The sequence below is a fragment of the Mesocricetus auratus genome, unplaced genomic scaffold (assembly GCF_017639785.1).
Source record: "Mesocricetus auratus isolate SY011 unplaced genomic scaffold, BCM_Maur_2.0 Super-Scaffold_100038, whole genome shotgun sequence".
Classification (NCBI taxonomy): Eukaryota; Metazoa; Chordata; class Mammalia; order Rodentia; family Cricetidae; genus Mesocricetus; species Mesocricetus auratus.
The window spans coordinates 10513356-10794514 of record NW_024429216.1 but is presented as its reverse complement, the minus strand read 5'-3'; the positions used below and the strand labels follow the sequence as shown (position 1 = coordinate 10794514).

Genomic DNA, 281159 nt, shown 5'->3' with positions numbered 1-281159 from the left:
AGGGCGCTCCCGAGGCTTGCAGTCCAGGGTGACCAGCTCTCCTTGCAACACCTCCACCAGAGGGGGCACAGACACGTGCACCTCAGCCTGGGCACCTGCGGGATGGCGTGGCCTCAGATGTCTACCCAGCGCTACCAACGGGGAGAGCCCTCCAGACCCCAGGGGAGACTTAGCGCCTCCCTTAGACACACAGTTCCAGACCCTTGCCTCAAACCCTCAGACAGGAGTCTGGGCTCCAACCTCCTCCCTCAGATGCAGCTCCTCTCTTCCTCCTTGGTCCTCCCAGAGTCTGGGGCCATCAGTGTCTCTCCATCACTTTCGAGTTACTTGAGCCAGGCTGGCTTCCAACTCTACTACAGCTGCCCCTGCTTCCTGAGTGCTGAGATTAAAGCCCTGTGCCACCGGCCCAGCCTCTGCCACTTCTAAGGGCTAAGGCCAAGCCTCCTCCAGAACTCTACGCTAAAGCCTTGCTTCTCTTACCCGCCCAACATAGCAAACCAAACGTCCCCTCGAGGAAGGGCCAGGCCCCACTCTCCCCTTGACCTCGAGCACCGGGGACAGGACCTGGCCCCGAGGGGCTGAAGAACAGGTCTTTCTCCATCTTTGCTCTCCACTTTTTGATCCCATCCAAATTTCCCGGTTGCTCCTGGGGGCCCTCTGCTGCTCTCTGCTGTGTGTGTGTGGGGGGGCTGGGGTGTGGGCTGCAGCCGGGCCCGGAGCTGGATTGGGTGTGTGGGAGAGGCAGGGGGGGACAGGGCTGGGCAGGTTTCAGGAATGTGGGAGGGCCAGGCTGGCTGAGACCTGCCCGGCTTGGCGCCAGAGCCCCCTACCTGCCCCCTGACAACACCCCCCTCCCATCTCTTCACAAGAGATGCTTGAAAAGGGTGAGGTGAGTCACCTGGGCAGGGAGTGAGCCTGAGGGGAGGAAGGGTTCCAGTAGCCTGAGGTGGCAGCGGAGCCTGAGGTTGGGACCTCTGGGAACGTGGGTCTCCGACTCCCGTCAGGGTCTGGTGGGTGGCACAGCTCTCGCTGGGAACCTACCCTCTGGGGTAGCATTTTGGCATCATTCCTTCCCCTCCCAGTCTGGCCTGCTCCTGGCTTCCCAACGACACACCACACTTGTGCCAGCGGCCTGGGCTCCCAGGCACCTACCTCTGGCCCCAGCCTGTCCCAGGGGAGCTGATGTGGAGCCAGGCTGGTACCCGGGACTGGGTGTGACTGCAGACTCCCAAGGCAGGCAGATAGATAGCCCCTGTCCTCCCTGATCCCTGTCCACCCTGTCCCCAGTGCCCCCCCTCCCGGGCCCCCTGTGCCCCCCCACAGCTTGCAGGTGTGTGGATTTCCCAGGGGCCCCTTTCCCTCGGAAACACTGTTCCACGTTCTGTGAGAGGCTTGGTACTCCGGGCCCTTTCTCAGAGGGGTGGGTCCTCTAGGGTCAGGTCAGCCTACACTCTGAACTGAGGGGAAACCTCTCATTGTAGGAAGTGTTTTAGCCGCAGGTTCCCCAGCTTCCCCGAGGAAGCTCAAACTTAATCACTTAGAGAACAGCTCTAGGATGTGGGTCTTCAGTAGAAGCTACTTTGACAAAGCAGGAGACGGTGGGGGGCAGGGGGGGCGGCGGCGGGGGCTGGGCTGGGCTCCGGTCTGAGGGACTAAGCACCCAGAGCCCAGATTCCAGGTACCCAAGGTTATTAGGGGTCGCAGGGCTTAGATTCCTGAGTTCCCAGAGAGCCAGGAAGGGACAGCTTGCTTAGGCCGTGTCTGCTCCAGCGTCGGGGTACCCTCATCTCTCGGATCGGGAACATCCCAAGGCCTCCCCGCCTTCCTCTCGGGTGGGGAGTCCCTAGACTGTGCTCCCTGGGGAGATGGAAGCTTGTTCCCCAGTCTCTCCGGGGACCCCAGGAGCCATCCCCACAAACCCCAACGCCAAGTCTCAGCTCTGCCCTCTCGGTTCCAAGCCATACCTGAGTGGCCCGCCAGGACGAGGGCGAGCCACAGCAGCCCTGCGCGGGCGTCCGGGGGCTCCATGTTCCTCCCTGCGGTGGCGGCGGTGACTGAGCCCGGGCGGGTGAGGCTCTCTCGGCCGCGGTGAGGCTGGCAGCGGAGGCCACGCCCCGGGCCACGCCCACCCCGCCCCTCCCCATCCCCAGGCTGGGCGCCAGGCCAAGACCTCCCACTGCCCGGAGAGGACCTCCCACCCGCGCGCGCGGGGACCCGCTGGCCCTGCCAGCCCCGCGGCGCGCGCCACTCCTATCCAGCCCACGCCCGCGGCTGCCCTCGGTGGCCAGGGCGCCTGACCCAGCAGTCTAGCCAGTGCCTAGAGCTTGGGATCTGAGGGACACCGCAGGGACCCTCATCCCCTTCCTTCCTGAGACTCATTTCCGTGGTGGCCAGTGCCACCCCGCCCACCCCCCACCCCTCACCCCCCACCCGCTGCAGGTAGATCGTTTCCCTAGTTTGTTTGTTTTCTTTCCGGAGACAGGTGTTGCTGGAGGCGCTGTAGCTCAGACTGGCCTGAAACTCGTTGGCAAGCCGCCTGCCTCGGTTTCCCAAGTGCTGGGATTGCCACCGCCTCTGGTTTGTGGACTGTCGGTGTTTACTGGGGCAATTAGTTGCCTGTGTGGCCTCGGTCTGCAGAGTCTCCTGCATGACTGGCTCTTCCCAGGGTGCTCGCCTCACAGCCACCTTGCTCGGAAGCGTCGCTCCTCTGACGAGCAGTGGCCTGGAACTGGTCGGGTCAATCTTCTCTTTAATGGGGTTTTCAATTCCCAAGTCATCCTCTTAGGCCTCTTTGGTGATGGGGTGGGGATGGGGAGCCCCTCCCTCTGCTGTGCTCTCCCTGACTCCCTCACATCCCCCCATCCAGAGAATCCAAGGAATGTCACCCCCCTTCCTCCTCCTTGCTCTCCCCGCCATTCCCTCCCCACCTTGGGGGGAGGGGAGGACACGGCTGGCTGGGGCAGGTGAATGGAGGAGGGTAAGAGGCGATCAGGCCACTGGACGGAAGAGAGGGGTCACAGGTCAAAGTAAGGGATCACAGATCACTACTCCAGGGTCCTCACAGGCCAAATCAGCCTGGAACGAAATCCCAAGAATGCTGGGTGGGGGTGGGGAAGGAGGGCTCTGCCACCGTTCAGCCGGCAGAAGCTAGTCTGGGATCCTGGTAGGGGTGTGTGTATGGGGGTGTCACTGGTCATGCTGAGAGACAGCCCTCCTCCCCCAGGCTCTGGTCAGTCTGAGGGAGGCCAGCATTGATCTCAGGGGGCCCCCGGGAGCCAAGGTTTTACCCATCAGCCGCAGAAGAAAGGCTTATGTTATGGGTGCTGACTCTCAAAGCTGTTTTAGCATTCCGGCCACACCGGACAGTAATTGTGAAACCAGGAAAATGACCTTTGCATAGGGAGGGCTGCGCCTTGTCTCCTCTTCAGGAAGTCCTCCTTCAACCCTGTCCTGTCACATACCTCCCTGCAAACCTCGGGGGCCCCCTGCTAGCCCCCCACCCCCTGGGGTGCATCTCTCCCTCATTTTCCTCCACCTGACTCCCAGTCACCAGCCCCCTCCCTACTGCAGGCAAAAGGATGCATACGCAGGGGTCCCGAGGCTTACAGGAAGATGCTCTCCACAGCTAACTGGGCCTAGTGGTCCACTCTAATGACCCTTACTCTGAAGCAGTGGTAGCAAGACCATCAGGGGTTCAAGACCAGCCGTGCCTCACAGGAACGAAAACAGGAAACGGTTGGTACAAGCCTTGTTTAGTTTTTGTGATGCCTGGGCCTCTGCCCCCCAACATCTCGTTAACCAGGCATATCCTGACACACACCGGCTATCCCTGCACTGAGAGGTCGGAGGGTCAGGAGTTCGGTCTTCCTTGGCTACACTGAGTTTTAGGACAGCTGGGCACAGTGGTGCACGCCTTTAATCCCAAGACTCTGGAGGCAGAGGCAGGGAAGGGTCTCTGGGTTCCAGGCCAGCCTGGTCCGTGTACATATCGAGTTCCAGGACCTGTCTCAAAATAGAAAGACCTGCCTCAAAAGCAAATAAATTAATAATAAAACAAAAAGGAGTTTGAGGAAAGCCTGTACCACAATAAGGGCTTGTCTCAAAAAACAAAAAAACAAAAGGAAAAGCAACGGTGCTGGAGAGACGGCTCAGCGGCGGTGAGCACTTGCAGAGGACTCAGGTTCGGATCCTGGCACCTACATCCGATCCGGTGGCTCATAACAGCCTGTAACTCCATTTCCGGGGAGATTTGAAGCCTTCTCTGGCTTCTATGAGCACCAGGCAAACACGTGGTGAATATAGGTCCATGTACGCAAAGACTTGTACCTCTAACAATAAATACGTACTAAAAGCCACTTTAAAAATATCTTTAAAGCACTCGGGAGGCAGAGGCAGGTGGATCTCTGTGAGTTCGAGGCCATCCTGGTCTACAAAGGGAGTTCCACGACAGGCTCCAAAGCCATAGAGAAACCCTGTCTTGAAAAACCAAAAAAAAAAAAAATCTTTAAAAGCCGGGTGTTGGTGGCGCACGCCTTTAATCCCAGCACTCAGGAGGCAAAGGCAGGTGGATCTCTGTGAGTTCGAGGCCATCCTGGTCTACAAAGCGAGTTCCAGGACAGGCTCCAAAGCCACAGAGAAACCCTGTCTCGAAAAACCAAAAAAAAAAAAAAAAAAAATCTTTAAAAACAACCCAAATCAGAGTGGCCACGACACTCCCAGATGGCATTCTCACAGTGCCCAAGTGCTCCCTGGGGCCGTCTTCCACACTGGGACCTCAGTCATCACTTCCCTGTTCTGCCCCTGGCCTGAGGATCTGATTACCGGGTCTGGACCCCGATCGGGAGCCTGGCATCAGCCGCCCTCTCTTGCACCTTTGAGAAGTCAGCCGGCTATGGCGCCGGGTGAAGTAAGCCACGAGGCTGAGCACAGGAGAGAGGCATTAGCCCTGGACTTGTGGAAACGAGTCTCATAATGTCACCTCCCATTGTCCGCTACAATTAGGTCCTACTCAAGAGTCAGAAGAATCCCGAGGAGCTGTGAGTCAGCCCGGGACACTGTTCTTCTAGAATCCGCCCACGGCTCCATCTTGATGAAAGTAAAAGCCAGCACTCTCCCTGTGGTTTGTGAGGTCCTAGATCTGACCTTTTCCCTGCCCTGACCCCCGTCTGGCATTCACTCTCCCTCCCAAGCAGCATTTCGGTCACCCTGATCTCTCGGCTGACGTGCTGGGCCATCAACCCCAGGACCTTCACACTTCCTGCCCCCACTGCCAGGGCATCCTTCCACGGAGTGGCTTCCTCCTCGCTCGCCTCTAATCTCTCCTGTGACTCGCCTCGTTAGAGCGTTCCAGCTGCCAGCTGCCCGTGTTTCCCTTCCTATCGCCTTTATCACGGGGGGCGGGCGGCTGGGCTGGGTAAACTTCACCTCACATTGTCTGGCACAGAAGCTATGCCCCAAGGGAACTCCTCGGGGGTCACACTGCATCTCTGGTGCCCAGGACAGGGCCTGACTTGGGGACACATAAGGGCCTGTGCGTGGAACGAAGTCATGTTCCGACTCTGCCCTGCTGTCTCCTGTGTATAGATCAACAGTCACGTGTCACTTAACAATGCGCATCCGTTCAGATAAAGGTGTTGCTAGGCAATTGCTTAGTCCTCCTGTGAGCATCACGAAGTAGCTCGCTCCGCAGGTGAAACCACACTTACGGCGTCATCAGGTGACACAATCTTACGGACCACGGTGGCACAAGGGGGTCTTGTTGCGTGCCACACAACTGTATTTCACTGTCCCTTAAGTAAAATGCAGAGACACTGCTAGTTAGCTATGCACATCTCACCATAGACTTCATAATGATCATTAATTATTTATGTGTATGTATGTATGCATTTATGTCTGCATGTGCATGCAGCTGCCTGCCCAGGCCAGAAGAGGGCGCTGGAGCTCCTGGAACTGGGGCTACACACAGCTGGGAGATGCTGGGAGCTGAACTCTGCTCCTCTGAAGAGCAACAAGTGTGCTCACCACTAAGCCATTGCTCAGTCGCTGTTCTGCTGCTGTGAAGAGACACGGTTACCAAGGCGACTCTTACACACACAGCAGCGTCTACTTGGGGGCTGCCTTACGGTTTCTAAGGTTCAACTCGTTAGCGTCATGGTGGGGAGGATGTTGGCAGGAATGGTGCTGGACCGGTAACTGAGAGCTTCACCCCGGCCCTCAGGCTGAGAGAGAGAGAGATGCTGGACCTGGCGTGTGCTTTTGACCCTCTGAGCCTGCCTCCAGTGACACACTTCCTCCAGCGAGGCCACACCTCCCAATCCTTCTCAAACAGTTCTGCTCCCTGGTGACTAAGCATACGCGATCCTCTGAGGACTATTCTCATTCAAGCCACCAAAGCCCTTTCTCCAGCCCGGGGTTTGTTTATGGCTCCCGAGAGCTGAGTCACAAGAAAGCAGAAACACTGCTTACCAGAGTGGATTTCTGTTTAGTTTGAGACATGGTCAGTGTACCTAGGTCTGGACATACTTTAATTCATCTTTCTTTTTCTTTTCTTTTCTGTTTTTTTGTTTTTCAAGACAGGGTTTCTCTGTATTGTTTTGGAGGCTGTCCTGGAACTCGCTCTGTAGACCAGGCTGGCCTCGAACTCACAGAGATCCGCCTGCCTCTGCCTCCCGAGTGCACCACCAACACCCGGCTCTATCATCACTGCTCCTACCCTCTGTGTGTGTGCGTGCACACATGGCATCGAGCATGGCGGTCGCTTTGGGGATGAGCGTGAGTGCTGGTCCTCTGCTTCCACCATGTTTAAGACGTATCTTGTCACTGTGTTCACTAGGTGACCTGGCCGCATGCTTCTGGGGACCCTGGCGTACCTTCTTCCCATGTTGTACTGGGTTTACAAACACACGCTTCCTGTCTGGCCGTAAGAGGATTCTGGGGACGTAAACTCATGACTTCAGACTTGCAGGTTTTATCCACAGAACTATGCCCCCCACCCTTGGTAACCCAGGTTGGCTTTGAACTCCTCTCTCTCTTAAAGATTTAAATTTATTTGTTTTTTTTTTTCAAAACAAGGTTTCTCTGTGTAGCCCTGGCTGTCCTGAGTTGGAGGCCAGCCTGGTCTACAGAGTAAGTTCCGGTACAGCCAGGGATACATAGAGAAAACCTGTCTCAAAAAAACAAACAAAAAAAAAAAACAAAAACTTATTTTTATTTTATGTGTGTCAAGTGTTTGTGTGCACGTATGTACATGTACCAGGTACATGTGTGCACACAGAGGCTGAGAGTGATGAGTGCCCCTGGAACTGGAGGAACTGGACACCGTAAATCGCCACAGCCTCCTGTGTCCTGGGACTACAGATGGAGCAGGAGCTCCTGGCCTTTCTCTCATCACTTTCTACACAGGGTACCACAGTCCACAGAACAGGATCACAGCATGTTCCGAATGATCGTTTTTCCACCTGATCCCAGGCTTGGGTCTGGAAGACGACTATTAATATTCTTTGCTGTGTGAGTTCACTTTGGGTTGAATGTGGAGACTTACATGTGTGAGGATATCTCAGAAAACAGCTCTGGTCGGGGAAAAGTATAAATATAAAAACCAAGGGCAGGTTGGATGGTAGTAGGGCACGCCTTTAATCCCAGCACTCGGGAGGTGGAGACAGGCGGATCTCTGTGAGTTCGAGACCAGCCTGGTCTACAGAGTGAGTTCCAGGACAGCCTCCAAAGTCACAGAGAAACCCTGTTTCAAAAACCAAAACCAAAACCAAAACAAAACAAAAAACATTCAGGAGGCAGAGACAGGTGGATCTCTGTGAGTTCGAGGCCAGCCTGATCTGCATAGCAAGTTCCAGGATAGGCTCCAAAACAATACTGAGAAACCCTGTCTCAAAAACCAAAAGAAACAAAACAAAAATCCCTAAAAACAAAGATGAAACATGACAGGTTCCATGATGGCCTGAGTCACAGAGTTAAACCCTGTCTCAAAAGCAAAACAAAGCTGGGTGGTGGTGGCCCATATCTTTAATCTCAGCACTCTGGAAGCAGAGGCAGGCAGAGTCTCTGTGAGTTCGAGGCCAGCCTGGTCTACAGAGCGAGTTCCAGGACAGCCTCCAAAGCCACAGAGAAACCCTGTCTCGAAAAACCAAAAAAAAAAAAAAAATCAAAATAAAACAAAAGCAAAACAAACAGAAATAGGGAGATATCTCACAAGCATAAGAACCTGAGTTTGAATCCCCAGTACCCACTCACATAAAAGCTGGGGCTGGTAGCATGCATCTGTAACCGTGGGGCAGTGTTGTGTGTTGCTATTCTTGGGAAAATATGTAAATATCTCTAACCATCCCGGACAGAGAACCAATGTCAGAAATGTGAACAAATGAGTGTATTGGAATTGCTTAACAGGAACAGGGATGACTCACAGATAGCTGCATCACTGAAAGCCTGCCTTGGCATGGGTGCTGGCTTCCAAAAGCTGGGACCCTGGAGCACACTGCATTTACCAACAGGAAGGTCAAAGGTCGGGGGTCCCCTCTCCTTAGCACTCCTTGCTGACTGTATAACCTTGGGGACTGAGGGAGTCTCGTGTAGTTAGTTTCAGGGACTTCCTGAGACTTGTGAATTGCTTCCTTCCTGAGTCTCAACAAACCTGGAGCTTTTCCCTGCAGGTTGAATGCTTTAACTTGGAGGAAACTTCTGCACCCATCTCAGTGGCTGGGCAGAGAGCCTGAAGCATGACGGTCTTAGTTAGGGCTTCTGCTGCTGTGAGAGACACCATGACTATGGCAACGCTTACACATTTAATTGAGGTGGTGGTTTACAGTTCAGAAGTTCGGTCCATCAAGGCAGGGAGCATGGCGGCAGGAGGGCAGACATGGTGCTGACCGCAGCTTGACCAGAAGGCAGCAGGAAGTCAACTGACTGTCACACTGAGTGACGCTTGAGAAAAGAGACCGCAAAGCCCGCCCCCACAGCGACACACTTCCTCCAACAAGGCCACACCTCCTGATGGTGCTGCTCCCACGGGCGGCCATCTTCTTTCAAACCACCAATAAGAAGGAAGATACCCAACCCCAGCCTCTGGCCTCCACATACGCGTGTCAGGGTCTGCGGGAAGTCCTGTAAGAGACCATCAGTCACGCATGCAGTAAACAAGAGTGCTTTGGGGATACCACATGTTGGGGTGGCTCAGGGCAGCAACCTGAGAGCCTCTTTTAAACTGGGATGGGGGGATTCTGGGAGGAGAGGGGAGTCTGGGGACTGATTGGTGGGTTTCAACAAAAAGTTACAGGCCACTACAGGCTGGTAGGTGGCGCAGTGGTTAGCGCTTTAGAGCTACAGGTGGGAGAAGCTCTCTTAAGTTCCCCTTGGCTTGCACAAGGTTGTGGGGTGCCCTCTGGTTGGCTGCCCCTGGGTTGTGGCTTTCCCAAGAACAGCTTGCTAAGCTCCAGCCGGTTCTAGTAAACCGAGTCTAAGGCCCAGTCCCTGGCAGGGGCCATTAGAAACCTGTCATGGCTGTGGTCTGGCTCCCTGGTCCTCTCATGCACACACACACACACACACACACACACACACACACACACACACACACAAGAGCCCCAGTGCTAGCACACACCTGTAACCTGAGAACTTGGGACGTGGAGGCAGAAGGATAGGGAGTTCGGCTAGCTCCGGCTACATGATAGATTCAAGGCTAGCCTGGGTTACATGAGATGTTTTTTAAGAAGCCCCAAAAAAGCGAACGCCAAGGGTGTATGTCTCTATGGAGTTCAAAGGGACGTATTTCTAAACACATCACTATTATTTATAATGTTAAGGTGGGTGCAGAGCACAGTGGTGGTCAGAGAGAACTTGTGGAGTCCATTCTGCTCTTCCCGTTCCAGGCGGTCAGACTTGGTGCCAAGCACTTTTACTCCCTGTCTGTTAGGCGTCAGTTACCTGCCATCTGTCCCATTCCTGCCTTCTCTGCAAAGTCCACACCCTCCGCGGAAACTGACAGAGACAGGTGTTGGCTTTGCTGCCTCCAGGAGCCAAGGTGATCTCAGCTTGGAAAACCATGCCAGGCTTTTGAATTAGGAGTGAACACTGCAGAGGAAGCCAGCTTTGGCTTTACAGCCATGGCAGCTGGAGGAGATCCTATTTTTTAAAGACGGAGGAAATAATTTCTCATCCTACAAGACCATTTATAATCAGATCTTGACATTACCTGCATGAGGAAGTAAGAATCGGTGCCCTGGTTCAGCAGTAGAGCCTCTGCCTAGAATCCTCTAGTGAGGGGCTGGGGGGTGTGGCTCAGTGGTGGAGCCCCTGCCTAGAATCACCCAGTGAGGGGCTGGGGGTGTGGCTCAGTGGTAGAGCCCCTGCCTAGAATCCCCCAGTGAGGGGCTGGGGCAGGTGACTCAATGACAGAGTACTTGCTTTGCAAGCCAGAGACCCTGGGTTCCATCCTAGCACACAAGGGAAAAAAAAGGAAGGAGAGGAGAATGTTAAGATGAAGGGAAAAGTAGGCGTCTTTGTTTCTTCCCCTCAGATCTGTGTGGTTTGGGGGCTGGTACATAACCCACAGAAAGTCTAGAAGCAGTGCCACCACCACGAGGGAAACCAGGCCACACAGCTTCTGCCAGGACCGTAGAAATACATACTCATTCTTCCATGTCTCAGAGTTTGGCTTATCATGTTTTATTGATAGTCTTGCACTTTAGCCTAGGCTGGCCTTGAACTTGGGAATTTCCCGTCTCCGACTCCTCAGTACTGGGATTACGGTTGTGAAGCACCATGTCTGTTTCCCCAGGAACTTTGTTTGGAGGAGTAGGCTTTGACTTCCGCTGTTCATCAGTGGAAGAAGTCAGGACGGGGACTCTCGTAGGGCTGGAACCCGGCCGGAGGCAGGAGCTGATGCAGAGGCCATGGAGGGTGCTGCTAACTGATTTTCTGTCATAGCCTGATCAACTTCTCTTTTTATAGAACCAAAGCCACCAGCCCAGGGATGACACCACCTACAATGGACTGGGCCCTCCAGCATGAGTCACTAATTAAGAAGATGCAGCCAGGCCGTGGTGGTGCCCGCCTGTAATCCCAGCATTCAGGAGGCAGAGGCAGGTTCATCTCTGAGTTCCAAACCAGCCTGGTCTACAGAGCAAGTTCCAGGACAGCAGGGTCTACAAAGAGAAACCCTGTCTCAAAAAAACAAAAGGAAAAGAAAAAAGTTCTTGTGGAGGTATTTTCTCAATTGAGGGTCCCTTCTCTTAAATAACTATGGCCTATTTTAAATTGTCATAAACCTAGCTGGCACACTGGGGGATTCTAGGCAGGGGCTCTACCACTGAACCACACCCTAGCCCCTCACTGGGGGATTCTAGGCAGGGGCTCTGCCACTGAACCACACCCTAGCCCCTCACTGGGGGATTCTAGGCAGGGGCTCTACCACTGAACCACACCCCCAGCCCCTCACTGGGGGATTTTAGGCAGGGGCTCTACCACTGAACCACACCCCAGCCCCTCACTGGGGGATTCTAGGCAGGGGCTCTACCACTGAACCACACCCTAGCCCCTCACTGGGGGATTCTAGGCAGGGACTGTGATACCTCCAGGTCCAGGGACCTTTGTTGCAGCTTCTGATGGAATCCTGAGTCAGAATCCCTCAGGGGAGACCCCCATCCTCCATTCCCCACCTGCAGCCATCCCAAGCAGTTATGTCATCATCAGCATCACCCGCTATTCTGAGGAGTGACTTGTGATGAGTGAGTTCTGAACAGAAGGGCAGCCACACCCTGTCTTAGTGACCGCAGGCAGCTGGCGACTGCAGCATGGTGCGGTCACTGGGGAACCTGTGGTGTCCTCATCAAACCGGTTCTGTGGATTGGTTTCAGTTGGTGAATGTCGCTGGCTAAGTAGCCACACTGCTTTGCGACCGTTCTCCAAGCTGCTCCTGGGATTTCGTGGCTGACCTAAAAAACTCCTCTCAACAAACACCCTTGTGTTCCTGGAGTGACTTTTGTTACTCAGTATCATTAGTTACTCATCTGTGAGTGCAGCTTTCTGGCACCCTGAGACCCTGATTTTCTATAATCTCAGTTTTCCACCTCCCCTCTTCTTGGAAGCCCCCCCTGATTGCCTGGGTCGGGCAAGCCTGCTCCCTCTGGCTTCCTAAATCCTCTGACATCCCCTTCTAAAGCATGTTTGCCCAGTGCGTACTGCGCTCTCGGTCCAAGTGGCCCGGTGGAGGGTGGGTAGGAGAGGGGCTGGACTCACGGCAGGCAGGGGCTCAGCCTTCGCTGGACGAGCCTAAAGCCAATGGACCCCGCGCCCCTCCACAGTCGGCGACAATGCGGGGGGGGGGGGGAAGAGCCTGCAGTTTGGTTGAGACCAGTGGGCTCCCCAGTTTGGGAGAAGGGGCGAGAGGAAAGCAGGGGGGAGGGGAGCTGCCCGCGGCACTGCTCATCCTCGATCCCTGCACCTGGGAGGGAGAGGCAGGGGGATTGCCGCATGGTGGAGTCCAGCCTGGGCTATAAGGGATGCAGCAGGCTGTAGCATCCCAGGTTCCAAACAATCACGTGATTCTTGGATTTGGGTATCTGGTCCCATGAGGTGGTCACGGGATGGGGGACAGGACCGGATGCACGATTAGCTGGGGACTGGAGGCAGGGCTTCGTTGGGTGGGACAGTCTAAGGGCGGAGAGGCCCGGGTTCCTGAATCAGTGGGGGAAGGGACAGGGGTGGGGACTGGAGACCACCCTACCCCAGGGACAAGCCCCCCTCCCCCATGGCACTGCTGGTCTCCCCCACACACCGAGGACTGAAGGGCCAGGGTTCCTTTATTTCAGCTCCGTCACCCCTCCCAGCCCCAGGGCTCCGTCCTCCAGTCCAGGTGCCCTGTCATGCAGAAGAAAAGGGTGTTAGAGTTTCCATTTACTTATTTATTTGCTTTTGTTTTGATTTTTGAAACTGGGTAACTGCCCTGGCTCTCCTGCAACTCACTCTGGCACTCACACAGATCCACCTGCCTCTGCCTCCTGAGTGCTGGGATTAAAGACCACCTCTGCCTGGTTTATTTGCTTTTTACTTTTTGTAAGATTTATTTATTATGCATACAGTGTTCTGGCATGTATGCCAGAAGAGGGCATCAAATCTCATTATCGATGGTTGTAAGCCACCACGTGGTTGCTGGGAATTGAACTCAGGACCTCTGGAAGAGCAGTCAGTGCTCTTAACCTCTGAGCCACCTCTCCAGCCCTTATTTGTTTTTTAAATGTAGTCTATTAGCTAGGTGGAGCATTCCATCCCAGCACTAGGGAGGCAGAGGCAGTCATTTCTCTGAATTTGTGGCCAGCCTGGTCTACAGAGTGAGCTCCAGGGCAGTTAAGGCTACATAGAGAAATCCTGTCTCGAAAGCAAAAAGTAGCTTATTTTTCATTAACATGTCTGTGTGTATGCATGTGCTCCTTATGCAATACCTGAGGAGGCCAGAGGGGAGCGACTGATTCTCCTGGAGATGGAGTTAAAAGTAATTGTGAATCACCCGCTCTTAGCTGTTGAACTCTCTCTCCCAAACCTAGTTTGTTGACAGACAGAGAGCCAGCAAGACACCCCAGCAGGAATTGCCTGCAGACCTGAAGACTTGAGCTCAGTTCCCACGACCCACGCACGCGGGAGAAGGGGAGAACGCACTCGCGGGGAAGTTGTCCTCTGGCCGCCTCCATACGCTGTGGCATGTGCTGAATCGCCCACCACAAAGTCAACACACATGTAATATAAAAAGAGTAAGCATTAGGGGGCTGGAGGGACGGCTCAGAGGCTCGGAGCACTGGCTGCTCTTCCAGAGGTCCTGAGTTCGACTCCCAGCACCCACATGGCAGCTCACAGCTGTGTGTAACTCCACTTCTAGGGTACCTGACACCCTCAAACAGACATACATGCAGTCAAAACACTAATGCACACAAACTAGAATAAATTATTTAAAAAGAATAAGCATTAGAAGACTAACAGTAATAATAGTAATAATAATAATAGCAATAATAATAATAATACTGTCAAGCCTTGTGTAGCTCAGGCTGACCTAGAACTCATTATACAGCTGAGGATGGCATTGAACTCCTGATCCTCCAGCCTCCACCCCTCGAGTGCTGTGATCACAGACATGTGTCACCACTCATTTCACAAACTGCTGAGGATTTGAACTCAGGACTTCCTGATAGACATCACTCAACCAAAGACCACACTGCCCCCACCCCCACTGGCCCATACCCCCCTTCTTTATTTTGAGACAGGATCTTGGATGCTCTGCTGATAGAGGCATCAGACCCAGTGACGTCTGGGACAGAGCAGGACTCGGGGAGGGAAGCTGGACTCACCTGGCCTCTGGGTCTCGGACACAACTGGGGGCGGCACGGGGCCGGCTGGAGGGGTGCATTTCCATTCAGGAGCTCCTGCCGTGGGCAGCCATCAGTTAGCCTGGTTTCGTGAGAGTCAATCTTTTTCCCCGTCCACCCTTCCAAGACCCTGAGGTCTCACGACAACCGTGACATCTCTACTTACTCTGTGGCCCCCTGCCTGGCCTGGGGCCTGTCAGTGACTTCCCATAGGACCGAGGCCATTTTTGGTAAAGGGAGTGGAGCTCGGAGTCTGGGCATGGTGATGGGTGCCTGGAAAGAAGGAATTAGGAAATGCTTCGAGGGCCCAGGGAGATGGCTCCGTGCATAACGGTGTTCCCTGTCAACCTGAAGACTCCAGTTCCATCCCTGGGGGGCCACGTGGTAGAAGGGGAGAAATGAGTCCTGTAAGCTGTTTCTGACCTCCTCCGTAAGTACACTGAGGCAAAAGCACACACACACAAGTAAGAATAAAAATAAAATCTAGGGCTGGGCGTTGGTGGCACACGCCTTTAATCCCAGCACTCGGGAGGCAGAGGCAGGTGGATCTCTGTAAGTTCGAGACCAGCCTGGACTACCAAGGGAGTTCCAGGACAGCCTCCAAAGCCACAGAGAAACCCTGTCTCGAAAAACCAAAAAAAAAAAAAAAAATCTAGGGTCTTGGAGAGATGGCTCAGCTGCTCTTCCAGAGGATTCGGGGGTTCAGTTCCCAGCTCCCACAAGGCAGCTCACAAATGTCCGTAACTCCAGTTCCAGGGGATCCAACACCCTCACACAGACACACAGGCAAACACCAATGCACATAAAATAAGGTGGAAGTGGTGGCGCACGCCTTGAATCCCAGCACTCAGGATGCAGGGGCAGGTAGATCTTTGTGAGTTCGATGCCAGCCTGGTCTCCATAGTGAGTTCCAGGACAGACAGGACTGTCAGGACTGTTTCACAGAGAAACCCAGTCTTAGAAAACAAAACAAAACAAAAAAACAAAAAGGAAAATAAAATCTAAAAATAACAAACAAAAACACCACTCTTTTCTTATGCATGGGAGAAACATCTCAGACTGGGAGGGCCAGACAGCTCAGCAGTAAAAACACACGTGACACCTGACGCTGCGGTCGGTCCTGGGAACCCACGGTGGAAAGAGGGAGCAGACTTCTGAAAGTTGTCCTCTGACCTCAGCCCCCGAGAGCTTTACACACACACACACACACACACACACACACACACACACACACACAGAGTAATAGTAAATTTTAAAAGAAAACAGAAATCTCTCAAGTGGGGCTGGGCGTGGTGAGGGAGGGCGTGGTGAGGGCATGGTGAGGGAGGCTGGGGCAGGAAGATCTCTGAATTCTAGGACAGTTTGGTTTCAGGACAGCCAGGGCCCAGACAAACCCTGTCTCAAAAAACGAAAACCAGCTGGGTGATGACAGTAACGACCTTAAACCTTGGGAGGCAGAGGCAAGCAGACCTCTGTGAGTTCGAGGCCAGCATGGTGTATAAAGGGGAGTTCCAGGACAGCCACGGCTACACTGAGAAACTCTGTTTTGAAAAAACAAAACAGTCACAACAAAAACAAAAAACAGACAAAAAAAAAAAACAACAAAACAAAACCCACCACCACCACCACCAATAACAACAAAAACCCCAAAACCAAAAAGAGGAAGCGAGAAGCCACTCTTGGCTACACAGCCAGTTTGAAGCGAGCCTGAACTACCAGAGGCTCTGTATCAAAAATACTCATACGCTCATGCCGCAAGCATTTCTGGAGCATTGTTCTAGGCTTTGGGGACACTGCCACGAATGGGAAACCATGTCTGTCCTTGCAGGGCTGACGTACACGGAGAAGGGAGGGTTCTTGCAGAGGTGGGGGCGGGGTGGAGGGAGGAGAGCCCGCCCGACAGGCAGCTCCCCAGCAGGGAAACAGCTCTCTCCTTTCAAGTAAAGAGTGACGTTGGCCAGAGACAGGAGGGCAGCTGCAAAGGCCTCTGGGGGACTGGAATGACAGGCCAGAAGCCAAGGGGAAAGCTCCTAAGGTAGGAGGTGCTGTGGTGGGCGGGGCTTGTTGGCCTATTGGAAGGACAAGACTCGGGGGGGAGGGGTGGGGCTTAGACCCACAGACAGGGCTGGGAAAGCCGAGGCAAGAAGATCTCAGTTCAGATATAGTGTGTTCTTTCCAGACTGTATACTAATCTCCACTGGGGGAACTATAACCACGAATGTGGATCCGTCTCATCCAGTGCCTAGGTGGCCCTTGGAGGTAGGGACAGGTACTTCTTACTCTGTACGGACCAAGGGACATGTGGCTCCTAGGCTCTGTATGCTGGAGGCAGGGATCTGGGTCCCAGGTCTACACCCATCCCGTGACCTGAGTCTCCATGACTCCTCTGCACACGTGGCCGTCACACTCGTGGAGTATGGGAAGAAACCATGCGCCCCCTTTAAAAGAGAGGGAGGGAGGGGCTGTGGGCGTGGCTCAGTGGAGTACTTGCCTAAAATATACGTAAGACTCTGGGTTCAATTCTTAGAACCTTAAAATAAAGATGGGAGCGTTGCTAGAGAGATGGTCCCGGCATTTAGAGCCAGATTGGGTTCCCAGCACCCACAAGGTGGCTCGCAACCATCTGTAACTCCAATTCCAGGGGAATCTGATGGTCTCTTCTGACTTTTGCAGACCCTGCACACACATGTATGCACACGCTGTGCAACATGCATTCAGGTAGATGAGAGATGCCTGGTGTGGTGGCGCTCACCTTTAATCCCAGCACTGGGGGGCAGAGGCAGGCGGATATCTGTGAGTTCTAGACCAGCCTGGTCTACAGAGTGAGACCCTGTCTTGAAAGAAAATAACGGGGCTGGAAAGATGGCTCGGTAGTTAAGCAGCCAGTGAGGACCAGGGTTCAGTTCCCAGTACCCACACGGTTGGCTGGCCTAAGGACTGTCTATAACTTCAGTTCTGGGAGTTCAATACCCTCTTCTGGTTACCAGGCATGCACACACACATACATACAGGCAAAAAAAAAAATCATACAATAAAATAAATAAATCTTTTTTTTTTAAAACAGGATCTCTCTATGTAGTCCTGGAACTCGATATATAGACCAGGCTGGCCTGAAACTCACAGAGATCCACCTGCCTCTGCCTCCCGAGTGCTGGGATTAAAGGCTTGTGCCTGGACCATGTCTGACCTAAAAATAAATACATCTTAAAAAAGATAATAATAGGGGGCTGGAGAAATGGCTCAGAGGTTAAGAGCACTGACTGCTCTTCCAGAGGTCCTGAGTTCAATTCCCAGCAACCACATAGTGGCTCACAACCATCTACAATTCAATCTGGTGTATATGTAATAAATAAATCAATCTTTAAAAAAAGATAATAATAGTGAGAGGGGGTGACGGGCATAACAAAGCCACACTTTGGATCTGCTGTCTGGAGTGCAGTCACATTTCATGTAACGGGCAAGCTCAGGGCTTGCTCTTCCCTGGTGTGTCGGGAGGACGATGGAGAAGGAGCTGACAGGAACTCGGACAGGAGCAGGGAAGACTCGTGCCGGGCAGAGGGTGTGGCCCAGGCCAAGGTGCACCCATCTGGCTGGAGGTGACCGGCAGGCTGCTGTCCTGGCTGTGGCCCCTCCTTGTCCCCAGGGAGCCAGCTGAGTGCCTCCTAATGTTTCCATTTGTCTTTGGCCATGGGTCCAGATCTGTTTTTAGCTTCCTTCCCCGGGCTCTCTGCCCCCCCCCCCGTTGGCTCTCTGGCTTGCCGTGGCAGAATAATGTTCCCGGATTTCCTGAGCTGTTTGTTTGAAGTTAGCTGGGTATTGATCGGAGCCAGGCCGCGGAGACAGCTGCCCTCCCTGTTGGGGAGGGTCTCGGAAGGTCCAGGGGTGTGGAGACAGTAAAACCGACCTCTCCCAGGAACGAGCCTGTGTGTGGAGGTGGGCTGAGGGGCGTGTCGTCGCTCATCCCAGCACTCGGAGGCTGAGGCAGGAGGATGGAGAGTTTAAGCCAGCACGGATGACGTCATGCTTAGAGCTGAGGAGGAGGAGGAGGGAGGAGGAGGAGGAGGAGGAAGAGGGGGAGGAGGGGGAGGAGGAGGAGGAGGAGGGAGGAGGAGGAGGAGGAGGAGGGGGAGGAGGGGGAGGAGGAGGAGGGAGGTGGTGAGGAGGAGGAGGAGGAGGAGGGAGAGGAGGAGGAGGTGAGGAGGAGGAGGAGGAGGAGGGAGAGGAGGGAGAGGAGGAGGAGGGAGGTGGTGAGGAGGAGGGAGGAGGAGGAGGAGGAGGAGGAGGAGGAGGAGAAAAGGAAAGGGAGGGGAGCTAGAGAGACGTCTCAGCTTTAAGAGCACGCGCTGCTCTTGCAGAGGACCCAGGTTCAATTCCCAGCTCCCACACGGCGGCGGCTCGCAGACATCTGGAACTAGAACTCCAGGTCCAGGGGGGAATCTGGCTTCCGTGAGCACCACACTTTCACGGTGCACCGAAAGACACGCAGCTAAAGCACGCACCCACATTAAGTATTTTTTTTTTTTTGAGACAGGGTTTCTCTGTATTGTTTTGGAGGCTATCCTGGAACTTGCTCTGTAGACCAGGCTGGCCTCAAACTCACAGAGATCCGCCTGCCTCTGCCTCCCAAGTGCTGGGATTAAAGGCGTGCGCCACCAACGCCGGGCTACATAAAGTATTTTGAAATAAGAAATAGAGTAAAATAGAGGAAACGGGGAGGGGCTGGTCCTCAGCCCCTCCCTATGACCCCAGACCGGGGACTTCAGGTGTCACTCACCACTGAGAGCCAGCCTTTGTCTTGGGGCCTCCTAGGGGATGGATCTTCAGGGGGCAGCGGGGGCCCAGAGGGAGTCACCTGAAGGAGACAGAGATGGTTATTTTCCTCGCACCTACCTGCGCTTTTCCTAGTGGCCAGCAGGAGGTGCTGTACAGGACCCCGAGCAGCAGGTGCAGGGTCTCACCCTGAGGGCTCGCTGCCAGGGAAAGCCAGGTCGGACATAGGCGGGCAGACACTCCCAAGTTCTGCATCTAAGAGCCCTGTTCTAGACCCTCCTCCCTCACACCCAGCGTCCAGCCCCCTCCCTCAGACCAAGATTCCAGGCGTTAGCCCCGTTTCCGTCAGACCCAGGGATCCAGACCCAAGCCTTCTTCCATCAGACGCCGGGATCAGTGATTCCAGGTCCTGCCCGGCCCTGCTCACCGGCTCCAGCTCCCGTCGTGCGGTCTTCTGGTGACAGTGCTCCCCGGAGTCCTCTGCAGTGGCCCTGACCTCCGCTGACCTCTCTTGGGCCTGACAGATACTCACAGCCTGGAAGCCTTCGATCTGACGACGGCAGAAGGGACAGGTCTGGCCGTCCGACTGCTGGGACAAAAAGGACGGTGGCCCTTCTGCCTTCAAACGACCTCCAACAAGGGGACGTAGGGAGGGAAGGCTGGAGAGAGCCCAGCTCTGGATGTGTGGCGGGGAGAGGGTTGGGTTGGGGCTGGGCTGCTCTGGATCCAGGCGGGGGCCTAGGCCAGCATCGCTGCTGCTGAGGTCTTCCAGGGAGCCCTCGTGGCAGCGCCGAGGATGCAATATTCAGTCCCAGCCTCAGAGGCTGAGGTCACGGTCCAATAAGGGAAAGCCATTGACTCCAGGAGCCCTTTCTAAAACCCATTATGTGGCTGCTCGGGAGAAACGGAGGCTGGGATGGGCCCCATCAGGCATCAACACAGAGAGCCGGGCCCTGAGTGCCTGCCCAGACCTCTGTTCTCGCTGGAACTTAGCTTCCTCATAGGCTCAGGAGGTCCCGGGGGGGAGGTCAGGGGGGCTCACGAGGTCCGGGGGAGGTCAGGGGGGCTCAAGAGGTCCGGGGGAGGTCAGGGGGGCTCACGAGGTCTGGGGGAGGTCAGGGGGCTCACGAGGTCCGGGGAGGTCAGGGGGCTCACGAGGTCCCGGGGGTCCGGATGGGGGCTCTTCGGGGGGCGGGATGGGGGCGGGAAGAGGGCGGGCGGCAGCCCCACCTGCCAGGTGGCCAGGCAGCGGCTGCAGAGAAGGTGTCCACACGGCTCGAGCCTCACGTCTTTGTCCCTCTCGGCGCAGATCTTGCACAGCTCGAACGTGGAGTTTATGGCTTCGTAGAGCTGCAGCTGCTCCTAGGGGACGGGGGGAGGGGGTAAAGACGGGGGAGGGGGCACGGGGGAGGGACCCCCACACATGTGCCGCCCGAACACTGTCCCAGGTCCAAGGCTGAGCTGAGGACGGAGCTCGGTGGGTAGTGGGTGCCTGACGTACAGGCAGCCCTGGGCTCCGTCCCCTGCTCCAGCACCGCGGGTGGGGTGCGGGCAGGAGGGTCAGAGGTTCGAGGTCACCCCCCATTACATAGGAACGCTGAGCCCAGCCTGGGCTTCATGAAACTTTGCCTCCCAAGCAAATCACGCCAAACCGAGCAACAAGGAAACGAAATCCTCACAGAAAACCATAAGGCTCTCACAGGCGACGGTGTCACCTTTTTCTTTTCCCGGCCAGGACAGCTTACTAAGTAGCCCAGAGGCAGGCCTGAGTCTACCAGGCAGTGAAATTACAGCCACAGGTCACCACCAAGCCAAGCGCGTCTTCAGCCCCGGGCAAGACACTCATTTTCTGGACTTGTTTCCTCTTGGGAATGCTAGCGTTTTAGCTATTGATCTTTTAAAGACTCTTTTGTTTAGTCGGGCGGTGGTGGCGCAGGCCTTTAATCCCAGCACTCGGGAGGCAGAGGCAGGCGGATCTCTGTGAGTTCGAGGCCAGCCTGGTCTACAGAGTGAGTTCCAAGACAGCCAGGGCTACATAAAAACAAAACAAAACAAAAACCTTGTTGCAAACAAACAAGTATAGTGGCGTGGCTCAGTGGTAGAGCCCTCTGCCTAGAATCCCCCAGTGAGGGGCTGGGGTGTGGCTCAGTGGTTAGAGCCCCTGCCTAGAATCCCCCAGTGAGGGGCTGGGGTGTGTCTCAGTGGTAGAGCCCCTGCCTAGAATCCCCCAGTGAGGGGCTGGGGTGTGTCTCAGTGGTAGAGCCCCTGCCTAGCATGCACAAGTTCCTGGGTTCCATCCTGAACACTAAAAGAGAAACATCCTGGCTCTTCTCCTGCTGCTGCTGGGAGTCTGTTCAGACTCAGAGCTGATAAACACTCAACTGCATCAGCTGTTTTGATGATCTCAGAAGCTCTTCTCTTTATTTCATGTCCAAGAAACACCCCTGGGAAGCAGGCTGCAGAGGCTGTGGCTCCCAGCAGAAGAACTTAGCCTCCGAGAAGCCATGGCTGGAGGTCACAGAGCCCCAAGCCGACACCGTCTCTCAAGGTCTCTGAGCTGAGGCTGCAGCGGGCAGTGGGCAGTGGGTGTAGCTACAGACTCACCTCTGACACTTCGATGCGCTGGTAGGGCTCTGCCTGGCACAGCTCAGTCAGGTCTGGGTTGTGGTTCTTCCCATCAGGGTAGAGGTAGCTGCGAAGGACAGAGTTGGAGTGTGAGTGGCTGGACTCCCAAGGACCTGCCTACCTCATTTACCGTGTGTGTGTGTGTGTTTGTGCGCGCGTGTGTGCATGTGTGTTTGTATGAGTGTGTGTACGCTTGCACACGCGTGTGTCTCTGTGTGTGGTGTGTGTGTGAGTGTGTGTGGTATGTGTGGTGTGCCTGTGTGTGTGGTTTGTGTGTGAGTGTGTGTGACGTGTGTGGTGTGTGCGTGTGCATGTGTGTGTATGTGATGTGTGCGCGCACGTGTGTGTGCTCACGTGTGTGTGCATGTGTGTATGTGTATGTGTGGTGTGTGTGTGGTGTGTGTGTGGTGTGTATGTGTGTGTGGTGTGTGTGGTGTGTATGTGTGTGTGGTGTGTATGTGTGTGTGTGGTGTGTGTGTGTGATGTGTGTGTGTGTGTGTGTGTGTGTTAGGACCTGCCACAAGCCCGCAGTGGGACTCCGCAGATCGAGTGTGCTCTTCCAGTCTCTGGAACTGTCCATGTGATCATCTCAGGGAAACTGCATTGAACCTTGGCCTCCAGCCTGAGAACCCAGAAAGGAATCCAAACCTCTGCCCGTCCAGGATCCCATGGCCCTTCAGAGCCAGTCCTGGAAGGTTGTAATTCTGATGATTAATATTGCTATTCTGCAGCGTTGAACCTACCCTGAAAGATGTTAGGCAAGAGCTCCTCCACCGAGCCCCTCACTGGGGTTTTCTAGACAGAGGCTCTACCACTGAGCTACATCTGCAGCATGATTTATACGTGTTTTTTTCTTTTTCTTGCTGAAACTAGGTCTCACTATGTAGCTTAGAATGCACAACTCAGGATCCTCTGGCACCTTGAATAATGCAACGAGAGCGACGTGACCACTCACGAGGGCGACACGAGCCTGCCCGTTCCCCGAGAGTCACAGCTCTGTGTATGACCATTCAAGCCTTTGCCATCTTATAGACAGAACCCCAGCGAATAAGGGAAGCAGCGTGTCTGCTGTCTGTCTGTCTGTCCCTCGCTGCTCATCCTCGCCTCTATCCCACGCTAGGCATTCAGCTCCTTGGCAGCATCTGCCTAGCTGGGTCCCGTCCTCAGCAGCGCAAGTCACATAAGATCCGGGTGACAGGGAGAACCGAGAGCCGCCGGCCCCTGCCCCGCCCTCCCCTCCCCATCGCGGGCAACTTCCCGCAGGAAACTAGCGGCAGCTGAGGTTACAGGTGGGAACCGTTAGTCTGGCTGTCTCCCCGCCCCCGCCCCGCCAGTCTCGACCCCGGAGCGGGATGCGGCCTCCAGGAGCGCAGGCTCCGGCGCCCGGTCCCCGAGAAGGAATCCTGAGCTCTGCGACCCCGCCCGCCGCACGGTACCGGCCGTTCCCGGCCTCGAGGTCGCGGCCACCCCCTGCTGGACGCCCGCGGCGTTGCAGCTTGCTGTCTCTGCCCCCTGCCCCCTCCAGCACACTCTGGATTTTGCTGACGGCCTTTTCCCTCCGTGCTGGGGACTCACATGCCGTCCCTCTGTCCTTTCAGGAGCACCTGGAACAGGGGTTTGTTGAGAGGAATGGTCTGGAGGATGCTTCCATCGGGACTCACGTACCCGATAGCCCACTGCCCCAGGCGGGTGCAGCTGGGTCGGAAGATGTAGCTGTGGGAAGACAGATGGAGTGAGAGAGGGGCCCCTGCCGCCCCTGCGGGAACCCCCGCTGTCTGCCCCAGCCAGGAACCTCCGCTGTCTGCCCCTGCCAGGAACCCCCGCTGTCTGCCCCTGCCAGGAACCCCCGCTGTCTGCCCAGTCTCAGTCCTCATCCTCACCTCCTCTCATTTCACGGGGAGGGGGCTTTGCTCCCCATCCGCAGCTGCGGACTGGAACGGTGCGAGGCTGTCCCTTTAGCTATTCCCCGCCATCCGGAAGGGTCGCGCCTGGCAATGCGGCTGACACAGGGAGAAACCAGGCCACGTACAGCCAGGCAGACCCCGAGAACGTGCATGAAAGCTTGTGTCCCTCCGTGCTGGTCCTTTCTTTCAGTTTCAAAATTTCCCATCCCTCCCTGCCCCAGACAGCAGCGTCAAGGCTAGCCTGGGCTAGCAGAGACTTTGTCTGGGGGCCCATCCAGACGAGGATGTCACCACTGAGCAACATGTCCGGCGTGACACAGAGACAGAGGCACTGACAGCGACAGGGACAGACAGACTGACAAGTCCCCTCCCCCTCCCCCAGCTCTCAGTGAGTGCGGAGCTCTGGGAAGTAACTGCTTATAGCACCCTCAGCTCGTCCCTAGCCCATCGGGGAGCTCCAGCGACCCCGAGCTCCTGCCTTGAAAGGATGTGAGGCCTCCGATGTCAAGTTGCGCATCTCCTCTAACCCACGGGGGCTCACATTTGCAATATGTAAGAGGTGGACTAGAGGAGCAGGCCGCCCACCTATAATCTCAGCATTCAGGAAGCCGAGGCAAGGGGTTCCCAGGTTCAAGGCTGGCCTGGGAGACCCTGTCCCCGAAGAAAACAAATAAACCCTAGCAAAAGGCTCAGTGTAGAGGCAACATCTGTAACGCCAGCATTCAGAAGGTAAAGGAAGGATGATTGGGATTTCAAGGGTCATCCTTAGCTAGTTTGAGGCCAGCCTGGGCTATGTGAAGCAAGCCTTGTCTCAAATCAAAACCATTTAATGGGTTTGCCGTATAGCCTCTCATTTGTCAGAAATGGGCCATATCTTGGGTAGAGCCTTCAGGACGCTTTGGTGGACCAGGTCCTGTTGCTTTAGTTGCTGGACCAAGGGATGACCCAGGAGAACCCAGGAAAAGAGGCTGGGCATCAAAACTCAGGGATTTTTGTTATGTTTTTTTTTGTTTTTGAGACAGAGTTTCTCTGTGTACACCTGACTGTCCTAGAATTCTCTCTGTAGACCAGGCTGGCCTCGAACTCACAGAGATCCGCCTGCCTCTGCCTCCCGAGTGCCGGGATTAAAGGTGTGTGCCGCCATGCTAGGCTAGGGTGTCTTTCCTCTCTCTCTCTCTCTCTCTCTCTCTCTCTCTCTCTCTCTCTCTCTCTCTCTCTCTCAGTCTGGCCTTGAGCTTCTCCTCTTCCTGCCTCCCCCTCCCAAGTGCTGGAACCACAAGAGCACACCGCAGGCCTCTAGCTGCAGAGGTCACCACCTCTGGGTTCCCAGGAACCTCAGTTCTCGGTCTCTCCCAACCTCAGGGACTCTCGCACGCACTGGCCAGGACCCCAGAGCTACCCAGCCCCTCCCACGGAACCTAGCCTCGCTCACCTGCCTGGTTTGTCCCTGCAGGCCTGCAGGCGTGTTTGAACCTCATCGTAGGTCAAGAAGGCCATGTAGCCAGGGTGGTTGACAGCCAGGAGTTGCCAGTTCCTGAGCAGGGTGGGCCACGGCTGGGAGGGACAGAGACGGTCACCAAGGGACCAAGGAGGTAGACTATGATCTAGGATCTTGCCCACACCCACGGTGGCCCTGGACACTGTCCACAGGAAACGGTACCACACCCTCTCTTCCTCAGGACTCAGGGGCCCAAACCCAGCCCTCCTCCCTTAGACAGGGTTCCTGGTCCCCACGGGCGCTAGGTCCAGCCTTAGCCCTTTCTGACCTGGAAGAGCCTTGTGAAGATGTCAAACTCAAAGACGGACACGTGGCCGTTACAGGTGAGGTCCATGGTGGAACGCAGGGCCTGCAGGGTGGGGCCAGGGTCCACGGGGTGACAGGCACACAGAAGGGACTGGAACTCTGCCCAGGGAAGCACGCACCTACGTGGGAAGGGTGAGGTTGCAGCTGCGGTGGCGGGAGGGTCTACAACAGGGCTCTCTCTAACACACACACACACACCACACACACACACACCACACACCACACACACACCACACACCATACACACACACCACACACACACCACACACATATCACACACACACACCACACACACCACACACCATACACACACACACCCACACACACACACACACCACACACACACACACCACACACACACACCACACACACACACTCACACATATCACACACACACACACACCACACCACACACACACACACCACACACACCACACATACACACACGCACACACACACCACACACGCACACACACGCACACACACACGCACGGCGGGCCCTTGGGTAGGGCGGTGAGGGGCACGTGCAACCCGTCTTCCCCGGGACGAGGGCTGACTCACCGGACTCCACAGCGCTCCCTCCAGAAGCTGTGGGCAGCGGCCTTACTGAGCTGGTACAGGTGCCCACAGTATTTCCCCCCCAGGGAAGAGCGCGTTCAGCTCCGCGTGCATGTGGCTGAAGATGAGGGCCAGCTTGGCCAGCTGTCGCCTGCAGGAAAACAGTCTGTGAGCATCGCTGGACCTAGGGAGAGTCGCGACAGGCCCCGGATTCCCTCTGAGGAATTGTGCACCACGGGCGCCCGGCTCCGTCCCGAGGCTGCTTTCTCTCCAAGCCTCAGTTCCCCTATCTAAGAAAGAAGGGTGGAAACCAGTGTCCAGACTAGCCTCGAAGCAACACAACCCAGGCGCAAAGCCTGCTGCGGCTGGAGAAGCCTCGCCTAGAGAAGGTGGGGACTGAGCATTAGCGGTCGGTGTTCAGCGCATGCCCAGTACTGTTTCCCACACCAGCGGGCGCATTGGCCGCCTTGGGTTTTAGATCAGGATATAGGACTCGGGTTTTCTGACACTCAATAGCTATGAAAGTATTGAAAATCATTAAACAAGGTTTTTCCAAGTCTCCTCGGTTTCTCACCTGCGAAGTGGAAACAAATGGGTGAGCATAGCTTCTGAATCACTGGGGAGCAAAGAGAGGCTTGGTCCTGTTTTATGAGCAGAGAGGGCACAACTCTGGGTGTGGCTCAGTGGTAGAGCCCCTGCCTAGAATCCCCCAGTGAGGGGCTGGGGGCGTGGCTCAGTGGTAGAGCCCCTGCCTAGAATCCCCCAGTGAGGGGCTGGGGGTGTGGCTCAGTGGTAGAGCCCCTGCCTAGAATCCCCCAGTGAGGGGCTGGGGGCGTGGCTCAGTAGTAGAGCCTCTGGTTATCATGTTCCATTCCCAGCATCTTAAAACAAAACAAAACCCTGCATATCATACAGTTTTAACACTCAGTACATGCCGATTTTATTATATTTTTCATTTATATTAATAGCTTCCTTGGCCAGGTCTGCAGGACTCCGGGCAGTTTCTTAGCAACTTCGTTTCCCAAAATGTAGGGTTGTGTAGCCCGGTGAAGTTGTCACCTGCAACTCTGGCTAGTTCAGACCGGAAAGTACAGTTTTCTTTCCTTTTGGTCTTCCTTTCTTTCTTTCTTTTTTTTTTTTTTTTCTTTTTGAGACAGAGTCTCATTATGTAGTCCCAGCTGGCCCAGAACTCACTCTGTAGACCAGGCTGGCCTCGAACTCACAGAGATCCACTTGTCTATGCCTCCTGAGTACTGGGGTCAAAGGCCTCTGCTACCCTGATCAGCCCAGAGTAACGGACTGGTTCTGTTTTTCCTTTTTAAGGTTCAGGTCTGTTTTTAATTGTGTGTGTGCAGGTATGTGCCCACGAGGTGGATTTCTGGGGAGGCAAAGACGGTGTCGGGTCCCTTGGAGCTGCAGTTACAGGAGACTGTGAGCCATCCATCCCCAGTGTTGCGACCCTGGGTCCTCTGAGAGGAGCAAGCTTCTTAGCCTGTAAGTCGGTGGTGCTCAACTGTCCTATGCCGCGACCCTTAAGTACAGTTCCCCATGCTGCGGTGACCCCCAACCATAAAATTAGTTTCGTCGCTACTTCAAAACTGTAATTTTGCTACTGTCATGGATCCTAACGTAAATATCTGCGTTTTCCGATACTCTTAGGCGATCCCGGTAAAAGGGCCAGTGAGCCCACGGCGGGGCGACCCGCATATTGAGGACAGCTGTTCTAAGCCGCCATCCTCCAGCAAGAGCTTGTAGTTTACACCCGGCTGCAACAGGGTAGACCAAAATAAGGCAACAATTGGAACAATTTTGTTAAGCACAGTGGCCCGACTGTCTTCCTGACCCTGGCCAGCGCGCGCCCGCGCGCGCGCGCACACACACACACACGCACATACACACGCACGCACACACACTCACACACATGCACACACACGCACACACGCACGCACACACACTCACACACATGCACACACGCACACACACATGCACACACACGCGCACACACACACGCACAGTGAGAAATAAACTGATGTAATAAAAGTTGAATTTGCATATTTCATGCGGCACATATACATATATTTTGAGAGGTATTCCTTTCATCGGTGGTAACTGGGGGATAATGGGAATTTAAACATTAACGGACAGGCAGGTGATTTATTTCCTCATGGCTGCTAAAAGCCAGGGAAGCCACTGCGAGCGTTAGAGGCGGCCCGAACACCGATTACACCTTGCTCTGGGGTCCGGGCTCCAATCCGCCCCTACACCTTTGCTCAGGAGAGAGAGCAGACAAGCCCAAGGTCCTAGCCTTGGCTTCAGGTACGGAAGTGCACGATGGCACCATACAGGTCCCGGGCTGTGCCGACGCTCAGGCACCAGAAGCGAGCACACGCAACAGGAAGTCCCTGGGATCCCTACGTTCACAAGGCGGGTGTGGGGTGTGTGTCTAAGGCCCCCGGGAGAGAGGCACGCCTGACCCCAGGTACGAGGTGACCAGCAAAGGAGGGAGGGAGGGGGGAGGGAGGGAGGGAGGGGGGGAGGGAGGGAGAGAGGGAGGGAGGGAGGGAGGGAGGGAGGGAGGGAGAGAGGGAGGGAGGGCTGGTCCAGTGGGTGCTGAAGGGAAGAAAACATGGGTGCTTCGTTTTCCTGGGTCCGAGGGAGGAGGCTGGGCCTGGACCCCGGGTCTGAGGGAGGAGGCTGGGCCTGGACCCCGGGTCTGGGGGAGGAGGCTGGGCCTGGACCCCTGGGTCCGAGGGAGGAGGCTGGGCCTGGACCCCGGGTCTGAGGGAGGAGGCTGGAGCCCGGGTCTTGGGGAGGAGGCTGGGGCTGGAGCCCGGGTCTGAGGGAGGAGGCTGGGCCTGGACCCCGGGTCTGGGGGAGGAGGCTGGGCCTGGACCCCGGGTCTGGGGGAGGAGGCTGGGCCTGGACCCCGGGTCTGGGGGAGGAGGCTGGACCCCGGGTCTGGGGGAGGAGGCTGGACCCCGGGTCTGGGGGAGGAGGCTGGACCCCGGGTCTGAGGGTGGGGCTGTCTGGTGGCTCTATCCGGAAGTCGCTGGTGTCTGACTTGTGTCCCAGGCAGGCCGGTGCTCACCTGAATCTGGAGCCCTCCCGGAAGACCTCCTCGTTGGCATCCTTCCTGCCTCTGGGGGGCAGCAGCTCGGCCACCTTCCTGCCTTTGGCCTCCAGGTTGGCCAGGTAGACGACCAGAAAATCCGCAGCGCCGCCGGGACCCTCGGGGCCTCCCGGGGCCTCGCGCCGGGCTTTCGCCACCTCTCGGATGAGCTGGGCGGTGCGGGGCAGCAGGTGCCGCAGCGACGGGGGCCCCATGGCCAGCCTGGGGTCCCGGCATTGCTCCTCCAGGCGCTGCAGCAACTTCACCGCGCGGCCGAGCGCCCGTGGCTCCCCCCACTGCCTCCCTCGCGGCGAGGCCGCCGCAGCCATGGTCTCTGGGTGCCCTGGGACGGAGGGGCGAGGCCGGGTGAGGCCCCAGGTGGGGGCGGACCCCGGAGGGAGCAAGGGGCGTGTTCCGGAGAAAGGGAGGGGCTGCAGGTCACTTGCCACCCTAAAGGAGCCTGATTGCAGAGTCTGAGGGAGGAGGCTGGGTGTGCACCCCTGGGTGTAAGGGAGGAGGCGGGGTGTGCACCCCTGGGTGTAAGGGAGGAGGCGGGGCCTGGACCCCTGGGTGTAAGGGAGGAGGCGGGGTCTGCACCTGGGTCTGAGGGAGGAGGCTGGGCCTGGACCCTGGGTCTGAGGGAGGAGGCTGGGCCTGGACCCTGGGTCTGAGGGAGGAGGCTGGGCCTGGACCCTGGGTCCGAGGGAGGAGGCTGGGCCTGGACCCTGGGTCCGAGGGAGGAGGCTGGGCCTGGACCCTGGGTCTAAGGGAGGAGGCTGGGCCTGCACCCTGGGTGTGTGGAAAGGGGACAAGCAGAGGAGGAAGGTGCTGGAAGCTTGGTTCTCCACGCCCTGCAGGAGGGGAGGGGCTCTGGGGCACAGCACCCCTTCCTGAAGGTTTCGGTGGTTGCTCACACCGCGGGATCAAAGTTCAGAGAGCAGAGTCGTCTAAGAACGGAGAGGGCGTAGTGACCCTGTGTCCCACAGGGAAGCTAGAACGACCGAGCGCAGCTCTGGGTCCCACGGCGGGTAAGCGGAATTAGGTTGCAGTTTAAGTCCCCGGAATTTCAAACCAGGTGAAAGGGGCGTGGCAGAAGGGGGGAAGTTCGGGAATGCACGGGGCTGGAGGGAGAGGCTGCAGGACAGGTTTGCACCCCAACCTGCCAGACCTGTAGGGTCCGCCCCGACTGTGCTCCAAGCAGCCGCCAGGGGGCACCTTAAGCTTGGTTCTCTCTGTCCCAGGGCACCTAGGGCACCCAGCTAGGCAGCCACCTCCAAGGCAGGCTGGGGCATTGACTTCTCTCCGGCCTGCGTATTCTCTCTCTCTCTCTCTCTCTCTCTCTCTCTCTCTCTCTCTCTCTCTCTCTCTCTCTCTCTCTCTCTCTCTCTCTCTGTCTGCCTGTCTCTCTGCCTCTCTGTTTCTCTGTCTCTGTCTCTCTGTCTCTCTGTCTCTCTGTCTCTCTGTCTCTCTCTCTCTCTCTCTCGCTTCTCCGTTTTCTATCTTCCTCCTCCTCCTCTCCCCCTCCTCTTTCTAACTTGGGTCTTCCCAAATAGCTCAAGCTGGCCTTGAACTCACTCGGTAGACCAGGCTGGTCTCAAAGTTGCCCTGATCCTCCGACCTCTGCCTCCAGAGTGCTGGGATTGGATACCAAGGCCCTGTTTCAACAGAAGACCTGGCCCGGGACTGGAGAGATGCCTGCTGTGTGTTTAGAGGACTAGGGTTTAGTTCCCAACACATTCAGTTCCCAACACGTTCACCACTGTTCGACAACTCCAGATCCAGGGGGTCTGATGCCTCTGGCCTCTGAGTGTACCCTACACACACACACACACACACACAGAGAGAGAGAGAGAGAGAGAGAGAGAGAGAGAGAGAGAGAGAGAGAGAGAGAGAGAGAGAGAGATACATTTTGTTGTTTTTGTTTTGTTTTTTTGAGACAGGGTGTCTTTATGTAGCCCTGGTTGTCCTGGAACTCCCTCTGTAGACCAGGCTGGCCCCAAACAATGGGGTTCTTCCTACCTTTGCCTCCCAAGTTCTGGAATTAAAGGCGTGTACCACCACAGCCCAGCCTTTTGTTTTGTTTTGTTTATTAGACAGGGTCTCATCATATAACGCTGGCTGTTCTGAAACTCCCCATGAGGTTTCAAACTCAGAGATCTGCCTGCCTCTGCCTCCCGAGAGCTGGGACTAAAGGAGTTCATCACCATGCCTGGCATAATTTAAAAATAATAAAAAAAATAAGAGCTGGGTTGATGAGATGCCAAAACTGACTGGATTTGACCTCCACGACCTCCATGGTAGAAGGGGAGAATTGACTCCTACAGGCTGTCCTCTGAGGTAAGCATTCTCTCTCTCTCTCTCTCTCTCTCTCTCTCTCTCTCTCTCTCTCTCTCTCTCTCTCTCACACACACACACACACACACACACACACAATAAATGTATTTATATAAAAATCTCGCAGCACAGCCCTCACCCCAACTCCGTGTCCTTGCCTTAATATGTTCTATTTAATTGCATTTCATTAATGGAAAAATCAGGTTTGCAATCCACCAAATTGATTTCACAACTGGTTAATGACTCCTGCTAGGCAATAGGGAAAGAGATGCTAATGGAGGTCTTGGAGGAACGAGAAATGGAAAGAAAGCAGGGGACCTGCTGCAGGAGAGGGACACAGGACCTGCGGCCTTCGCTCACCCTGAAGATCTGAGAGGCTGCCGTGAAGATGAGGGGCTACCCACAAGTGCCAGTAACGCAAGGTCTGAAAATGTAAACCCTGGGGCCAGCCTGGGCTACAGAATGAGTTCAAGGGCAGCCTGGACAACTTGGCAAGATCCTGTCTCAAGAGAGAAAGCACAAGGGGGGGCTGCAGAGATGGCACAGTGTGTAAGAGCGCTGACTGCTCTTCCAAAGGACCACGGTTTGATTCCCGGCACCCACATGTCAGCCCACAACTGTCTGCAACTCCAGTTCCAGGATACCCACGCCCCCTTCTGGCTGCTCTGGGTACTGCACACACATCACATGGTGCAGACACATACACTCATACACTTTAATTTTTTTTTTTTCAAAACCATCCTGGGTCTGTTGTTCAGTGGTAGAATTTGCCTAGCTTGCCTGGAGCCCTGGCCTCTGCCCCTAGTGCTGCCCCTTGGTGTATACGAATGTACTGGAGACAGAGTTTTCTCACCTCCAACCCCATGCATTGGAATATGTGGAAACAGTGTGGGAAAATAGGGGCTTGGAGAAGTATCCAGGTGAAGACAGAGTAGGGTGGTCTTAGAATCTACTGTTTATGATGTCTTTAGAATGAAATGTGTGTGTGTGAGCTGAACAGACAACCCGACAGTTAAGAGCGTCCTCCTGAGGAGCTGGAGAGACAGCTCAGTGGTTAAGAGCCCTGACTTCTCTTCCAGAGGACCTGGGTTCAATTCTCAATACCCACGGGGTGGCTCACACCATCTGTAGCTCCAGTTCCAGGGAACTCAGTGCCCTCTTCTGGCCTCCTTGGGCACTGCACACACATGCTACACCGCCATGCCTGCAGACAAAAACCCCATACACATAGAATGAAAATAAATACATCTTAGAAAAAAAAGAATGCACACTATTCTCCCATAGGACCTGTGTTTGGTTCCCAGCACCCACATCAGACATCAGTTCCAGGAGGATCTGATGCCTCTGGCCTCTGAGAGTGTGTGCGCAAGTGCGCGCACGCGCAAACACACACGCGCGCGCGCATACACACACAGCAGTACATAACCAAGGCAACTCTTATAAAAGAGAACCTGGCTGGGCGTTGGTGGCCCACGCCTTTAATCCCAGCACTCGGGAGGCAGAGGCAGGCGGATCACTGTGAGTTCGCCAGCGCCACAAGTAACTCCAAGGTATCAGGGAAAGAAAGACCAGACGTCCAGCTGTTTGTACTAAGAGAATGCATGTGCTGCCTTTATTGCCAGGAGAGTGTGTGTGTGTGTGTGTCTTCATTACAAGCACTAAGAGGTCTCTCCCTTGTAGGAGGGAGGAGCTTTTTATACAGGTTTACAGCACAGTGGAAAAAAACCAAGTAGAAGAGATCGTTGTTTTCCTTCTGCTGAATGTTGATGTCAGAGGGTCAAGGCCAGGGCAGTAAGTCAGGACTAGAAAACAGGAAGCACTTGGACTGGAAAACAAGTTGCCCTTGTAGGCTGACCAGCAACTCACAGAGACCCCATGGGGCTGGGGCCCAATATCTCCCCGCTTCTTTATATATAAATTAGCACCTATCTCAGGTGACTAGGACGTTAATGTTAATCTTATTATACAAAAACAAACATTTATAAACAATATTTGGGGATGTGGGCGTCGTTCTTTCCAAACTACTTCCTGCTGTTAAGGGGCACTGAAATACCATGGGGATAATGACAAAAAAACAAAACAAAACCCAGAAACCTGTTGACGTTCTTGTTTTTGTGGTCTGTAAGGCTGCATCATCCCAGCTGTTTTAGGTGTTGGATCACCTGGGCCACTGCTTCAGATGGTCTTGCTTCATCAAACCATACTAGTCTGGAAGGAACCCACAGCTTTTTATGTTTTGTGGAAACAAAAGCAGAAATTCTTTTCCCAAGTAACCTGTCCTTATATTTAAATTTAGAAGTCAAAGCATTTTCAAAACATGCAAGTTGGATTAATTTAGCAACATTAATAATCAATTGTCTTTTAGTAGTTTTTGTTTCTTTCTCAGCAATTAAACAATTTAAAGACACCACAACTGTACACAGTATCCAGACTCTCTATGTATTTTTCATTCTATATACTTTTATCTTTTTTTTCTTTTATTTAATACCAGTACCTCCTTTATTAACCGTTACCAATTTTCAATTCACCCACTTTTAATCCATCCTCCAACTGAGGGCCATCTCTCAGGGTCCCCTTACTTTCCTGACCTTTGTCAGGTGAAGGCCTGGAGATTTAATCCAAACCACCCCCCAACCTAGGGTGATCTCTCAGGGTCCCCTTTCTTTCCTGACCTTTGTCAGGTGAAGGCCTGGAGATTTAATCCAATCCACCCCCCAACCTAGGGTGATCTCTCAGGTTTCCTGACCTTGGTGTCAGGTGAAGGCCTGGAGATTTAATCCAATTAATTTTACTGTTAGAAGTTGAGGTACCTGTTTTTAATTCTTTTCTTTCTCCAGTGTCTCCTTTCTGAGTCTTCTATCTGGCCAATCTTTCCCAGTCTTTCCAAGTCTCTCTGGATCTCGGTGGGACGTCCAATTGTGGCGCCAGCACCACAAACTTGGTCCGAGGTATCAGGAAAAGAGAGACCAGACATCCAGCTGTTTGTTCTAAGAGAATGCATTTGCTGCCTTTATTGCCAGGAGAGAGAGTGTGTGTCTTCATTGCAAGTGCTAAGAGGTCTCTCCCTTGTAGGAGGGAGGAGCTTTTTATACAGGTTTACAGCACAGTGGAAAAAAACCCAGGTAGGAGAGATCCTTGTTTTCCTCCTGCTGAATGTTGATGTCAGAGGGTCAAGGCCAGGGCAGTAAGTCAGGACTAGAAAACAGAAAGCACTTGGATTGGAAAACAAGTTGCCCTTGTAGGCTGACCAGCAACTCACAGAGACCCCATGGGGCTGGGGCCCAACACATCTTAGAAAAAAAAGAATGCACACTATTCTCCCATAGGACCTGTGTTTGGTTCCCAGCACCCACATCAGACATCAGTTCCAGGAGGATCTGATGCCTCTGGCCTCTGAGAGTGTGTGCGCAAGTGCGCGCACGCGCAAACACACACGCTGCATGCATGCAGCGCGTGCAGCACACACACACAGCAGTACATAAAACCAAGGCAACTCTTATAAAAGAGAACCTGGCTGGGCGTTGGTGGTGCACACCTTTAATCCCAGCACTCGGGAGGCAGAGGCAGGCGGATCACTGTTTAAGACCAGCCTGGTCTACCGAGTGAGTTCCAGGACAGCCTCCAAAGCCACAGAGAAACCCTGTCTCGAAAAACCAAAAATAAAATAAAATAAAATAAAATAAAATAAAAGAGAACCTGTAATTGGGGCTCGCTTACAGTTTCAGAGGCGTGGTCTGTTATCGTCACGCCGACAGAAACTAGACAGCACGATTCTGGAGCAGGAGCTGAGAGCTTTGTATCTACAGGCAGCAGGAGAGACTCTGGGCCTGGGCTGGGCTTTTCAAACCTCAAAGCCCACCCCATGACACACCTCGCCTAACAAGGACACACCTCCTTTAACAAATTCCCAATCCTTCTCAAGCAGCTCATCAACTGGGAGCAAGCCTCCAAGTATATCCGCCTATGGGAGACATTCTCATCCAACCCCCACGATAATAGCAATAATAAACCAAGGGAGAGAAAACAGTTGGGGGCTCGGGATAGCTCCGTGGGTAAAGGCACCTGCTGCTGTGCCCGATGACATGAGTTGGATTTCCAGAACCTCATGGTAGAAGAGAATTGATTCCCACAAGTTGTCCTCTGACCTCCATGCAAGCTACCCCCACGTAAACAAATGAGTGTAGTAAGAACTGTCATTTTTCTTTAAAACTGAGCTGGGTAATGGCACACACTTTTAGTCCCAGCACTCCGGAAGGCAGTGGCTCTGAGTTGGAGGCCAGCCTGATCTACAGAGTGAGTTCCAGGAAAACCGGGGATACACAGAGAGACCCTGTCTGGAAAAACAAAAAACAAAACAAAAAACCAAATCAAACCAAAGAAACCTAACTGTTCTGAAGGAAGAGAAAAATGACACTGAGTTACGGTCCAGCCTGGGCTACAAAACAAGGTCTGTCTCTGGAAATTAACAAGCAGGATTGGCAGGTTGGCTCAATGGGTGGATGTCTTGCCACCAACCTGACAACTTGAATTTGGTCCTCAGAACCCACAGGATAGAAGGAGAAAACTGATCCCTGCAAGCTATGCTCTTACATGTGTCCACGCCCCGATGATTGTGTATAAATACATAAAACCAATACAATAGAAAAACCAAAACAAGGCCGGGTGGTGGTGACGCGTGCCTTTAGTCCCAGCACTCGGGAGGCAGAGGCAGGAGGATCTCTGTGAGTTCGAGACCAGCCTGGTCTACAGAGAGAGTTCCAGGATAGTCTCCAAAACAATACAGGGAAACCCTGTCTCGAAAAACCAAACCAAACCAACCAAGCAACCAAACAAACAAAAAACAAAACTTCTACCGCCCCGACCCCATGCACACAAATAAAACCTGGAGAAAGGTTACGGGTGGGGGATGTAGTTCATTTGGTGAATGCTGGTCTAGAACACGTGGCACCGTGGGGTTCATCCGAGCGTCACATAAACACGAACAAAATGTGGCGCCCATGCCTGCGGAGCTCAGTACTAGGGAAGTGGAGGCAGGAGGATTATCAGTCACCTTCAGCCACATATCAAGTGGGTTTGGGCTACCTCATCCCCCTCCCTGATGAAATGAATAAAGTAAAAACACTAAGTATATTATGATTCTATTGTATGAGACATCCGGAATTAGAGACTCCCAGCGATTGCAGATTCACAGTCGGAATGGCCCATCTCCTGTGGCCAGGCAAGATTTCCACTGGAGGGGTTGGGACATAACCTTCGACCTACAGTCTGTCCTGACTACGGCATGTGCTGGGGTAGGGGTGGCACAGACATTGTGGGGGTGGCCACCCAGTGACTGCTCTAGTCTAAAACCCATCCGGGTAGTGAGCCCACCCCTGACACTGCCTGGAGCTCCAGGACCCAGGGGTGGGATGACCCGGGGACCTGGGACAGAATCAGAGTGACTGGAGAGAAAAACTGTCAGTACTGTCGACGTCCGGCTACACACGGAGGCTGGCGCCCAACTCAGTTGTCATCAGAGAGGCTTCAGCCGGGAACTGATGGAACAGGTGTAGATTCACAGCCAAACATCAGGCGGAGCTCGGGGAACCCTGCCGAAGACGGGGAAAGATGGTAGGAGTCAGAGGGGTCCAGGAACCACAAGAACGGAACCCGCCCGGGCTCGTAGGGCTCACAGAGACGGAACGACGGCCAGGGAGCCGGCCGGACCCGGCTACCCCGCACATGCTGCGGATTGGGGCTCTGTGTGACTCCCGGTGGGGAGCAGGGGTGACTCTCGCTCTTTTACGGGGTTTTGGGACCTCACACTGTGTCACCTGTCCAATCTTAGGACGTGGGGTGGGTGCTGAATCTTCCTGACACTTCCTACTGTTCTGTTGATACTCCTGTGAGACCCGCCCTTTCCTGAGCAGAAGCAGAGGAGGAGGGGAGGGGGTGCGGGAAGCGGAGGGAGGGGAACTGTGGCCCGGATGCATAATTAACTGATTAATTAGTTAAATAACTGAAATGTAAAGCTGGGTGTGGTGCTGCGACCCATTAATGCCAGCACTCCTAGTTTGAAATCAACCTGGTGTACGTATTGAGTTCCGGGTCAGCCAGTGCTACACAGAGAAACCCAGTGTAACCAAAACAAAAACAACCAAAAATAAATAAATAAATAAAATAAAATTCGCCCGGACGTTAGTGGGACGGAAACATGAAAATGTCCTGCAAGGTCTAAATCAGGGGTGAATGGTTCTCTGCTCTCCTGGTCTTTCTGTTAGATTTCTCTTTTATTTTACACGGCTGGTGTGTCTGTCTGGGGTTATGCACACCTGTGCGCAGGCGTCCAGGGAGCCAGAAAAGAGCAGATTTCCCGGAGATACAGCTACAGTCGGAGCTGCCTGCAAGGGTGCGAGCAACTGAACCCCGGGAGCAGGGAAGCAAAGTTAACAACCGCGCCATCCGCCATTCTCCCTTCTCTGTTACCTATGCACAGGCGTGGTTTAGCCAGTCAGTGTGACTGTGATCGCCCGGGGGAACCCCTGGAACTGAAGACTGTTGTGAGCCAGCATGGAGTCGCTGGGATGGAAGAGAGGATCTATCCCAGAGCGGCCAAAGTAGAGATGACTGACAGGTGTGTACAGTGGAGATGACTGACAGGTGTGTACAGTGGAGATGACTGACAGGTGTGTGTACAGTGGAGATGACTGACAGGTGTGTAGAGTGGAGATGACTGACAGGTGTGTAGAGTGGAGATGACTGACAGGTGTGTACAGTGGAGATGACTGACAGGTGTGTGTACAGTGGAGATGACTGATAGGTGTGTGTACAGTGGAGATGACTGACAGGTGTGTACAGTGGAGATGACTGACAGGTGTGTACAGTGGAGATGACTGGCAGGTGTGTATAGTGGAGATGACTGACAGGTGTGTACAGTGGAGATGACTGACAGGTGTGTACAGTGGAGATGACTGGCAGGTGTGTACAGTGGAGATGACTGACAGGTGTGTACAGTGGAGATGACTGACAGGTGTGTGTGCATAGTGGAGATGACTGACAGGTGTGTGTGCATAGTGGAGATGACTGACAGGTGTGTGTGCATAGTGGAGATGACTGACAGGTGTGTACAGTGGAGATGACTGACAGGTGTGTGTGCATAGTGGAGATGACTGACAGGTGTGTAGAGTGGAGATGACTGACAGGTGTGTACAGTGGAGATGACTGACAGGTGTGTGTGCATAGTGGAGATGACTGACAGGTGTGTAGAGTGGAGATGACTGACAGGTGTGTAGAGTGGAGATGACTGACAGGTGTGTAGAGTGGAGATGACTGACAGGTGTGTAGAGTGGAGATGACTGACAGGAGTGTGTACAGTAGAGATGACTGACAGGTGTGTACAGTGGAGATGATGGACAGGTGTGTACAGTGGAGATGACTGACAGGTGTGTGTACAGTGGAGATGACTGACAGGTGTGTGTGCAGTGGAGATGACTGACAGGTGTGTGTACAGTGGAGATGACTGACAGGTGTGTGTATAGTGGAGATGACTGACAGGTGTGTACAGTGGAGATGACTGACAGGTGTGTACAGTGGAGATGACTGACAGGTGTGTACAGCGGAGATGACTGACAGGTGTGTACAGTGGAGATGACTGACAGGTGTGTGTACAGTGGAGATGACTGGCAGGTGTGTACAGTGGAGATGACTGACAGGTGTGTAGAGTGGAGATGACTGACAGGTGTGCATAGTGGAGATGACTGACAGGTGTGTGTACAGTGGAGATGACTGACAGGTGTGTACAGTGGAGATGACTGACAGGTGTGTGTATAGTGGAGATGACTGACAGGTGTGCATAGTGGAGATGACTGACAGGTGTGTATAGTGGAGATGACTGACAGGTGTGTGTACAGTGGAGATGACTGACAGGTGTGTGTACAGTGGAGATGACTGACTGGTGTATACAGTGGAGATGACTGACAGGTGTGTAGAGTGGAGATGACTGACAGGTGTGTAGAGTGGAGATGACTGACAGGTTTGTAGAGTGGAGATGACTGACAGGTGTGTGTGCATAGTGGAGATGACTGACAGGTGTGCATAGTGGAGATGACTGACTGGTGTATACAGTGGAGATGACTGACAGGTGTGTAGAGTGGAGATGACTGACAGGTGTGTACAGTGGAGATGACTGACAGGTGTGTACAGTGGAGATGACTGACAGGTGTGTGTGCATAGTGGAGATGACTGACAGGTGTGTAGAGTGGAGATGACTGACAGGTGTGTAGAGTAGAGATGACTGACAGGTGTGTAGAGTGGAGATGACTGACAGGAGTGTGTACAGTAGAGATGACTGACAGGTGTGTACAGTGCAGATGATGGACAGGTGTGTACAGTGGAGATGACTGACAGGTGTGTACAGTGGAGATGACTGACAGGTGTGTGTACAGTGGAGATGACTGACAGGTGTGTGTACAGTGGAGATGACTGACAGGTGTGTACAGTGGAGATGACTGACAGGTATGTACAGTGGAGATGACTGACAGGTGTGTAGAGTGGAGATGACTGACAGGTGTGTGTACAGTGGAGATGACTGACAGGTGTGTACAGTGGAGATGACTGACAGGTGTGTGTACAGTGGAGATGACTGACAGGTGTGTGTACAGTGGAGATGACTGACAGGTGTGTGTGCAGTGGAGATGACTGACAGGTGTGTGTGCATAGTGGAGATGACTGACAGGTGTGTGTGCATAGTGGAGATGACTGACAGGTGTGTACAGTGGAGATGACTGACAGGTGTGTACAGTGGAGATGACTGACAGGTGTGTGTACAGTGGAGATGACTGACAGGTGTGTACAGTGGAGATGACTGACAGGTGTGTGTGCATAGTGGAGATGACTGACAGGTGTGCATAGTGGAGATGACTGACAGGTGTGTGTACAGTGGAGATGACTGACAGGTGTGTAGAGTGGAGATGACTGACAGGTGTGTACAGTGGAGATGACTGACAGGTGTGCATAGTGGAGATGACTGACAGGTGTGTGTACAGTGGAGATGACTGACAGGTGTGCATAGTGGAGATGACTGACAGGTGTGCAGAGTGGAGATGACTGACAGGTGTGTGTACAGTGGAGATGACTGACAGGTGTGTGTACAGTGGAGATGACTGACAGGTGTGCATAGTGGAGATGACTGACAGGTGTGTGTGCAGTGGAGATGACTGACAGGTGTGTGTGCATAGTGGAGATGACTGACAGGTGTGTGTGCATAGTGGAGATGACTGACAGGTGTGCATATTGGAGATGACTGACAGGTGTGTGTACAGTGGAGATGACTGACAGGTGTGTACAGTGGAGATGACTGACAGGTGTGTGTGCAGTGGAGATGACTGACAGGTGTGTGTACAGTGGAGATGACTGACAGGTGAGTGTGCAGTGGAGATGACTGACAGGTGTGTGTACAGTGGAGATGACTGACAGGTGTGTGTGCAGTGGAGATGACTGACAGGTGTGTGTGCATAGTGGAGATGACTGACAGGTGTGTGTGCATAGTGGAGATGACTGACAGGTGTGTACAGTGGAGATGACTGACAGGTGTGTGTGCATAGTGGAGATGACTGACAGGTGTGCATATTGGAGATGACTGACAGGTGTGTGTACAGTGGAGATGACTGACAGGTGTGCATAGTGGAGATGACTGACAGGTGTGTGTGCAGTGGAGATGACTGACAGGTGTGTGTACAGTGGAGATGACTGACAGGTGTGTGTACAGTGGAGATGACTGACAGGTGTGCAGAGTGGAGATGACTGACAGGTGTGTAGAGTGGAGATGACTGACAGGTGTGCATAGTGGAGATGACTGACAGGTGTGTACAGTGGAGATGACTGACAGGTGTGTGTGCATAGTGGAGATGACTGACAGGTGTGTACAGTGGAGATGACTGACAGGTGTGCATAGTGGAGATGACTGACAGGTGTGTGTGCAGTGGAGATGACTGACAGGTGTGTGTGCATAGTGGAGATGACTGACAGGTGTGTGTGCATAGTGGAGATGACTGACATGTGTGTACAGTGGAGATGACTGACAGGTGTGTGTGCATAGTGGAGATGACTGACAGATGTGCATATTGGAGATGATTGACAGGTGTGTGTACAGTGGAGATGACTGACAGGTGTTTACAGTGGAGATGACTGACAGGTGTGTGTGCAGTGGAGATGACTGACAGGTGTGTGTACAGTGGAGATGACTGACAGGTGTGTGTGCAGTGGAGATGACTGACAGGTGTGTGTGCATAGTGGAGATGACTGACAGGTGTGTGTGCATAGTGGAGATGACTGACAGGTATGTGTGCATAGTGGAGATGACTGACAGGTGTGCATATTGGAGATGACTGACAGGTGTGTGTACAGTGGAGATGACTGACAGGTGTGCATAGTGGAGATGACTGACAGGTGTGTGTGCAGTGGAGATGACTGACAGGTGTGTGTACAGTGGAGATGACTGACAGGTGTGTGTACAGTGGAGATGACTGACAGGTGTGTGTACAGTGGAGATGACTGACAGGTGTGTACAGTGGAGATGACTGACAGGTATGTACAGTGGAGATGACTGACAGGTGTGTAGAGTGGAGATGACTGACAGGTGTGTGTACAGTGGAGATGACTGACAGGTGTGTACAGTGGAGATGACTGACAGGTGTGTGTACAGTGGAGATGACTGACAGGTGTGTACAGTGGAGATGACTGACAGGTGTGTACAGTGGAGATGACTGATAGGTGTGTACAGTGGAGATGACTGACAGGTGTGTGTGCATAGTGGAGATGACTGACAGGTGTGTGTACTGTGGAGATGACTGACAGGTGTGCATAGTGGAGATGACTGACAGGTGTGTGTACAGTGGAGATGACTGACGGGTGTGTGTACAGTGGAGATGACTGACAGGTGTGTGTACAGTGGAGATGACTGACAGGTGTGTGTGCATAGTGGAGATGACTGACAGGTGTGTGTATAGTGGAGATGACTGACAGGTGTGTGTGCATAGTGGAGATGACTGACAGGTGTGCATATTGGAGATGACTGACAGGTGTGTGTACAGTGGAGATGACTGACAGGTGTCTACAGTGGAGATGACTGACAGGTGTGTGTGCAGTGGAGATGACTGACAGGTGTGTGTACAGTGGAGATGACTGACAGGTGTGTGTGCAGTGGAGATGACTGACAGGTGTGTGTGCATAGTGGAGATGACTGACAGGTGTGCATATTGGAGATGACTGACAGGTGTGTGTACAGTGGAGATGACTGACAGGTGTGCATAGTGGAGATGACTGACAGGTGTGTGTGCAGTGGAGATGACTGACAGGTATGTACAGTGGAGATGACTGACAGGTGTGTAGAGTGGAGATGACTGACAGGTGTGTGTACAGTGGAGATGACTGACAGGTGTGTACAGTGGAGATGACTGACAGGTGTGTGTACAGTGGAGATGACTGACAGGTGTGTACAGTGGAGATGACTGACAGGTGTGTACAGTGGAGATGACTGACAGGTGTGTACAGTGGAGATGACTGACAGGTGTGTACAGTGGAGATGACTGACAGGTGTGTGTACAGTGGAGATGACTGACAGGTGTGCATAGTGGAGATGACTGACAGGTGTGTGTGCATAGTGGAGATGACTGACAGGTGTGTGTACAGTGGAGATGACTGACAGGTGTGCATAGTGGAGATGACTGACAGGTGTGCATAGTGGAGATGACTGACAGGTGTGTGTACAGTGGAGATGACTGACAGGTGTGTACAGTGGAGATGACTGACAGGTGTGTACAGTGGAGATGACTGACAGGTGTGTGTTCAGTGGAGATGACTGACAGGTGTGTGTGCATAGTGGAGATGACTGACAGGTGTGTGTACTGTGGAGATGACTGACAGGTGTGCATAGTGGAGATGACTGACAGGTGTGTGTGCAGTGGAGATGACTGACAGTTGTGTGTACAGTGGAGATGACTGACAGGTGTGTGTACAGTGGAGATGACTGACAGGTGTGTGTACAGTGGAGATGACTGACAGGTGTGTACAGTGGAGATGACTGGCAGGTGTGTACAGTGGAGATGACTGACAGGTGTGTAGAGTGGAGATGACTGACAGGTGTGTGTATAGTGGAGATGACTGACAGGTATGTACAGTGGAGATGACTGACAGGTGTGTAGAGTGGAGATGACTGACAGTTGTGTGTGCAGTGGAGATGACTGACAGGTGTGCATAGTGGAGATGACTGACAGGTGTGTGTGCAGTGGAGATGACTGACAGGTGTGTGTACAGTGGAGATGACTGACAGGTGTGTGTACAGTGGAGATGACTGACAGGTGTGTGTACTGTGGAGATGACTGACAGGTGTGTACAGTGGAGATGACTGACAGGTGTGCATAGTGGAGATGACTGACAGGTGTGTACAGTGGAGATGACTGACAGGTGTGTGTTCAGTGGAGATGACTGACAGGTGTGTGTTCAGTGGAGATGACTGACAGGTGTGTGTGCATAGTGGAGATGACTGACAGGTGTGTGTACTGTGGAGATGACTGACAGGTGTGCATAGTGGAGATGACTGACAGGTGTGTGTGCAGTGGAGATGACTGACAGTTGTGTGTACAGTGGAGATGACTGACAGGTGTGTGTACAGTGGAGATGACTGACAGGTGTGTGTACAGTGGAGATGACTGACAGGTGTGCATAGTGGAGATGACTGACAGGTGTGTGTACAGTGGAGATGACTGACTGGTGTGTACAGTGGAGATGACTGACTGGTGTGTACAGTGGAGATGACTGACAGGTGTGCATAGTGGAGATGACTGACAGGTGTGTGTACAGTGGAGATGACTGACAGGTGTGTGTGTACAGTGGAGATGACTGACTGGTGTGTACAGTGGAGATGACTGACAGGTGTGTGTACAGTGGAGATGACTGACAGGTGTGTGTACATTGTAGATGACTGACAGGTGTGTGTACAGTGGAGATGACTGACAGGTGTGTACAGTGGAGATGACTGACAGGTGTGTGTACAGTGGAGATGACTGACAGGTGTGTACAGTGGAGATGACTGACAGGTGTGTGCATAGTGGAGATGACTGACAGGTGTGTGCAGTGGAGATGACTGACAGGTGTGTGTGCATAGTGGAGATGACTGACAGGTGTGTGTACAGTGGAGATGACTGGCAGGTGTGTACAGTGGAGATGACTGACAGGTGTGTATAGTGGAGATGACTGACAGGTGTGTGTACAGTGGAGATGACTGACAGGTGTGTGCAGTGGAGATGACTGACAGGTGTGTGCAGTGGAGATGACTGACAGGTGTGTGTACACAGGTGTTAGAAATCCCGAGAGGACAATGTTTCACTCACTTTGAGCGGCTGCCCTGTGGCTTTCGGCCTCCATTAGATGTTAAATATGGGTCAGTGCTGATCCCGGCCACCAGAGGGCGCTCTGTGAACAGATTTCCCGTTTCCTGGTTCGGCATCTGAGGCTGCACCTGCAAGCTTTTCTTTGGCTGCCACCCACTCAGGCCAGGATACTAAACCTTAACCCTAACCAAATCCGTGCTCAAGCCACCAGCTTAGTTTTTATGTCCTATGCTTCCCTTTCTCTCCCTTTTTGTTTTTTTTCAAGACAGGATTTCTCAGTGTTTCTCTGGCTGTCTTGGACCTCGCTTGTAGACCAGGCTGGCTTTGAACTCATAGAGATCTGCCTGCCTCTGCCTCCCGAGTTCTGGGAGTAGAGTCCTGCGCCGCCCCCTCGCTCCTCTTTCTCTTCTGTGTAGCTCAGGCTACCTCACACTCTCTCCGTCAAGGGTAGCCTCGATGTCTGGATGCTCTGCCCCCATCTGCACATGTTGGCAGGCTACGTGTGAGCACCCGCCCTGCTCTCCCCGTCTCTCTCTGGAGCACCGAGTCTCACACACCCTAACTCTCCAGCCTCCCCTCAGGTGCGGGCAGTGAGAAACTCTATTTTATTTTTATTTCGCTGCTTCTGACCTGGGAAGAATTGTTTTTTAAATCCTTGTGGGAAACACAAAGTTATGCATGTGTTGTGGATGGTGTGATGCTGTTGTTGGCGGACGCTGTCACGGTTGACTTTCCCGTGGTTCTGGGGATCTTGACTCAGCCTTCATGACAAGACCCCCCAAACCCCATCGCCGGGAGCCATTTCCCGGGACCTAACTTAGAAATCCTTATAAACAAGGGGGTGCATGCCGTTAGCAGGCAGACCTGTGAGTTCGAGGCCAGCCTGGTCCACATACAGAGAGAGTTCCAGGACAGCCAGGCTACGCAGAGAAACCCTGCCTCAAACAAACAAGCAAACAAACACAGGAAGAAACAAACAAGGAAACGAGAAGCAAGAAAAACGCCAGACTTTCTGCTCAGCCCCACAAAAAAAAAAACAACTAAAACCAGACAACAACCCCGTCTACGACGCATTCAGCCACATCTGTCCATGCTGTGACTGACTTTCTTCCTACCAGTTTCTTTTCTGACCTTTTCCTTCCTTATTTATCCCCTGCTGTGCGTGCGTGTGTGCATGCGTGTGTGAGTGCATGCGTGTGAGTGCGTGCGTGTGAGTGCGTGCGTGTGTGCATGTGTGTCAGTGTGGGCACACTCCAGCCATGGTAAATGTGGAAGTCAGAGGACATAGTTTGAAGCCGGCTGTCTCCGGTTTCCCTGCTGTGTTGTGTACCGCCGCTAGGCGGGGCCCTTGAGCTTCTGGGAGAGTCTGTCTCTGCCTCACAGCCTGCTTTAGCAATGCTGGCATTATAGATGCACACCAGCATCCAGTTTGCTGTCTGCCCATCCGTCCGTCCGTCTGTCCATCCGTCTGTGTATGAATGCATGCGTGCATGCATGTATGTACACATCAATCTATCCACCTGTTTACATATCTATGTATTCATGTGTCTGTCTGTCTGTCTGTCTGTCCCCCATCCACCTATCTGTCTGTGTGTGTATGTGTCTATATATCTATTTATCCATCCACCTATGTATATGTATGTATCTATCCAACCACCTATCTGTCATGTATGTGTGTATGCATGCATGCATCTATCTATCTGTCTGTCTGTCTATCTTTCTCTTTGTCTATCTGTCTGTGTGTACATGTCACGCTGCATGAGTGGAAGTCAGAGGACAACTTACCAGAATTGGCTGCTGAACTCAGGTCCTCAGGCTTGGAAGCAAGCGTCTTTGGCGATGAGCCGTCCCACTGCCCCTGTATTTGGCTTTTCTATGTGGCTTCTAGGATTGGAGTTTAGTTGTCAAGCTCGCAAAGGGAGTTCTTTAACCTGCCACGCCATCCTGACCATGCCCTCTGCCTTTCTTCTTGGCCTTACTCTGTAGCCCAGGCTAACCTGGAACTCAAAACCCTCCTGCCTCTTCTGCCTCCTGAGTGCTGGGGTGAGAGGTGTGCACCCCCACATCTGGCCCAGCCTGCGGAGTGCAGTCTGGGTTAACGAGACTGTGTGCAAACACAGCCAACAAGACACCTAAAGCTCATGGCTCCTTGGGCACCTGCAGGCATGTGGTATACACTCAGACACATGCGCGCACGCGCACACCCACACCCACACACACACACATACACACACACACACACATGTAAATGAAAATAAAATAAATCTTGAAAATCCCACCGGATAATAGGACTTGGAGGTCATGCACACTCGCGTCTAGGTGTGCACAGGCTGGTGAGAACAAGAGACGTTTCCTAACAATGCCCGGTGGCCCCGGGGAATGTACCGAAGCCAGGACTCTGGATGTGGCCACAGCTGGCTGAGACCACTACCAATACTTGATGACTGGTGAGAATGGTGACATTGTGATCTGGAGACCCACCGTATGGGGACCTACACCCTCTGGCTTTGCCTATCTCCAGGGGACGTGGAAGGACACACACACACACCCAGTCCCAAGGTCAGGGGATTTCCATGCGCGGAGAAGCCGGATCCTTTGTTTTAGGGAACTAGCTTGCTAAGGTCGGTCATCGAACCCCAGTTTCTCATGTACAAAGAGGCACATCACCCACAGACTGTAGAAGCTTCCAGTGTGCACAGGCCAGGGCCACGAGAGGCAGATGCTACTCCCATGGCAGAGATGAAGAAAGCAAGCCTTGGGGTGTTGAGGTCACAGTGGCCGTGGTGGAGCAGTCTTTTGTGCAGTTCTGGTGGTGTGACACATTGGGTGTCTTCATTCTTTTGAGATGGGGGTCTCCTGTAGGCCAGGCTGCTCTCCAGCTCAAAGTGTAGGGGAGGGTCACTGATCCTCCTGCCTTTCCTCCAGCATGCTGGGGTTAAAGGTGTGTGACACCATTGTGGCCATTTGTAGTACTGGGGACCAGGCTCAGGCCATCAACCAGGTACTCTGTAGGCCGTCACCCCGTTCCGTGTTCTGTTTTTCCTTTAGAAACAGAACTTGTGGTGACGGGCGTTGGTGGTACAAGCCTTTAATCCCAGCATTCAGGAGGCAGAGGCAGGCGGATCTCTGTGCGTTCGAGGCCAGCCTGGTCTACAGAGGGAGTTCCAGGACAGCCTCCAAAACAATACAGAGAAGCTCTGTCTCAAACAACAACAACAACAACAAAAGAGAAAGAAACAGAACTTGTGGACTTCACCTGGGTGTGTGCTCCCAAGATAAAACTAAATTTCCCTTGTAAAGGAAAAGACACTTGCCCCTAAGCCTGACACCCCAAGTCCAATCTCTGGAACCCCCATAGTGGGTGAAGAACAACATCTTCTGTGTTTTAGGCACTGTGACCTTCACATATACACATGGCAAGTCTATGCCCCATCCCCATAAATAAAGAAGTGTAAACATTTATTTTTTAAAAACTACATTTCCCTGGTGTTATGTTCAGGAAGTGGTCTCCTGTACCAACTCGTTGAAGAGTATCTCCCACTTTCTCTTCTAAAAGTTTCAGTGTGGCTGGATTTATGTTGAGATCTTTGATCCATTTGGAATTAAGTTTTGTACAAGGCGATAAACATGCATCTATCTGCAGTCTTCTGCATGCCAGTACCCAGTTATGACAGCACCATTTGTTGAAGATGCTTTCTCTTTTCCATTGTATAGTTTTAGCTTCTTTGTCAAAAATCAAGTGTTCATAGGTGTGTGGGTTAAAATTAGGGCTTTCGATTCGGTTCCATTGGTCTACCTGCCTATTTTTGTGCCAATACCAAGCTGTTTTCAGGACTATAGCTCTATAATAGAGCTTGAAGTCAGGTATGGTGATGCCTCCTGAAGTTCCTTTATTGTATAGGGATGTTTTGGCTATCCTGGGCCTTTTGTTTTTCCATATAAAGTTGACCGACAGTGGGGAGGCCAGCATGGGACTGATCTGGACCCCCCCAAATGTGTCAGCGAGAAGGCCTGGGCAACCTATGGGGCCCTGAGCTGTGGATCAGTGTCTATCCCTGGAATACAAACTGTCTTCATGTGCCTATAGCACAAAGAGGGATGCTCTCTCAGCCTGGACTCTTAGGGGAGTGCCTGGACCCTACCCAGAGTAAAATGACAGACTCTAGATATCCCCTATGTGGAAGGATTTGGCAATAGGGTGGGAGGGTGGGGGGGGAAGGGGAGTGCGGGAGGAGGGGAAGGAGAGGGAACTGGGATTGACATGTAAAACAAGCTATTTAAAATTAAAATAAAAAATGATAATAAAAAACTATATTTCCCAGCATGCTTGGGTGTTAGGTGTGATCATGTGACTAAGTTGAGTCTAAGATGTGAGGTATATGATATGTGGGATGTATCTTCAAAGAACTAGGGCATATGGTTTTTTTCGGGGGGGCTTAGTTCTTTTTTGTTTTTCTGAGAGAGGGTTTCTCTGTGTGGTCTTGAATGTTCTGGAACTCTCTCTTTTGACCAGGCTGGCCTTGAACTTACAGAGATCCACCTGCCTCTGCCTCCTGAGTGCTGGGATTAAAGGCATGAGCCACCATCCCAGGCCTTCTACATTTTTAAAATTTACCTTTCATTTATTGATGTTTTGTCTGCATGAATTTCTATTCGACACACTGAAAGGGGTAAACTAAACTTAAAGGCTTCACTTCTGGTAATTTGGAAATGAAGGGACCAGACCCTCACTCAGCCCCTGTTTTAGCAGTCATGACAGGCTACAGAAAAGACACGTAGGCCTCTGACACAAGGAAACTCCAGATCCTCTGGTCTCCCAGAGCCTAGGGCCAAAACTGAACACAAAGAAACTCCAGACCTCCCCCCCCCTCCAGCTTCCTAGATGCTTAGTTCCTGGGAACTGTTGGCCACAAAAGAAACTCCAGGGGAGACCAAAACCTCCCCTGTAGTCTCCAGGATATAGTCCTGAAAACTATTGGTAATCTATGAACAACAGGCCATATGCAAGTAACAAGACAATGCCTTAGAAACCACAGAATGTTCCCTCTCAGCACTGACCAATGAAAATAATTGGTACACAGGTGTTTCATGCCAAAATATGACTTTGAGACATTCTCCTGATTGTACCCAAATGTCAACTAATCAGAAGCCAACCTGTACCTATTGATGTAATCCTGTGACTTTTGTCTTTATTATTATTTTTTTTTTTAGTTTTTACGAGACAGGGTTTCTCTGTATTGTTTCTGAGGCTGTCGGTCCAGCCCGGCCTGGAACTCACAGAGATCAGCCTGCCTCTGCCTCCCGAGTGCTGGGATTAAAGGCGTGCGCCACCACCGCCAGGCGACTTTTGTCTTTAAAACCTAGCAGTAGACAGGAAACTTCACTCCCTTTGGAAGCTGCTGCGTCAGCTTGCTAGACGGGGTCCCTGTCGTGGGTAGATGAATAATCAATAAAACCTCGATTTTGCAGTTTGGTGGGTCTGTCTCCCTGGTGGTCTCTGGGGACTTTGCAACTTGGGCACAACACACCCAAAGTGCTCAGAGGCCATAAGAGGGCATCAGATCCCCAGGACCTGGAGTTACAGACAGTTTTACACCACTGTGTGGTGCTGGGAATTGAACCTGGGTCCTCTGGAAGAGCGGCCAGTGCTCTTAGCCTCTTGAGTCACAGTCCAGCCCCTCCTGTCTCTCACAATAGGGTCTCTCCATGTGGCCCAGGTTAGCTCCCGCTCATGGGCCTCCTCCCTCAGCTTCCAGATGGCCGGGACTGCAGATGTGAGCTGCCAAGTCCAGCTAAACTGCTGCTCCTTTTCCACGACGTCCTTGGAAGTGAAGGTACAAGTGGGTGCGGTGTGGCAGTACACTCCTGACCTCAGGGGGAGCACACTCCTGACATCAGGGGGAACACACTCCTGACCTCAGGGGGAACACACTCCTGACCTCAGGGCTTGCCCGGGGGAGGGGGGACACACACTCCTGACCTCAGGGCTTGCAGGGGGGGAACACACTCCTGACCTCAGGGCTTACGGGGGGGGGGGCAGCACACACTCCTGACCTCAGGGCTTGCCCAGGAGGGGAAGGGGGGGAATCAATCATGAGCTACAGAGGCCCCACCTCAGCCCCTGCTGCCAGACTCACAAACTCAGCTATTGTCCTCCTCTTGAAGGGACCCGACCCTCACCCAGACCCTCACCCAGCCCCTGCTTTGGCAGCCGTGACAAGCTGCAGAAAAGACCCAGCAGGATGTAGGCCTCTGACTCAGCTGCATGTACTGAGCTTCCCGACCCTGCCCGACCTCCTAGTCACTAGGGGGTGAGATACCCTCCATGTGGCAGGGAACCAATCAGAAGTTAGCTGGCAGACTCTGGTGCTGGTGGTGTAAGAGTGGCGTGCAGAGCATAGCAACAGCCCTGGGAGGGCCTATAGGCCATAGCAACCAGTTGACCAATCAACACGGGACTGGCCTTCCAAGCCCGGAAGTGCACCAATCCTGAGACTGTCGTGGACCCCCCCTAGACACGCCCTTGCTCTGCCCAATAAATTCCCCGCCAGGGCCCTTCTCACTCCACCCACCGTGTGGAACTCACGAGGGCTCAAGTTAATACAGTTACCTTGTTAAACAATGAAAGACTCTTTGCTTTTGCATCTGAATGGGTCTCTTGGTGATTTGGGGACTTCAGAACTTGGGCACACACTCACACCTCATCATCTCACTGCCAATCAGCTGGAAGACTCCCTTAAACCCGGTTCTCTTAGCCAGGCGGTGGTGGCGCACGCCTTTAACCAGAGGCAGGCGGATCTCTGTGAGTTCCAGGCCAGCCTGGTCTACAGAGCGAGTTCCAGGACAGCCTCCAAAACAATACAGAGAAACCCTGTCTCGAAAACAAAACAAAACAAAAAACAAAAACAAACTGGTTCTCTTGTCTGGTAGAGTATGGTGGCCCAGCCAGTAATCCCAGACCTCAGGAGGGGAAGCAGGGTTGTGAGTTCAAGGCCGCTCTGGGATGCACTGCAGGAGTCTCAGGGAAGACAGAGAGTGGGGGGGCACACAGTGGTAGGCAGCTTCACAAAGATGCAGCTTGGAGAGATGTGGCCATAAGCCACGGACTGCCTGGGGCCCCCAAAGCTGGAAATGTACAGGAGAGATCTTCCCGGTGAACCCCAGCTTCAGCTGCACACTCCTCTCTTTAGGACGAATCCTCTCTAGAGACTTGGCGGGAGTACCACCTGGGACAGACTTCAGACATCTGCTCTAAATGGCCAAGGATACTTTTCTGTTTCTTGTCTTCTCATTTCTTTCTCTCTCTTCCTCTTTATTTTTTTTTTTTTTGACAAGGTGTTATGCAGGCAGTCCAGGGTGGTCTGGGATTCCCCATGTAGCTCAGGTTGACCTTCAATTTGTGATCCTCCTGCTTCTGTATGGTGGGGGGTACAGGGATGACAGGCTAGCCTTTTTCATATTTTTAGACAGCCTGGTTGGGCCTTATCTGTTGTAATGGCTTCAGGGAATAATCTGCCCTCTAGGTCAGGCAGCTACTGAGACATTGCAGGGCCAGAAACTCTGGCATAGGGGCCTAAGTACATGCAAAGACGCCTGTCACCCAGGCTTGGGGCTGGGTGTACACCGTCACCTAGAGTCATCTACCAGCCCATGTGTCTCTTTGATGATGGCAGGCTGGATGGAGACCCCTCAAATATCCAAATCCTAGGCCAAGTGCGGAGACTTGTGTCTGTAATACCAGCACCCAGGAGGCAAAGGCAAGAGGATGGGGATTTCAGGCCAGCCTGAGCTACGTTGTGAGACCCCCTCCACCCCGAACGAAGAACTGGGGGCATTGGTGGCGCATGCCTTTAATCCCAGCACTCGTGAGGCAGAGGCAGGAGGATCTGTGTGAGTTCAAGGCCAGCCTGGTCTACTTGTGAGTTCTATCCAGGACTGTGCAGTGAGACCTTGTCTCAGCACTGAAGGAGCTGGAGAGACTGGAGTGTTGAGAGCACTTACTGCTCTTGTACAGGATGGGGTTTGGTTCCCAGCACCCACACTCAGCGTTTCACGGCTACTGTAACTCCAGTGTTAGGGGCTACCACACCTCTGACCTCACGTGGTCTGCATAGACTCTTGCAGGCACACATGGACGCGTAAATAAAAATAAACTGAAAAACAGAGCCAGGATTGTGACATTTGTCTGCAAGTCTATGATCCCACGACTAGGAGGGATCTTTGGTCATATAGTGAGTCAGAGGCTAGCCTGTGTGACACGAGACTCTGTCTCAAAATAATTTTTTAAAGCAAAAATCAAAACAAGAATCTGGGCAGTGGAGAGGCACACCTTAACCCCAGTACATGAGAGATGGAGACAAGTGGATCTCAGAGTCTGAAGCCAGAGTTCCAGGGCAGTCAGGGTTACACAGAGAAACCCTGTCTCGAGAAACAAAAATAAAACAAAACAAAACTAGGGTTTTCTGCAGATGGTGGGATGGTTCAGTGGGTAAGGACATTTACTGCCAAGACTGAAGCCCTGAGTTTCAACCCTAGAATCCACATGATGGAAGGAAAGAACGGACTCCTACAGGCTGCTCTCTGACCTCCATGTCTCACACACACACACACACACACACACACACACACACACACACACACACGGTGCATATTAATATATCTATTATCATATACAGTGTATTGTGTGCAGCATATAGAGTATAATATATAATTGTATAGCTATGCTATATGTATTTGCCTATAATTATGTAATTATAAACATATATTTCTCATACATCATTGTTGTGGAAAATTGGGTGGTGGTGGCGGTGCACGCCTTTATTCCCAGAACTCTAGAGGCAGGGGCAGGTGGATCTCTAGGAGTTCAAGGCCAGCCTGGTCTACAGAGTAAGTTCCAGGACAGCCAGAGTAGTTGCACGGAGAAACCACATCTCAAAGGAAAAAAAAACACAAAGAATTGTTGTGGGGTGTTTGTACACTGCGTGAATCCATCTTGGATTGTGGGAAGATGATGTATTGGGTGAAGATGTATTGCTAGGCAGGAGGCACAGGTGGGATTTCTGGGGAAAGAAAGGAAGAGGAGGAGGAGGAGGAGTCCTCACACAGAAGAGAGATGCCAGGAGACAGAGAGGAAATAGGAGGTGGAGGATAGAAAAGAGGTAAGGCCACGTGATAAAACATTGATTAATTTAAGTTATAAAAGCTGGTTATGAGCAAGCCTAAGCTATAGAGGCCAAGCTTTCATTACTAATAAGAAGTCTCTGTTTGGAAGCTGGCTGGAGGGACAGAAAAAAGTTTACTACATATGTATGGCGCCCCATGTGGGGCATGAAACTCTACATAGGGCCTGAGAAAGTCTGAAAGTAAAGTTCCCAGTAGGCTTGGTTCTTGTGCTGTACAGAGGCACGGCTCTTTGTGTGTGTGTGTGTGTGTGTGTGTGTGTGTGTGTGTGTGTGTGTGTTATTCTTTGTGCATTGGTGTTTTGCCTACATGTATGTCTGTGTGAGGGTGTCAGGTCCCCTGGAACTGGAGTTGCAGACAGTTGTGAGCTGCAATTGAAGCCAGATCCTCTGGAAAAGTAGCCAGTGCTCTTTTTTTTTTCTGAGACAGGGTTTCTCTGTATTGTTTTGGAGGTTGTCCTGGAACTCACTCTGTAGACCAGGCTGGCCTCGAACTCACAGAGATCCGCCTGCCTCTGCCTCCCGAGTGCTGGGATTAAAGGTGTGCGCCACCAATGCCCGGCCCGCCAGTGCTCTTAATCACTGAGCCATCTCCCCAGCCCTGGTGTGGCTCCTTTAAGAGTCCCTGCTACCAAGAACTTGAATGGGGTTTATGGGTGCCAGGGTGGCGGGGAAACTAAGCAACCTGGGGCAGGTAGATGGTTCCAGGCCAGCCCACAGGCATGAGGCTTTGCTCCCACCAACCTTAAGGGGCGGAGCTGGCTGCCTGGCCACGTGCTAAGCAGAGCTTCGTGGTGGAGGGACTCGCTGCCGGTTGGCAGTTTAGGGTTTGGCTCAGGCAGCCAGAGAACACCCCAGGTGTTCATGCGCAGGTGCTAAAAAGGTCCAGACCGAGAAGAACCTCTGAACAGGTACGCTTCAAAATGTGTTTAGATGTTAAAGAAATGAAGGGAAATGGGTGTAGACAGTCATATAAATAAGTAGTTTAAAAAGAGTAAAATCTGTGAGTTCGAGGCCAGCCTGGTCTACAGAGTGAGTTCCAGGACAGCCTCCAAAACAATACAGAGAAACTCTGTCTCAACACCCCCCCCCCAAAAAAAGAGTAAAATCTAGGGCTGGAGAGATGGCTCGGCAGCTAAAAAAATAGTAAAATCTTTAAAGAGAGACTAAAGTAATATAAAAGGATGGGGATACACAGGAAATCTACATCCTGCATGGCTTTTTGTTGGCTTTGAATATTTTGAGTGCTGATGAGTGAATGGCAGATGCTGAGAGACACTGCGTTATGGAAGGGACTGCTGAATTAAACCAGCCTATACACTTTGGAGATGTCTTAGCTTCAGAATGGAAGTAGAGAAATATGTTGCAATGGGAGAGAGGTTACCACTTTGTTTCCACTAGAAACAAAGTTTCCTTCAAAGTTAGTAGATGTCAGACTTGACTTGGGGGAGACCTCCTGAGGATCTTGACTACAGACATGAGGGAGAAAGACAGGAAAGACTACACGACATGTGACACATACGCTGATCCCCCTGCAAGCAAGGGAACAGCTCTGAGACTGGAGTCCTCATGACTTATTGTTACATGCCATCCTTTCATATGGCATGGATGGAGGTTTGGTTATGCAGTACCAACAGACATAAAGTTGACAGGTGCCTTTTACCATCTCAAAGATAGAACAGAAAATTGTCTTTAGCTGGTTTGTGCATACCACACATTCCATACTTATGTCAACACAGATATGTATGTATGTATATGTGTGTATGTATGTATGTATGTATATATATATATGTGTATCATTTAAGTTTGTGTTTTTGCTGGGGGTGGTGTCACACACCTTTAATCCCAGCACTTGGGAGGCAAAGGCAGGTGGATTTTGGTGAGTTCAAGGCCAGCCTGATCTACAAAGTGAGTTCTAGGACAGTCAGTACTGTTACACAGAGAAACCCTGTCTTGAAAAACCTTTAAAAATGGTTTAATAAAAAGGCTTTTCATGACAGTGAGACATGAATGTTCCTGGCAGCACCAATTTATTTCAAAAGAAGATGACAGGAATTGAAGAACCTCCATGTGGTGTTTGCTTTCATTTGTGTCAAAGTTAGCCACTGGACAAAGAAACTATCCTTCCCTTGACTGCTGACAGTATGCTGTACAAACTGGAAAAGCAGGACACAAAAGAGGAAAACTTCTGAACTTTGCCAAGACAAGGTAGGACAGCCCTTCAAAATTCCTGCTTCACAGAAGTCTGTCAGATAGTCTAGGCCCATAGGCAAAGATGGATGCCCCAACATTGTAGAGGGACCCATGGCTGACTGTCTAGGGAGTCAGCTGTCTGTCATTTCTTTAGGCTTGGCTTGGAAATTGCTTGCTCTGCACTTCCTGTTTACTAAGGGTAATGTTTTATCCTTCTTGAGCCTTTGATGTGGATTGAAGACTAGATAATTAGAGTTTCCTTGTTACCAAATTCAGAAAAAAACACATAAGATACAAAGTTTATAAGTTTTATGAGAAACATAAAAGCTTAAGTTGTTTATCTAAAAAGATATTTTTAGGATGATAACATAAGTTATGACAGAAAATGATTTAGGTATAAAATGTTGGACTCACTAAGCTAGGACAGATAGTACAGTACTTTCCCTGAATTTGCCAAATACATATGGACCAAACATTGTGAATGTAATTCTTACTTGGTAACTGTTCTTACTGTATATAGTTTTGTTTGTTTTTTGAGGCAGGGTTTCTCTGTGGCTTTGGAGGCTGTCCTGGAACTTGTTCTGTAAACCAGACTAGCCTTCAACCCACAGAGATCCTCCTGCCTCTGCCTCCCGAGTGCTGGGATTAAAGGCGTGCGCCACCACCGCCTGGCTTTGTATATAGTTTTACGGTATTAGAACTAAAGCTTTTTCTTTTCATTTAGACAAAAAGGGGGGAATGTTGTGGGATATTTGCACAGTGTGTGAAGGTGTACTGCTGTGATTGGTGTAATAAAAATCTGGATGGCCCATAGCTAGGCAGGATGTAGAGGTGGGATTTCTAGGGAGGAAAAAGGAAGAGGAGGAGGAATCCAGACACGGAGAGGAAACAGAAGGTGCAAGATGGAAGCAATGTCACGTGACAGAACGTAGATTAATATAAATGGGTCAATTTAAGTCATAAAAGCTAGTTAGGAACAAGCCTAAGCTATATAGGTCGAGCTTTCATAACTAATAAGAAGTCTCCATGTCTTTATTTGGGTGCTGGCTGGTGGAACAAAAAAAGACTTACTACATATTACATAAGTTATATATTATAATATGATATTTAAAGTATATCACATTATAATATATAAGTATGCATTACATTACACATATTATATAACATGTAAATATATTATAAATGTATATTATAATCACATGACATATAATTACATATCATATACATTAATTATATACACATATATTTACATACATGTAAATGTTTGTTTAAAGCCCAAACACTAGGACTGGAGAGATGGCTCAGCCTTTAAAGGCTAGGCTCACAACCAAAAAAAAAAAAAAACCAACCAAAAAACAAAAACAAAACCCAAAACCAGTCAGCTAAGGTTCCCACAGTGACCCACTAATTGCAGAGTCCCTCAGAAACCCCCACAGCCAGGACATTCTGGAACCCTACAGCATCCCCCAGGGAAGATGTCACGATGTTTCAGTAACTCATTTTACCACCAAAGCCAACACCAGTGCCTCCCTCCCCCAACAGCATTGCCTCACAAAGTCACTCTGTGCACAGGTGAGCTCCCTCAAGGACACTTCTGCCTGCCGGGTTATGACAGATCCAAAGCAAGGGATATGGTACAAAAATAGTTTATTACAAAAGAAATCTGACCCAAACCTAATAATTTACATCGTGATCAGTGCTGCCCCGACCCCTCTTCTCCTCCTGGTTCCTGTGGTGGAGGATGGCAGGCGAGGGGCTGTCCTTCGGTTCCTCCACTTGTGGGATGGAACCAAGAATCGATCAGCTAGTGGATTCCAGACAGGGTACCTGGTCCTGAGAGTGTGGCCAAGAGTCCTGGGTAAGGGGTGAGATTAGGGACATCTGTGCTCAGTAGTAGGTGCATGTGCCTTGGTGCAAAACCTGGTCCTGGAGATTTGGGGGGGAAGCAGAACGAGTCCTCACAGGTTCCAGAGGAGAGGTCCCCACAGGGCAGGGAGGCCCCTCCCCACGAGTCCGGGTCTGCCCCCCCATCCGTCTCAGCTGCTTCCTGGAGCTGGGGAGGGGGGCACCGGCTGGCCAGGGCTTCGCAGGACCCCTGGGAAGGGCAGGAAGGCAGGTGGAGATGTAGTCGGGAGGAAGAAGTTTTGGGGGATCACTGGGAAGCCAGGAGGATCCTTCGGGGGAGACACCGAGGGTGAGGAGTTTGGAGAGGACTGCAGACCTGAGGAGGGAAGGGAGACCAGGGTGAGGGCAGGGGGAAGCCCGCTGGGCTGGCCCCAGGGTCCTGCGGGTCCCCAGTGCAGGCTCTCACCATTGGAGCTGAGGCGACTGCTGCTCTCGGGGGGACGTGGTGGCGCTTTGGTCTGGGGATGGGTCGGGCTGTGACCCTGAGTTGGTCCGAGAGGCCTTTCCCCTTAGGATGTCAATGACCTGTGGGAGAAGGAGGATCACCCAAGGCTGCTCCAACCTCTATTTATTCTCTCGTTCCCCAGCCCTCCCTCCCTCCGTCCCTCCCTCCATGCCTCCCTTCCTCCTTCCCTCCCTCCATCCCTCCCTCCCTCCATCCCTCCGTCCCCTCCCTCGCGAGGTGACCAGGTAAGGGTGCACAGGCCCTCCCTTTGTTTGCTCACGATCCCCACCCCAGGCTCACCCTGCGGCTGCGCGCCACCATGAGGGGCGTGTCATTGTGACAGTTCTTGAGGCCGCTGTCGGCCCCGCTGCGCACCAGCGTGCGCACCAGAGGCAAGAGGCCGCGGCCAGACGCCGAATGCAGAGCTGAGCTGCCCGAGTACATCTGGGCGTTCACGTTGGCGCCGCGCTGGGGGACAGGACATTCCGGTCAGGAGCCACGCGGGTCAGTGGCCTCACCTGGCCCGGGCCGGCTGGGGGGAAGGGACGGGTGACCACAACTGGGGCTCACACGGCTGCCTGGGACGGGTGTTGACAGGGTGTTGGGGGTCAAAGACGACTTAGGCCTGTAAGCCCGGCACTGGGAGAGTGGGCTCAGGAAAGTCAAGAGTTCAAGGATAGCCTGAGCGACAAAGCGAGTTCAAGTCCAGCCTCGGCTACATGAGACTCCAAGGAGAGAGGCTGGGAGAGCTGGATGCCTGGGGCCAGTCATTAGGGGAGGAATCGCATGAAAGGAGTGCAGGAGGGCGGAGGCAGGGCTTACAAGGGTGTCCCAGGTAAAGCCTAGGCTGGGAGGGCGACATTCACTGTCTTTGACCTCCACAATACGGCCGGCCGAGTCTAATTTTAAAAAGGGGCCGGACATGGTGGCGCACACCTTTAATCCCAGCACTCGGGAGGCAGAGGCAGGCGGATCTCTGTGAGTTCGAGGCCAGCCTGGTCTACAGAGCGAGTTCCAGGACAGCCTCCAAAGCAATACAGAGAAACCCTGTCTCGAAAAACAAAAAAACCAAAAAAACCAAAAAACCCCCAAAAACCCAAAAATTAAAAAATACATTTGAGGGGTGAAGAAATGCCTCATTGGTTAAGAGCACTGTCTGCCCTTGAAGACGACAGGGTTAGATTCCCAGCACCCACATAGCAGCTCACAAGCACCTGTAGCTACAGTTCTAGGGGACCTGACGCCCTCTTCTGGGCCCAGAGGGCACTGCACACTCCTGGTGCACAGACCTGTATGCAGGCAAACCACCCGTGTACAAAAAACACCAAAAACCAAAACCAAAACCCAAAAACCCAAACTCTTTACACTGCACACGCCTTTAATCTCAGTGCTCTCGAGGCAGAAGCAGGCGGATCTGAGTTTGAGGCCAGCCTGGTCTACATAACGAGTTGTAGGCTAGCCGACTCTACGTAGTGAGATCCTTTCTCGAAAAGAAAAGAAAAAGAAAAAAGAGAAAGAAAGAAAAGAAAGTGGAATTTGCAAGTGAGATTTTGAAGGGGAGCCTCAGAGCCAGAGATGCTGGTATGAACTGGAAAATGGGGACTTGGCCAGGAGCGGAGGTGACAGCTGGGCCGGCGGCATTGGGTGGAGATGGGGGAGGAGCCAGAGGCGAGTACGAACCAACAGTAACAGCTGCACCATGCTCAGACTGTTGTTTTCCACGGCGTGGATGAGTGGGGAGCGGCCGCTCTTGATGTCCTGCGGGAGGGCAGGTCCCTCGGTCATCCCTGTCATCCCGCTCTGCAGGCTCTGAGCAACCCTCCCTCCCTTTGGTCCAGACTCCAACGCTTAGATCTCCGAACCCTCAGCCCCCGCCCCCCCCCCCGCCCCGCGCCAGCTCCGCCTCCTGGGCCACACCTCCTCGCGCCAGGCCACGCCCCTCGTCGCCCGCCTCCCTGGCTCACCACAGCATCGATGTCCGCGCCTCGCTCCAGGAGCAGCTGGACAGCCTCCTGGCACCCGGTGTTCACGGCCACGTGCAGGGCGGTGAGCCCTGAGCGAAGGGGAAGCCGCAGTCAAGCCCCGGCCTGGGTGTGGACGGTGCCAGTCTCACCGTGTCCCCTCTGGGGACTCACCTTCGTAATTGCGAGCCTCCAGGTCCACCGAGCCCGGGGCTGCATGGTCCAGCAGGGCCTGCAGGCAGCTGGGGCTGCGGTGCTCGCACGCCAGGTGGGCTGCAGTCTGGCCGTGGCGGTCCAGGGCCATGGGGCTGGCACCAGCCGTCACCAGGAGCCGGACCATGTCTGGTAACGCGGTGATCACAGCCAGGTGGAGTGGGGTCTGGGGAACAGTGACCGTGAGGGACCAGTCGTCATGCGCACGCACCTGGGCTTGCCTGAGTCTACTAGTGGGAGCCTCTGACATCTCTCCCAGTTTTAAGAGTCCGGAGACCCCAGAACCCGGAAAGTCTACCTCGACGGGGCTTTTTTTTTCCCCGTGGGGGGAGATGTTGTGAGATAGGATGTCAGGGTGCCCGTGCTGACCCCAAGACTGGCTCTACAGATGAGGGTGACCTCGATTCCCGCTGTGCCTGCCTCCACCTCCCAACTGCTGAGGCCAAAGGAGTGAGCTGGCCGTGCTAGTTTGGGGCGGTTTGCTTTGAGTGCACGCGCGAGTATGTGTGCGCGCCGCGGTGAGGCAGCCGGGTTTTGAACTTGGGTCGTCAGGCTTGGCGGCAAGCTCCTTCACCTGCCATCCAACTGGCCCAACCTCTAATTAATTAATTTATTTATTTTGACAGGGCCTTGCTGTTTAGCCCGGGCTCTCCATTCCTCATGCTCAGTTCCTGTTCGGGCTCCCCAACGCTGGATGACGGATAATCCGCTACCATTGTCCCGATCCACCGCCTTCTGCCTCTTCCCAGGACGCTGGCCCCCTGCTGCACATCTCCCGGGTCCCCTCCTTCCCAAGAACCAGAACCCGGAAGCCCCAGTGCCAGGGCCCCAGCCCACCTCACCTGCCGTAGGTTGTTGTGGACGTCTAGTTCCCGGCCTCCCTGCTGGAAAAGGAGGACTAACCGGAGGGCCACTGCCTTGTTATTCTGGACCACAGCAATGTGGAGAGGCCTGGGGGACACAGGAGCAATCACTTAGCATTGGGGGCGGTCACCCGGCTGTTGATAGTGCTGTGTGTGCTTCCGTTGCAGCGCTTAGGAAGGATTTTCAGAGTAAAGGCTACTATTTATTCATTTGGGGGGGGGGGGCAGGGTTTCTCCGTGTAGCCCCGGCTGTCCTGGAACTCGCTCTGTAGACCAGGCTGACCTCCGACTAACAGAGATCCGCCTGCCTCTGCCTCCCGAGTGCTGGGATTGAAGGGGTGCGCCACCACCGCCCGGCTGAGTGCAGTCATTTATAACCATCCTGGGACAGCCTGCGCTGGCTTCCTCTGGCATCATTTCGGCTCCCGCCTCCACCCCAGCTCTCTGGGTTCCACCCGCCCCATCAGTCCCTCACCTCATAGCCAGAGGGACTTTTTTTGGGGGGGTCTCTATGTGATTTTAGAGCCCATCCTGGAACTCGCGCTGTAGACCAGGCTGGCCTCGAACTCACAGAGATCTGCCTGCCTCTGCCTCCCAAGTGCTGGGATTAAAGGCGTGCGCCACCAACGTCCAGCCAGAGGAACACTTTCAGATATGTCTTCCCTCCAAAATCCTCACTTGATCACAGGTCCCATGTGAGTTATTTAAAAACTGGATAGTTTTGGTTTTAGTGGAGCTAGGAACAAAACATTTCTACTAGCTAAGCAAGGTCTCTACCACAGAGCCACATCCCCTCACTGGGGGGTTCTAGGCGGGGGCTCTACCACTGAGCCACGCCCCCAGCCCCTCACTGGGGGATTCTATGCAGGGGTCTACCACTGAGCCACGCCCCCATCCCTTCACTGGGGGATTCTAGGCAGGGGCTCTACCACTGAACCACACCTCCAGCCCTCACATGATTTTTTTTTTTCTGACAGGGTTTTACTATATATAACTCAGGTTGTTCCTGAGCTCACTAAATGAAGTTATCCTCAACTTCATGGCTGTTAGTATTCAGGCTTCTGTACTGGCCTGTCCTTGGGTTCTGACAGGATACGTCCTCAGCTGCAGCCGCTAAGAGCACCACGTGTGCACATTCACTATGTTCCCTTTTAAAAGGGCCCTGCTTGTCTCCCATCCCTCTCTTTCTTTCCCTCTGTCTGTTCCTCTCTCTCTCCCCCTCTTTCCTCTCTCCACTGTTCCGATCTCTGTAGGCCGGTCTCCCCACTTCCCTTCCTTTTATGACCCCTTTCCCTAAAAAACTCCAGTTTGAACCCTGTCGCCTGGCGTCTTTCTCTGGCCCTCGCTGCTCTTCTTACAGCAGTGGTAATCGTCTCTCCTGAACGCTAGGATTACAGGCTTGAAGCACCACACACGGATGGGCCCTGTGCGAGTGGGTGTCAGTTTAGCTACGTAGCTCAGAGTGACTTCAGATGGGCAGTTCTCCTGCCTCAGCCCCCCAAGGCTACCATTTCCTCCGATGGCAACTCCGTGCTGTGGGCCTGAGACACACCAGCCTCGTTCACTTCACGGGGCGTTTGCCTCGGTTCTTCAATGTGCCTGAACAGTTTCCCTGGACATCTGTAGGGCTTGCCAACCTCACCCCTGCCTCTGCTGAGGTACTGTGGTGGACTCGCACGCCCTCTTCCCCCCCCCCTGCCAGATTTGCCTCTGTGTTGCTCCATGGCTCACTGTCCGGTTTGCAAGCCTGTCCTGATTCCAACAGAATGTGAGCAGGACGACATTCCCTGCCCAGAGCCTCAGTTGTACCTGACAGACAGCAGTCGCTCAGTGACTAAGCACACCCTCATGGTCACCCCGTGTGACCACTTCCCTAGCCTTCCGCATGCATGGCTTCCTCATCTGTGAAACGGGGGGGCACGTGAACTCACTGTCAGGTCTCTGCTGTACATACACCAGGCTCAGCTTCCAGCTGAGGATCCCAGGGCTTTCCGTGGAGCACAGGCTTTGACCAAAAGGGGGAAAGGCCGGGTGTGGTGACCCACACTTTTAATCCCAGCGCTCGGGAGGCAGAGATAGGGGAGTCTCTGCGTTCCAGGCCAGCCTGGTCTACAAGAGTGAGTTCCAGGACAGCCAGAGCCACATGGTAAAACCCTGATTAAAAAAAAAAAAAAGAAAACAAAGGCAAACAAGAATAAAATATGGGAGCTGGGTGTTGGTGGCGCACGCCTTTAAACCCAGCACTTGGGAGGCAGAGGCAGGCGGATCTTTGTGAGTTCGAGACCAGGCTGGTCTACAGAGCGAGTTCCAGGACAGCCTCCAAAACAATACAGAGAAACCCTGTCTCGAAAAAAACAAAAACAAAAACAAAAACAAAAAGAAAGAAAAAAAGGCAAACAAGAATAAAACATGGAGGAAGGAACCACGTGGGACATGGGCGTGGCTCTGAGGCTGGATTCCGAAGCACAGAATGACCTCAGGCTCATGAAGCTGTTCATTTCCCACAACCTGACAATTATCTCTGCTGGAGATGGCTGCTCACTCCACGCTATGCCCTCTGGTGATGGGAGCAGCTGCCACACAATGGGCGGGCAGAGACTGGTCGTTCCCACTCCCCCACCTAGGAAGGGCACATCAACGTCACTGCCACCGTTTCCTCTGGGATTCCTGAAGCCCTCTTCAGGCCCCCTAGTGCGCTCCCCACTGAAGCACTTGCCCTCTTCCCAGGGATCCCCAACCGCCATTCAGAGCTGAGGGCGAGCAGGAGCATGGGGACAGAGGGAGAGTGGCAGGCAGACTGCACGCCCCAAGGCCACATGGCTTTTATTTCATGTTTCTGTGAATGTGGTATATGCATGTGTGCGTGTTCCTGCATGTGCAGGTGCAGTGCACACATCAGGCGTCTCCCTCTGTGCTCTCTGTCTTTCTTCCAGCTTTTAATAATCTATTACTGCTACCAGATCTCAGTATGTCAGTTCCTGACTGACATGGAACTCACTGTGGAAACCAGGCTGATCTCGAACTCAGAGATCCCCCTGCCTCTGCCTCCCGAGTGCTGGGATGAAAGTTGTGCACAACTATGCCTGGCTTTTGTGTATTATTCATGCATTCATGCATGCATTTACTGTGTGCACATGTGTGTGCACATTGCCATAGCACATGTGTGGAGGTCATTTGTCTTCCTCTGTCATGTGGGTTTTGGGATCAATCTCAGGATGTTAGGCCTGCTTACGGCCCCCGAGCCATCTCACCAGACCCTCTACTGTATGGGTTTTTCTTTTTTCCTGTGAGTGTTAGTATTCAGGCATCTGTACTGGCCCGTCCTTGGGGTTCTGACAGGATACGCCCTCAGCTGCAGCCACTAAGAGCACCACCTGTGCCCATTCACTACCCTCCCTTTTAAAAGAGCCCGGCTCACCTCCCATCCTCTCTCCCTCCCTCTCTCTCTCTCTCTCTCTCCCTCCCTCCCTCCCTCCCTCCCTCCCTCCCTCCCTCCCTCCCTCTCTCTCTCTCTCTCTCTCTCTGCACCTCTTTCCTCTCTCCTGCTGCTCCTGTCCCTGGAGGTCGGCCCCCCCCATCCCCTTTTTATGAGCCAGTTCCCTAATTAAAAACAACAAAAACATGAAAATCTCCACTTGAATTCTGTCACATGGCATCTTTCTCACACCACTTTTTAAAAAAATTACGCCAGGTGGTGGTGGTGCTAGCCTTTAATCCCAGCACTCGGGAGGCAGAGGCAGGCGGATCTCTGTGAGTTCGAGGCCGGGCTGGACCGACAGCCTCCAAAACAATACAGAGAAACCCTGTCTCGTAAGAAAAAAAAATACAAGAGTGTGGTGTGCATGCGCGTGCATGAATCTTCTTGCACTTGCGTGGGTGCACATTTGTGCACACGTACGCGTGTTGTCAGAAACTATCCTCCATCACCCTCCCCGTTACTGTTTGAGACAGGTTCTCCTTGAGCTTGGAGCTCACTGGGTGACTACTGAGCCTCCGGGGTCTTCCCGCTTTAGCCATCTGACTGAGCTTTTCACGGCTGGGGGTCCAAGCTCGGTTCCTCTGGGCTAGAGCCCCTAACACCTTACCCTCTGAGCCATGGCTCCATCCTGGGCGACTTTCATTTAAAGTATTCACTAGCCAATCCCAGTGGCTGCACATCTGAAAGGGGGTGGGGAGTTTGGAGCTAGCTTGGGCTACATAGTCAGACTCTATCTTCAGATAATGCTTTTGGAGACTGTGGTGCTGGTGCAACCCTTTAATCCCAGGCTGAAGCAGGTGGGTCTCTGAGTTTGAGGCCAGTCTGGCCTACAGAGCAAGTTCGAGGACAGCCAGGGCTACTCTGTCTCAAATAACAAAACAAAGCAAAACAAAGAATGTTTTTGGATGCATTACAACAGAGCCCCTGCCTAGAATCCCCCAGTGAGAGGCTGGGGGTGTGGCTCAGTGGTAGAGCCTCTGCCTAGAATCCCCCAGTGAGGGGCTGGGGTGTGGCTTAGTGGTAGAGCCTCTGCCTAGAATCCCCCAGTGAGAGGCTGGGGGTGTGGCTCAGTGGTAGAGCACCTGCCTAGAATCCCCCAGTGAGGGGCTGGGGGCGTGGCTCAGTGGTAGAGCCCCTGCCTAGAATCCCCCAGTGAGGGGCTGGGGGCGTGGCTCAGTGGTAGAGCCCCTGCCTAGAATCCCCCAGTGAGGGGCTGGGGGCGTGGCTTAGTGGTAGAGCCCCTGCCTAGAATTCCCCAGTGAGGGGGGATTCTACACTAGGACAGGCAAGGCTCTGGCTTCCATTCTTACCACTCCAAAAACAAAACAAAACAAAACAAAAAATCCATTAATGAAGCATCTACTTTCTCACGTGCCAACTGCCTCTTATTAACCAGATCCTGGTCAAGGCAGAGAGGTACAGTTAGCACCCAGGATCCACACTTCAGATCACCTTCCCACGTTATTCCGAGGGAGCTCTGAGGGTCTCGGGTGGGGAGGGGCTCATCCCATCAGGAACCCACCCTAGACAGCAGCACTGGCTTCCTAGCGAAGGCCTGTGGCAAAGTACCTCCTGCGTGAGCCTGGCTTTCCTTCCCGAAATAGCGCCACGGGTCAGGACAGATTACAGTGGGCGAATCCCTGAATCTGCATCCAGACAGTGCGAAGCAGATTGAAATCGAACATTTTGGGTGAGAGGCGGGCCCCGAACCCCCTCACAGTTCGGCTTCGCGGCATCCCTGTGCAGCATCTCCGGAGATGCGCAGCCCGCCAGGGTCCCTCCCGGCGCGGGCGGGGTTAAGCGAGGGCAGAGGGAGCGAATGATTTCAGAGAAACCGTCCAGGCTTCAGTTCCCATAAATGCGCGGGCCGCAGGGGGTGGGGCGGGGCTGGAGGAAGTGGGGACGGGAGGGGCGGCCCAGCCCTCGGACTTCCAGTAACAGGTCTGCGGGGCGGGGCTGGGCTTCCTGCTCCCGGGGGAGGGAAGCCTGGCCAGCTGGGGATCTACCCGGCCGTACCCTCGCACCCCAACTTCCACTCTCCCAGTGGGGGAGGCGAGAGGCAGAACCCCAGTTTTCCAGGCTTGGGGCCCGGCTTGCACCTCACTGGACCCAGCCTCAGCGGGCTCCTGGTTCCCCTACCCTCGCATCTACAAAGGCGTTTTTTTTAGACTTCAGAAATACACGGCCGTAAATCTGAGCAAGTGAGCCGTCACCCCCACCCCCAAGTGGCCCATCTGTCTTCCACGTCCCTTGGAGGACACAGGAAGACAATACTGCAGTCTTTACCTCTTTGGGGACGGCAGGGAGCTTCCCTAGCATAGGGACCACATCATTACTGCAGGTCGGGGTTCGGTGTACACAGTCTGCTTGATTTCTGGGGCATGGGGGCTAACCCAGGGCCGCGACCCCCGAGCCCATCCCCCAGTGTAACCTGCTATTCCGTTTGGAAATTCTTCCATTTTTCTTGAAAACGCACGGAGCCACTAACTACCGTTTTGTTTGGAGCCAAGCTCTCCACCCTCCACGGGGCTGCGATTAGAGGTATGCACACCAGCGGCTGAAATCATAACCTTCTTGAACTAAGGACTGAAAACCCGCGTGGTTGGTCCTGTGTAAGTACGAGGTCCCCGAACTACTGCCCCTCCCCATCTCTCTCCTTATTCCCCTTGAAGATGGAGGAATTCCGTACCCCAATCCCTGCCCTGAGACTTAAGGCTCGTCTCTTGCAGAAAGGTTTGCAGTTTCCAATCCCTGACTCCGGATGGCCTTACTGTGTAGCCCTGGCTAACCTCAAGCTGGAGGTGACCCTCCCTGAACTTTGCTGGGGGAGGGGGTATTAGGAGCCACCGTGGCTTTCCCCGAGATTCTCGTTTCCTGAAAGAAGCCCAAGTCCAGACGACAAGGGCTCTGGTTCCCTAGGATTTAAGACTTAGGGTCCCCTGGCCGGGCGTCCCTGCCCTGCCCTCCCCCAGCCTGTGTGAAGCTCAGGCAAGCTGGGGTTTGGCCGGCTGCCCATTCCGGTAAGTCTCGGCCCCAGCGGAAGGGGTTAAGGTTGGAGGGAGCGCCGGAGTGAGTGAAGGGTGCTGACGTGGGGGAGGCCGAGCAGCTGGGCTGCGGTCAAGTTCTGCGGGAAGGGATTTCCCCGAGCCGGCAGCTGAGGCAGAAGTGTTTGCGTTGGGCGAGGGGAGGAGGGGGGTCTGGGGGAGGGGGAGGGGCGGTGACTGCAGACTGCACCCTGCTACCAGACCACAGACAGCTCGCCCCTGGGGACAGCTACAAATTAAACCTCTCTCCTCATTTGCCCCCCCCCCCGGGGTGGGAAGCAGCTAGAGTTTATTCTTTTATGGACCTCTGACACTTTCTCCTGCTCGCACTCACGTGGTAGGCCTACAGCCTCCCCAGGGCAGCTCTGTTCAAACATTACCTACTCAAGTATCGAGCGAGCGCTTGCTGTTTGCCCAGCCCGGCTCTGGGTGTTCTTGTGAAAGGTCTAAGTCAAGGCCTGGTTTCCAAACAGAAACTGAGGCTCGGAACATCCAGCCAGCTCCCGGGCTCTTTGTACAAACAGACCTATTGATCTCCGGCTGCGGATTCCAGACCCCAAACCGATTCCCACACCGGGGTTCCTTAGGAAAACCATTTCAGCCGAATGATAATCCCATCATGTGGGCTGAGGCAGCAGGCTTGCTGTGAGTTATAAACTGGCCTACGCTACATAGTGAGTTCCAGGCCACCCACTTGCAGAGTGAGACCCTGTCTCAGTTTAAACGAGGAATCTGGACTTGGTGGTGCAGGTCTGGATCCCAGCACTGGGAGATGGGAGCAGGATCCGAGCAGTCCTAGGCTGGGTGACGAGTTCCAGGCCAGCCTAGACAACGCGGTCCTTTACTCAACAAAACAGAACAGTTTTCCAAAGGGGTGCATACTTAGAATGGCGGTTTTTACAGAGAGGGACACTGAGGTACAGAGGGGGGAAGCTGGTCCAGGACTCAATTGCATGGGGCGTTCATTACATGCTCCGCCCAGACCTAAGCCCTCCCCTGACCTAGCAGATACCCAAGAGGTAAGTCAGAGGGTTGCAAAATCAGCTCAGTGGGCTATGGCCTTGACAATGACGTGAACTAGAATAGAAATGATCCAAGACTGGGAGGGGGCCAGGCGGCTGCTTCACTCTGAGTCTGCCTCAATGGGCTCAGATTCTGTGGTGCTGGGGACGGAACCTGGGCCCCATGCGTCATAGACAAGCAAGCACTCTCCCTACAAGCCCTTGGTTTGTTTTCTGTAGTCCAGGCTGGCTTTGAGTTCCTGAATTCTCCAGCCTCTACCCTTAGCCTCCCCGGGACAAGGCTCACAGGTAGGCATCACCACCCTGAGCTCGAGGCAGTGTTTTCTGAGCACATGACAGATGCCACCCCAGACTCGAACTTCTCATGAGTGTGTAATACCTTCAGAAAATCAGCAGATAAAATACAGTTCCCAGAGCTGGGTGTGGCGACGCACACCTTTGATCCCAGCACTCAGGGGGTGGATGAAGGCGTAGCTATGTGAGTTTGAGGCCAGCCTAGGTTACAGAGTGAGTTCCAGGCCAGTTAGGGCCACATAGTGAAACCCTGACTCAGAAACTGGGGTGGGGGCTGGAGAGATGGCTCAGTGACTAGGAGCGATGGCTACTCTTCCAGAGGAGCTAATAGATGCTCTCGACCACCTGTAACTCTTTCCAGGGCACCTGAGCCTCCTCAGGCTCCAGGCATGCGCATGGTGCACAGACACTCACACAGACAAAACATTCATATATGTAAATAAAACTAAAAAAAATGAAAACAAAGAAAGATGTATCGTTCTCGGGTTTTTTTTTTTTTGGATTATGACAAAATTGAGACGCTGGGGTTGTGGCTTCCTGTTAGAGCACGCACAGGCTTAGTCTCCCACCCCACAACAGTCCTAGCCAATGAGTGCTCTTAAGTGCCCATTTTCCATAGGGGGAAACTGAGGCTCAGAGAGGGGGGAGTCCTGTGCAGCATCAGTGAGGCGGATTCTAATGTGGGACCCCGTGTTGCGGAGGGCTGGGCTCCTCCACGCTTTGTCACTTACGTATCTCCATCCTCGTCTGCACGGGTGGCCAGGGCAATGTCAGCTGAAAGGGGGTGTTCCACGGGGCACATCCTGGAGTAGAGGTGTGCAGGCATGTTCAGCAGCGGAAAGGGGGGTCCCACCGTCGGGGTAGGGTAAATGGGCACCAGAGGTCCTGGATACGGCAGAAACGACAGGGTGACCCAGGTGAAGCCAACCCCATACACCCTTGACCAGGGGTCTCTCCCTTCAGGCCTTGGCATCCCCCCAAATCCCCTGCCCCCATTTTCATGTAGCCCAGGCTGACCTTGAATTTAATATGCAGCTGAGGATAGCCTCCAATCCTGACCCCCCTGCCTCCATCTCCTGAGCGACGGAATTATATACCTGAATCACTTCAGTTACTATTTCACTCTTTTTTATGTATATAAAGATTTGTCCATTTTTAATTTTTCTATGTATGTGTGTGTGTGCACATGCCCGAGTGTATTTATGTGCGCCACATTTGTGCATGTGCTCAGGGAAGCCAGCAGAGGGCGCCAGATCCCCTGAAACCAGAAGTGGGTGCCGAGACCTGAAGACAAGGTCACTCCAGGTACACAAAATACTCTCAACTGCTGAGCCTCATCTCTCCCGCCCCAAGGTCCCTTTTCTTTTAAAGATCCATTTATAGTTATTACTTTTAAAAGCTGTGTTAATTTTTAAAAGTGTGTATGAATGTTTTGCCTGCATGTACGTGTGTGCACCTGCCAGAAGCCCCCGGAGGCCGGAAGAGGGCATTGTACTTCTAGAACTGGAGTTACAGATGGCTTTGTGATTCGTCAGACCTGGCTGTTGGGAATAAGCTGAGGCCCTTTGCAAGAGCTGCAAGTGCTCTTAACCCCAGGCGTCTCTTTAGCCCCAGTGCCTCCTTTGAAACACTGTGTCACTGTGTTTTATAGCTCAGACTGGCCTCAAACTCATGGAGATCCTCTTGCTCCAGCTTCCCAAGTGCTGGGTTCACAGGCAAGCATCACCACGACTGGTTATCCCAGATTCTGTTAGCTCCTCGAACTTGGTCCTCAAGGCCCAAGACAATGTCCTCATTCCCGCCCCCCATTCTTGTACCCTGTGTTCCTCACCCCTCACCCCATCCCTCATCCCGATTCCCTCCTATGATACTGTTTCTTCTCTCACGAGGGCCTGACCTCCATCTGTCTACAGAAGAGACCCTTAAGGGCAGAGCGAGCCCTGTCACCACCCCCCGCAGGCGCACCCTAGTTACAAAGTTACACTGTAATTTCGTAGCCGAAGGGTGCAGTTGATGGGGTTGATGGGTCTTGGGTGCACAGGAAACAGGCAATGGATCTAGAGAGCCAGGACAGTTGGAAAACTTGTCCCCAGAACACGTTTAGATGGAACTGTTGGGAAGGGCTATCACAGAGACGGGAAGAGGGAAGCCGGGGATCCCACCAGGCCAAGGAAGGCCCCCTGTTACACAGCTTGATGCCCTCCTGACATGGATAGACAGGCCCAAAGAAACGGTTGTGAGCAGCTCTGGGGTATCCAGCAGATAGTCAGGTGGTTATGCAAGGGGGTGCCCCTTCCTTGATGTACAGGTTGGGAGAAGGGCACCTGGCTTCCTGCCGTCTGAGCAGCCTTGGGGTTCCCTTTCTGCAGGGCCACCTTTCCAGGTCCCCGAATCCTTTCCTTGGATAAGGATAAGTCCCTCAGTTTCTGAATTCCTTAGTTGTGTTCCCCTTCCTAGAACCCTCTGTCCCCAAGCCTGCCCCTAGGGCCACCTGACCTGGGGACACTTGGGAGCATACACCACTGACTGCAGAATGCTGCCTCTGTTTGCTGACTCCCCCAGACTTGCAGTATTGGGGTCCTTGGGGCTCTACATGTTATTATTTAGGCTTGTGATCCAAACACGGGGGTGCTCAGAACGCTAATGCCTTTCTCTTAGCCCCTGTGCCCCCTGAAATCTCGGTTCTCAAGACCTTAGACCTCTGTTCTGTTTCTACGCCCCCCACATACCTGCATACCAGAAGCCCAGTTTCCAAGGCCCGGGTGATAATTTTTCATAGTCCTTACATCTGGGCCTCCCAGTCTGTAATTCTGCGTCTGTGGGATGCCATGGGACCCCAGATCTGCGCCACTGGACACTGTCCCCTGACATCGCCCATGCCGTTTGCCCCTCGGGCACCCCTCTGACCTCCTGTCTCTTGGTATCCTCAGGGCTGAGCTCCAGGGCTTTGCAACCTGTTTCCTAACTATCTCTGGGACACTAGCCTCCATTCCAGAGTCCCAGCTACCAGGAACCCATCTATTTGTGTCTTAGGCTCTGCTGACCTCAGGTGGCCCCCACCAGGCCCTGGCCCTCGCATGGGAGGCTACTCACCCTGGTAATAAATCGCCTCGGGCCTGGCCACGCCGTGGGGGGGCCCAGGGACAGCCGGGGCGTCGCAGCTGCTGCGCAGGGGGTCCAGGGGTCCGGCAGGAGCCCGCGGGGCTGCGGGCTCCGGGGACGCGGGGCGCAGCGGGCGTTTGCGGAGCGGCAGCGCGGCGCCCGGGGTGCCCTTGGGCCGGGTGCGCAGGTCCACGGGCCCCTCGTCCATGGCCCCCGCGGGGCATCGGGGCATCGGGCCGCCCGGAGACGCCGGGGCGAGCGGCAAGTTCGGCACGGGAAGGCGGTCTCGCCAGGCTGCGGGACTTCCCCTGCTGCCGACTGAACTGAAGGGACTTTTGTCAGCCGGGGCGGTGCCCGCCTCCCGCCTCCCCGCCCCCGGGCCCCCAGGGCCACCCGTCCGCCCCAGGGGTTTCCTGGACCCGCGTCTCGGAGGCGGAGCCGGCGCTCCTGGTCCCCACCCGCCGCTCTGCTGAGCGTGCCTCTCTCTCTCTCTCTCTCTCTCTCTCTCTCTCTCTCTCTCTGTCTCTCTCTCTGTGTCTCTCTGTCTCTCTCTCTCTCTCCCTCCCTCCCTCCCTCCCTCCCTCTCTCTCTCTCTGTGTGTGTCTCTCTCCTTCTCTGTCTTCTCTGCCTACTCTGTCTCCGCTCTCATTTTCTTAGACTGAAGTTCATGTAGCCCAGGCTAGCCCGGAGCTGGCTATGTAGCAGAGGGTGGTCTTGACCTTCTGATCCTCCTGTTTCCACCTCAAATGCTGGGAAGACGCCTGCTCCACTGGGCCTTGTTTTTTTTTTTTTCCTTCCTTTCTTTTTCTTTGACCAGGGATCATGTAGCCCAGGCTAGCCTTGAATTTGCTATGGAGCAGAGGATGACCTTGAACTCCCAATCCTCCTGCCTCTACCTCCTGTCTTCCCTCCCAAAAGCTGAGGCTGTGGACTCGGGCCGCCATTAGCAGACACGTATTTTCTGCTGGTTGAGCAGGGGCCTCCTGCCCGCTGGGATCCAAATGTCTCAGCCCACTCTGTGGTCTCTGAATTTCACGGCTGTGTCTGGCTATGGGAGTCTCCGTTTGTGGGCAATCTCCTCTCTGTGACCCTACTGTCACCGGCCCCCATCTTTCCTTGAGTGTTACTGAGTTTTTCAACCACCTCCTCCTGTCCCAACCCTGCAATTCTTGGAGGCCACAGGGTTGCTAGGACACAGGTTCGAATCTTGATTCGTACTTCCTCTTGGGTGACCTTGGCCAGGCACTGCCCCCCCCCACCCGTTGTTTCCTTTTTTTTTTTCCCCCCTTTTTGCAGTACTGAGCCTAGGCACTTGTGCCCGGTAGCACAATCGCCCCAGCCCTGAGCTATTATGGCCCAATCTTCTGTTTGCTTTGGAGCTGACCTTGAGTTTGCTCAGTAGCCCAGGACGGCTTTGAACTTGGACTCTTCCTGCCTGCCTCTTGAGGAGGTGGGGGTGGCAGGCCTGCACCCGGGTTTGCAGGGCACAGGGTGGCCGGGGGTGTGCGCAGGAGAGCTTTGACTGTGTGTCCTGCTGGGGTCGCTGCCCCCAGCCAGAGGTCTCAGAGGAGAAGTTAGCGCCCCCGACGGATCCCAGCCGGGGAGGGAAGAACCCTCCAGAGACACAGGACGGCCAGAGTGAAGAAGAGGTTGGGCCAGCGGGCCACAGTTAGGGCTCGAGGCCAGGCACTGCGGGGCTTGGGGGTGCAGGCTGGCTCCCCCACTTCTCTTCCCACCCCGAGGAGGGGCTGGCGGGTGGGGAACAGGCCCGGCTGGTTGGGGCCCTGACTCAAAGGCGCAGGAGCTGGGGAGGCGGGGCCGAGGCTCAGCCTCCTCGGGGCCCGCCCCGGGGCGGGGCCGCAGCTCGGGGCTTTCCCGGACATCCCTGGAGGTGGAGCGGCCGCTGGGGTTGAATCCAGGTCACTGAGTCACGGGGAGGCGGATGGGGGAAGGCGGCTGGAGACTTGGGGACGCAGGAGAATGGGCTCTGAGCTGCAAACCCGCCCAGAGGATTCTCGGGGTGCCCTGGTTCTCTGTCCGGGTATCCACGCGTCTCCACAAACCCGTCCCGGGTCCCTTGTCCCCTGTCCTGCTCCCTGACTCTGTTTTCCCAGACGACCGGGTCTCAGTAGCTCAGGCTGGCCCGGGCCTCCGGAGTGCTGACATTACAGGTGTGAGCCTGACCCTTATTTGTCTCCGTGCCCTCCGTGGTCCTGGGACCAGGAACGTGGGTGCGGAGCCTGTGAAGAGACTTTGTCCGGCTAGGGCCCCACCCAAGTGGATGGTTAACCTAGTCTGTGGGATTGGAGGTGCCAGGTGACCTAACTCTCCCGCGGCTTTAGTCTCTCTCTGGCTGCCCCCCCCCAGTATGCCATTAAAGTGAATCGGGGGGAGAAGACCAGACATGAGTTCAAATCTCATCTCCAAGCCACCAGGGGAATTGTGCTTGCCCCTAATTCCAGGTATTCAAGGCGCCGAGGCAGCAGGAGAGAAAGGTTTGGGTTAGCCTGAGTGAGCTGAAGGCCAACCTGGGCAACCTGTGGAGACTATCTCCGCAAAAAGCCAATAAAACAAAAACAGAAGTGCATTCTGGGTATGGTGCACACACACTCAGTACCCCAGTGCCATGGAGGTGGCCAGGGGTTCGAAGGCCAGCCATAGCTACCTACAGAGGAGGCCAGCCTGGGCTACATGATCCCCCAAAGTGAACAAATGAGATGCCTTAGCAGATAAAGGTGATGGCCACCGAGCTGAAGGATTTGAGTTCAGTGTTCAGAGCCCCGTGGTTCAAGGACAGAGCTGACCTACAGGTTATCCTTCAACCTTCACACGAGCCCTGCCTTGCGTGCTCACACGAACACACATGAAACAAATAAACGTCACGTATGTGACTCCACAGGAGTGCTGGGGTACTGCTCAGTGGTAGAGTCCTTTCCCGGCACGCCCCGGCCCCTGGGTTCCTCCCCAATGACCTCCTCCCTGCCTGACCTGAGAGAAGTCAGTGTTCTCCTGAAACTCAGATTGCTGTGGATAACGAGGCCATGTCACCCCGCCCGCCAGCACTGGGATGGGGTGGGTGGGGGGCGCAGTAAGGTAAGAATAGGAATCTCCTTGGAAAGGTGGGGGGCTGACTTAGCATCTGCTAGCCCACTCCTCTGGGCCCCAAACCCAAGAGAAAGTTGGGGAGCTCTGACCACTGTTTGGGAGCTGGGGTGGGGCTTGGGGGTGTGACTTGGGACAGTTAGGGTGTGTGTGCCAGGGTAGGGGTGCAGCGGGGTCCTGGGGGGTGGCGTTGGTGCTGGTGTGTGTGGAGATGGAGGAGGGGCAGAAGGGCCTGGGGAGAAGGATCTGAGGGAGAAAGGCAGGGTCTGAGGGAGGAGGTGAGGGTCTGAGGAAGAAAGACAGGGTCTGAAGGAGGAGGTCAGGGTCTGAGGGAGGAGGTCAGGGTCTGAGGGAGGAGGTGAGGGTCTGAGGGAGAAAGACAGGGTCTGAAGGAGGAGGTCAGGGTCTGAGGGAGGAGGTCAGGGTCTGAGGGAGGAGGTGAGGGTCTGAGGGAGAAAGACAGGGTCTGAAGGAGGAGGTCAGGGTCTGAGGGAGGAGGTCAGGGTCTGAGGGAGGAGGTCAGGGTCTGAGGGAGGAGGGGAGGGTCTGAGGGAGAAAGACAGGGTCTGAGGGAGGAGGGGAGGGTCTGAGGGAGGGGATCAGGGTCTGAGGGAGGAGGTCAGGGTCTGAGGGAGGAGGTCAGGGTCTGAGGGAGGAGGTCAGGGTCTGAGGGAGGGGATCAGGGTCTGAGGGAGGAGGTGAGGGTCTGAGGGAGAAAGACAGGGTCTGAGGGAGGAGATCAGGGTCTGAGGGAGGAGGTCAGGGTCTGAGGGAGGAGGTCAGGGTCTGAGGGAGGAGGTCAGGGTCTGAGGGAGGAGGTCAGGGTCTGAGGGAGGAGGTGAGGGTCTGAGGGAGAAAGACAGGGTCTGAGGGAGGAGGTGAGGGTCTGAGGGAGGAGGTCAGGGTCTGAGGGAGGAGGTGAGGGTCTGAGGGAGAAAGACAGGGTCTGAGGGAGGAGGTCAGGGTCTGAGGGAGGAGGTCAGGGTCTGAAGGTAGAAGCATGGCGTAAGGAGGAGCCTTTTGTGTCCATGCATCTCGAGTGTGCTAAGCCACCGTGCGTGCTCTCGGGTGCAGAGGACCCTGCAGAGACCAGTCCTCCCCTCCCGCCATGGAGTCCCAGGGAGCCAACTCAGGTCCTCAGGCTTGGCAGCAAGCCCCTACGCCCCAGCCATCTCACTGGCCCAAAGGAGCAGTTTGAGGACCACCCTTGGGGGAAGAGGGCGTACAGTGCCTGGGGACCCCGTGGGGACAGAGGAGAGGGAAAGGGAGGGAGGGAGGCCTGGAATGAGCCCCGCCCCGCAGCTGTCTCTTGATTTCCCAGAATGTTCAGCTGTTTAGGAAAGTCCCAGCTCCCACAGCAGCCTCCCCTTCAGCCTTCAGTGTCGGGAATGGAGGATGCGGAACCAGGATGGCCACCCCCCTGTTTCCCCCCTGGCTTTTCGAATCCTAGGCGGGGAGGACTAGGGTCTCTCCTCTAAGACTGCAGCTTTGGAGGGCCCCACCCACTGGCAGGGGCGGCCCCTGGATGAGTCCCAAAAACTTCCCAGAGAGGCCTGGGAAGTCCTGCTTGCTGTCTAACCACTTTCCCTCATATGAACAGCTCGTTGTCTCGGTTTGAATCTTTTCTTCCTCTCTCCTGCTTCATCCCTAATTTCTCCCGGGGGAGGGGGAGGAGGGGTCCCCAGGGAGAACCAAAGGGGACCTGGGCCTTCATTCCTCTCCCAGAGTGGGAGGCAGAGTGGATTTCACCCTCATTCTCTCTCCACCTCAGTTTCTCAGATTTGCCCCGCTGTGTTTCTGAGGCCCGGGTGCAAATCCTACCAACGTTACTTTTTAGTCTGTGACTCCCAGAGTTGGCCTGACCTCAGCATCCATTCTCTCATTTGCTAAGTGGACCAGTTCAAGAAAACACCCCCCCCACCCACCCATAAAAACCGTGAGTGCACATTCCGGTGTTCTGGGCAGAGCACCTCAGGTGCAGTTCTGTGGCGTCTACCTTTTTTTTTTTTTTTGACACAATCTCATGCTGGCCTGTGACCCCCTGACTGGGCTGGGTTAGCGAACAGAGGCCACCGAGCACCAGGGATGGGCTTGTCCATACTTCCTAGTGTGGGAATTGCAGGCAGTGCCTCACCACGCCGAGTGTTTTTAATGTGGGTTTTTTTTTTTGTTTTTGTTTGTTTGTTTGTTTGTTTTTGGCTTTTCGAGACAGGGTTTCTCTGTATTGTTTTGGAGGCTGTCCTGGAACTCGCTCTGTAGACCAGGCTGGCCTCAAACTCATAGATATCCCCCTGCCTCTGCCTCCTGAGCTCTGGGATTAAAGGCGTGCGCCACAGGTAGACACTTTACTGGTAGTTCTTTCTCCCTGTCTGTCGGCTTCTGTCTCAGCTTCTGCTGCTGAACCCCCTGAGTGCTGGGATTATGGGCATGAGCCACCATTCTGGGCTTTTTTTTTTTCCTTTCAAGACAGCGTTTCTCTGTGTAGCTTTGGAGCTTGTCCTGGAACTCACTCTGTAGACTAGGCTAGCCTTGAACTCACAGAGATCTGCCTTCCTCTGCCTGCCCAGCACTGGGGTTAAAGGCGTGTACCACCACTGCCCAGCTGCTTTTTTTATTTTAGCTTAGTTTGTAGATGCATTTGTTTTGTGTCTACGTGTATGAGTGTTTTGCCTACATGTGTGTCTGTGCACCACGTACATATTTGCTGTGAGGTCAGAAGAGGGCATCAGATCCCCAGGAGCTGGAGTGACAGATGGTTGTGATCCGCCACGTGGGTGCTGGGAATTGGACCCAGGTTCATTGCGAGAGCAGCCAGTCCTGTTAACTGGAGCTGAAGGAAATTGCTATGTAGTTATAGCCGGGACTCACTATCTAGTCCATGCTGGACCCAAACTATCATCAGTTTCCTGAGTGCTGGATTCTGTGTGCTGTCCTGCCAGGCCACACTGCTTGTCTTCACTCTTACCCGAACTGCCAAGCCTTCCTGTGACCTTGTATGCACACGAACAAGGCAGAAAGGGCTTGTTCATTCTGGTTGAGCTCCCACTAGAGTCAGCACACTTGATCTCTGCCATGCCTGGCGAGGAAATTCACCTGCTATCTCTGCCTGACCTGGGGCTGGAGCTATGTTGGCACAGTGTTTCCCAGGACCATATCAACCTGTCAAGGTGACATAGGCCTGTAATCCCAACATTCCCGAGGCAGAGGCAGCGGGGTCAGAAATTCAAGGTCATCCTCAGCTACATTGTGATGTCCCAGGCCAGCCTGGGCTACAGGGGACCCTATGTCAAGATGAAACGAAAATCCAGTAGCTTTCCCAGTTGAAGTTGCATGCCCAGTTTTCACCACAAGGCACCGAAAGGAGTTGGACTTTAAGCAGGGGTTCCTGTGTCTCTGCTACCATCTCCAACCTGCTGATGTGATCAGGTAGCCCTTGGACCACCCAGAGGGTGCAAACCAGCCTTAATTCTCAGACCCCACTCTTTGGGAAGGAATGGTTTGGATGGAGAAACTTGAGGTATGGAAGGGAGAAGTTGTGGGTTTGGGGTCACCTACAGAGATCTGACAGCAGAGCCCACATCTTGCAGTTTGAAACAGGGAGGGGTGAGTAGGTGGACAGGGCTGTCCATGGCAACGAGAAGGAACGGAGTTAGACTTCAGACACACGGTAAGCAAGAGTCTGGATGAAGAGATTGCTGGCAGTCTTCTCTCTGGGCTCCTGGCTAGACATCCGACCTGGGTCCACTAGGGTGCCCTGCCCCCAGGGGTGAATGCAGGCCAGCTTCCTGGAGCAAGGTCTGGACCTCCGGGCTCCTCCCCTGGGGTTTTGGCAGCTGCCTGAGTCCCAGGCACTGGGCAGGAGCAGTCCCTTTGGGGCTCCGCCAAAGCTTTCTCTTCCTTCTCTCTCTCCTGGGTCTGCGCGAAGCAGCTGAGTCAAGGTGTTGCGACATCTGGTTTGTTCTCTCTGCTGCCTGGGAGAGTGACACCCCATGCACCCCTCCCCCAATCACTTTGATCAGCCCGGAGGAACAGGATCGGGGTGTGGGGACCTAGGCACCTGCCCCTCGGTGGGTGGCTGGGTGCCTCAGAAGGTTGGGGATAGATCAAACGGATACAAGGAGTGAGCAGGCAGGCCAGGCAATGTGGGCCATCAGATCTTCAGCTGGAAGTGAGACACTGTATCTGTCAGGTTGAGCTAGGCACAAGGCTTCATACCTGTCATCCCAGCTCTTGGAGGCTGAGGCAGGAGGGTCATGAGTTTGAGGCTAGCTTGGGGGCAAAACAAATCGACCACAAAAAATAACAGACCTACTAGCTTCACATCTGGGTAAATGACATGTTCTCTCGGAACCTCAGCTTTCTCCTTTACACCCTGGGGTAACGCGCATGCCTTATCAGATGGTTATGAGGGTCCAAAGAGTTCAGCCCCTCTCAGGACAGGCCTGGTACAGTATAAGTTCCTGTCAAAAGTGCCAGGCTGCAGTAGGAAACTCCCATTATCCCAGCACTTGGAAGGCAGAAGCAGGAGCTACAACAGAAAGGCCCATCTCAAAAAGGAAAACAGACAATCAAAACCCAGAAACCCCAAACGGCTCTTGGGGTGTGGCTAAGATGGACAGCACCTGCCTAGAATCCCCCAGTGAGGGGCTGGGGGTGTGGCTCAGTGGTAGAGCCCCTGCCTAGAATCCCCCAGTGAGGGGCTGGGGGTGTGGCTCAGTGGTAGAGCCCCTGCCTAGAATCCCCCAGTGAGGGGCTGGGGGTGTGGCTCAGTGGTAGAGCCCCTGCCTAGAATTCTCCAGTGAGAGGCTGGGGGTGTGGCTCAGTGGTAGAGCCCCTGCCTAGAATTCTCCAGTGAGGGGCTGGAGGTGTGGCTCAGTGGTAGAGCCCCTGCCTAGAATCCCCCAGTGAGGGGCTGGGGGTGTGGCTCAGTGGTAGAGTCCTTGCCTAGAATCCCCCAGTAAGGCGCTGGGGTGTGGCTAAGATGGACAGTAGCTGCCTAGAATTCCTCAGGGAGGGGCTGGGGGCGGGGCTTAGTGGTAGGCTGCTTGCCTAGCATATGGGTTGTTTTCAAAACCTTTATTTTGAGACAGTAGACCAGGCTGGCCTTGAACTCAGAGATCCGCCTGCCTCTGCCTCCTGGCTGCTGGGATTAAAGGTGTGTGCCACCACTGCCCAGTTAATTGCATTTATTTATTTTGCTGGGGTGTATGGGCATCCACATATCACAGTACACACTTTGGGAGTCAGTTCTTCCTTACCTATGGGTCCCGGGGATTGAACTCGGGTCTTCAGGCTTGACCCTTACCTGCTGAGCCTGCCCAGTGGCGCTATACCTCATCAGCCTTTTGTCTGTCCAGCTTCGTAAAAGTGCCGGACTCCAGGAGAACACAAGCTGCCGTGTGGCCCTTGGAAACAGGGCTCTGCCTTCTGGGTATCTGTTCACTCTGGGCCTCAGTTTCCCCCTGAGTCATTGCATACTAGCACGATGACAGCGAGGACTCCACATGACATCTGGGAGATTTAATGACTCACCAGTTGCGCCTCTGGCACAGCTGTCTGGCGGCACGGCGCCTCCGGAGAGCATCTTCACCCTTCTGTGAGAAGATCCACGGCTCTGCTGTCACGTGGGGTTGGGTCTGCCCCTTGCTCTGCTGCTGTCTGACAGAGCACGGCCTCCACGGAACCCTGCCCTGCCCCTCCCAGTTCGTCTGGACGTCGGGGTGACTCCTCCTTTCTGGGTAAGGCATGTGATTGGCGATGGAAAGCCCCCAGGAGCCTGGCAGTAGCCAGCTGGTGTCACGGCACCTCTGGGCCATAGGTGAGCAGGGCTGTGCCCCCAGGGAGACTGGGTGGGATTGGACACGGGAAGTCCCAGGCTGGGAATCACGGGATGCTCTCACAGAAGGTCCGTGCTTCTAGGATTCACCTCAAAGGGGGGAGGGGAGGGCCCCGGGCCCCACCCTGGCTCACCTGACAGGACAAGGAGGTTCTGGGACTCGGTTGGTGGAGCGCTGGCCTAGCGCGCAAGAATCCCTGGGTTCTGTCCTCAGAAGCGCACAAACCAGGCGTGGTGGAGCACGCCTTAATCCCAGCGTTCAGCTTTGTGGAGGCAGCAGCATCCGGGTCATTCTTGGCTGCAGAGCCAGAAGTCGTCTCAGTGGATAAAGGTGCTTGCTCTGAAGCCTAAGACCTCAGTGGGTTTGATCTCGAAAACCCACATAGTGGAGAGAAAAGACGCCCCCAGATTGTCCTCTGACTTCCATACTCGTGAGCCATGACTCTCTCTCTCTCTCTCTCTCTCTCTCTCTCTCTCTCTCTCTCTCTCTCTCTCTCTCTCTCTCTCTCTCTCTCTCTCATACACACACACACACACAATTAAAAATAAGAGAGGTGTTAGAGACAGAGATATCTCAGTGGTTAGAACACAGCTCTTCCAGGTGACCTGGGTTCCATTCCCAGCTCACGTATGAGCTGGCTCATAACTGCCTGTAACTCCAGCTCCAGGGAGTCTGATGCCCTCTTCTGGACCTTAAAGGAACTTGCACACACACAACATGCGTGCACACACACACGTACACGCACAACATGCACACACATACACACACGCACGCACACACAAGCAAATAAACATAAATCTTTATGGAAAAGGAAAGCTGGCTGTGGCCTTCTTGGGGCACATGTCATTCAGGCTCTCAGGAGGCTGAGGAGGTTCTGTAGCATACAGGGGTCTCAGTTCCCCATACTGACCCCGCCCTCCCCCAAGGAATTACAGCCAGGTGTGGTGAGGTAGGAACAGACCAGGGGAGGCTGAGGCTAGCCTGGGCTATAGTGAGATCCTATGGAAGGGAATGGAGGGAGGGAAAGACACACACACACACAGAGACAGAGAGAGACACAGAGAGAGAGAGACAGAGACAGAGAGACAGAGACAGAGAGACAGAGAGACAGAGACAGAGACAGAGAGAGATAGAAAGAGGAGAGCGCACTTTCCATGCTTGCCCAGGAAACAAGCCTGTGAGTGTAAGATCAGATGTGGAAGAGGGTGTGCACGCCTCCGTGTTCTTGCCTCCTTCCTCTGTCTAGAACTCACTGAGCAGTTCAACCTCGCTCCTCCATGAGAGCCTCTGGGAGCATGACTAAGGTTTATCCCCAGAACTGGGCAAAGATCTGAGCATGCCCTTGAACTTGGGATCTTCCTGCCTTCATGTCCCTAGTGCGGGGCTAACAGGCGTGGGCGAGCACAGCCAGCCCGTGCCGGCGCTGGGGAGGGAACCCTTGGCTCAGTGGTGCCGAGCAACCGCGGCTACTTCTGGAGCCTGGACTTGAGGAAATGAGTCCGCCATCAGTCTAGCCATTCTTGGAGTGGGGCAAGCCTCCGCCATTGGACTAGGAGCCCCCTTTCCGTCCTTCTAGATTTGTTTTTATTTATGTGTGTGTTTTGCCTGCAGGTCCAAATGTGACCCACATGTTTGCAGAGCCCTTGGAGGCTGGAAGCGGGTTCCAGATCCCCTGGAACAGGAGTCGTGGGTGGTTGTGAGCGACCATGTGGGTGCTGGGACTTGAACCTGGGTCCTCTCCAAGAGCAGCAAGCGCTCTCAACTGCCGAGCCATCCTTCCAGTCCCAAGGAGCCCCCCTCAAATTTGTGTTTTAAATAATATTTGTTATTTTTTTAGGGTCTGTATGTGTCTGTGTGTGCTTGGAGCAAATGTGGGGGTCAGAGGACGGCCCGTGGGGTCCACAGTTGTGATTTAGGTTCTTGGGTTCGAAGGCAAGCATCTCATTGACCACTCAGAGCCCCCTTGGGGGACTTTACCGGAGGCAGAAACAGTTATTTCCTAGTCGTCCGCCGCGTTTCCCTAGAAGTCCGAAGCCACTGTCTCCGCCTTCCCCACAGAGCCCCCAAAGCAAAGAAGCCGAAGTTCCCCCAGGCTTCTGGGAAACCGAGGTCACACGGAACTCTCCTCACTCGCACCTGATGGGAAAAACACGCTCAGGGGCTCTGCTTCCTGATGCTGGGCCGGCCGTGGGGTCTGTGCTGCCCTCCAACATAGCTCTGTGGTCCTGCGACGCGGGGGGCTGAATTACCTGGTTTCTGCGGAATCAGTCAGCTCTCTGGTGGGCATCAGCGGCCTCTCAGCCACACGGGCTGACTCATCCCCGAGGCACCAGACCGGGCAGCGTTGGCGACATCCACAATGACTCTGCAGTGCGTGGCTTTAGGCTGACCCGGGAAGAATGGAGAAGGTGGGACCTCATGGGCTCGGTTACTGTCCCGCCTTGCAGGGGGTAGCGGCTGATGGCTGGTAGCCTCCACTTTTGTACGTCACTCCATCTTTCCTCATCCCTTCCTCTCCTGTGTTCACAAGGGTAGCTTCCCGGAAAAATGAAATCTTTTTATGTCTCGGATCCCAAATTATCATTTTTGTGGGCTCCAGGTGCGTATATATTCTCAAAGACCTTGTCTCCTGAATATCCCAGAAGGCTGAGAATGGAGATTCAGAATGGTAGAAGATTCGAAGAAAAAAAATCCTGTCCAGAGATGTAGTTTAGTAATAGAGCGCCTGCCTAGAATCCCCCAGTGAGGGGCTGGGGTGTGACTCAGTGGTAGAGCCCCTGCCTAGAATCCCCCAGTGAGGGGTTGGGGTGTGGCTCAGTGATAGAGCCCCTGCCTAGAATCCCCCAGTGAGGGGTTGGGGGTGTGGCTCAGTGATAGAGCTCCTGCCTAGAATCCCCCAGTGAGGGGTTGGGGTGTGGCTCAGTGATAGAGCCCCTGCCTAGAATCCCCCAGTGAGGGGTTGGGGTGTGGCTCAGTGGTAGAGCCCCTGCCTAGAATCCCCCAGTGAGGGGTTGGGGGCGTGGCTCAGTGGTAGAGCCCCTGCCTAGAATCCCCCAGTGAGGGGTTGGGGGTGTGGCTCAGTGGTAGAATGCTTGCTTAGGATTCACCAGTGAGCCAGACGTTGGTGGCCCACTCCTTGAATCCCAGCACTCAGGAGGCAGAGGCAGGAGGATCTCTGTGAGTTTGAGGCCAGCCTGGTCTACAGAATAAGTTGCAGGACAGGCTCCAAAGCTACACAGAGAAACCTTGTCTCAAAAAACCAAATCAAACCAAACCAAAACAAACAAACAAAAAAACCCAAAAAACTTAAGAATTCACCAATGAGGTGCTTGCAAACAGCCCTGTGTAATAGCCTAAGCACTGAAAGAAAAAATGTGAACTACAGCTCAGAGATCGCATCTGATTAGAATGAGATATCACAACACACATTCGCCACCCTTGGCTGGGATCAGAACCACAGCCCTCACCAAGGAAGCTTCTACTTGCGTTAGATGTGAACACACAGAGAGCCACAGCCGTGTGAGATGAGGAGATTCCTCAGGGAACTGATGGGATGCCTTCACCTGACCCCTCCCCTCCGCTCAGGATCTGGGCGGAAGGAGAGGAGGAAGGAGAGGAGGAAGGAAGGAGAGGTGGAAGGAGAGGAGGAAGGAAGGAGAGGTGGAAGGAAGGAGAGGAGGAAGGAAGGAGAGGAGGAAGGAAGGAGAGGAGGAAGGAGAGGTGGAAGGAAGGAGAGGTGGAAGGAAGGAGAGGAGGAAGGAAGGAGAGGAGGAAGGAAGGGGAGGAGGAAGGAGAGGAGGAAGGAAGGAGAGGAGGAAGGAAGGAGAGGAGGAAGGAAGGAGAGGAGGAAGGAAGGAGAGGAGGAAGGAGAGGAGGAAGGAAGGAGAGGAGGAAGGAAGGAGAGGAGGAAGGAAGGAGAGGAGGAAGGAGAGGTGGAAGGAAGGAGAGGTGGAAGGAAGGAGAGGTGGAAGGAAGGAGAGGAGGAAGGGAGGAAGGAAGGAGAGGAGGAAGGAGAGGAGGAAGGAGAGGAGGAAGGGAGGAGAGGAGGAAGGAGAGGAGGAAGGAAGGAGAGGTGGAAGGAAGGAGAGGAGGAAGGGAGGAGAGGAGGAAAGGAGGAGAGGTGGAAGGAAGGAGAGGAGGGAGGAGACGAGGAAGGAGAGGAGGAAGGGAGGAGAGGAGGAAGGGAGGAGAGGAGGAAGGGAGGAGAGGCGGAAGGGCTCTAAGAACCAGAGGTGGAGGACTTCAAGGGTGTAGCCTCTTCCAGACACAGCCGGGCTGTGACAGCTCACACAAGGCCTGCACCCATTTAAACCAGACAAAATGCCAGCCCTGGGACGGTGGAGTGGACATAGAGTCCTACCCCTGACTAAGAAGGCGTCTGTATTTGATGCCTGCTGAGAGAGGAAAATCAGTTTTCTCCAGGGTGGCGCCCCTGGCTGTGTCCACCGTACGCCAGGAAGTGCCATGCCCGGGAGAAGTTGGAAACAAAAGTGCATTCCGTGGTTAGGTTTTTTGTTTGTTTGTTTTGTTTTTGTTTTTTGAGACAGGGTTTCTCTGTATTGTTTGGAGGTTGTCCTGGAACTCGCTCTGTAGACCAGGCTGGTCTCGAACTCACAGAGATCCGCCTGCCTCTGCCTCCCTAGTGCTGGGATCAAAGGCGTGCACCACCAACGCCCGGAAAGTTTTTTTTCCTGTCTGTGTGGTTTTTTAACTTTTTTTGTCTTGCTAGGCTTTATTACTGTCATTTCTTCTGAGAGGTAAAGGGATGATGAAGTTGGATGGGTAGGAGAGGGGAGGATCTGAGAGGGTCTGGGGGAGGGAAGACGATATGACCACAGCATTCTATGAAAACCATTTTTGAATTAGAAAATATTTTAGTAGCCAGGTGGTGGCACTCGAGAGGCAGAGGCAGGCAGATCTCTGTGAGTTCAAGACCATCCTGGGCTGCAGAGAGAAACGCAGCCTCCAACAACAACAACAAACAGGACCCCCCAATTATTAAATAAACAAATATTTTTAATGCAACATAATCACTTCACAGCCAGTTCAGAGTTGGGGTCGCCCACTTTGATGGGGTCCCACAGTCCCCATCCAAGCTCCAAGCTCCCTCCCCGCCAGGCAAGCTGCTTTTTGCTCTAACCACTGAACCATCTCTCCAGGCCTCAGGTTCCTCATCTTCTATCATCAGAGAATAACCAATCCTTTTTCACCGCCGTGTTGTAGTCCCTTATGCGGCCATGCCAATATTCATTAGTTTGCTGGTGGACTTATGGTTCATTTCTAGTCCCTGGCTTTTTTGTTTGTTTGTTTGGTTTATTTGATTTTTGAGACAGGGTTTCTCTGTGTATCCCTGGCTGTCCTGGAACTTGCTTTGTAGACCAGGCTGGCCTCAAGGTCACAGAGATCCGCCTCCAGCCTCTGCCTCCCGAGTGCTGGGATTAACAGCGTGCACCACCACTGCCTGGCCTAGTTCCTGGCTTTTGACCAGGGCTGAGTTTGTTTCCCGGAGTCTACACAGGTTTTTTTTGCTTGTTTCGGTTTTTTCTTTCATTTATTTTTTTATTTTTATTTTTATTTTTATTTTTGGTTTTTCGAGACAAGGTTTCTCTGTATTGTTTTGGAGGTTGTCCTGGAACTCACTTGGTAGTCCAGGCTGGCCTCGAACTCACAGAGATCCGCCTGCCTCTGCCTCCCGAGTGCTGGGATTAAAGGCGTGTGCCACCAACACCCGGCTTCATTTATTCCTAAAATTTCATAGTGCTCCCTCCCACCCCATGCAGGTTTTAAAGGATATTTTTTATTTGAGCGTATGGTGTGCCCGTGGCAATCTGTGGTCTACGGTCCTCACGTGGAGGTCAGAAGACAATGTTGGTCTCTTCCCCCATCACGTGGGCCTTGGAGACTGTGCTCAGATCACCACAGTCACTGGTGAGCTTGCTGGGAGCCACACTGTCAAGCGACTGATTATCTGCCAGTGTTCTCCTGGGGTGGAGTCAGTCTCTACTTTGATCTCCAGTGTCTGCTGGAACTTCTAATTGCTTCACGTCCTTGCTCGCTCTGGATCCTTCAGATCTGTGAGTCATCTTAGTATTAGTGTATGAGTATGCGTGTCAGAATTTTCCCACAGGTATAAGGAGCATTTCCTAGATCACTGAGGGCATTGAACACCTTTTCCAGTATGTCCTCTTAAACCAAAACCAACAGGAAGCTAGGCAATAGGGAGTGAATTTAAAACCTTGGGCATAATAGGCAGGAGCTCTACCACTGAGGCACAACCCAGCCTCACTGGGGGATTCTAGGCAAGGGCTCCACCACTGAGTCACACCCAGCCCCTCACTGGGGAATTCTAGGCAAGGGCTCTACCACTGAGCCACACCCCCAGCCCCTCACTGGGGGATTCTAGGCAGGGGCTCTACCACTGAGCCACACCCCCAGCCCCACTGGGGGATTCTAGGCAGGGACTCTACCACTGAGCCACACCCCCAGCCCCTCACTGGGGGATTCTAGGCAGGAGCTCTCTTCATTAATTCTAATTTAGAATAGGATAGTTCTCTGTAGCCCAGGCAAGCCTTGACCTTTTTTGTTACTCCTCTCTCAGCCTTTGGGTTCACTGGGATAACAGGCTTGCACCACTGCACCTGGCCAAGCCTAATACCTTTTGTTTAAAATAAGTTTTAGTGTCTTTGTTTTGTACTTGTATCTCTGGCTATGGATTTGTGCATGTGAGCAGGGTGTCACCAGAAGCCAGAGAGGGTATTGAACCCCCTGGAGCTGATGTTAAAGTTGTGAACTGCCTGAAGTGGGTGATGGAGATCCAACTCTGGTTGTATGCATAAGACATTCTGTTTTTTAATTTTTAAAGATTTATTTATCATGTATACAGTGTTCTGATTGCAGGCTAGAAGAGGGCACCAGATCTCATTACAGATGGTTGTGAGCCACCATGTGGATGCTGGGAATTGAACTCAGGACCTCTGGAAGAGCAGTGAGTGCTCTTAACCTCTGAGCCAACTCTCCAGCCCACATAAGACATTCTTAAGACAAAGAATTCTAGAATCCCAGACTTCTAGCTACATGGATGACAGCATCCTGGGTCTCTGCTTTCTTTCAGGTGTTAAGGGCTAGCCTCAGGTACTTAGAGAGAGACTCAGAGAAGGAATACTGGGGTGGAGAACCCTATGCGCCATAGTTCCCTTGAGTGCCAGGGTTTTACCCTCCACCACATTTATTATTTAGAAAAAAATAGGATGAAGACAAACGAATGAATTCCAGAATGCAGGGTTCATAGGAAGTTGTGATTGCACAGGGAGGCATAGTGCAGATGGGAAGCTTGGCTCAGCGGTAGAGCCCCTGCCTAGAATCCCCCAGTGAGGGGCTGGGGGTGTGGCTCAGTGGTAGAGCCCCTGCCTAGAATCCCCCAGTGAGGGGCTGGGTTGTGGCTTCATGCTTAGTGTAATGGAGGCCCTGTGTTCCTTTCCCAGCATTGAAAAATCTCAGAAAGGAAGGAAAGATCCAGGTTTCTTGTGTGTGAGCATCGGACTCATCATGATCTTGAACTTGAGAAGCAAGGACGCTGCGTAGGTCTCCCTCCTCAGTGGACGTGGGGATAGAGAATTGAGGGCCAGGCTGGACTTCCGGTCCACGTTCCTCTTGTGCTTGCGGCGGCCACGCTTGTCTCCTGCTCCCAGCGTCCTCGGCATCCCTGGCCTCACCCTCCTGGCCCCTGTCTGCCTTGGCTTCCCTGCCCTCATGGATGGATTCCAAGGTAGCTGCTCTGGCCTGGATAGACAGCGGGAGAAAGCCCAGGCGGCCATCAGCATTGTACGGCCAGGCACCACCTCCCTCTTGGCTGGGGTCTCTCCCCATTGCCGACCCAGCCACGCCCACTCCCCTCAGCCTCAAAGCCGTGGCCATGCGGCTCGGTCGGTCTGCAGAGTGTTTGCCCAGCATGCACACAGCCCTGGGTTCTGCCCCCAGCACCCCAGGAACTAAGTTTGTGATCCCACGTCTTGAGGTGGCTGGAGGATCAGGGGTTCAAGGTAACCCTTGGCTATGTAAGTAGTTTGAACCCAGCCCTTTCTCAAACAAAGCCAAGCAATGCTGGGTGGTGGTGGCGCACGCCTTTAGTTCTAGTACTCAGGAGTCAGAGGCAGAAGGATCTCTGAGCTCAAGGCCAGCCTGGTCTATACAGAGAGTTCCAAGACATCCAAGGCTACACAGAGAACCCTGTCTTGAAACACCTCCCTCCCCAAAACAAAACAAAACCCCAGAGATGTAGACGGTAGCCGTGGGACTATTGAACAAACCTTCCCAGTGCTTTTAACTAGGCTGGGAGATGGTTCCGTAGGTAAAGATGTCGGCCGCCAAAGCCAAGGATCTGAGTTCAATTCCTGGAACTGATATGATAAGAGAGAATGGACTCCCTCAAGCTCTCTTCCGACCTCTTCCACCCATTAAATAAACATTTAAAAAATTCCCCAAGCAACGACACACAACGTTCCTTTTTTGTTTGTTTTTAGAGACAGGGTTTCTCTGTGTAGCCTTTCTTGTCCTGGAACTTGCTCTGTAGAGCAGACTGACCAGGAACCCACATATACATCTGACTGCCTCTGCCTCCTGAGTTCTGGGAAAGTTTTGTTTTAAGATAGCGTCTTATCATGTATCTCTGGCTGGGCTCTGTCCTGGGACTCACTGCAGGCCAGGCTGACCTTGAACTCACAGAGGCCCACCTGTCTCCTGACAGGTGCTAGGATTAAAGGCGTGAACCACCATGCTTGGTTTACAGACTAACACTCTTCAGTGTGGCCTGATGACACACGCATACACACACACACACGCGCGCGCGCACGCACGCGCACACACACGCACGCACACGCATGCCCACACACATACACACACGCACATGCACACACACAGACACACTCGCGTGCAATCACACGCACGCACACACGCACCCCACGTACGACCCAGGCCTGGCTCTACTCACTTTCCCAGGTCACAAAGGAGTTATTCTGCCTCTGTGGCCAGTGCACCCTGAAAGCTCGCACAGCCCTCTGTTTGGTCTGGACTTACATCCTGGGCAGATTTACAGGGACATCTGGGGTGTCAGCATTGCCTCCCTCCTTGGCCAAGGCTCAGAGAGGCTAAGGATATACAGAAAGGTCACACGGTCCTGCCGGGAGAGGCTGATATCTGACGTCAGCTCTGGGGCCGGGGCTCAGTGCAGCGTGTTCGTGTGACGCTCCAGACCCCAGACCCTGTGAATGAAAAAAATAACAAAAACTGGCAAGTAAAAATAAATACAAGTACACTTGAGCTTGTCAGAGTGAGGCTATGCAGTGGCCCCAGAAACTGAGGGGTGAAGGCCCTAGATTAGGAATCCAAGGCTAGCCTTGGCTACACAGTGAGTTTGAGTTCAGAAGGTCAAACCAGGCTGGGATGCAGTTTGCTGGTGGAGTGCTCACCTAGACATATAACACATGGGGCTCAATCCCCAGCAACCCAGAAACAGTGTGGTGCACACTTCCAGTGCCAACACTGGATGGCCACAGGCCAACCTTATCCTTGACGATGAAGTCAGTTTGAGGCCAGCATAGACTACAGGAGACTGTCTCTAAAATAATGATGATGATGATGATGATAATAATAGTAAAATTAAACAAACTAAACTAAATCAACAATGAACTGGAATGCAGTGGCGCTCACCTTGAATCCCAGCACTCGGGAGGCAGAGGCAGGCGGATCTCTGTGAGTTCGAGGCCGGCCTGGTCTACAGAGTGAGTTCTAGAACACCCAGGTGTTAGTATTCAGGCATCTGTACTGGCCTTCCCCGGGGTTCTGACAGGAAACGCCCTCAGCTGCTGTCAGGAAGACACCACCTGTGCACATTCACTTTGTTCCCTTTTAGAAGGGCCCTGCCCACCTCCAAACTCTCTGTCTCGTCTCTGTCTCTCTTTTCTCTTCTGCTGCTCCCATCTCCAGAGGCAGAGGCTGGTCTCCCCCACCCTCTATCCCTTCTCCCATTCCCTTTCCCTAATAAAAAACCCTCTGTGTGAGCTCTGTCGCATGGCGTCTTTCTCACACCAATTTTAAATTACAACACCAGGGCTATGCAGAGAAACCCTGTCCCAAACACCCCTCAAAAAAGGGAGGGGAGGGTAAAGGGCCTTGAGAAGAGAAATAAAGAAGTCCCTCATGTCCCCCTGCCCTCCCATGTCCCCTCATGTCCCCTCATGTCCCCCATGTCCCCTCATGTCCCTTGAAACCCTTGCTAAACTTGGAGTGGTTTCTGCAGTCTGGGTGGCCAGTGAGCCCCGGGAACCCATCCCCCAGTGAGCCCCGGAACCCATCCCCCAGTGAGCCCCGGGTCCCATCCCCCAGCGAGCCCCGGGTCCCATCCCCCAGTGAGCCCCGGGTCCCATCCTCCAGTGAGCCCCGGGTCCCATCCCCCAGTGAGCCCCGGGTCCCATCCCCCAGTGAGCCCCGGGAACCCATCCCCCAGTGAGCCCCAGGACCCATCCCGCAGCGAGCCCCGGGTCCCATCCCCCAGTGAGCCCCGGGACCCATTGCCTGTGTCTACCCCAGCACTATAGTGCACACTGTGTGCCTTTCCTTTCTGTGGGCGCTGGGGATCTGATCTCGGGTCTGAATGTTTGCACGAAACGCCCTTTACCCACTGAGTCATCCCACAGTAGTCACTGTTTATTTTGTGACAGGCTGCCCCTGGCTGGCCTCGGTCTTTGCTCCTTCCTGCCTCAGTTTCCTACATATCTCGGATATTGGACTAGGGGGTGGGTGGGAGTGTAGTTTGGCGGCTTGGGGGCTTTTCTAGAATCCACCAATGAGGGGCTGGGTACTGGGGCCCTTGCGGAGTAGCCACGAGGCCCTGGACTCAAGACTCAAGCCCCTAACTAACTTAGGAGGCAGAGGCAGGGGGATCTCTGTGAGTTCCAGGCCAGGCCAGCCAGGACTGCATAGTGAGACACTCTCACAGGAGGAGGACACACACACACACACTCACACACACACTCACACACACCAAAACAAAGGAGCAAGGGGCTAGCAGGCTCTCACAGCGGCTCTCAGAACCCACATCCACACTGAAGTCTCCCCTCTGGCTCCCTGGCGCTCGCTCTCTGTGGTGGAGGCAGGAGGGAGGGAGGGATGGAGCTCCAGGTTTAGGCCACAGAACCAGTAACGGGAAAAGAATTCTCTGAGGGCCCGGTGCCGCCTCCAAGGATGGGTGTGAGCCCTCTGGGAGCAGGGGAGTCCCCGCAGGAAGTGGGGGCTCGTCTCCCTTCCTATCCGGTGGGAGGCCTAGGCTGGGCTCTGGACTTTAACCCCGGGCTGGGGCTGGCGCCGGGAAGGGCAGGCGAGTAACCCAGAGGCCGGCGGGGCAGAAATTCCCCTGGTCCTCGTGCCAGGGGAGTTACCCAGGGCGTGGGGTTGGGGGGCAGGTGCAGACGGGGGGGGGGGGGCAAATGGGCACAGAGGCGCCTGCGGCTTCATCTGCAGCTCCGTGGAGTGGCAGGGCTTCGCTGTCCAGTGCCTCAGTTTCCCTCTCTCTAATAAAACAGGCGCGCTTCCTACCCTGGATGTGAGAAGAGCAGGCGGACCCCCGTGCGACCCCCACCCTGCCCCACACCGACAACCCCACCCCAGCCCTGGGGTGCCTCACAGGGGTGTGGGGAGGTCTTGGTGACTCCGTGGACATCCTACACTCTGAGAGGCTCCCCAGGCAGAAGGGAGCCATCTGGAATCTACTCCGGGGTCCTCTAACTGGGGTCAGGGAGCATGGGCGGACCACAGGGGGGGCCTCACCCACCACTGCTGCGGGAGATGCTCGGCGGGCGGCTCACCGGCGCCACCTGGAGGTTGCTAGCGGCCAACCTGCCACCCGCGGCCAGGGAACCGAGAAAGGCTCTGAGATCTCTCTGCCGCAGAGAAAGGTCCCCGGGCCCCGGGTGCAGATTCTGACTAGCCCTGCTGCTGTGGCTCTGTGGCTGCGCTGCGTTCACCTCCCCGGGGCATTGAGGAGACTTGCTGCCGCAGCACGCGGCCACTCTTCTCTCCTGCGTTCGCCACTCTGGGACTCCCAGTGTCTCAGGAAGGAGCTCCCAGTGGGCCATCAGGACGGGCTCTGTGAGCATCCCCCGGCTCCAGAGGGACCACGTGTCGCTCTGAGAAACACCTCCTTAGCACAGGTTGTTCCCTCTGCCGGGACCATCCTTCCTGCTCGCCCCCGCCCCGCGCCCCATTCCTTTTGCTCGGCTCCTTGACTCCTAGGGCAAAGTCGCAATCCACTGGGGCCAGGAGAGTCGCCGCTGTGTCTCCACGCGTGTCCACACTCCGGGAAGTGTTTATTGAATGAATGAGCGGATATATGTCGTGCTGAACTGTTTACTGAGGCACACCGTTTAGCCCAGAGAGAGCAGTGGGCATGCTTATGAAAGGCCTCAGGCTTCCTGTAACCCTGTCTTTATTCGCTGTCCCATCTCTAGGCATATTTGGGCTGACCCACGCCATACACTCTGTAGTCCTCACGGGCTGCTCCCCTCCTCCAGGAAGTCCCCCCCTCTTTCCAGCTCCTCCAGTCTCCTGGACTCTGCTGGGCCATGACTGTCTGGGGACACGTCTTTCTCCCCAGCAGAAATGGGGAGAGAGCCGGGCTCTGTCCATCTGTCCCCTTCGCTTCTAAGCTTACAGGGAGCCATCCTTCGGAGACGTGGGTTCGAGTCCAGCCTCCGTTGCTTGCAGAACCTCCTCTCCAGACCTGTTCCTCACATGAAATACAGTCTCTTGGGGTGTTGGGGGGGGCAGTAGGGAGATGAAGTCCCGGTGTCCCAAGCTGACCACATGCTGGGTGACTGCGGGCGACCTCCTTCCTCTTTTGGAGACTCATCTGGCTGGATGAATGGGTAACAGAAGGTACCAGCAGTTTCATCCTTCTGGGACATTCTGGGAGGCCACACGGGGCTTCCCGAGGTGGGAGGGTCGGGTTAGGCAAAGGGAAGGGGTGTCTGCTGGGTTAGGGGAAATCCAGCCTTTCCCATCATAACGAATGATGGGGGAACAAACAAGACAGCTCTGTGGAGCGGGAGGGGAAGTTGGGGAGAGGCCGAGGCTTCTTCGCAGATGGGTGAAAAGCCACAGCCCGCATGTGTCAGCCACTTCCCTCCGGAGCCCCTGTGTCTCAGGGTCCGGGCAGGGCTGGTCCACCATGCTCTCTCACCGTATTCCCTCCCTTACCTGTCTTTCCTGCTTTGCCTGGCAGCTGCCGGGCCCCAAAGCCTGGCATGCCCCTGCCTCTTCCCTTACAGCGGGGTCTGCTTTCACAGGAGGGGCGCTGCTGGCATCCAGGTCCGGAGTCTGTGCCTGCGTCCTCTGCCCTGAGCTCTCCACAGCCCCCACCTTCGCTAAGTCCTGACTCTCACTCCTGTTTCTCCTCCTCGATATTCCCCTTACCTTCCCCACCAGCGCGCCTCCTCGCCTTCGCGCATGCCCCACGTCGGGAGTGCGCTTCCTTGCTATCTTCCTTCTGATCTTAGAGGCCCCATGTCCGAGGACCACCGGCAGCCTCCAGGGATGGGATGACAGGAGGAACCCACTCTTCTCTGGAGCCTCCACAGGGCAGCTCTGGGAAACACCTTCGTTTTAGCTTTAGGAGACGTATTGTAAGCCACCAAGTTTGTGGTTATATGTTATAGCAGAACTCTTTCACACCTCATTTTACCTGTGTGTGTGTGCATGAGTGTGTGTGTGTGTGTGTGTGTGTGTGTGTTGCTTTGCATGCCAAAACACCCATGTGGAGGTCAGAGGAAATCTTTCAGGATTCAGTTCTCTCTGTCTATCATGTAGGTTCCAATGATTGAACTCAGTTCCTTTGGCTTTTGCTGCAAGTAATTTTATCAGCTGAACCATCTTACTGGCCCAATTTTTAATTTATTCATTGTACTGAAGTGCTGGAGATTGAACCCAGGGCCTCATGAATTCGAGGTAGGAGCTCTACCACTGAGCCACACCCCCAGCCCCTCACTGGGGGATTCTAGGCAGGGGCTCTACCACTGAGCCACACCCCCAGCCCCTCACTGGGGGATTCTAGGCAGGGGCTCTACCATTGAGTCACACCCAGCCCCTCACTGGGGGATTCTAGGCAGGGGCTCTACCACTGAGCCACACCCCCACCCTCTAATGCACACATTGAATTTCCCTCTCTGGGAATCTGCTTCTCTTCTTCTGTTTTTCTGTTCCGAGCTTCCAGGACATTCCTACAGAGTTTCCTATTCTCTGCTTCCTATCTGGGCTGCGGAGGCTGCAGAGCCTGTTGCCCTCTTCAATGCACATTCCTAAACTTTACCTGGCCTCTCTGCAGACTGCATGGCCGACAGAGCAAGGGTCCAGGGTGTCACCCACTCATCCACTGGCCGGTTTATCAAGTGTCTGGTGAGGACCAGTTCTTTGTCCGGCACTGTCCTTGAATCTGGGAGATACGGGTGGGGACGACACCTGCTTCTCTCCGCCATGTGCCAAAAGACGCCGTACTTAGAGACAGAGCCTGAAAGGGCTCCACTGAGGTCAAGTGGCATCATAAAAGCGGGGTTCTGCCTGCATTGTGACACACGCCTTTAATCGCAACACTCGGGAGGCAGAGGCAGGGGGATCTCTGTGAGTTCGAGGCCAGCCTGGTCTACAGAGCAAGTTCCAGGACAGCCAGGGTTACATATTAATAAACAAATAATAATGAAAGTGGAGCCCTGACTTGATGGGATTAGGACATTTATCAGAGAGCTTGGGCTGTCACCCATCTTCCTTAGCCCCTCTGTCCATTTCAGAAAAGAGACCCCCGTAAGGCCCAAGCAAGATGGCCGCCTGCAAACCCAGACAGGAGGCTTCACGGCGAGGCCTCCCTCACCAGTGCCCTGGTCTTGGACTTCCGGCACCCTGGACCAAGCCGTGCAGTTCAGAGCCTCGAAGTGCTCCAAGTCGCCATCTTTGGCCGTGGACATTCAAGTGGACGAAGACTCAACCTCCAGCCCTGTTGGCCTCTCTGTTGATTCTTGCTTTTTTTTTGGAGAAAGGATCTTTGGTAGCCCAGGCTGCCTCCTTCAAACTTACTTTGTAGCTGAGGATGGACTTGCGTTTATCAGGGTCCCTGCTTGTTCTCTGGGCTGCTGGGATTGCAGGTGTGCACCAAGGTGCTGAGCCAAAGAGACTGTTTCTTGTTTTGTTTTGTTTTTGTTTTTTGCTTCAGGGTGTCACTCTATAGCTCAGGTTGGCCTGGAAGCTGGGCTCCTGTCTCTGCCTCCACTGGGACAACAGCTGTGCACCGCCTGCCTGGTTTTTGTGGAGCTGGCTTTGGGCATACGAGGCAGGCACTCCACAGGCTGAGCTGCATCCCCAGATCAATTCACGAATTTTATTTATTTATTTGTGTGTGTGTATGTATGTATGTATGTATGTGTGTGTGTATTGTGTATGTGTGTATGTATGTGTGTATGTATGTGTGTGTATATGTGTGTATGTGTGTATGTGTGTATGTGTGTGTTTGTGTGTGTATGTATGTGTGTGTATATGTATGTGTGTGTATGTGTGTGTATGTGTGTATGTGTGTATGTATGTGTGTGTATACATGTGTGTGTGTTTGTGTGTGTATATGTATGTGTGTGTATGCATGTGTGTGAGTATGTGTGTGTATGTGTGTGTATGCATGTGTGTGTATGTGTGTGTATGCATATGTGTATGTGTGTGTATGCATGTGTGTGTATGTGTATGTGTGTGTATATGTATGTGTGTGTATGTGTGTGTATGCATGTGTGTGAGTATGTGTGTATGTGTGTGTATGCATGTGTGTGTGCAATTTTACTCCTCTGGGGTTCTGGAACATGGAGGAGGGTGTGGATGAGAGGAAACAGAGTATGAAAGTGAGGAGGCATTTACGCCTTGGGACGAATTCTGCGGCTGGGTGCGGCTGGGTGTGGGCGGGTGCGGTTGGGTGCCCCTTTTCTGCCAGCATTCAAGAGACTGGCTTCCAGGTCAGCCTGGGGTATGTAGCAAAACCCTGTCTCCCAAGCACAAACCAAACCAACCAAAACCCAAAGAAAGCCTCAGGCTGTCAATGCAAAGGAGGAGAAACCATAGCTGTAGGGGCTTTGATCTCCCGTGAGGAAAGAGCAGGGTGGGGGCGGGGCACCGAACACTCTCACCAGTGATTGACAGCTGCTGCTGTGCCACCCTCCTGGGGCCAGGACTCCCTCTCTGAGCACTGTGTCAGAATGGGATGCATGGACCAGATGCCTTGTCCTGAAAGGGGGACAGTGGCAGCCTCCTACCCAAGAACCTTTCTCGTCCTGTTCCCTCCCCACAGTGGCATGGAGTCCACAGAGAAAAAACGGGCTCAAGCTTCCTTCCTTTTCTTGGCCAGGCTCCACAGGCATCTGGGCCATTGTGTGTAGCCATCTGGGGATGGGGCTGAAGGAGGTAGAGGTGTCTTGGAGGTGATTTCCATCTCTCCTCCTGGGCTGGTAGAATCTGAGGTCTCCAAGGGCCACCTGGGCTTGGTGGCTTCGGTGGCAGTGGGGAACCAGTGACCTCTCTGGGCAGAGGTCTCAGCCCGAGTCTGCTGTGGGATCCTATTCCTCTTTGGGCTGAAATCTGGACAATTGCGCCTCTCTCTCTCTCTCTCTCTCTCTCTCTCTCTCTCTTTGGTTTAGACAGATCTCACTGTGTAACCCTGGCTGTCCTGGAACCCATCTGAGTAGACCAGGCTGGCCTTGAACTCACAGAGATCCACCTGCCTGTGCCTCCCAGGTTCTTGGACTGAAGGTGTGGGCCAGTGTGTTCGGCCACACTCAGGGCCCTCTGTCCCCGGGCTGGCTTGGATCTTGATACCCAGCTGAGGGTGACCTTGAACTCTGCCTCCAGTGTCACCTCGCTTGGTTCATGCGGCTCTGGGGATCGAACCCAGGGCTGCTAGCCAAGCACTCCACCAACACAGTGTATCTCCAGCCCCTCTTTTTGTTTCTCTGACACAGGTTCTTGCTGTGTAGCTCTGGCTGACTCAAACTTGGAGCAAACCCCCTGCCTCGACATCTTGAGAGTTGGGGGATCGCCAAGCTATGATGTGTGTATTTTTTTAAATAATTTGTTTATTTTTATTTTATGTGCACTGGTGTCTTGCCTGCATGTGTGTCTGTGTGAGGGTGTCAGATCTTGGAGGTACAGCTGTGAGCTGCCACGTGGGTGCTGGGAATTGAACCCGGGTCTTCCAGATGAGCAGCCGGTGCTCTTAACCACCGAGCCATCTCTCCAGCCCCCATGTACGTGTGCATTTTAAATAAACATTTAGGAGCTTTGGGAAGCGGAGCCCCTTCCAAAGGGAAGCTTGGAGGGGTGGAGTCAGAATCTTCATTGAAATCACAGGTCCCAGAAGCTGTTGGGAATAATACGGTGGTTCTAAGAGCTTTCCCTAACTTAGGTCGTTACAGTCTTGGAAGGCAGAATGGGTAATTTTCATGACAGGTCTATTGAGCACTACACAAAATGAGGCAGACCTGTGCACGTGGGAAGATGTACGGAAGAAACACGTTATTTTTGTAGTTGTTCCCCGTCCCCTCTACTGAGGTTGGAATCCAGGGACTCATCCTGAGCAAGAGCCACACCCTCAACTCTTTACTGGGGGATTCTAGACAGGGGCTCTACCACTGAGCCACACCCCCAGCCCCTCACTGGGGGATTCTAGGCAGGGCTCTACCACTGAGCCACATCCCCAGCCCCTCACTGGGGGATTCTAGGCAGGAGCTCTACCACTGGGAGCTGCACCCTCAGCCTTAGACAAATGTGTTTGCTTTCCATCTGCCTGTGGCTTAATGTAAACACCTTATTCTGGGTCATGGACATTATTGACAATAGTTGGGGGGTTCTTTTAGTCCATTTGTAGATTCCTAAGCCTTAGGAGGTAAGTGTTATGATGGTGCCTGTTTTAAGGACAAAGAAATACAAAGAGCCCATTTCTCCAACAGAGCTGAGTTTAACGTTTGTTTTCCAATCTATGGCTCTGCGCTGCCTCAGGAGGACCTGGAAACACTGACCTGCGCCCCCTCCCGGCAGCTGTGGGAACTACAAACGCCGGAGCAAGGGTTACGGTACTTTCTTTTTTGACTGTTTTTGTTTTTGTTTTTGTTTTTCGAGACAGGGTTTCTCTGTGTTTTTTGGAGGCTGTCGTGGAACTAACTCTTGTAGACCAGGCTGGCCTCGAACTCACAGAGAACCATCTGCCTCTGCCTCCTGAGTGCTGGGATTAAGTGCACCACCACCGCCCGGCGGTTTACAGTGCTTTCAAACCTTGGTTTCCTCACTTGTGACAGACAGAATTGACAGCCGCTCTGCATAGAGAAGCTCTAGGCATTGGTGAGGTAAAAGGACAAAAGGAGCCTGGTCAGGTGTCATAAAAGACCCAAACTCCCAGAACTTGGGAGATTAAGGTGGCAGGGTCAAAAGTTCTATGCCATCTTCATCTACATGGTAAGAACCTGCTTCAAGGAAAACAAATGAAATGGTGGGCTGTGTTGGGGGCGTGGCTCAGTGGCAGAGCCCCTGCCTAGAATCCCCCAGTGAGGGGCTGGGGCGTGGCTCGTGGTAGAGAGCTTGTCTAGTCTTCACAAGGTCTTTGGCTCATTCCTCAGCAGTGAAAAAAAATTAAACTAACCACATTATTCTCATTATTATTCTTTTGCAGGTTTGAAACCCAGAGCTAAGTTCCCCTCGCCACAAAGCCTGCCTCGTGGTGTTTGTTGCTTCTTCCCTGGGCTGTAAATGAAGGATACTGTACTGGCTTGAGATGGCGCCTACAGATGTCCAAAGCGATGTGAGACTTGGTCATAGGGACACCCGAGCCTCCCTGTACAGGACACAGAATCTAGCTTGACCTAGAAACTTTAGAGCCCTCCGTCCCCCCTTCCCCTCCCGCTGGCCTAATTAAGCATCCACCTCTGACCCAGGGTCCACACAGCCGCGGCTGGCACCCCTGGCTCCCCGGGCTTTCTGGAACCTGGCGACTGGCCGTGCCTCTTACCCTCTGGCTGCAGGTGAAAGAGGTCTATTTGCGCGGCTGGGGAGGAATTTTTCAACCCAGTGTAGCAGAGGTTGCCTGCTTCCCACTGGGAACCATTCTTTCTGACCAGGGATGGCATCATTTGGAGGCATCAACGCACCCAAGGGGAAGACTACATTTCCCAGAGTCCCTTGCAACCAGGGAGCCTACAGCTATTTGAGCCCTTGAAGTGACCGAGAAACTGGAAAGCCCTATAGTAGGAAGACAGGATTTTAAAAAATATGTGAGACACGTAGTGCTATATCCATATAATCTACTCCTAGAATATTAACCCTCTTTATCTCTCTGGCCCTTTTTAAAACGCTTTGAGATGTGGTCTCGTGTAAGCCAGGCTGGTCTTGAGCCTCGCAGTGCGTGTGTGTGCATTTCGAGCATGCACCCTCATGATCGTCGCGTTCTGCATATAATGGCCGAGGTCTGGAAGGTGCAGCACGGCCCCTTGAGAAAAGCTGCCGTCCCCTTAGGGTAAGGGTGAGGGCAGGAGGTGACCCCGGGGAGAGTGTCTGCCCCTTCCCCACGCTTTCTGACTTTCTGTACCCCAGAGAGGTGCGGCCCTTACCCCCCTGGGGAGCAGGACACCCCTCCATGCGAGCTGCAGGCCTGTGCTCTGGAGCAGAGGGGGTGGTGGGCCGAGCTCCCTGGGTGCACGCGCGCCCGTCCTGGGCATGCTCCGGTGTGCGAACCGAAGCCGGGGGGGGGGGGCGCTAGCTGCCCTTGACCGGGCTGGGGCGGAGCAAGGAGAGACTGACACGCGCGTGCGTTCATCCCGGCGTTTATGGCGCGGGCGGCTCTCCCACAGCTACGTCTACACGGGGACAGGGTGGCGGGACCACGGCCCGCATCCGTGCTGCAGGCGGGCGGCCCTGGGCTCGGGGCGGGCGCGGGGAGAGGCTGCGTGCGCGCGCTTCTGCCCGGGTCCCGGCGGCGGCGGCTGGTGCTGATGCTGATGCTGATGCTGATGCTGATGCTGATGCTGATGCTGATGCTGATGCTGGTGCTGATGCTGATGCGGATGCTGATGCTGATGCGGATGCTGATGCTGATGCTGGTGCTGATGCGGATGCGGATGCTGATGCTGATGCTGCTGCGGCGGCGGCGGCGGCTACTCCAGGGCTGGGAAGGAGGACGGGGCGGGGACGGGAGGTTGTCAGTCAGCGGCAGGCCCCGCCCGCGCCCCGCCCACCGCGCCGCCCGCCCCGCTCAGCCTGGGGTCTGCGGGTGCAGACTGGTCCTCCAGCCGGACTGTGAGCGACAGAGGAAGCCGGAGTCCCGGGCTCGGCAGTGCGTCTGCGCGAACCCACACTGGTCCCGGCTCAGGAACTGGACGTCTGTGTGTCTAGTCTGACGGGCAGGCGGGGCTACAGACTTAAACTCTCCATCTCGGAGCCCCTGCCCAGCGCTCCTGCCCTGGTGACACGGCCTTGAAGATCTGTGGGGTTCCTAGTCTGATGGAGGACACATGGCCTTTGTTTGTGAGAGCGTGGTCCCTGGCTGGTGACTGCTAGTCTGATGGAGGACACAGGGTCCCCGTCTCTGACCGAGGAGACATGGTCCCTGACTCTGGGAGCTCCCAGCCTGATGGAGGAGACATGGTCCCTGACTCTGAGAACTCCCAGTCTGATGGAGGAGACATGTTCCCTGACTCTGAGAACTCCCAGTCTGATGGAGGAGGCATGGCTCTGACTCTAGAAGCTCCCAGTCTGATGGAGGACACAGGGTCCCCGTCTCTGACCGAGGAGACATGGCCCTGACTCTGGGAGCTCCCAGTCTGATGGAGGAGACATGGCCCTGACTCTGGGAACTCCCAGTCTGATGGAGGAGACATGGTTCCTGACTCTGAGAACTCCCAGTCTGATGAAGGAGACATGGTTCCTGACTCTGAGAACTCCCAGTCTGATGGAGGAGACATGGTTCCTGACTCTGAGAACTCCCAGTCTGATGGTCCCTGACTCTGGGAGCTCCCAGTCTGATGGAGGAGACAAGGTTCTCTGCTGCAGGAGCCCCCAGCCTGATGTGGGAGGGGTCTTTCCCATCAGAGAATCCTGTCTGACGGAGGAGACGCACCTCGCAGCCTGCAATCTAGTGCAAGTCGTGCATTTCAGGTTGGCGCGTCTCTCCCGTCCCCAGGTGGAAGCTCCCTGCCCTCATGCCTTGTCTCATGGGGGAGGAAAAACCTGCATCACCCCAACTCCCCAGCGCGGTGGAAGAGGCTGGGTCCCGAGCGTTAGTGTCCACTCACCCGAGGAGAGAAGGCGCCCACCCTCACAGGACGCCCGTTTACAGCGTATACCTTACACGAGCCAGGGGGCCTCTCCACCCTCGGTGGGTGTCACCGATTGAGAGGCGGGACACGCAGGTCAGATGGGAGAGGCGCATGCCCGTGTCCCTCGGGCTCCTGAGGCAGGCGACGCCCACCTCTGGGACCCCCCCCCAGGCTGCTCACTCACGGGACACCTGTAGCTCCACCTCCAACGTGTCAGTCTTGCCCTGCAGTGTGACCGTCTTGAGTGTGTAGCGTCCGGCGTCTGTGAGGTTCAGCTTCTGCACCAGCAGGGAGCAATTGGCGAAGCCCACCTCCCGGCCCGTGTGCGCTGGGCCGGCGATCCAGTTCCCGGACGGCAGCTGGCTGAGCAGTCGGTTGGGCTCTGAGGCCGGTCCTCGGTACCAGGCATAGACCAGCAGGTCCTTGGGGTAGCCCTGGACGGTCAGGGTCACGTCCTGGCCCTCCGTTGGTTTACTCGGTACAGGCACAATCACCATGGCCACAGCTGCGGCTGGAGAGAGAGCCACCGCCACCGTCAGCCAGGTCTGCCCTGGGGGTGGAGTCCTCCCTCTCCCCGGACCAGCTCCTCCAGGGACGGTGCTCCCCCTGAGGTGCTGGGGAGACCGAGGATGGAGGTGACTTTCTCTCTCAGCGGTGTTTGCCGGGGACACCTCTCTCCTCTCCAGATTCCCGCGTTGGGTGATGGAGCAGGTTGTCCCTTCTATGAAACTGGGAAACCCTGGAGAGTCTAGCCATGTCTTCTCTGTCAGGGTGGAAACTTCCAAACTCGAGGGGGCCATGCCTCCCCTATCAGGTTGGAAATCCCAGAAAATGTAGCTGTGTCTCCCCCATCTGATGTCTGGGGTTTCTGTTCCCACAGCATGTTTTTTTCTGTGAGAGCAGCAGACCCGAGAATATGGGTGACGACTCCTCCATCAGATCGGAAGACCCTAGAGGAAAGAAGCTGTGCTTATCCTGTATTGCATTAAAAAGTCTCACAAGGTTGTGAGTTGTGTCTCCTCCATCAGATTGGGAAATTCTAGATTTTTTTAAAAAATCAAGTTCAGGACCCTAGAAGCTGGGAAGCCTATTCCATTGGTTTAAGATTCCCTCCAAGGTGGGAGCCTCTGTCTCCTCCATCAGACTGAGAAATTGTGGATAGTCGGAGTAGACCATCTAGTCAAGTTAGAGACCCCAAGAGTTGGGAACGATCATCTCAATTGTATCAGAAAATGTCCATCGAAAATCGGGGGGGGGGTCGTACTCCCCCATCAGATTTGCATTATTCCCAAAGTGGGACCTGTGTCTCCCCCATCAGACTAGGAATTTTAAAGTAAAGTGGTGTCATGTCTCCTAATGACCTGGAAATTCCTCCAGGCTATGCCTCCTCCCTTTGACTAGAGGGTTTTATGTCTCCTCCATCAGTGCCTGGGAGCCCAGGTGAGGCATTGCCTCTCCTCTTTGATTGGCAGCTCCCCTGCTCTCCTGATCCCTCTGAGATCAGAGGAAGACCGTGCCTCCTCTGTCAGATCAGCTTGTTTCCCGGGCGGGGTGACAGTGCTGTCTCTCTGTCCTCTGTCTCTCTCCCGGCACCTGCCACAGGACCCCTGGCAGCTTGGAAGGAAGCCGTCTTGGGGTGTTACATCAGGTACACCTGGCACATACCTGCAGACCTTGGACACCCCGAGTTGGCCCCGAGGTCATCTGGTCCACCCTGTCTCCAGCCAAGGCCCCTCACCGGTAAATCAGGAGGCACACTTACCTTTGGGGCTGCCATCTTTGCTCTGCGTGAAAGAGGGGTCCATCCCCACCCTTTCCGTGAGACCTAGCCTGTTAGTGGAGGAAGAAGGGAGGGGGGGAGGACGAGTCCCACTGTCCCCGAGGGACAACGGTCACTTGAGAAAAAACCCAGATAGAATTATTAATGTCTTTATTATTTTTTTAAGACAAAGTCTCTTGTAGCCCAGGCTGACTTCGAACTGTCTGTGTAGATGGCCTCAAACTCCTGATCCTCCTGCCTTCACCTCGCAAATGCTATGACTATAGATGAGGCCTTGATGTCCAAAGACATCATCCTCAGGGTTTGGCAGTGCCTCTGGCTGGATTTCTCCATCAGGTGACGGCTGCCTGTGGTTTTCCAGCTGTGGTGTGGGAGAGGGCATGGCCGTCTGTGTCTTGGGCTGGGCAGGGCTCTTAGTGCTGGTACCATTTCTACCAACTGAGATAATTACATGGAAGGACATGGACCCTGGTGTCCCGCTCTGCCACCCCACAGGAAGGGGACACGGGACTCCCTTGTCACTCAGTCTAACCTCAAGGCAGAGGCTAGGAGCCACCAAATATTCTCTGTGTGACCGGCTTTGCCTGACTCTTTTTGCACCTAGACAAGGCGGAGACAATCCGATATGCCTGCCACCTTGTCACAGCTGGTCAGTGAGTGTGCCGGGAACCCAGTTATCTCCTGGGAAAATGGTGGCCAGTCGGCAAAGGCCTGCTGGGCCTCTGTAGAGAGCAGGTGGCCCTCAGGCTGGGGCCTACTCACCGGACAGCTTGACCACCACGGAGGCGGAGCCAGACAGCAGTGTCTTGGAGTTCTTAGCGATACACGTGTAGGTGCCCTCGTGGGCGGCTGTCATGCTAGTGATGTTCAGGTGATCCTGGCCATTCATCCTGGCCTTCCCGTTGAAGGCCCACACGTACTCTGGCTCAGGACAGGACCGGGCCACACACCGCAGCGTGAGGGACGTGTTGAAGTCTACTGTGACGGTGCAGCCCGTACGGGTGGTGGAATCTTGGAGGATAGCCACACGTTCGGGGCCGTCTGTAGAGCGGGAGGCAGAGACACAGGAGGGACAGGGGTGCTGGGACGGGAGGGGACAGAGGCTTGCACCCAAGGTCTTCTTGTCTACCAGGTTGGGTCCCTGTGGCTGGTGGGGTTGAATACTGGGGAGAAAGAACTTGGAGCCTTTCCTGTCAATCAAGTCTCCATAACTAACTCTCTGTAATCTTGACACTTCCCTCCCACAAGAACTCGGAACTCCGTGGCTTTTTTGTGTTTTCATCTGTAAAAAGAGAATGTGTGGAATTGCACAGAGGTGGCCCATGCCCTTGGTCCCAGTGGAGGGAGGCAGAGGCAGGCGGATCTCTGTGAGTTCAAGACCACCCTGGTCTACAGAGCGAGTTACAGGACAGCCAGGGCTACACAGAGAAACCCTGTCTTGAAAAACAAAGCAAAACAAAACAAACAAAATTTATGTTCTGTGTTTTAGGATTCTCAGACCCTGGAAATCCATGTGTCTAAGATTCTAGAGCAGTGGTTCTCAGCCTTCCTAACGCTGGGACCTTTAATACAGCTCCTGACCCTAAAATTATTTTCATCGCTACTTTACTTTGTAATTTTGCTACTGTTATGAATGATAATGTAAATAGCTGTGGTTTCTGATGGTCTTGGGTGGCCCCTGTAAAAGGGTTGTTTGACCCAATAGGGTCTCGACCCACAAGTTGAGAACCACTGGTCTAGACTCCCCAGAGTTATAACTTGGTTCTAGGATACTGTTTCAGAGGGTGGTGTTTCTAGGCTTTTCCGGCTAAACTCTGAAGCCTCGCCTTTGCATCTAGAGTTTCTGGCATCTAAATTTCTATGGTTGTAGCACTCCAGGACGTCAGTTTTTATCACCATCCTGGTTTTTGCTTGTTTTGTTTGTTTGTTTTGTTAAAGACAGAGCCCTGACTGGTCGGTCTTGAACTCACAGCCATCTCCTGCCTCTGCCTCCTGGACTGAAGTGCTGCTCCGCCGCCAGGCACCTCTGTGATTCGTTTTCTCAGGATTCCATGCCACACTGCTGCTGCCCCAGGGACCTACTGTGTGCTTCTGTGATGAGCTTTTGCTACGTCCCCTCCCAGCCCCTCCCCCCCAGTCCTGGGGATGCTGTCTCCAATCCAAACATCCCTGGGGCCGTGTTTTCGTGCTCTTTAGGGAGCGTTTTCTTTTTTCCTTTTCTGACAGAGCCTCAAGTAGCCCAGGCTATCCTTGCACTCAGTATGCAGCGGGTAAGGACCGGAGCTCAGGATCCTGCCTCCACTTCCCTAAGTGCTAGGACTATAGACCTACACTAACGTGAGCAGTTTACAGTTCTTCAGCTGGATCCCAGGGCCTGGTGCACGCTGGCATCCTGACAGCCCAGCTATCCCTGCTTCCCTGGCACACTTTTATTTTTGACACAAATCTCATTATCTAACCGAGACGGTGATTTTCCCTCCCCTCCCAGATACCTTGTCCACCTGACATTACCAGCCACAGCTTATACTTATGAAGTGACCCGTCAAGTGTATTTTAAGAGGGACCCTTGCTCCCTCCCCAGCCTGCTCGCCGTGTGACTGTGGACTCCTTCCCTCTGCCTCAGTTTCCCCATCTGTGATGTATGGATACGGCCGCCTCGGAAGACTCACAGTACACCGTCAGGTTCAGGGGCTCACTGCGGCTGACGCTGACCGGGTTCGACACCTCGCACTGGTAGGCGCCCGCCTCCTCCCGGCGGATGCCGTGCCGGGTCAGCACCCTGCCATCCGCGGACAGGCCCAGGCGGACCGGAACAGGTAGAGCGTCACCGTTGAAGAACCAGCGGACCTCAGCGGGGCTGGGGCTGCTGCACACGAGACGAAGGGTGTCCCTGCGCTCCACCAGCGCAGTGGCATTGGCCGCGACCGTGGGAGGGGTCAGGATCTCTATGGGGGGGGAGCGAGAGACAGAGAGGGGGAGGGGAGGGGCACCTCCTGTCCCCGGGGCAAGAAGCACCGCTGAGTGCTGTACCCCCAGCCATAGTGACAAAGAAGACAGATATCATCCTGGAAGCCAGAGTGGAGAAGGTGAGCGTTTTCCTGTTTTTTTTTTTTTTTTTTTTTTGGTTTTTCGAGACAGGGTTTCTCTGTGGCTTTGGAGGCTGTCCTGGAACTCGATTGGTAGTCCAGGCTGGTCTCGAACTCACAGAGATCCGCCTGCCTCTGCCTCCCGAGTGCTGGGATTAAAGGTGTGCGCCACCAACGCCCGGCTGTTTTCCTGTTATTTTAGGCTTCCCCCCCCCTCACACCCTGTTGGAAGGGGCTGGCAAGATGGCCCGGTGGGTAAAAGCGCTTGCCACCAAACCCGGCGACCAGAGTTCAATCCCTGGGTTCCACAAGGTGGAAGGAAAAACTGACCCTCCAAAGTTGTCCTCTGACCTCCACATGTGTTTGTGACACACCAATGAATGCACACACACACACACACACACACACACACACGCACGCATGCAATTTTAAAGAATATTTTTTTTACTTCTGTCTTCAAAGGAGGGGTGAGGAAGAGGGTGGAAAGTCCCGGATGTGTGGCAAGGGTTGGCTCACCATAGACCTGCATGTGTCCGTAGCCCACCTCCGTCTGAAACTGCCTGTTAAGGGTCTGGAGGATGTAGGTGCCTGTGTGCCCAGGCAGGACACCATGGATCTCGAGGCTGCCGTCCGGGCCCACAGCTTCCCGCCCTGTGTGGGCCGGCCCAGGGGTCTCATCGCCAGTGCTGACAATGTAACTGGCCACCAGGAAGGTCAGGCTGAGCGTAGGCCCTGCATACCAATTGTAGGCAAGCAGTTCCCCGGGGAGGCCCTGGACCACCAGTGTGATATTGTCCCCCTCTGCAGGTTGGGCAGGCTCAGGGGTGATGGAGATCTCAGCCCCGATGTTCAGCATCCAGACTGGGAAAGAAGAGAAGGGGCAGGCAGGTTGGATGGGGTAGGAGTGACTGACTTGTCACCTCATTTGACTGGAGTTGACAGGATCAGAGGTGACATCCCCAGTGTTTCCAAGATCAGACACAAGCAAGATTTGTGACTCTCATAGTCACACTTCCCCCTGGGATAAAACCCAGGACCTCACCTATGCCCCTCACTGGGGGATTCTAGGTAGGGGCTCTACCACTGAGTCACACCCCCAGCCCCTCACTGGGGGATTCTAGGCAGGGCCTCTACCACTGAGCCATGGCCCCAGCCCCTCACTAGGGGATTCTAGGTAGGGGCTCTACCACTGAGCCACACCCCCGGCCCCTCACTGGAGGATTCTAGGCAAGGGCTTTACCACTGAGTCACACCCCCAGCCCCTCACTGGGGGATTCTAGGCAAATAGCCTGCTACTGACTCCCAGCTCCAACCTGTAGCTCTCTGGCCCTCAACATCTCAATCTCCTAATTTTGAGCAGGGAGTGGAGTCTGAGCTTCCCTGTATGACGGAGAAGGCTTGTCTGGAAGTTCTGGTCTTCCTGCCTCGGTCTCCTCAGTGCTGGGGTTTGCAGGCATGCACCAGCAAGACAGGCTCTAACACCTGAGCGTTCATGGAGTCTGAAGAGCCAAAGGGATGCAGGAGGCCTCCCGTGAGAGGCGCCAGCCTGAGACTCAAACAGGACCCTGGCTTATGTAGCCAACTGAGTCTGACCCCTCAGGCTAACATCAGGACTTGCGAAAGTCTCTCATGCAATCCAGAGGCACTCCCTCTGTGTGCACCAGGGCCGCCACATCCAGAGCAGGGACATGTGGAGTCCCATTTCTCCTTCCTTTCTCCAGCCTCCTCTCCATCCGGCCTCAACTGACATACAGCAGAGGATGGCCTTGAACTCCTGATCTCCCTGCCTTCACCTCTTGAATGCTGGGACTCTGGAGAGATACCACACCCAGTCTGTGCTGCACTGGGGATCAAACCCAGCCGGTGTTAGGCAAGCCCTGCACCCCCTGGGCCACACCCCAGCCTCCGCCACCCGTTCTCCACAGACAGACAAGTCCCAGCCAGTAGGGCTGCTCCCTGCTCTCCTTCTCATCTGTGCTTGGCGGCTCTGGCGTTTGCCACACGGCACACTCTTGCAGGCCTGGCCTGGCCTGGTTTCCAGTCCCTCCCTGCTTGGAGGAAAGTGGGTGACAATGACGTGTTCTGGGCTTAGGGCAAAGCTCTGCACTTTGTGTTGTGCGACCCTGGCCAGCAAGTCACCTAGAGGCCTGGTTTTCCTCTCCAGGGCCACAAGTGAGCATCCCCCCCCCGCCCCGGGGCTGGCAAGTGAAAAGATCCCAAGTAGGTGAACGGTAGATGCCGCTCAGCCCTGCTTCCAAAGGATCTTAGAGCGATCCTGTCGGCCCATTCACGGCTGAGTGAACCCAGGCTGAGGGGAGAGCAGGAAGGCCAGGCCCGGTGGTCACACTCAGGAGGCTGAGGCTTGAGGGCCGTCTCAAGTTTGAGGCCAGCCCGGGCTAGAGAGTCACACCCTGTCTCAACAACAACAGCCTCACTAGTGCAGAGCCTGGCTGCGCACGCCTTTAATCCCAGCCCTCGGGAGGCAGAGGCAGGCGGATCTCTGTGAGTTCGAGGCCAGCCTGGTCTACAGAGCGAGTTCCAGGACAGCCAGGGCAACAGTGTGACCCTGTCTCAAAAATGAAAAGACAACATAAGGTTGCTGGGGCTCTAGCTCAGTTTGTAGGGGTTTCTTTAGCAAACATGAAACCCTGGGTCCAGTCCCCACCACGTGAACTTGGCCTGATGGCACACGCCTGTAATCCCAACACTAGGGAGGCGGAAGCAGGAGGATCAGAAGTTCAAAGTCATCCTCAACTACAAGGTAAGTCTGAGGCCACCCTGGGCTATAGGAGACCTTACCTCAAAAACACCTAAACCAAGCCCAGATGATGGGAATCTGGAAACCCTGCCACTAGTCAGCTTGGTTTGCTCTGGCTGTGGGACCCAGAGCCCCACGGCCGACATCGCTCCGTGGCAGTCTCCAGCCTGCCCTACAGGCCTCCCTCTCAGGAACAAACTGCCCCAGAGTGAAGCAGAGTTGCCCTGCTTACACAGTGTGTGCTGGCCTAAGGGCTCACACCTCCCCTCCCCTGGGCAGCAGTCCCTTGGAGGTGCAGGGAGTGGGCTGAGGGTCTGGGGGAGGGGGACCCTTCTTGCTCACCACTGAGGAAGAACCAGCTGCACCAGGCCAACGGCATCCTTCACCCCAGGTGGACTTCCGAGACGGTTGGTGGCAATGGCGTTCCAGTCACAGACCCTTCCTGGTTGAGGCTTGGCCCGGTCTGCCACTGGCCCTGGGATCGTTCGGCAATTTGGAACCGGGGCCCGATCACCGGAATTTGGAGGGATCGAGTCACAGAAGATCTGGGGCCCTGTTTGGGCACAGGGATGGGTGTGGCAAACACCGGCCAGAGGCCGTGACCTGGCCAGGCCTCCTGGGGCAGCTGCCTAATCCAGTTTGTGCCAAAGGCCCAGATTTGGTACCGAAGAGGAGAACCAGGTCGCCGGGGAGGAGGGAGGAGGGAGGAGGGAGGAGGGAGGAGGGAGGAGGGAGGAGGGGCACAAGAAGATTCTGGGGGCAGCTCTTGACCCCCATGGCTGAGGCCTCACTGCTGCACAGCTGGGGGTCACGGAGGGGATCGGGACAGAGCCTTCTGCTCCTCTGAGTGACCAGGGTCACCACAGTGGATGGCACCACAACTCTGTCCTTTGCCTGGGAGTTAGAGCCCGGATAAAACCCAAAGCAATCTCAGCAATGCAATGATTGGGAGGGCAGCCTGGGCTACAATGAGATCCTGTCTCAAAAAAATCAAGAGGGGGAAAACAAAAGACTTTTTTTTTTGAAAACAGGGTTCCATGTAGCCCAGGCTAGATTTGCATTTATTATGTAGCCAAGGATGGCCTTGAACTCCCGATCTTGACAGGTGTTTGCTCCACACCTGATTTATGGGGTGCTGGGGGCGGAACCCGGGGCCACCGTCTGAGCCGGCTCTGTCCCTCCCTCTGCATCTCTGCCTTTTCCTCTCTCTCTCCTTGTTTTGTGTCCCCTCCCTCCCCCTCCTGGTTCTCACTGTCGCTCTGCGAGGTGGGTGGCTTGTGCCATCACATTCATGCGGACCCCAGGGGACAACTTTGTGACGTCTCCTCTGTGTCTATCACATGTCTCCCGGGGATCAAACTCGAGGCTGTCAGGCTTGGCAGCAAGTGGGTTCACCCACTGAGCCACCTTGCTGGCACCCAACACCCCCCCACGCACTTTGGTTTTTCTAGACAGGGTTTCTCTGTGTAGCCCTAACTGTCCTGGAACTCGCACTGTAGACCAGGGTGACCTTGGAAGTCACAGAGATCCACCTGCCTCCGCCTCCCGTGTGTGCCAGGGTTAAAGGTGCCCAGCTTTATTTAATTACATATATGTGTTGTATATGTCTGTGTGAGTCTCTCTGCACATAAATTCAGGCGTCCGTGAAGACCAAGGGTGTTGGAGCCCCTGGAGTTATGAGTTGTGAACCTCCCAGGGTGGGTGCTGGGAACTGAACTCGGGTCCTCTGTAAGAACAGTCCACCCACGTGACAGCTGAGCCCCTTTCTCTTATGGCACAGGTCTCACAGGACAGTTCAGAATGGTCCATAGCTCATTCAGAAGCTCACACAAGCCTTGAACTCACAAGACTCCTGCTTTAGACTCCCGAGGGCTGGGGTTACAGATGTGAACCACCATATCGGGCTCAGGTTTTATTTTCTTAGTTTTTGGTCGTTGTTGTTGCTGCTGCTATTGGTATTTCAAGACAGGGTTTCTCTGCATAGCCTTGGATGTCCTGGAACCACTCTGTAGACCAGGCTGGCCTTGAACTCATGGAGATCCGCCTGCCTCTGCCTCCCGAGTGCTGGGACTGAAGTCCTGCCCATTTGTTTTCTTGTCTTTTCCACATTTTATTCATTTATTGTTGAGGGGAGGGCGTGAGATGCTCTTGTCACAGTCAGTTTGTGAGGCCAGAGGATCACTTATCGGGGGAGTCAGTTTTCTCCTTCCAGCCTGTGGGCTCCAGGAATGGAACTTCAAGCCATTCATCAGGCTAGGTGGCAAGTGTCCTTACCACTGAGCCATCTCCTCTCTTTTGAAAAATTTTACTACGTGAAAAAAAAAAAGACTAGCCTGGCATGGTGGCGCACGTCTTTAATCCTAGCACTCAGGAGGCAGAGGCAGGTGGATCTCTGTGAGTTCGAGGCCAGCCTGGTCTACAGAGTGAGTTCCAGGACAGCCTCCAAAGCCTCAGAGAAACCCTGTCTTGAAAAACCGAAAACCAAACCAAACCACAACTGTGTGCACAGCTCTGTTGTCTGCATGCATGTCTGTGCAATGCCCATGGAGCTAGAAGAGGGCAGTGGATCCCCTAGGAGTTACAGACATGTCAGTTGCCATGTGGGTGCTGGGAATCGAACCTGGGGCCTTTGGAAGAGCAGCCAGTGCTCCTAACCAGTGGCCCATACCTTCAGCCCATTCTTTGCATATCATTTGCATAACAATGACCTAGAGGTGTTGGGAGGCACAGGTAGGTGGAGGATGTTTTAAACCCTAGGCCATTCATAGGAATGCCTCCAGCAGCTGTGAATCTTAGTGTCTCCAGGGGCTCTCAGTGTCCTTAACGAGGGCAGTGGTCCTGACCCCCTGTGGGGTCTGTAACAGGAGCATGCGAATGTGTGGTGCCTACGACCACGCCTGACACACAGTAAGTGCCCTGTAAGACATAAGTTCCTGGGGGCTGGAGACTCAGAGGTTAAGAGCACTGCCTGCTCTTCCAGAGGTCCCGAGTTCAAGTCCCAGCAAACACATGGTGGCTCACAGCCATCTGTAATGAGATCTGGCGCCCTCTTCTGGCCTGCAGACAAACATGCAGACAGAACACAGTATACATAATAAATCTTAAAAGAAAAAAAAAGACATGAGTTCCTTTCTTCCACAAAAAACGCCTACTGTGTACCAAATGCTCAGATAAATCCCTGGGCTTGGTGAGGGCCAACTAGGCAAATGTAAACCCAGTTGGGGAATGTGGTTCAGTTGGTAGAGTGCCAACATGAGGCTCTGGGTTCAATCTCCGACACCGAATAAACCAGGTGTGGTGGTGGCACAAGCCTGTCATCCCGGCACTCAGGAGACAGGAGGGTTGCAAGTGTGAGGTCACCCTCAGCTGCCTAATGAGTTTGGGGCCAGCACAACAGAACAACAGAAACCCTTAGAGTCCCATGGTGGACTCCAGTCACCTCTGCTCTGGGTTGCCTGATGCAGGAGGATCACTGTGAGTGATCCAGGCCAGCCTAAGGTACATAGTGAGACCCTAGCTAGGAAAACAAAAACAAAACCCCTCATATCACTGGGAAAGCAAATCCACAAAGATGGTCCACCCCTTGCATGGAGGTGGAGGAGGATGTCCTGGCGGCAACCATGGAGGTTTGGGCAGCATGTTACAGACATGTTACAGCATGTCACCTTGGCGGCACCAGCTCCTCTGAGGCCCCGCAGCCCGCTCTGGGCAGGGGGCCGTACCTGCCTCTCTCCTGTCCTGGGTCTCTCCTGAGTACCCCGCTGTCCTGGGTTGCCCTCAACAAGGCGGGGCTGTGTAGAGAGGGAGCAGGCCTGGGAGGGCGGGGGCGGGGCTGCTGCTTCCGCTGTGACCTTATGTCACCCCGCCCTCCCTGTCTGGCCCTGCTTCCACCCTGAGTACTGAGACTGAACCCTAATGGCGCCTGTCACCCACCTTGTCCTCAACTGACCTTATTATCTTCCCAGAGCAACCCCTGTCCCTGCTCTTGTCCGGGAAGATGCTACTGCCCCCCGAGACTGGAAGGAGGGCGTGGGTCTTGGTCCTCACCCCCCACCCCCCACCCCCGCCCCATCGGCACAGAGGCTACCATGGCTCCCGGGTGTCCTCTGCGGAATGCAGAGCCCTCACGGTGGTGGCCCGCGAGGCACTGTGTGCCCACTGAACCAGGCTCACGGAATACTCCCCAGCCCTGGCTCGCCCCGCTCCCCGCGCCCCCACCCCTGGCTGCCACCATTCTGCCCCCGCCCCGCTCCCCTGCGCTTTCCCGGACTCCCAGCGGCCATCGTTCTGCCCCTGCCCAGCCCCTGCCCCCACTCCGGCCACAGTCTGCCCCGCACGCTTGCACACACGCCCCCCGGCCCCCGCGTTTTCCCGCACTCCTGTCTGTCACCGTCCTGTCCCTCCCCCTTTCCTTTCTTCCTTGAAGCCCGCGGCCCCGTGTTTGCCCCTTTCTTGCAATCTATAGATGGCATCCGAGAGAGCTTCCCACCTCATTCTGCAAGTCCCCATCTCCCACAGGCCCTCCCCGATGACCCCAGCTTGCCCTCCTCAGAGCTTGTCTCCCCCCCCCCCAGCACCCCTGCGCCCCACTTCTGGAAGCTGACACCAGGTGTGACACCAGCTGGGAGTCTCCAGGGAGGCCCAGGTTTCTGGGCAGAGCTACCTTTTGTTCTTAGCCTTTGCCATGGCTTCTAGTCCCTAAGGCATCACATGACCCCCCTCTCTGCCTGCTGTCCTTTCTGCTCCCTCTCTGCCTCCCTGGAGCGCCTCTAATATGAACCTCTTTCTGTTTTTGTTTTTGTTTTCTGAGATGTTGTCTATGTAGCCCAGGGTGGCCTTGAACTCACTATGTAGCTGAGGCACGACCTTGAGTTGGTCTTCCTGCGGTGGTCTCCTGAGTGCTGGGATTACAGGTGGTTTTTATGCTGGCCAAGCCTTTGACCAGCGGAGTGAGCCCAGCCCCCGAGGGAGCCCATGGAGTCCAAACAAAAGCTGCCTTTGCGTGTTAGCCTGCTGAGGGCTGTGCCCAGGCCTGAGGCTGCTCGGTGACTGGAGCTGGAGGCGGCCATGACCTCCACTCCTTCTGACTCTTCTGAGTCTTCTGAGGCTCGAGCGCCATGGCGCACCGGGACCGCTTCAGGCTGACCAGTAAGGTTGCGAGACATATCGCAGCACCGACTGTATGCGAGCATTGCCCAGGACACCGGGGTCCCGGCCTCCAACACAACAGATTCAAGGTTCAATTTCCGGCCGAGAAGTCGACACAAACAGATGTTATATTAGAAGGTCTTTTTTGTTTTTAACTTTGTTCTTGTTGTTGAAATAAAGCCTCCCGGAGCCCACTGCGCACTGCAGGCTGACCTTGATCGGCCTCTGCCTCTGGAATGCTGGGGCGACAGACGCTCACCGCCCTGCGCCTGGTTTCCCGGGTTCAGACACAGGACTTGGCGCTAGGCAACCGCTGTATCAGACGGATCCAAGTTCTTGGCCCTTTTCAGCTTCATTTTTCTCTTCTAAAATGGGGTCTCACTGGGTAGCCAGGCTGTGTAGACCAGGCAAGCTGGAAACACACAGAAATCCACCTGCCTCAGTCTCTGGAGGTCTGGGATTAAAGACAAAAGATTTGTGCCGTCACCCCGCCTGGCCCGTTTGCTTTTTTTTGACAGGAACTTGCTGCATAGCCCAGGCTGGCCTTGAATATAAGGCAACCTTCCTGCCTCGGTTTCCCAAGGAGATGGCACTGCAGGTGCCGGGGGCGGGGGGGCAGACGACAGTGGCAAGGATACTGTCCCTTTTACCCAGTCCTCTGACCCCAGCCCCAAATTCCGTGAGATAAACGATGTCCTGTAGGACACTGCCATACCATGCTGGAGCAGCCTGATGTATAAGCACACACCCGTATTCTCAACCCAAGGGAGGCTGAAGCAGGGGGATTGCTGCCAGTTCAAAGCCAGCCTGAGCAACAAACAACAAAACAAACCCCAGAAGCAGGGCCAGGGAGCTGGCTTCCTGGGCACAGGCCCTGGCCGCCAACCCCGATGCCCTCAGCTCTGGCACGGGCCCCAGCGAAAGGAGAGAACAGGCTCGCAGGAGCTGCCCTTTGACCTCCACACCCATGCCAAGACACGGGCAGAGGCACCCTCCCCTAAGAGATAAAATGTAACAAAAGTTTAGAAACAAAATCACCACCAGCAAAACAACAAAACATAATTCCTCAAACCCATCTAAAAATAACAAGTTCGTTCAAACGGAGCACTCTTTTTTTTTTTTTGCCTGGGGGGGGCATTTGAGGACACAGGTCTGTGACCTTGTTTTGTGTGGCTCCTCCCCAAGCGATCTCATCTGCCGCCTCACCAGTCCCCTGAGGAGTCCAAGACTGGAAGCGGCCCAGCCATCATCTCCCTCCTCCCCAAGACTCTGCCTGCTACCGACTTATCAATACTTGTGGAAACTTTCCGTGTTGGGAGGCTCTATTGGGGGAACCTTGTCCCCCTGAAGCAAGAGAAGAGTCCCTTTCTCTCTTGCCTTGTCGTCTATGGGAGCCAAGGACACAGGTTGGGGCGGAATTTGGTAAACCCGACCTGTGGGTGTGTCTCCCTAAGACAGTCTGGAAGGCAAGATCCCACAGGTCCTGACTGGGCCAGGGAGGCTGTTAGATTTCTCAAAAGACCCCAAGTCCCCTTCATTCTGCACCCTGCAAACAACACCCAACAGTCAGCCCAGTGGCACAGGCCTGTCATCCCAGTTATTTGGAGAATGGGACAGAAAGTTCCAGGCCAGCATGGATGATTAAGTGAAACCCTTTCTCAAAACAAAAAGTAAAAAGAGGCACGGGAAAATAACTCAGTGGTAGAGCCCCTGCCTAGAATCCCCCAGTGAGGGGCTGGGGTGTGGCTCAGTGGCAGAGCCCCTGCCTAGAATCCCCCAGTGAGGGGCTCAGGTGTGGCTCAGTGGCAGACCACTTGGTTAGCACATACTAATCTTAAATTCAATGCACATTAAAGCACATACACACAGGTACACACAGACACACACACACAGGCACACACACACACACACACACACACACACACACACACACACACACACACGCAGGCACGCACGCGCACCCCTGCTGTCATCTAGACAGGCAGGTGTTTGGAGAAATGGGCCTCTCATTCCCACCCCTTTGGCACCTCCCCACTCCTCCCCTTGCCTGGGGGTTTCCAGGTCATTAAATCACCTAACAAATATTTACCGAGCGCTGACTCGAGGCCAAACTGTTGGGGACGTGGCCGACAGACAGAGCTGTTCTCTTATGTGGCTAAATCTTATTGGAGGGACATGAACAATAATTCTTTAAATCCCCTACATTATCAGAGAAAGATTAGAGTAATAGTACCATAAGACAGAAGATAAAACGGGTCAGGAGGATAGGGAGAACACGGGTTGTTCTTCTGGCGGGGCACCTCAGCAGGTGCCTGAGGAAGTAAACAGACCTGACTGAGGTGACAGGGAGCCTGTGGGCACAAGGGAGAAGTGTGACTTCCAATGCGTGGCACATCTTATGCAAAGGTCCTGGGGCGGGCCAGCGTTTGTAGGGTTTTTGTTCTTGTTCTCAGAGTCTTTTTTTTTTTTTTTGGTTTTTTGAGACAGGGTTTCTCTGTGGCTTTGGAGGCTGTCCTGGAACTCACTCTGTAGACCAGGTTGGCCTCGAACTCACAGAGATCCGCCTGCCTCTGCCTCCCGAGTGCTGGGATTAAAGGCATGCACCACCAACGCCCGGCGTTCTCAGAGACTTGCTGCTCAGCCCAGGCTACTTTCAGATTCCAGCTCCTCCCTCAGACCCACTTCCTCTGCTGCTGGGGTTGCACCACCTCCGGAGCTTAAAAAGACTTTATTACGGGGCTGGAGAGCCATGGCTCAGCAGTCAAGAGCCCTCGCTGCTCTTCCAGAGGACCCGAGTTCAGTTCCCAGCACCCACATTGGGCAGCTCGTAGACATCCGAAACTCCGGCTCCAGGGCATCTGATGGCTACTTCTGGCCTCCAAGGGCATCCAAACACACGCGGCAGACACACACACAAAATAAAATACACCTTAAAAAGTACTTTATTATGGAAATTGAGCGCTTTTATCCAGAATAGAAGATGGTGTCGTAGTATTATCCCTCCTACCTCTGTGGCCGTCAGAGCTCACAGCCAATCATATTTCCCGTCGCCACCCACGACTGCCTCTGCCAGCTGAGGGTCCTGGGTATCCCTCTGGGGTTGGATCGACTCCACAGTTACCCAAACCCCGGGGGGGGGGGCTAATGACGTTATAAATGATAGTGCGGGGCACAGGACCAACCCTCTGCAGCCTCCCGGGGGCTCTCAACTATCTGTACAACTTGGCATACCAAAGGCTGTCACGTGGCTACCGCTGTCTTGTGACCCTGCTGCTTTCCGGGAGCCCCAGCAAGAAGAAGCCTGCACGTGTGTGTGTGTGTGTGTGTGTGTGTGTGTGTGTATACATGTGTATGTGTACGTGCATATGTGTGTGCACACACTGGTGTTGTGTGCGTGGTGTGTGTGTGCGCAGGCATGTGTGTTCACAGGTGCGTGTGTGCACGCGCGTGTGCATGTCTACACCGGAGTACATGCGCACCTGCGACCAGAGGTGGCTGACAGGTGTCCCCCACAAGTGATGCTCACAGGGTTTCTCTGTGGCTTTGGAGGCTGTCCTGGAACTCACTTTGTAGACCAGGCTGGCCTCGAACTCACAGAGATCCGCCTGCCTCTGCCTCCCGAGTGCTGGGATTAAAGGCATGCGCCACCAACGCCCGGCTTGTTAATATTATTGTTGTTACTATTATTAACCTTTTTGTTATTGTACAGTTATGGTGGCTAGCTTGCGTGTGTGTGTGTGTGTGTACCACTCGTGTGTGGTCTTAGATCCCCTGGGACTGGGGTTACAGATGGCTGTGAGCCACCATGTGGGTGCTGGGAATGAAACCTGGGCCGTCTCCCGAGTCCCACTCAGCTGTTGTTAACCTTGTGGCAGTAGGGTTTGAACCCATGGACTTCTGTACATCAGGTAAAGCTCTCTGACACCTAACTCCATCTCCACTTTTTCCTTTTCTCGTCCTCCTTTTTGTTTTGTTTTGTTTTTTTTTGAGACAGAGTCTCACTATGCAACCCTGGCTGTTCTGGAACTCTCTACGCGTAGATCAGGCTGGCCCCAAACTCACAGGAATCAGCTGCTTCTGTTTTCGGAGGGCTGGGGTCAAAGGTGCGCACCACGATGCCCCGCCCACTTTACCTCTTTAAGACAGAGCCCTTCCCTGAGTCCGGAAGCCACCATTTCCACGAGGCTGGCCTGTGAGCTCCGGGGTCCCCCGTCTTCCTCTGTGCTGGGGTCACAGACACCCCGGGGTCCCCCTCAGTGCTGGGCTCACAGACACTCTGGGGTCCCTGCCCTCCTCAGTGCTGGGGTCACAGACACCCCGGGGTCCCCCTCAGTGCTGGGGTCACAGACACCCCGGGGTCCCCGTCGGTGCTGGGGTCACAGACACTCTGGGGTCCCCCTCAGTGCTGGGGTCACAGACACCCCGGGGTCCCCCTCAGTGCTGGGGTCACAGGCACCCCGGGGTCCCCCTCAGTGCTGAGGTCACAGGCACACGCTCCCACACTTGAACTCGGGCCCTCATGCCTCAAAAAACAAACACTTTCTGCACTGAGCTATTGCCTACAACTTGTTAAAAATTCTGTGTGTGTTTTGCAGGCGCCCTTGTGCATTTCAACCCCTCCCCCAGAGGGAGGTATGGGGTGTCACATCTCTACCTAGTCCTCAAGACAGGGTCTCTCGCTGAATCTAGAGCCAGGATAGCAGGCGCCAGTCCCGGCAATCCTCCTGTCTCTCACTTCAGGCCGGCTCTTCCCAACACCCCCAGATGCCCCCACCCCATGAAGCCGCTCCAAAGCCGGCCCTCAACTCCAGCCTTTCTTGTCTGAAATGCGTCTCTGACGTGCAGAGGCACCAAAATGACACTGTGGCTGGGATTTGCCTTCAAACACCCCTCCCCCACTTTCCAAGTCCCAAATCATGGGTTCCGTCCATGTAGCCAATGGATGCAGGAGGGGCTGAGTTCGAGTCTCTACAACCAGTTAAAACCTGTCACCCCAGTGCAGCGGGAGGCAGAGGCAGGAGGATCTCTGAGTTCGAGGACAGCCTGGCTCACATAGAGTTTAGAGTTCCAGGACAGAGAGAGAGAGGGGGAGAGAGAGAGAGAGAGAGAGAGAGAGAGAGAGAGAGAGAGAGAGAGAGAGAGAGAGAGAGAGAGAGAGAGAGAGAGAGAGAGAAGCCCCTGAGCATCCAAGCGTTTATTTCTCCTTCCGGATGGGGTGTGATGCGATCAGCTGTTTTCAGTTCCTGCCTTTACTTCCCTGCCACGGCAGCCTGTACCCTGGACTTTCGAGCCGTGAGCCGACAAGCACTTTCTCCCCAGACTTGCTTTTTCTCGCGCGATTTCTCAAAGCACCGGGAAGGAAACCAGAGCATCCCAGTGAAAGGACTAGAGAGGACCAGCCGTAGAGGCTGCAGGTGGTGGTGGCGTCTATGCTTGCCCTCTGCGGTGGAGCTGCTCTCTCCCAGCCCAGGGCCGCCCGCCCCCACCCTCCCTCATCATCTCCCACGGGGGCAGGCTGAGGTCGCCCCGGGGTCCCCACTGAAGCCTGCACACACACCCTGGCGCCCTCGGGAGTTCATGGAGGTCTGCTTGTGCTCACCAGGCTACACCGTGCGATCCTGTGACCCTGGCCCTTCAGCACACAGCCGAGGTGGCTTTGGAACAGGTTTTCCCCATGAATCATACAGACTCTGGGTCGGAGCCCAGGCCACTTCCTTCCCCAGGGCCACTTCCTCATCTGTCCCACAAGGAGCCACTCACTGTCTCTCAGAAACTGGGGGTGTCCCGGGAGCCAGCGGCAGAGGCGGGAGACAGGGACCCCTGGTGGGGCGATCCAGATGCTGCCTAGTTCCAGCCAAAGCGACCCAGCTAACCTGCAACCTCACCCTCATTGACACTCGCTTTGGGCCAAGAGCAGTCGCATTTTATGTCCTTTTCAATTTTATTCGTTTACATTCTTCCAGGCAGAGAGAGAGAGAGCGCGCGCCCGAAGTTAAGCTTTTGGGGTGCAGGAGGAAGTTCAGTCCTGGGTATCACAGAGTGGGGGGAAGGGGTAAAGAAGTCTAAGGGGGAGACCAAAAGTCCCCCAAGGTTCAAACTTGCAGGCTGTGGGAAGTTTATATTCGTCTATTTTTATTTTGGATTTTCTTCTTTGTTTTTTGTTTGTTTTGTTTCTTGTTCTTTGCTTGTTTGTTTCAAGACAGGCTTTCTCTATGTAGCCCTGGCTGTCCTGGAACTCGCTCTGTAGACCAGGCTGGCCTGGAACTCACAGACATCCACCTGCCTCTGCCTCCCGAGTGCTGGGATTAAAGGCCCCAACATGTAGCCTGAGAGGTTTGTATTTAAAGGCGCTGGGGGCGTGGCTGGTCCTCGGCAGGGAGGGAAAGACACACCGTTGAGGGGCTGAGGTTAGGAAGCTGTCTGGACCAGGTTGGGCTGTAGGGACACGGGAGGCTTAAGTTTGGCAGGTGACAGGCACAGCTGCTGCAGGCAGAGGCCGATCGAGGTTGGGTGTTTTGGTCCGAGGCAGCAGAATGGGCTGTGAGTGCCCAGAAGCAGACATAAGCAGGGGTGGCGGTGGGGAATGGTGGTGGACGGGCTGATGCCCGGCGGCCCGTTTGTTGGCCTCTGCTGCCTCCTGCTGGCTCAGAGTGGAATTGTGTGGGCGCTGTGAGGCTCCCGGATCCAAGAATGACTTTTCACACTCTAACTGCCCTTTCTTTGTTGTGTTTTCTTTTTTTTTTTTAAATCACACGTATTTAATACTGTGTGTGTGTCGAAGCTCAGAAGGTGGCTTGTGGGAGTCAGTTCCCTCCTTCCGATGTGTGGGTACCAGTGATCAAAACTCAGGCCATGAGGCCTGGCAGCAAACTCCTTTACCCGCTGATCCATCTTGTGGTCTGTTTTTGGTTTGTGAATATTTAAGCACAAATATCTTAGTGGTGAGAACATTTCTTTTATTGCTTCCGCTACCAACATCGTCAGTGTTATTGTCTCCAGATCTTCGATTGTCCAGGAGTCTCGAGGTCAGCTCCTCAAGGGACAGGGCTCTGTTTTGAATAGAGACATCTCCTGGAACCTAAAACAGTGATGCATCCAGTAGGTGCTTAGTAAATACTTGTGGGATCCATGATTGGATTCATCACCCCTCCTGCTCTCTAACCCTTCCTGTTCAATCTGCAGCCAGCCCCTGCAAGGTCGCCCTCTATGTATCGATCGACTCTTGAGGCTCGCCCAGTATCTGCTCAATGAAGGGAGTCTGGGAAAAAAATAAATGAAGCAGGGCAGGCCTGCTGAGACATTTCCGGGTTTGAGTCCCAAGATGTTGCCTTTGTGCAGTGCTCCCGTGCTCCCCCTTCTGGCCGGAGTAGAATTGCACGCCCGTAGCCCCGGCAGGACTCTGTGCCAGGTGACTTCCTTCAGCCAATGAAGAGCGAGTGAAAGCCGTGCTTCCAGCTCCGGGGGTTTATAAATAAAACCAATGCATGTGCGCTCCCGCTCCTTGCTTTTTCCTGGTACAAGGACTAACCCCGTCAGCCTGGTTTCTGAAGATGTCCACATGACGCCAAGTTCTCCTGACCCTTGTCACACCTGTCTACCTGGGACAGATGTGTGGGAGGGGAAAATAATAAACCTTACAAGCGTTCAAGCCAGGGTCAGCACAGGGCCATTGCTGCCGCAGCATATTCTGTCCACAGCATCGCCCTCCCCCTCCCTATCGTCCACGTGCTGCTTCTCAAGGCTCGGTGTCTCCAGTCACAATGTGGCGATGTAATAGGCCCAGCCTCCTCCTAAGACTTCTGAGAATCGGGGGTCCGAGGTCACCCACCATCCCCAAAAATATATATGCAGGATTTTGTCACTGGTTCTATTGATTTTAAAGATTTATTTATTTATGTATTTTTATTTTAGTTTTTTGAGACAGGGTTTCTCTGTATTGTTTTGGAGGCTGTCCTGGAACTCCCTTTGTAGACCAGGCTGGCCTCGAACTCACAGAGATCCGCCTGCCTCTGCCTCCCGAGTGCTGGGATTTATTTTTATATGTAGGTCTGTTCCTCTGCAAGGGTTTGTGCACGTGGGTGTAGGACCTGAAGAGGCCAGAAGAGGGTGCTAGGTCCCCTGGAGCTAGAGTCACAGGCAGTTGCCAGCTGCCCAGTGTAAGCGCTGGGACTTGAACTCTGTCCCTCTTCAAGAGCAGCAAGCGTACTTAACTACTGAACCATCCCTCCACTCCCAGGGAGCTTTGAATTGTGTGCATTTGGAATATGAACGGGGAAGGGTCACCATTCTGTCGGAAATGAGGCCAGAGAGGTGTGGTGGCACAAGTCTGTTGTATTAGCATTGGGGAAGTGGGGACAGGAGGGTCCTGCCTTTAAGGTCATTCTCAGGTATATGTGAGGCCAGCCTGGGCTACCCTCAACCCTGCCTCAGGTTGGGGGCGGGGACTATGAGGTGACCGGTGTAGTGCACGTTGCATTGGTAAATCATCATGTACTCTTTGAGATCGCTGAGGAGCTAACTCTGGAGGCCCGGCCGCCTGCCTCACACTTCAGACCCCAGGATGTTTGTCTCAGAGTGTCCCCGGGGGACCTCTTGTCTAGGGGGAAGGGCCACCCACCCCTCCCAGCCTGTGACAGGGAGGAAGAAGAACAGCAAAAAAATAGCCTAAGAGTAGAAACATCGCATCCTTGAGAACAGCCAGAAGACAAGCCGTTTCCAAGGTGTTAATATTCTTCTTTGTTTATTTTGTGAATGTGTCTGTGACTTCAGGAGTTACAGGCAAGTGTGAGTTTCCTTTTTTAAAAAATATTTATTTATTATGAATACAACACCCTGCCTCCATGCATGCACGCCAGCAGAGGGCGCCAGATCTCATTACAGATGGTTGTGAGCCACCATGTGGTTGCTGGGAATTGAACTCAGGACGGTGCTCGTAACCTCTGAGCTATATCTCCAGCCCCCAAGTGTGAGTTTCCTAATGGAGGTGCTGGGAACTGAACTCAGGTCCTCTGGAAAAGAAGTGTGGGCTGCCCAGTGCTGAGCCATCTCTCCAGCCCCGGGGTACCGTCCTTCGTCTCCCGAGGTGGGGAAGAGGAGCCAGGAGCTCAGCTGACGCCTGCTGTCCCAGTGGGGCAGTGTGAGCATCTGATGTGCTGAGATGTTTTACCGCACAGCGTTCCCGTGCTACTTACTCGTTCTAAAGGGAAAATATGACCACGGTAGCTCATCTTCCGACCTTGCCCGTGGAAGTGGAACGGGTGGACTCAGAGACCTGATCTGGGAAAATGCTGCTTGGAGGTGGGGTCGATGTGTGTTAGAAAGAGCTGGGATGCTGGGCAGTGGCGGCGTCTGCCTTCAATCCCAGAAACCCCCAGAGAGGCAGAGGCAGGCGGATCTCTGTGAGTTCGAGGCCAGCTTGGTCTACAGAGCGAGTTCCAGGACAGTCAGGGCTACACAGAGAAATGCTGTCTTAGAAAGAAAGAAAGAAATAGAGAAAGAAAGAAAGAGATATAGAAAGAAGAGAGAGGCAGAGAAAAGAAAACAAATAATAGATTTCTCAAAAAAAAAAAAAAAAAAGGCTTCCGCAAAGGCGTCTTTCCCGGTTCAGGTTGCTATGTTCCTGGCATGCAGACGCTGTCTACGGCACCCCAGAAACCTGACTCCCTCACTTGCTCTGCTTCTTGTCAAGGAAGACAACCTCTCTGTGAACTGTTTATAAAACTTCCATCCATATTTGATTGACCTTGGTCTTTTTTTTTTTTTTTTTTTTTTTTGGTTTTCCGAGACAGGGTTTCTCTGTATTGTTTTGGAGTCTATCCTGGAACTCGCTCTGTAGACCAGGCTGGCCTTGAACTCACAGAGATCCGCCTGCCTCTGCCTCCCGAGTGCTGGGATTAAAGGCGTGTGCCACCAACGCCCGGCTGTCCTTGATCTTAATCATAAGACCCGACCTAGTTGCAAGGGTGTCTGGGAAATGTAGTTTTTATGTTGAGGAGGCCTCATCTGAGGTCAGGGTGACCTGGGCTACGCTGCGGTAATGAGCAGCCCCGCTTTACCCACAGCATGACTCAGGAAGGGTTCATTTCTCGCTCCGGCGACACTCCTGATTCAGGTAGGCAGGTGTGACAAGGGTGGGGAGAATTATGTGGGATCACTCAGTAACCACTGACGGGACCAGTCACTGTGACAGGAATGGGGAGGGACAGTGATGACACATTTCAACAATCAAGAAGTCACATTTGCAGCACCCTAATCAAGGGTTGAGGAAGTGCACTTCCACATGTGGCCAGAAGAGGGAGCTATAGCACGGTTCCAACATCATTCGGTCAAACTGGAATCCACGGCCCCTCCAATCTTTTTCTTTCTTTCTTTTAATAAATTTTGCAGGTGTGGTGCGCACGCCTTTAGCACAGCACTCAAGAGGCCGAGGTAGGTGGATGTCTGTGAGCTCAAGGCAAGCCAGGGCTACACAGAGACTTTGTCTAAAAAATAATTTATATTCATTCGCTGACCCCTCTAGCCCTGAGGTCGCACGGTTGATCGGGGTGGACATCTTAACCAGGCACCAGCTGCGTGAGATCTAGGCCTGGCGAAGTCCCTCGAGGGCTCGTTTGCATACTGCCAATCAGTTGGGACCTCAAGTTCCCTCCCCAGGGATCCTTCAGCACCCTCGTTTCCTGTTTGTTGGAACTAACTGCTACCAAAAGAGTGGCTTAAAACAACACGAGTTTATTATCTTACAAAATCGTGGATAGCCGGACGTTGGTGGCGCACGCCTTTAATCCCAGCACTCGGGAGGCAGAGGCAGGTGGATCTCTGTGAGTTCGAGACCAGCCTGGTCTACAGAGTGAACTCCAGGACAGCCTCCAAAACAACACAGAGAAACCCTGTCTCGAAAAAGCAAAAAAATAAAAATAAAAATAAAATCGTGGATACTGGGAGTCCAAAGTGGATGTCGCTGCTCTGTGGTCCCAAAGGCCACAGGACTGGGTGCTTCTGGAGGCTGGGGGAGACGGGGGGGGGCAGTTTCTTGAGCTTTCAAGCTTCTAGAGTCTTCTCCCATTTTCAAGTGCAGAGCTTGCCATCTCTTCTCAGTGGCTGATGACTTCCTTCTCCGATGGTTTGGATGATCGAACAGGGCTTCTCATGCATGCTTGGCAAGCGCTCTAGCTGCCGAGCCACGCCCCCAGCCCCTCACTGGGGGATTCTAGGCAGGGTTTCTACCACTGAGCCACGCCCCCAGCCCCTCACTGGGGGATTCTAGGCTGGAGCTCTACCACTGAGCCATGCCCCAGCCCCTCACCGGTGGGTTCTAGGCAGGCACTGTACAGTCCCCGTCCTCCTGGTGGCTGATTTGCACACCCCCACACAAACACGCACGCACACACGCACGCACGCACGCGCACACACACGCACATGCACACATACACACACACACACACACACACACACACACACACGCCCTCCCCGCCATGGGTTGCCACCCACAGGTTGAGCACCACTCTTCCGGAATGTTCTAGCAGTGTTTTGTCCCCGTGGAAAGGGCTTCGGGCACCTGGTCGAGCCACGATGGTTTCAAGGTGGGGTGCCTTCTAGGAAGACCTAAGGCCTTCTCCCCGGATGGAGACCCCGGCCCTGGGGAAGCAAGAATTCGCTTTCCTGGGCAGGAGGCCTGCGGGGTGCCGAGGCGCAGGCTGAAGGTTTTTGGGGTCAGTCTCCGTGCACCTGTGCCACGAGGCGCCGGGTCTGCGGCGAGCCCATCTGGCCAGCTCCCAAGCTCGGCGGGGCGGGTGTCACGGGTGTCTTCTCTGCAGGGCTGGGGTCAGGGGAAGGCGGAGGCTCTGTCTTCTGGGCAGGCTGGAGCTGGCACCAGCTGGCAGTACGGGGCCGGGTCGGGGTTTAGTAGGTCCTAAGAGGAGGGGGGGAGAGGGGCTGTGAGGGGCAGGAGCGGGGCAGGGGCGGGGCAGGGGCGGGGCAGGGGCGGGGCAGGGGCGGGGCAGGAGCGGGGCAGGGGCGGGGCAGGAGCGGGGCAGGGGCGGGGCTGTGAGGGGCAGGAGCGGGGCAGGGGCGGGGCAGGAGCGGGGGTGGGAGTGGGGACAGGAGCGGGGCTGTGAGGGGCAGGAGCGGGGCAGGGGCGGGTAGGGGCGGGGCAGGAGGGGGGCTGTGAGGGGCAGAGAGGGGCAGGGGCGGGGCAGAGAGGGGCAGGGGCGGGGCAGGGGTGGGAGTGGGGCAGGAGCAGGGGCAGGAGCGGGGGTGGGAGTGGGGGCAGGAGCGGGGCAGGAGGGGGCAGGGGCGGGGCAGGAGCGGGGGTGGGAGTGGGGGCAGGAGCCGAGCAGGGGCGGGGCAGGGGCGGGGCAGGAGCGGGGCAGAGAGGGGCAGGAGCGGGGCAGGAGCGGGGCAGGAGCGGGGCAGAGAGGGGGGCTGTGAGGGGCAGAGAGGGGCAGGAGCGGGGCAGGAGCGGGGCAGGAGCGGGGCAGGGGCCAGGCAGAATCCCGCAGACCGAGAATGGAGGCAGAGACTTAACGGAGTGAGTCCCAGAGTTGGGGGCGCCGCGGGGAGCAGGAGGGGTGGACAGAAAATACCAGGCAGGGTCGGGGTGGGTCGGGGAAAGAACTGTGAAGAAACCGAGTTCGGGACCGGGAGAAACACGGATGCGGAGATGGGGGGCGGAAGGTGAGGGAATGAAGGGGGGGTGGGGAGCCGAAGGGATGGGAGACGCAGGGGGAGGGAGGGAGAGCGCGGAAGCCCGGAAGAGCAGAGAAACTCACCCCAGGACACAGACAGAGCTTAAGGGCCCCCGGGGGAACTGGAGAGTCACCCGAGAGCCAATCCAGAAACGGGTCCCCTCGCGCCGTGGGGCTCCTATGTGACCCCGAGTCATCCCCTTCCCACTCTGGCTCTCCCCCTACAGATTGGAAGCCTGGGATCGTTTTTACAGAGGAGGCCCAGGCCCAGGAAGGTAGGGGGCTTGCTCCGGGGGCCAGTCTCAAGGAAGCCGAAATGGGTTTTCTGGGGAGCTTTCTTGGGGGGAGGGAGGAGCCCCTGCCCCTGGCCATCTGACCCTCTGGCACCATGGGGTTCCTGCTGCTCCCCGAGTCATACCTGGTAGTGCTGGTTCTGGGGCTGCGGTTGCTGGGATGGGAGTGGAGGTAGACTCTGGAAGAGAGGGGTACCGGTGGGGGGGTGCCCGTGTCCCCCCAAACTAAAGACCCTGATGTTATGACACCCATGCTGGCCTCAGAGTCCCCGCCCTGAGGGCAGGGAGCTCACCCCTTGTAGGCCAACAACCTTAGGCCTGACATCAGGGCTTTTGGGAAGCTTGGGTGCTGGCCAATATCACCGAGAATGCTTAGCTCCTCCCCCACACTGGGGGTTAAACAATTAGTCTTTGCTAGCCGGGTGGTGGTGGTGGTGGCGCTCACCTTTAATCCCAGCGCTCGGGAGGCAGAGGCAGGAGGATCTCTGTGAGTTGGAGGCCAGCCTGGGCTACAGAGGGAGTTCCAGGACAGCCAGGGTTATAGAGAGAAACCCTATCTTGAAAAAAAGGAAAAATAATATATATTGTTGTACGTAGGGGTGTATGCAGCACACATATAGAGGTTTGAAGTTGTGGAATCAGTTTTCTCTGGCGTTTATGTGGTTTCCAGGGATGGAACTCAGGCCATCAGTGGGGCAAGAGCCTCTGCCTGCACAGCCACTCCCCTGGCTCCTTGATTTGGTTTATTTATTTAGTTTTTGGTGTTTTTCGTTTTGTTGGTATTTTTGGTTTTTCTAGGCAAGGTTTCTCTCTGTAGCTTTGGAGCCTGTCCTGGAACTCGCTCTGTAAATCAGGCTGGTCCTGAACTCACAGAGATCCGCCTGCCTCTGCCTCCCAAGTGCTGGGATTAAAGGCGTGCGCCTGCATCACCCGGCTTTCCTGATGTGTTTTAAAGATTTCTTTTAATTTTTATTGGTGTGTGTGTCTGTCTGTCTGTCTGTCTGTGTGTGTGTGTGTCTACTTGTGTGTTTGTGTGTGGTGTCTGTGTGTGTCTCTGTGTCTGACTGTGTGTGTGCGTGTGTGTATCTGTGAATATGTATATTTGTGTCCTGTCTGTATGAGTCTCTGTGTGTCTGTGTGTCTGTGTCTTTGTGTGTGCCTGTGTGTTTCTGTGTGTGTGTGTGTGAGTATGTTTGTGTGCCTGACTGTGTGCCTGTATATATGTGTTTTGTGTGTGTGTGTGGTGTATATAAGTGTCTCTGTGTGTGAGATGTGTGTATGTGTCTGTGTGTCAGTGTCTCTATGTGTGTATGTGTCTGTGTATGCATGTGTCTCTGTGTGTGTGTGTGTGTGTGGTGTATATATGTGTCTGTGTGTGTGTGTGTAAGTGAGTCTGTATTGGTGTATATATGTGTCTCTGTGTGTGTGTGAGTGTGTGGTGTATATATGTGTCTGTGTGTGTGTGTGTGTGAGTGTGTGGTGTATATATGTGTCTCTGTGTGTGTGTGAGTGTGGTGGATATGTGTCTGTGTGTGTCTGTGTGTGTGTGTGTGAGTGTGATGTGCATGTGTTTGTCCACTGAGCGCCAGCACAGGCCATCAGGTCTGCTGCAGCAGGACTTACAGCTGGTTGTGAGCTGCCCAGTGTGGGTACTGAGAACCAAACTTGGGTCCTCAAAAGTAGAAGCAAGTTCGGGGCCATCTTTCCAGTCGGCTCTCCCCACTTTTGTTGTTTTCTGAGACAGTGTCTCAGTCTACCCCAGGCTGACCTCGAGTTTGGGGCTGACTTTGAACCCTTGGCTCTCCTGCCTGCAGTGTCCTAGTGCTGGGATGACAGCCGCTAGGGAAACGCAGTTCTTTGGTGGCTCTGCCTGCAAACTGTGCAGCTCCCTTGAGCTGTCACCTGTGCTAAGGTGTGGCTGCCAGACTCGCCCTCGCCCTGTGTGTAACCCCAGAAAGCTCACTGCTCCCCCAGCCGGACTCGGCTGGAACCCCGGTTGGCTCTCATTGGGCTCTTTCTGCGTTGAAGAGACACAAGAATTGGAGAGAGGGGCTGGCAGGATGGCTCGGTGGGGGACTGCCGCTAACCCTGATGGTCTGAGTTCGATGCCCAGCATGCACACGGTGCACAGAGATAACTGGCGCCCACAAGTTGTCCTGGGACCTCCACGTGTGTGCTGCGCCATGCCACACGCGCCCCCACGCCCGACACTCACGCAAACGGAGGAAAGGAGTGGACTGGAGAGGAAGGAGGAGCATTGTGGTTTCCAGAAGCCCAGGCGCCACAGCTAACTCAGGGCCTTGGAGGAACGCGCTCTCAGCGGACGGGACTCACCATGGCCAGGTTCGCCGGCTCTGTGTCACCCATGGGGGACACCAGGAAGACTGGAGACGGCATCACTTCATAGATGTTGCTGTCCCCTGAAGCAGAGGAGGAAGGGGGGCCCCAATAACAGACAGCTGCTGTAGGTTCACCCCACCCACTCAGCCAGCTCCGCACACCCCGCCTCCAGCCAGCTGTGTGCTGGGGACACGGTGGTGGCAGGGCCCTCCCGGTCCTTGAAGTCCCCCGAGAGTGACGAGCCAGAGGCTGGGGGGGGGGGGAGAGCTGTGGGAAGCAGGTGCCTGACCAGCCGGGACCTCAGGGAGGACTACGGGAGGAGGGGTCATCTGAGACAGTGACAAGAGAGAAGGCCACAGGGACGTTTGCGGGAGCCCGGCGAGAGAGCCCACTGTCCGCAGACAGCCAGGGACCTGCGAGCCAGGCCAGGGAGACACAGGTTTGTCCCGGGTACTGGGGGAGCTGTGGAAGGCTTATGAGCAGGGCACCTGTGGGAAGCAGGGACCCTGGAGGTTTAGGAGGGGCCGTTAACCCTCTATGGTCCCCTCGGTGCATCCAAGGGTCCCCGGGGGCTCTGACTGCGCGCAGGACTGAAGGGCGGGGCGAACAGACGCTCCTGGCTTACCAGATTCAGGACTGGTGTGCAGTTCTGACTGTTCTGTAGCCGGAACCCTGGGGGAGCATAGAACCCTGAGATGTTGGGGCGGGCGACCCCAAGAACCTGGAGCCCCTCACCCCCACTCCCACCTGATCTGACCCTCACCCCACCTGGGGGAGACAGGGCATCTAGAGGGGAAGCAGAAGGGATGGAGGACAGAGAGGGAGATCTGGGGCCTGTACCTGGGGCTCTGGCCCTTCCGCCTTCGAGTGACCAGGAGGCAGGCAATGCCACCAACAAGCAGTGACCCCACAGCAAGGCTCCCAATGATGGCAGCAGCCATGATCCCAGCATTAACCGGCAGGTGTGCCGAGACTGAGTAGTCACGTGTATCTGGGAGAGAAGGTTGTATCGGTGATGACTTTTGTCTGTCCTTACCTAATAATTTACTTTACAGTGTCATGCTATGCATGCTAGGCCACCCATTCTACCACTGAGCCACACCCCCAGCCCCTCACTGGGGGATTCTAGGCAGGGGCTCCACCACTGAGCCACACCCCCCAGCACCTCACTAGGGGATTCTAGGCAGGGGCTCTGTTACTGAGCTAAACCTTCTCAGTTCATTTTTTGTAAATTATCATTTTTAAACGTTATTATTTTGAGATATGGTCTCATATAGCCCAGGCTGGCTGCAACTCTTCTATGTAGCTAAGGATGGCCTTGACCTTCTTTGTTCATACATACATGTGTGTGTGTGTGCATGTGTTTGTTTGCATGTGGGTACGTACAGTTGAAGACCAGGAGTTGATGTCAAGTGTCTTCCTCGATTTCTACCTTGTTTTGGGGGATGGCGTCGCTTATGCAGCCTGGAGTCCACACCCTGGCTAGGCTGACTGGCGAGCAATTCCAGGGATCCTCCTGCCTCCAAGACTCGCCCATTCCCGGGATTAAAGGCGAGTACTACCACGTGCAGTTTATATGTTTCTGTGGATTTAACCCAGGCTAGGGACATCCTGCCAACAGAGCCACATGTCCAGGCTATGGAAATTGTTTTTTTTTTTTTTACTGTGTGCATACAAGTGTTTTGCCTGCATGTATGTCTACAGACCATGTGCATGCTTCATGCTTGCAGGGGCAAGAGGGGGCACGGGATGTCCTGGAACTGGAACTCTAGCAGATTTGAGGTGCCATGTGGGTGCTGGGAACCAAGCCCGGGTCCTCTGGAAGAGCAGTCGGTGCTCTTCTCTGTGGGCCAGCTCTCTGAGGGCCCTGTAAATCTTTTTTTTTTTTAATCATTTTGCTGGGTGGTGGTGCAGGCCTCGAATCCCAGCACTCAGGAGGCAGAGGCAGGTGGATCTCTGTGAGTTTGAAGCCAGCCTGGTCTACACAGTGAGTTCCAGGACAGCCAGGGCTAAAAAGAGAAACCCTGTCTCAAAAACAAACAAAGAAACAAAAAAAACATCATTTTTCTCTCTTCCCTACTTTCCCCTCTCTGCACTTTTTGAGGCAGGATTGCAATAAATTGCTCAGATTGGCTTTGAACCTTCTTTTTTTTTTTTTTTTGGTTTTTTTTTTTTTCGACACAAGGTTTCTCTGTGGCTTTGGAGGCTGTCCTGGAACTCACTCTGTAGGCCAGGCTGGCCTCGAACTCACAGAGATCTGCCTGCCTCTGCCTCCCAAGTGCTGGGATTAAAGACATGCACCACCAATGCCCGGCTGGCTTTGAACCTTCTATCCTTCTGCCTCAGTCATCAGGCTGGCTCAACCCAGGCGGGGCTCAAGAGTCTGTAACTCTTCCTGCCCGTCAGACAGGGGCAGTCTCCTCGAGTGAACTGTCTCCCTCGGGCAACTTTTCTTGACCATAGTGAGTTTATCACCTGAGCCTGTGAAACGTCTTAGTTTCCAAAGCCCATCTGGAAACAGTGTCTCCCACTCTGGCTAAGACTGACTCTCTGTGAGAAGCTGGAGGGTCTAAGTCCTCTTTGTTTTTGAGACAGTTTCTCTGTGTAGCCCTGGCTGTCCAGGAACTGGCTCTGTAGACCAGGCTGGCCTTGAATTTACAGAGATCCGCCTGCCTCTGCCTCCCAAGTGTGGGATTAAAGGTGAGCGCCACCATTGCCTGGCTTATCGCTCTTTGAATGTGGAACACTGACTGGCATCAAAAGGATGTCACATCAGTGACACTGCATGTACACAAGGATAGAGTTAGCAGCATCTGAGGGAGCTGGGGGCGTGGCTCAGTGGTAGAGCCCCTGCCTAGAATCCCCCAGTGAGGGGCTGGGGTGTGGCTCAGTGGTAGAGCCCCTGCCTAGAATCCCCCAGTGAAGGGCTGGGGGTGTGGCTCAGTGGTAGAGCCCCTGCCTAGAATCCCCCAGTGAGGGTCTGGGGTGTGGCTCAGTGGTAGAGCCCCTGCCTAGAATCCCCCAGTGAAGGGCTGGGGTGTGGCTCAGTGGTAGAGCCCCTGCCTAGAATCCCCCAGTGAAGGGCTGGGGGGGGCGTGGCTCAGTGGTAGAGCCCCAAGATCACATGGTTCTTCTGTGAACCATCAGGCTGGATCATGCTGATCTTTCTTTCTTTGCATTAGTTTATTTATTTATTCATATGTCTGCATGCACTTGCAAGTGGAGCTTAGAGGCAAACTTTTGGGGGTTGGCTTTCTCCGTTTACCATGCGGGTCCCAGGGATCAAAATCAGTCCATCAGGCTTGGCAGCAAGTGCCTTTACCCTTTAAGCCATCTTACTGGCCCCGCTGACAGTTTTGAGACAAGGTTCTAGCCCAATCTGAATGGAACTCATTTTGACGCCCCCAGGCTGGCTCAGAATGCCCCCCTCCGCCAACCTCCCCGGTGCTGGGTGACACCTCTGTCGTCTTCTTCAGTGAGACCTCTCAAGTGACCTCCCTTCCTGTGTCGTGTTAGTCTGTTTAATTTTCTGAGCCAGGTAAATCATAACCCCGCTGAGCCTCAGTTTCCCCATCTAAAATGAGGCAACCAGGGTGACTGCACCAGGAAGCTTCTTTAAGTGACAGAGTAGTTAGTGTGTTGCAGTGGTCCTCATGCAGGGGTGGCTCTGGTTCTGGGGGGGGGAGCATTTGGCAAAATCTGGCACCATCTGTGGTCCTTGAGAGTAGCAAGCATGAGTAACGTCTAGTGAGACCAGAGAGGCTGAACGACTTCTCTGAGACACACAGCCTCCCTCTCCAAGCTATCAGCCAGTCCTGATGGTCAGCCTGGTTTACAGAAGACACTCGGTCGGCAAGGTTCCCAAGGAGTGTTAGATGTCACTGTTGTCCCCACCCTGTCACCTGGCCCTCCACTCGGAGCAGCAACATTAGCACACACTTGTTTCGAAAACTGAGCAACGCATCAGGGTCAGGTTTAAAAAAAAAATAGGTGCTCAGTAAATATGGGGGTAATGAACATTTAGGAAGAATCAATGAAACGGGGTCGGGGAGATCTGTGGTCTGGTATACAGTAGGTGCTCAGTCTACGCACACGAATGGGGGGGCACGTGAAAACGGTGTTTGAACGTGACCTTCCTCCCGCCACAGCCTCTCACTCACCGGCCACCTGGACCTCAGTCTTGGCCTTCATTGTCCAGGCAGGGTTGACGGTGACGGCCACGTGGTAGGTGCCGCTGTCTGAAGCCTGGGCGCCTCGGAGCAGCATGGAGCCGTTGGGGAAGCCAACGATGTCTCTCTGTCCCATGGCGCTGCCATCCCTCTGGGGCCGCGGGAGCCCAGGGATGTAAGAGAACAGCCTGGTGCCCCCGTTGGTGTCCTCCCCCAGGTACCAGATGAAGTCCTGGATGGCGCTGGGGACGCCGCGCAGGGAGAGGAGAAGGTCCTGGTTCTTCTGAGGCTGCTCTGGGATCTTCTGGATGTGGAGGGCGGCCTGGGAGCCATGGGGCAGCCAGAGAGCCAGGATCAAGGCTGCAGGGAGGTATGGAGGAGGCCTGAGCTCGGGTGGAGAAAACCAAACTGTCTTCTCTGCTGACTCTCAGCTGGAAGCCAGGACCCTGAGGGCTGCCCATTGGAATCGGCGCTGAGATTGATTAGTGATGTCTGCCCTGGGTGCGGGAATGGGAATACAGGCACAGATGCCACCGATCTGCCACCCCACTGACAGAAGGTTTTGTTTTGTTGCTCTGAGATGGACCCTCTGTATTCACTCGTTCAACTAGTATCTAAAGGTGTATCTATTAGTTATCATGCCAATTACATCACAGGCCTAAAACTCCATGGGTTTTGTTGTTGTTTATTTTCATTTCTTTCTTTCTTTCTTTTTTTTTTTGAAGCAAGGTTGCACTATATAGCCCAGGTTAGCCCGGAACTCACTATGTAGTTCAGCTCCGACCTATTACCCTCCTGTCTCAGTCTCCAAAGGCTGGCATTACAGATATGCACCACCACGCCTGGCTCCTCCCTAGACTTTGATTTGAGACAAGGTCTCTCCAGTAGACCAGGCTAGCTTTGAACTGACTATGTAGTTCAACCTAGCAAACGCTGGGATTCTAGGTGTGACTGACTCACCACCACTCCGGATTCTCGTCTCTAGTCCCCACCTCCCTCCCGGGAGCACAGCAGGGAAGCAAACGCGAATTCCCGCCTTCATAGTTCTGACATTCTAGAAAATTCCGTGGATGAAGTGCGGATGGAGATGGGATCTTACTATCCTGCCCCTTCTTGCCCCTCGGCCCTCGGAGGTTTTTTCCTCCTTACCTGAGAACGGGAGGCCCTTTGGGCAGCAGCGTGGGGCGCCGGTGTGCGTCTCCATGTGGCTTCCTGCGGGACGACAAAGCCCCGAGAGCCACAGAGTGGGGTCTGTTTCTCTGGAGCGTGAAGTTCAGTGGGACATGGGGCGGACTGTGAGGCCACCGAGCCCCGCATCCCCTTCCAGCCTCCACCCTTGCCTGAGCCGAAGCGCTCGCACTGGTTGGACCAGTCTTCCCGGTGACAGAGGGTTTCCCAGGCACCCTCCCTAGAGCCTTCCTCCTCTTCCCACTCAGCTCGGCGGGCTCCCGGAAGCAGCAGGGCGGCCTCTGGCTGAGCAATCCCTCCTGCGACTCCTGAGCTAGGATGGGGGAAACCGAAGTTCGGGAACCCAGGAGTCAGTGAGAAGCAGAGATGCTTTATCTGTGGTGGGTTCACTCACTTCTCATTTTCTTCTTTTTCTCTTTGTTTTTTCTTTCTTCTTTTCTTCTTTCTTTCCTCTCTCTCTCTCTCTCTCTCTCTCTCTCTCTCTCTCTCTCTCTCTCTCTCTCTCTCTCTCTCTCTCTCTCTCTCTCTCTCTCTCTCTCTCTCTCTCTCTCTCTCTCTCTCTCTCTCTCTCTCTCTCTCTCTCTCTCTCTCTCTCTCTCTCTCTCTGTTTTGAGACAGGGTTTCTCTGTGTTTTTGGAACTCCCTCTGTAGTCCAGGCTGGTCTCGAACTCACAGAGATCCGCCTGCCTCTGCCTCCCGAGTGCTGGGATTAAAGACGTGCACCACCAACTCCCAGTCTAATGCCTGTCTTTACTTTTTCTTTTAACACTTATTTATTTTGCATGTGCCTCTGCGTGCGCGCGCGTGTTTGCGTGTGTGTGTGTGTGTGTGTGTGTGTGTGTGTGTGTGTAGGGTGTGGGATCATCTCTCCACCATGTGTGTCTCGGGGATTGAACTCGGGTCTTCAGGCTGGCGGCAAGCTCCTTCATCCTCTGAGCAATCTTGTCAGCCCATGTTTAGTTTCGTTCTGTTTTTCTCAAAAGAATTCATCCACTCAATCCAACGCCCAATCTCTGTGCTCAGCCTGTGACTTAATGCGGCTTAAGATGGGTCCTCCCTGCCTTCAGCCCTGAGTGTCACCCCCCTGCCTCCACCCCCAGATGCACCCCCAGATAAGGGCTGTAATCAGAGGGGAGAGAAAACTGAGTGGGGGGAGGCTAGGAGGGCCCCTGGGATGTCTCAGCCTAGCATCAGCGGGAGGGAGGGCTCCCTGGTGGAGGTGACCTGGAATCAGGAGGGAGTCAGGCAGCGTCCAGGTGCATCGTGGGAGCTGGGAAATCTGGGAAGGGCTGCGTGAGGGAGGGAGGCCACAGGTGGGCGGTGCCGGTGCTCTAGTTCACCCAGTTTGGAGCTCTGCCTGAACTGTGTTTGGGGTGGAAGCTTCAGGCTACCTACAACCCGAAAGAAGAAAACCAAGCCACAGGAGCTGTCCCCGACCTCACATTCCTGCTGTGGGTAGACGCAGAGACAAGAGGGTCTCCGTGAGTTCCGGGCCAGCCAGGACTGCGTAGAGAGACCCTTCACACCAAAAAAGAAAAATGAGATTTCCTTCCTCAAGCCGGCCTCTTGCAAGTGCTCACTGGCCACACGCATTTAATGGGGGATCACACTGGACAACGGAAACGGAACGTTTCTAGAAGGTTCTATTGAAAAGAGACGGTCTGGAGACAGGGGGAAGGAGGCAAGAGGTGCATCTGCTCCAGAGAAACATCTGCCCCGCAGGAAGAGAGCGCTTTCCGCTGGGGCTGTGTGCTCGGGTGTCTCCTGGACACCTGCCGGGAGGTGGCGGGAGGCGACGGACGGCATCGTTCAGCCCCTCCACTGTGGGGCAATCGGGAACTACAGGTGAGAGTCACCACACCCCACCAGGCCATGCGGGCAGCCCTGCCCTCAGCAACTCTGCTTACCCACCTGGCTGCTGGCACGCCTCTGAGAAGCGTGACTCCACATCGCCCCCTCGTGTTCCTGCCTGGAGTAGCAGCCAGAACTACAGCTGAGCAGCCGGCATCCTGCAGTCGCCGATTCTAACTTTCCATTTGGATCTGCCCGCCGCCACCCATGCCATTTAAAAGACCTGCAGACCCCTCCCCACCTTCTCTATACCCGGAGAGCTCCGAGGTGGTGTCCACACGATGGTCTCAATTCTTCTTGCAGTCCTGTCAACGTTTCTGTCTGCCAGGGAGTGGGTGTAGACAATGTAGCAATTTTATTGTAAATCTAGAGTAGCGGTTCTCAACCTTCTTAATGCTGCGACTCTTTTTTTTTTTTTTTTTTTTTTTTGGTTTTTACGCGACAGGGTTTCTCTGTATTGTTTTGGAGGCTGTCGGTCCAGCCCAGCCTCGAACTCACAGAGATCCGCCTGCCTCTGCCATCTGAGTGTTGGGATTTAAGGCGTGCGCCACCACCGCCCGGCTAATGCTGCGACTCTTTAATACAGTTCCTCATGTGGTGATGACTCCCAGCCATAAAATTATCTTCCTTGCTATTCCATAACTGTAATTTTGCTACAGGGTATCTGATACGCAGCTACTCGAGGCTGTTTACAGAGGGGCTGGAAAGATCTCGGCACCTAAGAGCCCTGGCTGCTCTTTGAGAGGACCCGGATCCAGTCCAGACGACTCTGCCTTGGCTCCCAGAAACCACAAGGCCACTCACAGCCATTTCCATGGAATCTGGTGCCCTCTTGAGGCTTCCATAGGAACTGCACTCAACTGCATGGGCTTGCGCGCGCAGAGTCAGGCGGGGGGGGGGGGGTAAATTGCTTCCTTTGCAAGCTTCAGGGTCTGAGTTCCAGCTCCAGCACCCACATAAAAAAAGTCACGTGCCGTAATGCACGTTTGTGACCCCTAGACTGGAGAGGTGGGAACAGGTGGATCCCTGGGGCTGGCTGGCTAGTCAGCCTAGCTGATTTGCAAGCTACAGGCCAGTAAGAGGCCCTGTTAAACAATATAAATACTAAAGGCAGATAGCCAGGCATGGTGACACACACCATTAATCCTGCGCTCAGAATGCAGAGGCAGACCTATCCCTGAGTTACAGGACAGCCAGGGTTACGTAGGGAGACCCTGCCTCAGAAATAAACAAATAAATGTCAACACGTGTCATAAACATTTAGACGATGAAAGAGTAAGAAGCAAACCAGTGATATCAGAGGGCAAATGCTTATGGGAGAAGGGGTTGGTTTCTTCCCCGGGACTGGATCTTGAAACGACGGCACCAACCACCTTGGCACCAACCACCTTGGCACCAACCACCTTGGCACCCATCCGAGGTGGGTACCAGTGTGTGGAGAGGGAGACCGGCTAAGGAGCAGACAGACTGAGCCGCGTCTGGTGCCGAAGACAAACCAGGCAGCCCAGACCCCGTCAGCCTGTCTTCGCCACCGGGCTTTCAGCTCTGGGTGGTTGGGGCGCTTGAAAACCACAGGTTTTTTTCCAAAATGTTGATTTTGCATGTGTCACACGTGTGGCAGTCAGAGGACAACTCGTGGGGGTCTGGTTCTCTCCTTTCACCATCTGGGTCCCAGGAACTGAATCCAGGTCCTCATGCTTGGTGGCCAAGTGCCTTTACCCGCTGATCCAATTCGATGGTCCCCAACATGTGACATCTCACATGAAGTTATTTTTCAAGGTGGGTGGTGGTTCTGCATGCCTTTACTGTCAGCACTCGGGAGGCGGTGGCAGGCGGATCTCACCAGCCTGGTCTACAGAGCGAGCTCCAGGACAGCCAGGGCTGCTACATGAACCCATGAGAGTCTGTTAAAGGGTCTCAATAATTTATTTAGGTGTAAGATAGTAGGATAGACACTCACTGGTACAGAACACAACAGATTAGACGCTGCCGCAATCCAGATGCTGTGTCCTGAGGTTCTGCCCAGGGACCGACAGCTCCTTGCTCTGTCCTGGATGGTTCACACAGAGAGAAAGAGAGACAGAGAGAGAGAGAGAGAGAGAGACAGAGAGAGACAGACAGACAGACAGACAGAGAGACAGAGAGACAGAGAGACAGAGACAGAGACACAGAGACACAGAGAGAGAGAGAGAGAGAGAGAAAGAGAGAGAGAGAGAGAGAGAGAGAGCAGTCAATGCTCTTAAGCCGCTGAGCTATCTCTCCAGCCCTTCCTTCTCCCTTAGCTCGTAAGCGTCGTGTATGCAGACAAGACCTTGCAAGCCCTAGGGCTTGCTGACCCAAAAGTCACTGGGTGAATGGACCAAAATCCCACAACACAGGGCTACCCAGAAAAACCCTGTCTCAAAAAAACCTAAAACCAAAACCAACAACAACAATAAAAAAAGTCTTTCGTTTTCCAGTTTGAACCACTTCCTGAATCTTGTGCCAGGAGCAAACAACTTGGAGAAGAATTTTTTTTCTCCCCCAAGGCTTTTCTTGTTTAAAATCTCAATTCCTTTTTTCTGAGACAGGTGTAAAAAATGGACTCTACCTCCAGGTGAAGATGTGCCCTGAACTCTGCCTGCCCATAAGGATCCAGTGTGGCAGGTCCTGGACCTAGGGGGACTGCCCCGTTGACGGGGGCTTCACTTTCAGATTACATGCTTTTCTTCCCAGAATTCCCCACCCTCGACACTGCCTGTGTAGTTTCTATGAGGGGCTTGAGGGGTTTGCTTGGTCTGTCCACCTTTCTGAGGCAGGATTCTCAAGGCTGTAACTTATCTCTGCTCCCGTATTCTTTTCTCTTTTCTTTTCCCTTCTTCTTCTTTTTTATTTGTTTGTTTTTATTTTTTAAAGATTTATTTATTTATTTATTACATATACAGTGTTCTGCCTACATACCAAAAGAGGGCACCAGATTGAATTGTAAATGGTTGAGAGCCACCCATGTGGTTGCTGGGAATTGAACTCAGGACCTCTGGAAGAGCAGTCACTGCACTTAACCTCTGAGCCATCTCTCCAGCCCTTGTTTTTATTTTTTGAGACAAGGTTTCTCTGGCTGTCCTGGAACTCCATCTGTAGACCAGGCTGGCCTCTAACTCAGACATCCACCTGCCTCTGCCTCCAAGTGTTAGGATCGCAAGCAAGTGTCACCACTGCCTGACTTGCACACAACCTTTTAAGTGACAGCAGTTTGATAAGGTGCCTGGAGCTATCCACTCACCAGAGCTAGCGGCCCCTTCTCTCTCCCTCACTGTGGAGTCTCTCCGGCTTTGTCAGCTCGTACCCCTCTTCTCCGGCCCTTACAGTCTCTCAGCTGTCTCTGGGAAGCAGGATCTGAGTTCACAGGCCTTTTACAAGTGTCTCCTGGAGGACTGGAGAGACGATGGCTCAGCTGCTCTTCCAGAGGAGTTTGGTTCCCCACGGGGCAGCTCACAACCAAAAAAAATTTTTTTGGTTTTTCGAGACAGGGTTTCTCTGTGGCTTTGGAGGCTGTCCTGGAACTTGCTTGGTAGTCCAGGCTGGTCTCCAACTCACAGAGATCCGCCTGCCTCTGCCTCCCGAGTGCTGGGATTAAAGGCGTGCGCCGCCAACGCCCGGCCTCACAACCAAGTTTAATCTGGGTGTTAGAGGATCCGACACCTTCTTCTGACCGTGGGCACCAGGCGTACCTGTGGTGCACACACATTCAAACAGGCAAAACAGATAAATAAGTCTAGCACAAGGTTTTGTGGCGTTGGCAATGGAACCCGTCCTTCACATAAGCGGAGCGTGCGTCTACCCCAAAGGCCTTTTGCTTGCGAGAGTACAGGAAGAACAAAGGCCCTTGGGCTCACAGATAAGCACTAGGGAAACCGGAAATGTTAAAGGTACAGGCTTGTCTCTTCAGCAGCAGAGATGTCTTGTCTGTTTTCTGCCCAGAAGGCCAGCAATGGAGATGGCTAACAGTCTAGGTAACCTTTGCACTATCTGTCTGGCCAGGGGCTTCCCCAGGCAGAGCTGGAGGTGGCTAACACGGCCTAGATAACCTCTGCACTGTCTGTGATGACAACAGGCCCTCCCCCTAGGCCCTTAAGGTAACACATGCAGGCTGTGTACCAGGGTTCTAGACCTTAGCGGTCACTCAGCCGCTGGAGCTCGGGGCTCCCCGTCGTACTGCAGCTGACTGGAACCCGGAGCCCTCCTGAGTCACGAGAATCCACTGCCCTTCCCACCACCTGGGGTCGGCTGAATGCACACAGCTGCATCTGATGCAACACTGGCCGTTGCCAGGGAGGGCTGGCTGGGGTCTGCCACCGCAGCCTGAGCGAGGGCTAGCTTTTGGTTTGCTTGGTGTTCCCTCAGAGTGGGAACGCTGGTGGAGTCACTGTATCCAGGAAATAGCTGCTTTCACGGTATCTAGGGCAAGCATCTGTGGGCTCCCCAACAGTGACAAGGAGACTTACTATCGTTATGCCCGTGTCGTGAGCCCCCGGGAGACCAGCAGGAGTCCGAGTTCCCAGGCAAAAGCAAAGAATCTTTATTGCGAGCTTGAGCTTGGGCTCTCTCTCCGTCGATTCCGACTCAGCGGTTGGATCAGGGAGAGCCTTGAGCTCAGCTGAGGCAGGGTTTTTAAGGAGTAAAGGGGGGGTTGGGGTAGGGGAATTCCAGTCTCAGATGGGGGTGAATCCCTGATTGGCAGGAGTGAGGAAACAGAAGTCTTGTCAAACAGGGATCGATACTAGCATTGCTATAAGGAAACTGGAAACCTATGTACCAGTTAGGTAAGCTATTCTTTTGTTTTTGTTTTTTTGTTTTTTGTTTTTTCGAGACAGGGTTTCTCTGTATTGTTTTGGAGGCTGTCCTGGAACTCGCTCTGTAGACCAGGCTGGCCTCGAACTCACAGAGATCCTCCTGCCTCTGCCTCCCGAGTGTCTTCCTTGTTCTCTAACAGGCTGGTGCACCCACTTTCTTCTTCCCAGCGTCCTCTGTGCCTGGAAATCCTGTCAAAGCCATTGGCCGTCAGCTTTGTATTAAACCAATCAGAGCGACACATCTTCACCGTGAACAAAAAGATCATTCCACAACAAACATCAGAATGAACAGTTGTTTTCTAGATATGCTTAGACCTTGAAGAAATCATAGAAAAGACAGCGATTGCTCTCTGTTACCTATAGAGTTGTCTTTCCGAAAAAGCCTTACAGTCTTTGCATGACTTTAGTCACAAAACTGTCCTGGCACCCCCTGGACATCTTGAATTTTTGGGTACTGCAAACAGTACACAAAAAGGACTAAGGTTTTGGGGAGTGTGATGATTTCCTTCAGAAAACATATAGATTGGATCAGGGGCTTTGGAGTGAGGAATTTGTTTTATGCAAAAAAAACAAAAACAAAACAAACAAACCAAAAACCCGGGGTGTAACAATCACCCGACACGCCTTTGCTGGGTTGTTCCAGGTTTAGTCTACAGAAGCTGTCCCTCCCTGCTGCCACAGAGCCTGAATGCTGTCTTGGAGTCACCTGTCACCTGTTGTATGACATTTTGTTTGTGTTCTGACAAGTAAAGCTCCCCTGGAGATCAGAGGGCGGAGCTGGCCACTAGTTACCACAGAGGCCAGGCGGTGGTGGCGGTGGTGGCTCAGGCCTTTAATCCCAGCAGTCAGGAGGCGGGGAGAGGAGGTGATGGGGGGTGTGTGCAGAGACGGGATCTGGGCTTTTTGGACTAGGGAAGGAGACAGGCAGGAAGCTACTGCAGGCTGCTCCTGGCTCTCTGATCTCCCAGCTTCTTACCCCATATTTGACTCCCTTTTTGTTTGTTTGTTTTTCGACCTATTTTTTGTTTTATTGTTTTGGCTGTTGGAGACAGGGTTTCTCTGTGTGGTTTTGTAGACCAAGCTGCCCTCGAACTTACAGAGATCTGCCTGCCTCTGCCTCCCGGGTGCTGGGATTAAAGGTGTCCACCTGGTGACTCCTGGTTTTTATTGACCTCCTTTCTTTGAATGTCCCAAGTGAAAAGTTTCTATACCCCAATAAGCCTCTCCGCCAATGCAGCAATCCCAATCAGACCAAATCAAACCGAGTTAGAAAAAGCCCACGTTTAATGGACACAGCGTTCCTGGATGGCCTTCCAATTCCCCAGAGAGGAGATGGGAAAGGGGGGGCCAGAAAAACCACTGTCTATTTTCTGGGGTGGCAGTTTAAATATCCCATGGGAGTGGCCTTGAGCATCTCTGGGGGAGGGGCCATCATTTGGGGGTGGAGCTTTCTGAGCTGCAGCAGGGTTTGGAGGGAGATGGGGGAGGGGGCTTGGGTGGAACCTCCACCAGAACATCCCAGACTCTTTGGGTATCTGGATGCCAGGGCCTGGGGTGAAACCTCCACCGTAACACCAAGCAACACAGAGCACCTACACCCTCACAGTGTCTACAACCCAATGTAGATTGTGCAATGGTCCCTTCCTGGAGGAAAAGCTAAAACAGGCCCAGCTTCTGGTACAGGAACAGGGACAACAGGGACATGAAGCCCCTGAGTGGATGCTGATTGGCTTTCCTGAGGTACTGGCCGTTCATTGTGTGGCTGGCATTATCTTCTAAATGAGTGTTTTTAACTTTCATGACAAATAAACTAAAAACAAAATTTAAAACTTTGGGCCATGTCAGTTGGGGCAAGCTCTTAGCCGCCTGTCACTACTGAGGACTTGGCTCTGCTCTCTAAGTTGCTCTGCCGATATTCTGAGTTAAATTCTGTAAGGAACGAAAGACCTGAAGCCAAGCGGGCAGTTAGCTTGGTAAACAATGCAGCCGCTGAAGCAGAAGCTCCCTTACTTCCTCATCAGTTACTTATCCTTCCTTTCTGTATGGCTGGAAGCTCCCCCAAGCAGGACCAGAGGTAGCAAATAAATAGCCCGGATGTCCTCTGCACTATCCGTGTGACTGAGGTCACCTCAAGCAGATTGGCCCCTCTGCCCTTAAGATAACACATGTAGTCTACCTACAGAGCCCATATTCGTGGAAGACGCGTGTAGTGGCATCTCGATTTGTTAGTGAGCTTTCGATAGAGGCCACGCCCTATGGGCGTGGCTTCAGGTGATCAGCTGTGACCCTTTATAAGGAAGAGGAGGGGCTGGCTGGACTCTTGGGTTGTGGTCAGAGCATCTGAAGGGCAGAGACTGCATCGTCTGGAGCAGGAAGACCGTGGTAGTTATTTGCTATTAATTGTGTAAGTGCTTCCTTAATAAATACCTGCTAATCGTTTATCTTGGGTCTGGTGGACTCATTTAAACCATGCCTTCAAAACACCACATGTACTTTGAGGGTTTCAATGTAATTGTCTCCCTGTGCACACGGAGTTATGTTGTACCAGGAAACTTTTCCCCAAATTGTCCTGTACATAGATATGCCTAAAATAAGCTATGCAATGTCAGACTCTAGAAGTTTGAACCAACACCAGCTACCTGATGGGGGAGGTCCTTCTGTATACACTTCTCTTATTGGTGGATGAATAAAACACTGGCCAATAGAGGCAGGGAGATAGGTGGGATTAAGAGGTGAGGAGAATTCTGGGAAGTATAGGGCAGACAGCAGAAGCCACATGAGACTGGAAGGTAGAATGCGTGCCGGATCCTTCTCAGGTAAGATAAGACCACGTGAAAATACTTAGATTAATAGAAATGGGTTAATAATTAAGACAGAGCTAGCCAATAAGAAGCCCAAGTCACTGGCCAACAGTTTCATAATTGCTAGAGCGTCTGTGTGTTTATTTATTGAGAAACTCTGCAACAGCCACCAAGTTATGTTGAGCCGATTCCTTCCTGCCTCCCTGGACTCTGCACGCCCTGGGGTTTGCAGAGACCCCCATATGAGAGTGTGGTGCCCTCCTGTTTGTGTGTGTAGTACGGGCACACATATCTGTGAAAGCATGCTTTTTACATGTGTGCTGGGACCTGAATCAGGTCCTCATGCCCAGGTCTTTGAAAGTGTCATCTGCAGCCTCATTTGAGCGATTATCATGCTTCCTGGTGCTGCACAGCTCCAGAGACCCCAGCATTTTTCATAGATGAGTTAAAAACCTGTCAGTCCCAGATAACCCACAGCAGGACCTCTCAAGACACAGGTTTGGGGCAAAGGTTGCTGGAGCTGACAGGCACCCACAAGTTCTGCCTGTGCACCTGTAAATCTGGCACTTGGAAGATGAGGGCAGGAGAACTAGGAGTTCAAGGTTAGCCTCAGCTACACAGTGACTTCAAGGGCAACCTAGGCTACAATGTATGCAGCTACAGCCAACTGATCTTTTTATTTCATTTTTGTTTGTTTGTTTTGTTTTTGGGGAGACAGGGTTTCTCTGTGTAGCCCTGGCTGTCCTGGAACTCACTCTGTAGATCAGGCTGCTTCTGCCTCCCAGTGCTGGGATTAAAGGTGTGCGCCACCACTGCTGGCTAATGATTACTTGGTTTTATAAAGATGTTAAAAAAATAAACACTGGAGAAAAGACAGCTCCTTCAACAAACGGTGTTGGGGAAACAGGATGTCCGTCCATGGAAACAATGAAACTCAACCCCTACGTCCCACCTTGAACAAAAATCAAACCTAATCGCATCATAGACCTTAATGTAAGTGCGGGATTGGGAACTGTTGAGGAGACTGTAGGAAAAACACTGCAAGGTCTGGGTGCACAGTGTGTGGTGGCCACGCCTTTAATCCCAGCACTCAGGAGGCAGAGGCAGGAGGATCTCTGTGAGTTTGAGGATAGCCAAACCTACACAGAGACCCCACTTCAAAGAAAGAAAGAAAAACTAAACAAGAACAACCCATTCAATAAATGGGCTCACAAAATGAGTATCAGTTCTCAAAAGATGGAGTACAAATGGCAATACAGATACATCTGTCTTAGGGTTGCTATTGCTGTGAAGAGACTTCTAAAGAAACTTTAAAAAAAAAGATTTTATTTATTACATATACAGTGTTCTACTGCATGTTTGCCTGCATGCCTGAAGAGGGCGCCAGATCTCATTTTTGGATGGTTGCTGGTGACCTCAGGAAGGGCAGACAGTGCTCTTAACCTCTGAGCCATCTCTCCAGCCCCATAGAGAAACACTTAATTGGAGCTGGCTTACAGTTTCAGAGGTGTAGCTCACTGTCACTGTGGCAGGAAGCATGGCGGCATGAAGGGGCGGAGAGAGAAACCCGAGAGCTCTACATCTGCAGACAACAGGACACTGGACCTGACCTGAGCATTTGAAACTTCAAAGCCCGGCCCCAGTGACACACCCACTCCAACTGGTACTGGTTGTTTTATTACTCTTCACTCTTTGGTCTTTTGGACGCCTGCCACCCAGCTCCCAAATAAACACATGGAGACTTATTATTACTTATAAATGGCTGGCCTTAGCTTGGCTTGGTTTTAGCTCGCTTTGTTTAACTTAAATTATCCTGTCTACCTTTTACCTCTGGGCCTTTCCTTTTCTTATTTCTATATACGTTTCTTTCACTCTTACTCCATGGCTGGCTGGGTAGCCGGCCCCTCTCTCCCCAGATTTCTCCCCCAATTTATTCTCTCTGCCTGCCAGCCCCTCCCATCCTTTCTCCTGCCCAGCCATTGGCCGTTCAGCTCTTTATTTACCCAACCAGGTGTTTTAGACAGGCACAGCAGGCACAGTAACACAGCTTCACAGAGTTTTTAAAAAATGTAACACATCTTTGCATCATTAAACAAATATTCACAGCATAAACAAATGCAGTACATCTTAACACCAGCAAATCCATATTTCCTAATAGTGCCACTCCCTATGAGCCCGTAGGGGTCCTTTCCAACCAAACTACCACAATGTCCGACCTCATTAGCCTGAGTCGAATGCAGGTTAAAGATAGATCCATCGACGGGCCAGGTGGCGGTGGTGGCACGTGCCTTTGATCCTAGTGTTTAACACACACACAACACTCACACACTCACTCACATGCACACTCACTCACACACACTGTTGAGATTCTACCCCACCCCAGTCAGAACAGCAGTCATCAAGAAAACAACGCACAGTGAAGGATGGAGGACGTCAGTACACAACTTCCTCCAAAGCCAGAATACGCAGACCGTAAGACCTGGCTCTGCCGTTCCTGGGGGTTTATTTACCCAGGAACCTCCAGGTCAACGAGTCACAGAGAGAACTGCATGCGGGTGTTTACTGCGGCATGGGCACAATAACTCAGATACGGGACCACCCTCGTGTGCGTCCAAGGGGAAAGGGAAGATGTTTCTTCAGCCACAGAGAAGAGCAAACTTAACATCATTTGCAAGAAAATGGATACGACTGGAAAGAATCACATTAAATAAGGTGAGTCAGCCTCAGAGAGACAAATACATTCTTTCATTTGTGGCTCACAGATTTTTATACAGTTAAATAAAACAATGTCTACAGTTAAGACATAAATCAGAATGGTGTCTGGGGAGAATTAAGGAGGCTAATGGGCTGAGAGATAAGAGAAGAGAACAGGGGGCCGAGAACTTTTAAACTTGAAAGCAAATAAATTAAAATAAATTAGTAATCACCCTTGGTTACATAGTAAGTTTGAGGCTAGCCTGGGCTATATGAAACTCTTAAGTTAAAATAAATTAGTAAGATCATTCTTGGTTACAAAGTAAGTTTGAGGCTAGCCTGGGTGGGCTATATGAAACTGTCTCAAAAATATATACAAAGCTATATAGTTTTTAATAAATATATATTTTTCTTTACTTCATCAAAGAGGAGATTAAGGAGGCTGTAAGTTTGAGGCTAGCCTGGGCTACATAAAACTCTGTCTCAATAATATACATACAAAACTATATAGCGTTTTATAAATACATGTATTTTTCTTCACTTCATCAAAAAGGAGACGGAGAAGGGTGTGGTGGCACACGCTTCTAACTCCAGCACTTGGGAGGTAGAGGCAGACGGATCTCTGTGAGTTCGAGCCCAGCCTGGGTTACACAGCGAGACCTCAAGTAAGGGCTGAGCCTTGAAAGACCCCAGTGATGAAGAGATTCTGAGGTTGAATCTCAGTGGCCGAAGACTTGCAGCTCCTTGAACATTCTACAGGGCCCAACACGAGGTAGAGGGTTTCTCACCCACGGGGAGACTCCAGCTGTTGGCCCAGCTCCTGAACATCTCAAAGCCTGTTTGTAAGCGTGGACGGGGGCTTCGCTCTGTAGTCCAGGCCACTCACGCTTGCTGGGATGACAGCTGTGGGCCACCACGCTGGGCTTGGCAGGTGCTTTCTGACAATGAAGGATTTGCCAGGGTCCCAGGAGACCCCCAAGCTTTGGGGTCACCACATTGGGTGGCCAGTCTCTCTGGAGGCTTCTCCATCTATCTTCATGGGGTTCCAGCTGTTGAGGCTTCAAGCTCCTTGGTTTTGGCCCCTCGCGTTATTCATCTCTATGTCCTCTGCAGAGTTGACGTTGCTGTTCACAGGTGAATACTAGATGGGGGGGGCATTGAGCATTAAACGTCAGTCGAGGCCTTTCTCAGATAAACAACCTTCTTCCCAGTGAAGTGTTCAGCGAGCAGGCCCGCAGGGCCCCTAAGTGGAGATCGGCGTGCCGCATAACCTCAGCGCTGTGAGGCAGGAGGATCACCTAGGCTAACCTAGGCCACACAGTGAGACGCTGTCTCACAAAACTGAGAGACTGAGATGCAATGGTACTCGACTGTAATCCCACTATTGGGAAGATAGAAGCAGGCAGACAGAGAGTTCAAGGCCCGCCTTGGCTAGACAAGGAGTTTGATCTCAAAACGCTAAAAAGAACAGGGGCTGGCCGGGCGTTGGTGGCGCATGCCTTTAATCCCAGCACTCGGGAGGCAGAGGCAGGCGGATCTCTGTGAGTTCGAGGCCAGCCTGGTCTACGAAGTGAGTTCCAGGACAGCCTCCAAAGCCACAGAGAAACCCTGTCTCGAAAAACCAAAAAAAAAAAAAAAAAAAAAAAAAAAAAGAACAGGGGCTGGAGAGGTGGCTCAGAGGTTAAGAGTACTGGGTCCTGAGTTCAATTCCAAACAACCACATGGTGGCTCACAACCGTGTGTGTGTGAGTGTGTGTGAGTGTGTGTGTGTTCATGGTCCCAATATACCCTCTAGAGACACACCCAGCATAACCCAGCCTCCTCCCTCCAGACCCCACGCCCTCCCAGTGGTGCACAGGCTGGGGTCCTGGAAAGCCCCCGACTCCTGATTCCATGCTGCAGCTAACGGCCCCGGTCCTCTAGAGAGAGCCCAAGAAAACAGGTCTGTGGTCCACTCGGACCCCTTGTCTTCCTCCTGGAGTCTCTGCACTCACCTCAGTGTCTGAGGGCTTGGGCCTGGATCTCCGGGATCGAACTGGAGAAACAAAGAGACTTTGTCAGAAAGAAAGAGACTCTGGGGATCTCGGAAAGAGGGCATCTGAGACTCTGGGGATCGCAGCAGCAGGGCGTCTGAAGGCTGTCAGTTCCCTGCGGCCTCTGCTTTGATGCAGGACGGGGAAGAGCCAGGTGTGGTGGCACACACTTTAGAGTAGACCGGTATCTAAGGTCATCTCGGGTTACATATAGAATTTGAGACAACTTAGGTTTACAGGAGACCGAGTCTCAAAAAAAAAAAAAAAGGCTGGGCGTTGGTGGGGTTTGGCTCAGTGGTAGAGCCCCTGCCTAGAATCCCCCAGTGAGGGGCTGGGGCGTGGCTCAGTGGTGGAGCCCCTGCCTAGAATCCCCCAGTGAGGGGCTGGGGTGTGGCTCAGTGGTGGAGCTCCTGCCTAGAATCCCCCAGGGAGGGGCTGGGGCGTGGCTCAGTGGTAGAGCCCCTGCCTAGAATCCCCCAGTGAGGGGCTGGGGTGTGGCTCAGTGGTGGAGCTCCTGCCTAGAATCCCCCAGGGAGGGGCTGGGGCGTGGCTCAGTGGTGGAGCTCCTGCCTAGAATCCCCCAGTGAGGGGCTGGGGCGTGGCTCAGTGGTGGAGCCCTGCCTAGAATCCCCCAGTGAGGGGCTGGGGTGTGGCTCAGTGGTGGAGCTCCTGCCTAGAATCCCCCAGTGAGGGGCTGGGGCGTGGCTCAGTGGTGGAGCCCTGCCTAGAATCCCCCAGGGAGGGGCTGGGGCGTGGCTCAGTGGTGGAGCCCTGCCTAGAATCCCCCAGTGAGGGGCTGGGGCGTGGCTCAGTGGTGGAGCCCTGCCTAGAATCCCCCAGGGAGGGGCTGGGGCGTGGCTCAGTGGTGGAGCTCCTGTTTAACACACACAAAGCCCTGGATTCTATCTCCAGTACTTTCAAACCAAAACCAAAGCAAAACACTAAGACCTCCTGGCTGTACTGTGGGGGAAACTCCACAGTCTGGGGACGAGTGCCTGTGGGTGCTCAGGACCAAGGCTGCACATAGTGGGGACTCCTTTGCAGTGGCCCTGGCAAGCGGGTGGGGGAACATACAGAGGAAGAGACTCACCACACCACAGGACTACCGCTGGTACGGAAACCACGCAGATGATGCCGACGATGACGCCGACGATGGCGCCCGCGCTGAAGCCCGACTGCTCAGGGTCTGGAAGAGGGACGAGCGGGTAAGGAGTGACCAGCACCTCTGAAGCAACACCCCACGCTTCCTGCGGGGAACCCCATCTCCCAGCGTACAGTGTCAGGGCTTCACCACATTTTAAGATTCCTACAGTGGGATGCTTGTTTGTTTTGAGATGGGGGCTCCCGTAGCCCAGGCTGGCCCAAACTTGCCCTGTAGCCAAGGATAGCCCTATATGCCCATTTCTCCCCTTCCCCCCTCAAATAGGTCACTGGGGTGCTGCAGTTCTAACGCAGGGTCTCCGACTTCTTTTCCTCTCTCTCTCTCTCTCTCTCTCTCTCTCTCTCTCTCTCTCTCTCTCTCTCTCTCTCTCTCTCTCTTTCTTTCTTTCTTCTCTGGCCTGGTCAGTCAGGACATCCCATTCTCCCTGGCTGCTGTTATTGGTTCAGATGTCAAATGTGACGAACATGGGGGCCAATGAGAGGCTACTGAATGCAGCTACTGAATGAATTTTCCCTCTGAGATTTATAAAATGTGGAGTGCGGTGTCTTAGAAAACCCATCTTGACTCCCCAGGGGAAGACCCTGCCTGATATTTAACCCAGCACTTGGAAGGCAAAGTTAGGCAATGTGACATTAAAAAAAAAATAAGATGTGATTAAACGAGAGTAGTTCTCACTCCATAGCCCAGGCTGGCCCCAAAGTGTCTTCATCACCATTCAGCCTTCCAAGTACTGAGATTACAGTCATGCACCCCCACACTGGCTTCCGAGATAAGAGACGCAAAGGGAATTCCGGGGTGACGTGGGTCTACCACCTGGATCTAACCACAACTAAATCTGCGCTTTTTTTTTTTTTTTTGGTTTTACGAGACAGGGTTTCTCTGTATTGTTTTGGAGGCTGTCGTCCAGCCCGGCCTTGAACTCACAGAGATCCGCCTACCTCTGCCTCCCAAGTGCTGGGATTAAAGGCGTGCGCCACCACCGCCCGGCTAAATCTGCGCTTTCAACAAATTATTTTTCCGATTAAAAATCACAGTTATCTATGTGTGTGCGCTTGCATGTGTGCGGACTCGTGCCTGCCGTGGAGGGTGTGACTGGAGGTTGGAAGACAACTTGTGGAGGTCTGTCTCTCCTTCCACTGTGTGAGCCAGGGATTGAACGAAGGCCATCACGGTCCGCAGCAAGCACCTTTGGCCTGAGTCACCCTGCGCCGCCTGCCCTCCCCTTCCAGACTGACTTTGCTCCGTGGCAGCTGGCAGAGTTATGTCCAATACGCTCGGGAATCCTTAGACAGACCCCAGACCTGCCCCAGCGGATGCAATCTGTGACCTATGACCTGCTATTATTTCAGTCACCCCCCCTAGATCCCACGCCCGCGGGGGAGGGGCATCCTGCTGTGCCCACCCCTCCTGTCTGATGACATCTCACCTTTAACGTAGATGATTTGTTGGGCCTGCCCGGACCCCAAGGCATTGGTGGCATTGCAGATGAAGGTCACATTATGGAGACCCGCCTTGTCCACAGTGTTGATTACCAGCCGATTGCCCTGGGGCTCGGTGGCATTGGGCAGAGGACCTGTGGCCCTGGGGGAGACAGGATGGTGAGCAGGCGGCCTCTGCTGATGAGGCATCCACGGTGCAGCAGGGACACAGACCGTTCTGGTCACATATAGGCTAGCAGACAACCAAGCCTGTGTCTTCATGCTTCCAGGCTCTGGCTGCGGATTCGCCCCTGGCTGTTCCCCATACGGCCACCAGAGGGCGCGCACGAACCCAATTCCACTTCTAGGGCTCCCCAGAGCCAGGCCTCAAGCCGAGCAAACTGCAGGCCCCTCCTTTACCAGCGCCCTCAGCACCCGTGCCGTGAAAGCCCCGCTCCACGCACCAACACCCCATTTAGGCCTTTGCAGAAGCAACAGCTGATGGACAGAAATGCATTTGCAAGTGTCGTTCTCTCCACTCGCAGAGCCCTTCCTCCGCGTGAAGAGCTCTGCCTGACCTTCCTGGAGTCCGCCCCACTGCTTCTGTGGCAAAGCAACCCGTTTCCCTACTCCCCAACTTGTTTTATCTATCCCAGACATTTCCCAGACACGCTCTATGACTGTCTTGTTTGGATGGCAGAGCGCTTAGAGAGGGACTTTGGGCAACCTTATGCACCGGGGTTGGAGGGTGAGCCCCGAGAAAACATCCAAGCAGGCAGGAGGAGGGCTTGGAAGGGTGGAGGTCTGAGCGCTCTGCCGAGCTGAGGAGGAGGCACAGCCATCATCCCGCTTGACAGCCTAGAGTGGCACTTGGATAGGGGTATTTGGCACAGAAGAGTAGTCGGCTCTTTTATGTTCGTTTCGTGTTGTTTCTGATGCGAGGTCTTGCTCTGTAGCCAAGAGTGGCATGGAACCAGAAATCCCCCTGCCCCAGTCACTCAAGTACTGAGATTACAAACATGTACCACCATGCCGTGTCCCCTCCCCCTTTTTCTTTTGTGTTGAGGCTAGAATCCATACCAGATAATCATTAACCAAGGAGCCACGCCCCTGCCCCTCACTAGGGAATTCTAGGCAGAGGCTCTACCACTGAGCCACACCCCTGCCCCTCACTGGGGGATTCTAGGCAGGGCTCTACCACTGAGCCACACCCCAGCCCCTTACTGGGGGATTACTGGAAGGTGCTCTATAAAAATAGTCACCTATTCCACAATTTGAACTGGTTTGTTTTATTTTTAGAAAGACTCTCACCATGTAGTTCTGGCTGGCCTAGAATTTGCTTTGAAGTTCAGGCTGACCTTGAACTCATAGAGACACACTTGCCTCTGCCTGTGGAGTGCTGGGATTAAAATCATGCACCACTACACTTGGTCCTAAGGACTGGGTAAATAATTGATGACACATACAGAGTACAATCTATTCCAGAACAATACAGAGAAACCCTGTCTCGGGGAAAAACTAAACAAAACAAACAAACAAAAAAAGAATACAATCTAACGACATTAAAACATGGACAGGGTCTGGTGGTGACTTTAGGAATCCTAGCAAGCAGGAGCCTGAGGCAAAAGAATTGCCAATCCCTGGACCTCGGGAGCATGGAGCAGGAGGACTGCAGCAAGTTCTAGACCAGCCATGTTGAGGTCTCCATAAAGAGACTGTCTCAAAAGGCCAAAAACGGGGGTCTGAGGACCTGAGTTCACCTCCAGGACACACATGTTGGAAAGAGAGAACCAATTCCTGCAAGTCGCCCTCAGATCTCCACATGTACACGGTGGCACTGGGGGCCTACTCCCCACAAAACAAATGAATAAATGTAATAATTTTTCAAAATACCAAATTAGATGAAGTGAAATAATAGTGGGAGAATCCATGGGGTTGGATTTTGTTTTTTGGGTTTTTTTTTTTGAGCATTCATTTGGAAAATTCCTATGAGTGTATATTTTGAAATTTTCTCTTCCAAGGTGTTGGAGGAAACAGGGTTGTGAAACCATGTACTTTTAAAATATTTCTTAGATGGAGTGAAAGGTGTGGAAACTGCCCCTGGGGGGGGGGAAATTACAGTTGTTGAGGACCAGAGAAAAAGGCAGAAGTGTGTGTGTGTGTGTGTGTGAGAGAGAGAGAGAGAGAGACAGAGAGAGAGAGAGACAGAGACAGAGAGAGAGAGAGAGAGAGAGAGAGAGAGAGAGAGAGAGAGAGAGAGAGAGAGAGAGAAACCAAAACCAGTAGTAGCAGCAGCTGCTTTGGGAGGTAGGTGGCTATACCTGAGTACACACACTGTTTTTGCTTCCAATGGAACTGTTTGAAAGTTCTAGAAAGGTTGAGCCAAATTATTTTTCAAAATAAAAAGAAGCTGAATAAAAATTATGCTATTTACACATTTTGGCTGGGGGCTGAGGGTGTGGCTCAGTGGTAGAGCCCCTGCCTAGAATCTCCCAGTGAGGGGCTGGGAGTGTGGTTCAGTGGTAGAGCCCCTGCCTAGAATCCCCCAGTGAGGGGCTGGGGGCATGGCCCAGTAGTAAAGTGTTTTCCTAGTGTATATGAGGCTCTGGATTCCAGTTTAGCCTGAAAAACAAAATCACCTTTTCCTTTTTCCATTGGTGTTTTGCCTGCACGTATGTCCATGTGAGGGTGTCATAAATAGGGTTGAGGTCTTCATTGATGTGGGAGCTGGGGTTCAGCCTCAGGTGCCCATGTTTATACAGCAAGCCCTTTCCCCTAAGAAATCTCTCGGCACGCCTTCCCTTTCTTATACCCTCAGCCTCCAAATCAACTCTTCTCACAGCCCCTAGACTAACTTCCTCATCTGTGCGCTGGGAGGGCCGGCAAGGTTCAGGGGCGGAGGGGCGGGGCAGCTGCGATGATTGGCAGACCAGGATCTGAAGCGAAAGGGGCGGGGCGCCAGGAACCAATCCCTGGGGATGAAGGCGGGCGTCTCTGATTTGCTTCTGGGGTGCGGGTCCTCCTCGCACAGGGACTTGCCAGGATTAAGTCATTGTCCCAGCCTTTGGGACCTTTAACCTGCACTGGGAAGGGGAATCCCGAAGAAGCGTGTGGTGTAAAAAAAAAAAAAAATCCCAGGAGCCCTAGTGACCACAGCCTGGATGAACTCACCTCAGAAAATCCCCAATCACGATTCGAAAGTTTTACTGGGGAATATGAGGTGATTCTACCTGTTTTGATTTTATTTTTAAAATGTATTCATATTTTATGTTCACTGGTGTTTTGCCTGTATGTATGCTTGTGTGAGGGTCTCAGAACCCTTGGGACTGGAGTTACAGACTGTTGTGAACTACCATGCAGGTGCTGGGGATTGAACCCAGAGCCTCTGGAAGAGCAGCCAGGGCTCCTAACCTCTGAGCCATCTCTCCAGCCTCTGTTTATTTATTTTTGAGACAGGGTCTCACTATGTAACCCTGGCTGTCCTGAACTCGCTCTGTAGACCAGGCTGGCCTCGAACTCACAGAGATCTGCCTGCCTCTGCCTCCCGAGTGCTGGGATTAAAGGCGTGCGCCACCACCAGACCCAACCCTGTTTTTATCGTTCTGTATTCTCCCCACTCTCAGACCTGTGGCTCTGACCCCGCCTACTCCCACTAGCCTGTCCCGGGTCCCCAAAACTTACGTGCTCCATTCATAGCTGGTGGGCTCAGGTTTGCTTTGCGCCTCACAGGTGAGGGCCACCCCTGTGCGACCAACATACCAGTTGTCATCATAGCCAGAGATGGTGACTTCGGGTGGATCTGGAGAGAAGAGAATGGACACCAACGCTGAGATTTTGAGAATGGACACCAACGCTGAGATTTTGTGTTGGTTTGTTTGTTTTGCTTTTCGAGGCAGGGTTTCTCTGTAGCTTTGGAGGCTGTCCTGGCACTCGCTCTGTAGACCAGCCTGGCCTCGAACTCACGGAGATCTGCTTGCCTCTGCCTCCCGAGTGCTGGGATTAAAAGGCGTGCGCCGCCACCGCCTAGCAGAGTCTGAGATTGGACAGTGTCTGAAGGGGCCTCTCCTGAGCAGGGAGCAGCTCGGCCCGTGATGGATAAGTCTGGGCACCCTTAGTCAGGGGGACACAAAAGGGATTTCCCACCCAGACCCTTCCTTCAAGTGGGTTTTCCTGGACCAACTCCTGGCTCGTCTTGGGTGTCATGAGAGAATAGATCTTTTTGGACACTCCAAACACCCGGGGGCACACTCAAGGCTCCAAGAAGTCCTGCGGGAGAGAGCCCAGGGTACGCAATGATGGGAAGGAAGGTGTGTATAGGAGCCAGGTATTAATCACAGCAATTGGGAGGCTGAGGCAGGAGGATCATGAGTTTGAGGGCAGCCTGGGCTACACTGCGAGATCCTATCTCACTTCGTTCCCCTGAAGAGCAATCTTACATTGATACCGTTGATGGGCTTGGTAGAGACAGGGTATGGGAAAATAACGTAGATGCTATTGGTTAGGGACATAACTCATTCCTAGGGGAGCCAGGGCCAAAGATATTAGGGGGCAATATTAATGTAACACTAGTAAGATAGATAGATGATAGATAGATAGACTCTCTCTCTCTCTCTATCTGTGTGTGTGTGTGTGTGTGTGTGTGTGTGTGTGTGTGTGTGTAGACCACTTAGGATCTTAAATCCCTACAGTCCATATGGCCACCAAAGCCACACAGATTCTCAGGGCTTCATGGCTGGTCTAAGACACTCAATTCTGGAGGTTTAGTCTAGCAAGAAGAATGTAAAGGGTCTCACCAAGACTGTCTGAGAAATCATTCATTGTGTCAAAGTGATAGTCTTGGGCCAGCAAGATGGCTCAGTGAGTGCCTGTCACCAGGTCCAATAACTTGAGGTCAAGTCCCAATTCTTTTTTTCTTTTTTTTTGGTTTTTTTTTTTTTTTTCGAGACAGGGTTTCTCTGTGGCTTTGGAAGCTGTCTTGGAACTAGCTCTTGTAGACCAGGCTGGTCTCGAACTCACAGAGATCCTCCTGCCTCTGCCTCCTGAGTGCTGGGATTAAAGGGGTGCGCCACCAACACCAGGCTCCAAGTCCCAATTCTTATACAATGGAAGGTGGGAATCTGGAGCCGATTTCCACACGTGCACAGCAAGTATCTCCTAGACACATACGTACATACATACATTTAATAAAATCTTTTTTTTTTTTGAGACAGGGTTTCTCTGTGTAACAGCCCTAGCTGACCTGGAACTCACAGAGATCCTCCTGCCTCTGCCTCCTGAGTGCTGGGATTAAAGGGGTGCGCCACCAACACCAGGCTTCTGAGTGCTGGGACTAAAGGCTTGCGCCACCACCGCCCGGCTAAAACACTTTTAAAAATTTATCTTTTGGATGTTTTGGGTTGGGTAAAAATTCACTATGCACATTAAGTGGGTTTGGGTTTGTTTTCTGAGTGTGTGATAGCCCAGCCTGGCCTCCGATTTGGATCCTCTGACCCTCCTGAGTGTTGGGATTCTAAATGTGTTCCATCACACCAGACTTACAGGGGCTCATGTAGCCCAGGCTGGACTTGAGCGTGTTCCCATCAAGCCCTAGGGTGACTTGAACTTCTGGCCTCCACTTCTAGGCAAGCAGTCTAGCAACTGAGCTGGGTGAGCCAGTGTAGACGGTGCCGGGCGGCGCAGACCACCCTGGAGGACCACGTGAACCTTGATCGGGGACTCGGTGTCAGCCACAGCCAGCCCACGGTTGGACGGCGAACCGGGAAGGGGCAGATGGGCATAGACACCGCTGGCGGGAGGGGACCATCCTGGGCTAACAGAGGGGGGTCTTAGAAAAGGTAAGGGGTCCCTGTAGCAGAGGCAATGGCAGCTCCCCAAGCCGGTGGCGTAAGGCCCGGGCTTGATGGTGGATGAATTAGGGTAGACAGCAGGGAGACGGAAGTGGGGCTCATGCGCATGCGTAGACATACTCACAGGGCACAGAAAGGGTCACAGCTTTCAGTTTCGGCTTCCGCAAGCTTTCGTGTTTCACCCTGCAGGTGATGTTCTTGCCATCGGCTTGTCTCGAGGGCACCAAGGAGTAATAGCTGGTAACTATGGAGGTGTTCGGCTCATGAGTTTCATTGAAGGTTCCGTTCAGGTCCGAGAGCCAGTCGATTTTCGGCAGAGGGCGACCTCCAATGGAGATGCATTTAGCCACGGCCTGCTGCTTCAAAATGGGAGACGCCTCCAGGGGCTCTGCATTGTTTTTAGGCTCAACTGCAAGAACCATTGAAGAGACATCATTTCACAGGCTGCTCAGCAGCCGCAAGAGAACCCTTCACCCTGGCGTTTTGTTTTGTTTTGTTTCGAGACAGGATCTCACTGTGTAGCCCAGGTTGGCCACTTGCTTCAGGCTCCTTGGCAGCAGGGATGCGGGTATGTGCCGCTATGCTATGATGGCCATTTTGAAATCCTAGCTCAGGGCTGGCAAGATGGCCCAGTGGATAAGGGAGCTTGCGGCCAAACCTGATAGCCTGAGTTCAATGCCCGGGACTCCCATAGTAGGACAACTCCGTGGTACCTCATGCACATCATGACGCATGTGCACAGGCACACAGATAAATAAAATATAATGAAATAACAAACAAAACCCTCTACCCTGTTCCTGAAGAGCCAGATAGATGTAGACAGGGTTCTGTATGTTAGAGGCAGGTAATAAGAATACACAGATTGAAGCCGGGAGTTGGTGGTGCATGCCTTTAATCCCAGCACTTGGGAGGCAGAGGCAGGAGGATCTCTGTGAGTTCGAGACCAGCCTGGTCTACAAGAGCTAGTTCCAGGACAGCTTCCAAAGCCACAGAGAAACCCTGTCTTGAAAAAAACAAAAACATAAAAACAAAACAAAAGAGAATACACAGGCTGTTGGGCATTGGTGGTGCACACCTTTAATCCCAGCACTCGGATGGCTCCTCAGGAGAGGGGCCTTGTTGGAGGAAGTGTGTGACTGTGGGGGCGGGCTTTGAGGTCTCTTTTGCTGAAGCCTCCCTGGGTGTGACTATCAATTGACTTCCTGTTGCCTGCAAGGTGGAGCACTACCAAAACCCGCCCATGTCTGCACAGCCACTATGCTCCCCGTCCTGATGATAATGGACTGAGCCTCTGAACCTGTAAGCGAGCCGGCCACTCTAATTAAATGTTTCCTTATAAGAGTTGCCCGGTCGTGGCCAGCCTGGTCTACAGAGCGAGTTCCAGGACAGCCTCCAAAGCCACAGAGAAACCCTGTCTCGAAAAACCAAAAAAAAAAAAAAAAAAAAAAAAAAAAAAAGAGTTGCCCGGAGCCGGGCGTTGGTGGTGCACGCCTTTAATCCCAGCACTCGGGAGGCAGAGGCAGGCGGATCTCTGTGAGTTTGAGACCAGCCTGGTCTACAAGAGCGAGTTCCAGGACAGCCTCCAAAGCCACAGAGAAACCCTGTCTCGAAAAACCAAAAAAAAAAAAAGTTGCCCGGGTCATGGTGTCTCTTCACAACAATAGAAACCCCAACAAAGACAGCAGTTACACAGAGAGACCCTGTCTCGAAAAGCCAGCCAACCAAGCAATAACAACAAAGGATATAAGGTCAAGCTGTCTGTCAGAGTGGTCTCTGGGAGGGGGCTACAGAGAAAGGGTGCAGCAGCTAAGAGGACTGGCTGCTCTTCCAGAGGACCCAGGTTCAATTCCCAGCACCAGCATGGTGCTCACAACGAACACCAAGGGATCCGGCACCCTCTTCTGGCCTCCTCCGGATCAGACACTCCCGCGGTACACAGATATATATGCAGGAAATCACCCGTGTATGCAATGCAGACAATATGCACTGTATATATTACTCCCGCGGTACACAGATATATATGCAGGAAATCACCCGTGTATGCAATACAGACAATATACACTGTATATATTTATCTCTATTATATATGTGTGGGTGTATAGATACATATATATGTTGCGGAATATTTAGCTATGTAAAGGCTCATTACATTTGTTTATGTTGCATTTGTTTAACACCGTAAGGATGTGCGCTTATTTATAAAAAGATGTGCGGCTGTTTGACCTTGCCTGCCTAAGGCACCTGATCGGTCTAATAAAAAAAATGCTGAATGGCCAATAGCCAGGCAGGGGAAAGGATAGGAGGGGCTGGTGGGCGGAGAGGATAAACGGGGAGAAATCTAGGGTCGAGAACAGCGAACCAGGAGCACGCCTGGGACCACACGCCAGGCAGCAGCCAGCCAGGCAGACACGAGGAGCAGTGGAAGTGAGGCAGATAAAAGAAAAAGTGAAAAGCCCCGAGGCAAAAGGTAGACCGAGAGAAACAGGTTCATTCCAGTTAAAAGAGCCAGTCAGAAACGAGCCCAAGCTGGGATGAGCATTCAACACTAAAAGATGTCTCTGTGTCATGATTTGGGAGCTGTCTGGTGACCCAAAAGGAAAACCCAGGTGCATTTATATATATACTACAAAGAATGCTCTTTGGTGGTAGCGCCCGCCTTTAATTGCAGTGCTCAGGAGGCAGAGGCAAGGGAATCTTTGTGAGTTTGGGGCCAGCCTGGTCTACAGAGCGAGCGGAGTTTCAGGTCAGCCAGGACTACATATCGAGACCACATCTCAACAAAGGTTTGGGGGACCAAGGTGTGATATCTGTAATCCCAGCACTCAGGAGTAGAGACTGGGAGGTCAGGAGCTCAAGGTTATCCTCAGCTACATAGCACCTTGGAGGCTAGCCTGGGCTACATGGGTCCTGCTTCAATCTTCTGACTTGGAAGACAGGCCACGTCCCAAGCCTTCTTGCTTTTGGCTAGCTCCCTGCTCCCCTGGCCCCGGGTTCTTCTCGCCCCAACACTTACCAAGCACCTGCAGGTAGACACTGGCGCTCTTGCTGCCCGCGGGGAATGTGGCAAACTGACATTCATAGTTGCCTTCATCTTCAACACGCAAGTGAGATATAGACAGAGAGGCGTTCCACTGATCCAGCCTGGAGGCCAAGAACTCCACCCTTCCCGGGTCTGTGATGCTGGGTCCCTTCACGGGGTGGAAGACCGCCACAGTCAGGGGGGAGCTGTCCGGCTTCTTCCTCATCCAGGTAACCTGTGTGACGGTCACACTCTCCGAAGACGTCAGACTGCACAGCAAGTAGGCTGTTCCGTTCAATAAGCCGGTCACATTGGTGAGCACCTGCACGGCCACCCCGGAAGCTGTGAAGCCAGAGGTGTTGTTAGTTCAGCTCACTTAAGGATTTATTTGTGTGTTAATTTGCTAGCATGTAAGTATGTGGACTACATACGTGCAGTGCCCATGGAGGCCAGAAGGGGGCATCGGATTTCCTCCCCCAACTTGAGTGACAGAGGGTTGTGTATCTCCACGTGGGAGCTGAGGACTGAACCCAGGTCCTCTGCAAGAGCAGCCAGTGCTCTTAACTGCTGAGTTACCTCTCCAGCCCATTATCTTCATAGTAATCTTATTGTTATTAGAGAAAAGGTCTCAGTATGTAGACCGGGCTGGCCTGGAACTCACAGAGATCTACCTAAGTGCTGTGATTAAAGGTGAGCACGACCACCCTTGGCTAGACATTTAGTCACCCCACTAGGCTCTCTGTGAGACTCTGTCTTTAGCCCAACATACAGTAGGGTGCCCTCGACATTAGTTGAATACAGTGTTGGGCATTCCCGATGAGAAGGATAATGACTTCAGAGTTAAGTTCTGGGAAATACAAACACAGCCATGATGAGCCGTGGCTCCTCTGTACAGGGTTGAACTTGGGGTCTCAGTTTCTGCATCTGAAAAATGGGCTTTCTAATTCAGATATAAATGTCTGATAATGGCCTTTTCCAGTGAAGGTTTAATCCCCTTGGGGGCCAAGAAAAACCTCTGAACAGATATAGTATGCTTCCTGAGTTTAGATGTTAAAGGAATGAAAGAAAATGAATATGGACAGTCATAAAAATAAGTAGTCTTTAAGGAGAGACTAAAGTAATATAAAAGGAAAAAGTCAGGCCGGGCGGTGGTGGCGCACGGCTTTAATCCCAGCACTCTGTGAGTTGGAGGCAGAGGCAGGCGGATCTCTGTGAGTTGGAGGCTAGCCTGATCTACAGACCAGGACAGTCAAGACTAAACAAAACAGAGGTAGACCTATAGAGAAGTCTTTCTGTTTTTCTTTCCTCTTTTAAAAATTTATTTTATTGAGGTATACATTTTTCTCCACTCCCCTTCCCTCCTCCCCTCTCCCTCTTCACCCTCCCCCCTGCCCTCCATGCTCCCAATTTACTCAGATCTTGTCCTCTCTCTCTCTCTCTCCCTCTCTCCCTCCCGCTGTCTGTCTCTGTCTCTCTCTCTGTCTGTCTGTCTCTCTGTCTGTCTCTCTCTCTGTCTCTGTCTCTCTGTCTCTGTCTCTCTCCATCTATCTCTGTCTCTCTCTCTCCCTCTCCCTCTCTCTCTCTTCTCTTCTCTGAGACAGGGTTTCCATATGCAGCCCTGGCTGCGCTGGTAGCTGGTATTACAGGCGTGCATGACCACCTCACCCTGCTGGTTGATCTCAGCCTGGAGGGCAGCAACTCTCACCCTGAACACTCAGCGGTTGTGAGTCACCCCTTGGAACAATGCCAGTCCTTAAGGAGCATGGCTTAGCTCGGAGCTCCTGCCAGCTGTGGGTGAGGACCGAGCACCCGGACGTGGTCAGTGGTGGCGCCCTTCGCCAAAAGCCCCGAGTGACGGGAGGGCTGACTTGGGTCTCGAATACAGCAAAACGAATGAATGAAAGTCACGGGGTGGGAAACATTCCTTCGGACAGGGCATAGGGTATGACCGCAGAGAAAAGATTCCCCCGGCATTAAGTCACTGCCTGGATTTTTTAAATTAATTTTTAATTTTATTTTCGGTTTTTCGAGACGGGGTTTCTCTGTGTGGCTCTGGAAGGCTGGTTTCTTGGGCGTGGGAATACGCTCCCCGGTACTAGAATGCCCGGTGTGAGCCATCAGGCCGGATCTTTCTGGAATCTGTGCGCGGGAATCCAGATCTAGGACTTTTGGTCCGGGAAGAAGGGATCAGTGGGGCCCGTACTCACCCGCTCTTTCGGGCTCGCCGAGCTGCAGCAGCGCGAACAGTAGCGGCAGCAGCGACCAGGTTAGGGGCGTGCGGCGGTCCATACGGCTCGGGAGACGATCCAGCGCCTGCGGGGCGCGCGGGTGTCGAGGCCCTGGGATCTCACCCCCGCTCCGATGCAAGCCGGGCAGCCCTACGCGTCCTGCGAGCGGGCACGTTGTGAGAGCCGGCACTGCTCGGTTAGGGCCGCCTCTGGATGGGCGCGGCCGACCCCGCCCCCAGCTCCGGGGTGGGGCGCGGGGGTGGGGCGCGGAGCTGAGATTCCAGCACTCCCGAAGCGGAGGCTGGAGGATCGCGGGGAGTCTGAGGCCCAGCCTGGGGTATATCAGGTGGGTCTGGGCTAAAGTGAGACCTTGTCTCAACCAACAATAATAATAATTTAAAAAAACAAGAAAGAAACGAAGGAGGAGGAGGAGGGGGAGGAGGAGGAGAAGGAGGAGACAGGAGTGGGGTGGGGAGAACAAAATCTAAAGGAAACCAGGGCTGGGGACCAGCTGCTTAGCTCGCCTGCTGGGGAGGAGGATCTGTGGGATAAGCCGGGGTGGGGGGGGACTGATTCAGACCCCCAGCTTTCATAAGTCATCTCAGCGCTTGGAGGATCAGAAATCCAAAGTCACTTTGAACTAGGTACAGCGAGTTTGAGGCCAGCCTGGGCCGTATGAGGTCATTCTGAAATCTTTTTATAAAATTAAATGGGATAAATTAATCTTATTTTAAAAATAAAAGTTAACAAAATAAATGTAAATAAAAATAAGTTAAATTTAAAAGAGGAAAAAAATAAGCCTCCGGTCCCAGAGCTCTGGAGACAGAGGCAGGTGATTTCCAGTCCACCTGTGTCAAAAGGGAAGAAAGGTCTCATGTTACTCACGCTGGCCTCAGGCTGAATCCTAGGCCAGTGGTTCTCAACCTTCCCAATGCTGCGACCCCTTTAATACAGTCCCTCATGTTGTGGTGACCCCCCTCCTTCCGCCACAAAATCATTTTCGTTGCTACTTCATAACTGTGATTTTGCTGCTGTTGTGAGTTGTAATGTAAATATCTGATATACAGGGTCTGATGTGTGACTCCCCAAACTGGCCACGCCTACGGGTTGAGAACCACCGCTGCTCTAGGCTGACCTTGAACACGGGACCTCCCTGCCATCACCCCCCCGAGTGCGGACGATAGAAAGGCGTGTGCCCACAAGGTTCGCTCTGGGCTAATTTCTGGAAGGGATCTGAGGGGCAGGTCTGGATTTTCTGTGGCATTTCCACACTGAGGTCCTGTGGCCACTCTGGCCATGCTGTCACTGCCATGGGATACCCCCAACCCCCTACCCTCCCCCCGCCCCCATTGCTGTGGCAGAGCCCGGCAGATCCTAGTGAGTAGGAGGCCAGCCTGATCTGCCCAGCTAGTTCAGAACAGCCAGCAGGTGTCTCGGAAACCCTCCCTGCCCAAAGGAAGAAGGTCCCCCCCTGCCCGGTCCTGAGTCTCCGACACTATGTCTTTCCTTCTGGCCAACCTCACGCACAGCTTATTGAAATGAAAGAAAAGATACCAAAGTCAGATCCCTGGGCAAGCTGACACCCACCTTCACATTTTTCTTATTAATTTTTTTTTGCTGTTCTTTAGCACCTGTTTCTGAGTTTGATAGATTCTAAAACTGCTTTTCTTTTTTTTAAAATAATTCATCTTTATTTTATGGGCACTGGTGTTTTGCCATCAAGTATGTCCGTGTGAGGGTTTCCCTGGGAACTGGAGTTACAGACAGTTGTGAGCTGCCCTGTGGGTGATGGGGATTGAACCTGGATCCTCTGGAAGAGCAGCCCGTGCTCTTAACTGCTGAGCCATCTCTCCGGCCCCCTAAAACTACTTTTCAATGTATATATGCACTATGTATGTGTGTACCCAACTGGGTGTGTATGCAGTGTGTGTATGTATGTATAGCCTGTATGAACGAAGTGTTTGTTTGCATGTACATGAGTATGTGTATGTGGTCTGTGAGCTATGAGTGCATGTGTGTAGTGTGTGTCTGTCGTGTGACTGTGTATGACTGTATGTAGTGTGTGTGAATGTGTATTTATAGTGTGCCTGTGTGTATGCGCGCATGGGCACCTATGTGTGCCTTGGTACATGTGTGGAGGTCGGAGGACAGCCCTTAGGGGCCCATGCTCTGCCTCCGCCATGTGGCCTCAGAGTCTAGTCTTGAAGCTTGTGAGGGAAGTGCCTGAGGCGCCAGGGTGCCCTTGCTTCCCTAATTTGTATTGTTGTGTTCTAAATGAGCGATCCCACCATTCCTTCCTTAGATACCCTTTCCCTGGTGGTACCCAGTGAAAGGCCTCCACGCCTCTCCAGCTGACTGCCTAGGGCTAGGTGGGCTTGGCAAGGCAAGATGGCTGAATTGGGGGTAGATGCATGCCCGCTAGCTAGCACACAAACGAATAACTAAAAGCCAACTTGGCAATGCTATTTTCCCCAGAGGAGAACACAAAGCCAGAGTATTTTTGATTTCCCTCAAAAACTTCTAAATCAAATTAACGTCACTAGGAAACCTAAAACCGTCTGAGGTAACAAACGTTTGTTTTGGTTTGGCTTTTGGTTTTTGGTTTTTTTTTTCCCCTCCTGTTTCCTTTCGTGAATCTCTGTTCCCTTTGTCTCCTGAGCTGTGCCAAGCTAGTGAGAGAACCTGTGTCCTGACCAGCAGGGCACAACGGGGCCGGGCCCACGGGACCCGGAATGGTGGAACAAGAGATAAAAAGAACAGACAGCAAGACAGACTTTCCGATCCGATCAAGCTGCGTTTATCCAGGGTCTTGCACAAGCTTATATAGAGGAATGCGGCATTGGCCATGGAGCAGAGGCTGTTAGACCTCTGGGAAGTTGGGGGGGGGGCTGTTAGGAGTGGGGAGGTTTGATGTGCGATAGAGCAGGAGAGCTCACCAGGGAGTGTAGGTGTTAAGGAAGCATTGTTAAGCAACGGGTTATCTCTACGGCGCCATCTGTGGGAAAGCGCCTTGGGGCAAGAAATAGAGTTTTACTGTGACCTGGTCCTCAGCCAGTCTGGGCTTTGGTTAGCGGTCTGCCATCCTCGGCGGCCTTTGTCCGGACTGTCACTCAAATGTTGGCTCTTCCCTCTGTGTGGGAGGGGTCTGGAGAGGGAGGGATCAGTACCTCCCTGTGTGTTTCTGACTGAGCTAATCTGGTCCATCCAACCCAATGAATGATAAGGCATATCTCTGGAACTTTCTAAAAAGACTATGGCCAGCCCTTAAGTTCTCCCCCTGAAGTGTCCAGCCTGCGGGGGAGAATGAAAGTATTTCTTCGAAAATAAATAATGAAGTGTATACTGCATTTTGTCTATTGTGTGTGTTCGATTTGAAAGCGGCTGTGGTGAACAGCTGGAGGTCAGAGGTTGAGAAGTGTGAACGGCACAGTAAAGAAACCGAAATAGACTCCAAAAGAACACAGAGAAACCCTGTCTCTTAAAACCAAAAAACAAACAAACAAACAAACAAACAAAATAGAACAGCTGCTCCGTGGGGAAAAGTTTATTCCAAACTGCCAAGGTTTTCTCCCTGGGTGGGGGCGGCGAGGGACTCTTCTGGGTTCCTTTTGTTGTTGTTGTTTTGTTTTGTTTTTTGAGACAGGGTTTTTCTGTGGCTTTGGAGGCTGTCCTGGAACTAGCTCTTGTAGACCAGGCTGGCCTCGAAAATCAGAGATCCACCTGCCTCTGCCTCCCGAGTGCTGGGGGGGGGGGTTAAAGGCATGCACCACCACGGCCCGGCTCTTCTGGTTCTGAGGGAGTGGGTACCTGGGAAGAAGGGGCCTGTGAGCTGGAGTGAGTGGGGACTTCCAAGTGTGTAACAAGTACTTGTGAGTAGGGACTGAGGGAGCCTGGAGACCAGCATGGCCATCTGTCCCTTTTCAAGAGATAAGGAGAATGACTCCTATTAGCAAGTGAGAACCAGCTTCCCTTGCCCCCAAGGGAATGCTGGCTTTTGTCTGTGAGAATTTGGGGAAAGGCACTGGGCATGTTGGCTTGTACGCCTTTAATCCCAGCACTCCGGAGGCAGAGGCAGGCGGATCTCTGTGAGTTCGAGGCCAGCCTGGTCTACAGAGCGAGGTCCAGGACAGCCAGGGCTATTAACACAGAGAGCTGTCTCTGGTAAACTGAAATACAGCCTTTTCCTTCTCAAGTTGCTTTCAATCCTGGTGTTTGTCACAGCTGCAATAAGTTAACAAGGACAGCCACACCGAGAGAGCTCGGAGATGGATCCGATGCTGTCTGGCGACATCCTCAGCTTTGGAGCTGGTGCGAATGGGTGGTCTGTAAAGATAATGCGTTCCCAGAGGTGCCGCGTGAGGCTCAGGAGGAAATTCGAGTAGACACGGACTTGGGCAAGGTGGCTCGTGGTGATTGGGCGCTGGTCTGCGACGTTCTAGCGCTCTAGTTAGTCACGGTTGTAGAATCCTTCCATGGGGGCGGCTTTTCGGTGTCGGGGAACTTTGGGAGGGACAGATCTGGTTTTGTGGCACTGCTGTGGCCTTGTCAGTGGAGGGGCAGCAGAAGACACCTCACAGGACTGATGTGCAGCTGGAGGAAGTCCCTTCGTCTTGATGTCCCTGCAGAAAACCATTTCAGGACCAGCCAGCTCGGAGTGGAGTGTTTATGAAGAATGGTGGGAAACCAGGCGTTGGTGGCGCACACCTTTAATCCCAGCACTCGGGAAGCAGAGGCAGGCGGATCTCTGTGGGTTCGAGGCCAGCCTGGTCTACAGAGCGAGTTCCAGGACTGCCTCCAAAACAATGCAGAGAAACCCTGTCTCGAAAAACCAACAACTGTTCGTCACTCCATCTTCTCGTTTACCAGGTCTAATCAGGCCTGTGTCTGCCTCCCTCTTGAGTAGACCAGAGGCCACATCTAAGCAGACTTCCTGCAGCAGCTCCCCTCTCCAGGTGGCCGGACAGGAATTCCAGACCAGTGTTGTCTCCCGGGACATTGACCCAGCTGCCACGTTTATCGGTGCTGGGGCTGCCATGGTTGGTGTGGCTGGATCAGGGCGTGGCGTTGGGACAGTGTTTGGTAGCTTGATTGTTGGCTCTGCCAGGAACTCGTCTCTCAAGCCACAGCTCTTCGTCTCCTGTGCCGTTCTGGGCTTTGCCCTGTCTGAGGCCCTGAGTCTCTTCTGAGGGATGGTCGCCTTCCTCATCCTCTTGGCCAGGTGAGGCTCCATGGGGTCAGCCAGCCATCCCTGCTGCTTCCACCAACGTTGGGAAGGGCTGGCTCAGCGGATGAAGGCGCTTGCAACCAAGCCTGAAGGCCCCAGTTCGATTCCCCACCTGACAATGGAGAGGCCTGACTCCAGCAAGCTGTCCTCTGACCTCCAGATGCTATGATTTTATTGACTTCCTTTTAAGTCTGTGAGCGTATTGTAGGTGCCTCCTCAGCGCAGTGGTGTCTCGTCAGTCTCATGAGACTTGTCTGCGTGTGTCTCTGTGCGCCTGGTGCCTGAGGGGGCAAAATGAGGGCGTCAGGTCCCCTGGAACTGGAGTTACAGACATTTGGCAGCTGCCGTGTGGGTGCTGGGGATTGAACCTGGGTTCCCAGGGAGAGTGGCCAGAGAGAAGGCTCGTGCCCTTGACACTGCTTTAAACGGGCATGGGGAGTGGGAACGCTAGGGGCAGAAGAAAGTTCCTGGGAGTTTGGGTTTGCGTTCCCAAGGAGAGGTGTGTTTGTGCGTCTCCGTCTCCACGGCAGCCGTATGTATGGCTTGGTGGCGAGGTTTCGGGACCATTTCAGAAGACTGATAAAAAAAGTTTTTAGTTTTATTCTTTTGTGGCCCAGGCTGGTCCCAGACTCCTTATGTAGCCTCGGAAGCAGGCAGGCATCACAACCAGACCTGGTTTCTACTCTGCTGGGCAAATGGAGCCCAGGACTTCCTGCATGCTAGTTAACGCTCTCTTCACTGACTCCATTCCCAGCCACTGTCATTAAAAGAAAAAAGTTAAGCCAGGCACTGGTGGCGCACGCCTTTAATCCCAGCACTCAGGAGGCAGAGGCAGGCGGATCTCTGAGTTTGAGGTCAGCCTGGTCTACAGAGTGAGTTCCAGGACAGCCAGACTGATACACAGAGAAACCCTGTCTCAGAACAAAAAACCAAAAAGAAAAAGAGTTAGATTCATTCATGTGCGCTCTGTGGGCACATGTGAAGGTCAGAGGACAACCGTGGGAGTCGGTTCTTGCTGTTGACCTTGTGGACTTTAGGAATCAAACTCAGGTAGACAGGTTTAGCAGCAAGCCCCTGGACCCGCTGAGCCATGCTGGCCTCCCTGCAGAAGAGCTCTGTATTTCCCGGGGGACCCTGGCTGTCCTGGAACTCACTGTGCAGACCAGACTGACCTCGATCTCACAGAGATCCACCTGCCTCTGCCTCCTGAGTGCTGGGGTTACAGGCGTGCGCCGCCACTGCCGGGCCTGACCACAGGTATTTTGTGGAAGTCCTTTAATGCTGACCCACACGGGTGTTTGCTTCTGGGTGCCTCTGTCACGACTCTGTGTTTGGGGCTAAGGAGACGACTAAGGAAGTGTGTGCAAACATGAGGGTCTGGGTTTGCTCGCTGGTGCCAGATAAAACCAAGCAAACTGGTAAAATGCCCTGGCCTAAGAGGCGGATACCTCTTTCCCCAGATGCGATGGGATCTGCCCTGTGGCTTCCTTAGGAGGTGAAGGGCGTGCAAGTCTGTGGTTTTAGAAGATTTTGCTGAGCTGCTGACAGGGGCAGTCTGTCTTGGCAAAGCAAGTGAGGCCCGGTTTCAACTCAGGTGCTCAGAGTTGGCACGAAAGGGGTTTTCTTAAAAATGTCAGATGCGGGCTGGAGAGATGGCTCAGCTGTTAAAGGCTAGGCTCACAACCAAAATAAAAATGTCAGATGCATGGCTTGCCGGGTCGGCTCAGCAGGTTGAGGCGCTTGTGTCAAGCCTGACAGCCCAGGTTCCATCCCGGGACGCCTACAGAGTGAAGGAAAGGACAGATTCCTGCAAGTTGTCCTCTGACCCCCACGTGGATGTCATGACATTCGTGTGTATGCACACATGCATGCACACACACACACGCACGCACATACATGCGCACACATGCATGCACACACACATGCGTGTGCGCACACACACGCACCATAAAGTAATTAAAGAAATGTATTTTTATTTTAATTTTTTAATGCTTCAGATGCTGTTCTTTTCCCCAAAAGGTACAGGGCTTGAGGGATACAGGAAAGAGAAGCAGGGGAAGGCATGGGGAGAAAAGGAGGTGGGAGAGACAGAGGGGGAAGAGAAGGAGAAACACTGAGAGAAACTACGAACCGTGACCCAGGCCTATGATCCTAAAACCCAGGGGCAGAGGCAGGGGGCCCTGTGAGGTGGCGTTTCTAGTAGAGTCGAAGTATCTAGGGTTAACATTAGAATAATAAAGTTGCCGGGCGGTGGTGGTGCATGCCTGTAATCCCAACACTTGGTAGGCAGAGGCAGGTGGATCTCTGTGAGTTCTAGACCAGCCTGGTCTACAGAGTGAGTTCCAGGACAGCCTCCAAAGCCACAGAGAAGCCCTGTCTCAAAAAACCAAAAAAAATTTTTTTGAAAGTGTGAAAAGACATTTACTCAAGACTTCTGTATTTCTCATAATGTTTTAAACGTCTAATAAAATCCTGTATAGCTTTGGCATGCTTAAAATAGTTGTTTTCTAGAAGTACTTAGGCCTTGAGGAAATCATGATGGAAACCAGTGATTGTTCCCTGTTATTTATAGTTGTTTTTCTGAAGGAGCTACACAGCCTTGGCTTGCCTGTAGTCACAAGACGGTTCTGACAAGCCTGGAACATCTTGTGTTATTGGGTGTTGCAGACAGTGCACTAGGTTGCAGGGGTGGTGGAGTTCATTGAGGCTGGGCTTCCAAGCTGCCTCAGAGCCCGGGTTATAACCTGGAGTGACCCCTTTCTCGGAACACTGACATTTCTGGGCTAGGGGTGAGTGGAACCCTTTTCCAGGGAGGGAGGGAGAGTAAGAGGACCAGGAGAAGAAACAGGGTGATTCTCTCTGTCCAAATTCTGCCTCTGCCCTTGAATAGCCGATGGGCCTAAGACACTGGGATCAGTTTTTTCGCCACCCACACACCGGGATCAGTTTTCCCTCCACCCTCCCCCACCCATGAACTAGAGGATGGTACCGTCTTGTGCTGACGTTTTCTAGGAAAGGCAGGCTGGGGCGTGGCTCCGTGGGTGAAGATTTCCTGGACGTGGAAGTGTGTGTCTGTGATCCCAGCATAACTGAGAGAAGTGGAGGCAGCGCGGCCCTCAGGAACTCATGACTCACTCATGACTCAGCAAGGCTGGCACAGAGATGGCAGAGGCAGGAGACTTCCTCAGAACCTGTGGGAGGCGAGGGCAGCAAAGGCTGTGTTCCACCAATGCCCGGCTGCAAGGCTGTGTTCTGATCCCTACACACACAGACACACACACAGACACACACACAGACACAGAGAGACACACACACACACACACAGACACACACACAGAGACACATAGACACACACACAGAGACACACACACACAGACACACACACACAGACACACACACACAGACACACACACAGACACACACACAGACACACACACAGACACACACACTCACACACAGACACATACACACTCACACACACAGACACACACTCACACACAGACACACACTCATGCACACACACATGCACACACAGACATACACAGAGACACACACACAGACACATACACACACACAGACACACACAGAGACACACACTCACACATATAGAGACACACATTCACACACATAGACACACACACATAACACACACATTCACACACACAACACACACACATACACACAGAGACACACAACACACACATTCACACACACACAGAGACACACATACAGAGACACACAGACACACACACACTCTCTCTCTGTCTCTCACACACAGATATACACACAGACAGACACACATACATGCTCACACACAGACAGACACACACATGCACACACAGACACACATATATACACTCTCACAAATACACACTCACAGATACACACTCATACACATATATACACATATACACACTCACATGCTCACACATGCACACAGATATACACATACACACATACTAACACACTCACACATATACACATTCTCACACACACATACACAGAGATATATACACACATATTTTTTTTTGATTTTTCGAGACAGGGTTTCTCTGTATTGTTTTGGAGGCTGTCCTGGCAGTCGCTCTGTAGACCAGGCTGGCCTCGAACTCACAGAGATGCGCCTGCCTCTGCCTCCCGAGTGCTGGGATTAAAGGCATGCACCACCAACGCCCGGCTACACACATACTTTAATGTTTAAAAAGTTTCCTTTACATAGTTGCTTATCAAGCAGTAATACTGAATGCTGATAGTGTCTTGGGGGCAGGAAAGTCAGGAAAGTTGAAGGGTTGTAACCAGAGAGGAGTCCCTCACCCCAGAGTGTTGTTGAAGTCTGAACTCCTGAGAGTTGAAATGTTTTACTAAACTAAAACAGTAAGCGGTGCAGAATGCCTACGTAGACACAGGACTTGCCCATATTTCAAACAAGAATGTTAAAATAACAAGCTGAGAGCCGGGTGGTGGTGCACACGTCTTTAATCCCAGCACTCAGGAGGTGAGACAGGCGATCTCTGAGTTCCAGGCCAGCCTGGTCTACAGAGAGAGTTCCAGGACAGCCAGGGCTGTTGTTACACCACTGCCTGGCACAAGAAGTAATTATTAAAAGAGAGGAGGGAAAGACCAAAATAGCAATGAAGCCTGCCTAAGACGCCAGCGTTGTTGGTTCTTTTACTCTGTGGTTCTTTGCACTAAGCTCTTTGTGGGGGATGGGGCGTCACCCAGCTGCCAAACGAATCACACCAAGTCTCATCCTTTCGTATAAAAGCCCAGGCTTAGCTTGACTTGTTTCTAGCCAACTTTTCTAAACCTTAAATTTTCCCATCTACCTTTTGCCTCCGGGCTTTTATCTTTCTCTATTCTGCATGCCTTTCTTGACTTCTTTTTTTTTCGAGACAGGGTTTCTCTGTGGCTTTGGAGGCTGTCCTGGCACTTGCTCTGTAGACCAGGCTGGCCTCGAACTCACAGAGATCCGCCTGCCTCTGCCTCCCGAGTGCAGGGCCTTACTTCTTACAGCTGGGTGGCTGGCCCCTGGAGTCCTCTACCCTGCTCTTGCTTTCCCATCCTCTCTTCTGTGTTCTCCTGTTCTCTCCGCCCACCAGCCCTGCCTTTCCCTCTCCTGCCTAGCTATTGGCCGTTCAGCTCTATGTAGGCCAATCACGGGGTTTAGCAAACACAGGGTAAAGGAATAGAATGGAGCGCGTTGCTGTGAGGTAAGGCTCCTACATGCCGGGAATGTGTATCGCTCTCATTGGTTAGCAAAAAAAAAAAAAAAAAAAAAAAAGAGCTGTTTGACCAATAGCCGAATAAGATACAGGTAGGCAGGACAATCTCGGAACTGGGGTGAGAAGGGCGGGGTCTGGAGAGATGCCCGCCAGCCGCAAGGGAAGTATGATGCTGAGGGCAGGAAAAGCCACGAGTCATGTGGTGGTGCATAGGTTAATAGAAATGGGTTAATTAATTTAAACGTAAGAGCTAGTTAATTAGAGGCCTGAGCTATCAGCCGAGCTTTTGTAATCAACACAAGCGTCTGTGTGTTTATTCGGGACCGGGCATTCGGAACAAAAGAACGACTCCACCTCCATTTACAACACGTCTTTGCATCATTAAACAAATATCCCACTGCATAAACAAATGTGACACATGCGTTTTTTTAAAGTTAAGGCATTCCTAAAGCATAGAGGCTGATTTATTCCTACAGCCCCTCTTTCTTTTTCTTTTCTTTTGTTTTTTTTTTTTTTTGTTGTTGTTGTTTTGTTTTTGTTTTTGTTTTTTGTTTTTTTTTTTGGTTTTTACGAGACAGGGTTTCTCTGTATTGTTTTGGAGGCTGTCGGTCCAGCCCAGCCTCGAACTCACAGAGATCCCCCTGCCTCTGCCTCCCGAGTGCTGGGATTAAAGGCGTGCGCCACCACCGCCCGGCTCAGCCCCTCTTTCAATTCCGGGTCTCGTAAGCAGCCGTCATTTGCTGATCAGCAAAATCAGCACCATACTATTTGGGATCCACATTCCCTGTGTATGTCCCATCTTATGTGGCTCTTTGTATTAGTTTTCTTCTCTTTGAGGCGTTTATTATTATTATTATTATTATTATTATTATTATTATTATTATTTGGTTTTTCGAGATAGGGTTTCTCTGTATTGTTTTGGAGGCTGTCCTGGAACTCGCTCTGTAGACCAGGCTGGCCTCGAACTCACAGAGATCCGCCTGCCTCTGCCTCCCGAGTGCTGGGATTAAAGATGAGCGCCACCAACACCCAGCGAGTTTATTTTTTTTTTTTTAAATTTTATGTGCATTGGCGCTTTGCCTGCATATATATCTGTGAGGATGCCAGATCTGCTGGAACTGAGTTACAGACAGCTGTGAGCCGCCATGTGAGTGCTGGGAATTGAACTCAGGTCCTCTGGAAGAGCAGCCAGTGCTCTTAACCACTGAGCCATCTCTCCAGCCCCCGAGTTTATTTTTTTAATTTAAAATTTTTATTAATTATTTTTTTATATTCCAATCCCAGTTCCTCCTCTCTCCTCTCCTCTTGCTCCCCCAACTTCCCTCCTACCCCACCTCCCATCTGCTCCTTGAAGAGGAAATGTCCTTGTGGTTTGAGTGTGCCTCCTTTGGGTATATGCCCAAAAATGGTGTTGCTGGGTCTTGAGGTAGTGATCCCTACTTTTCTGAGAAATCACCATACTGATTTCCTCAGTGGCTGTACATGTTGGCACTCCCACCAGCAGTGGAGGAGTGTTCCCCTTTCTCCACATCCTCTCCAGCATAAGCTGTCATTGCTGTTTTTGATCTTTTTAGTCATTGTGATTGCTGTAAGAGAGTATCTTAGAGTTATTTAGATTTGCATTTCTGATGATTAGGGAAGCTGAGCATTTCCTTAGGTGTCGACTACTTCATTATTTTTTTAAGCTGTTTCTATGACTCTCCAAACCCATTTTCTTTTCTTAAGCCTATACACATTGCAAAACTCACTGGAACACATTTAGAGGTTTTTTTTCTTCCCGTCTGGACCTCTTTTACTGTGTTTATTTTAGCCTTAGAAGTTTTGTTTGTTTATTTTTCTTCCCTGTCTGGACCTCTTTTACTGCGTTTGTTTTGGCCTTTTTTTTTTTTTTTTTTTTTTTTTGCCATGTGAGCAATCTTTAAACTGCTAAGCTACAGCTGGGTCCTCCGTGCGACTCTGAGACTCTGATGGCTGGTTCTGCCCGATTCTTGGGTAGTGAAGCCTGAGCTTGGGAGTACATGACCAGGAACTGTATTAGACCTCCCCAGCTGTGGAATGCCTGAGCTGCCACAGGCTGACTGCTGAACAGCAGCCTCTCTTAAAGCAGCCACGTCATTCCCCCTCCCCACCACCCCACAGATTTCTCATGCAAATATGAACCCATGTTGGAACGCCAAAATGTTGTTGGTTGTTTTACTCTGGCTTTTAGCACTTAGCTCTTTGGGGAGGGGGGAGGAGGCACCCAACTCCCAAATAAATCATACCTAGGCTTATTCTTACTTGTGAACGCCAAGCCTTAGCCTGGCTTGTTTCTAGCCAGCTTTTCTTAAATTATCCTGTCTACCTTTTGCCTCTGGGCTTTTGTCTTTCTCTATACCTTTCTCTTCTTCTTACTCCATGGCTGGCTGTGTATCTGGGTGGCCGGCCTGAGGTGTCTTCTCTCCTTCTTTTCTGGTTCCTTGACCCCCCTCTTCCCAGATTTCTGCCCCTCTTTATTCTCTCTGCCTGCCAGCCCCACCTACCCTTTCTCTGCCTAGCTGTTGGCCGTTCAGCTCTTTATTAGACCAATCAGGTGTGTTAGACAGGCAAAATAACACAGCTTCACAGACTTAAACAAATGCAACATAAAATAATACAACACATCTTTGCATCATTAAACAAATATTCTGCAGCATAGACAGATGTAACACACCTAGAAATAATATTTCACAATACCCAAGCATGGAAGACCTTTGCTTTAAATGTCTTCAAAAATGTACTTATTCAAGTGTCTGTGTGTGTGCATGTGTGCGCGTGTCTGTGCGTGTGTGTGTGTGTGTGTGTGTGTGTGTGTGTCTTAGTTTGAGGAGAGGCACCATGACAAGGCAACTGTTATAAAAGAAAGCATTTAATTGGGGGCTTGCTTGCATTCTTAGAGGGTTAGTCCGCGATCATCCCGGCAGGAGCCGGCAGGAGCCGGCAGGAGCCGACAGGAGCTGACAGGCGTGGTGCTGAAGCAGGAGCTGAGAACTTTGCATCCTGATCCACAGGCAGCAGGCAGAGAGATGGGCTGGGGCCTGGGCCTGGGCTTTTGAAACCTCAAAGCCCACCTTCAGGGGTACATCTCCTCCAGAAAGGTCATACTTCCTAGTCCTTCCCTGCTGGGAGTCCAGCTCCAGAGGGATCCAGGTCCCAAAGAGGAGTTGCGGATTTGGTGTCGAGGGAAGGAGACTAATTCTGAGGCTGAATCAGGATGGCTGTCCGTTTATTGAAAACAGACTTACATAGTCTGTAACTGCCTCACAGTAGGGCCACAAGCATTATTGAAAGCAGACTTAATGACTCCAGGCGAAAGCGATCATCATCTTTGCAGCATTTTTCTTGAAATAAGAAAACCATCATTTTAACAAGAATCTAAATGCCTCTTGTCCTCTGAGGTTCAGTAACCCTGCCAGGTGCCTCCGACACTTCCTCCTACACCATCTCAGCCTTGCTCAGGAAGTGTCAGATGGTTCCTCAGAAACAAACCCGCAAGAGGAGTTTTCTTCTTCAACCGGCATGACGCAGTGTTTGGGCCATGTATCACAACAAACATTGAGCTGTTCCTTAACTGAATCCCTTTGTGCCTTAGTCTTATAATACGGGCTTTCTTCCCTCATATGCTCCCAACGAGAAGGTCCTGACATCTTACTCTTCATTGTCCTATACCAGTCTGAGTCCTTCAAGCTATGTTCCTGTATGTGGCAGACGGGGTTCATGACAGTCTAGCTTCGCCACAGACTCTGCTCCCCACGGAGCACCCCAGACCCTGGCATTCATCCAGTAAGCCGCTGATCCTAGGAACTAGTCTGTACTTACTTATTCTACACTTACTTATCATTCATCATTCAGTAAGCCGCTGATTCTAGGAATATTCTGTACTTACTTATCATTCATCCAGTAAGCTGCTGATCCTAGGAACTATTCTACACTTACTTATCATTCATCATTCAGTAAGCCGCTGATCCTAGGAACTATTCTGTACTTACTTATCATTCATCATTCAGTAAGCCGCTGATCCTAGGAACTATTATTTTTATTTATTTATTTATTTTTAAAGATTTATTTATTATATATACAGTGTTCTGCCTGCATGTATGCTTGCACACCAGAAGTAGGCACCAGATCTCATTACAGATGGTTGTGAGCCACCATGTGGTTGCTGGGAATTGAACTCAGGACCTCTGGAAGAGCAGCCAGTGCTCTTAACCTCTGAGCCATCTCTCCAGCCCGATCCTAGGAACTATTCTATACTTACTTATCATTCACTCAGTAAGCCGCTGATCCTAGGTACTATTCTTATATTTTTGGTTGTGAGCCTATCCTTTAACGGCTGAGCCATCTCTCCAGCCCCCTAGGTACTATTCTACACTTACTTATCATTCACTCAGTAAGCCGCTGATCCTAGGAACTATTCTATACTTACTTATCATTCATTCACTAAGCCATTGCTCCTAGGAACTATTCTACACTTATCATTCATTCAGTAAGCCGTTGCTCCTAGGAACTATTCTACACTTATCATTCATCCAGTAAGCCACTAATCCTAGGAACTATTCTGTATTTACTTACTGAACCATTGCCCTTCCTGACTTCAGGCTCTCTGCCATTGTATGTTTTTTGATCCTGGGACCAGGTGTGCCCAGTTAGTAAAATTTCTCTATTCCTGGTGTAATGGGGGGCACAATGGGGAGTCCTCTGGGGGGCAGGGAAGCAGAGTTATCATGCTATGTAGTTCCACGGTGCCCAGGAATTTTCCCCCCAAAATTATTTTTGCTTAAAGAGACTGCCATTGTATACATTTGGATGCCTTGCCAAAGCCCGCACAGATTTCCAAGCGGGAAAGGCACAAGGAAGGACACTTGCACAACCCACAGAGAGGATCACGAAAATGACTGTCAGAAGGTGGCGGAGGGCCGGGCGTTGGTGGCGCATGCCTTTAATCCCAGCACTCGGGAGGCAGAGACAGGCGGATCTCTGTGAGTTCGAGACCAGCCTGGTCTACAGAGTAAGTTCCAGGACAGCCTCCAAAGCCACAGAGAAACCCTGTCTCGAAAAAACAAAAACAAAAACAAAAAAAAGAAGGTGGCGGAGGGCTGCGACCACAACGTGTGAAGGCCGGAACTTTGTTAAGGTGCAGTGGTGGACACACCGTCCACACCACTTTCCCAAGCTGTTCATCCGCCGGGGACCAGCATTCAGACACGGAGGGGGCATTCTCATTCAAACCCCACAGCAAGCCAGTGCTGGGAAGCCAGTTCGAGGCCAGCTTGACCTCCATGAGACTCAGAAATCAAAATCAAGGCCATTGAGGTGACCAAGTGGGTAAAAGCACTTGTCGCTAAGCCCGAGAGTCTGAGTTCGATCCCGGAGACCCACCTGATGGAAGGCGAGAAATGACCCTTGAACACTGTCCTCTGACCTTCGCATGTGTAGACACACACACATACACGAACAGAGACACAGACACACAGACACACACACACACACAGTGTAATTTTAAAAAACCCAACCTGAACCAAAATGTCTTTCAAACCATGTGATTCCAGAAGCCACCTTAACCATGTGATACGGTGACTGATTCCATGACCCGACAGTTAAGACCCTCCTGCTGGACTCCCAGGCCCAAAACTGCCTGTAACTCCAGCTCCAGAGGACCTGACGCCTGCAAGGCACCTGCACACACATGCACAAACACATAATAAGAGATAAAAGTGTTGGGCCGGAGAGAGGCCTCAGAGGTTAAGAGCACTGGCTGCTCTTCCAGAGGTCCTGAGTTCAATTCCCAGCACCCACATGGTCGCTCACAACCATCTGTAATGAGATCTGGTGCCCTCTTCTGGCATGCAGGCATACACACAGGCCGAACACTGCACATACAAATAAATAAAATCTTTTTTAGAAAGTGATTTAGAAGTTGTAAGGCTCTCAACCATTTCCCCAGAGCCTGCTCCTTTTCCTGAGAGACTCTCTCTTTTTTTTTTTTTTGGTTTTTCAAGACAGGGTTTCTCTGTATAGCTTTGGAGGCTGTCTTGGAACTCGCTTTGTAGAACAGGCTGGCCTCAAACTCACAGAGATCCGCCTGCCCCTGCCTCCCGAGTGCTGGGATTAAAGGCGTGCGCCACCAACACCCAGCTTGCTCTTTCTCTTAATGCACATATTAAAGCTGTTATAAAAGTCTTTTCTAGAGCCAGCAAGATGGCGCAGGGACTGGAGTCTGAAGCCCCAGAACCTCCCTTCGGGAGCAGGCCTGTAACTCCAGCATGCAGAGGGCAGATCCCCGGGGCAAGCTGGCTAAGGAGTCTAGAAGGGCTGCTGAGCTCACAGTTGAAGTGAGAGACCTTGAGGGTCGGGAGGGGCCAAGGAAGATTCTTGGTGTCGATGATGCGTCTCCCCATGCATGCCAGACACACGCACAGGTACATGCGTGCATGCACACCTACAGACACATGAACATATCACACGCACACAATCAACCCACCAGGCATTGGTGGCATATGCTTTTAATCCCAGCACTCGGGAGGCAGTTCCAGGACAGCCAGGGCTACACAGAAAAACCCTGTCTTAGACAACAAAACAAAACAATCAAGAATAAAATTTTTAGAAATCCAACTTTGTTACTTGGGTGTGGTGGTGGCCCAGGCTACCAAGGGATTTCAAGGCTAGCCTGGACTACATGACACACCTGTCTCAAAAAACAAAAAAAACAAAAAGCAAGTGAAAAGAACAAAACCTCAAAAAGCTCCCGGCTTGTCTTTAGTGGAAGTCCAAAGGATCTCCTCAGGCTCAGCTGGGGGTAGAGTAAAGCCCACATCCGGCTCCACTGTCACTCACCCTGGGTCCCCTTGCTGGACACTCCTGTTAGGATCTGCTTCTGTAGGCCCTACAAGAGAGACAGAGGCTGGGGTTGTGACTCTGTTGCACAGGCTTGCAAAGCCCTGGAGGAGACCCCACACTTGGGAAGTGGAGGCAGGAGGATCGGGAGTTCAAGCCATCCTGAGCCTGGCCTCCTCAAGGAGGAGTGCCAAACTAAAACAATGGAAGGAAGGAAGGAAGGAAGGAGAGGTCCACTCGGGGCAAGGGGCCGTCTTGCTGCCAGCTCTCTCGTTTTTTTTTTCCAGGGTGGACACAGCTGTGACGACCCCGTCCCTCTCCTAGGCTCTGCTGGGAGGATGGGTGGAGAACCGGGTGTCAGACGCAGGACACAGCTTCCGTCTTCTTTTCTGCAGCCGAGGAGGAAAGTTCCAGAACTCAGACAGAGATGACAGCTCCCCTGCCCATCCTCCAGGAAGCCCACTCCCTCTCTCCACACCCCTTCCCAGTGACGGTGCCCTTTCTCCGGCCATTCCTTTCCTCTGAAAGCCCAGAAGGGAAATGAAGCACACTCTTTAAGGACTACGCCCTCGATGACTAACCAGGTTCCCCAGACTGCCAGTTGTCGGGTGGTTTCCTCCCAACAGATTGAGTGACGAAGGTGGCCCCACCCCACCCGGCTTCCCTGGTGCTCTCCGCGCGCGCCCGCCACCCCCGTGGCTTCCTGGGAATCTCCCCTTCTGTTCTTGCTCGGTAGATGTTCGTTATAGTGGTCACAGCTCTTCTTCTGGGAAACTCTCCAAGACCCCTGGCTGGGTATGGACAGCCACTGGGCTTCCCTATTCAAGTCCTTCCTGAGGCAGGACGGAAAGGCACGGGATGTTTGAGAGGACCTGGGGCACCTGTGAAATTCTCAGGATCTTTCCAGAAACTCCATTTATGGGGAGAAGGCTTATTAGCAGACCTTTCAAAACCCTAGTGACACCGGGCGTTGGTGGCGCACACCTTTAATCCCAGCACTCGGGAGACAGAGGCAGGCGGATCTCTGTGAGTTCGAGGCCAGCCTGGTCTACAAAGTGAGTTTCAGGACAGCCTCCAAAACAATACAGAGAAACCCTGTCTCGAAAAACAAAACAAAACAAAACAAAAAAACCCTAGTGACTCTGCATTTACCTTAACGGACTACAGTTCCACCCAAGGCATGTTCAGAGTAGTAGGGAGCTGCAGATAGTTCCGTGCAGACGCTGGATTGCAGGATGCCCTCCTTTCCACCCCTGACACGGAGGTGGTGACTCATGCCTGCCATCCTAGCACTTGGGAGGTGAAGGCAGGAGAGCCAGGAGTTCAAGGTCACTCTTGTCTCCACAGCAAGTTTAAGGCTGGTTGTGGGGGTCCCTGAGACTCTGACTCAAAAAAAAAAAAAAAAAAAAAGGGTTGAAGACATAAGCCAGCCCTTAATATCACTCCTTGCTCTTCCAAAGGTCATGAGTTCAGTTCCCAGCACCTGGGTCAGGTGGCTCACAGACCCCCGTAACTCCAATTTCAGGAGTCTCTGCCGCCCACCTCCAGACTTCCAAGGCAAGGCACTCAGGTGCCCAAACCCATACACATATAGACACGACCTATAGAGAAAAATTTCTCATGATGGAGGGAGGGAGCGAGAGAGGGAGGGAGAGGGAGGGAGGGAGGAAGGGAGGGAAAGAGAGAGAGACAGAGACAGAGAGAGAGTCTTGAGGAAAAGACTAGAAAGGGAGGCTGAGAGTGTAGATAGTGTGGGACTGGAGGACCCCGAGACCGGGACAGGGCTGGGCTGAGAGTCCTGTGTGAGAATGCAGTGAGTCATGCAGTGAGTCACAATTGGAATGCATCCATCCGCATTGCGGAAACCTATCTGTGTCTCCCCCCCATCAGGGCAGGCGAACTGGCCCTGAACTCGCCAGAGACAGAAGGAAGATGGTGCACTGCTGCGGATTAGGAAACAGAGGCAGAATTACAGAGCCCCCACCCGCTAGTCCAAACCTCCAGCAGACATCACTAATCAATCCAAGTGCTCCCTCTGGGGTTCGTAGTGGCAGACATCACTAATCAATCCAAGTGCTCCCTCTGGGGTTCACAGTGGCAGACATCACTAATCAATCCAAGTGCTCCCTCTGGGGTTCACAGTGGCAGACATCACTAATCAATCCAAGTGCTCCCTCTGGGGTTCACAGTGGCAGACATCACTAATCAATCCAAGTGCTCCCTCTGGGGTTCACAGTGGCAGACATCACTAATCAATCCAAGTGCTCCCTCTGGGGTTCACAGTGGCAGACATCACTAATCAATCCAAGTGCTCCCTCTGGGGTTCACAGTGGCAGACATCACTAATCAATCCAAGTGCTCCCTCTGAGGTTCACAGTGGCAGACATCACTAATCAATCCAAGTGCTCCCTCTGGGGTTCACAGTGGCAGACATCACACTACCCGGTGCCAGCACACTCAGGAAACATAGATGAGTTCCCAGAATTCTTTTGTTTTTGTTTTTGTTTTTCAAGACATGGGGGGTTCTCTATAGCTTTGGAGCCTGTCCTGGAACTCACTCTGTAGACCAGGCTGACCTTGACTCACAGAGATCCGCCTGCCTCTGCCTCCTGAGTGCTGGGATAAAGGTGTGTGCCACCACCGCCTGCCAGAGTTCATAATCTAGTAAATACTCTTAAGCAGTCACTACAGGTCTCTTAAAAACAGTAGCTGGGGGCTGGAGACATGGCTCAGAGGTTAAGAGCACTGACGCTCTTCCAGAGGTCCTGAGTTCAAGTCCCAGCACCCACATGGTGGCTCACAACCATCTTTAGTAAGATCTGGTGCCCTTTTCTGACCTGCAGGCATACACACAGACAGAACACTGCATACATAATAAATAAATTAATTAAAAAAAAAAAACAGTAGCTGGGGGTTGAACCCAAGCTACAACCACAGAAAGCCACAGAATTGCTATCAGGACAAATGGTTGCTGTTTCAAGCTGCTGCATTCCAGGGACAATTTGTTACCTGCAGATGCTGATTAACACACACACACACACACACACACACACACACACACACACACACACACACACACCCGCAGAACTCAAGCTGGCATGGCGCCAGAGAATTAGCAACTAGCTCTAATCCCCACTGGGCCGCACCTGGCCTAGCTCGGGAGAGTTAACACCTATCCCCAATCCATCCTTTGTTGAGTGGATACCTTTTGTCAGGGAGTTTCTCAAGGGCACAAAGCCTATGGGAAACTTGGCTCAGGAAACCCAGAAAACTGTGGTACCGGTGAATCCAGACTCTGCACTTGGCATTGTGTTTTTGGAAGCCTCATTCAAGTTGTTCAGAGTATATGGTAATCAAGTGGCTACAATGTAAACATAGAGAAAGATAAAAATGCCCTGGGCGAGGGGAAAGTGCTTCAGTCCTTCGAGGCTGGGGACCCCTGCAGCCTCAGAGGACTAAGTTCATTCCTTTTTGTTTTTGTTTTTGAGACAGGGTTTCTCTGTATTGATTTGGAGGCTGTCCTGGAAACGGCTCTGTAGACCAGGCTGGCTTTGAACTCACAGAGATCCGCCTGCTTCCTTCTTAAAGTGTCTCTGAGCTTTCTTTTGACAGAGCCGCCGAGTGGACTTCGACTGAGCCGCGTGAACCCAACACCCTTGGATTCTGGGAAAGCCTCCGGCTTCTTGAATGGACTCTGGCTAGCTCCAGCTCAAGCCCGGCGTGGACTATGCCCTTCTCCGGATTCCTTCTGCCTTGTTAAAAACCGATCTTGTTCCTAAAGCTGCCACCAAGGTCTGGCACCTTATTTGGCCACTTCCTCCTCCCGAGGCTGATTACCAAGGTCCAGCTACCAAAGTATTGAAGTCCAATAACCCAAAGCTCCCTTTGGCTGTCCTAATTAACATGCCCAATTAAAGTGAATTATCTTATCCTAGCGTGGGGTTTCCCCTTTACCTTTATAAACCACCATTTACCTATATTCTGAGTCTGTCTCCTCTCTATCCAGAGGCGGTCCTCTGTCCCTCTGGGGCAGATATCTCTTCCCCTTCTCCCTTGACTGTTGGGAGCGCCTCAGGTATCTTGATCTTTTGGAGCCAAATCTGTACTTTCTAAAGTCCAAAGATTTACATAATTGGCCTTAACAAAGGAGCCTTCTGGGGGCACTCAGAAGAGAAACAGCATAGGTAGAACACAAGAACGCCATGACCCAGAAAGCTTGTCCAAACTCAGCCAGCCCTAACCATCACCTAGACAACGCCGTTAGCACACCCATTCCTCTCCCTCCTCAACTTTTTACCTCGCCAATATCCTGCTCTGTGGGCTTAAAAATACCCTGCTAGCCAGGCGGTGGTGGCGCACGCCTTTAATCCCAGCACTAGGGAGGCAGAGGCAGGCGGATCTCTGTGAGTTCGAGGCCAGGCTGGACCGACAGCCTCCAAAACAATACAGAGAAACCCTGTCTCGTAAAACCAAAAAAAAAAAAAAAAAAAAAAAAAAACCCTGCTACGTGCGCACCTGTGAGCAAACACCCCTCTGATCCCTCACCCCTCACCCCCTCTGGTTGTCCTGCTCTACCAAGTATATTAACTGCCTTCAGAAAAATTAAAATTGCCACATGATCAGCTGCTTGTCTTGTGGCCATTCCTTCCTGTCTTCCTGTCCCCATCCCCGGTCCTTAGGTCTCTTGCTCCAGGTTGACGTCCTGCAGGTCGGGATGCTCGACCTTTTCTCTTCTCTCTTATACCTAGTCCACTATCTCTTGTCTTTGTCCTTCCTTGTCCTTTGTCCCTGTGGGGCAAATACATTTCCTTCATGCTGAGGACTTGGTTTTGGGAGTCCTGAGCTGGGGGGGGGGGTTAACTGATCCTTTCCCTTCTTATATTAAATTCTTCCTCCTGTTCCCCCCCCTCCTTCCCCTAAGCCAGGGAGTTTCTTTTGCTTGGTCCAAGAGGCTGAAGGGTAGAGACGGTGGTGTTCAGGGAGCAGGTGGGTTGCGCCGATGGGGGTGTTAGCAGGGGGCGGGAGAACGGGAAAGCAACGCTTTATTCAATAGGGCAGGGACATCTCGGGGTCGAACGGAAGGAGGAGGTCCCCGAGGAAGCTCAGCATGGACAGTCATCCTGTCCCGAGATTCCTTTCCTGGGGTTTATGCTCAGCTGCGCACCGGCTACAGCTGCATATTCACGGGCTGCAGCTGCGTATTCACCGGCTGCAGCTGCGTATTCACCGGCTGCAGCTGCGTATTCACCGGCTGCAGCTGCGTATTCACCGGCTGCGCGTTTCTCTTCCCGGGGGTCAGTTCTGTGAGATTAGAAGGGAGGGCCAGGGAGGAAGGAGAGAGAGGGGGGGGAGAGCATGAGATGGGGGTGGGGAGGGAGAGAGCGCAGCACTGCTATGTGAGGTACCAACAATTAAAATTAATAAGAGTTTAGAAACCTGGGCCCTAAATCTACACAGAGAAAGGGAACTTCTAATGGAAAAGGAAACTCTTTAAAACCAGAGAAGGGCCGGGCGGTGGTGGCGCTCGCCTTTAATCCCAGCACTCGGGAGGCAGAGGCAGGCAGATCTCTGTGAGTTCGAGGCCGGGCTGGACTGATAGCCTCCAAAACAATACAGAGAAACCCTGTCTCGTAAAAACCAAAAACAAACAAACAAACAAACAAACCAGAGAAGGGGAGGTAACTGTCCCCCACTCCTGCTGACATTCCTTGTTAATTGCTGGTCATAAAGATCTCCTGCCAGCTGTAAAGATCTCCAAGCCCAGGGGACAGCTGACAGACCCTGTGACCCCATGCCCTGTCTTATCTCACTCAACTGCATCTTGCTTAAAATATATAGTTACTGCTTTACCCTGTCCTTGGTATGACCTTGAGTAACCATGGAAACTGAAATGTGTGGCCTTCAGCCGTATGGTCTGCCGCTTTCAAAGCTCCACCATGGAAAGAGATCCGGCTGGCCAGCTGAACAATAAATGGAACCTTTTGTTTTTGCATCAGAGCATCGACTGCTTGGGTTGGTCTCTGGGATTCTGCAAACCCAGCACAACACTGTGCATTGCCCTGTGACTCCTCCAAAGTCATACATGGAAGACCTAACTCTTTTTTTTTTTTTTTTTTTTTTCGAGACAGGGTTTCTCTGTATTGTTTTGGAGGCTGTCCTGGAACTCGCTCGGTAGACCAGGCTGGCCTCGAACTCACAGAGATCCGCCTGCCTCTGCCTCCCGAGTGCTGGGATTAAAAGCGTGCACCACCCTAACTCTTATTTTACATTTTTCAGGTGTGTGCACATGAGTGTGCGTGATCAGGCTTTGTCTCCTTCTGCTATGTGGTTCCTGAGACCAAACTCAGACCCCCGGGCTTGGCACAGCCTACTTTACCCACTGAAGCCCTCTCCTTGCTCAAGACTTTGTCCAGCTGTCTCCTTTCTCTGCAGGGTGGATCCTGGCCCCTGTCCCACACCCCCCAGCCCCCTTCCTGACATGTTTGCATCCCTAACAGGACACCAGGGGCCTGGGAAGTGCACTCACAAAGCCCATCTCTGCATAAGGGCTGTTCAGGCACCCGAAGTCTGGCTGCGCTTAGCTTATGACCATCCCCGATTTCTCAGATGGGCACGCTGAGCCCCGAGGCGACGCCGCTTCTCCAAAGCTTCAGGAAACTGAGATGTGAGACCAAAAACTTAAAGTGAATAAAAGTTTAAAAACTTGGGCTGCTGAATCTATGCAGAGAAAAAGGAAAGTTCTAGTAATAAAGGGGAGTTTGACCCCTCAACCGGGAGTGCCTGATGAGGCACCCAGCCCAGCTCTTAGAGAAGGAGTTAACTCCCCACCACCTGTGTCAACATTCCTTTGGTCTAAAGAAAACCAGATAACCACTAATTGCCTGTTGTGAAAGTCCCCTGCCGGTTGTAAAACCCAGGGGACAATAGACAGACTCCTGACTCCATGCCCCCTGGACCCCCTGTCCCTGCCTTATCTTGTTCAAATGTGTCTTACTAAAATACATAGTCTTTGCTTTACTTTGTACTTTGTACCACCTTGAGTAACCATGGAAACTTTGTAATATGGTTCTCAGCCTTGTGGTGTTCGCCTATAACCCACCCCTCCCCGCTCCAGTTTTTGTTAGGGACCTCTGCCTCTTCCCAGCGTGGAGGTCCCTGCCGGCTTGAACAATAAAGAAACCTTTGCTTTTGCATCGGAGTGGGTTCCTTGTGGAGGTCTGTTTGGGGGTCCTGCGAACCTGGCAAAAGAGTGAGCCCCAGCAGCCTGTTACTCATAGCTTCTCTCGTCACTTTGGAAGCCAGTGGGTCAGAGGGCCGCAGTCATTCTTTCCCAGGGACCGGTGGGATTTTTGTTAGAATCCGACTTGCTGTAGCTCCCTGGCTGTGTGACTTGGAGCTAACGTCTCGAGTTCTCTGTTTCTCATCTGTAAAGCTGGGATTGAATAGAAGTGAGCTCATTCTCCTGGCGGAGTGCCGCGAGTCCGGCTCGCCGTAGCTTGGAGTGGGTGTCCCCTGGTGGGCCAGTGGGAGGGGCAGAATTACCTTCAGCGCCGAGCAGCACGAGGCCGCCCAGGGTGGCCGCCACGACGAGGCCGATGGCAGATCCTCCTGACAGGGACAGGACGTTGTGGCCGGGCTTCACCGGGTTAGCGGTCGTGGGAGCCGCAGCTGTGGGAGCCCCGGAGGCTTCTGGGAATTAAGGGGCAGGGGCAGGACTGAAGGATCCACCTCCCTCCTCCACACCCCTGTCCTTGTCATTCCATCTTTGAATGAACTCCAGGGGACCCTATTCCTCTACTCAGAATCCTGCTGTGGCTCCCCGGGGCCTGGGGTCTGTCACCAGCAGCCGTCCAGTCACGGGGTCTTTTTATAACCAGGCTCCTGTCCGCACACCCTCTTCTTCCTCCGTTTCCAAGGACATCCTCTTCCTCCACCGCTCCCAGCCCTCCATTTCTGTCCCCTTCCTTGCCAGGGCCTGCGTAGCCCTTATATATGGCAGAACTAGTTCAGGTTGCCCCTCCTCCAGGAGGTCCACCCTGATTCCCAGGCTCAATCACGGCCCGCAGTTCCCAAAGCCCCCTCATCTTAGTCCTGTCTGTTCTGGTCCCAGGGGTGAGGGGTGGTCTGTTCCCGTTAGCTCCCAGTCTGGAGTGGTCTTGGTCACTAGGGTGTCCCCAGCTTGGCCTGCCATGGGCTGAGCACGCTTCAGCTGCTCAGTAAACATCTCCTGGGTGGTTGAGTGAATGCAGAGGCTTTGGAGGCCGGGGAGATGGCTCTGAAAGATGAGGATTCAAGTTCGGATCTCCAGAACTCCTGTAAAAAGCCAGCGCTTGCATTATGTAACCCCAGTGCTGTGGTTGGGGAGGGGCAGAGACAGGCAGGCGGGCCCCTGAAGCTCATTGGCCAGCTGGTCTAGCTGAATCTGTGAACCCCAGGTTCAGGAGCAGGTGTACATGTCCATGTCTCAGTGGGCGACAGAACACATGGGCACTAACTGAACACAGCAGGTGGCAAAGAAGAGGGGGATGGGGAGATACTTGTGGGGAGCCGGAGGAGAGCATGGGGTGGATAGGATCAAAATGCATTGCATACAGTATGAAATTCTCAAGGAATAAGCTTAACTTTTTTTTTTTTTTTTTATGGACAGCATTTGAGAGATGCCCAGTATCAGCCTCTGGCCTTGTTGTGTGGACGTTTCCCTGGAGATCATAGTCTTCTATTTTGGAGGGAAACTTTTGTTTCTTTCCTCAAACTCACGGAAATCCACCTGCCTCTTCCTCCCAGTGCTGGGATTAAAGTCTTGCGCCACCAATGCCCTGGCTTGGACATTTCTTAAGACACAGGGTGTAAAAGCAAAGCGAAACAAGATCTCTCTCTCTCTCTCTCTCTCTCTCTCTCTCTCTCTCTCTCTCTGTGTGTGTGTGTGTGTGTGTGTGTGTCTCCGAGTGACTTCCATCCCAGAGAGAAGCCTTTTCAAACAGGAAACAAACAACTCAAAACAGCTTTAGGAGGTCAGAGAGAGTACATCAGCAGTGACTGCTGAGAGTCACTCTGGGACAAGCCTAGGTGACAAGATTACACTCCAGCAAAGAGAGCCTCCAGAAAGGACTGCAGGGACTCTAGCCGCACCAGCATGGTAAACACGGCTCTGGCAGGCCTTGCCCTTCTCCCCATTCCCTCTGCCTTGCTAAAACAGACAGACAGACAGACAGACAGACAGACAGACAGATTACATTCCTAAAGCTGCCACCAAGGTCTATTCGGTTATTTGGCCACATCCTCCTCCCGAGGTGGCCTACTCTAAGGTCCAGCTACGAAAATATTAAAGTCCAATAACCCAAAGCTCCCTTTGGCTGTCTTAACTAACAGTCCAATTAAAATGAATTATCTTATCCTAGCGTGGGGTTTCCCCTTTTACCTTTATAAATCACCATTTACCTATGGGCCGCGAATGTCTCCTCTCTATCCAGAGGCGGTCCTCTGTCCCTCTGGGACAAATACCCTTTCCCCTACTCCCTTGTCCTCTCTCGCGCGTGACTTTGCCTCTTATTCCCTGCCCTCTGTCCCTCTGGAACAAATAAACCTCCTCTGTGCTGAGAACTTTGTCCTGCGGAGCCTGCGCTGATGCTTTCAAGGTCACTCCCCACCCTGCTGAGCGGCCTGCAGGCTGTGCAGTGCGCTCCGGTTTCCCAGCGCTGGGAGATGCCACTCACGCCGGGGTGGGCTTTGCTGCGCTGGAGTCATCTCTGCTTCTGTAAATAATTCCAGACCCACACTGTCGCAAGTAACCCCACTAAAACTCAGCAGTCCACCGAGTTGGACTTGGGCGGTATCCTTACTATGGGTTCCCTATTTGGGGTTGCAGCGGGGTCGCGGCAGGGGTAGAATTCATCTCTGAGCCGCAGTCTGTCGTATGCAAAATGGGTTGATGCAGGGTGGGGGAGATAGCCCAGGGGATCAAGTGCCCGCGTGTGGGGGGGGGTGGGAGGAGATGGCGGGGGGGGGGTCCTAGAGCAAGCTGGCTAGCCACACTGGTTGTATTGCTGAGCCTGGAGTTGAGCTGAGAACCCCTGCCTCCGTGAGTAAGACGGGGCGCGCTTGAGGAAGATCCTTGAAGTCAGTCTCGGGCCTTCGTACTTACAAGGAAAGACGCGCAAACGTTCACACAGATGTACGTGGGAGAAATGGGAGGGGGTGGAGCTAAGAGGCCACAGCCCACCACGTGGAAGGAAAGACGGAACGACAATTGGGCTACGGGAAGCCGGCCGCGCATGCATGTGGGCACAGAGATCTGCGGGACACTCACGCCTCCGTGAGACAGTGAGCTCAGAGACCAGCTCTTCGTCTGCGGTCTTGGCTGTGCACAGGTGCTGTGGGGACAGTCGCCAGATAAAAGCTTCTCCTCCCTTCCGCATGGCTTCCCATTCAAGGTCCAGCTTAGCACAGGCGCTGGGTTCATGCTCGCAGCCCACTCCAGGATCACAGAGAAGTTAAGGTCGCTGGAGATGACGCCCTTCGAAGACTCTGGGAAGGTCACCAGCCGGACCAGGCCCGGGTTGTCTGTGGGGACAGAGAGCAAGTAACCTCCCAGAGACACTGGCATCTCCAGTTGTATGCACGCATCCATTCATTCACGCGCACGCACTTTCATTCACTCGTGCATTCATTCATCCCTACGGGGCTCACCGGCTCCTGTGTCCCGTGGCCTGTGGGCAATCATAGTGACTGTAGTCACAGAATTAATTCTACTGCTACCATAGTACAAGGTTACTGAGTCAGGCACACTTTTATTTATTTATGTACAGGGTTTCTGTGTATTGTTTTGGAGGCTGTCGGTCCAGCCCGGCCTCGAACTCACAGAGATCCGCCTGCCTCTGCCTCCCGAGTGCTGGGATTAAAGGCGTGCGCCACCACCGCCTGGCTATTTATGTACTTATTTTTGTGTGCATTGGTGTCTTGCCTGCTTGTATGCCTGTATGAGGGTGCCGTACCCCCTGGAACCCATTACAGACAGTTGTGAGCTGTCATGTGGGTGCTGTGAGTTGAACCTGGGTCCTCTAGAAGAGGAGCCAGTGCTCTTAATGCTGAGTCAGTTCTCCAGCTCCACGACGCAATTATTTTAAGCTATTTCTAACATAACAGAGGCGGATTGTGTGTAATTGTATTGTGTGTGTGTGTGTGTGCGCGCGCGAGTGCGTGTCTGCTTGCCTGCCTGTCTGTCTGTCTGTCTGCTACCCAGTCTTACTGTGTAGCCCTGGCTTGCTTTGCTTTATTTTTTTTTTCATTAAATTCAGTAGCTGCTCCTTAAGCAATTGCTGTCCTAATGAGCAGTTGCAACCTTGAAGCTAGCATTGGTATGGCTTCAGCTGGCCTAGCCTTAGCCAGGCAGGAATTCTGCTCCCTCAGGCACAGGCTCTATCACAGCTGCTAAAGGGAACTGTATGTATCTAGAGGTCTATCCCTCTACAGAACTCGGGGTTCAAAGGCTGAGGTGAAATCCTGTTAGCCCTGAAAGGCTGAGTAGCAAGTAGCTAACCTTCTCTCCTAGCTCCTGTTTCCCCCAAAGCAGTAAGAACCCCAGCTGCACACGCTTCCTCCCTCTCTACCACTTCCTGTCAGATAGCTGCTGATTCAGCATCCTGGCTCCCGGCTAATTTTATTTAATCAAACAAAGGTAACACTGGCCGGGCGGTGGTGACGCACGCCTTTAATCCCAGCACTCGGGAGGCAGAGGCAGGCGGATCTCTGTGAATTCGAGGTCAGCCTGGTCTACAGAGCAAATTCCAGGACAGCCTCCAAAGCCACAGAGAAACCCTGTCTTGGAAAAAAAAAGTAACAGGTCTTTGCACCATTAATCAGCTACTCCACAGCATAAATGAATGTGACACATCTATAATTAATAGTCTATGACACTGGCTGTCCTGGAACTTGCTATGCAGCCCAAGCTGGCTTCAAACTATTTTCCTTTAAGACTTCTTTATTACATTTCTTGAAAATGTATTTTTATTGTACAAATGGGTATCTGAGAGGGTGTGGTGCATACAGAGGTCAGAGGACAATTTGTAGGTTCTCTCCTTCCACCGTGTGGTTGATGGAAGTTCAATTCAACTCATCAGGCTTGATGACAAGTGCTTTTTACCCTCTGAGCCATGTCACTGGAAAATTCTAGGCAGGGGCTCTACCACTGAGCCACTCACCAGCCCCTCACTGGGGAACTCTAGGCAGGGGCTCTACCACTGAGCCATGCTCCCAGCCACTCACTGGGGGACTCTAGGCAGGGGCTCTACCACTGAGCCACGCTCCCAGCTCCTCACTGGGAGATTCTAGGCAGGGTCTCCTCTGCTAAGCTCTATTATAACCTTGTTTCTGCTCTTTATTTTGAGACAGAATCTCATTAAATTAGCTGTCCGGGATGGTGATCCTCCTGCCTTGGCCTCTTGAGTAGCTGGGAGTGCAGGCCTGAGTCACAGGGTCTGACTGCATTAGGGGCTTTATAAGGAGAGAAAGGAAGACTTGAGCTGATGCACTTGCCACGTCTGCCTTGCCAAGGGAAACCATTATCCAGTTAGAGCAAACACGGGCCCCTACCAAGAGGTAGGCCTTGGGCCTCCCTGCCTTTAGAACTTTTGCCAACAAAATGTCATTTTTGAAATAGACGATGTGTGTTTGGGACAAAATCTCATGTATCTCATGTTTGTCTCCAAAATCACGATGTGCCCCTGAACCCCTGATCCTCCTGCTTTGACCCCTACGTGCTGAGATTACAGGAATGTGCTACCGTACTGTATTCTGACTAGTGTTTGCTTTCCAACTTGACTCAAGCTAAAGTTATCTGGAAAGAGGGGACCTCAATTGAAAAAATGCCTCCTTAAGATTGGCCCATAGGCAAGTATGTGGGGTCATTTCTTCTCTCTGTCTCTCTGTCTCTCTCGTCAGGGTTTCTCTGTGAAACAGTCTTGGCTGTCCTGGAATTCACTCTGTAGACCAGGCTGGCCTCGAACTCACAGAGATCTGTCTCCTCTGCCTCTAGAGTGCTGGGATCAAAGGTTTGTAGCACCACATTTGGCTTTTCTACCCTTTTTTGGTTGTTTTGTTTTTGTTTTTTGAGATAGGGTTTCTCTGTGTATCTTTTGAGCCTGTCCTGGAACTCACTCTATAGACCAGGCTGGCCTCCAGAGATCCACCCGAGTCTGCCTCCGAGAGCTGGGATTAAAGGCGAGTGCCACCAACACCCAGCTCATTTTCTTGATTAATGGTTGACTTAAGAGGGCCCAGCTCCCTGGGGGCAGTGACACTGCTGAGAGGGTCTTGAGTGACATAAGAAAGCAGAGGGAGGGGCTGGAGAGATGACTCAGGGATTAAGAGCACAACACTGATAGCTCTTCCAGAGGACCTGGGTTCAGGACCTGCACGGCAGCTCACAACTGTCCACAACTCCAGTTACAGAGGATCCTACACCCTCATACAGACGTACATGCAGGCGCAGTGCCAATGCACATAAATAAAGGTAAAAAGAAAAGCTGGGCTGTGGTGGCGCACGCCTTTAATCCCAGCACTCGGGAGGCAGAGGCAGGCGGATCTCTGTGAGTTCCAGGCTGGGCTGGACCGACAGCCTCCAAAACAATACAGAGAAACCCTGTCTCGTAAAACCAACAACAACAACAACAAAAAGAAACCAATTAGAGTGGTGGAGAACGACCCAGTAAGCATTAGTCCTCTGTGTCCTCTGCTTCTGGACCAGGTTCCTGCCCTGACTCCCCTTTGCGATGGACCATTACCCAGAAGCCTCAGATAAAATGCCTCTTCTCCTTCCCAAGTTGACTCTGGTCATTGTGTTTTACCACAGCAATAGAAACCTGACCTACAGCACCTGACTTTAAAAAAACCTCCATTCTTTATAAATTATCCAGTCTCAGGGAGTCTGTGATAACAAGAGAAAGTCTGACACAGGTGACTAATTAATCACTGTGCCAGAGATGCCCTGTTGGGCCCTGCCGGGTGTTGTCGGTCTGATTTCTGAGAACTGGGTCCCTCTTTGTGGGACTCACTCACACTTGACTTGATTGTGTTCTGTTGAACTCCCGTGGGACTTGCTGGCGTCCCGCACCTCAGTGTCTTGAGTCGGCGCATTCCTGATGAGCAAGCTGCCGTCGGTGTGCGGTACGTCTTGGCTGGTGTGAGGATGTCCCAGAAGGTGCTGCTGTCCCTTGGGAGAGATCGTGGCTGGTGGCTGGGCTTCCGGCTCTCGGAACCAAGAAGTGCTGAGAACCCCATCAAGGGTTCTGGGGACGGGGGGGAGGGGGGGTGCGCGCTCCTTCCGTCTGGAGCGACTTGGAGGCAGTTGAACAGGTGCAGGAGGTGAGCAGGGTACCTTGGAGGAGGAGGGGACAGCAAGGAATGAGTGAGACCACAGGTGACACCCTCCCTGCCCACAAATGAACCAATGGTGCGGGTGCTGGAGAAAGCAGTGCTGTTTTGGAGAGCTTATAGAATCTAGAGGACAGAGGCTTTCCGTGTATTTATTTATTCTTGGCTTTTCGAGACAGGGTTTCTCCGTATAGCAGCTCTGGCTATCCAGAAACTCGCTCCGCAGACCAGGCTGGCCTTGAATTCACAGAGATCCTCCTGCCTCTGCCTCCCAACTGCTGGTATTAAGGACGTGTGTCACCACCTCCCAGCTAAGTACAGGGGTCCTAAATCTGTGGGTTGCGGGAGTCAAATGACCCTTTCACAGGGGTCACATTGTTGGGGACCAGGTCACTGAATCTATTTCTTGCCCCAAGGCACTTCCCAAAACTCAGGGTCCTTCCCACAGATGGCCTGGTGCCAGAGATAACTCATCACTTAACAGTTAACACCTGTACTCCCTGGTGAACTTTCCTGCTGTCAAACACTCCCCCCCCCCCAATAGCGCCCCCCCCCTCACTTCCCAGTGTCTCCGGTCTAACAGCCTCCACCCCATGGCCAATGCCACATTCCCCTATTTAACCCTGTACAGAACTCATTAAACGGCGGCTTGATCGGAAGGTCTGTCTTGCTGTTCATCTCTCTCTCGTCTCTTGTCTTATTCATTCCAGGTTCCCGTGGGCTCAAACCCATTGTGCCCTGCTGGCCAGGGCACCACATATCAGATATTCCGCATACCAGATGTTTGCATATTATGATTCATAGCAGTAGCAAAATTACGGTTATGAAGCAGCAATGGCGATAACTTTATGGTTGGGGGTCACTGTATTGAAGGGTTGCAGTGTTAGGAAGCTTGAAAACCCCTGCTCTCGGCCAGAGACCCTTGCTGAAGGAAGTACGTCACTGGGGGCAGGTCTTGAGTGCTTATGACCTGGCCATACTTCCTGTTCTCCCCCGTCTTCCTGTGGTTGATTGAAAACATGACCAAACAGCTTCCTGGCGGTGTGGCCATGATTCCCTGACTGGTTGTCATTCCTTCCCGACTGGATTCTATCCCTTGGCACTCAAACAAAACAAGCCCTTTTCTTTCTTAACCTGCTTGTTGCCAGTATTTTACCACAGCAACAGGAGAGTAGTTAATACAAGTGATACAGAGGCCGGGAGCTACGGCGAATGACTGTGATCCCGGCACTTGATGGGTAGGAGACAGGAGTTCAAAGCCAACCACATACCAAACTTGAGGCCCTGTCTCAAACAAATGGTTTGTGACTGGGGAATGTCCTTCTGTATATATGTTTCGCTTATTGGTTGATGAATAAAACACTGTTGGCCAATAGAGGCAGGAAGATAGGCAGGATTAGGGGACAAGGAGAATTCTGGGAAAGGTAAGCAGAAAGAGACTTCGAAGAAATGCCCTGTAGCCGCCAAGGAGAAATAGGTCCAGACATTCTCCGGTAAGCCAAGACCACATGGAAATGCACAGATTAGTAGAAATGGGTTAATAATTAAGACACAGCTAGCCAATAAGAAGCCCTAGCTGTCGGCCAATTGTTTTATAATTAATATAGCATCTCTGTGTGTTTATTTGGGGCTGGAGGGCAGTGGGACCTGGCGGGACAAGTTACAGGATTGACTCTTTTTGTCGCTACTCTTTTTTAGATAGAGCCTCACTGTGTAGCCAAGGCAATCCAGTCTGACCTGGAACTCATTTGTGACAATCCTCCTGTTGTAGCCTTCTAGAGTGCTTGGAATATAGGTCTATACTACCAGGCTTTTTTTTTTTTTTTTTTGCTTTTGGAGACAGGGTTTCTCTGTATAGCCCTGGCTGTCCTGGAACTTACTCTGGAGACCAGGCTGGCCTCGAACTTACAAAGATCCACCTTTGCCTACCAAGCTTTTTCCCCTGTGTGTGTCTGTGTGTGCTATCAAGGGTTAAAGGTATTAGGTCTCATGCAGCAGGCTTTCCTGGACTGACAGGCCTCAAATAATGACACAGAGCCTTATTATTAATTATGAATGCTCGGCCTTAACTTAGGCTTGTTTCTAGCTAGGCTTTCTTTTTCTTTAACTTAAATTAATCCATCTATGTGCTGCCCTAAGGCTTGTTTACCCCATCTGTAACTGTCTACACTGCTTCCCTCTCCCTCTCTCTCTCTCCCTCTCCCTCTCTCTCTCCCTCTCCCTCTCTCTTTCTCTGTCTCTCTTTCTCTGTCTCTGTCTCTGTCTCTGTCTCTCTCTCTGTCTCTCTCTGTCTCTGTCTGTCTGTCTGTCTGTCTGTCTGTCTCTCCTAGATTTCTCCTCCTACTCATCCTCTCTGCCCACCAGCCTGCCCATCCCTCTACTGCCTAGCTATTGGCCGTTCACCTTTTTATTAGACGCACCAGGTCACTAGAGCAGGCAAGGAGAAACAGCAACACATCTTTACTTAGTTAAACAATTATTTCCCAACACAAATTCAGCACATAGCTCTTCTATTCCACAACTGTCTCAGACAGTACGAATGTCCAGAAAGAATCCCAGCACTCGGGAGGCAGAGGCAGGCGGATCTCTGTGAGTTCGAGGCCAGCCTGGTCTACAGAGCGAGTTCCAGGACAGCCTCCAAAACAATACAGAGAAACCCTGTCTCGAAAAATCAAAAAACAAAACAAAAAAAACCCCAAAACAACAACAAAAACAAACAAAAAGATCTCAACCTGGACTGTAGGAAGGGTTTTTTAAACACAGGCCAGTGTTCCCCAGGAACTTGTGAAACCAGTTTCCACCGGCCAAAAGAAGTCATTTCCCTTCCCTCTGGCAGAAGGGAACCGCGCCAATCAGCACATCAAAGCACAATCTGGCCTCCAGGTTCCCTCAGTATCCCAGGTGCCTGTTTTTCCTTTCAAGGCCCTCCTCAGCCTCTTCCTCCAGCACCCTTATGACAGGAGGTGGGAGGGAGCAGCCTCGCCCAGGTCTCCAGGGCAGAGGACCCTAGGGCCCCCTTCCGCCGCCAGCTCAGGGAGAATGCTGAGGAAGAAAGGTGTGGCTCTGTACACAGCCCTGTCCCCACACCCCCATCAGAGGGGCAGCCGGCCAAAGGCCAACCAGATAGGCGGCAGCTGGGGCCCGCCTCTCCGCTCCACTGCCGGGTTCTCCCTGTCAGCCCCGAGCTCAGCTCTTCTCTGGAAAACGGAGACCTGATAGTGACAGTGTGCCGCAGACACAGAGGCAGAACGTCCCGGCACTCCGCAGGTGCCTGGTGAATGTCAGTGGCTCTTTAAATTGCTATTTTGTCTGTTTCGGTTTTGTTTGTTTCTTATTGCCACGGTGGAAGCTTCGCCCCAGCCCCTGGCATCCGTAAACCCAAAGAGTCTGAGATGTTCTGGTGGAGGTTCCACCCAAGACCCCTTCCCCATCTCCCTCCAAACCCTGCTGCAGCTCAGAAAGCTCCACCCCCAAATGATGACCCCTCCCCCAGAGATGCTCAAGACCACTCCCACAGGGTATTTAAACTGTCTCCCAGAAACCAGACAAGTGGGGGTTTTTTGTTTGTTTGTTTGTTTGTTTTTCGAGACAGGGTTTCTCTGTTTTGCTTTGAAGGCTGTCCTGGAACTCGCTCTGTGCCTGCCTCTGCTTCCTGAGTGCTGGGAGCAAAGGTGTGTGCCACCATGTCTGACTGGCCCTTGGGTTGGTTTTGTTGTTGTTGTTTTGGTTCTTTTCTTTCTTTCTTTCTTTCTTTCTTTCTTTCTTTCTTTCTTTCTTTCTTTCTTTCTGTCCGTCCGTCCGTCCTTCCTTCCTTCCTTCCTTCCTTCCTTCCTTCTTTCGTTCTTTCTTTTTTGAGACACATGTAGCACAGACTGGCTTGATTGATCTGGGATTTCAGGTGTGTAGCTCCCGCTCGGCCGCCATATTGAATCCATGAGAAGCCGGCCACTGAATATACTCCATGCCCAGAGAAAGCAGAACGTCTGTATTCTCAGCCGTCAGGGGCCCAGAGATGGGAAGTTCGCCGTGGGTTTGAGGCTGTCTCACAAACAAGCAGAATAAAGCAGGGGTGGGTTGCGTATGGCACACTGAGCTTTGGACAATGGGGCTATGAAGAGTCACCGTGTGGACACCGAGGGATCGTGAGGTGTCCCTGAGTCCCAGATTTCCCCACAGAGGAGAAAAGCCGAACTCCATGAAAACATCTGTTCTTAAATCAGGGAGGTGGCTCCAAAGGTAAAATGCTTTCCGGGAAAGTGTGTCAACCTGGGTTCAAACCTTGGGACCCACAAGAAAGCGGAAGGAGAGAACTGACTCTTCAAAGTTGTCTTCTGACCTCCCCAAGGGCTCTATGACACTCTCGTGCTCCATCTCTCTCTCTCTCTCTCTCTCTCTCTCTCTCTCTCTCTCTCTCTCTCTCTCTCACACACACACACACACACACACACACACACAGAGCCATTTGTTTTAGCTAGGGGTGGCTGTGCTCACCCATAATCTCAGCACTAGGGAGGCTGACGCAGTATTCTGACACCGATGTGGGTGTCGGACATCTGATATCAGGTCTTCAGCCCTGTGCGGCAAGTCCAGCCTGGGCTACATAGTGAATTCCCGGCCAGCCTGAGCAAAAGACAAAGGAAGCCGGGTCTGGTGGTCCAGGCCTGCAACCCCACCTACTGGGGAGGCAGGGGGTGGGGGGGTTGGGGGGAGGACCACAGTTTCAAAGGCACTGGTCAGTAATGAGACCCTGTCAGAAGTACAAAAAATAAATAAAAGGGCACCACAGAGGGCGCTCAGTGAGTGATGCTCGCCTGTGAGTGCACTCAGTGAGTGACGCTCGCCTGTAATGCAGGCTCCAGAGGCAGAGCCGGCTGCAAGCTCAAGGGGCAACCTGCGAGAGTTCGAGGCCAGCCAGAGCTATACAACAAGCCCTTGTCTCACGAGAACAAACACTGGGGCTACTGGAGCACTTGTCTGGCAGGAGACCATCTCTGGCTTCATTTCCAGCACTGGACTGTCACCCTCCACCCCCTACCCCTTAACAATCAGGGTTTGGAGACATTTGAACTAGACTGGGAAATTGAGTCTTCCAGAGGGTACTGCCAATTTCCTTCTTTAGCAAAGGAAAACATTTCAAGTGTAAGACTCCCAAACTGGTTGAACGACATTGCCAACTATTTTTTTTTTCTTTACGGGGTGTAAGGGAGCTGTAAACCTGTGCAGCGCCACCTACTGTCTAACCGTGGAACTGCATCTTGTGCACGTGTTCATGACAAAGGAGCATTTATTATTATTATTATTGTTGTTGTTGTTGTTATTGTTATCTTTCTTTTTGTTTGTTTTTCAAGACAGGGTTTCTCTATGCAGCCCTGGCTGTCCTGAAACTCCCTCTGTAGATCAGGCTGGCTTCAAACTCACAGTGACCTGCCTGACTCTGCCTCCCCAGTGCTGGGATTAAAGGCGAGCATCACCACTGCTGGGCCATTTTGTTGATTTTAAACATTTTTAAAAATTAAAATATTATTACATCATCTATCCTCTCCTCTTTCTTTCTCCAACACATCCTTTTAAAAATATATTTTTAAAGCCGGGCAGTGGTGGCACTCACCTTTACTTCCAGCACTCGGGAGGCAGAGGCAGGTGGATCTGTGAGTTTGAGGCCAGCCTGGTCTACAGAGAAAGTTTCAGGACAGCCAAGGCTACACAGAGAAACCCTGTCACAAAAACAAAAGGAAAAAAGTGGACCTACTACTTCAAATTAAAAACATGTTTTTTTTTCATTTATTTTATTGGTATGGGTGTTTGGTCTGCATCTGTGCCTGCGCACCATGCACGTACAGTGTTCAAGGAGGGCAGACAAGGACATCAGATCCCCTGGAATTGGAGTTACTGACAGTTTGGAGCCACCACGTGAGTGCTGGGAATCGAACTCAAGTCATCCGGAGGGAAGCGTCAGGTCTCAGCCACTGGGCCATCTCTCCGGCCCACGCTGAGTGTTTTCTACACTGGTGTGCGCGCCTCCACTCTGCAGGGCCACATAGACAAAAGCATGTGCAAGACTTCATTCTCAGGGCACTGAAGAGTGAGTCGGGCGTGAGTCGAACTGCCCACGGTTTCCACTTTGTTTTGTCTTCAAGTCTGAGGAATATTTCTTGCCGGACTTGGAATTCCTTTCCTGTGAATGCATGTGTGATGCGTGTGTGTGTGTGTGTGTGTGTGTGTGTGTGTGTGTGTGTGTGTGAGAGAGAGAGAGAGAGACTACTCACATGAGATGAGCCACTGGAGGAGGGCGCAGGTGTATGTGGGTATGTACGTCTGGGGGCCTGAGGCTGATATCCTGAGTCATTTTTGATGCCTCTCTGTAGACAGGCTTTTTTTTTTTTTTTTGGGCTGCCAACTCACAAAAATAAAAATGACAGAGACTTATTATTAATTATGAAAACCCAGCCTTAGCTTAGGTTTGTTTCCAACTAGCTCCTATAATGTAAATTAACCCATATTTTTAATCTACATTCTTCCCTGTGCTCATTACCAACATCTCCATTTTGCCCATCCTGGTTCCTCCGTGGCTGGCTGGCTGCCCTGCCTTTCTTCAGAGAGCTCTTTCTGCACCCCTAAGTCCCATCTAATCTCTTCCTGTGTAACTAACGGCCACTCAGCTCTTTATTAAACCAGTTACAATGACACATCTTCACACCGTGTAAAGGAATATTCCACAACAGCTCTCCGCCTTTTTTTTTTTTTTTTGATTTTGTTTTTCGAGACAGGGTTTTCCCGTGGCTTTGGAGGCTGTCCTGGAACTCGCTCTGGAGACCAGGCTGGCCCCGAACTCACAGAGAGCGGCCTGCCTCTGCCTCCCGAGTGCTGGGATTAAAGACATGTGCTACCAACGCCCGGCTCCAGCTCTCCGCCTTATTTATCAATGCAGGGTCTCTCAGTTGAAGCTAGAGCTAGCCAATCAGCTACCAGCTAGCCAGTTGGTTCCGGGGACCCCTGTCTCTGCCTTCTGGAATCGGCATTTACAGGCAGGCTGCCAGTCCCATCTGGCGTTTATGTGGGTGCCAAGGATTCAACATGAGGTCCTAACCCTTGTTCGGCAAATGCTTTACCAAAGGAATCTTCTCCCCCAGCTCTAGATTTAGAATTCTTGACAGCTGGTTCTCTCCTTCCAAAATTTGAAAACCCACCACTTCCAGTGGGAAATCGGCTTTCATTTCTATTGTTGCACCCGCAGGAGTGCCTCGGAGTGTTCTCCACAACACCCACTTTGCAGTCGGCTAGCCATAGTTCAGTGAGGCCTCTGGGCACAGATTCCTTCAGCTAGAGTTCCAGACACCGCTCGCTTGTGGGTATGAATTCCATCTCCTTTTCCCGAGAAAGCGAACGGTTGGTGCTAAGGTTTACGCTGTGGGAGTACCTTGCGGATCTCAGCCAAGGAATGCCACACAGATCACACACAGAGATTTACGGGGGCAAAGGCTGCCTAGAGAGGGGGACAAGGGAGAGGCAGACAGGTTATTGCATGGGCGGAGAGGCTTATCTGGGTGCAGAAATCTAAGCCTCTCCTTCCATGCAGCAATCCAAATCCGACCAAATCAAACCGAATTAGAAAAGCCCATGTTTAATGGATACAATGCTCCTGGATGGCCTTTCAGCCCCCCAGAGAGGAGATGGGGAAGGGAGACGGGAAAATCATGAGAGTCTGCTCTCTGGGGGGCAGTTTAAATACCCTGTGGGCGTGGTCTTCTCTCTCTCTCTATAGCTTTGCCTGCATGTACTCCTGCACACCAGAAGGGGGCACTGGATCTCACTATAGATGGATGTGAACCACCATGTGGGTGTTGGGACTTGAACTCAGGACCTCTGGAAGAGCAGCCAAGTGCTCTGAAACTCTGAGCCAACTCTCCAGCCCCCCACTCTGTCTCTTTAAATCTGTTTGTCTGCTACAAGGTGCAAGTCAGAGATTACAGATTACACTCTGGTTCTCTCTTTATACTTTTATCCAGTCCTGTTTGATATATCTGCTTGTCTCTGTACATGTGATTTAAATTTAACTTTATATATGTGAATGTAAGCTAACTCTATGCAACTTAAATTCAGCTGTGCTAAGTCTCAAATATTTCCAAATTGTTACGTATCTTTAAATGATGATAAACATTTAAGGTTATAAAGATCTATTTCAAATGAACAAAATGTTTACACCACCCAGTCCTTCCTTTAAGCTGTTTACAAAGGTCAAGCTTATATTACAAAAGGGGATCGTCTCTACTTCTTTGTCCTGTAGAGGTGTAAATCTAACCTACTAAGTTAAAACAGTCACAGTCAGGCTAGAGGGCTCTGAATAAAACATTCACAGCCTCTCAGCTTCAATCCAGTTCTCCAGACAGATCCTCCCCTAAGGTCATTGTAGTCATACTAACCTGTGACCGTACAATTTAATTACAGGGATAAAGCCTTATGTAGCCACCTATATGCTTAAGGCAAGTAGCTAAAGACAAGTTTTGTCTGCTGAGGTATGTTAAACAGACAGCCCTCAAATGCGCAGAGATCTAGAGAATATGGCATTTGAAATGTTTTATTAAAAAGTTTTCCTTAACAGAGACAGAGGCCAGCAGCTGGCATCAGCCCATTTCCTCCAAGAAGACTGGTGGGTGCTGAAGAAATTCTACCCACAAAAGTGGTAACGCTGGCCACTGAGCAATCCTGCCTTTTACCTCAACTGCTGCAAAGGACTCTTTTGGACCATGGACAAGAGGACAGTGGAATCGACTTTCTCCACATTGCTTGGGCCAATGGTAGGCAAGTCTTCCTGCAGCTCCTAACCCACAGGTCCCACGCTATCAGCAGAAGGCGAATGTCCTTAAAGCCTCTGACCTCAACAACTGCGGAGGACCTGGGGGTGGCTGTCCATGCAGCGGGCTAGCATAAATCTCTCTCATTCTCTAATAATTAATTCAGGTAACATTGTATCCTTCTCAAGAACTCTGATGCAGTTTGACAGCTGTTAGTTTCAATATAACTTCTTAACATTCCTTTGTTTAAAAAAAAAGTGTTTTAAGGTATAACAAAGTAACTTAAGGTGTTGGGGTTCTCCGAATTGAGGAGAGTCTTAGTTTGGACCGGTTTTGAGTGTGTTGTAACCTCCATTTTGTCGTCCTGTCCTCTGCTGAACCTCCGCTGGCCACGGCCTTCTTGGCAGGAGAGGCGTGGATCCATGCTGCAATCCTGTCTACTTTGAGAGCCGTGGGGGTCATCAGGATCACAGTGTAAGGGCCTTTCCAGCGGGGTTCAAGAGGCTTAGCTTGGTGGTGTCGGACGTACACAGAGTTCCCGATCTGGAACGGGTGGGGCACTGTGGAATTTCCAGCCTGGTATACTGCAGCCAGTGGTTTCCAGATCTGATTCTGGACGAGATGAAGGGCATGTAACTGGGCCTGGAGGGATGGGGGGTCAATGGGATGATTAGGGTCTATGGGAAGTGTACTCAGGATAGGCGGGGGCCCTCCAAATAGGATCTCAAATGGAGTTAGCCCATGCACTGAAGGGGTTTTCTGAACTCGGAACAGCGCCATGGGTAGGAGTCGTACCCAGTCTCTAGTGCCAGTCTCTATGGTCAGTTTGGTTAAGGTCTCTTTAATTGTTCTGTTCATTCTCTCTACCATTCCTGAACTTTGGGGTCTGTATGCACAATGTAGTTTCCAATCAATCCCCAATGTTTTGGCCACCAACTGACTCACCTGAGAGACAAAGGCAGGTCTGTTATCAGACCTGATTACCTTGGGTAGCCCGAACCGTGGGAAGATCTCTTCAAGAATTTTCTTGACCACCACCTGTGCAGTTTCACGCTTGGTGGGAAATGCCTCAGTCCATCCTGAAAAAGTGTCTATGAAAACCAGAAGGTACCTGTTTCCGAGGCTTCCAGGTTTGATTTCAGTGAAGTTGACTTCCCAGTTAGTTCCGGGTGGCTCCCCTCTGACTCTAATCCCCTCAGGCAGCTTGAGCCGCCCTGTGTTTACTTTGGCTGGCGCAGGAGGAGGCTGTTGAGGTTGTGGATGTAATAAAATTTCTCCTCTCATTGTAGGAGGTCTTTGAGTTTCTTATGTCCAAGGTGGATCCATTGATATAACTGGAGTAGGAGTTCTTTGGATGTTGGGGTCCCTCGAATTGAGGAGGGGTCCCCAAGCTGGATTTAGGAATGTGGCTGCCCCGAACCACAACTTGTCGGGGTTGAGAAACAGCGCCTGATAATGGGTCATTTGTGCATTTGAAAGTCACCTATCGGGTGGCTGTCGGACCACAGCTTCTATTGCATGGGGGGGCACCATTGTGAATGGCTGACCCAAAGTCAATTTGTCTACATCTTTGGCGAGGACAGCCACTGCAGCCACCATTCGGTGGCATGGGGGCCATCCTGATGCTACATTGTCCAGTTTCTTTGAGAAGTATGCTACCGGTCTCTTCCATGGCCCAAGCTGCTGGGTTAGGACTCCTTTTGCCAGTCCTGCCCTTTCATCCACATAGAGGATGAAGGGCTTGTTTATATCGGGGAGACTCAGGGCAGGTGCTGACAGCAAGGCCCGTTTGATATTGTCAAAGGCCTCCTTGTGCTCCTTTTTCCATACAAAGGGGGCCGTAACTTTAGTCAAAGGGTAGAGTGGGGTCGCTAATTCTGCAAAGCCAGGAATCCAGAGGCGGCAGAACCCCGTGCTACCCAGAAACTCACACACCTCCCTGGAATTTTTGGGTGGGGGAATCAGGGCTACAGCCTGTTTTCGTCCCTCCATCAGCCAGCGCTGACCATCCTGAAGCGGATACCCTAGGTAGGTGACTTGTTCTTACAGAGCTGAGCCTTTTTTGCTGATGCCTGATATCCCAATTCCCCCAACCTTTGTAATAATGCCCCGGTACCTTGGAAGCAGTCATGTTCTGAATCTGTGGCCAGAAGGAGATCATCTACTTATTGGAGTAAAATTATATTGGGGTTGTGGACTCGGAAGTCCGCCAAATCTTGGTACAGGGCTTCATCGAAGAGGGTTGGTGAGTTCTTGAACCCTTGAGGGAGTCATGTCCATGTGAGCTGGCCAGAGAACCCGGTCCCAGGATCTTTCCATTCAAAGGCAAATAGGGGCTGACTCTGAGGGCTCAGTCCTGTGTTCAGTTGGACCTTTTGTTCAGTTGTCCATCGGTGTAGTTTTCCTCCGGTGGCGCCTTGGACCCAGGCTGTCCGGGTACTCAAAGGTCCTCGGGTTTGGGTCAGGACTGAATGTTGAGCTCCTGTGTCAACTAAGAAAGTCACAGGTTGCCCCCCTACGTTTAAGGTTACCCTGGGCTCGGGGGGTGGGGGACTCCCGGCCCTGACTGGCCTAATCTTCTCCTTCCAGGGAGAGGACAGGGATGGGTGGTTGCTTTGTCCTCTCGGGGCAATTTCGGGCCTAATGCCCCTTCTTCTTGCAGTAGGCACATTGGTCTCTTTCCAGTATTGGTCTTTCTTTGTCTCCCAGGTCTCTCGCCCATCTAAGCCTATTTTTAGATTCCTGCACTTTCTATCTCTCTTGTCCTCTCTCTCCTCCTGCTACTTACGTATCCTCTCCTCCTTCTCTTCATGCGTCTTCCTTTTGTTAAAAATCTTTTTAGCCTCCTTTACTAAGTCCTGCAGGGTATAGTCCTGCAGCCCCTCAAGGTGTTGTAACTTAGAGCGTATATCAGGTGCTGACTGTCCGATGAATGACATGATTATGTCAGCTTCCCTCTCCTGGGCCTGGGGGTCAAAAGGAGTATACATCCTGTAAGCCTCCATGAGGCGCTCTAGAAACCCGGCGGGGGTTTCTTCCTTACCTTGAGTTACTGCACGTACCTTGGCCAAATTTGTGGGGCGTCTCCCTGCCCCTTTGAGACCCTCCAACAGAGTCTGGCGATAGAGACGGTGATGCTCCCTACCGTGTGGTGTGTTGAAGTCCCATTCCGGGCAGGTTAAGGGAAAGTGAGCCTCTATCTCATCGGGAAGCTGGGTAGGTCTCCCGTCCGGCCCCAGGACGTTCTTTCTAGCTTCCAGGAGGACTCTCTGCCTCTCCTCTATTGTGGGGAGGATTTGTAGTAGCTGCTGGCAATCATCCCATCTGGGATGGTGGGTAATGAAGATGGACTTGATGAGACCTGTTAGGGCCTAGGGGTCTTGTGAGAAAGAAGGGTTATGAGTTTTCCAGTTGTAGAGATCAGCAGAGGAGAAGGGCCAGTATTGGTAGTTCCTCCCCCCATCGAGCAGAGTGGGAAAGCCTGGGAGGTCTCAGGCTCATCGGCTCCCTCTGCTGTTCGATCTTTCCGTGGTCGCAGCCTGGTAGAGGGGGGTGAGGGAATTGGAGCCGAGGTGGAGTCTGGAACCAGAGGTTCTGGGGAGGGCACTGAGGGAGGTATTGGTGGCGGGGGTGCCACCGGTAGAGGGGCAGGGTGGTAGGGAGGAGGGTCCAGGAGAAGGAGACGCTCCTGTGTGTCTGGGAAGACAGGGGGGGCTTTGGGTTTGGAATCAGGAGTTTGGGTTTCTGTTAAGGGAAACAGAGAGGAAGTTGAAATGGGCGCCGAAGGAGCAGGCATCAAGGGGATGTGGGAAGGCAAGGGAGCCGGCCGGGGGTTTGGAGAAGAAGGAGGGAGAAAAGGCTTAGCCCAAGGGGGCAGGTTGCCGCTCAGACTTTCCCAGGTGACGATGTAAGGGACCTGGTCAGGACAGCCTTGAGGTTTGGGTCTAATAACCCGAGCTTTAACCTGCAAAATAGTGGTGAGATTAAAGGTACCATCCCTAGGCCAGCCCAGGTTAAAGGTGGGCCATTCTGAAGAACAGAAAGTTTTCCATCTCTTTTTTCGAACCTCCATCGCTTCATCATGGGCCCTGTCCAGGACGTCTGGCCAGTGATCTAAAGTCAAACTTAAGGGGGTTGTTAGAGATTGCCCCATGGGTACAGATGAAGACAAACAGTACGAAAGACGACAGACAGGCCACGGCTATAAAGGAGATTCCGGTGCGGGCACGAAATACAGGTCCTGCAGGCACAACACAGGTCCCTGGATCTTTCGTCCCAGGGCACAATACAGGTCTCTGGGGCACAAAAACGAAACCCGGGTAATACAGGCCCCCCAGAGCACAAATACAGGTCCCGCACCAGTATAGACTCAGACAGGAGAGAACACACAGAACATAAATTGTGAGCTCAGTCTTACCTCCAATTGGCAGTGGAGTTGAGTCTGGGGGACACGATCTCGGTGGGACCTCCAAATGTTGGGATTCCCCGAATTGCAGAGGGGTCCCCAAGCTGGATTCATCGCCCCAAGAATCAAGAGTCCACGCGCCAATTGATGCAACAAGCAAGAGGCTTTAATTAGGCATCTGCAGATGGGCCTCTCGGTCAGCTTTTAGACCGATTGGCCCCGAGGTTCAGTTACAATCAGCTTTTAAAGACAAAAACCACAAGCTTTTGGGAGGGGTCCCTGTCTTGTGACCGGGGGTACGTGACTACTGACCAGGGGAAGTAGGTGTCTCCCTGACCTACACGTTGTAAATTCCTCAAACCTTGGTATGAGTTAATCATCTCTCCCTAAGTAAATGGTGGTTATCATCTCCTTGTTTCCCACGAATCTTGTTTGCCCATCTCTGACACCCTGGTCAGTTCTTCACAGGTGGTCAGCAGCCCGGAATTGGCCTTTTGTGGGTTTACAGCCCTTCTGCAATTAAAGTTGCTAAACCATACATCCCATTCAAGGTCTTTCAAAGGTATACAAGTGCAAGTTATCAGATTTCTTTCTCATTGTGCGACTGTTTATAGTCTTAACATTAATGAATAAAGTTCTGATAAGTTACTAATCCAACTCCAACAGAGTACTAAACACCATATTATACCACCATATGATAACTGCAAAGTCAAGATTAAGGTACTTTCGTTGCCCTAAAGATGTCTGTCAATTTTTAAAATGTTAAAGCTTTCAGTCAAAACTCTGATGGGGTGCTAAACAACATGCTCTACCACTATATGATAACTGCAAGGTCATAATTAACATGGCCCTTTGAGCGGAGTGCTCTGGGGTTGGATGAAGTCCTGGGGGCCACTGTAGGAACTCTGGCTTTTCATCTCATGAGTCAGGAGCCAGGGGAAACTTGTGAGCAGAGGGACACAAACAGCTCTAGGTGTTAATGTGACTCCGGGAGCAGGGAGTGAGGCAGTGGCTGGTCAGTCCACATGGGAGAGGGCACATTCTAAGGCCAGGGACAGCACATGGCATTGTCTAGATGAAACCAGTTCCCCAGTAAACAGTCAACATCACAGCCGCCCAGCCTCCCAGCCTCCCTCCCCCTTACACTTCCATCCTCCCTGACTCCCTGGATGGAACCAGTGCCTTACAAAGGCTAGGAGTGCCTCCTGGTGAGCTTGCCACAGCCTGCAGCCGTCTGAGGGGAAAGCCTTGGTTGAGAAACTGCCGAGATCAGATTAGCCCCTGGGTCTGTCTGTCTGTCTGTCTGTCTGTCTGTGTCTTGGTGTTAGGTCTTTCTTGGACAGTCCAGAATTCAGAAATGAGCTCAAACTGGATTATAGGAGGGGTTCTGGCCTCTAGAGAAAGGTCAGCATTCCTCAGGAACTTGTGAAACCCGGTTAGCACCTGCCAAAAGGAAACATTTCCCTTCCCTGGCAGAAGGGGAGAACAAAAGGCTATCCGGTGCTAGCATCCTGGCTCCTCTGGCTGCTAGTCTGCCTTCTCTCACAGACAGCCCTGGCCACGCTTGATCTGTTTCCCTTTCTCTCTACTCTGGTCTCCTCCAGGTGCCTTTGGGTGGGTATTCTCTCTTACTCATAACCCAAACCTTCCCCCGATAATGGAGAGGCCGTGTCGGCAACTGGCAACTGTCCTGACTCCTCACACACGTCAGTTGGTTATGGCAACAACACCAGCTAGGGTCATCTGCGGAGAGGAGGTCAGTTGAGAAAATGCCTGTCTTTTTTCAATGATTTCCATTGTCAATAGCTGAATGACTTGTCCTGCAGCAGGAATAAATCCAATTGAGCCCGACTGAAAAGTAAAAGTATAAGCGTTTTCCAGATGGGTTGGGACAGGATGGAACAGGAGTGGGTCAGGTATTCTGGCACTCGGGAGTCACAGAATACTGAGTGTCACACAACTCAGGTGGAAAGGTATCCTGGAGCTCGGGAGCCAAGGACCACCACAGGTTGCAGTAAACTTGGCAGCTTACAGCCTTGCCTCAGGGAAAGGCTTCTCCGGTGTATCGGCTCCGCTCTGACAGGACAGGGTCTTCCAGCTGGGGATGTTCGCCCAGTGTAGCAGTTTTGCTAGGCAGGAGGTTTCTCAGTACAGTTCAGCTCTGCTCCTGGAGAGCAGAGAGCGGGGAGCAGAGTGTAACAACTCTGCTCTGCTGAGGAAGGTTTCCCGGGCAAAAGTGTTACAGCCCTGCTCGCTCTGCTCGCTCTGCTCTGCTCTGCCCAGGGTCGCCTCTAGATCTTCACCCAAAGCTCATCCAAAGGGGTTTATTGGAAGGCAGCTGGACCTGCCAAGCTGAACATACACAGAGTTTATATAGGGATTCTTGGGGGCCGGGAAGTTTTTCCAGAGTAGGGATCGGTCTGATTTCAGTGCTGAGCTCAGATTGGCTAGAGCTCTGCTCCGGGATTGGTTACTTTTTTACACAGGATTAGGATCAGATTTGGCTCTGGTTTTAGGGCCAAAGTGTGTTTCTTTCTCTAGTCCTTTGGCTCCAATTTTAGGGCCAGGGTGCATTTCTTTCACTGACTCAGATTCCAGGGACTAAATGTGTTCCTTTGGCACTGGTTTCAGGGTCAGGGTGCATTTCTTTGGTTCTGGTTGCAGGGCCAAAGTGTTTTCTTTGGCTCTGCTCAGGGTGTGTTTCTTTGACTGGTCCCTTTTCCCTACAAAAAGGCAGATTTATGTAGGGATTAATTGCTCCAGGACCATTTCATGGTCCCGAAGTCCTGTGACTGGACTGGGATAGGGCCTTTGTGGGAGCTGGGTGGGAGGCAATTGTAGATGGTGTCTGTCCCCCCTGAGACAGGGTTTCTCTGTATTGTTTTGGAGCTTGTCCTGGAACTCGCTCTGTAGATCAGACTGGCCTGGAGCTCACGGAGATTCCCCTGCCTCTGAATCCTGAGTGCTGGGATTAAAAATGTGCACCACCAACACCTGGCAAAGACTTAATTTATAAACTGTTGGCCGATGGCTAGGGCTTCTTACTGGCTAGCTCTCTCTTAATTATTAACCCGTAACTACTAATCTATGTATTTCTACATGGCCTTATCTTACCAGAGAACATCTGGCACGCCCTATCTTCCCGGTCTCTACCTGGTGTCTCTTCCTGGAAGCCTCCCTCCTCATCTCACAGCCCCGCCCATACTTCCTGTCTGGTTATTGGCCAATCAGTGTTTTATTCATCAACCAATAAGAGAAACGTACATACGGAAGGACAGCCCCCACCAGGCAATGATGTTCATGGTTAGATATTGGAGTGTTGGCTGGGTTTGGATCTGGTAGGTGTATCCTGAGTCCAGGAGTCACTTTGGAATTCGGAGCTAGGTGTCTGCTTTGTCCAGGGTTTTGTGAAAGGGAACTTCTGGCAAGGGTCTCTGTTGGTTCTCTGCAAGCACTAGCTTCTGACTGGAAGTGGGGGGGGCGGGGATCTTTTTGTTCAGAAACCTTCAGCTTAACAAAAACCATGACCAAAAGCAGCTCAGAGAGGAAAGGGTTTATTTCAGTTTACAAGCAACAGTAACAGGTCCTTCATGAAGGGAAGTCAGGGCAAGAACCTGAGGCAGGAACCGATGCAGAGGCCGTGGAGGGGGTGCTGCCCACTGGCTTGGTGCTCCTGAGTTTCTCAGGTTGCTTTGTTGTAGAACCCAGGACCACCAGTCCACAGTGAGCTGGACCCACCCACATCAATCACCAACCCAGGAAATGCACCACAGGCCGATCTAGTGGGAGTATTTTCTCAAGTGGGGTTGCTGGTTCCTAGACGACTCTGTTATGCCCAGCCCACAAGACCTCCGGAGAGACCACCAAGGAGAGGATTCCCCGAATGCAAGCGCACAAGGTTTCATTATTGAATCCAAGCCTAGGCAGGGACCACGTCCCACAGACTGATGCAGCAGCTTCAAAGGTCTGGAGCCTTTAAACAAGGGGTTTATAAAGACTAAAACCACTGGACAGGGCGAGGGGTACGGGCTCAAAGCTGATTGGCTGGGGTGTCTAGAGGAACTTGGGGAATTTCCATAGGTTAATATTTGGTGCAACATGTGCTCCTAAAAGTTGTTTTGCGACTCTGTTGATTAACCTGGGGTATCTGTTCCTCCTGCGGGAGTCAGGGCCATGTGTGGTTATCTGTTCTTCCAGACAGCCTGCTTTTCCTGGAACTGGGTGGGTGACATGAGCCCATCTGCACAGGTCATGGGTGAGGTTCCCATATTCTGTGTCCGGCCCTCTTTTTTAAAATGGCCCTGGTTTTGGAAGCGAGGTCTATTCCCGTTTGCTGCTGTGCACACGAGGCTAGCTGGCCCTGGAGTTCCTGGGATTCTTAGTTCCGTTTCTCATCTTACCATAAGTGCTGGGATTGCTGAGCAAACCGTGTCTGGCTTCACACCAGCTCCAGGGTCTCGGAATTCAGGTCCTCTACCAACAGAGGCATCTAGCTCCAGATGTTTAGATACTTTTTATTCCATGTGCATGCATGTTTTGTCTGTATGAGTGAATGTACACCGTGTGTGTGCAGTGCCTGCAGAAGCCAGAAGAGGGCGACAGATCCTATGGAACTGGAGTTACAGACAGTTGTGAGCCACCATGTGGGTGCTGGGAATTGAATCCAGGTCCTCTGCAAGAGCAGCCAGTGCTCTTAACCACTCATCTCTCCATTTCATAGTTTTAAATTCTGAGACTAAAAATAAAATCTTGCTATGTAACCTGAGCTGGTCTTCATGCCCTGACCTTCCAGTCTTCCAAGTGCTGAGATAGCAGGTGTGTGCCAATATGCTGATGCACATTTCCTTTTCTTTTACACTTAAAGATTGTCTTACTTCCTTTCCCCTGTCCTCAGGGAGCTCCTCCTCGAGAAGATTCCTTGCCTCCCTGGAGTCTCTCAGCCTTCTGACCCCATAGCCCCTTTTATGACCAGGATCCAACCCCACACTCATGCTCACTCATTTAATTCATATTCCACGGTCGCTCAAGGCCAGCTTAGCAAACGGCCTAGCTTTCCTAAGTTCAGAGTAACTGGTTTTTAATTTTTTTATTAGTGGGCCATAACAGTCTTAGTTCCTGGTCCTTGAGGTCCCAGGGATTCCTGGCTATGCAGAGAGAAAACAGTGGGCCCCCGTGTTGGAGGGCAGGGGTGAGGACAAAGTTCTTTCTGTCCCTGCCCCCAGCAGAGCTGGCCTTCTCTCTGGCTGCTGTCCACTCTGTGGGAGAGGCTGTGTGTGCCAGACAGGAGAAGGGCAGTCTAGCAGGCTGATACCAAGTGCCAGCACTCATGGGGCCTGCTGGCTTCCACAACTGCCTGTGGACATGCGTCCTCCTCTTAGGGGAGGGCCCTGCTTCCTGCAGAGTTCACTGGGTGGTTGGGTGGGTGGAATTGGTGTGTGTGTGTGTGTGTGTGTGTGTGTGTGTGTGTGTGTAAAAGAGACACACAGAAAGAAATAGAGGCAAGGCAGAAATAAAGCAGGAGCAAAAAAATTAAACAAAAAAGAGACAAAAATGAAAAAGATTAGAAGGTCAGAGAGAAATATCTTTCTCTCCATAAAGAAGAGATGGGGAAAGATAGGGAGGGAGGAAAAAGGATGGGAGGGGGAGAAGGGGAAGGAAAAAGAGTCGATAGGGGATGATAGTGAAGGAAGTGAGGACAAAATGAGAGAGAGAGAGAGGGAGGGAGGGAGGGGTATGAATGGGAGGGAGACAGGCAGGATTGTTGTAGTCCCTAGTGGTCCACGCATCAGTGTGGTATAGATAAGAAATTCACATATAATGAGATTCTCAGATGAAGGGGGCTGGATCGAGGGCTCTACAGTTTTTTGTTTCTCTGTTTTTACTTAAGTAATTTTGAGGACCTGGGTTCTGACCCCAGAACCACGTAACAAGCAAGACACGGGCTCATACAAGCCTCAGCAATGTGGAATGAAGATAGGAGGGTCTTCCGGGCTTGTTGGCTGCCAAAACAAACAAACAAACAAACAAAAAATGTGGCTTCCAGATTCAGGGAGAGACTTTGCCTCAAAGAAGTAAGGGGGAGAGAGACAGAGGAAGATGGGTGGTGACCTTTGGCCCATGCATGCCTAGGCACAGGCACCCACATGTATGTGAGTGAATACACGCATGTGTGCACGTACACGCAAGCACACGCAGGCGCACGCACACACGTGGAGGGTTGCTAGAGTGTTTTGACAAAGCAAAGCACTTGAAGGTGGAGAGGTGATTTTCTAATGAGTCCTCCTCAGACTTAAGGGCTCAGCTCAGCCTTGCAGACCAATGCTCCCCTCTCTGGGTGATTGCTTCATGGCTGACTTGACGGTTAGATGGACCCCAGGTCCTCGAAAGAGGCTGGGTGCACAAGTCTCACTTGCGCTGTCTCCCGGTGAAAACCAAAGTCTCGAGAGGAGAAGGAAGCAAGAAGACAAGTCCCGCCCTTTCTCTAGAATTCTCCACCAGGCAGGTAGGTGACAAGGTCCACTTGTGGCGCATTCACTCCTGTGGCTTCCTTCATCCTCAGGAGACTTTGGTGACACTGGAACTGTCTTTACTCCCATTTGACAAGAGAGACAGCCAAGGCTCTGAGTGAGTGAGTCACTAGGCCAAATAGGTGACAAGTCAGGGATTGAAACCCCCTGGGTGGGGCCCTAACCTGTAACGGTATTGGAAGCAGAGTAGTACAGATGTAGAAAGAGCCAGAACCATCACCATGACTAAGTGCTAAGGAGGAACCTACAGGGTTGTGTGTGCTAAGAAAATCTGCTACCACTGAGCCACACCCCCAGCCCTTCACTGGGGGATTCTAAGCAGGGGCCCTACCACTGAACCACACCCCAGCCCCTCACTGGGGGATTCTAGGCAGGGGCTCTACCACTGAGCCACACCCCAGCCCCTCACTGGGGAATTCTAGGCAGGGACTCTACCACTGAGGGGAAGGAAAGAGAAAAGACGTAAAGACACAGAGAGAGGACAGAAGAGAAGGAGGCAGGAAAAATCCAGTCTGCCCCAGGGGAACCACAGAAAAGAGAGAGGGAAAGAGAGAAGCAGGAAGAGAGTGTAAGTGGGCAGGGGCCTTTCTTTTAAAGGGGTCCTTTGCACCTGTGTGCAGACTACACAATTGTGGAAACCTGGGCTGACCAGGGTACTGCCTGAGTGCATTCCGCCAGGTGACAGGGGCGGGCCAGCACAATGACTGAATCCTTACACTTAGCTCCTTCCTTATTTTATGGTTGGGATCTCTGCTTCTCCTGGGTTGTCTGCAGGGACTCCTGCAGACATGCCTCCCCTCACTCCATGACTCCTTCAGTCCCGGGGCTTCGATTGCAACTGAGGCTCCACCTTCACCAGTGGCCTCTCCTGGACTCTCTTCCGGGACTCCATCCCTGTCACACCATGGCCAGGCCTCAGCTGCTCTCTGTTACCTTCAGACCTTCAAAACTAGTACCACCCAGGTGACGCTTACACTACCAGGTTCAGCTGCCAACGTGAGATGCAGCCTCGGAACCCTCTGATCAACAGCTCCCGAGTCGTAACCCTAAGGAAACATGTCTCAGAAGTTTTTTACCTCAGCAATGCTGCTGCCTCCTTAATCGCAGCAGATTCTTCAGCCCTAGCTGATCTGCACCCGTTGGCCTAGTGTACTGGCTGGTTTTGTGTGTCCGCTGGACACAAGCTAGAGGCATCAGAGGAAGGAGCCTCAGCTGAGGAAATGCCTCCAAGAGATCCAGCTGTAAGGCATCTTCTCGGTGATCAGTGGCGAAGGACCCAGACCGTGGAGGGTGGGCTGGTGGGCCTGGGTTCTATAAGAAAGCAGGTTCCTGTCCTGCTTGAGTTCCTGTCCTGACTTCCTTCAGTGATGAACAGTGATGCTAAAGTCTAAGCCAAATCAACCCTTCCCTCCTCAATTTGCTTTTTGGTCATGGGGTTTCATCTCCGCAATGGAAACCCTAACTAAGACACCCAACAAAGCAAAGGTTTCACTTTAGTAGTTCTTTTTTAATAAATAATTTTTATTACTTTTATAATTTATTTAACCTTTATGTATCAGATCCCCTGAAACTGGAGTTACACAGTTGCAAGCTGTCATGTGGGTGCTGGGAATTGAACCCGGATCCTCTGGAAGAGCAGCCAATGCTCTTAACCAATGAGCCATCTCTCCAGCCCCATTAGCTGTTCTTTTTTTTTTTTCCGAGACATGGTTTCTCTGTGACTTTGGAGGCTGTCCTGGAACTAGCTCTTGTAGACCAGGCTGGTCTCGAACTCATAGAGATCCTCCTGCCTCTGCCTCCTGAGTGCTGGGATGCGCCACCAACTTCCGGCAGAGACCATTCTTACTCAAACAACCACAGGGAGGAAAGGGCTTAGGGACACAAGGCAGGAACTCAGACAGGGCAGGTACCAGAGGCAGAAGCTGATGCAGAGGCCGTGGAGGGGTGCTGCTTACTGGGTGGCCCCCATGACCTGCTCAGTCTGCTTTCATACAAACTCCAGGACCGCCTGCCCAGGGGAGATACCACCTGCAGTGAGCTGAGCCTTCCTACATCAACTATAATCAAGAAAACATAGAACGGGCTTGCCCTCAGGCCAGTCTGGTGGGGGTGTCTTCTGAATTGCGTTTCCCTCTTCCCGAATGACTCTAGCTCGTATGCAGTTGCCGTAAATCAGCTTCCTCTCTCTGTGTCTCACGCCTGTCCCAGTTTCCTTCCTGTTGCTGTGTAAAAACACTCTGGCCAAAGGCAGTGTAGGGGAGGAAAGGGTTTATTTCACTCACACTTCCAGGGCACAGTCCGTCGTGGAGGGAAGTCAGGGCGGGAACGATAGGCAGAACCTGAAGGCAGGATCCAAGGGATTCTGTGAAATACCACTTCTGACCGGGCAAGTCACTCAGTCAAGGAAGGACAACAGGAACCATGGAGGAATGCTTGTTGACTCACTCACAGGCCTGCGCTTGGCCAGCCCAGGAGCACCTGGGTAGGAAATGGGTCACCCACAGTGGGCTGCGCCCTCCTGCACTGATTAAAACAAACAAACAAGCATAGCCACAGACCAACCTGGTGAAGGCAATGACTCAGTTAAGACTCTTGGCAGACGATTGTAGCCTGTGTCAAGGTGCCAGTTAATGCCAACTAGGGTAGTGCCCACCGTCGTAAGAGGAGGCACGTGATTGGCCCAGCTAGGCTCTGGTGAGGGCTGGGTCAGTCAGTTGCATTGAAGGCAGAAGTAAGGGGATGGACTATAGCTGTCCTGGCTGAGGATACGGCAGGGTTGCCTAAGAAACATAGGGACCCTTGCAGTTGTTAAGAATTCGACTCTTGGGCTAGGTAATGGTATCGCAGGCCTTCAATCCCAGCACTCAGGAGGCAGAGGCAGGTGGATCTCTGTGAGTTCTAGACCAGCCTGGTCTACAGAGTGAGTTCCAGGACAGCCTCCAAAGCCACAGACAAACCCTGTCTCAAAAAACCAAAAACAAACAAAAAATGTTTGATTTTCCTTTTTATATCAACATAGAGTGACCTTGCGCATTGTATTTATATCTAAGATTCCTTTTTACATGTGTGTGTATACCTGTGGTGTCCACGCATTGGATCCCCTGCTGGAGTTCCTGGTGGTTGTGAGCTGCCCAGTACAGGTGCTGGGAATTGAACCTGGGTCCTCTGCAAGGGCAGCAGGTGCTCATAACCACCTTGCCATCCCTCCATCCCCAGTTACTTTCCTCGTGACTGTAACAGTAGAAGGGGGTGATGCTATAGAGACCCAGCCCATGGTGGTGGGAAGGCACGGAGGTGCAGGGTCAGGAAGCAGCTGCTTCTCACACCTAGCGGAGCAGAGAGCAGAGACCAAACCTAAACCCTTAAATTACACTCCCAGGGATCCACCTTCACCCACCCAACCCCACAACCTCTCGCTAGCACCAGCAACTGGGAGCCGAGAACTGTGGGAGACATCCTGATGGGGAAGTCCTGTGTATATGTCAATAAAGCACTGTTGGCCAATAGGGAAGCAAGATAGGTGGGACTAGGAGTCGAGGAGGACGCTGGGAAGGAGAAACACAGGGAGTCACGATGTAGCCCGCCAGAGAAGTAAGATGTCCGGAACTATTTTCCGGTAAGAGAAATACTTAGATTAACAATTATAGGACAAATACTTAAGTCAGAGCTAGCCAGTAAGAAACAAGCAAGGCCAACAGCTTCATAATTGATACAGCGTCTTGTGTGTTATTTGGGGACTACAACGTGGCAGAGCCCAGGCGACTGGTGGGGAAAAACCGAAGCAGCTGGCAAGGAAAAGGCTTCACCCTACAACACCCTGATGCCCCCTGCCATGCCCTACCCCCTCACACAACCCCATGCAATGGTGTGCAGAGAGCAGACGGACAGTGCAAGAGCCCACAGCTGGGGGCTGGAGAGACGGGTTAGCATTAGGAGCACTGAGCCAGGCATGGTGGCGCACGCCTTTAATCCAAGTCTTGGGAGGCAGCGGCAGGTGGATCTCTGTGAGTTCAGAGAAACTCTGTCTCAAATAACCAAAACAACAACAACAACCAAACAAACAAACAAACAAAACCCAGAATAAACATCAACAAAGTCTTGCTGCACTTGCAAAGGACACAACTTTAGTTTCCAGCACCCACACAGTGGCTCACAACCACCTGAGACTTCTGATCCAAGGGACTCCAACACCCTCTGCTGGCCTCCACGGGCACTGCACACACGTGTGCTCATACACACAGAGGGTCACACCTGAAAAAATAAACTGTTGTTTTTTTTTAAAGTTCACGTACACTTCAATCACACTGGGTTCACATTGGGCACCCTGTCATTATAATGCTGAGCTCAGCTCAGCTCCCGAATGTCTTTTGGCCATTTTGGTCTTTTCTGGTCTCGTAGGATCCTCTTGTGATTATTGTGTTATTCTAAGTACACAATAATGTCCTTAGAATTCTAATGACCTTGTGGTTTTGTCATTACTTCTTGCTTCTGCCCTCCTCAACTTCACTGGCCAAGCCCACCCTGCCGGTCAGTCAGAGCACTGTCACAGACTGTGACACCAAGGCTGATGATATCACCATCCACGGGGCCTCCAACAACTCTCCTCTCTGTGTTGAATGAGCGTAAGGAGCTGTCTGCAGATCACAAGACCCCCTCACCATCCCCACTGTCCAGCCAGAGGACTCGGGGTCCTCCCGTGCAAAGTATGGCGTGACTTTGAGGGTCAGAACAGCAGCATTGCCTCACTGAATGTGATCTCTGAGCCTCCGATTCCCTTTACCCATTACCGACACTCACTTCCTTGGTACGTGCAGTCTCACGGTTTAAAACGCCGCCCCAGACAAGATTTATGTAATGGAAGTGAAGTCTAGAATTAAAGTCCTCGTCTAGCACAAATGAGGCCTGGATGTGATCACATTCACAGCCACACAGGACAGAAAACAAACAGACTTCAAACAGGAAACCAATACTCACATCGGGGTTCCATCAGAAATATCCAATGTGGTGGACTGAAACCTGAACTTCCAAGCAGTACTTCTATAACAAAGCTGCCTCCGCCGGATCCCCGCCTCCACCGGATCCCCGCCTCCACCGGATCCCCGCCTCCGCCGGATCCCCGCCTCCACAAAGATCCCCGCCTCCACCGGATCCCCGCCTCCACTGGATCCCCGCCTCCCCGCCTCCACCGGATCCCTGCCTCCCTTGCAACTGAGTAGCGAAGGAAGCTGTACTTACAGTACCCCATGAGCAATCTGCTTCTCATTCTGAGGCCTCTACCATGCTTGCTCCCACCCTCTCAAATGGTCCTGACCTTGCGGCAATGAAGCTGAACTCAGGCGTAGCCTCTGGGCATGCGGTTGGGGTGATGGGAGGGCAGACAGTGGACTTCTAGGTGGAAACACAGTCTTGCCCTGCCCACTGACTCTGTCCAGACCCTCCCCCCACCACCACTGGAGGATTCGCCATCCAGGCTTTGTCCAGGGAGCATGAAGACATGTATAGGTGCCTGGTGTCCAACAATGTCACCTAGCTGCCCCGCTTGGGCGCTGTGAAAGCCCAAGTGCTTGGTGCGTGTCATTTTCTGGTTCTCTTTGCTTCCGTGGCGTCACAGCCTGAGGTTTTGCAAGGGATCAGAGACTTCACCTGGGATTCGGGGGCATTCTGTGGTTACTGGGTGGGTGTGGAGTTGCACATGTGGTCCAGGTGGTGTTTTAAAGAAACAGCCAGTGGTAGTTGTCACACTTTCAAGGAGAAGCTGAAACTCCAGAGTCAAGCCACCACGCCACATGGGCACCTCAGTATTTGAGCAGGAACCAGAGGGCAGGTGACTTTCCATTTGACTGGTGGCCGACAGGGCTCTTCCCTGGAAGGATACAGCATCAGCTTGGAACATTTTCATGAGCTTCTGGACCCTTCATGGTGCCCACAGTTTTGTGTAGGAAGGAGTTGTGTGTCTGTGTGAACAAACGCTAACACAACCCTCTCAGTCCACGTACCCTGGAAGGATGATTAGATGCACAGGCTACATCACACATACAGCTTACATACAACACATACACACAGCACAATACCTCAGGCAATAACACACTCATCTAAGACACAACTACATAGAGCACACACAAAATAGATACATGTATTCTGTACAAAGTGCACAGTAAGCTCACCTCTCTCTCTCTCTCACACACACACACACAAACAGACACACACACACTGTAGATACTGACCCACAACATATATACATCCAATACATACATTTTTTTCAAAGATGCATTTTATTTTATGTGTGTGCATGCTTTGTCTGCCTGGATGCGCACCATGCACATGCAATGTCTGTAGAGGCCAGGAGGGGGCGCCAGATCTCCTGGAACTGGAATTGCGTATGGCTAGGAGCTGCCATGTGGGTGCAGAGGTTGGACTCAGGTTCTCTGCAAGAACAGCCAATGAACCGTTGAGCTACTTCTCCAGCCCTAGTCACTTATACTTATGTGTATAATATATGGCACATGTACACAACACAGATACACATATAACACATATGTAGTAATTAATATCACACATAAGACGTACAAACATGCATTACAACACATCACATTCAACACCCACCCTAAATCACACCACTCACATAGCAGACACTTAAGACATACAATGCAAAAATATATATATAAATCGGCGGGGCATGGTAATGCGCAACCTTAATCCCGACACTCAGGAGGCAGAGGCAGATGGGTCTCTGAGTTTGAGGCCAGCCTGGTCTACACAGCGAGTTCCAGGACAGCTGGGGCTACATAACAAAGAGATTCTGTCTCAAACTCCCCCAACTCCCCCCCCCAATCTAGTCTACACACTCTGTGCATGGACAGCTGACACAAAACATACATACAGATCCAACCTGTAATCCCAGCTCTTTGGGCAGCTGAGGCAGGGGGATTGTAAATTCAAGGATGGGCAGGGAGATGACCCAGAGCATAGAGCATTTGGCAGTCACATTTGAGGACCTGAGTTTGATCTTTGGAACCCATGTGGATGGAGTCTTTCCTCCGTGTACACATTGTATACACAGAGATACATAGTAATACTGACTGACTGTATGTGACAGTGGATACCCATGTACCACAGTGTGACTGGAGGGTCAGAGGACACAGTCAAGAGCTCTGGCTGCTCTGTGGAGGACCTGAGCTCGATGTCCAGCACTCACTTCACGTGGCTCACAACCTCCTACAGCTCCAGCTCCATGGAGGTCCAATGCTTCTGACCCCTAAGGACACCTGCCCTCACGCAAACGCACACACATTCACACACAGAGACACATGTGCATGTGTGCATGCACACGCGCATAGTTTTCGAGGTAATGAAAACGAATCTTTAAAAAGATTTGATGGAGACTTCGTGCAGGCATGTAATCCCAGTTACTTGGAAGGCAAAGGCCTCCAAGTTTAAAGACATTTCTGGGCTATCGTGTGCCTGTGCAGAATCCATCAGTGAGGGGCTGGGCTGGGTGTGGGAACCAACAGCAATGTGTTTGAAATAGGTCTACACCACACACACACACACACACACACACACACACACTTATGGAGACAGACAGGCAGGCAGGCAGGCAGACAGACAGACAGACAGACAGAGGTCCCAGGAAGCTCCATCCCGCTACTCCATAAGTCAGGGCCACTTCCTCAAACCCTGGGCCTTCTACTCTCCAAGAAAGGCTTGGATAGAAAGGAATGGGCAAACATCAGGCCATTTCTGAGTCACCTGCTGCTGCACATCAGACATGACCAGCTATGGTCTCCTCTCATCCTTGTTGTAGGGAAAATGGACCGACCAAAGAAACACACCCTGAAACCAGTGCCAAAGAAACACACTTTGGCCCTGTGACCAGAGTCAAAGAAACACACCCTAACCCTGAAACCAGTGAGAAAGAAGCAAACTTTGAGCCGGGCGTTGGTGGCGCACGCCTTTAATCCCAGCACTCAGGAGGCAGAGGCAGGCAGATCTCAGTGAGTTCAAGACCAGCCTGGACTACAGAGCGAGTTACAGGACAGGCTCCAAAACAATACTGAGAAACCCTGTCTTGAAAAACAAACAAAAATGAAAAAAAGAAAGAAAAAGAAACACACTTTGTCCCTGGAATCAGAGTCAGTGAAAGAAATACACTCTGGCCCTAAAATTAGAGCCAAAATGCTAAAAGGGACCAGAGAAAGAAACACACTTGGGCCCTGGAACCAGAGCCAAATCTGACCCTGACCCTGAGCAGAAAACTAACTAATCCCTGAGTACAAGATCTAGCCAATCTGAGCTCAGGGATTGAAATCTGACCAATCCCCACCCTGGAAATCTCCCAGAAAAACTCCACCCCTAAGAAGCCCTGTATAAACCCCATGTCTGTTCAGCTTGTGGCTGTCCGGCTGCCTCTTCCTTCCTGGCAGAGGCAGCCGCTCTCCTGGACTCTTCCCTCCCACTAAATCTCTTGACCGAGGTTTGGGTGAGACCTTCCTTTGACGGAACAGAGTGGAGGAGAGAAGTGACAACAGCCATCGGGGACTGCGGGGAACTCAAGCTCTTTTTCTAGTTCCCGTGTCAGGTGGTTAACGCCTGCCTGTAGCTCTAAGTCTATACAGAACAACGTCCTCATCACCTCAGATGATGCCTGCAGTTCTGTGGACATGCCCACCACACACACACACACACACACACACACACACACACACACACACACACACACACACACACACAGCCCAAACAAACAAGCAAACAAAGAAAACCAGCTGAGGTCACATGGAATGTATAATGATGAATGATTCTGCAATGATAAACAGCACACTTACTGAAAGTAAAAATAAGTATTTATTGTAGAAATTACTCACAAGAGACAAACAAGTAACCCACATGAGCCCAGTAGTTTCCCGCCACCGAACTGGAAGCCAGAAAGCCGGAAAAGAGGGCTAGACTTCCACTGTTCAGTCTTTTATACCTTCTTCTGTAACGCCCCTAGCCATTCCCAAAAGTGGGCCTGGCTAGTGACGTAGTTCACCGCCTACGTCCACATACGTCTTTAGTCATGCCTAAAGTGGGTGTGGTTATCGGTGCGGTAAACTGCCCTTTTATTACCTCATCTGTATGCGCCTCTAGTAAGTCACATGGTTAATGGCAGAGCACTGTTTCCTCCTACAGATGAATAATTATAAAAACAAATAATAATGTGGGCACACATGTGTCGGGGGCTTTCGCCATAATCCAGCTGTAGCATTATCACACCCTCCTCATAGAGAAGACGTGTCTCCAGGTCACATTGCTGAAATACCACCTCTCAAGATAGGAGGTAAGTTCTGAGGAAACAGACCTGTGGCTTGTCTGCCTAGTCTAAGGCAATAGAAGGTGGAATGTGAATGATAAAGTTAGAGTCTGCAGTGAGGTTACCAGAGGACACAGGATGACCCACCCATCCCACTGACCTGCTCTGCCAGGCTCATTGCAGCTACAGCACACCCCCATTCCTTCCCCTCCTCCCTTCCCCTGTATAAATCCCTTTGGGGTGAAATAAAGCTGTCGCCTTGATCAGAATCCTGTCTTGGCGTCTGTTCTTTGCATCTCCCGTTCCCCATCTTTCTCCTAGGTGCCCTCCAGCCCCCACGTTGAATGTCCCCACAGTCTGGGGTACACATGCAAGCAACTATGTGTACATATATGTGTGGCTGGTGCCCTCAGAAACCTGAAAAGGGCATCAGATCTCCTGACACTGGAGTTACACATGGTTACGTGTTGGATTTAAGAAATAAATTGTGTGTCTTCTGCAAGAGTATTTTTTAAAGATTTATTTAATTCATATGCATGACTTTTTTTGCATGTATTATGTGTGTCTTGTGTGTCCCTTGAATGGTGTGGTTCTGAGACACCGTGTGCATTGTAAGAACTGTGACCAGGTCCCCTGGAGCAGTAGCCTATGTTCTTAAATAAGAGAACCTTTTCTGCAGCCTCTCTCTCTATTGTCTGACCTTAATGTACTTTTGGGGAATGCAAAGTCTCACCACCATGGCTGTCTAAAAATGAGCTGGGCACAGAGGACACTGTACATGCAAACATGACAGAGGAGCCCTCAGGAGACCTCAGTGCTATACAAAGAAATACAGGCAACCAAGGAATGCTGAGAGCAGGAGGGATAGTCTTCCCCAGGGAACAGCTCACCAATTGGTCAGCCAATATCCTTGAAAACAATCAAGTGACATAATACAAATGTCAGGTCATGAAATGCCAAATCTCTCATAGTGTCCACCGGTGCTGTCCACATCCTCATGCCCATCCCCTAACCCCACCCCATCTGTTCTTGGGCAATGATCCCAAATACCCTGATGGTGACGATAGTGATGCTGATGGTGGTGATGATGATGGTGATGGTGATGATGGTGGTCATGATAATGATGATGGTGATGATGGTGATGATGATGATGGTGATGATGATGGTGATGATGATGGTGATGATTGGTGGTGATGATGATGGTGATGGTGATGATGATGGTGATGATGATGATGATGATGGTGATGGTGGTGATGATGATGGTGATGATGCTGATGGTGATGGTGATAATGATGATGATGATGATGGTGATGGTGGTGATGATGATGATGGTGATGCTGATGGTGGTGATGATGATGGTGATGGTGATGATGGTGATGATGATGGTGATGATGGTGATGATGCTGATGGTGATGGTGGTGATGCTGATGGTGGTAATGATGATGGTGATGGTGATGATGGTGGTGATGGTGATGATGCTGATGGTGATGGTGGTGATGCTGATGGTGGTAATGATGATGGTGATGGTGATGATGGTGGTGATAATAATGATGATGATGATGATGGTGATGATGATGGTGATGCTGATGGTGGTGATGATGATGGTGATGGTGATAATGATGATGATGATGGTGATGCTGATGGTGGTGATGATGATGGTGATGATGGTGATGAGGATTGTGGGCATTTGGATGCCTAACTGCAGTGTATCCTACAGTTCTTGTGGCTTATGTGGTCCTTGGTGCACCTATGGAGGTTGTTCCTCATCCTGGTGTGGGTTGTGCCTGTGCCAATTGTGCCTATTCTTCCAACTGGTACAGGTGGTGCTGGTGCCCATAGTGGCTGCTGTTCTTCTATATAGAGTAGGTGGTGCTTATATCATGGCTGCTGATGTTGTAGTCCATGGTTGGGAAACTGGAGGATGATGTTACCGAGTCCGGTGTGTGTCAGGGGTGTTTGTGTATCCTGTCCACAGGTCTCAGTTGTTGGCCCACTGCTGGGGACTGCTCATTCCTATGCTTTTGTGCGCTGTTCTCCTGCCAAGGCTTAGGCCTCTGCCCAGTGTTATATAGGAAGCCTGGCGTAACTGATGGGGACTCTAGACTGTAGGTTCTAGGGACTGTTGTTCTTCCTTTATCTGTTTCCCGTTAGTACAGAGCACTCCAGGGTAGGTGGGATCCCCCATGGCATCTGCAGTGAACTGTGGATCAGAGGGAGGCTCCAGAGGATAGACAGGGCAGTGTTGTGGTGTCACGACTAGAAAGGAGTGACCATCGGGAAAGAGGAGCACCAAGGACAGCAGGCTGACTGGAGGTCCAGTTCCTGGAGGAGCACCAATTGACCAATTGACAGCAAGCTGATTGGAGGTCCAGTTCCTGAGTTGGTCACTGACAAGCACGGGCCAGATTTGTTCTGTAAAGGAGCTCCAAGTGGGCAGGAGACCCATGAGGGAGTTTCCAGTGCTGCGTTAGCTTTCCAGGCTCCAACAAAGTAGCACCAAATATGTCTCCTCAGTATAGAAAGACATCTTGAACTGTGCCAGGGTTACATAGGTTACAGACTGAGTGACGTTATTGTGGGAGGTTCTGATGTAGACAGTAGAGAGCTTGGCGGGTCCTCTGTGGAGATATATTTAAGGCCATGACCTTGGAATCGAGAGTTATTTATTTATTTATTTATTTATTTATCACACATACAGTGTTTTTCCAGAAGAGGGCACCAGATTGAATTGTAGATGGTTGTGAGCCACCATGTGGTTGCTGGGAATTGAACTCAGGACCTCTGGAAGAGCAGTCAGTGCTCTTAACCTCTGAGCCACCTCTCCAGCCCCGGAATAGAGATTTAATACCACCGGAGTTCTGGGTAGAGAGTTTGCAGATGTCCAGGGTGAGTTGCCTGCAAAGGTGCTTCTGACCGCGGTATGGGAGGGACAGGCACACTTTGATTTTGCTTGTGACAGTGTTCCTTTACTGCGTAGTTGGAGACAGGGAACCAGAGGAAGGGAAGTGTGCCTAGAACGTTTAAACATTGCCTAAGCTTCCTCCCCATTGCCAGCCTCACTGTGCTGACAGCCAACCCTGACCCTAACAACTGTTGACGCGTTCATGCCAATCTCGACAGCGCATAGAGGAACACGAGGTGCTGAGCCAGGGAGAGAGACAGGCTGAGGTATGGAGTGATTCTTGCTGCATAGGACATTGGAGAAAGGTACTCCAAGGCTTAGTAGGTAAGATGCGAGGTCTGTGGAGCCGGCCTCAGCAATTTCCCTCCTTCCAGGTTCTCCATACGTGAACTTACTCCAGTGCAGGGGTCCGGCCTGTATCAGTCCTACACTGCAGGGGCCATCTATTCTGGACTGATGTCTTTTGGGCTGCCATCGGAACCAGCCGGACAGCCCCAGGCCCTCCGACCCTGAGTGGGAGAGTGTGGAGGAGGGACGGCTTAGCTACCCAACGACACTAAGGATGAGACAGAGACATTTGGTCATAACAGGAGGGCTCCCAGTCAAAAGCACTGTTTATTCCAGCATCATCTTAAGTAACTCTCCAAAAGCGGGGATAATGGCAGAAGACATCTATTACCAAGTATATTCCCTTTAATCCCTGAGACACTCCTAAGCGCATGTACTCAAACTCTCAGACACTCCATCCGGCATGTCTCACTAGCGTTCTTGTTGGGTGTTGTAGACTTGCCCAGGCCTAGGCCTATTGTTACACAAACTAGGAGCCATTCCCCACCAAGACCAGGCACCTGGAGTAAACAGCCAGCATCTAAACGACAATAGGAGTTCTGATCTCCTAGAATTTTGTGGCTGAGCAGAGGCATATTTCTGAAATGTTATATTTAGGCCCCGACACTCCAGTGGGGTCACATCCCTGTATGTTTCCACGTCTACCAATGCGTGTATGTCTCCCCAAAGATCCAGTCAACTCAAGAAACCTAAGCCCCCATATTCCCCAAGTCCCCCATTGCATCAAGATTCCTAACTCCTTTCAATATGCACCATTGACAACAGATTTCCAGAGGCCTCACTCCTGCAAGGAAGTTACATCTGCAAATGTCTTAAGGACCTGAGGGTACCCAGGAACTCCAATGCAATCAAGGTTCCAAAAGCATCTATCCTGAGTCTCCAAATGTCCCAAAGTCCACTCTTTCCTCCGGGAATGCTAGTGCAATGAAGTCTCCAATGGCTCTCAGGCTCACAGTGTTTCAGAAGCATTTTAAAACATCAATTCAGGCCGGGCGTTGGTGGCACACACTTTTAATCCCAGCACTCGGGAGGCAGAGGCAGGCGGATATCTGTGAGTTCGAGGCCAGCCTGGTCTACAAGGGCTAGTTCCAGGACAGCCTCCAAAGCCACAGAGAAACCCTGTCTCGAAAAAATCAAATCAGTGTTGTTGTTTTAAACAATCTCAGTATGTAGAATATGTGGAACAGACTCACCTGAAACTAACACAGATTAGCCTGTGTTAGCCTCCCAAAATATGACATTGAGGGCATGAAGCACCACACCTCTTCTTTGCCGTAAAGATTTCTTGCCAAGGACCGTCCAGTGTGAGAGGTATTATGTAGACTCAGGATGTAACTCTATGTCTACAAGTCCCCTCACATGTCCAGACCCTCAAGCATCCATTGCCAGAGCTGCTCAGAAGTTGGATATATGTACTGAGCATCATCTGGTCCTTTCGCTGCGGCTTTGGTGGGAATTGGAGGCTCCACAGGTGCTAAACCTTCAACCCCTGCTGGTTCAGTCAGGCCTTCAGCTATTGTGGGTTTACCAGACTCGGGAGCTGCCTCAGGGGCTTGACCATCACACAGGTCCTCTTGGGGACTACACATTGCACGTTCCACGGCCTGATCTTCATGCAGAGACGCTTCCAGACTGGGGTTGGATTGGGGAATGGTAGATGTGCCTGGAGACACAGACTCTAAGTTGGCAGATGCAAGGACAGATAGGTGACCACGGGAATGTGTTGATGGAGAAATAGCTTTAGGGATTCCACTGGCCTATGGCACTTGAGAGCCCACAGGTAGGTGCTTGGATCTCAGTTCGGTCCTCTGCAGCAGCAGCAAGTGCTCTTCGCCCGGAACTCTCTCTCTTGTTCCTTAGAGCAATAATGGTTTTAAATCATGAGTGAGATTCCCTGTCACAGCCCATGATACACAAAATCAATTGGAATAAATTTTCCCTTTGTTTAGTATGTATTTCAGGTGACTGTGGACTCAAGCCACATGGGGCCTCGCTCTAAGGAGTAACTTTAGGGACACTGCATAAATTTGATATACATATATGTCAGCACAACATGCAAACACATAATGTAAAGCTATATATGTCTATTCAATAAATGCTATTAAACCAGACACCTCAGGAGTATATTGCAGCATTCTTTGACATAGGTTTGGTGTTTGCCAGCACTCACAGCTCAGTATAGGAGTGAAGACGTCAGAGGAAATCATGTAGGAGTTACTATGCTTGCCCCCCCCCCAGTCCCACAGGTCACCAGTCTTTGCGGCAACTCCCTTATCAGAAGAGTCACATCCTGTGGTCACCTGTCCACTTCTCCTTTTTACTTTGATTCAGGGTCTCACTAACTGGCCATTATACATTGTCCTGGCCACCAAAAGGGCCAAGACATCATAGCCAAGGGAAACCAAATGGCTGACACGGTTGCCAAGCAGGCAGCTCAAGGAGCTATGATCCTCGCAGCTGAACAAAAAACTAAGGAACCTAAAGACTATTATGACATTAGAGAAACTAGCTTCAGGTATACCCCTGAAGATCATAAGCAGAAGGAGAAACTAACAATTGTGCATGGCTACTCCCCGCATCGAGTAGCTGAGACAGAAGATGGCAGATCCATACTACCCCAAGAGGAGGGACGACATTATGTCACCAATTTACATCAACTAACTCATCTAGGGACAAAGAAGCCAAAGGACATCATACGTCACTCCGATTATCATGCCATGGGCCTCTCGGACATTGCTCAAAAAGTAGTTCAGAATTGCAAGGCCTGTGCCTTAACCAATGCTGGACATCACCTAGGTGTCCCCGGCAAACGCCTCCGGGGAGACAGGCCAGGAGCATACTGGGAGGTCGATTTCACAGAAGTTAAACCAGCAAAATATGGTAACAAATATTTATTAGTTTTCATAGATACCTTCTCAGGATGGGTAGAGGCTTTCCATACAAAGAGGGAAGCAGCCAGTGTGGTAGCAAAGAAGATACTGCAGGAGATTTTCCCACGATTCGGCATCCCTAAGGTAATTGGATCAGACAATGGCCCTGCCTTCATTGCCCAGGTAAATCAGGGACTGGCCACCCAACTGGGGATTAATTGGAAATTACATTGTGCTTATAGACCCCAGAGCTCAGGACAGGTAGAAAGAATAAATAGAACATTAAAAGAGACCTTGACTAAATTAACCTTAGAGACTTGTGGAAAGGACTGGGTAGCCCTCCTGCCCTTCGCCTTGTTCCGAGTACCCCAGGGAAATTTAAGCTCACACCATTCGAGCTCCTCCATGGGGGACCGCCCCCCCTTGCCTGAAGCAGGAGGGGTACTTGATCTTGATGCCTCTTTCTTTCAACCCCTGTTAGCTTGTTTAAAGGCTCTTGAACTGGTCAGAAAGGATGCCTGGGAACAGCTAAAAGAGCATATGAACCAGGAACCACAGCTGTACCACGTAAGTTCCAAGTGGGAGACTCTGCGTTATCAATCCGGCAACTGTTAAGAGAAGCTTTTTCCTTGCTTGCCGATTTGGTATATCCCCCGCCAGTCACCTGGGCTCTGCCGCGCCAGCCTGGTTCTAGATCCGCATGAGTCCCAAATAAACACACAGGAGGCTATATTCATTATGAAGCTGTTGGCCTTGTTTGTCTCTTACTGGCTAGCTCTGCCTTAAGTAATTACCCCATAATTGTTAATCTAAGTATGTTTCTTACCGGAGAATAGTTCCCGGTGTCCTACTCCCATGGCGTCACATGTTGACTCTCCTGTGTTTCTCCTACCCAGAATCCTCCTGGATTCCTAGCCCCACCTATCTAGATTCCTATTGGCCAGACAGTGCTTTATTAGCATAAGACTTCCCCAACAGGCAACCTCGAACCCAGATGGAAGGGACCCTACCTGGTGCTCCTGACAAGTCCCACCGCCATCAAGGTTGACGGCATCCCAGCTTGGATCCACGCATCCCACGTTAAAGCCACCCCTCCTGCAACCCAAGATGACTCCTGGAAGCTGGAACAGACTGGTGATCCTCTTAAGCTGCATTTATGTCGCCTGCTCACCACAGAAGAATAGAAATCCCCATGCTCCTCAAGCATTAACCTGGCAGGTACTATCACAAACTGTAGTCTGGTCCACCTCTAAAGCCGCTCCCCCTGGTACTTGGTGGCCCTCTTTGTTTCCTGAAATCTGTGCCCTGATGGCAGGGTTAGACTTATGGGCATTCCTGGGATGACTCATGAAGAAATACCCTTAGAAGAGGTGCATTTACAAAAAGGTCCCTTCATCAAGAAACAGTTTCACAGGGCCCCACCTTGCTGATTCCCCAGGATGTAAAGGTAGACCTATGCAGAGAAGACTGCAGCAGACCTCCTTTTATGTTTGCCCTAGAGACGGCAGACCTAGGTCGGAGACACATAGGTGTGGAGGACTGGGACATTTCTATTGCAAACAATGGGGATGTGAAACTACCGGAGATGCCCACTGGCATCCCACATCCCTATGGGACTTGATTACCGTCGATAGAAAGAATAAGGGCCTAGACTCCCTCAATATCACCTTCACAAATCCAGGGAAGCAGTTTACTGCCTGGCCCAAGGGACCAACCTGGGGTCTGAGGTTCTATATGTCAGGATGGGATAACGGGTTTTAGTTCCAGATTAGGTTCAAGATTGAGAACCCTCCAGTGGTTCCCATAAGGTCTAATAAGGTACTCCCAGAACAAGGACCTCCCCAACGGGTGTTACCACCACCTCCTCCCCCCATAAGTCCTGATTCCCCCATTTCTAAGCCCTAACCCCATGGGATGATAATTCCAACGGCAGAAACCTTCACTCTGCCCCCTACCACTGGTGATAGACTCTTTAACTTGATTCAAGGGGCTTTTCTAGCTTTAAATACTACCAATCCCGATGCTACCTCGTCTTGCTGGCTTTGTCTTGCTGCTGGTCCTCCTTATTATGAGGGAACTGCCATCTCTGGTACCGTCACCTCCGTGACAGATCCAAATCAATGTTCCTGGTGCTCCGGAAGTAAGCTCACCCTTACTGAAGTCTCAGGCTCAGGATTATGCCTAGGGACAGTACCTCGCTTACACCAGCACCTCTGCAACAGCTCAACCGTTATGGTAACAGAGACCAACTCTTATCTGTTACCAAGTAACAATAGTTGGTGGGTGTGTAGTACAGGGCTTACCCCCTGTATCTCTACTGTTGTGTTTAACCAGTCAAGAGACTTTTGTGTTATGGTTCAGCTGGTTCCTCGTGTCTACTACCACCCCGAGGAGACAGTCATAGATGCCTATGATTATAACCAAAGAAGGGGCAAGAGGGAACTGGTATCCCTCACCTTAGCAGTAATGGTGAGTTTGAGCACAGCAGCAGGAATTGGTACCGGGACTACAGCACTTGTTAAGGGACCCCAAGACCTCCAACATGGTCTGAATACTCTGCAGGCCACTATGACACAGGATATCAAAGCGCTAGAAAGCTCTGTCACTAAGTTAGAAGAATCTCTCACCTCCCTGTCTGAGGTAGTTCTACAGAATAGACGAGGCTTAGACCTGCTGTTCCTTAAGGAAGGGGGACTGTGTGCTGCCCTTAAAGAAGAATGTTGTTTTTACATTTTTCACTCTGGAGCTATCAGAGATTCCATGAGCAGACTCAGAGAAAGATTAGAAAAACGCAAACGAGACCGGGAGGCCACACAAAACTGGTACGAGGGCTGGTTCAGCAGATCGCCATGGATGAGGACTTTGCTCTCTGCCCTGATGGGTCCCTTACTGATCTTGCTTCTTCTGCTGACTATAGGACCTTGCATAATTAACAGATTAATTGCTTTTATTAGACAAAGAGTTAGTGCTGTACAGATTCTTATGCTATGCCAATAGTATCAGAGATTAGAACAGGGCAATGCAGACTATATAGAGTCAGAAATTTAGTTCTGCAGTTCTATGATTAGAACTGCTTACTAAAAGAAGTGGGGAATGAGAGATCCCAACTCAACATTTTTAGACCTCTAGTGACTAGCCCATCACAGAGTGACTTACCCTTCTGCCTTCTCCTGAGAAACCGGAGACCTCAAGATAAACCTAAAAGATAACCCTCCCCGATCCAGGAACTAGCTCACCACATTCCTGCTCAATGTTTAACAATAAAATGCCCAAAGAATGCTTGCTTGAGATAACCTTCCTGTTAAGACATAAGCTATCATTTAACTTCTCATCCGTTATGTTTATGATGTTTGCCTAGCTCCCCGATTCAGTTTTTTCCCTTTTAAAAACCCCCGACTGCAGCTACTAGGGGTTGAACTCCTCTGCCCCTGCGAGGGTCTAGAGCTCGGCCCCACTGCACTGGTTCCCGGAATAAACCTCGTGTGTTTGCAGCAAGAACGGTCTCTCTTGAATTATTGGGGCGTCGGCTTATCCCGAGACTTGAGTGAGGGTCTCCCCACTCTGGGGGTCTTTCAGTGTGTGTGTGAGTGTGTGTGAGTGCATGCATTGGTGGGGGTGCTAGTGTGTTGGTCAGAGGGCAACTTGTGGAAATCAATTCTTTCATGGCATCCAACGGGTTAGAGAATCCAACTCGGGTCATCACCCTTGGCAGCAGGCGTCTTTATCTGGGAAGCCATCCCGCCGGCTCAGTGAGAACTTTTTGAACCCTAAAATGGGGACGTCACCAGTCCCCCAGACTTAGCAGTGTCCAAATGAGCTCCTAGCCTGGTTTAGAGGACTTTCCGCCGACTGGCCACGCCCCACGCGCCCGGGACTGCCTGCGGCGCGTCTCTAAACGCTGGGACGAACTGCGCAGCCGCACTCCAGGCCGTCACGCTCGAGGGACCGCCTCTTGGCGCTGAGTCTCCTCCAGTGGCTGCGCAGGCCGCTGAGACTTGTGGGAATTGTAGTTCTGAGTCGATACCACCCACTTCCGGGTTTAGCCGGCGGTGCAGCCATTTGCGTGTATGTGTGTGTGTTTGTGTGTGTGTGTGTTTGTGTGTGTGTGTGTGTTTGTGTGTGTGTGTGTGTGGGCACCCGCTGTGGCCCGGCCTTCCTGGCGGGGCTCAGTCCGCATGGAGCCACCCGGTGGATGCTGACTCAGGGTGGGGGCCACTGGAAGTCATGTCGGATATGCTGCAGGACCGGGGCAGGACGCTGTGAACCCAGTTTTGTTCTGACGCTGCGGGCTCGCGGACACCCAGGTTGGTGGGAGCTCAGGGGATGCTCGCAGCGCTCGTTTTGCGCATGCGCGGGCTCTGAGCGGGAAGCCGGTCGCCGCTGTGTCAGCGACTGGAGTTCCTGCTTCTCGGTCCGCACCTCTGAGGGTCGCGGACGCCTGCGGGGGCTGAGCAGCTTGTGACTGTGCAGGGCGCGCATGCGCGGGTGGTTGGGCGTGCGTGTGTGCCTATGTGTGTGTGTGTGTGCGTGCGTGCGTGCGTGTGTGTGTTGGGACTTGTTTGGGACCGATCGAAGATGTCCAGGAGGATGGAAGGCAGGGCACAGGCATAGTTATGGGGGAAATACTGCGAAGAGGTGTTCTCGACCCGGAAGAACATCATAGCGGGGGCTCCGAGGTAAGGGGAGCTCAGGTCTACGTGGCAAAGTAGGGTCCCTTTCGGGCGTGGGAGGAAGGAGGGAGCTTCGGAGCCACACAGTTGGTGTCCCTGCTGGTAGTCGGGCTGCCTCTGGAGCCCTGCCTGTCACGGGGAGCAGTGTCTGGTATTGTTTTCCTGGAGTGACCTTGATGTGGGAGGGATGGCCCATTTAGTTACAGGGTGTCACCCACCCATGGCTCCTAATCCTGAGTTTGGTGGCGTCGGGTGTGAGTGCAGGAGCAGCTCTGACCATAGGGAGAGACACTGGGACACAGGGGCTTGTGACCCGAGCAGTTTCCCATCTGCCACCTAAGGTACTGAGAAGCCCCCTCCTCCCGTGCCTGTTTAGTGGAGAGCCCTCGGATGCCCGGATCCTTTCCCCAGAGAGAGGGACTGTGTCACTGTTTCTGTGCTCTTGAGCAAGCGTTTGTGTCGGAAGCACCGACCAGCATTCTGGAAGGAGGTTCTTGGACCCCGGGCAGAGACTGGTCTTGCCAACCTGGGGGTGTCCCAGATCAGGCATGATGACCAGCCAAAGCAACGGTCACACCCCAGTTTAGCCCGGTTGTTCCTTACGGAAGTACGGGTGAGGGGTTACTTACAGGAGCATGGATGCCTCAGCTATGCCACTGAAAAGCCCATGGGTGATGACTCAGGAAAGCTCTCTCTCTGCTGCCTGCAAGACTTGACGGCGGCTCATCTGGGCAGAGTGTGTCTTCCCCAGCCATTGCTATTGCTTCTGTTACCTTGAGGGATGGTGCGTGCGTGCGTGCGTGCGTGCGTGCGTGCGTGCGTGCGCGTGTAAACTCAAAGTTTCAGCTTCTGGGGTTGTTAAGTTTTGTTTGGAGCATTTCCGAGAAAATGGGTACACAGAGAGCGGGCTGGAGTTCCCGGTTCTGACCGTTAGATGGGCAATGTTGCCTGAGCTAACCAACCTTTTAGACAGCCGAGTCCCGGAGTGAGGGTCCCAGGGCTTAGCAGAGGGTTCTAGGCAGAGCGCACCCTTGTGCATACCAGAGTCAAAGGATCTTGACCTGAACCCTGGCACCCATGTAGAATAATGCAGGGTTCTGAAGTGTTCAAGTTGGCTAGAGACTCCCAGCTTGGAGGTAAGGACTCTGCATCCCGACGGACTTCTCCATTTGCTACCCTCTGACAGCTGTCTGGGAGGAGGTGGGTACCGTAAGCATCTGTACAGAGTTGGTATTGCTGGAACTTTCGCTTAGGGCTCTTCTGCCTTCCGGCAACGGAATCCCAGGTTTATAGGAGGGTAGGGTGGAAGATGGGGACGGGCCCAGGTCCCGTGGGAGCAGCTCCAGCACAGGCTTGAGAACCCTCGGGAGCCAGGAGTGGCCCTGGAGCTGTGTGTTCAGACACCAGTAATAGTGTATCATCTTAAGCTCTCCAGGTTGCAGAGCTGGTGCCTGCCGGGCCTTTGTGGCAGCTGTGACTTCCAGGCATAGGTGGATTCAGATTCCTGTAAGAACCCGATCTGGGGGTGTAGCTCCTGCCGTTAGGTGCTTGGCTGTAGCGTGGAGGACGCCCTGGGTTCCTTCTCTAGCGATTCATGAACCAGGTCTGGTGCCTATAAACTCAGCACGCGGGAGGTAGAGGCAGGAGGATGGTGAGTTTGAGGCCAGCCTAGACTACATGACACCCTGTCTCAAAACAAAACAAAACAAAACAAAACAAAAACACACACACACAAAAATGGGACTCCGCTGGGGTGGGACTCCGCTGGGGTGAAAGGTGTGTACCACCACGCCCTGCTGGAATCGGCTTGTAGACACACTGTGCTTGGGTCTTTATGGATTTTACAACCAGCTGATGCCCCGAGTCGGGAAAGACAGGGTCTCCCTGGGATTCAGGTACTGAGGAAGGTGTTACAGCGGGAATTCGGCAGGTTGAGACTCAGGCTGGGGCCCGCAGAGGTGGGTGGGGGGCGGTGGGCGGGGCGGTGCACTAGTGTTCCAGTGAGAATCAGGGCCAGGTGGTGACAAGGAGAAAGATGGAGCTGGGGGCGTGGCTTGCTGGGTAGCTGCCAGCGTGCCCACAACCCTGGGCTGCATCCTCAACACCGCGGAAACCAGCAAGGGGTGCCGGGCCTGGCTGGGATTAGAGTCTGTGACTTCAGATCGGCACAAAGACGGCTGAGCTCCAGAGATACGAGTTCTGGGCCTGCCACAGGCCCCCCACCCCCCACTCCAGATCAGTGGAGGAATGAGGTTCAAGCTACAAATTGAGGGCCTAAGGGTTTGGGTAAGAATCTGAGCCAGATTCAGGCTCAATGGTGGAGGAGGCTGGGGTCCTGTCCCTGCTGTTTACATAGGGAGGCGGAGGAGACTCTGGATGTTTGCTGAAAGATCTGGCCTGGTTGGTGAAGGGGCCGCGGTGAAGTCAGTTCCTGGGAAGACCGGGCTGTGTCCCTAGCTTTGTGCATGTGACCAGTGGCTTTGGTTCCTGGCCCTGGGAAGGCCGGGCTGTGTCCCTAGCTGTGTGCATGTGGCCAGTGGCTTTGGTTCCTGGCCCTGGGAAGGCCGGGCTGTGTCCCTAGCTGTGTGCATGTGGCCAGTGGCTTTGGTTCCTGGCCCTGGGAAGGCTGGGCTGTGTCCCTAGCTGTGTGCATGTGGCCAGTGGCTTTGGTTCCCGGCCCTGGGAAGAGCTACTGGATTGTGGTTGCATGCTCAGGGCATTGGAGTACATGACATAAAGAGTTCTTTGTGTGCTGGGTGTTCGTGGGGCTCCCAGGACCCAGGGAAGGTTCTGATTGGAGCCGCATGCGTTGGTGGTGGGCAGCAGGCCGCGTTTGATCATGGGGTGGGCTTACAGGGTGTGGAGGAACAATTTGGGTCTATGAAGATTTGGCCTGGAGGAACAACTGAGGGAGGGGTTCTTGGCTAATGCCCGGTTGGGGCTTTAACTTCTGGAAGCTAACCTAGGGGGACAGGCTGGACTGCGGGGTGGCCAAGCGGGCTGTGCTGAGAGGTTCCCTTGTTTGTACAGCTGGCTACATCTGGAGGAGTCATGGAGCAGCAAGACCACGACGAGTCCCTGGAGTCCCCGCAGGCCCGTGTGGAGGTGAGCGCAGCCGCCCTGTCCCAGCAGCCTCTGCTCATTCCTGCTGGTCCCACAGCCTGAGCCTTGGGATTCTCTCTGCGGTACTTTAAGGGATTTGGTCCCTCAGGGGTGGCAGGCTTCTGAAAAGATAACCAGCGTGTGCGTGTGCGCATGTACACGCGTGCCTACAGGCCAGAAGGTACCGGATGTTCTCTGCTACCCTTTACCTGCTCTTTTGAGAGGTGGCCTTTCTCTGAACCCAGGGATGCCGTGGAGCAGTTTCTTCCAGATTGAAGTGCTCCCTCTGAGGGGGAGGGGAGGCTCAGTAGAGAAAATGTCACAGGGCTGACAAAGTGGAAACTTGTGAGAGCCGGGAGGGCTCCTTCCCTGGCACGGGTGGAAGCCAAAGCCACCTCTTGCAGAGCTGCCTGGGAGACATGCTGCAGAGGAGAGCCTTCCGGCCGGTCAGGCTGCCTGCCAGCTGTGCAGAGAGCCTGAGGACACAGCTGTTCTGTCAGTAGCTGTCACCCATGCCCCTGCTAGTGTCCTCAATACAGACTCACAGCTTCACCAAGGTGGATGCTCGCGCCTTGGTTGTCTTGGTCTGCGTGGGTTCCCTTTCTGGCTTGAATAGACGCGCGTATGTTTCATCTCCCCAGGAAAAGTCTGTCACACGTCAGTATTTCCCCAGATAGGCTAGAAGCCGGTAAGTCCCAGGGAGTCTCCGTTCTCTGCCCCTCTGAGCTGGGGTGACAGGTGTGCTTGGGACACCTGGCTTGTTCCTCGAATTTTGAGATCTGAACTTTTCACTGTTGAGATCTCTGTAGCTCCCGCCCTTTTAAAGTTTCAAGATTATTTTTATTTACCTGTTTTACAATTGTATGTGTATGGGTGTTTTTCCTGCATGTTTATTTCTGCACTGCATGCTTGCCTATGCCCAGGGAGGCCAGAAGAGGGCACTGGATTCCGCTGAAACTGGAATTACAGATGGTTGTGAGCTACCATGTGGTTGCTGGGAACTGAACCTAGGTCCTCTGGAAGAGCAGTCAGTGCTCTTAACTGCGGAACCACCTCTCCAGCCCATATTTCCTTGACTTTAAAGCTTTATTTGCATGTGTCTGGGTATGAATATATTCCACGTGTGCAGGTGCCCACAGAACCAGATGAGGGCCTCAGACCCCGGGAGCTAGAGTTCCAGGTGGCCCTGAGCCTCCTCTTGTGGGTGTGGGCGCTGCACTCAGGTCCTTGTCAATAGCCTCCAGTGCTTTTAACTGCTGCCCCTCTCCCCACCCACCAGCGTTTTGTAGGCAGGGCAGGGCCCGAGGGCCGGCTTGGAACTCACATGTAGCTAAGGATGGCCTTCCTTCAACCACTTACGCTCCTGTCTTCACCTCCTGCGATTAAATGTGAACCGCTATGTCTAGTCCAGAATAGGAAGGTTTTCCCTTTTCCCAATCCTGAGGAGAATACAAAGGCACATGTTTCTTTTGGATTAAATATCCTAATCAATTTAAATGCCTCACTTGAAATGATACAAAACCCATACTAAATCCTTTAGGTAACTCATTCTACAGTGCCTTGGAATAGTGTCTAAAGCATTGTCGTGGGAGTGAGTTATTCACAGTATGGCAATCTTTTGCCTGTTAACACGTGTCTTAGTTAGGGTTTCTCTTGCTGTGAAGTAACACCATAGCTCTGGTGACTCTTATAAACAAAAGCATTTAATTCTTACGGTTCAGGGGTTCAGTCCATCGTTATCATGGGTGGGAACAGGTGGGGTACCGAGCGCTATGGGGACAGTCACATACCACCATGCCTGGCTTAATTTTGAAGTTAATTTGTTAGTCACTCTGTACTTGCTTGGGGTGCTAGCCTCCAGCTGCACAAAGTCAAAGGGAAATCCATGGAGTTGACATTCTGTGACTTTTTTATCTGAGGGGATAAGGGAAAGGCGCTTACACACTCTCTTGATGGTTTCCTTCTTTATTCTTCTGCATTCTCTTTCTGTATTCTGTCTGTTTATTATTATTTTTCTACAGCTTATATACCTCAACAAAATCTCTCAGGCAATATAGACATTACAATGTGGTTACCTCTATTTTGCAGGCGAAGGGTTATAGTGAATACAGGTACCAATGTTTTTCATCTCCTTTACAGGATTCAAACATAGTCATCCCAAGAACCCACATACATCTACATCTAAGTAACTCGTTATAGATTAACAGAGTGTGAGCGAGCAGGGTGTTTTCCTCAGCCGTTTCCGGCAGGCTCGCATACCGCAGTTACAAAGAAAGAACCACTTTATTACTTATCTTGAAAGGTATTCTTACAAGGAATCACAAACCAAAATTTTGTTTATGCATGAAAAGCAATCAGTTAGGTCTACTTTAAATCTTTAGTAGTTTTTTATATCAGGAGATTGGGTGCAAAAATTGGCACAAGGAATTAACCATCATCTTTGGTCATCAGCCAACCCTAGCAAGGAATGTATGTCACCTAATAACAATTGGGCTGCTTTGTATCTTTGACGATAACCTAGTCTATAACTCAGCTATGTCCCTGTGAACTTTAGATGGTTTTTTAGGGTTTTTCATCTCAAAACTATTATCAAGACATTTAATGTAACCCAGAGCTATTTTAGGGATTTATTTCAGCTGGGATGCATACCGAAACCTGTGACTGCATCTTTCAACATTAAAAGAATTCAAGCCAGGCTGGGCGTTGGTGGCGCACACCTTTAATCCCAGCACTCGGGAGGCAGAGGCAGGCGGATCTCTATGAGTTCGAGGCCATCCTGGTCTACAGAGCGAATTCCAGGACAGCCTCCAAACAATACAGAGAAACCCTGTCTCGAAAAACCAAAAAAAAAAAAAAAAAAGAATTCAAGTCAGCCTGGCTCCTGGGGACTCATTGGTTTTCCTTAATCATTAACCTGAACTGCAATTTATGCAGCTCCTTAGGTGAAATTCGTAGGCTCTAGCTGTGTGACATTCCCTTGTTTACATTTGTCATCATCAAAACTCTATTGAAACAACATTATCATTGTCAGTTAGGCAGTATAGCTTAGGAAGAGATCATCCTCATTGTAACCCACAAGTAAAAATGCGCAGTAGAACGAATGGAATGTTCCTATGGGATAAACACTGCATTACAGGCGGCGGCGGGGGTCTCCCCACACCCATTCATACCACGCCAGACACCAGAGAAAGACGGCAGCAGCAAACTTAAAGGCACAGTATAGAAAAAAGACATTCTGGAGTCTGGGGATGTGCTTGTGAGTTGTGTCTGACTTGGGTCATGTTAGAGTCTGCATTGCTTGCTTACTGCTGAGTGATACAGGAGATTGGGCAGGGCCCAGGGACAGGGCAGGACGGTATATGACAGGGGAGTTGCTTTGCTCCATGTGGTTCCTGGGATGGCGCAATCACCTTTAGCTGACAAGCAGGGCCAGCCTAAAGCAGTCACAATAGTCTTGTGCCGTGTGGGGCCTCGTTCCTTGGGAGGTCCCGTTGCTCTGCGCGGGTTTCCTTGGGCTTTTGTGGAGGGAACAGGGGTTGGCAGTTGGATTCGGGTGGGATCCTGTTGACCCATCATGGGGGCTCCAGGCTCCGCCTTGTTCCCTGATGGTTCCCTTTGTCTCATGTGCTTGGTTTCTCAGAACTTTGTTCTACCCCAAGAGATGATCATCGAAGTGGAGGGAGAAGGTGCTGCGTCACTGGACGTCATGCCCCAGGTGAGCTGGGCAAGGCCCATTCCCTTCTGGACAGGCGGGCGTGGAAGTCCGTGTGGAAGCAGTGAAGGGAGCTGGGAAAGCAAGGTTGGGCGGGGCTGAGAAGTGCGCGGGGTCTCCGTTGTACATTCTTGAAGGCTCGAGTGCCATCCACACTTCTGGAAAACTGGACATCGAATGCTGGGGAGGCGGAGGCAGGAGGACCCCTGGGGCTCTCTGGCCAGGCAGTCTAGACAAATGGGTGAGCACTGGGTCCAGTGAGAGACCCTGTCTCAAAAAAGTCAGCTGAGAACAGTTGGGAAAGTGTCGGCCCAGGGTCCACACCCAGAAGAGCGAGCAGCTTTTCCAAGAAGCCTGGTTATGACAGAGGGGCAAGGTGCAGAGCTACAAGGATTCTGCAGGTTGAGGAGTCGAGGCTTCAGAGGATTGGAGTTGAGGCCCGCCTGGCATGGAGCTCAGCCGTGGTGTTTGTGGTTCTGTTCCCAGGGCCGCAGAGTGGGAGGAAGCTGGGCTCTGCCCCCAAGTGGCTCTAAGGAGGAGTTAGGGGGAGGAGTCAGTGGGAGAGGAGTTAGCAGGGGAGGAATTGGGGGGGGAGGTAGTGGGGAAGGAGTTAGTGGGGGAGGAGTTAGGGGGAGGAGTTAGCGGGGGGAGAAGTTAGCGGGGAGGAGTTAGCGGGGGAGGGGCTAGGGGAGGAGTCAGTGGGGGAGGGGTTAGCAGGGGGGAGAAGTTAGCGGGGAGGAGTTAGCTGGGGAGGGGATAGCGGGGAGGAGCTAGCGGGGGGGGGGAGTTAGCGGGGGAGGAGCTAGCGGGGAGGAGTTAGCGGGGAAGAGTTAGCGGGAGGGGGGAGTTAGCAGGGGGGAGTTAGCGGGGGGGGGGGGGAGTACCTAGGGGGGGAGTGGTGGGGCATCAGGAAGCAGAGCACTCTTCCTCGCAGAGGCTGTCAGCGACTGCTCTCTGAGCAGACTGACGCTTGCGTGGAGGAGGATCAAGGGCACTGCTGGGCAGAGGACTCCAGCCGTTCTTGCCCGTGAGCGGTCAGGTGGGAGAGGTTGGGACCGTGCTGTAAAGACACTCGACAGGAGTGGAGAAGGCTAGGGGCTGGCAGGATGGTTCAGTAGCTGAAGCCTGAAGACCCAAATTCAAATCTCGCGCGTCACCGTAAAAGGCTCAGCAAGGCAGAGAGAGGTAGGTGGATTCCCCAAATCACGGCCCAGCCAAAACCGTGAGCCTTGGAGGGAATGAGGCGGAGCGTGATCAAGGCAGATACTGAATACATCAGTTCCAACTCACTAGCCTGTTTCAACAAGTGGGCCAGAGGAATCAGTGCAGAAAGCAGACCACGACATGCCCTGGGGGAAGCTGCAGCGTTAGAGTTAGCAGTCACTCTCCTGGTCATGCTCGCATGCGGGGCCAGCTGTCATACACATTCTGACTTTAGCCTGCCCCTGTCCTGGGTAAGTTACGTACAAGGAAGCCAGGCAAAGCGCCTCCCTCAGTCACATCAGGCTGTCAGCTTAGCAGCAAATGTCCTTTTAGACGGGGTCTTTATGATCCCAGCCACCCAGGGCCTCAGACTGACCGCTCGCCCAGTGCTGGGCTTAAAGATGTTCCATCATACTCAGCTAAACCAGCCTGCCAGCCCTCACTTGACATTTGAACATGTTTTAGACATCAGGGAGCCGGAGTTATTAGAAGGAGGCACGAATTAGAGACTTAAAGACCCTTCGAGATGAGTGTTCAACCCAGCTGGCAGTTAGCAGCTTGCGTTTCTGAATCCTGTTTTGTGCTAATCATTTGAAACCTTTGAGACTGGTGAAATAGATGAGCCTAAGAAAAATGCACGGATGGCAGCCTGTGCTTACAGTGTCCTGTGATTCGGTTCACGAGTGCTACTCGTGGACCTGGCCCCCAAAATGTCTGGTCACTTTACAGAGCTCTTGGTGGTAAAGACATCCTTTTTTTTTTTTTTTTTTTTTTTTTGTCACCAGGGGAGGTCATCATCAGCATTTTCTTTTTTGGTTAAAATTCCTGCCCAATAGACTTGTTAGATTTTTTTTTTCCTGTTGTTTACATTTTTATCTATTCTAACTAATAGTGTCAGGGAATGGATATGGGGTGCAAGATGAGTGCCCTGCCATAGAGCCACGTCCCAGCCCCTCACTGGGGGATTCTAGGCAGGGGCTCTACCACTGAACCACACCCCCAGCCCCTCACTGGGGGATTCTAGGCAGGGGCTCTACCACTGAGCCACACCCCAGCCCCTCACTGGGGGATTCTAGGCAGGGGCTCTACCACTGAGCCACACCCCAGCTCCTCACTGGGGGACTCTAGGCAGGGGCTCCACCACTGAGCCACGCCCCCAGCCCCTCACTGGGGAATTCTAGGCAGGGGCTCTACCACTGGGCCACACCCCCAGCCCCTCACTGGGGTATTCTAGGCAGGGGCCCTACCACTGAGTAGAGCCATATTCCCAGCCCTTCTTTCCTCTCATTCACCTTAAAGAAGTTTCTTCTGTATTTTTCACCAGTGAATTCCATTTAGGGATTTCCCCCATGTTTTCCAAAACCAAACAACAGTAAAATTTTTTGTTGTTGTTTTTTGTGTCATTGGTCAGACTATGCATTTTGGGTTTATGGTTCTTATAGTATCCTTGTTAGTTATTCTATGCTCCTATCTAGAAATAAATCAGTCACCTAAAATGTATAAGCCACAGAGAGTGGCTAAATTATAATAAACTCATAGTTACAAGATCAGGGGCATTGGGACAGATTTATCTGACAGCTGATTTTGCTAATGCCAGTGACAGAATACAGACCTCATTGAGCAACAGTAGTGCAGCTTAGCAGAGCATAGGGTTACGGGGAAAGAGACTTGGGTTTTCTTGTGTTTGTGTGTGTGTGTGTGTGCGCGCGTGCGCGCATGTGTGTGCTCATGGGCTCGCATATGTATATACACAAACACAAAACCTCTGGTCATAGCATATCTGTGGAGGGTAGAGGACACTGAGAGTCTTCTATCTCTCCCCTGTGGGCCCCAAGATTTAATGGCAAATGCCTTTCCCTCTGATCCATTTGACCAGCCCCAGAAATCAACTCCCCAGGATGTTTGCCAAGGAAGCGGCCAAGTCACCCAGCCTGGAGTATGCAGCATGGGAAAAACGAAGCTGCCTCAGGCTGCAGAGCCAGAGCCAGAGCCAGAGCACGAGCTTGTCCCTCTGAGCTCAGCACACCTCTGGGACGCACAAAGCCCCGCTCTATCTTACACAGACACACCGTGGTACCAGCTGGTTAAAGTCTAGGGGCTGGAGACATGGCCCAACGGTTGTGAGCACTGACTGCCCTTCCAGAGAACCCGGGTTCAGTTCCCACACCTACATGGCAGCTCACGAGTCAGTAACACCAATCCAGGGCATCTGATGCCCTCTCCCTCCCTCTGCAGGCACTGTACATGCATGGTGCATAGAAGTACCATGGGCATGACACCCAGTCACATAAATAATTAAAAACCAAATAAATAACTAAAATTTAAAAGTATGTATTTATATTATTTTATGTGTGTGTGTTTGTCTGCATGTGCGTGCATTACTGTGTCCCTCTTAGCTGTGGAGATCAAAGGAGGATGTTGGACCCTCTGGAACTAGAGTTACCGGTGTGTGTGAACCACCCTGTAGGTGCTGGGAATTGAAGCCTGCTCTGCTGCAACAGCAAGAGTGCTCTTGACCATTGAGCCACCTCTCCAGCAGCCCTTAAATAGCTTCTTTAAAGATTGGGAACACAGCTTAGTGCAGCTTGCCTAGCATGTGTGACGGTCTGGGTTCAGTCCATATACTGAAATGGATGGGTGGATGGATGGATGGATGGATGGATGGATGGATGGATGGGTGGGTGGATGGGTGGGTGGGTGGATGGGTGGGTGGATGAGTGGGTGGATGGATGGGTGGGTGGGTGGATGGATGGATGGGTGGGTGGGTGGATGGATGCAGACACTTTGTATGCATCTTGTTTGATGTTCCTCTCTGAGGTGCTTCTGACCTCCCTTTGGATGCTGATATTCTAAGGATAACTGCCCTGTGGTTAAAGTGTTGGTCCATGAATACTGAAAGAAACAAAAATAAAGCCATGCCTACCTAAGCAGGAGTGTGTGTGCTGTTCCAGGAAAGCGCAGACTTCAAGATTGTGACCGTGGACCTCACTGAGGAGGGACAGAGCACCTGGCACGATACCCCGAGAACCCCAGAGAGAAGTGTGGTCCTGGCGGGCCACGGGGACCTGTGGGGTGAGTACTTAGCAGCTTAGCAGCCATATTAATGTCCTTCTCTCTGCTTCTTTTGTGGGCTCATGAACTTACTGTAGCATGCAGGTCAAGGTCAGAGGGCAGCCAGCCGCACTGGCTCCCGGCTGGGCACCCCAGGAGTCGGTCCTGATGTTCCTGGAGATGCAGCCGAGAAAATTTGTTCTGCTATTCTCAAACCAGTCCTGAGCCTGGTGCTCCTGCTCATCGATTCTTGCTGTACCCTAGGAAACTCTTGGGGTGTTCTAGCTCACAGTCCTTTTCCTGTTATCCTCAGTGCGCCCCTGGCCTGCTCAGGGAATGCTGGTGACTCTGAAGAGGAATCCTGGGGTCTGAGGAGCACCGGGAAACTTGACACCTGGTTGCATTGGAAGGCCTGGGGACATCTGGAGACCTGGATGTTCTGGGGGAGGGCAGAATGGGAGCATTGACAGACCAGCAGTCATTTGGAAACCGGAGCTGTAAAACCCCACTCATTCCTATGCTCCTGCAGCCGGTTCTTCAGCCTTGTAGAACTTTTAAAAGAGGTGACATCACTCCACCGTGGGAATAAAAATTCATATAAAATAGAATTTATTAGCTGGGCGGTGGTGGTGGTGCATGCCTTTAATCCCAGCTCTTGGGAGGCAGGGGTGGGCGGATCACAAGGTTAGCTGGGTTTACAAGACAGCCAAGGCTACACAGAGAAACTCTGTCTCAAATAAACAAAACAGTAACAGTAATTATGCACATACATGAATACATGCATATATACACACACATACACACATACATGAAAACTTATTGGGTTTGAGTTTGTTGAGACTTCACAGATTCTAAAGTGCCAAAGCCTGGAACTAAACTTGGCAGTGATTTCTTTAGTCTCCAGTCTGAATACACAAAATCCAGTATCTTCTTACACCAGCTTTCCAAACCATACAGTCTCCTAATTAAAACAAGGTGAAGAATATAAAGAATTTAGTAATGTATTTGTCTACTTTTCATGGGACTTTTCCTGGGGAGGATGTCTGTCCACTCTTGATGGTGATGCACCAGACAATCACGCGATCATGGCAACTCCTATAAAGAAGAACATTTAATTGGGGCTGGCTTAGAGTTTAGAGGGTCAGTCCATTGTCATCATGACAGGAAGCATGGCAGTGTACAGGCAGCAGGAAGAGACAGTGAGCCAAACTAGGAGCGACTTAGGCACATAAGACCTTAATTTAAGGCCACCTGTACAGTGACACACTTCCTCCAACCATGCCACACCTACTCCAACAGGGCCACACCTCCTAGTAGTACAACTCCTTACTGGGCAAATCATTCAAACACACGAGTCTGTGGTGTTCCTGTTCAAACCACCACACTCTGTCATAGGGTTGTAGCCATGACATGGAAATGCATTCAGCTGAGCTGCTATCTCTTAACATAATTCCCTGTAAAACTGAAATAAAGAAACAGACCATATACTTCCAACGTACAGTGGCACAGGATGCGCATTACCGTTCTGTTAAAACGTAGGGACGGAGCACGGTGAGGAAATGCTGGACCAGAGCAAGAATGAAAGCCAGCTGGGGAATCCCAAACTCTGCATCTCCTGTCTGACGTCACAGCGTTCTTCAGAGCTCCGGCTCCTTCCGGCTTTGTTGACCACAGCTCACTTGTCTCTCTTGGGTGGTTCCACGCCCCGGTAGCTGCTCTCCTCGGCAGGCACCCATGACTCTGGCACCCCTAACATCTTGGGGTCTCCATGCCATCCAGGCTTCTCCTCAGCTTCACATAATGGCCTTTCTGGGCCATTCAGGGACATCCTGACACCTGTCTGACCTCAGCAGCTTCCCTTAATCTCAGAGGACGGTTCCATAACCCCGCTCTTCCGTCCTTGACTCTAAAGCACACATCATGCGGCTGAAGTTGTCAAGTCTGCTGCTTGCTGGGGCTGGAGCATTGCCATTCCTATGCAAACCTCCCCAGCCAGCTTGGTAACTACTGAGTTTTCTGGATTAATTATAGGAGCAGAGGTCACTAAAAGGCAGCTCGATCATGGAAGCCACACCCAGCATGGGGAGACCTTACAAAAGCCCAGAGACCACTAAGGAGTCCCACTCTCCTCTGTCTCCTCTTCAAGACCCATGTAGGTGGGTAGGCCGGGGGCGTCGACGGTCTAGTGACCCACCCCACTCTTTGCTTTGAGGGACTGTGACCAGCTTACTACCAGCACCATGGACCTGCCTGTCATTGTTTCAGTACTGTGATGACAGGTCAAGGTGTTCTGGAAGTCTGTACTATAGCTCTTATTCGTTGTGTGGACTGTTGGCACCGTACCCTGAGGTAGTAGCTGCTCCACAACCATTTAAGAGCCAGGCACATGGGGTCATTGCATGTGCAGAAGGTCTGATCCGAACCCACTGATGATTGTCCCTTTCCTCGTCTTACACCATGTGTGAGACTCCCTGTTCAACTCGAGCTCTTCACGTATGATAGACCAGTCGTTCAGGCTCAGGGTCTCTACAAACTCCTAGTGTCTGTTGACGCCACAGGAATCCAGGGTCCAGAGCCTGTCTGGAGAACTGGGATAATGCTGTCCTGTTCCTGTTCCTGGGTTCACAGACCGTGCTGACGCACTCTGCTAGTCGGCTTCATGCCTCCAGACCCTTCTACAATAGCAGCCACTAGAGTTTCGGTGAACATGTGGCCGGTACTAACAAGAATTGAGAGGTTCTTGTTGTTGTTTCCAGACACTTTTCTGTCTGTAGCCATGGCTGTCCTGGAACTCACTCCAGAGGCCAGGATGTCCTTGAATCCAGAGATCCACTTGCTTCTGCCTCATGAGCGCTAGTATTAAAGGCTTGTGCCGCCACTGCCTGGCCAGAGCTGTGACACCTCTCAACTCACGGCCATCTCTTTTCACTTCTCAGTCCGAGTTGTAGGTACAAAAGTCAAAAGGTTTTGTGTGGTTTCTTGTAAGCTTATCTCACTGTTGTAGCTCTAACTTTTAGAGGGCAGGGGTGTATAGGATGTTGCTTTGGTTCAGATAAGAAGTGTATCCCACAGACTCCCGTGTTGGATGCATGCTTGTTCTCCAGCACATGACACCATGGAAGGTTCTAGAAACCAGAACAAGGGGTCTGGTTTGAAGAAAGATAATGCCTGCTCTCTGGTCCCCATCATTCCCTGATCTCTAGCTGCTGTGAGTTGACCCCTCCCCCCACACTCCTGTCGACATGATGCTCTGCACAAGTCCCCCAGTCTAAAGCTAAGGGATTATGGACTGAACTTTCTGAACCACGTGCCAAAGTCAGGCTTGGTACTGTTGGGCATTTGGTCACAGTGGCGTTAAAAGTGACCGACACAGATGTCTTGTTTTACTGTCTTCCAGACTTGCCAGCTGTGCATGGAATAGAAGAAACTGCCTCAAAGCAGACTGTCTTTGATGAAGAAACTTCCCATGGAGGGACGATAGAGGGCTTGGCAAGAGAAGATCCTTGGCTCCCCTCCCGTGAAGAAGCCAGTGCGTCTAAGGAGCAGTTGGAGAAACAACAGGAAAAGCGAGAGGAAGCGGCTTGTCCCCAGGCCAGAGCTGGCACTCCTGAGGCAGTCTGCAGGAGTGATGAACTTGCCAGAAGTTGCCTGAGCTCCAGCCGGCCTCCATTCCCCATGATACCTCTCAGAAACCATTTTCATAAGCAGGCCTCACATGCTAAAAAGTTACATGGTGATGATGTTGCAAACAGTCACCAGAAGATTAGTGATAATGCAGATCTCTCCAAAGATGAAAAATGTGCGAACATCCCTCAGAACATTCATGTCACTCAGTTTACAGGAGCCCCCAAAGGAGAGAAAGCGTGTGAATTTAACGGCCGTGTTCCATCTTTTGGCCGTGGCACACCCCTAAATCTCCATGAAAAAGTTCCCATAGAAGGTAAAACCTTGGGCTATAAAGGGCATGGACAAGTTTTGAACCCTAACATATCCCTCGGTGAACAACAGAGGATTCTTGTTAAAGACAGCCAGTATAAATGTAGTAAAGCCGCCCCGAGTCCATCCCTTCCACAGAGCATGAGAGACTATTCTGAGGAGAAGCGTTTCGAGTGTAAGTATTGTGGCAAGTCCTTCAGTTGGAGCTCCCATCTCATTGCTCACCAGAGAACTCACACGGGGGAGAAGCCGTACAGATGCAACCTGTGTGGGAAGTTCTTCACCCGGAGCTCACACGTCGTCTCTCATCAGAGAATTCACACTGGAGAGAAGCCATACAGGTGCAACCTGTGTGGGAAATCTTTCACCCAGAGGTATGTTCTTGTGGTGCATCAAAGAACTCACACCGGTGAGCGGCCTTACGAGTGCGCCCAGTGTGGGAAGTCATTCCGGCAGAGCTACAAACTTATTGCTCATCAAAGGACTCACACCGGAGAGAAGCCGTACGAATGCACTCAGTGTGGGAAATCCTTCATCCAGAGTTACAAGCTTATTGCTCACCAGAAAATTCATTCTGGGGAAAAACCCTATGAATGCAATCACTGTGGGAAGTCCTTTAGTCAGAGCTATAAGCTTGTTGCTCATCAGAGGACTCACACGGGAGAAAAGCCTTTTGAGTGTAATTACTGCGGCAAATCCTTCAGCTGGAGTTCTCAGCTGGTCTCGCACCAGAGGACACACACAGGAGAGAAACCTTACGAGTGCAGCGAGTGTGGGAAATCCTTCAATCGCAGCTCGCACCTGGTTATGCACCAGAGAACGCACACCGGAGAGAAGCCGTATGAGTGCAAGCAGTGCGGGAAGTCCTTCAGTCAGAGCTACGTTCTTGTGGTCCACCAGCGGACGCACACCGGCGAGAAGCCTTACGAGTGCAGCCAGTGCGGCAAGACCTTCAGGCAGAGCTCGTGCTTCACCCAGCACCAGAGGACGCACACCGGCGAGAAGCCCTACGCGTGCAGCCAGTGCGGCAAGACCTTCAGCCTGAGCGCCCGCCTCATCGTCCACCAGCGGACTCACACCGGGGAGAGGCCTTACAAGTGCAGCCAGTGCGGGAAAGCGTTCATTAGCAGTTCCAAGCGCAGCAGGCACCAGGCTACTCACGGTGATGAGTCCTGTAAGTCCTGATTAGTGCAGAGTCTGAGCGTGAGCTCCCCCCGGGGAGAATGCGCACAGACCCCCTCATTACTCCTGCGTCGCTGGCAGAGGAGGGTAGGGTCTTCAGTTTGGCAGGCAAGGGTCAGAGGCCCCTGGGGATGGAAAGCTGTGACGCCCAGCAGAGGTGCTGTCCCGCGTGGCTCTGTGGGCGGGCGTCATCCTTATACTGGTTTCAGAAGGCTGCCTGCTGCCTGGCGGAAGCGGCTTCCCAAAGCATTTGAAAACGGAAATCAGGCCCAGAAAGCTGAGTTTAGAGCAAATACGGTACACTTAGTTGAGACACCCCGTTCTCTGAGCTTCTCATCCCTCATTTTTACAGGCTTGGCTAGCCAGGTCCTATGTGTAGCCAGGGGTGAGCTCAGTCTGGTGCGCTCTCTTGTCGCGGTGTAGGAGGTGCTTTTCTGCCTCGGTGAAGTTTTGTTCTGCCACCCACGCTAGTCCTTCCTTTCAACCCAGAGACGGCGCAGGAGCCGCTGCCTCAGCGCGACAGGTGACCATTGAGCTTTCAGGGCCCTAGTCCTTTGAGCTAAGCTCACCTGAACCAAGAAATAGGCTCCTTTGCCCTCAGTGTTCTGCATTGCAATGTATGCTGACCATGAGCTGCACATTTTACGTTATTCACAAGCAGAGGTAGGCTTGGACCAGCATGGAGGCAGACACCCAGAACCCATTACTAGTGAGCTGAATCAAGACAATTGTGAGTTCAAGATCAGCCTGTGCTACATAGGAAGACTGTCTCAAAAAAACAAAACAAAACAACAAACTCGCCCCGTGTATGTGTGTGTTCCTGCAAACACAATATTGCTGCTTTTCCATGAAGAAAGCACTGAGATCTGAATTTCAGATAAACTAAATCTAAACACTAAATGAAATGCTGACCCTGTGACTCATAGGGTTACAGTTTTATATCAATATTGAAAAACAATATTTGACCATGTCAGTCTGCACGTTTCCCGATTGTAAACGATTTTGTATACTTCTGTTACAAGTGAAGATTTTTGTTAAAATGACTGACATGAAATTAAAAGTGAATCTCTGGAACCACCTTGATAACATGTCTGCTTATAGCTTGAAGTTGAAGAAGGATGTGGATCTATTTATTTGATATTGTTGTTTGTGTTGTCATCATTTGGAGATGCATGTTGTACTATAACAAATGGTACAAGGAATAAAATTGAGCAGAAGCAAAAAAGGAACATCTTTCTTTTGTTTGAGCATTTAAGGAATGGCTAACCCTAACCCTTTGGGTCTTAAGGATTCCATTAAACTCAGCCTGAGCCAGTCACTCCCTAGCTCAGATTCCACAGACTGCTCCAGTTCAAAGTGCTGTATGGACAAGGAGAATTTCCATAGCAACACTGCTTGAAAACTGAGGGCCTGGGCAATTCAGAGGGGATGTGGGCTCGACCACTTACGTTTCCAAGCAGTGTTCAGGAACACTCCCAATGGTTCTACTCTCCCCTCTCGTGGTATTGTTTCCCCTGGGATCCTATGGTAGGATTTCCAGTGAGGAAATGAGGCCTGGGGAGATGGGGAAGAGCACATGGATTGTTGCTGGATTCAGTTCTCAGGACCCACATTGTGCCTTGCAACCATGCATGACCGCAGTTCAAGGGACCCAGTGCCGTTTTCTGACCTCCGTGGTCTGTGGCACACATGTGCATAGACTTATGTGAACCAAGCACTCAGACACATTAAAAAAATTTTAAAACCAGGAATGAATCTTTCAGGCAAGTAGATAGATACCATTGGGGGTAGTTGAACCCTTGTTTATTGTGGAAGGACACATGCCATTGGGCACATATGGAGTTAATACAGCAACTTAAATTTTGGGTTGTTTTTTTCTGAGACGGGGTTTCTCTGTGTAGCCCTGGCTGTCCCCAAACTCATTGTGTAGACCAGGCTAGCTTCAAATTTAGAGCTCCACCTGCCTCTGCTTTCAAGTGCTGGGATTAAAGGTGTAAGCGTTTCGGGAAGATGGGGATGGGACAGGAGGTATTCTGGCACTTGGGAGCCACAGAATACTGATTGTTACACAGATCAGATGGAAAGGTATCCTGGAGCTCGGGAGCCAAGGATACTGAGTGTTACACAGCTCAGGTGGAAAGGTATCCTGGAGCTCGGGAGCCAAGGACCACCACAGGTTGCAGTAAGCTTAGCAGCTAACAGCCCAGCCTCAGGGAAAGGCTTCCCCAGTGTGTCGGCTCCTGAAAGGACAGGGTCTTCCAGCTGGGGATGTTCGCCTAGTGTAGCAGTTTTGCTCGCAGGAGGTTTCTCGGGGGAAGTTGCTACAGTTCAGCTCTGCTCCCAGAGAGCTGAGATCGGAGGAGTGTAACAACTCCGTTCTGCCAAGGGAAGGTTTCCCTGGCAAAAGTGTTACAGCCCTGCTCGCTCTGCTCTGCCCAGGGTCGCCTCTGCCCCGCCACCGCTGAAGCTCATTGAAGGGGTTCATTGGAAGGACACAGCTGGACAGGCCAAGCTGAACATACGCAGGGTTTATATAGGGATTCTTGGGGGCGGGGGAAGTTTTTCCAGGGTAGGGATTGGTCAGATTTCAGTGCTGAGCTCAGATTGGCTATAGCTCCTACCCCACGCTGGTGAGGCAAGAGATGGGCGCCATACTTGAAGAGCCTGCGGGAAGCTGAGACTACCTCTGAGCTCTCGGATAGACAGGGAACTAGTGTCGGAAAGCTCGGGAACTTAGTTGCTGGGCTGCAGAAGAGATGGAGGGGCCAGGCGGCCCGCCCCGGGGAGTTGACAGTGTGTCGGGGCTGACATCTGGGCCTACATCGTGCAGCACGTGCGTAATCAAAGGCATATCAATCAAGAGGATCCCTGGATCTTCTGGTGTGGCCATCAGGACAATCCAAAGGTCCGTTCGAAGTAGGAGCGGGTAGTCACTGTAGCCTGCAGGCATGCAGAGATCCAAGGGCCAGCCGAGAGACTGAGGCTCGGGACATTACCGTAGCACAGACACTGCAGAGCCCACGGGAAACCCGTCATGGGACTCTTCTCCTCTAGGCCCAAGCTGGGGCTGTGCCAAGATAGCAACTTGCGCTGCAAGTCCCCAGACAGAGACTGCAGAATCAGCTCAGTGCCTTCAGAACGTGCAGTAGGAAGCCAAAGTGGACGTGACCCGTGGACCTCCGGTGTCAGCAATGCCAGCTCTAGAGCCTGAGGTGTTGCATGATGTCCCGACAGCCTGCTGAAAGGTTCGGGCACCAGACTGGCCCGCCCCTGCCACCTGGCAGAATGCACTCAGGCAGTACTCTGGTCAGCCCAGGGTTCCTTGAGTACAGTCTGCTCGCGGGTGCAAAGGACCCTTTAGAAAACAGACCCGGCCCACTTACGCTCTCTTTCCTTTCTTATCTCTTCTTCGCGCTTCCCTCTCTCTCCTATGCCCGTTTTCTCTCTCTTCTCGTCTCTCTTGTCAGTCTCCGCCCTCTTGCTCTCCCGCCGCTGTAATAAACTATGATTAATGTGCTCGCCATGGCTCGTGCTCCGTCGCCACGGTCCCGGTTTCCATCTCTCCCACCTTTCGTCTCTTTTTCTAATTATTAAACTTTTACAAAATAACACCTGCTCCCTCTGGACTCGGTTCCTGCAGATCCTCCTCATTCCTCAGGCCAGGGGAGGCAGCATCCTCGGCCCTTGCGAAGACCATGTAGGAAGTTCCCCTGCAGGCCACATCCTGGCTGCCTCGGAAGTACCCAGCTTCAGAGCGGGAGGTGGAGCTCCAGTCCCCAGGCAGTGGGGATGGGCTGGCTCCGAGAAGAAGAGATGTCCTGGCGGCAGGCACCGGACCCACGGAACTCATCTCATCCACTAGTTAACCCAGAAGAGTGCACGCTTGAGTGAGCCATACGGGCTGATTGGCTGCCGCCAGAGCCTGGTGGAGGAGGAGGAGAGCCTCGCTCCGGGATCGAGTGTCAGGAAAGTACTGGGAGCAGAGCACGAGGCTTTTCATGTCTAGAGCCAGGAACTGGGGGATGAGGTTGGCCACCGGCAACTTCCGCTGAATTCAGGAGGCTCCGTCCAAGCATCCGCGAGTCCTGCAGCTGGTGGGGGAAAACCAGGAACAGATCCGCCTTCTCATCAAGGGAAACTCAGTCAGCAAGACCCGCCTGAGGCCAGAGGAAGTTCTGATGCGGTGGAAGGTTGCTCCACCACAGAGGCAGTGGTACTGCAGAGTCAGGAACCGCACCGGCTTGAAGGAGGACATTCCGCTGGGCCCTTTTGCTGGTACCAAAGGGCCGAAGCGGCTATCCAGGATCCTACCATGCATTCAGCCATCAGCTGCTCCCCAAAGCCTCGAGGAGTTCCAGCCTCATCTCACCGAGCCATTCGCTGGGGCTGCCTGTAGGGAAAGCACCCCAGCTACTGCGTCTCAAGGCTGCCTCTCTCCACTAAGACCGCCTGTTTCTCCAAGATCGGTGGGGTCTCCACGGAGGAAATCACCTTCATGTGAAGACCAGTCTGCCTCTGGGAACATCCAGCAGGAGCTGCTGCAGATCCAGTGTCTCAAGAAAAGGGGCAGAAAGAGGACAGGGCAGACCCTGAGGTAGCTGGAGGATCTGATGGTACCGGCACTGGAGCGAATACCCAAGCTGCAGCCGCTCTTCTGGGACTGCTGGCAGCAGTCTGACCAGCCACCCTCTCTGGGGAGCTCTGCCAGGGCCTGTCCGTGCCCCAGGGGCAGCTATGCTGGGGCCAGGCCTGTGGAACACTGCAGCAGCTACAGGAATGGAGAGGCAGCTGGGAGCACAGTCAAGAATGGCAGCTTAGCCCGGTGGTGTGAGCCTATTGCCTCTACTCAGGAGGCTGCTGTCGGTTTCCAAGCCAGCCTGGCCTACACAGCAAGTTCCCAGAGAGCCTAGCCTACATAATAAGAACCTATTTCAAAAATAAATAGCATTTAACCCCCGCCTCAACAAAGCATTTGAGAAATAAAAATAAATTCCAAACCTAGACTTGGCTATTAAAAGCACATACTACTTTTGCAGAGGACTTGAGCTCAGTTCCCAGCACTTTGTGTGGAATGTTATTTTAGGATGCTGCATTTGCTTAAGCTGTGGAACATTTGTTTTAAAGATGCAAAGATGTGTTGCTTTTTTTTTTATGTTGCATTTGTTTAACTGTGTGAAGCTGCACTGCTTTGCCTGTCTAAAGCATCTGATGGTCAAATAAAGATCTGAACCGACAATAGCGAGACAGGAAAAGGATAGGCAGGGCTGGCAGGCAGAGAAGGAAAAGATCTGGGAAGAGAGGAAGGAGCAAGAAAAGAAGGGGCCAGCCACCCAGCTACACAGCCAGACATGGAGCAAGACGGAAAGAAAAGATACGCAGAAATCGAGAAAAGCAAAGCCCAGTGGCAAAAAGAAGACGAATAATTTAAGAAAATAAGTGCCTGGCTAGAAACAGGCCAAGGGAAGCCAGGCACTTATAAGTAAAAGTAAGATTCCGGGGCTGGAGAGATGGCTCAGAAGTTAAGAGCACTGACTGCTCTTCCAGAGAACCTGAGTTCAATTCCCAGCAACCACATGGTGGTTCACAGCCATCCATAATGAGATCTGGCGCCCTCTTTTGGCTTCCAGACAGACATGGAATCAGGCTGTTGTATTCATAATAAATTAATCTTAAAAAAAGATTCCATGTGTGTTTATTTGGAAGCTGGGTATTGTGCCCACGAAGAGCCAAAAGTAAAATCAACCAACTACAACCACCCATGTGAGATGACTCACAATTGTTTGTAAGTCGTTCAGGGGGACATGACACCCTCTTCTGGCGTCCTCAGGCACTGCACTCACATGGTGACTGTACATACAGTCAAGCACACACGAGCACACTATTTAACATTATTAGTTTCTTTAGTAAAACCTGGCTTTCTCTCCCTTCTATCTGTATTTCAAGTTCCTCCGTGCTCTTTTTGTAGAATAGCTGATGAGACCGAGTGGATGGTCACGTCTGAAAAGTGTCCCTTTTGCAAGATTACGAAGGGGGTGAAGGTTGTTGCGCTGAAGGGGAATAGCAGTCGGCAGAAGTGATTCAGACTAAGAGTCCCCAAACTCAGGTGACCATGCAAATGATCTCCAAGGGAGCCTGCCAGCTGGAAGGACTTGCAGATACCAGGAACTGCAGTCGCGAAGGCTCTAGAAGGGCGGCACTTAACACAGTCTCCCACAGAAAGCTGGGAAAGCTTTGTGGTTAGAGCACTTTGGTCTTAAGAAACGCTACGGACGGCCGGGCGTTGGTGGCGCACGCCTTTAATCCCAGCACTCGGGAGGCAGAGGCAGGCGGATCTCTGTAAGTTCGAGACCAGCCTGGACTACCAAGCGAGTTCCAGAACAGCCTCCAAAGCCACAGAGAAACCCTGTCTCGAAAAAAACCAAAAAAAAAAAAAAAAAAAAAAAAAGAAACGCTAAGGACGCTGTTGCAAACCTGAAGCTGTGAGCTCTAGTCTGGGTTCTTCACAGCACCACTTCCGCTCTTGAAAAGCTAGGAGGAACCCTGAGAATTCTGGGAAATGTAGTTCACCACACTCCCATCCCCGGATTCTAGGATAACTTCCGTCGCAGGAGGCTCAGAGGGCCGCCCTGCTCTGTCGGGAATTTTGGGAAATGTAGGTCGGGAATCCACGGAGACCCTCTGGAGTAGTCTGTAAATCGCCCCTGCTCCCCTATGGAATTCTGGGAAGTGTAGTTCAGGCGGCCCGTGCGGGAAGAGCCACTTCCGCCCCAGGTGAGCGAGGCCTGTGTTTCTCCCGGAAAGGTGAGCCGTCCCTCCGCCGTCCCCTCCCGCGTCTGCCGGGCACTTTTCGGGTTGCCCTGGGCGGTAGCCCGGAGGCGTGCATCCCGGGGAAGGGAATCCGCCTCAGGAGGGCGGGACGCGAGTTGGCGCTGAGCGAGCCGCGGCTGCGCACACTGATCGGGCCTGGCCGGGGGCTCTGGGGGTCCCGGGCCTCGTCCCGCCCCGCGCGTCCCCCTCCCCGTCTCCCCAGCCACTGTCGCCCGCGGGGCCGCCGAGGAGTCCGCGGTCTGCGCCTCTGCCTGCGTTTCCCCGCGACACTGGGGACCTAGTGTCCCGCGAGGCTCCCACAGCCGGCGCCGCGGGAGACGGGGCGTTCCCGCTGTCGCTGCTTTCCCGGGTCCGGGGGCTCCGGGGACCACAGATGCCCGGAGCTCCCGCTGTGGCTCCCCGGCCCCACCTCACCCCTCCGCCCGAATCCTTAGCGGCTCGGCTTTGGTTTCTGTTGGTTCGATCGCCCCCGGCGGTTGCCTCCAGTGTCCACTTATGGGGGCGGCTGCTGAGGAAGTCCGGGTCTCACGTCTGCCTTCCTAATCCTGTGTTTGAAAAAGACGTCGGGCACAGAGGCAGCGGAACGCGGTGTAGGTGACCGAGTGAGAAATGACCCCGTCGTCTCTGGCCCAAAGTTAGGGGAAGGTGCTGTTTCTGGAGGTTGAGCTTTGCTGGGGCGAGGGTGCCGTGCGCTTGAGGGGCAGGTGAGGCTCCGAGGATGAAGGTTTCACCTTGCTGCAGTTTGCTCTCCATTGTTGTGCTTTGGATTCAAGATGGGAGCTCCAGACACCTGTTGTCATGGTGTCCCTGCTGTCATGGAACCCTCTGGAACCCGAAAGCCAAAGTGAATGCTTCCTTCTACAAGTTTCCTTAGTCATGGTGTTTTATCCCAGCTACAGAAAAGTCACTCATAGACATGGGCAGAGTTCAGCATCCTTCCTTCTCGGGTGTGTGTTTGTTCGTTGAGAGATCTGGCTGTGAAGCTGCCCTGATATTTTTTGAGTAAATTCTAGAAAGGATGAAGAAATAAATACTTGGGCCTAAGCAATAAGGACGTTATGTAAATAAAGATTTAATATTCAATAATTAAGGGTTTTCTAGCCAGTTAGCAACTGCAACTCTGACAAGAGCTTTCTTGGTTACTGACCCATCATTCTCACGTAATTCACTTATTTCTATTACATCTGTTCGGGGGGAAAGTGAAATCTGTTTTTTATAACTCAGATTAAAAATTCACTTAACTACCAGAAAATAAGAATATACCTGGGCAATGGTGACTAAAACGTTTAATCTCAGCACTCAGGCGGCAGAGGCAGGCGGATCCCTTTGAGTTTGAGGCCAGCCTGGTCTACAGAGTGATGTCCAGGATAGCCGTTACACAGAAAAAAAAAGAAAAGAGAAGAATACTAAAGTATTTTCTTTACATCCTGGGTCCATAGATAATTGTATTTCCTTATAATCCGTGTATTTTCGTAATCTAATATACCATGCAGTCATCTCTCAGCAGGTAAAGTCCCTTGCCACCAAACCTGATGTCTGAGTTTGGTCCCCAAAACTCATGATGGAAAAAGAGAATTGCTATAACATGCATAAATCCCCCTACCCACAACTAAGTCAATGTTAAGAGAAAAGAAGTGGAATTGGGGATGGAGAGATGACTCAGTGATTCACAGTGCTCACTGTTCTTGCAGAGGCCCCAGGGCCAGGGGCCTCATAACCACCTGTAATTTTAGTTCCCAGGGACCCACTGACCTCAGAGGACACTGTGTGCAGTGAGGCAAATAGATGAGCAGGCATACACATAATGAGAAGTAAAAGTTAAAACATTAAATGCAACATTGAAGTCCTCAACCTGTATATTAAAAAAATAATAATTAAATTACACGTGCAAGACCCTAGGTTCTACCCGAGCCCTGTGAGAGAGAAAAGGCATAAAACGTGCATCTTTCTTAGCTAGAGAATTTATCGTCTATAGCAAAGCACATGCAACCCAAACAAAAGTTTCAGTATTTCACAAGTAGGTTTTAAATGGCAGCATTAAGCATGCTGTGGGCCCTTCAAGATGGTTGGGCAGGAAAAGGCACCTGCTGTCAAGCCTGCCGACCTCAGTTCAATCCCCAAACCCACATGTTGGAAGGAGAAAACCAACCCCAACAATTGTCCTCTGACCTCCATAGACATGGTATATTACATACATGACCACATAAGAAGTAAATAAAACTTATTTTTAACAACCTAAAATGTGCACTGTGAGCAAGTAGATGTGTTTGTTGCAATCCCAGATCAACTGATAAAGGCAAACAAATTCTGAAGCTACAAGATAAAATGAATGCAGTGGTGAAAATACATACATACATTCGTACATACATACATACATATATGTGTACGAACGTACATACGTGCATACATACATACACACACACACACACACACAGCCCAAATGGAAGCAGACAGTGAGTAGGGTAACCAGAACCAGAGAGGACAAGTCTCAAGAAGAAGAATACAGTGGTGGGCTGAAATCCAGCCACCTCAGGAGTTACAGCATGCCAATTGTTCTGCTTTTACAACTGTTGCTCTGATAAAATCCTCTGAGGAAAAGCCACATAGAAGGGAAAGAGTTTATTTCAGCTTAGGGTTCCAGGTTCCAGTCCATGCTGTGGAAAAGTCACAGCAGGAACTTGAAGCAGCTGTTTGCATCTCACCCAGAGTCAAGAGCAGAAGAAACTCATGCATGCATGCATACTTGCTTGCTGGCTTCTGCTGAGCTTAGTTTCTCTGCTCTTCTCCAGTTCAGAGCACTTTGCCTAGGGAATAGTGCCTCCTACAGTGGGCTGGGGAGACGGCTCAGAGGTTAAGAGCATTGGCTGTTCTTCCAGAGGTCCTGAGTTCAATTCTCAGCACCCACATGGTGGCTCACAACCATCTATAATGGGATCTGATGTCTTCTTCTGGCTTGTAGGCACTCACACCTAATAAAAATACATAAATTTTAAGAGAAAAGATGCCCACAGGATATGGTAGATGATCCATTATTCAGATTCAGTTTCCAGGTGATTCTGGGTTGTTTCAAGTTTGTCTGAAAGCTAACCATCACACTAATAAACCAAATGCATTAAAAAGATTACAGATTGGAACTAAGTCATGGTGGCACATCCCCGCCCCTCACTTGGGAGTCTAGGCACATACTCTACCACTGGGCCACGCCCCCAGCCCCTCACTGGGGGATTCTAGGCAGGGGCTCTACCACTGGGCCACGCCCCCAGCCCCTCACTGGGGAATTCTAGGCAGGGGCTCTACCAGTGAGCCACACTCCATCCCCTCACTGGGGTCAGAGGGCAGGAGCAATTCTCTGATGCAGAGTAGAATTCACTTCTGGGCATTCATGGGCACATAGAGAATTTTTATTCCTTACGGTAGATGTCCATGCCTGGGGCACAGAATCCCAGCAGCTCTTAACACTGAGTGCCAGCTCTAACAACTGTTTGCAGATGACAGAATCGAAATGGAGAAGGTTAATGAGCTAAAGAGCACACTAGCACAACACACCTTTAAACAATTGCTAACGTCTATTTAGTGTGTGTGTGTACCCTTTAAACAATTACTAACGTTTGTTTAGTGTGTGTGTGTACACAAGCATATGTCAGAGGACGACAGCCTGTGGGAGCCAGCTGTCTCCTTCCATGTGGGACTTGGGGATTAATCTCAGGTCATCAGGCTTGGCAGGAAGCACCCTGACCTGCTGAGTCATCACAGCCCATTACCTGTTTCTGAACTAGGCGTTTTGTCCCTTGATGATACTTAGAGCCAATACATTTCATTACCCTCCTTCACCGCATCTCCCAGGGTGGGTGAGAACACTCCAGGAGATGTCCAGTGTTGATATCCTGGCATTATGCTGACCCCGCCCACTGTAGGAGGCACTATTCCCTAGGCAGATACTTAGACAGCGCAGAGGGCCCAGAGTTGTGTGGCTATGCCGTGCGTTATGTGGCTGTGTGAGTAAGGCCTCTGTTTGCATGTGCAAGCTTTCCTTTTTAGGCAAGCACATCCTGCCTGATCTCTGTCTTTCCATTTCCGCTCCCGGTTGGCCAACACCAACACCAACCCCTCCCTTCCCGCCCTTTCCCAATAAACTCCACGTGGGTTTTGTTGAGTTTGGTGGTTCATGTTTCATCTCTGGAAGCTGCAGCAAACAACATCCAGTGTGAAGTAAGAACTCTGGGCAGGCTGTCCCTGCCTGCAGCCTGGGTAGGACATCGGGGATAGCCGGGATGTGCGTGTGCCTGCCTCTGGAGGGGAGGGGCGCTCCATCTCTCCTGGACTAAGTTGTATTTTCCCTCTCATGTGTCTGTCATCCTGTCCTGCCTTCCCAGGTCTCCACCAATTCCTAGAAAAGAGGAGGAGAAAATGGCCCAGTTGCAGGTGAGTTGACTTTCATCTGTGCCGTTTATGCTGTGTCTTAGTCACGGTTTCTGTTGCTGTGAGGAGACAGCGTGACCTCGGCAACTCTTTCAAGGAAAGCATTTAGTCGGGGTGACTTACAGTTCAGAGCTTTAGTCCATTACCTTGGTGGTGGCATGCAGGCAGCCATTGTCATGATAAAGCGTGAATGGGGGACCTTGGCGATTCCATGGCGGGTGAAGTCGCACGAGGCGGAGGGAGAAGCATGCCAGGTAGACAGAACTCAGTGAGAGTTTATTAGAGAAGGGTGGGGGTGGGGTGGAGGAAAAGAGGTGAAGAGACAGAGAGGACATGTGACACCTGGAGGGGATCCCCGACCCTCGGGGATGAGGTGATGAGGGTCGCTACTAATTTGGTGGGTCTTCACGAGCAGATCCGATCTTAAAAGTAAACTTCAAGAGGTTAAAGGAAACAGGCTCAAGACAACTTTTGCTGATCAAGAGCGTTTATTTTTGGGGTGAGATGGTTCTTATAGAAAAAGAATCTCGGGGCGGTACAAGCATGCCGATCAAGTCTCAACTCAAATATACACCGAATAAGGTAAAGACGAAGCTGTAATTTTCCATCAGTCATTAGTTGCATTCCACAAATGCTTGTCAGCGTAAGTCAAGTGCAGGAATTAGGGAGGGGTAGGAAGTATTCAAAGGAACACATTTTAACCTTTTGCCAACAAAGGCAATTGCTCTGTAAGGGTTACTTCCCCCTGGCTAGGCGGGTGGGCTGCCCTGTGTAAATTTAACTTTTATGGTTAACCTTTCCCTTTGTCTCAAGGGCATGTGTGCTCGAAGTCACATAGGCAGAAGGCCAAGAAATGGCTGACAGACTCCATTTTGTTCAAGGTTCTAGCAGTCCCCAACAAGGACAGAAGAGGGGAGCGCAGGAAAGAGCGTAAGAGGGCGGGGCCTGTCTTTTAAAGGGTCCTTTGCGCCTGCGTGCAGACTACGCAGTCATAGACCCTGGGCTGACCAGGGTACTGCCTGACTGCATTCTGCCAGGTGATGGGCATGCCAGCGCAATGCCTGAATCTACAGCCATGGTTCTGGGAAGGAGCTGAGAGTTGTACATCTTGATCCATAGGCAACAGGAGACCGTGTGCCACACTGGGCCTAGCTTGAGCATGTGAGACCTCAAATCCTGCCTCCACACTGACACACTTCCTCCACGAGGGCCACACCCCTCAGAGTGCCAGTCCCTGTGGCCAAGCATTCAGACACATGAGTCTGAGGGGTCACAACCTGTTGGAACCACCACACTCCCCCATGTCTCAGCGTGGATGTTCCCCTCGTAGACCAGGGTGAGGAGTGGCAGCTGGTACTGGGCCATCTGTGTGTTAGTTGCATAAAAAAATCTTCCCGAGCATATTCTACAATATATCTGTTTATTCATGGGGTAAACACTCATACCACAGTGTGCCTGTCCAACTCAGACTGCAGCTTTGAAGAATGTATTCCTTGGCTTCCACCATGTGGGTTCTGGGATTGAACATAGGTAGTCAGGGTTAGGGCAAGAGCCTTTACCTTCCGACTTTCCTTCCTAGCTCTCATCTGTTCCGCTTGAGTCAATCCCTTTTGTGTGTGTGTGTGTGTGAGATAAATTTTCTTTTGTCCCCCTGTCCCTACCCGCAGGACATTCAACGTGGGTCTGGTAGAATCCTAGGAGAAGGATGGAAGGCAGGGGATACAGGAATGGGCGCCAAGACAGGATTCTGATCAAGGCGGCCAGTTTATTTCATCACAAAGGGATTTATATAGGAGAAGTGAGGAGGGGAAGGGGGAAGGTGTACTTGTAGCTGCAGGGGCAAGAGGTCAGTGGGAGAGGTGGTCTGCTGCATTGCCTGGCAACCTAATCTACAGGGCAAGAGGTCAGGGGTAGGAACTCCTATGTTGCTTGGTAACCTGACAGCAGGGCCCGATCATATCTATCACAATTTACTATTGCTCAGGCCTGTCTCCTGAGGATGTTGTAGTTTCCAACTAAGCTAGTCTTTAACTGACAGATAAACTGCAGGCCTGTTTCTTGGACTTTGCTGTATGGCAGAAGAGGTGGCAGGGTGGTCTTAGTGTCACGTCTTCTCTATGAGTACGAGATACGGCCTCGCTGACTGATGGCTGCAGGTCCCTGACATCCCCCTCCCTTTTTTTTGTTTTGAACGAGGGTCTTACTGTAAAGCCTGGGCTAGCCCCATCATCTGCTCCCTATTCCTCGGTGCTGCAAATACAGACACATCATTTTTATTCTGTAGATGAACTGTGTAAAAGAAAATGGAGGTTCTACAATTACACACTTCCTTATCTTGTTTCTGCACTCCCTGTGGCCATTTGGAGCCACATCCCTGTTCCATGTGCTGTGATGTGCCTGGGATTGGACACTCTCCACTTGGCGCTGTGCATCCCAGGTCTTGTGATGCTGTGGCAGGGAACTGTGATGACCCCGCCATTTGCACTAAGCTGTTCCCCACCCACAAACTTGCAAATTCCTGAGGCATCCCACATTTCCCTAAGGAGAACCTTGACTCAAAAAACAGCTTTTGAGGCTGGCCATGTAGCCCAGGACAATGAAAGCATGAACAGCAGTCTGAGAGACATGTCAACTGTGTGACATTCTAGAGACTCAACTGTGTAAATGTCTATATACATACATACACATACATGCATACATACAAGAATACATACACACACAGACTCAACTGTGTAAATGTCTATATACATACACACACAGACTCAACTGTGTAAATGTCTATATGCATACATACACACACACATAGACTCAACTGTGTAAATGTCTATATACATACATAACATATACACACAGACTGAACTGTGTAAATGTCTATATACATACATAACATACACACACAGACTCAACTGTGTAAATGTCTATATACATACATACACACACATAGACTCAACTGTGTAATTGTCTATATACATACATAACATACACACACAGACTGAACTGTGTAAATGTCTATATACATACATATGTACATACACGTGTGCACACAGACTCAACTGTGTAAATGTCTATATACATACATACGTACATACACACATGTGCACATAGACTCAACTGTGTAAATGTCTATACACACACACACACACACACACACACGCCTGCACACCAGTGCATTCGTACCTCTAAGGTGACACCTGAGATACTTTATTGTCTTTATTTCATTTCACTTTATTTTATTTTACTTTAGGATTTGTATATTTTTTTATTTTATGTGTGTGAGTATCCTGCCAGCATTTACATCTGTGCAACATGTGTGTGCCTTGTACCCATGGAAGCTACAGAGGGCATCAGATCCCCTGGAACTGGAGTTAGAGAAAGTTATGAGCTGTCATGTGGGTACCAGGAACCAAACCAAGGTCTTCTGCAAGAGCAGCCGGTGCCATTAACTGCAGAGCTGCTTATAAGAGTCAAAGTGTAGTTATGTTAGTTAGATCTTCTTGATATGCAGAGATAATTTCAAATGGAGTCTTCAATTGCAAAGACCTACAGAATATGGCATTTAAAATGGTTTAGGGTTTTTCATGACAGTGAGACACATCTGCTCCTGGCAACACCTATTACCTCAGAGAGGAAGGAGGGCATCAAAGAAACTCGTCATGGAGATTGCTTTCAATATGGCAAGACTAGCCATTTGGGCAAGAAACTGCTCTTGCCTGGACTGTTGGACCTTTGCTGTATAACCTGGACATGCAGGACCCACAGGAAATTGACTGCTGAACTTGAAAAAATCAGATGGGATAGTCCTTCAGGGTTCCTGCTTCACGGAAGAGTCTGCAGGACAGAGAGAAATGACTGACAAACTGTTAATCCGCCAGTACAGGTGGATAATTTAAAATTTCCTGCTTCACTGAGAAGTCTGCCAGACACACTGTGGCCTATGGGCTGAAGATGGGTGCCCCAACATTACAGAGGAACTTTGGGTGACTGTCCAGGCAGTGAGATGTCTCTGTCAATTCTAGAGTTTATATATTATCCTTCTGAGGTCTTTGATGAAATTGAAGACAGATAGTTATGGTTATGGTTTTTCTTAGTTATGATAAAATGTAAGTTACATATAAGACTTTAGACTCACAAAGATAGGATAGGTGATAGAATGCTTTCTTTACATTTTGACAATTGTTAATGGACTAAATATTGTTAACTATAGCTTCTGCTAGATAACTGTTATATATAGTTTTACTGTGTTAAAGTTACAAACCCTTCTTTTTATTTAGACAGAAAAGAGATGGTGGGGGATGTCCTTTTGTATATGTTTCCCTGATTGGTTGATGAATAAAACACTGGTTGACCAATAAAGGCAGGAAGATAGGTGGGACTAGGTGACGAGGAGAGTTCTGGGAAAGGTAGTCAGAGAGGTGCCTTGAAGAAACGCCATGTAACCACCAAAGGAGAACCAGGTCCAGACATTCTCTGGTAAGCCCAGACCTCATAGAAATACATAGATTAATAGAAATGTGTTAATAGTTAAGACTCCCTATCCATCAGCCAATAGTTTTATAATTAATGTAGCATCCGTGTGTTCATTTGGGGCTGAAGCTGTGGAACCTGGCGGGACAGAAAACTCCAGCAAAAGCCGCCAGTTTCTTTCATCACAGTTTCTGACACTCTGGGCAGAGAGAGAGAGACAGAGAAACAGAAACAGAGAGAGTATGTTTTCTCCATTTATGCCTTGGGTTAATTGAATGTAAAAGTCCTCAGCACTGCAAGGCACAGTCACTCTCCGTCCATCTCGGGGCAGGATCCCTGACACTGTTCCATGAGGATGAGAGATCCATGTTCACACAGGACATTGAATGTTCTGAGGCCTTTGTCTTCTGGGTCAAACAGCTAGCCTTGTTTAATAGAAAGTCAGAGTGATAAAAACAGAGGGCAGGGCCGAGCAGTGGTGGCCCATGCCTTTAACCCCAGCACTCGGGAGGCAGAGGCGGGCGGATCTCTGTGAGTTTGAGGCCAGCCTGGTCTACAAGAGCTAGTTCCAGGACAGCCTCCAAAGCCATACAGAGAAACCCTGCCTCAAAAAACCCAAAAACAAACAAACAAACAAAAAAACAGAGGGCAGATCAGAGCAGGGCAGGGCAGAAGAGAGCAGGGTGGAGGAGTGCAGGGCAGATCTCTCCATCCACAACCAAGGCAAGATGCTCAGAAACTTGTGCGGAGCAGGCACAGGTTTGAACAGTCTACAGCATCAACATCTAAGATCTCTCTCTATCGCAAGCCAGATAACAAAGCAATAAGCAAAATGTTTGCAGTGTAAAGGAAGTGAAAAACACTGTGTCTACTCAGTGATATTAGAGAAGAGGCAATAGTGATGGTGTCCAAGGTCAGGAGATGGCTCAGTGGTGAGGAACCTTTCTGCCAAAGCTGATGACCAGAGCTTGATCTGTGGGACCCAGACATTAGCAGAGAACAGTCTCCCGAATGTTGTCATCTGACCTCCACAATGCACCATAGCATGCATGAGCTCCCCAAGACACACACACACACAGAGAGAGAGAGAGAGAGAGAGAGAGAGAGAGAGAGAGAGAGAGAGAGAGAGAGAGAGAGAGAGAGAGAGAGAGAGAATAACATTTTAAAAAGAGATAGCTAAGCCGGGGGTTGGTGGCACACGCCTTTAATCCCAGCACTCGGGAGGCAGAGGCAGGCAGATCTCTGTGAGTTCGAGGCCAGCCTGGTCTACCGAGCGAGTTCCAGGACAGCCTCCAAAGCTACAGAGAAACCCTGTCTCGAAAAACCAAAACCAAAACAAAACAAAACAAAAAAAGAGATAGCTAATATGTGGAAAAAGACGGATTGTTACTGAATAGATGTAATTGGTGAGCTCCAGATTCAGTGAGAATATTCTGTCTGGTGAAGCAAGGTGGAAGGGGTCAGGAGATGGCTCAGCAGATAAGAATTCTTGTGCACAATCTTGATGATCTGAGTTCAGTCCTTGGAATCTATGTAAAAAGCCAGATGTGGTGGTGCACATCTGTAGCCCCACTATAGAGGGAGCAGGAGAACCAACAGGAAGCCGGCAGCCTAGCTGCTTGGAATACGCAGTATGACAGAAACTGCAAGAGAAACTGTAGCTTGCTCTGTGCATCTGCAATGTTGAAGGCCAGGACCAACTCCTGAAAGACCTCCACATACACGCCATGTCATGTGCAGAGATACAGACATATGCACATGCACACCTACAGACTCACACATGGGTGCATCCACATGTATGGACCACACACATGAGCCACACACACACACACACACACACGCACGCACGCACACGCACGCACACACACGCACTCACGCACGCACACACGCACGCACACACGCACGCACAGACACACACAGACACACACGCACACACACACACACACACACGGATTTCTTTGCAGCCCTCATGGCGGGTGGCTCCAGCAGATTGGAAGGCTGGCAGAGGTGGGAATTTCCACCCAAGAGCCTCTGAATCCCACGCAGGTTCTCCCTTCACATCTTCTCAGCCACCTCTTCTGTAGTCATGCCCACATGTGTTTGGTGTCACAGGAGATGGTGACATTCAGGGACGTGGCTGTGGTCTTTAGCAAGGAGGAGCTGGAGCTGCTGGATGCTGCCCAGAGGAAGCTGTACCGCGACGTGATGCTGGAGACCTTCAGGACGCTGCTCTCAGTGGGTGAGGACGGGGCCTGGGTTTCCCCAGGAATGCATGGGACCAGCTGTGTGGGAGCCCGGGGACTCCTGGACGTGTTCTCTCGTTGTCTAACTGGAAGCACTGGAGGTTTCTCATGGCTCCGTCCATCTGTGCTTTGAGCTGTACATGAGAGACCTGCTTGGTTTTGTCAACTTGACACAAGTTGGAGTCATCTGGGAAGAGGAACCTCACTTGAGAAAACACTTCCATCACGGTGACCTGTGGGCAATCTGTGTACCATTTGCTTGTTTAATTATTGCTGCGATTGTGGCCCAGGCCACTGTGGGTATAGTCGGCCTTGCCAGGTGGCTCTGAGTTGTGTGAGGAGCAAGCCAGTAAGCAGCAGCCCTCCATGGAGCCCAGGCTAGACCATTCTCAAACTGTCTGTCTCTGCCTCCCAGGTGTACCTATGACAGACATACACCTCCATACCAGCTGTTTCTTTTTATGTCGTTTGACAACGTAGACATGATCAGACATGGCTTTTCTGTCTTTCTCACATAGCGCAGGAGCCCTTCAAACCAGGGCTGATAGCCCAGCTGGAGAAGGAAGAGAAGCTTTGCATGGTGGAGGCCCCAGGACGTGGACTCCCAGGTGGGAGCCGAGCTGTGGGTCAGGGGGTGGGAGTTCTTTCCAGAACACGGGGCAGGGAAGTCACTTCTCCCTAACTCTCCACTGGGCCCCACCCGCCTCACAAATAGTTAATAGTGCTTAGAGCAGGGCCGCTAAGAGCTGAGTAAGGGTGCTCGTCACCAAGCCGGAGACACCAGTTCCATCCCTAGAACCCACCTGATAGGAGGAGGGAGAAAACTGACTCCCCAAGTTGTCCTCTGACCTCCTCAGTCATGCCAGGGCTTGACCCCAAACACACTCAGGGAAAGAGAGGGACAGAGATACAGAGAGAGAGAGAGAGAGACCACACACACATAGAGGGACAGAGTGAGAGCACACACTCATGCTCACAGGAGACATTTTCCACTTTGTAATGTCCCCTTTTGTTTTCACCATTGGATCACCCAACAATGTGTGATAAAGACACAATGACATGCTTAGAGTTCACTGGACCTTTCCATGGGGCCATATATGATATCCACATTTTTTAGGAAAAACCCGTATCTCTGAGTTTGAGCAAGTTCCAAGATAGCTATGGTTGTTACACAGAGAAACCCTGTCTCAAAAAACAACAAACAAACAAAAAAAACATATCTCCTTTTTCTTTCCTTTTCTTTTTTTTTTGAGACTGGGTTTCTCTGTGTAGCCCTGGCTGTCTTGGAACTCACTCTGTAGACCAGGCTGGTGTCAAACTCTCCAGAGATGCACCTGCCTCTGCCTTCTGAATGCTGTGATTAGAGGTGGCATCCCTACTGTCTGACAGAAAATCTAGATGTTAAGGTACCCAGAGAGCTGTGGTTCTGTGGCTTCTGTGTCTGTATCGGGTGTTTTGTCAGTACTCATAGAACAGTGTGACACGTGAGTCTCCTGCCGTGAGCCAAGGGTTAACTTCCAAAGTCTCTCAATAAGGTGCTCACTTGTGCATTTCTCTGGATTCTCATCTTCCTAGGAAGCAAGGGTGGACATGCTGTGGAATTAAACTCCTGTTGTCCCAGAGCATTCTCCTCCTGTCAGACCTGGCCAGGAGGTGCAGGCTTGTTACCCAGGTGTCAGGATTCCATGAGAAGATGTCCAGAGGGGAACACCGAGTCTCAGAACCAAGGAGATTGTCCTTGCCTGGTGTGCGCAGACATGCCGGTTCAGATTTCTGAAGACGGGAACTACGTGTGGCCTCCTGTAAATGATGACGCTGCCTCTATGAAAAATCAAGGGTTTCCTTCGCTGAGAGCCAAGCAGTTCTGGTGGGAATCATATCTCCATGGAGCGTGTAATTGCCAATGGGAAGGTCAGCAAATGTCCAGGGGAAATCACTTCTGCAGGTGTGAGGGCATGAGGTGGTTCTCATACCACAGGGACAGTGAGGGGTTACACAGAAAGCAGGGAAGCTGTAGTGTCCATGACAACGGAGAAGAGACCATGACAGTATCGTCGTTAAAGCAGGACTTGGTTAGGTTAGGGCCTGAGCCCTGCCCATGTACTGAGGCTGGAAAAGCCTGGGGCCATGGTCACAGTGAGGACCACAGCTCTGTCACACAGCAGCAGTTCCACTCCAGAGGGAAGCCCTGTGCACACAGTCCGTGTGGAAAGGGCCGTGGTGATGGCTCAGCTCGTCACAGTCATCAGAGTGTGGAGACAGGAGCTGAGGGTGCTGCTGAGAGCCCTCCTGTGCGTTCCCCTCCGAGAGAGTGTCCAGAGCGCGCCCTGTGCCAGTGCAGTGAGAACGTCCACCGCGGCTCCCCTCCTCACCCTTGTGGATGTGCCCACCCAGCCGATGCCTCCTGGAAGTGCAGCATCCCTGGGAAAACCCTGGACTGCTGTTTACACTGTGGTAGCAATTTTAGGGCCCACACTAGGGAAGAGCCCAACAAGTATGAGGAGAATGGGAATGTTTCTAATCAGAGTTCGTATCTCCAAGTCAATGGGAACACCCATCCTGAAGAGAAACTATATCCAGGTGTGGAGGGTAGGAAAGATTTCACACGTTGTTCAAGTTTTCACCCTCATCACAGAGTCCATGTGGAAGAGACTCTCTGTAACTCTGAGTGTGGTAACCACTTCAGTCTGCCCCCACATTTCCAGGACTTCCCAGCCATGCATCCCAGGGAGCAGCCTCCTAAACATTCACGCAGCTTTGGTCAAAGTTTGCGTGTTCAAGGCCATCAGCAAATTCACAGCAGAGAGAAACCTTTTACTAGAGAGGGTAGGAATGGTTGTAGCTGGAGTTCCAGCCCCAAAGATCATCAGAAACAGAAGCCACACAAATGCAACACCTGTGGGAAAGGCTTCAGTCACAGATGGGTGCTTAACATTCACCAGAGAGTGCACACGGGAGAGAAACCATACAAGTGTGAGGAGTGTGGGAAGGAGTTCAGCCAGAGTGCCTACCTGCATGCCCACCAGAGAGTTCACACTGGGGAGAAGCCGTACAAGTGTGAGGAGTGTGGGAAGTCCTTCAGTCGGAGTTTCTACCTGCAAGGCCACCAGAGAGTTCACACTGGGGAGAAACCTTACAAGTGTGAGGAGTGTGGGAAGGAGTTCAGTCGGAATTCCTACCTGCAAGACCACCAGAGAGTTCATACTGGGGAGAAACCATACAAGTGTGAGGTGTGTGGGAAGGGCTTCAGTCGGAGTTCAAACCTTCAGGGCCACCTGAGAGTTCACACTGGTGAGAAGCCTTACAAGTGTGAGGAGTGTGGGAAGGGCTTCAGATGGAACTCTAATCTTCAGATTCATCAGCGGGTTCACACAGAAGAAAAGCCCTATAAATGTGGAGAATGTGGCAAAGGCTTCAGCAAGGCTTCAACTCTCCTGGCGCATGAGAGAGTCCACATGGGAGAGAAGCCTTACCAGTGTGATGAGTGTGGGAAGGCCTACATTAGGTCTTCCAGTCTCCAGATCCATTACAGAGTCCACACTGGGGAGAAGCCATACAAATGTGAGGTGTGTGGGAAAGGCTTCAGCCAGAGGTCACATCTTCAAGCTCATCAGAGAGTCCATACGGGAGAGAAACCCTACACGTGTGACACTTGTGGTAAGGGATTCAGTAGGAACTCAGGCCTCCTAATCCATCAAAGAGTGCATAGCAGTGATAATTTCTGTAGTAGGGAAGAGTACAGGAGTGGTCGTCCTTCTGAGAACCCGTGCAGAAATGAAGGTCTGTCAAATTCTGTTGTGTTTTGTTAATGAAAATGTAGCTTTTGTATCTCACATGAATGTCAGTCCTGGTTGGCAAACAACAGAGTAGAGCTCTACCAAGAAGTTTCCAAAAACTCAACAGCCTGCATGTCAGCAGGAATTAACAGGAGTTCTATTGTAAGCAGAAGTTTCCTGTCTTGGAGCCACTCAGTCCCAAATACTGGGCAGGTGCTTCCCAAATTACCATCCAGTGTCTTAGTATTACTTAGAAACAAACACTTATAATAGCTCAGGCTAATTACAAACTAGGTTTACATTTTAAGTTAACCTGTATTCTTTCTTTACGCTCTGCCATGTGGCGGCACCTTTTTTCAGTATGGTGTCCCCATCTTGCTCTCTCCCATCTGGCCTGTGTCTCCTGAATCTGCCCCTCTCCTTCCAGACATCCTTAGTTTCATCCATCCCTGGCTACTGGCCAGTCAGCATTTCATTAAGCCAATTAGAGTGATAAATTTCAGTGTGCAAGATTATTCCACAGCATTCTTCCCTCTTTGTCTAATTAAAAAGGAAGGTTTGATGATACAGAATCGATTTCATTACGTATTCAGATATAAGAAATCAGAAATAGAAATCATCCTGTTTATATAACACATATTTACACATACAGCATAAGGAAGTGATGAGATTAATTAACTGTTGGTAGGAAGTATGCTGGAAGCTTCAAAATTTCATAAACACCATGCCAATAGCAAGTGTTTGAAAGCCAAGGAAATTATAAGGAACTGCCCTACTTGTTTTGATATAACCAAACTCCATTACCTGCAGGAAGTAACCCAAAAGTTACTCAAAGAAATGAAATTTGGCAGATGGATTTGTTTCATTTAGCAGAATTTGGAAAATTAAAATGCATACCATATCATAGATACATATTCAGTATTTCAATGATCAACTGCTATAAGTTCCAAAAAGGCTGATCTGTAGTCACACATTTGTTAGAAGTTACGGCCATGGTGGGAACACCTGAACGAATTAGGACTGGCGGTGCTCTAGTTTATGTTTCTTGTAAAATGAAATGGTTTTCTGCATATTATAATACAAAGCTACTGAAATAAATCAACCTGTATATTTAAAGATGTGTTGCTCAGAATGGAAACCAGGATATGTGTTAAGTTGGACAAGAGGTTTTGCTTTTGTTTCTACAAGAGAAGAAATGCTACAGATACCATCAAAACTGATAAAGTTTCAATTTGAACATGAGAGACCTCTTAACTAGAAGAGGTGATAGTTCATCAAACAGTATGACCAGTCGATCTAAACTAACTTATATGATTAACAAATGCTTTTCATTTGGACAGATATCACTTGCCAAAACTGGAACCTCCCCAAAGCTAGGGTTGGGGAAGGGTTTTGTTTTTGTCTTTTCAAGGGAATGAAGGCATCCTGCTAAGGAGTCTGAAGACCACTTGACAGATGAGACATCCAAAGAAAAATGACAAATCATCCAGAAAAAAAACTTCCAAGAACAGAGTAAATTGGCCTATTGGTATATCACATTTCCAAGAGGTTAAAATTTTATAAATTTTCCAAAATGTTTGTTTCTGCTGTTCTCCATAGACATATAATGCATATGATCTTTTGTAGTCCCAGTTCAATTGAAGATTAAAGCTGGCTTTGGAGTTGGAGTGTGGCTCTCTCCTTCTCTAAACCCAACCATGTTTGTTAAAGTAAAAATCCAAAATTTCTGTCTTATGTAAGAAGAGCTGCCTCATTTGGGGCAGAAGAAAAAACAAAAAGTAAGGGACTATTGTATTGTCACTAATCTCATAATCCTTTGACTCTATTTTGACTTTATAATTTTTCTTAATGTATAAATATCTCCAAATTAATAAGATTAATATATATATACATATGTATGTATTTTAAACTTTGTCATGATATAAAGGGTCATATAGAGTATTGACTAACTCAAGAAAAATGCTTCAACTAACTTCCTGTACATGATTTAGGGTTAGAGTCTCTATCAGGTAACTGGGAATTAAGTTTTTTTGTATTCTGGATGTATATAACAAAATACGGTCCCTTATCCTCTTCAAGATCTGCTGCGTATGATTTTTAAAATAAAGCCGGGGCATTGGTGGCACACGCCCTTAATCCCAGCAATCGGGAGGCAAAGGCATGTGGATCTCCGTGAGTTCAAGACCATCCTGGTCTACCAAGTGAGTTCCAGGACAGTCTCCAAAACAATACAGAGAAACCCTGTCTTGAAAAAAACAAAAACAAACAAACAAAAGTTTTCTGCACTGAACCAATACCATCCTCAACAACGTCCTTTGTAGTCTCCAAAAAGAGGATGGGGCCCCACAACAATGATTCCACCTGGATTGTGGCGATGCCACTAAACTGGCAAACAGCACCCAGAGATGGGCCGTGGACTACAAACTGCTCAGGACAATTTCATGGTGGCAGCCGAGATGGTCCAGCCTCACAGACCACTCCAGCCAGGACTTGAGACAAGCCCTGCACTTTCTGATTACACCGAGACTGGACAATAAATGATTCAACTAGGTCTCCCAGGATTTGATAATTTTGCCATTTTTTATCAGAGTCCTTTAAAGATGCCTTGCCCCCAGACAGCAGGAAGTAATTTTAAGAACACAGTGCCCACATTCCCAAGAGTTGGGGCAGCTGGTTTTTGGTCTTTCTTTGGATTCTGGAGATTTGTCATTGTTTAATGTGGTTTCTTACTCAAGAAAAAAAGCTGAACAAAGGAGATTAGATTCAGGGTTCTTGCTCTAAAAAGAAAGAGGGGGAATATAGAAATAAGAGGATAAAGGGTAGATTATTGAAACTACTCAGAAAAGAAAAAGGGGAGATATAACTATGACAGGATAAAGAGTAGATCATTGAATCTACTTTGAAGCCGAAAAAGCAACAACTAGTCTTAAATATTTTACATTGATATGGATTTTTTTTGTATATTGATACAAATTCGAGGTTTTTGTTAGAACATACTGTAATACGTTATTACACTTGTTCAAGGTATTGTACTTATACAGCTCATTTAACAATTTAATGCAAATTTCTCACCCTTGAAAGTTATTGCAAACTAATATAATAAACAAATGCAGGTAAATAGTCAGGTGTTACAATTGAACTTGTAATCCTGTTAGGTATGCTTTCAAGGTCAAATATATTTTAGATAGGCAGATGATCTTCAAACACTTCATATATCTTCAGAATATGGCATTTAAGATGTTTTAATATCATAGGTTCTTTTACTTTTTTATATGACGAGATAAGTCTGCTCCTGACAACATTAATCTACTTGAGAGAAGATGCTGTATATTGAAGAAAGTCCATATGGAGTTTACTTTCTTTGTGGCAAAAGTTAGCCACTGGGCAAGAAACTGCCCTTGCCTCAACTGCACACACTATGCTGTCCAAGTTGGACAAGGAAGGACAGTTCTTCAGAATCTCCTGCTTCACAGGAATGTCTGTCACATATGCTAGGCCTGTGGACTGAAGATGGGTACCCCAACATTGCATTACAGAGGAACCCTGGATGACTGTCCAGATAGCTAACTATTTTTGCAATATTCTTGGAAGTCTTGCTTGCACTTAGTGCTTACTCAGGTAATATTTCCTTCTAAGATCTCTGATGCAGTTGAAGATTAGATAGTGCTAGTTTTCCTTGATAACACATTCAGAAAAGAAACTTACAAGAGAAATATGAAGTGTATAAGGTTGAGAGACAAAAACGTTTATAGAAGGTGAATTGGGTACAACCCTTTGGGCTCACCATGAAAGAATAGATAATGGAGTGTTTTCTCTGAATTTGTCCAATGCAAATGGACTGGACATTGTTAATGTAATTCTTGAGTGTATACATTGTATATAGTTATTATGCTTATTGTATATACTTTTCTATATTATAACCTTTGATTTTTATTTAGACAAAATTGGGACATGTGTGATATTTTGTTTGTGTTCTGACAAATAAAGCTTGCTTGGAGGTCAGAGGGTGGAGCTCACCACTAGTTAACCATAGAGTCTGGAGGTCTGTACAGACAGGACACAGGGAGTGATAGGACTGGGTGGAGAAAGTGATAAGGACGGGAGAAAAACAGGATCTTAGCCCTTTCAGCCTGAAGACTAGGAGAGGTAAGACGTCTCTGGTGACTGCTGTTCTGCTTCTCTGATCTTCAGTTTTACCATGATATCTGCGGCCAGGTTTGTATTGACGAGACTAATTAGGGTCATGCTTCACAGGGCTGGCAGGCAGGGAGAATAAATAGAAGAAATCTGGGAAGAGAGGAAGGAGCAAGAAAAGGTACCAGTCAGCCAGCTACGCAGCAAGACATGGAGTAAGAAGGAAAGAAAAGACACACAGAAACAGAGAGGGGTAAGGCAAAAGGCAGACCACACGAGTTAAGAAAAACTGGCAAGAAACAAGCCTGAGCCATGCAATTGTAAGTAATAAGACTCCCATGTGTGTTTATTTGCGAGCTGGGTGGTGGGTCCCCAAAAGAATAAAGAGTAAAATCGACCAACTACAACCACCCATGTGAGATGGCTCACAGTTGTTTGTAAGTCGTTCAGGGGGACATGACACCCTCTTCTGGCGTCCTTAGGCACTGCACTCACATGGTGACTGTACATACAGTCAAGCACACACGAGCACACTATTTAACATTATTAGTTTCTTTAGTAAAACCTGGCTTTCTCTCCCTTCTATCTGTATTTCAAGTTCCTCCGTGCTCTTTTTGTAGAATAGCTGATGAGACTGAGTGGATGGTCACGTCTGAAAAGTGTCCCTTTTGCAAGATTACGAAGGGGGTGAAGGTTGTTGCGCTGAAGGGGAATAGCAGTCGGCGGAAGTGATTCAGACTAAGAGTCCCCAAACTCAGGTGACCATGCAAATGATCTCCAAGGGAGCCCGCCTGCTGGAAGGACTTGCAGATACCAGGAACTGCAGTCGTGAAGGCTCTAGAAGGGCGTCACTTAACACAGTCTCCCATAGAAAGCTGGGAAAGCTTTGTGGTTAGAGCACTTTGGTCTTCAGAAACGGTAAGGACGCTGTTGTGGTCCTGAAATTGTGACATTTTCTTACGGAAGCACTTCAACTCTCAAAAAGGCAAGGCGGAACCCTGAGAATTCTGGGAAATGTAGTTCACCACACTCCCATCCCCGGATTCTAGGATAACTTCCGCCGCAGGGGGCTCGGAGGGCCGCCCTGTTCTGTTGGGAATTTTGGGAAATGTAGGTCGGGAATCCACGGTATCCACGGAGAACCTCTGGAGTAGTCTGTAAGTCGCCCCTGCGCCCCTGAGGAATTCTGGGAAGTGTAGTTCAGGCGGCCCGTGCGGGAAGAGCCACTTCCGCCCCAGGTGAGTGAAGCCTGTGTTTCTCCCGGAAAGGTGAGCCGTCCCTCCGCCGTCCCCTCCCGCGTCTGCCGGGCACTTTTCGGGTTGCCCTGGGCGGTAGCCCGGAGGCGTGCATCCCGGGGAAGGGAATCCGCCTGACTCGGGCCTGGCCGGGGGCTCTGGGGGTCCCGGGCCTCGTCCCGCCCCGCGCGTCCCCCTCCCCGTCTCCCCAGCCACTGCCGCCCGCGGGGCCGCCGAGGAGTCCGCGGTCTGCGCCTCTGCCTGCGTTTCCCCGCGACACTGGGGACCTAGTGTCCCGCGAGGCTCCCACAGCCGGCGCCGCGGGAGACGGGGCGTTCCCGCTGTCGCTGCTTTCCCGGGTCCGGGGGCTCCAGGGACCACAGATGCCCGGAGCTCCCGCTGTGGCTCCCCGGCCCCACCTCACCCCTCCGCCCGAATCCTTAGCGGCTCGGCTTTGGTTTCTGTTGGTTCGATCGCCCCCGGCGGTTGCTTCCAGTGTCCACTTATGGGGGCGGCTGCTGAGGAAGTCCGGGTCTCACGCCTGCCTTCCTAATCCTGTGTTTGAAAAAGACGTCGGGCACAGAGGCAGCGGAACGCGGTGTAGGTGACCGAGTGAGAAATGACCCCGTCGTCTCTGGCCCAAAGTTAGGGGAAGGTGCTGTTTCTGGAGGTTGAGCTTTGCTGGGGCGAGGGTGTCGTGGGCTTGAGGGGCAGGTGGGGCTCCGAGGATGAAGGTTTCACCTTGCTGCAGTTTGCTCTCCATTGTTGTGCTTTAGATTCAAGATGGGAGCTCCAGACACCTGTTGTCATAGTGTCCCTGCTGTCATGGAACTCTAAAGCTAAAGGCATAAAACGTAAAGTTTCATTATTTTACAAGTAGGTTTTAAATGGCAGCATTCATCATGCTTCGGGCCCATGGAGATGGTTTGGCAGGAAAAGGCACCTGCTGCCAAGCCTGCCGACCTGAGTTCAATCCCCAGACCCACATGTTGGAAGGAGAAAACCAACCCCAACAATTGTCCTCTGACCTCCATAGACGTTATATTATATACATGACCATATAATAAGTAAATAAAATTTATTTTTAACAATCTAAAATGTGTACTGTGAGCAAGTAGATGTGTTTGTTGCAATCCCAGATCAACCAATAAAGGCAAACAAATTCTGAAGCTACGAGATAAAATGAATGCAGTGGTGAAAATACATACATACATACATTCGTACATACATACATACATATATGTGTACGAACGTACATACGTGCATACATACATACATACATGGGTACATACATAAATACATACATACATGCGTACGAACGTACATACGTGCATGCATACATACATACATACACACACACAACCCAAATAGAAGCAGACAGTGGGTAGGGTAACCAGAACCAGAGAGGACAAGTCTCAAGAAGAAGAATACAGTGGTGGGCTGAAATCCAGCCACCTCAGGAGTTACAGGATGCCAATTGTTCTGCTTTTACAACTGTTGCTGTGATAAAATCCTCTGAGGAAAAGCCGCATAGAAGGGAAAGAGTTTATTTCAGCTTAGAGTTCCAGGTTCCAGTCCATGCTGTGGAAAAAGTCACAGCAGGAACTTGAAGCAGCTGTTTGCATCTCACCCAGAGTGAAGAGCAGAAGAAACTCATGCATGCATGCGTACTTGCTTGCTGGCGTCTGCTGAGCTTAGTTTCTCTGCTCTTCTCCAGTTCAGAGCACTTTGCCTAGGGAATAGTGCCTCCTACAGTGGGCTGGGGAGACGGCTCAGAGGTTAAGAGCACTGGCTGTTCTTCCAAAGGTCCTGAATCCAATTCTCAGCACCCACATGGTGGCTCACAACCATCTATAATGGGATCTGATGCCTTCTTCTGGCTTGTAGGCTATGTTCAGACAAAGCACTGGTACCTAAAATAAAAAAACAAAGAACCAACCCATAAATAAAATTAAGAAAAGAAGATACACCCACAGGCTAAAGTAGATGATCGTTATTGAGATTCTGTTTCCAGGTAATTCTGGTTTGTGTCAAGTTTGTCATTAAAGCCAAACATCACACTAGTAAACCAAACACAGAGTTGAGTGGAAGTGTCACGGGCCTTCAATCCCACCACTCAGGAAGCAGAGGCAGGCAGATCTCTATGAGTGAGTTCAAGGTCAGCCTGGTCTACAGAGTAAGTTCCAGGACAGGCTCCAAAGCTACAGAGAAACCCTGTCTCAATAACAAACAAC

General features: G+C 52.1%; 8 protein-coding genes, 7 long non-coding RNA genes and 2 pseudogenes across 24 annotated transcripts in view; 9 read left to right on the top strand and 8 right to left on the bottom strand.

Annotated features, from left to right (window-relative positions):
- Bcam (basal cell adhesion molecule (Lutheran blood group)) overlaps positions 1 to 2111 on the bottom strand; it is a 13857-nt gene extending 11746 nt beyond the window's left edge. Inside the window, exons 1-2 of the mRNA XM_013125468.3 lie at positions 1965 to 2111; positions 1 to 95 (exon numbers count right to left, since the gene is read on the bottom strand). The exon at positions 1 to 95 is cut by the window's left edge and continues 27 nt beyond it. Of these exons, the coding sequence (XP_012980922.1) occupies positions 1 to 95; positions 1965 to 2028 (159 nt within the window). The 5' untranslated portion in view covers positions 2029 to 2111. The remainder of the gene's footprint in view (positions 96 to 1964) is intronic.
- Positions 2112 to 14525: 12414 nt separating this feature from the next.
- Cblc (Cbl proto-oncogene C) lies at positions 14526 to 29738 on the bottom strand. Its single transcript, XM_005086325.4, is given in 11 exon segments — positions 14526 to 14636; positions 19138 to 19215; positions 19561 to 19722; positions 20364 to 20495; positions 21738 to 21825; positions 23334 to 23471; positions 25095 to 25216; positions 25429 to 25585; positions 26028 to 26107; positions 26109 to 26175; positions 29113 to 29738. Coding segments are annotated over 11 exon segments (1485 nt in total). The 5' UTR covers positions 29463 to 29738.
- LOC121135522 lies at positions 25954 to 27955 on the top strand. The gene is made up of 3 exons (XR_005872633.1): positions 25954 to 26413; positions 27380 to 27518; positions 27684 to 27955. It is a non-coding gene; the product is annotated as an uncharacterized LOC121135522 (long non-coding RNA).
- Positions 29739 to 58102: 28364 nt separating the features above from the next.
- Bcl3 (BCL3 transcription coactivator) lies at positions 58103 to 72904 on the bottom strand. The gene is given in 10 exon segments (XM_040734427.1): positions 58103 to 58427; positions 58518 to 58548; positions 58550 to 58636; positions 58857 to 59024; positions 60237 to 60314; positions 60521 to 60609; positions 60692 to 60896; positions 61573 to 61681; positions 70163 to 70316; positions 72525 to 72904. Coding segments are annotated over 10 exon segments (1347 nt in total). The 5' UTR covers positions 72766 to 72904; the 3' UTR covers positions 58103 to 58242.
- LOC110339332 lies at positions 67041 to 84042 on the top strand. Of its 3 annotated transcripts, none has more exons than XR_005872630.1 (3): positions 67041 to 68091; positions 80993 to 81802; positions 83084 to 84042. It is a non-coding gene; the product is annotated as an uncharacterized LOC110339332 (long non-coding RNA). The 3 variants fall into 3 exon arrangements; XR_002381453.2 differs by lacking the exon at positions 67041 to 68091 and having other exon boundaries at positions 80722 to 81453; positions 81686 to 81802; positions 83084 to 83313; XR_002381452.2 differs by lacking the exon at positions 67041 to 68091 and having other exon boundaries at positions 80722 to 81802; positions 83084 to 83313.
- Positions 84043 to 101638: 17596 nt separating this feature from the next.
- Ceacam16 (CEA cell adhesion molecule 16, tectorial membrane component) lies at positions 101639 to 116118 on the bottom strand. 2 transcript variants are annotated; one of them, XM_013125431.3, is made up of 7 exons: positions 115315 to 116118; positions 110810 to 111020; positions 108226 to 108570; positions 107293 to 107568; positions 105386 to 105664; positions 103028 to 103354; positions 101639 to 101693 (listed from the first exon to the last, which is right to left on the bottom strand). In XM_013125431.3, the coding sequence occupies exons 2-7, from the start codon at positions 110844 to 110846 to the stop codon at positions 101683 to 101685; spliced, it is 1275 nt and encodes a 424-aa protein (XP_012980885.2). In that variant the 5' UTR covers positions 110847 to 111020; positions 115315 to 116118; the 3' UTR covers positions 101639 to 101682. The 2 variants fall into 2 exon arrangements, with proteins under 2 accessions (XP_012980885.2, XP_040590525.1); XM_040734591.1 differs by lacking the exon at positions 115315 to 116118 and having other exon boundaries at positions 110810 to 111080.
- A 10209-nt stretch (positions 116119 to 126327) lies between these two features.
- On the bottom strand, positions 126328 to 136675 carry Ceacam19 (CEA cell adhesion molecule 19). Its single transcript, XM_040734594.1, has 7 exons — positions 136250 to 136675; positions 135092 to 135460; positions 131772 to 131922; positions 131557 to 131603; positions 130926 to 131011; positions 128717 to 128770; positions 126328 to 127523 (listed from the first exon to the last, which is right to left on the bottom strand). The coding sequence occupies exons 1-7, from the start codon at positions 136302 to 136304 to the stop codon at positions 127437 to 127439; spliced, it is 849 nt and encodes a 282-aa protein (XP_040590528.1). The 5' UTR covers positions 136305 to 136675; the 3' UTR covers positions 126328 to 127436.
- On the top strand, positions 128088 to 135767 carry LOC121135560. The gene is made up of 3 exons (XR_005872660.1): positions 128088 to 128141; positions 128526 to 128573; positions 135318 to 135767. It is a non-coding gene; the product is annotated as an uncharacterized LOC121135560 (long non-coding RNA).
- A 9032-nt stretch (positions 136676 to 145707) lies between the features above and the next one.
- LOC121135521 lies at positions 145708 to 147531 on the top strand. Its single transcript, XR_005872632.1, has 2 exons — positions 145708 to 145787; positions 147305 to 147531. It is a non-coding gene; the product is annotated as an uncharacterized LOC121135521 (long non-coding RNA).
- Positions 147532 to 147815: 284 nt separating this feature from the next.
- On the bottom strand, positions 147816 to 164443 carry LOC101826061 (poliovirus receptor homolog). Its single transcript, XM_013125422.3, has 8 exons — positions 164152 to 164443; positions 161939 to 162286; positions 159050 to 159334; positions 156761 to 156878; positions 153088 to 153242; positions 151590 to 151685; positions 150461 to 150501; positions 147816 to 149607 (listed from the first exon to the last, which is right to left on the bottom strand). Exons 1-8 carry the CDS (start codon positions 164231 to 164233, stop codon positions 149527 to 149529), a joined length of 1206 nt encoding a protein of 401 aa, XP_012980876.1. The 5' UTR covers positions 164234 to 164443; the 3' UTR covers positions 147816 to 149526.
- Positions 164439 to 182031, top strand: LOC121135495. The gene is made up of 2 exons (XR_005872598.1): positions 164439 to 164518; positions 181758 to 182031. It is a non-coding gene; the product is annotated as an uncharacterized LOC121135495 (long non-coding RNA).
- On the bottom strand, positions 181229 to 183143 carry LOC121135494. The gene is made up of 2 exons (XR_005872597.1): positions 182623 to 183143; positions 181229 to 181859 (listed from the first exon to the last, which is right to left on the bottom strand). It is a non-coding gene; the product is annotated as an uncharacterized LOC121135494 (long non-coding RNA).
- Positions 183144 to 184033: 890 nt separating this feature from the next.
- LOC121135496 lies at positions 184034 to 185447 on the top strand. Its single transcript, XR_005872599.1, has 2 exons — positions 184034 to 184819; positions 185083 to 185447. It is a non-coding gene; the product is annotated as an uncharacterized LOC121135496 (long non-coding RNA).
- A 1048-nt stretch (positions 185448 to 186495) lies between these two features.
- Positions 186496 to 205409, bottom strand: Igsf23 (immunoglobulin superfamily member 23). Its single transcript, XM_040734254.1, is given in 7 exon segments — positions 186496 to 186771; positions 189013 to 189159; positions 191777 to 191866; positions 191869 to 192030; positions 195619 to 195769; positions 195771 to 195895; positions 205010 to 205409. Coding segments are annotated over 7 exon segments (1209 nt in total). The 3' UTR covers positions 186496 to 186637.
- A 14607-nt stretch (positions 205410 to 220016) lies between these two features.
- LOC121135470 lies at positions 220017 to 234932 on the top strand (annotated as a pseudogene).
- A 76-nt stretch (positions 234933 to 235008) lies between these two features.
- Positions 235009 to 277500, top strand: LOC101841510 (zinc finger protein 180). 7 transcript variants are annotated; one of them, XM_013125444.3, is made up of 5 exons: positions 235009 to 235274; positions 238671 to 238745; positions 242383 to 242457; positions 246609 to 246729; positions 250106 to 253051. In XM_013125444.3, the coding sequence occupies exons 2-5, from the start codon at positions 238692 to 238694 to the stop codon at positions 251827 to 251829; spliced, it is 1974 nt and encodes a 657-aa protein (XP_012980898.1). In that variant the 5' UTR covers positions 235009 to 235274; positions 238671 to 238691; the 3' UTR covers positions 251830 to 253051. The 7 variants fall into 7 exon arrangements, with proteins under 7 accessions (XP_012980898.1, XP_012980897.1, XP_021078833.1 ...); XM_013125443.3 differs by lacking the exon at positions 235009 to 235274 and adding an exon at positions 235309 to 235646; XM_021223174.2 differs by lacking the exon at positions 235009 to 235274 and adding an exon at positions 235679 to 236840.
- Positions 252506 to 256977, top strand: LOC121135551 (annotated as a pseudogene).
- Positions 277501 to 281159: the final 3659 nt, after the last annotated feature.

Excerpts from the sequence above, each read along its gene's own strand:
- Ceacam16 (XM_013125431.3), bottom strand. The coding sequence starts at position 110,846 with ATGCCGTTGGCCTGGTGCAGCTGGTTCTTCCTCAGTG. Across the intron at positions 108,571-110,809 it reads CAGCTGGTTCTTCCTCAGTG|TCTGGATGCTGAACATCGGG; the intron begins GTGAGCAAGAAG and ends CTTCTTTCCCAG. Across the intron at positions 107,569-108,225 it reads CGGACACATGCAGGTCTATG|AGATCCTGACCCCTCCCACG; the intron begins GTGAGCCAACCC and ends CCCCCCCCATAG.
- Ceacam19 (XM_040734594.1), bottom strand. The coding sequence starts at position 136,304 with ATGGAGACGCACACCGGCGCCCCACGCTGCTGCCCAAAGGGCCTCCCG. Across the intron at positions 131,923-135,091 it reads GACTGAGGTCCAGGTGGCCG|ATACACGTGACTACTCAGTC; the intron begins GTGAGTGAGAGG and ends CTTCTCTCCCAG. Across the intron at positions 131,012-131,556 it reads GCACACCAGTCCTGAATCTG|GGGACAGCAACATCTATGAA; the intron begins GTAAGCCAGGAG and ends CCTCTGCTTCAG.
- LOC101826061 (XM_013125422.3), bottom strand. The coding sequence starts at position 164,233 with ATGGACCGCCGCACGCCCCTAACCTGGTCGCTGCTGCCGCTACTGTTC. Across the intron at positions 162,287-164,151 it reads CGGCGAGCCCGAAAGAGCGG|CTTCCGGGGTGGCCGTGCAG; the intron begins GTGAGTACGGGC and ends CTGGCTTCACAG. Across the intron at positions 150,502-151,589 it reads AGCGGTAGTCCTGTGGTGTG|TTCGATCCCGGAGATCCAGG; the intron begins GTGAGTCTCTTC and ends TTGTTTCTCCAG.
- LOC101841510 (XM_040734615.1), top strand. Across the intron at positions 269,777-270,298 it reads CAGGACGCTGCTCTCAGTGG|CGCAGGAGCCCTTCAAACCA; the intron begins GTGAGGACGGGG and ends TTTCTCACATAG. Across the intron at positions 270,389-271,355 it reads CCCAGGACGTGGACTCCCAG|GAAGCAAGGGTGGACATGCT; the intron begins GTGGGAGCCGAG and ends TCATCTTCCTAG.